This window comes from Haemaphysalis longicornis, unplaced genomic scaffold (assembly GCF_048455015.1).
Source record: "Haemaphysalis longicornis isolate Haplotype H1 unplaced genomic scaffold, Haemaphysalis longicornis Haplotype H1 scaffold_9, whole genome shotgun sequence".
In the NCBI taxonomy this organism is placed as follows: domain Eukaryota; kingdom Metazoa; phylum Arthropoda; class Arachnida; order Ixodida; family Ixodidae; genus Haemaphysalis; species Haemaphysalis longicornis.
Genome location: NW_027526460.1, coordinates 6532171 through 6781138, shown reverse-complemented (window position 1 = coordinate 6781138; position 248968 = coordinate 6532171). Strand labels below are relative to the sequence as shown.

Sequence of the window (248968 nt, the reverse complement as noted above, 5' to 3'; positions counted from 1 at the left end):
CTGGCTTATACGGCTAGCAGCTACGAGGAAAAAAATATATTACGGAGGGCGAGTAAACTCTCGGAGTTGCCGGTCACGTAGACGCGCGCTGGTGTTCGGATTGTGTCACCACTAGCGTGTACGGCGTGTTGTAGTGTTTATTACCTAGCTACAAGCCATCACTAGATTCTCTCTGTCTGTTTTCGTTTTCCCTGTCGAATCTGGTGCAAATGACATGTCCGGTATACTTTTGGACATGGTCTGAATGTGCAGCGAGTCAGGATGGAACAAATTACCATTATACCGTGTCCAGAAATAGTTCGATATACAAGATAATTGGGTATGAATGGGTTCGATATAGTCAGGTTCGACTGTATTCTTTTTTAAGCAAAGAGTTGTAGCAATGTAGCCGCCGTTTGAACAACGCCGAATCACAATGATCCAGCAGTTGAGGCTAGCTGGCGTGTTCCTTAAGTTTAAGATCGGGCTGACGCCGAGACAACCAGCACATTTTGGTACTCGTGTGACGTCACAATGTGTGTGTGCATTCATTCATTCATTCAGGCGTCATAGGTGACTCCAAGTGACGATCATCGATGTAAGCACACTCAACCCGGATGATTTGTGATGCTGCCTTAACGGCGCCAAGGTCGCACCCCCAGCGTTCCAGAGCGGACAAACATCCCAGCAAATGTACCGCATCGACCGTATCGTGGAGTCTGCGCACAAACAAATCCCGCTTCGAAAACGTAACAGGAAACGCATCGGAGCGCACCTCGTGATCCAACGATTCAAAAATCGCTGCGTACAGTGCAAGCGTCGCAACGAAGGCTGTGGCTCGCATGCGAGCCACACAACTCGGGTCGCCACACAACTCGGGTCACAACTCGGTGTGCACACAACTCGGGTCGCCGCCTCGCCGTCTCGACTCCAGTGCGTGCGCTGCGTAGCGAACAGATGTTGCTGCTCGGCGCACATACACAGCTGTCGATACAGCTCGTAAAACCTCCCCGGCGTTCGCTCGCTCTCAGTGCCGAGAAAGCGCTACTCCTCCTAGGTAAGACACCCTTATAGTGTGGCATTCAGAGTGAAATGACAGGTTGTAGCCATCTGCCCTTCCTAACCCTTCAGAACAACACAACGGCGTTAGAATAACCTGTGACTTCGACGTCAACTCACTCGAAGGGGGAAGAAAACCGGGCTATATCGCGGAAGGGACGCGAGGGCTTCCATCTAGCCCAGGGGGTGTTGACGAGCCCTCATCAGCGATGTCGCCAGCCCCGAAGCTCGAGCATCGAGCTCAGGACACCGAGCGCATCCCTAAAATACACCGTCCCGCGCGCTTGAGAAGACTAGGTCGCTGGGCCAAACGCCGCGGTGGCATCTGTCGCCCGAACGGCATCGTTTTGAGGCTGCTGGGGGAACCCCCGCCCCCTCCCCCTCCTCCTCCTCCTCCTTCGCATCCACAGAGAAAGACCCGTTGGTCGACTAGAAATAATCGACGGAGAAAGCGTGTCGGGCAACTCGTCCGACGGAGAGGCAGCTGTCGCGTTCTCAGACTGCGCCCCATTCTTCTGGCGACGTCGTTTTGGCAGCTCTTACTTTCGCGTTTAACGCTCGCGCTTTTTTTCTCTATCTCTCTCTCTCTCTTTCTTTTTTCCTCCTCTGGCCGGCGCTCTTCGTGGCTGCGCGGGAAGCCATCCTCCGGCCCAGTTAATTGCGTCGAGGATGAAAGCGGCTCGTTTGTATGCGTCGATTCAGGCCACACGGCTTGGCTATGCGCTCGCGGGAACCTGTTCGTTCCTCGCGCGATTCTGTGCGTGTAAGACGTTTCGCTACCACGACCTCGGGCCTGTCGAGGACATCGTGAACATCTCAGCCTGCCTTCGCTTACCTGTGGCGATCGAATGGAATACGCGCATACTCTGAGCTGCGCTTTGGTTTTCCACCGAGGAAAGCCGGGCAGGTATACGTATATAGACACGCACGTGAAAGCGAATATTCGGTAGTTTAGATTAATAGATGCCGCTGCGCGAGGGGAGACGCCTGCACATAATGCAGCAAAGGTCCACTATTAAAGAAATTAAAGCCGTTCCACTCAATGTGAAAGCTGCCGTGCAGAGAAGTGATTCGCCATAATGGGCTGCAGCGCCGTTATCCGCTCACTGCTGCAACCCAATGCATTTCAAATTTCCCGCCTTCGCAGTGCTAGCGCGCCCCCTGCCTGAAACTGCACTAGTGGGAGTTCTGTGTTCTGTTCTTTTTGTGCTTGCTTTAATTTCTTAAGCTGGTGGTGTTTGCGTCATTTAGAACGCGTATTTTTTTTCTTGCGCGGCTGGAGCCTTTCTGCGTCAATGCGAACCCGCAATTTCATTCTTGCGCGGCCGCTTTTTTTTTTTTTTTTCGCTTACTATCGTAAAAACCAACCCAACGAGCGTTCCAAACTAAATTAACGCGGGGGCTGCCGGTTATATATACAGATTTCGCCTGAAATGTACCTGCAGTTTTCTTTGCGCTAAATAACGGGGAGATGTATGACAAGTGTCAGCGGTTCACGAGGTTTGAACGGTTATGACTATTTAAACCGCATGGTTTTCGAACGCTCAGCGTGACTCCGTGACGCCGCAACAGAAGGCTCTTCTACTTGGGTCCGTGATCTCGCTGCGCCGTCTGATTCCGGTAGTCGCGTCGACCGTTAGCGAGCTAAGGCGGCAAGGCGAGCCCATAAAGTGCTCTGCACTTAAAACAAACAAAGCAATGTGTTTCAGAAGGATGAAGGGCTTCCCCGACACACTTGTTCCAGATCCATTGGTATACATTTAGACTCCGGACTTACAATTAAGGGTAAAGGCAGCAAAGCTGGCGCCTCCGTCTTAGAAGGTTATACAGCTGCACCCCACATTCTGGCGCCAACCGGTGCGAGTATGAACAAGCGCAGTAATAAAGATGTGAACGCCGAAGGTCATAGGCATCCCTCTCGGGAGCCCCTGCGAAGCTTGCGCAGATTTCGCGCCTTTAACGGGCATCTTTAAACGGAGATCGCGAGGGAAACGCTACTCTTTGTGCCCTGGTGTGCGCATAAGGAAACGAAAAAAATATATACGCACAAATAGAAAATTACGACGAAGGACCCATGCTGAGTTTGAGTTAGATCAAGACGGTCTAATTCTTTAAGTCGGGGGACGAATTGGGCGTAAATATGACGACGACGACGACGGCGGCGACGACGACGATGATGATGATGATGAATTATTTGTGACTTCCCTTGTGTTCTTTTTATTGGTCGTTGGAGTTCAGCCGTGTCTTTCGTGCGAAAACTTATACAGGGACGAGCTTGCGCAGCAGCACTGCAGTTGCCCCGCCTTCCCAGTGCCCGCAGTAATAGGCCGCAAGACAGAAAGAAATAGGGAAACACGCGCAGGGTTTATTTCTTTGGCAGCGTTGCGTCAGACGGCGCGCAGCCCCGCTCCGAGCTACCGCAGGCAGAGACGGCAACGCCGCAAGGGGAAAACGCGTTGTTTTCGACTCCTTATGCGCGCAGCTGTATAATGGCCTACGAAACCAGCTGTCGCCGGAGGGCATAAACACTGCGCTGAACGACGGAGCTTCTCTCTGGGAAGGCACTCACAGACAACTGCTTCGATCGCACGTGTGCTCTTAATATTCGACGCGTTGGCTCTGTAATGCACTGATGCGAGTTCCGAAATGTGTTTCTTTCTTTTTTTCTTTAATTTTACCTGTTTCTGTCTGGCGTCGTTGAGAACCCTGCTTAGCCCACATTTGTGTCCAGAATACACAACTATTTTTGAGGCACGAAATGCTTTTAGTAGCACCGAACCCGTATGCGAAGTTTTGCGCCTATTGCACGGGTGGACGCTTTAAGCACAGAGGGCAAAAAACTGCACTTGCTAATTTGTAACGTCTGGGCAGAGTAAGGACTTTGGTCTGGGGAATCAAACCCATGCTCCTCTCCCTCCTAAGGGAGAATTATAACAACACGGCCACACCTTCTTTTTTTTTTCTTACATAAAAAAAACTTACATCTCGCAGTATTTTAAACACAAGGTTGAACGGCATACCTGGAATTAGGCAAGCATATCAAGAAGTAACATTAATGCTTGCTTTTAAGGGGTCTGTCTGTGGTGAACAAAGTACCAACGAGGTCTGAAATCATTTCAGTCATAGAAACCTTTTAGAGGAATTACCATTCGGTTGAAGTGTGATTCGGAATATACCGTAAATGCAACGTATCTGCAAAACATACCAGTTTTACAAAAACTCTGTAGAAAGAAAAACAAATGGGGGACGTCATTGCAAGGAGCCATGGGCGTCGGCAGGGGGTTGGAAAAGGGGCACTCCCCCCCCCAGCCACCCCAGCACAATTGCACAATTGCCCCGCCCCTCAACTTCTCCCTCTTTCCCCTCAATACAATGGGTTTGCCCCCCCCCCCCTCTCAAGACAAAATCCTGCCGACGCCCATGCAAAGAGCTACATGCTATCGGAGACAATAGGTGTCAAGGCCAAGTACTTCGGAGTGTCCTCTGAACAACATCCCGGAACAGTATATCATCTTTGCAGTGAATAAAACAGTGCTCAATTGTTTTGGGTGGGGGGCATCACAAAGACGGCCATTCACAGAAGACGCGAATACATTTTTATTGCGCAGCTATGCCTCAATTAGGCAACGATCGAAACGCTTTCTTTCGGAAAGTGTGCGCCGAGAAGGAGGCATTTTTCAAACTCGCGTAAGGTCATCATGCCCAGGTAGACCATGGTAAAAAAATCTTTATAGTGGTGCAATAAAGAGTATTATCATTAGAGCCTTGTGTAAAACTCGTCCTGGGACACGGTGATATAGAGTTGTGGAAAAGCGCCCCCCCCCCCCCCCCCCTCACAAAAAAAAAAAAAACTGAGACAAAATATTTTGTGCATGAATACCATGCACGTGACCGCGATAAAAAATTAGAAGCTATAACATTAGGAAGAACACTTGGTTTATTCGGCGAGAAGCATAAAGCACACACACACAAAAAAAAAAAAAAACGAGACACTAGTTGTCGCAAATAGATGTGTGATCCCGGGTACCCCTAGCACGGATGGGCATAAAGAGATTATTCCGCCTCATGGGCTCCATGGAAGAAGACCACACGGATATCGCGAAGGACCTGCGAAATAGCTGAATGGAAATCTGCACAATTTGCAGAGCGCGTAATATTTTGTTGCACGCAACATGGTGCACGATGTAGCTGTACCGGAAATATGATGACTGTGCCGCACAAAATTACATAGAGAGTAACGACCGAGTGTTTTGACGTTCTCCCACCAATAGCATGTACTGTTCTTATAGTAATCAATTGGGTCGCCAGGCTTTTTAGTAGAATAATTCCTGTGATTCAAACCGTAGGCCGAAACTTTTTATAAAGTAAATTTCAGCGTCTGCAACAATCTCGAATTCTTCTTTCAGCAAAAGCACATCGTTAGCACTGAGTTTGTCAGCAGAAAAAAAATCCATCGCATCGGCAAATTCCAGGACCTTACATTTAATATCCAAAGCATTAAAGCCACGAAGCGCAGAGACTCCGAATAAAGGGCGAAAAGAGAATAAGGAATATAGCACATCTTTGTTCTAACGAAGGCTGTATAGGGGTTGTCATAACAAAGGCGCACCCCGTTCAAAACAAGTGTTGAAGCGCTCACGGAGTGAAAACAGAAACGAGTGGCACACGCGGTTATAAACGCCCTAGAAAGGTCGATCGGAGGTAGAGAATATTAGTCATAATTGTCAGAGCAGAACTCCACGGCTGCACGAACAATGGGCAGATTACATAAAGAACGTCCACGATACGCAGGGGATCTGTGAGGGCCTATCAGTGCAGACATTGCAAAATGCGGTAGTTTGGACAGAATCTTCCGAAAACTTTATATCCTACGTTAGAAATAGACATGTACACGTTACCAAAAAAAAGGGTAACTAAATACCGTCACCCGTTACTCGCTGAAAAAAATAACTAAATACGTTACTCGTTGCCGATTCTTAAAAGGAACGCGTGAATTACCCGAAAAATAACCAGATACTTTTGACGTTACTTTGTCGACCAAACGCACAACTGTTTTGTTTCATGGTTCATCGTCTTCTTTTTATTAGTCGTTTCACTTCAGCAGTATAGCCGCCTCTCGAAGTTTTCACCGGTTATGTTTCCCCGCTTCCTGGAAAATACATCTCCGGCGACGCGGAAGAGTCGTTCTACCGAGGCGCTGGCAGGAACGACGGTGTTGTGATTCAGGAACAGTTGGTGAATGTTCGGAAACTGCATGCGCGTTCATTGAGGTCAGCGGGTACCCATCCGGCGCAAGGAGAAACCGAGAAAGTTCCCCCGGGTCATCGAAGGTTGGAAAACTAAAAAAAATTCCCCCGCATTTCCCCGAGGGGGAGAATGTGAAAGTGCGAATGCACGGTTTGTCGGCCCGCTTGCGGCGCTTGCGCTCGGCCCCCGCAGCCCACCGCCTCGCCGCCCTCTCTTCCATCTCTTCCATCGGGTTTGTAGTATCACGTGTACACCACGCAGTTATCAAGCCGCTATAACGCCGCTGAGTCGCCAACGCACGCCGCTGACGACGTAGTTTGAGTGCGTTAAAGATATAAGGCGCGTTCTGACACCGATATCAGCGTCGCGTCCGTAGCTTATTCGGTAGAGCGTCGGGCTGCGGCCCGCAAAGTCCTCGGATCGAAACCTGGCGCCGGATGCTGTTTCTTTCTTAAATATAGAGGAGCACTGCGGACGCCGCCGACGCCGCCGCCGACGCCGCCGCCGCCGGCGGTGGATGGTTTGGGGTCGCTTATAAAGAGCATTCGCTCTTAAAAAGTCGTCCGTTAGATTAGGTTTCTCCCGAAGCGGGCTTCACCGGGCTTCTAGTCTCGGAGCGTCGTGAGCTATCTGCGATGCACGATAGCTTAAACCGTGGGATGATTGCCGCCGCCAGGATAATCCCCGCTGTTGGTACCTCGGGCAGGGCGCCGACACTTGCGCGAATTGAATGCTACGACAACAGGCCGTGATGAGCGTGGCATCATTCACACTAGAAATGACGCCCCGAACCACCAAAATGAAGAAAACGGCGCTGCTGCTTTCGAGGCAGTCATCAGCGCAATGTGCCTATAGATGCATGAACAGATTATAATAAAAACAAGGCCGTTTAAGAGCTGTTGCACACGTTACTCCTCAGAAGTAACGAGATACCGTTACTTGTTACTTAGCCTTAAAATTAACTAAATACGTTACCCGTTCCTTTTTCAAAAAAAAAAGTAACTAAATACGTTACTCGTTATCGAAAATAGTAACTAGGTAAAGATAACTCGTTCCTTGTAACGAGTTACGTACATGTCTGGTTAGAAAGCGTTATTGACCTATAGCCGTAAACAGATTTTTTTTTAATTTTCTGTGAACTAGGGAATAAAAGCAATGTGATTAGATAAATGACTGATCGGTAGAATCAAGTCCACTAGCAATTGTTTTTCGGTGAACAGGGCACGAAAGAGAAGGTAAAAGCTTCGTAAAATTATCCGGAAATTCCATCAGTGACCCCGTTACTTAGAAACAAATAGTTTGTCGACAGCTGTCTGCTTCACAAAGCATAATAAAATGTCTTATTAAGCAAGACCAGTCCTCATCCGTTACAGGCGTAATAAGGGACACAAAGCTGCGCAAAGGATTGCTGTTATACGGCTGCACATGTGGCGCTAAACAACTCGGGTAATTTTGCTCAAACGAGCTCTGATACGATTTTTTCGTCGCTGCTAACAATAATTCCTTTAAAATGCGTCTCTGTAATAAAATGAAAAAACACGTGGTGACACTCACCATGCAAAGGCTGACGCGTTAATGCTCGCATTGCAGAACGTGCATGCTTACGGAACATGTCAACCTGGGGGCCAATTCTCCAAAACGGCGGGCCGTCGCTTTGAAACGACGGGGTAGCGCCATTGAAATGTATGTGTTCTGGGGTTGGGGCCGCCGCTTTGAGGTGGGCAGCGTGAAGTAGGAGCTGCAAGAAAAGCACTGTGGCAAGGACGCGAAGCGACACCCACTGCCCTCCGTCATTTCACTTGTCGCTTCGCGTCCTTGCCACAGTGCTTTTCTTGCAGCTCCTACTTCACGCTGCCCACCTCAAAGCGGCGGCCCCAACCCCAGAACACATACATTTCAATGGCGCTACCCCGTCGTTTCAAAGCGACGCCCGTTTTTTGGAGAATTCGGCCCCTGATGAACATACATGCGTAGAGGGTCACCTGGAGGCAAGGATTGAAGGAAAGAAGTCACCGGGTCGCTTGGTGTGGGAAAAAACAAACAAGCAGGTGGCTCTGTACCAACAAACGAACGCGCCCGAACGCGCACTATGCTGTCGGAGTGCTTGCTTGCTTGCTTGCTTGCTTGCTCTGTCAGATGACTCATTTTCCCATAAAATGCACCTGACGGATCTATCTTGGAAAGATCAACTGTCATTGTTTACCAGTGACTAAATTACATTGCAGATCACCACAAAGTAGCTTCGATTAATTTGTATTGTAGGTATTTTCGGAATGTAAGGATCTGGGTAGAAACTTTCAATTTGTAGGGCGAAACCATATATCTTTGTTTCTACTCTGTATTTTTTTTTTTACGGAGTCATCAGTGACAAGGCAAATTGATCTCCCTATAAGACGAAGCCAGACGACAGCGGGTGACCCGAATAGTGGTTCCTTTCTCTGTTTTTCGTGTGTGCGCGCTTATGTGTAGTTCATTTACTTGCGAGCAGCGCTTGCGCGACTCAGCAACTCGTTTGGCGATGCTCCAAGTTGTGTAAGCCAAGGCTGCGTACAGAAGAATGTGCTCGCTTATGCAAATCTCATCTCTAGAACCCGCCACAAGGATCGGAGGAATCGTTATCACGCCCATTCTGCGACCGCCGGGCGAGACTAGGTTAGGTATAGCGTTGTATTAGTGTGTGTTTGCTTTCGGTCGGTTTTGTCGGTTGTTTCATAACCTTTGGTATCATACGTCGCACCAACAGCGCAGCAATGGTGGACCCGAGAGGGAAGAGTGGCCGGGTTACGACTTCCCCGCCCCCAAGAGATCGCTGGGAAACAGCCTCTGAACCTTAGCGCAAATTAACATTTTCGGCCCTGGTGGTGTCAATTGACGCCGTTACACAAAAGTTCCTCTAGCTCACAGAGAACGAAACGAAAACCGCTAGTTTTTTGGGGAATCGTTCTGCATTGATGCCTATTGCGATAGATATCACTGTTGTTTCATTTCAGTGGAACTTGGACCTACAAAGTAGAAGAAGCTCCGGTGAAGACGAAATCACGACACTGAGGCTGAAAAAAATGGCGGTCCGAGTTTTATTCCCAAGCTTGTAAATCTATAAATACCTCCATTACGAAGCTTATTTTTTGTTTGCAGGTTCATGTAATCATAACGTTTAGGAAAATGAGCAAATGTGATGTCTCTGCTCCTTGCAAAATTTTTTAATTGACTGTTTTAATTGTATCATTAATAAATCTGTAATTGCTTGCACTTCCAGCTCTATTTTTTTGGTTTTGCAGCTTAGGGGGTGCTAAAATTTAAGTAAACATTGTTTTACTCAAAATAAAAAAGTCAGAGCTCAAAGGGTTAAAAGGCACCCAGCGGATAGAGCACCAGCATTAATATTTTAAGCAACCAGTGTAATCAGAATGCCGCTGGTGTGGGTGACTTCCCAAAAACAGGTAAAACCCGTTCACGCTAAACAGTGGTTGCCTGCACACGGTAATCGCTGCTTCTCTTGGAGTGACCGGCTGCCTCTCTAGCAACACACAGTGGACGCACGCACCCCCTCACCCGCACACACACACGCATGCTCGCAGACAGACAGACAGACAGACCGACAGACAGACAGACAGACAGACAGACAGACAGACAGACAGACAGACAGACAGACAGACAGGGGGAACAACAGCAACCAAAAAATTGGTCGCCATGGTGGGGGGGTCCCATTGTTCGCAGGCGCCTTATGATCCATAATGCGGTTTCGATGCTTGTTTTGTGGTTTCCTTCAACGAATTCTGACCTCTTTGTTGTATTCCTGAGGCTTGAAGCCTGCGCTCGGCGTCTTAGGCCTTGGCGTTTTTGCCCACGGAGATGAAACCGTTGGGGGGTAGACGTATACATTTTTGCTGTAAAAAGGAGGGACGGAGTTCTGCCTCAGCGGGCGCGACATGCAGTTTGCGCGGCAACGGAGCTGAAATCCCGCGCTCCACTGCGACGCGCATCTGTGCTGCGCAGCTTCGAGCGCTTTTCGTCGTCTAGCCTCAGTGAGGCCGCAGTGAGCCTTGCTGGCAGCGCGCCCGCAACGTCAGGCCATCTGCTGCAGATGCATGTCGGGGGCCGCGTCTCGCCCCCAGTGCTGATAGGATTTCCAACAACGCCGAGAAAGATGTGATCAGACGGGGGTTTAGAGACTCCATCTATCCGTCCGTATGTCCTTCGTTTGAACCTGGAGGGGTGATACAAGAACAGCACCAAAGATGTCTCCTTGTCGCTACAGTCAGCACGTGTCCCTTATATTGTAAGCCACTTCTTTTCGATGGACACGGCACTTCCCCGATCGCGATTCTCGCACAGCCCCACTCAAACAAATGCCCCTCGGCAAGCCACAAAGTCACTATGTGCAGCAAGTCACATCCAGAAACACGCCGCTGTGTTCCTGCCACCTGAGTCTACACCGCTTTTTGGCGCCGTTTCCGCTCGTTCCATTAATCCGCAGAAGAGCGTTGTTGAGCGTTACATTTCGATTATATAACGCCACTGAAGAGGCGAAATGTCCTTCTTAGGTTACTCTTACTGCGTATCCTTTCCTTCTTTTTTCTTTTGTTTTTGGATAATGCGATCCTGAGCCACTCGTTGCGAGCGGTTTCAGACTTCGTGCCCCTCGGCAAGCCACAAAGTCACTATGTGCAGCAAGTCACATCCAGAAACACGCCGCTGTGTTCCTGCCACCTGAGTCTACACCGCTTTTTGGCGCCGTTTCCGCTTGTTCCATTAATCCGCAGAAGAGCGTTGTTGAGCGTTACATTTCGATTATATAACGCCACTGAAGAGGCGAAATGTCCTTCTTAGGTTACTCTTACTGCGTATCCTTTCCTTCTTTTTTTTTGGATAATGCGATCCTGAGCCACTCGTTGCGAGCGGTTTCAGACTTCGTGGTAGCTGGGTGGCGTTGGCGCCTTCAGCGCGCTGCGCCCGGCGTGTTGCGCTGGTTGCTTCGGGCTGCGCTTGCATGGAGCGTGAGGGGCGGCTGTGCCGTCGGTCGCGCATTGCGTCATACGCCCGGGGACTTGGCCGGCCTGGGGACGGCCTCCGATCGATGCCGTGGACGACGAGCGTTGCGAGATGAAGGGAGGGGGACGCCTTTTGAGCGATGTTTTTTTAATAGCCCCACGCCGGGCGCCCACCGAATCGCAGCGAGAGACGGTTTTGACATCCGCTCCTGCGCGCGGTTCGTGCGTGGCGACAGCGACGCTTTTTTGCTCGCAAACGACGCGACCTGAGAATCCTGCGGAGAACGACGAAAAGCGTGAAATCTGTCTTGCCTATCTGAGGGGCGATAGAGGGATGTTCCGCGGGTCCATTGTTTTGTGGAGTGTGTCAACGAACAAAGACGAGAGCAAAACGTTTGCACCCATATTGATTGCCCAGACCTCGCCGAAAAAAAAGAAGAAAATGATGTGGTGCGCCTTGTAGAACATTTTCTTATCTACGTGCTATGCATAAGCCAGCTGATCTGAATAACACCCGCGCACGCACACACGCACACCACAGTAGAGGGCTCCAGGTTAATTTTGACCACCTGGGGATCTTTAACGTGCGCCGAAATCTCGTACACACGGGCGTTTTTGCTTTTCGCCTCCATCAGAAAAGCGGCCGCCGCTGCCGGGAATCGAACCCGCGTCCCCGTACTCAGGAGCGCAAGCGCACGGGCCGGGCTTCTGATAGCACCTGCGTCTGTGACCTGTATGGCTTGGTTAAAACTGGCGACATTTAGTATGAATTGAAACAGTACATGGTTACCATAGCGTCGCAGAAGTAGGAATAGTGTAGAACATGCCTCCCCTCCCCCCTCCAACCCCCCAACCCCTAAAAAGAAAAAGATGTTTAAAATCAAGTTTTCCTTTTTTTCCCCTGATATGTGGGATGTAGCAAAGCTTGACCACCTGCGTTGTTTCTAATTGTATTGAGAGTGCCAGACATTGAGAAAAGGTCCCGCCGGCGGTGTTTGCGACTCCACTCCGGTGCTGAAACAGCCGCAGACGATCGCGTTTTGCGAACTGGAGGAAAGGAAAAAAAGCGTAGTGAAGACGAGGGACGAGAAATAAAACCGCATGAAGCGAGCACCGGCAAATGCGAGAGCGCCCGGTTCGGCGTCCAGAAGACTTGAAAAAACAAACAGACACTGCGAGAGGCTGCGGCAGCAGTGCTAGCACTACGAAAGGAGCTGCGCCAGCGTTTTCCAAGGTCAACGAGGCGCGGCAACCGAACGTCCCCCGTCTGTGCTCGTTTCTGTCGGCTGCGCCAGCGTCGGCGGTAGGCAGCCGAGCAGCCGCCGTCGCACTCTGTTGCCCCGCGCTCGTCGCTAAGACTTAGGCCGCCGTATCAACCACGAAGCACGGAAATGTGGAAAGTGCATGCATAATTATTCTCCCCTAATCTTCGTTTTCTTGAGATATTTTCGAGCTTACTGGTCATCTTGACTTCGTCCTGTGTAAAGGTTAATTCCTTCCATTTGTCAAGCTTCGCGAGTGGTATTTCAGGGATCACGAAACGACTGTCTTTCCGGCCTTCTTGCGTTCTGTCGCCATGTCTTTGTGCTATAATTTCGTTTTGTCCTAAGCAATCCAAATTGACTTAAGAATCTAATACCGTCGAGAAGCTTGCGACGGATATGTCTAGCTCGACCGCGAGTGGCTGGAGCCTGGAAAGCACTTCTTTTGCGTTCGCTGTGAACAAAATCAATCTGCTGCAGAGATATTTTGTTGCTTCCAAGTTCCTTGCAATTGAAACGCGTCAGACCGGGCGTAAGAGAGGAATCACAGCCGCATCTGCGTTTCCGTGCGTACGTAAACCACTGCACGACACGACGTTAAGAGCCTTCACACAGCCAACAGTAGCGTGCTGCCTGCGACCAATCGATCAGCAAGCACGCGCCGCACTCTTCGATCAAGCGCCGTCGCTCTACGCGTCGCGCACCGAGCGTTCATTTGGTATTCGTAGGCCGCCGACTCGAGCCTGTTTTTTTGCCTGCGTTGCCGACTGGCCCAAGGTCACCTGGCTGCCGAGCACCCTTTCGCGGTCTCCAGCGACCTCCCGCCGCGGGGGAATCGTGGCCGCATTGTCGCGCAATCGTGTCCGCAGAGCGAATTATTGCGAAGACTTACAACCGTGTCTAATAGCGCAGCTATTCAGCGTACACAGTTAGCCCTCATTATAACCAAATCACTTTATTCGAAGTATTTCGTGGCACCCACTCTAGTGCCAAATCGTCTCAACTTCTAGAGAAATATCGCCTATAACGAAACATGTTCGCTGTGCCGAAAACTTGGTCACAACGAGGACTAAATTTGAACCGAGTCCGAAGGAGTTTGATTTGAATGTGGTTGCACAGTTGGAGTTGATGCGCGAGCCTGCACATATGCAGTCCGAAACCGCTTTCGCACCACTATTGGCGGATTTAATTCTCTAAACGTTCGCGTCTGGTTTCATGGTCCTGCAGGACGCTGTAGTACTCAATCCCTTTGTGGTAAGGGATTGAGGTTGTGCAGTAATATATTCGTACTATACAAGGTTCGCTATCGGAGCTTTAGTCTCACAGATTCCACCGGTTGTTTACGCAATCTCAATTTGTTGAAACGTTCCTCTCTATTTTTTTAGCTTTGAACTTGATGAATACTCCTTTGCCTACTCGCGGGCTCCAGTGCTAGTTTAACGCACCTTCCTTTCGAATCATCGTCTTTTCCACAAGAAGCATCAGATTGCCCGCCACAAACCTTCTCTCGGCGTCAAAGTCTCGGTCTAGGCCTTTTAAATAAGCACAAAGGACCGACGTTTTTGCTTACATTCGAACTTGTTTGTGTCTAGGATTTATTGTCGTAGTGGGATGACAGGAAGATTGCGCTCGCCAAACACAACTGGGGACTCAGTCGCTCAGACCTTGTGTCCACACAGTGGGCCTGCCCCTTGCGGCAGAATCGATAATTCGATATTGGTTTCCTATGAGAAGTGATCAGATCGACCTCCTGGATGGGTGGTTGTGAAACGGTCACCGATCCGTCCCAGAGCCATTCGCCGTGTCTCGTAGAAGGCGATATCGGATCGTCCCGACTTCTGACACGCTCCAAGCTATGACGTCAAACCCGGGACGTATACGTGTCCCATTCGAGAGTTTGGCGCGAGGAGTGGGTTAACGAGATTAAAAAAAGGTCGGCGGTTCTCTCGCCGCTTTTGCTCCCAGATGTGACTGACCACCGCGGCGCATCGCCAAATACTCGAGCGAGGTACAGCTTGTGAGAATGGAACACGTCTCGTGCCCTGGGTGCCAGTGGGAGTTCTGACGACTGGCGTAGACACAGCTGAAAAACGGCGTTTTCTTTGTCCAGCTAACTCCCTCTTGACGTTCAAGACCTTTGATAGTCCTCGGGGAGGAGCGTAGTGTTGTTGGTTGCTTATCGTGATTCTTTGAACACACGCTGTGTTATTTCTGTCTTCCACTTTCGCCCGTACGTCGGCTTCGTCCGTGTAGACGGCACCTGGGGCCGCTTGTGGGACCACCAGCATCATCATGAGCATCACCATTCTCGACTTCCTCGCGCCTTGGCTGAGGGCCGTGTTTTAACTGCGAAGCTGTTGTTGCTGGCCGTAACGTGTGCGATGTGCGGCGTCACCAGAAAACTGCGCGATAGTTACTCTCGCTGTTTACCGAGCTCGTGAGCACACGCCTCACGAATAGCGCCCGGCGTCGTCCAGGCTTGCGCGTGGCGCTCGCAGTACAAGAATGCCAAGAAAACGGTTCACGTGCGTCCGCGCCTCAAGGGGGAGCACAGAACAGCTCGCGCTACACACGCCCAGTTCGCGAAGCCGGTTGCCGCCGGTTCTAGCGCGTGCTGATGCGTTCCACTTTGGGAGAAATGTGAAAGCCTGCGAACAAAACGAGCCGGTCCCGTCAGCCATGCATGAGGAAGACGACGATATAGATGTATATGACGATGACCACAGTGAAAAGCGACGGCCGAACATGTAAATAAACAATTTCAAGCCTAATGCAATGCGTGGTGGCGCGTCCTTCGGTGATTACATAGAAAGAAGCCCTCCAGCTCCGCTATGGTTCAAGCCTTGCACGACACAGTGCAAGCTTCGCCATTTTTTTTTCCACAGCATTGACGGCGTGTCTCAGAGCCTACGTGTCTATAGCTTCGTCGTTTTACACCCTACCTTTATACCTAGACTTGTCCGTAATATGTGGGCGGACTGTCAACGTGCTGGAATAAAACCTCAGCTTTTTATCCTGTAAAATTTAGTACAGTAGCTCTAATGGCCGAGTGGAAAGTGTCAAGAACGCTTCTCCATTCTATGTGAGATGCACTCAAGCTTTAGATGCACGCGCTTTAAGTTACAATGCACAAATAAAATGTGAAAAAAAAAACAATAAGCAAAGCCCCTTTCATCTAAACGGAAATATGTTTGAAACGCGTAGCTTCGTCCCGTGCTATCTGAGATCAAGTAGAAGTTCAAAATCCAAGCTGCTTCGACCGTGTCGAAATGGCGCAGTCTGATGGACGCCGGTTCATAACGCGGGGGACCTACGTTCGATTCCGACCTCCTGAAGCGCTTGATATGCCTTCTTTTGTCATCATCGTCGTTTTGTGAAACCAATTGTGTAAATAAAGTTAGCTTTCCTGCTGTGCGTTTTGGCACGACACCGAATTAACGCCATCAGTAAGGCATAGAAAGCTCCGCTTTAAAAATGAAACGAGGGAGCAACGTTTCGGCGAAAGGGAAACCTTGTGTGTATGGTTGGTATATGCGCATGTGCGTTGGCTGTACTGTGCCAAGCTTCAACGGTGTCAAACCGGTTCGTATTAGGTCCCGCTTGCCGCTCGAAATACTACCGCGGTTCTTCAAATACCGATGCCATTGATGTAGCTCTAAGGCTTGATTGCTATAGCATTCTCATTGTATTTTCTATCTCCGTCAAATCATATTTAAACTCGTATTCACCTCCGAATCACACTTTAAGATACGGTTTCGTCTTGAAACGCAGTCGCAAGTGCGTGCTTGAAAATCAAATCTTAGCCTCAGTCCTTTTTATTTTATTCCCAACAATAACGGTCGCACAGCGGTCGGGCTTCAAAGCTGAACGAGTTATTTCGAATCAAATAACATCGAGGCGCCAGTTCGCGGTCTTTTATTTTGGTTATGCACTTTTATCTTATTTTATATTTGTTGTCGTTTGCCTATGCCGTCCCTTTGTCCTACAAAGAGGGATGATTTAAAAATAGATGCGACTTGCTGGATTATTATTTTTTCTTCCTCCCGCCGTGTTGAGAGTGGCCAAACAATGCGCAAATATCTTGTGTACTTGACATGGTAAACATTTGAGGCAAGCAGTCGCGGAAAAATATTGCCGCAAGGCATAAAGCTTCGCAGGAACGTATATGTATATATGTGCATACATATGCATACATGTATACGTATACGTCTAACCGCTGGTACGTGTTGCTATAGGCGTTGTGTTGCTTTAAAGGACCATCCGAACGCCTTGTGATAGGTTCAATAACATCAACCTCTTGCCTTCGTATGCTAAGGTATTTGTATGGTGGGACTGCTGAACAGATTTGGAAGAGGAACGGATCCCATTGAAAAAATTATTTCGTGTTTTCTGGCTGTGCTGCCTGGACTCAGCAATTTCATCTTAGCTTAAGATGATAATCGGTGCTGAGCAGCTTCGGTATAGAGATCAACATGGTTTCCGAGCTCGTGCCAGTGACTCTATCATTGCCCACATGCGCTTGCTTCGTACGTGTTGTGACAGCTCATCAATTTAACCACGTGGCCACCGCTATGAGAAGGAAACAAAACAATGCAGGGTGGTTGTTTAAATAGACTCGACGTAGCCGTTCGTCGTATATACGGTTCCCCAGGGCACACAGGCATATGCTAGGGTAATTGAAAACAAGGGGCTGATTTTTTTTTTTTAGTAAAGTCGTCCACCGTCCTAGCTGGAACAATGTTTTACGCACTTGCCATCTTTTCCTGCTCTTGCGTAAGGTTGTTATGACAGCTGCATTGCTGAAGGGGACACTTAAGTCCTAAAAACTCGCCTGAACAGTTTTTCGTCAGAATTTTTTGGTGTCCCACGCCAAAATCGAATCCGCTGTTCCTGCAGATAAGCGTGTGGACGACCGCACGCAGATTTTAGCTTAGACAACTCGCTGCGTCGAGCCTGAATTCGTCTCGAATCGGTCAAGAACTGGACTGGCCGTCTCTCATCCGTTTTAGAGACGCGGCCAGCCGACATTTCGCGCGAGGCAGCTAAACACCTGCGCAAAGGGCGCACAGCAGGAAAGTACGGATGAATCAGCTCCCATAAAATGCACACTCTCCTGTGCAGCTTTGAAGCCCACCAAACGGTGTTCGCGTCTGCGCTGCGGGGGTAGAGAAAATGAAAACAAGAGAAGACTAAACCAAAAGCTGAGCGCGGAATGCCTTCTCGGGAACGCTGAGAGAAACGCGCGTGACCCGATGAAAGAGGTCAAAGAACTTGTAGCGCTGTGGACGCTCTTGGGCCAAGCGAGAGTCCCACACGCAGGAAAGAGAACAAAGGGAGGATTTCAGGTAACGCCGCTTTATTGTTTCTTTTCCGTGCTGCTTTCTTGCGAAGCAGTCGCATGTCGAAACGCGCGCGCTATTTACAAAACACAGGTTATGAAGCACGTGATGGAGGCCGACGAGATGGCTCTTTGAAACATTGTGCGAGGGTGATCAGATTGCGTGGCGAGACAGTTGTGGTATGTACAACCAAACGGCGCAGAGAACAACAGCGACAACAAAAAGGGTCCTTTCTTCGCGCAGAAACAAGGTGGCGAGGAGATGGAACAGTTTACACAGTGCGGGGAATCGCATCTAAATTTTTGATTAACTCTTTTTGCCGGGAAAAGGCACGCACCACCTGCCAGAGAGTGGTCCTCAAAAATGGCATCACACACACACAAACAAACAAACAAAAAAGCCCGCGTCGCACTGCGTTTGTTCATCGCTTTTAACAGATCGCGACTTGGAGTGCAAGGCACACACAAATACCCTCGGGTAAAAGCGGTTCCTTATGCTGGTATCACTACCTTTTGCTAACGTTCACAACTCCATTATAATAAGCTACGCGACTCTATTATCACACATCGCTCTCATTCCTTCCAGTTTATTTTGTCAAGGATTACGATGATGGAATTGGTAAAGCCTAGTCGGGTTATATGTATGCTATATGCGGAAACAGCGCATATGGAGTTTCATAGTGCGAAGAAAAAAAAATATCTGGTTGGCGCTCGTTACGCGGCACTCCAATATTTCGAAAATATTGCTCTGCTTTCGAAAGGGTTCACTCTACATTTTCTCACTTTCTCGCTCGAAAGATCGTGGGGCACATTGGCACAAAAATACGGGCAGCGGAAAATACTCTCTCTCTCTCATGACAAAAACATTCTTAAATGCTGTTTCTGCCGCCAACAGTCCCGGGATGAGATGAGAACATGTTTTCTCCCTCCTATTAATTCGTAGTTTTGTAACGACTGCCACGCCAAGATTCGCTTTAACGATCAATAAACATACAGGGCTAAGTTGGCAGTGACGAAGTTAACACCTTTGTTTAAGAAATGTGCGCTTTTGACTTGTTCGTAAGCCGAACATTGAGTCCTAGTTTTCGCCACGCATAGAACATAACACCGCAAACGCTTTGTTTCGCAAAAAATAAACTATCTGTAATAGTTTATATTAGCCATCACGTTGCAAGCTTTCATGCAAAGGCCACCAGAATGAGCTACTTACAAAGATGATGACACTATGTACAAGCACTGAGAAGCACGACATATTTACAAAAACGCACTGCAAGCGTGTCATGGACGCCTGACGTACAGCGAAATGAAACGTATGGTCACATGAAGGGTGTCGAAGCACAACTGAACAGAGACAGTTGGCAACATTGCACGTTATTTTCTTTTTCCTTGAGCAAGAACACTCGCGGAAAAAAATTATTTTTTCCTGTGGTTTTGCATGGGTGCTCGACGCCGCTTATGGCACCACCGAAGTGATTTCCTTATAAAAAAAACAAAATTTTTTTGCCAACAAAAGTTGTTATTCTTTCCTTTTAAACATCAAAATGCGGTAACTGCGTTTTGCGGTCGCCACAAAAACGGCAAACTTCGCGCTTTGCACAAAGGCAATAATAATGACTAGGAAGACGAAAAAAAAAAAAAAAAACTTCTCGATCCTTTCTTGGTCTCATCTGAACCTCGCACATCTAGTTCCTGCCATTGGCAGTGTCAAGCGAAATAACTTACAATCACAACAATCGGAACAGCTGCCGAAACTTAAAGCCTGCGCTACAATATCACCTCGTGCAAAGTCTGAAGGTTCGGACTACATCATGGAGACAAGCATGAGGCCGCTGCTGCGGCAAACGTGACCTACAAAAAAAAAAAAAAAGAACGTATTTCCAAAAAAGTAGAAAAACAGTGTAAAAAAAGCCTATAAAAACAAAGTCACACTTGTTCGTTCAACATGGCGCATACCCTGCATCACAAATCCGACTGCCGACCCTCGTAAACAGAATGAGAAGGCTCGTCACTCTTTTTTTTCTCGCTTCACAACATGATCAGCTTCATACCTCGACCTCCCGCCGCGGCAAGCCCCGGAAGGCATTCGTGTCGAGCGTCACCCACGGCGGGTCATCGATGGGCCTTGACGCCGTCTTCGCCGAGACCAGCCTCACCGGAGTTCTTCCGAGGTAACGGCCCAGCTTGGCTCTCTATTTACACAGTCCAACGCGCACAACGCGCCAGTTGTGCGCGTTGTGCGCACAACGCGCACAACGCAATAATGCAGTGTGTTCTCCAACGCGCGCTCGCAGAGTCCGCGCGCGGCAAGAAGAGAGGGCGCCGAAGCGGGTCTTCAGGCGACGCTGGTGGGAGCGTTCTTCTGCGGAGTCCTGGGGGAGCTCGGCGCTATCCTGGCGATGGACGCCGAGGTCGGTGTGCCGAAGACGGCCTGCAGGCCCGCCAGGAAGGTCGTGTGGCCCACTTGGAGGTTCTTGGCCAGAGGCTTCATCACGCTCAGCGTCACCGTGGCCTGGGAAGAAGAAAGAGGGCGGCCTGGTGAGACAACGCGCTCGAACAGGCTTTGTCACTGCAACCCCGTACCTCACGTCTCCACATTTTAGCCGCATAGGCGTCCCGGTCGGAAGCTCGCTTTACAGGAGCTCCCGCCGCGGGCGCGCCTCGAGCCCAGAGGAAAGAGACGTTCCCGCCAGCTACCGCTAACCTCAACCCCGATTCCGCGCTGCGGTGCAGCTAGCGATCGGCCCAGAGAGCCCGGGAGATGTGGAAACGAGTTTAGCCCGGTGACCGAGGGAGGGGGGGGAAAGCGGTCAGCGTGCTGCTCACCTGGTCGCTCCAGCCGACGCCGAACTTCCACTGCGTGGCGTAGTACTCGCCGTTCCGGGTGAGGAAGTTGAACTCCACTTCCCGGTCGAGCATGGCGCAGGCCCGCTCCAGCGTCTCGGCCGCCGACGAGGGCGCCAGGTTTCGCTCCTTGGCGCGCACTTCCTTGTTGTTCACGCGCACGCCGCTGCAGCCGGCCACGTCGGTCAGCTTGCTCAGGTGCACGTACGCATAGTCCGTCGGGATGTCCTCCTCGTGGCGGCCCACCACGTGCACCACGTTGCCCTGGCCCACGTACAGCGCCCAGTGCGCGTACAGCGTCCGGTCGATCTCGATCAGGTCGCCCGGCGCGGGCCGCAGGTCGCACGCGGGAACGAAGGAGCCCAGGCCATAGCGCAGCACCGCGTCCGGGCTGTGCTGCTGTTGCTGGGGCATGGTGGCCACGGTCGGAGGAGAACGCGCGGAAGAGGGCTGCTCGCTACCGCTGGTATCCAGTGCAGGGCGCGGGGGAGACCGTCGCGGAGGACGCGCAGTGTTTTGCTCCCGTGGCTTGTTGTGAAAACACAGCTGTCTGCCTGCTAAGCTGGGCGGCGGACAAAGCGCAAGGGGGAAGCCCGGAAAAGAAGACCGCGCGATGCTTCTCCACCAACGGTTCACACGCAGCTGCTGAGCGCCGGCCAGGAGCGCAACTCTTTATCGAGGTGTGGCGAGGGAGACGTCGTGACGGAGGGGGACAGATAGCGGGAGAGAACGGCCGCGGGAGCGCCGCAGCCTCGCAAAGGCGCAAGGGCCGCTTTGGCCGCCACTTGTTTCCCAGTTGCTGGTATTTTGTTTTGAAGCTCGCGCTCACACCACGCCTTAGCGCGGTTCGGCGCCGCTAACGTAGCGCCACTACGCGGACAGGTGCCTACGCTTGTCGGCAACTGCTCGAGCCCACCAAGAGATGTCGCTAGCATTGTTGACGTCATTTGTGACGTCAATTGTGACGATTAAAAAAATTACGTCATCGTTTATGACGTCAATTTATAACAATGATGATGACAATTAACGTTTTTTGTGCATTGGGGCGTCGCCATTTCGGTTTAAACAAAAAGGCACTACTTTTATAACGTGTGGTTTACTACTAATAATAAATTCTTAAAACTGCATTTAAAGCTTGTATGTATTTTTTATTAACTATCTTGCTACGTAACTGGCTAACCTTGGCTATGTGACTTTTGCGCCTCGTGGGTCAAGCCAATCCAGTAGTTAGTCGACGGCGTGTAAAACAAGCCCCTCATTGCCGACTTTTCACTTCGGAGGTTGGTGCCTCTTTATACCTTCTAAAGCCGCCGCAAAGGCGCGCAAAGTGCGGTTTTGCTGCCTAGAAGACGTTAGTTGCGTTCTCCTTTCGGTAACGCGTGTTGTAACATGGCTGCGTGCTTACGCGTACGCGGCGCATTGTGTTCGCGATCGGGCGTAGAAAAAAAAAAATGGCTCCGGCGAAGGCCACTGGATACGGCGGCTGGTTGTCTAACCCTTGCCGGTACAACCGTTGCACTCCCACGAAACTGCGTATTTCCCGTGTGTTGATTCGCCTCTGACTCGGACGTCCTCTGTAATCGTTTCTTTCGGGCGGCTTGTGGCGCACGGCCCGGCGTGCCCATTGGCGCTGCGTCGTTGGTTGAACGGGAGTTAATTCAAACTAAAAAAAAAAAAAAGCGGTAATGAACGGAAGACGTGATGGCGTTGCCGTTTCGTCTTGTGCAGCCGTATGGGAGACAGTGATGAAGAGTACGACAGACGGCGTGGCCGAGACAAGTTCCGAAGGGAGCGCAGCGATTACCAGGAGCGGCGCGATGACCGAAGCCGCGGAAGGGACGACTGGCCCGAACGGTGAGCGTCGCTTCTTTTTCATCTTCTTCCGGAGGCGCAAGTTATTCTGCGAGCATAAAAGGGAGCGCTGAGGAAGGGATCAAGAGTGGTGTGGCCACGTTTTCACCATCTGAAGGCGCGGTAAGGCAGAGTTTTTTAAAACTGTGCGTTCAGAAAAAGTACGCCGAAGGTATTTGATCCTAATTTGATTAGGATCACCATTTGATCCTAATAACCATGATTTCGAAGATGCATTGCGATTTGACGTTTATGTATGTGGATTAGTTTACATTTTCAGTGCATAAATAATCAGTTAGTGTCGAAAAAAAAAAAGAAAATCTATGTGACGAAGTGTTGCCTTGCATATGCATCAAAAAATCGTTTCACTAATTTTTTAGGTTACTTGTGTGTGAGTTTATGGTTTCTTTAACTCTTCAAAGAGCTGGACAATTAGCAGAGCGTCATTTAGCACCCATGTAGAGCCCTGTACTGTTGGGATACAAAGGAAGCTAATCTGGCATAGCTGGAAAGCAGAATAGCGAGGAGCAAAGCACTTGCCAGCTGTATTGTTCCTGTTTGGGGAGAGAAACACTAGGGGTGGTGGGGAATCGATATGCACGAAGGGGGAGTATCTAGACATTGGGTGCTTCTTTTTCAGACAATATTTCTTCTCTCTGCCTTTTTTAAGAATGGGGTGCAAGAACTTAAAGGGGTCGTGAAGAGATTTAAAAAAAAATTGTGTTGTGTGGGCACTTATAACCATGGAACCTTGAAAACAAACAGTGCATACCCGTTTCATTGCTTGATATCGACAAATAGGAAAATGAATGCAGTTACGGTTTCACCGAGGCTTTCCTCAACTCGTGAAGTGACGTTTCAGGAAGTCAGTAAGAAGCCAATCACAGTTCTCCCTCGTCTGCACAGCAGGTCGGCATAGAGCGGGCTTGCAAAAGGTCAAGTAAAGCTACAACATCGCCGCCGTGATGAAACTCGCCTTGAAACTGGACGGGAAATGTCTGATCTTTGATGCGACTGATCCACATCGTCGAACTTTCAGTCAACAATGGGGGCGAGTGGCACAGGCAGAAGCAACCATGTTTAATATAAACTGGGTATTTGTAAACTGTTTACGCTGTTTCGCACAAGTCTAAACTGTTGTTCTGCTAGCCGATATTCTTGCACAAGTTTGCCGACGTTTGTCTCACGTAGCCTGTAATGCGAGTTGCGCGAATGTGAAACTTTTGACCTGATAAGACAAATGACCGAACGCTTAAAATAAGTATTTACTGCATAAACATGTTTATTGAAGAAACTTCGAGTAGTCGGAACTTAAAACCAATCCGTCATTTACTCATCAAGCGCAAAAATAATTAGTGAGAAACAGCGATACAGTGCCGAGTCATCGAGTCCCACCATCACACAGTCCGGTTAATTTCCTGTTTCTTCCAGTAAACAGTGCTTGTTAACGGTGTTTAGTTGATTGTATACATTCCTTTTCGACTACCTGCAGAAGCATTCAACAGCAAGTTGGCGGTTAAAGCTTTTGGTTGGCTAGAATTTATGGAGACACAACAGAGTGCTGGGCTGCAAATGAGAAGTGGCGTTTTTGCAGCAGTTTTTCGCTGTGCATGCTTCTCCTGTCGATAGTGTAGTGGCCAAAGTGTCCGACTATGCTGACCGTAATGTTGGGCTGGCCTGGCAGCTGCAAGTTCGAATCGCACACGGGGCACTGTGTTTTTTTTTTTTGCTTGAGCGGTTTTGTGCTTTTTCATACAAAAAAGGTAAGATTCTGAAGAGAATTCGGCGCAAAACAACATGAAATTGAGCAGGAAAACTGGTTACAAACTGTACAAAAACAGCCAGTGGGTCCGAGTTCTGCTACAATGGTTGCCAGACAACTGAAGCAGTAGCGACACTGCTCATGTGGATAGAAAACTGTTTTTGGCAATGAATAAAGGATGCATTGCTTTTAAAATATCAGGTTTGCAGCTGTACAGAACAATATACACAAAGAGCGTTTAACTGGTTTGACTGTCGAATGCACTTACTGTGACGTCACTGCTACTTGCGCTGCCGACCGACGATGCGCGAATGGTCGCTTGCGATGCGCCTCAAAACGAGAATTTCTAAGGCGCCTCCTAAATTGCAGAAGCAACGAATTGTGAAAATATTTAGGATTTATGTTCTTAAAAGGTCGTTCAAGCAGACAAAATTAAACAAGAACAAATGCATTTTCTCTTCACGACCCCTTTAATGTGTAAGATGAAACAGTGGTCAAACAAACAATACTAGTACTTATAATGGATTCATTCAAAGAAAAATGTGGTATGATGGCCTCTTGTGGGAGCTGGCGATATGTCGAGACCAAGTGCCTGCATGCGAAGCATGTGCGGCTAGGAGCATCGTCTGACAGTCTGTTCCTTCTTTCAGATGCGACTCCCTTTAATCCCGTGTGAAACGAAGGGGCCATGGAGACAATATAGAAGTTTGGTTCATTCAAAAGATTGCCTAGTTAGAATAATACTCGCACCACATTTAGTGCAAAAACAGACAATAGGCACGCGACTGACTGACTATTTTCCACCCGCCGCGGTGACTCAGTGGCTAAGGCGTTGTGCTGCTGAGCACGAGGACACAGGTTCGGTTCCCGGTGGCAGTGGCCACTTTTCTGATGGAGGCGAAAAGCAAAAACGCCTGTGTGTATGAGATTTGGGTGCACGTTAAAGATCCCAAGGTGGTCAAAATTAATCCGGAGCCCTCCACTACGGCGCGCCTCATCGCCTGCATCGCGTCAGAATGTTAAACCCTACAATCAGTCAACTGACTACTTTCCCACACTAAATTTGTGATGCTTTTTGGCTGGCAGAATCACTTGACAAGTAAACAGGGATTATGGGCTCGCAAATTGAACTATATGCACTGGAAATATAGTTCATATTCTTTTTATAGCAGTAAGAAGGCTGAGGTAAACAACAGGGCTTCCAAATTAGCATGTAAAGTGCCCCACGTACGAAAACTACCGCTGGCCAGCGTTGCGAGACACCAGCCAATTTCGGGATCGTGCCTGTTTGTCTAGTTTTGCCCATTGTGTCACGAATCGATAACTATGATTGTAATCAGATGCAGCACATACACGTCTGATTAGAAGTAAACTTAGCATAGAAGTTCTGGCCGGTAGAGGTAAAGCCCTCTTGAACAGCTTTAAAGGAGTACTGACACTAAATTTCTCACTTTCGGTTTTTATGCTGTAAAGAATACCTAGTGGTCCAGTAATTACAAAAATCAAACCAAAGGTGGCCAGCCGCCAGCGTAGAATGAATTATAACGCATTTATTCCAATCAGTTTCAAATTTGGACGTCGCGCGCCAAACGGCCGTTCAAATGCAAGACGGCGAATCTGATGTCACGGTTTCCGTGACGTCAGGGACGTTTGCCTCATCGTCTGCTACGATTGCACATGGTCCGCACTCGCCCGCGCAGTCGACATGTCGTCTGAATCGTCAGGCTCGCATGAGTCGCTGCCACCCGACAGACAGAACAACTTTATTTGGCCAGGTGATTAGGCCGGCGACGTCTTCGCCGTCATCCGTTTTTTAATATCACTGCGGCTCGAACTGGCGCAGACTGTGATAGCAACAGCTTGTCGCCACTCTTCTAATCAATCTGATCACGAAAAAGAAGTTCTACATGCGAGAAAGTACATGTTAGTGTGGTGAAAAATTGTGCTAGGGGTTGTTATCAGTGCTGAATTTAAAAGCGGCGTTCAGATATTTGCCACGATGGTAAGCCTACGCTGACCGGCAGTGGAGGTTCGGCGTTCCAACCTAGCACTGTTGGCACCGCGGTGCGGCGAGCGGCCGAAAGATGGCGCCACCTGCACGGTAGAATCAAAACAGGCCACGGCAGATGTCTTGGTCACCGATCGCTCGGTCACCGATCGCTCAAACGGCAATTATCGCCAAAACAAAGCTCCACATGCGAAAAAGGAGATAATAGTGTGTTGAAAAGTTGTTTAAGGGATGGTCATTCGCAGTTGTACAGATAGCGGCGATCAAATATTCGCCACGATACTAAGCCTAAAGTTCTCAACACCCAAGCTGACCCAAGCAACGCCGAGCACGCTGGCTTGGGCGACAGTTCTTGCGGCCGCCGCCGCACACGAACTAAGCCCATGTTTCGTGCTGCATGTCGTCGCGTGGAAAATAATGCATCTTGGAGTCGTCGTGGATTTGCTCGGACAGGCTTCCACTGAGCAGTACTTCGAATGCTGCGAGATTGCCATAGCACAACTTGGGCGAGCTCGGCGACGCACACACGCCGCTCAGATAAGACACCGTGCAGTTTTCAGCACCAGTGCAAGGGAAGACCATGTGCCGGCCACGAACTGCAGAGCAAAGACGTCGAACATGCAAAGTGCGCAAAGTTTACAAGCATCGCTCGCAGAGTTACACCCATGTCTTCTGCCCAAACAAATACCACCGACAACAGCAGCGCAGGCTATCGTTTCCGGTTCCGAAAACGACTGTATGACGTCACCCTGAACCAGCCAGACATGCCGGCCAATATGTCGTCACGCCGAAAGGGATTTCGCTAGTGCTGCCGATTTGTGGAAGCTCGCGGCCGGGACAATCAAAATCTATTTTCGATGTGATTCCGGCCTCGGATCGCTGCAAAAATTTCTGTGAGGCATCTGTACAAACTACTGAAGTCAATTATGTCATTTTTTAGGCGTCAAAATTTGGTGTCAGTACTCCTTTAAGGGGTCTTAGGTTAAATGGAATCACTGCAACACCCAGGAAGGCCAATGTAACGAGGTGCTCGTGGCAATGCCTTGTGCGATCCCTGTTAGGCTGCGGGATTTAAATGCTGCATGAAGTCAGCATATCGACTCTCTGTTTTTTACCTCCCTCTAATAAATCATTGCCAACATTGAAATTTCTGGCTTTCGTTGTTAAATTTCTCAGGGAATATAGCATTGTTCGCTGCTGAACAAGTGCTGGTAGTACTATCAAACCAAATCTTTTGAACAAAACAAAATTGTATGTTGTCTTCATGGGCGCTTTAAAATGACTATACTAGAAAGCACTGGCTCCTAAGTGTAAAAAAAAAAAAGCGAAGAAAGCCAGCTCTTGAATGAGAAAACAAAGATGCAAACAAAGTATCCCGCAATTTTTTTCAGGTCCCAACGCGCTCGTAACGAGTCAGCCCAAGAAAAAGAGAGAAGGAAGTGTAAAAAAACGAAACAAGATTGGTAAACTATGTTTCTCACATGACGTTGGTGCAGTGGGGATTGTACTGGATTGAAGGCGCAGTCTAGCAATACGATGCTCCACACAGCACTCATTTTCTGCGCATGCATTTGTGAGCCTCAACTGTTCTGGAAGTTCGCTTCAGCATATGCATGGGGTAGTGAAAAATTTTGGTCAGCTGTACGTGCACTTAATTGTGTCACTCCTTGTCTTGTAGTAACTTGATTACCACTTTCAACAGGAGTGCTTACATACCCAAGATAACCAGCTTCAGGATAGTTTTTAACTAAGCCCATGAAGGTGAATTAATTGCATAGCTTTCATATTCGGTGAGCAGCTGGCGGTTGTTAGGTCAAGGGCTGCACATAGAGCTGCTAAACAAATAGCAGACACTTGCTGTTTCTTCAATTTATGGTGATGGGATACCTTTGGTTGTTGCTTTTGCAGTCACTATAGGCTCTGCGCTCTACTCGAGTTAAGAATATAGCCAGCAGAGAGGGTGCATGCAATTTTCCATTTTATGTTGCATGCTTGATCAAATAGTGGTATGCACTGTGACTCTTTGTAAATACAGGTAATCAGGCCAGTGCTTGCACAGGCAGCAGAGGGAGTAATCTAATCATGGGGCTGGTGTTGTCCGATTGCCACTATGCACTAGGTGTTCTAACACTAGCCAAGTCTGTACAGTAGACTTGTATTAGGACAAATGTTAAATGCCTTTGCCTTATAATAAAAAGGCAGCAGAGAAAATCATCATCCGAAGATGAACCTTTTTTAAAACTTTGATTTTATGGTCTCCCGTGAGTTTACCGTATTTACAGGGCAACATGTAACGGCGGCAATAGAATGCCAGCTGTTTTTTACTGACTCTAGCCTGGGACCGAAGCTGTCTGTTCTTGATAACAAATTTTAAGTTCGGTCTGTTAAAGTTGAATAAATAAAAGGAATGTTTTCCCTGCCCTGTCCTACTGTTCAGCAAGGCATTCACCTTCATACCCTAAATTGTTTTTGCTATCGTAGTATTAAACAGGTCATTTTCTTCTCCTGTGCCCCTTTTCTGCCTCCCGAGTACCTGCTTGGGAATTGCGTGTACAGCAGTAGTGAGGAACGGCAACTTGTTGAACAGTGTGTGAGCCAAGGTAGCTCTTTAGCGCTTGCCATGTGTTTCCACAATTTTCATAGCTGGCTCCCCAACCAAGTGGGTTGGGGAAGTCGATTCAGATGAAACATTCTGGCCCAGGTCTAACATGTCTAGCAATCATTTGTTTATTTTACTTGAGCCTGCTTGGGGGACAAACTTGAATAATTTCAGTGGTGTTGTTCGACCCAGCGCCCTTCAGCCTCGCTTGTGCCGGTACCTTTGGTGGTTGCGTGTCCGTCCCTTTCACCCGCTAACCATGCAGTGTTCGCTTATGACTGGAACTGCCAATAACACTCTTGCCTGCGTTTGTAGCCGGCGTGATTATCGAGACTATGACGTCAGGAGGAGTCGGAGCGACCGCTATAGTCCAGCAAGACATGACATGAGTCCTCCTGGGAAGCGGATGAGACGCGGAGACTGGTGAGTGGCACTCACGACGAGTGCTCTTTCCTTCTGGTTAAGGTACCGGGTGGCTGCGGTTGGTGCATGGGTGGTCAGGTTTGAAATTTTTTTTTCCCTCTGGGTGGTGGGGGGTGGTGGCTTACTGCCTTCGCATTCACATGTGACAGCTGCCTTTCTGTTGCTTTATTCTTTACAGTAGGATTCCCCAGTCTAATGTTACCATGTCGAACCGTCGGAGGCAAGCTTTTCTTTCTTATTTTACCTTTGGTGGTATGTCCTGGGGATCTTGGGTATGGTGTGTTCTCTATTTTTACAAGCACTGTAATGTAACATGTTCCTCTGCACTTTAAGCATCAGTTAACTGTGACTTGTTTGTCAGAAATGCTGCTGACACTTTTGAAACTACTGTAATGGGGAAATTAGCGTCAGAGGGCTTAGAGACCAGCTCTGCTAAAACTTACGTGTTCTTGTGGGCAGTTGAGTGCAGGGCCATGAAAATATTGGGAAACTAAAAAGGAGAAAAAAAAAATCTGCTGATCGCTGCAATGTTTAAAGATTCTAAAGGGGCCGTACAGACAAAACACAAGTTTGGTTCATTTGAAAAATTGCCTCGTTAGAATCATACTGACACCACTTTTATCGTAAACTTCGTTCAAATAAGCTATATAATTTAAAAAAAAAGGGAATGGCCGTGCGACCCACTAGCTCCTTTCCTGCAACAGAACTTATGATGTCATATGTCCAGCTGTGCGATTGGCTGAGGCTGGAAAAAGCAAGCGCAAGTTAGGCAGGGCTTATAAGCTTGCCGAACGAGCTATTTGCGCTTAAGTGTAAATGCATATCCATTTTATAGCAGTAAGAACGGTGGGGTAAACAATGGAAGTTACGAAAGTACTCTTAAACATAGAAGTACCTGTGCCTACTGCTGTTGGTAATGCGCGCACTATGCTTGTTATAGCTGCACAGCAGTCCGGTGCTTTGGGGTTGTCTTAAAGGGACACTGAAGTGAATTTGTCAAGCTCCCGTTTTTGCTTGCACTGCGTAGACTGGCTCAAATTAGCACACTTTTCATCGTTTATCCGGTTGACAAATCGGTAATTATTTTACAAAGCGCGAAAGAAGAAAAACTACCATGCGCGGTTTGCGGCGGCCGCACCAACTAAGGCTGTGACGTTGAGAGGAGGGGCGCCGTGATTGGACGATGCCCAAGGTTAGCAATCACACAAGTTTCGGTTTCGGTTCAACCAATGGCTTTGTTGGATGGGCATTCTCAATATCTCAGTAATCATCGTACCGCGCTTCTGCCATGTTGTGGGCTGTAAAATGCACAAGATAAGCCTCCCAGGACGGCTTGTAGTCGTAGCATTCACTAGCCGAGACCTACGCAGTGCATGAACGCCCTCCGCGTACCCGCAGACGCCCAAATGTCATGCGCTTTTCCCCCATATTTGGAGCTTGCCTCCCTCATGCCTGTATCGTAAAAAGCGTGTTCGCACCAGGCCAAGGGTCTGTTCATTCTGGCCTGTGCCCACTGCCTGCAAGCAGTCGGTGCTTATGGCAACAGCACGCCAACGAGAACTCGCCAGTGCGCCAGTGCCAGCCTGCGCGCGTTTTGTGAACTAGTTCGTGTAGCCATGAACGTTGCGGCCCCAAAAAAGATGAACTCAATATAGAAAACATCGGCGGAAAACAAAAAAGTTAACTTACAAAAAAAAAAAAGCACGTACCCGCGGGGATTCGAACTCGTGACTCGCAAAACGTTTGCGGTGAATTCCGAGCGCCCCAGACCGCTAGGCCACGGAGCGGGACGCGAATGCCTTGTTAATATAGGGTATATATTGTACAACCGGTTTACACTTTTATTTAGTTTTGGCATTTCAAGCCGCTTAGGTGACTATTTGTTGTACTGCGATCGTGCAGTAAGCGTCGCCCGAGTTTCCACAGTAGCTCACGTCTAGCAATTGCATTTCGTAGACGGAAAAGCGTTCGCAGATGCGTAGTCGTGCTGCTGACCGCTGTGCTTGTTCGCCCAGCACAAAAAAGTGCTTCCCGCGCCCTAGTTTTTTGCTGTACGGTAAAAATATCAGTTGATTTTATTTGTTAAGTACCTATATTGACTTCGCTGACTCTTCTCCCGCCTTCAAGAGGCCTTATATTTTCCTACTGGCGTACCAGTCAGCGAAGCGTCGCATGTGCAGCGCTTGTGTGAAGCGACCTTGACTTGGAGCTAGATACAGTGTACAAACAAACCAAGTAAAGAAAGGCACATTCTTCCATTCACAAACGTGTCCTGGCTTCGTTTCAACTAAGCGAACGAATTGCGACCAAGCAATTTTTTTTTAACCTCCTTGATTGCGACGACCCGCCGGCGGCCGGCGGACGAAACGCTGGGCCGACTGACTCTGTCGGCCGGGGAGCCGTGCAGTAGCGCAGCCGTGGCGCAGCCAATTGCCAGCTCATCCCCTCCTGACGTCACACAAAAACGCCACAGAAAATGGGCGAGCGTAAAGAGAGGAGGACAGCGTTTTCGAATTAGTTTTTCTACTAAATAAAATCGCGTAAACGCGCCTAGAGTGGTCGAAACATGGCGTGGGGACTCTGGACTACAATTTGCGCTAGTAATCCCGCAATGTTTACATATCACTTCAGTGTCCCTTTAAGTGGCTGTTTGTCGAGCATACCCAGTGTTACACGAAACGATTACTTCCAGCCGCAACAAAAACAAGTTAGGTGCAAATACAGTCAGAAACAAAGCAAAGGCGGACAGTAATCCGGTGCAGTACAGTGGTGCCATTTAGGAGGACTGACGGTAAACAAGGCTCCCCAGTCTGCTGCAGCGAACTAACATTTGCTTGAAGACCTTTTCTTGTTATGTCATCACAGGCGTCATGAAATACATGATTTTGCAGGAAAATCAAAATTTTAACTCAAATTGATTTATTTCTCGATGAATAAAGCATCACTTGCTGCCGGACAAGCGCTGAGGGCACTGTAAAACACAATATTTTTAGAAAAAAAAAAACTCGTATTTTGTCGGCATGGCCCCTTTAAAGGGTCACGCAGACAGTTTGTTTAATGGTTAGTTTTTGTTTGAAAGATTGCCTCGTTAGAACCATTCTGACACCACTTTTAACGTAAGCTTCGATCAAATAAGCTATATATTTAGGAAAAAAGGAATGGCCGTGCAACCCACTAACCCATTTCGCCCACTAGAACATATTATTATGGGCAGCTGTGCGATTGGCTGAGGCCTGCAAAACCAAACACAAATTAGGCAGGGCTTATAAGCTTGCCGAGTGAGCTGTTTGCGCTTAAATTTAGGGCACATTCTTTTTATAGCAGTAAAAATTGTGGGGTGAACAATTAAAGTTACGAATGAACACATTACCGAAGCAGTTAGTGTGGCACTTTGCCAGCTTACACTGCCTCTGACAGCCGTTGGAGACGTTAAATTTGTCTGACACACACTGACAAACTGACATAAGCGAGCGGCACGGTCTCTTACGTGACCATGTTTGTCGAGTCATAGCATTCGTTTTAGGAAACGATTAGTATGAACAGTTATAAAAATATAGCAGGTATAGAAGTCCGGCCAGAAGCAAAGTGCCAACACTCGCACTTCAGTGGTATTGCAGCGCCATCTTTTAAAGACGGCGATAAACAAGATCGCCAAACGGCCGTCCGGGATAAGGTAGCAGCCCTGGGGCCGAATTCTCTAAAACGACGGGGCGTCGCTTTGAAACGACGGGGCAGCGCCATGCAAATGCATGTGTTCTGGGGTTGGGGCCGTCGCTTTGGGGCGGCGGGCTGGGGCAATCAGCGCAGAAAAGCGCTGTGGCAAGGGCGCGAAGTGACACCCACTGCCCCCCCGTCGCTTCACTTGTCGCTTCGCGCCCTTGCCACGGCGCTTTTCTGCGCTGATTGCCCCAGCCCGCCGCCCCAAAGCGACGGCCCCAACCCCAGAACACATGCATTTGCATGGCGCTGCCCCGTCGTTTCAAAGCGACGCCCCGTCGTTTTAGAGAATTCGGCCCCTGGTCAGCAGGCGATCTTTAGTTTTAAAACGTCACGAAAACACACGATTTAGCGGGAGAATTGAAATTTTGGCTTAAAATGTTTAATTTCTCAGTGAATAAAACGAACATAATTTGCTGCCGCACAAGTGCGGAGGGCACTATAAAAGAAGAAATTTTTCAAATAAAACAAGCTTTTATTTTGTCTGCATGGCCCCTTTAAGGAAGAGCGCAGCTGCAGACTGCTGCTTGGAACTACCAGTTCCTTTTTGTTACCTCTTGCGAACTGATTTAGAACATTAAACATGACTAATTGAATACTAAACATTACTGAAGTAGATTCTAGTGCTGATTCTGAATTGCTTTTATTTAAAGGAGTAGTGACACGAAATTTCAAAGCTGAGATAACTATGTAAAATGCTTCCTTTTTATCAGGGGATATATCCATCCCAGCAAGTTCCAAGAGTAGCCGTTCAGTACAACATATTTACAATACATTTTAATCTCTACCCGCACGAGAAAGCCCGGAGTGGGCCAGCACGACATGATCTGCTACTTGTCCGAAACTGCCGACGTCGGGGCTCCCATGACGTAGCCGACGCGCTGGCTACGGTTGGCGCGCGCTGCTACACCGTGTGCAGTCAGTCATGGTTTTGGGACGGATGTCATGCTGCCCGGGCGCGCGGGGATGGGGAAGACCTTGGCCGCTCTGGGTGAGCGTGTGCGCTCGCTCGTGCGTGCGTCTAGACCGGCAGTGGTGCGACAAGAGTAATGACGTCAGGTGCTACCTTTTGTCATGGCAGCTGCTCGGCGTTCGTTTTGTCGTAACCAAAACTGACACAAATAAACGATGCCGTAAATGATTTTTTATGCTGCGATCGACCATCTAATGTGCCATTCTATGATTAGTGGGATGATAGGCACCCACAGCAGCAAAAAAAAACGTAACACGAAAATTTCGTGTCACTACTCCTTAAGGTTGTGCATAGTATAATTGAATCTGGCACCTCATTCACACAGCATTAATATGAATGCTTACTACTCAGGCTCACCTAGTATAAAGTTGGGATGTTTATTTAACGGATGCAAGTGTCTTTGGTTCAGGTAGCTTGCTTGCAATGTTTATTTTATCTTTTACCGGTAGGGCTATGAAATGTTGGAATGCTATGTCATGGTATGTTAAGAAAGTTATTGGGCGCACATTTAAAGTGCCACTAGTTTGCATTGCTATTAGAGGAGTGGATGAGGTTGTAACAGCAAAATATGTTGTGTAACAAGCAAAAGTAAAAGAAAATTGAAACAGAAAGAAAACGTATTTCTTCTCTGAATGCCATAGCATCATAGGTGCTAATGCGATTGTGGAAATAGTCTTAGAAAATGGCAGGAATGACAAAATTTCGCATGTATGTAGCCGATACAGCAGCCCGAGTACAGGCTGCCTTCATTAACAGACATTTGCATGCTTTGCCATTGTTGTTGAGAGCATGCCCTTGCATTCCTTAAAGGCCAACTGCACTCAAATTTCACGTGGACCAAATTTATTTTTAATGCGTAGTACGTACCCTCAAATCAGCTGGGACACAAGTGGTAGCCCCTTAACACGCCTTGTTAATCAGTCAGAAGCGTTTAAAAAAAGCTTCGCCGCAGACCACCCTGCACCTACCGGCGGATCGCGTAAACAGCCATGACGCGCCTGTGACGTTCCAGCCGACGGGGGCTTCTTCCTCTGGCCAGCCACGCAGCTGGAGAACCGGTCGAGCTCTGCCGCGCGCGCTTCACCCATATGTGCTGCCCGTGCACGCGTAGAGCTTGCGCGCAGACATTCCCCCGAGCTGGTGACCGTCCGGCCGCTCGCTGGACGGCTGCAATGTCACTACAATGGCCGCGCTCTCCTCGGTTTCGGTTTCAAAATCGCTGTTTTTTGCTGACCGCTTGCAGCGTCCACGCGCGTATTTCAGCTGTTGTATTTTGCGTGTTGCCTTATTTTCAAGCAGACTATACGAAAATAGGGTTTTCAAGAGGTCGAAATTTTGAGTGCAGTTGGTCTTTAAGCCCTACATGAAGCACAGCAAAAAGCTGTGTGGAGGAAAGCACGGGAGCTGCCACTGTTTTGTACAGGCAGCAATGTCTATCGACAGTGACTGGCAAAAGAAAGGATAAAAGGTTGAACGGGGGCCCTTAACCATGAGCTGCTTACCAGTGTCAGCGCCTGGTGTGTGTAGTTGAGGGCCAGTGGCTGTTGGTTGGTCTGCACTCCTACCTCTGTGGAGATAATATCCTTCTCTCGATCCCCTCCCTGTCCCTCTGTGCTCCTGTCTCTGTGTGTTCCTCTAATAAAGCTTATGACTGCACAACCCCCGTCAACAGGATGTGGCCCTGCGTGCCTGCGCCAGAGCAAGCCAACCTCCCTGAGCTAATGTGACCAGGTAGCAAAAACCCCCTGTTTCGGATTTACATATAACCCTTGCCTGGCAGCCGAGGGCTTAAATGGTGTCGCCTCGGCACGGCGGCATTGGGCGTGCTCTTGACGGGGGCTGTGGGCGCTGCTGGGCTACTTCCCGACTGGCCGCCTCTTTTGTGCGTCTTGTCTGTCTCTGACCTATAGGGAGGACCGTGGTGGCTATGGGGGCTTTGAAGGTGGCGGCTTTGCGGTGGGTGGCGGCCACCACCCAGGCATGGGCGCCCCCTGGGCGGTGCCACCGCAGGACATGGGTGGCATGGTGCACATGGCGGGTGGGCAGCACGGCGGCTACGGCTTACACAGCATGGCTCAAGGCGGGGGACTGCCAAGGTAACCACTGGCAACGGCCTGCTCTCACCCCCCACCCAACCCTCACCTTGCCCCCCGCACATGAACCGTGAGCAGCGCTGCAAGTTTGAGTGGTGCGGTTTTTAGCAGTGATGTGGCTGCTTAAATCACATTTCTACAGAATTATCTAAAATACCCATTTATGGGTTCTCAGCCTGGTAGTTGATTAAGCCATAGCTTATTTGACCCCTGCAAGCTAAAGTAACGGGGTCCTGCCGTATAATCAACACATACCATACAAACGTTAAATTGACATCGTCACACCACAGGATGCGAAATTGCTATTAGATTAGACGTATCAGACAGTAATGGGATGATGCGGCATTGTATTTGCATTATTGATCGTACGGGGCACCTTGTGTATTCAAGGTGGCGGTATTGGCGACACTGCTTACCTCGATTTTCCATACATAGCTGTGATCGATCATGGAGACATAGTTGAAAGGTGGAGGGTGAGAAACCACAAAGTGGCTGTCAGAGTCTCAGTCAATCTCCGGCGAACAAGCTCCCTGTGCTTACTGGCAGGGAGCTCTGGGACCTCACTTACCGTCAGGGTAAAGTCTGTGAAGAAAGCACCCTAGTCATCCGCTTATACAATGGCCATGGTATTTTCAAAACCCCTTTTTCAAACTGATTGGGGCCCCCACAAGGGTCTGCACCAAAGCAACAAAGTGGCATCCCAGCCGAAAATTTTGCACACAGAATTTCCCCCAATTTCTTGTTATCCCCTCTCTTGAAGCTGAAATTGTACTCGCCAACAAATCTGCGTTCAAAGTAGCTCAGTTTCTGGAATCCATTGTTGGTAGCAACTATAAGGCAAAGAAATTGTTGTCAGGTAATGTACTTGTCGAAGTATACACCAAAGACCAATCAGACAAATTCCTGAACCAGACAACGTGTCACCACAAAATAGTAGTCTCGGTGCACTTCGCCCTGATTTCCTCACAGGGAGTCATTTCTGAAATAGAACTCTTGAATGAAACAGAAGAAAATCTTGGAAGCTTGCATGACCGAGGTTTAACTGATGTAGCAAATCACCATGAGATGCGATGGCGAAGGTATCGGGGCCAAACGTATTATCCTGACCCTTGACAAAAGCGCCCTTCCCCAGGCTATCAATGCTGCATTCATTCGTTGTCAGGTTCGTCCTTATATTTTAAATTTGCCTAGATGCTGCAAATGTCAGCGTCATCGGCATGCTACCCACACATACAGAGGGAGACTGACATGCGGAAAATGTGCTCAGCATCGCCACCCAACCCGAAATTGCACCAGCAATGCATTCAAATGCTTGAACTGCGAAAATTCCCTCTCAGCCTGTCCATGGTCTTGTGACATCTTTAAAAATGAAAAGAAGTTGCTGAAAACATCACTTTATCGAAGCATGCAAAAAGCACGCTATGTTTTTGTGCGAAGCATAAATTGACGCAGCTTGCCGGAGAGCAGCGTCTTGTCTCAGCAGCGATCCAGTACTGCAGCACAGACGCTATTTCGCCCCCACGCCCCCCCTGGGCTGCCGAAAGCAGCCCAGGACGTTGCTCTACTGGCTGACAACCACCAGTGGTAGTGGCACACAGCAGCACTATTGGGAGGGAATCTACACTTTTCAGTCCTGTTCCACTGGGCTCTGATGGCACGGTGAGCAGGGATGTGGGAGTCGCCGGTTCTGCTTCTGCAAACACTGCGCTGCTGCTGCCACCTGTGGCACTCGCAGCCGGCATTGCTAGGGGTGCACGGCCAGAGGAGCCTGATCTACCAGCAGCTCCTTTGCCATCAGGTGGTGGTCGCAGACGAACAAAGAAAGGCGCCAATCCCTTTTAAGTGCCGGAAAAAGCCACCCTGAAGATTTACTGCAGCATAACACAATTTATTATTTTACCAGAAAAAAATACATTACACTTCCTCTTGACACAAAAAAAAATATGGCAGAAAGTATAATTCGCTGGATTTGTAGGGGGCCTATTTAAAAATCTTGACGGCATGTATGAAATCCTCACAGGTCACCAGCCAAGTGTATTATGTCTGGAGGAAACATCTGAACACCCTTCAAAAAACTTAGTCAATACACGGTCTTTCGGAAAGACAGGGTCGGCTGCACTCGTTCATCTGGTGGTATACCTTTATTGCTAAAAAGTCAGCGGCGTGTCGAAAGATAAACCTGAAAACCAATTTAGAGGCCGTAGCAATGATGGCCATTCTTTTTGGTTGTTTAATAACTATATGCTCAATATGCATACCTCAAGACTATCAGCTAACAACCACAAAGCTTGAAAATTTAATACATGAACTTCTGGTGCCGTACCTACTGGCAGGTGACCTCAGCGCCCATCATCCCCTCCGTGGTTCTGCACATGCTAATCCCCGGGGGTGATTCCTAGAAAAATTTCTGTCCCTGGTGCCTGTCTGTTTACAAGAAACATGCAGCCTTCTTCAATGCGGCACATAACACATGTTCTGCTATTGACGTGGTGCTGGGTTCTGCCACACTATTCCCTTTAGTTGAATGGAGTGTTGTTCTAAATCCCTATGGCAGTGGCCCTTTTCCTGTAACACTCAAGTCCGTTCACAGCCCTGTAATTCTAAAAAAAGCACAGAAGGGTTTAGAAAAGAGGGAGCGGACTGGAAGAAGTCCAAAGAAATGTCTGAGCTCTTGTACACATCCATACTCCATCTAGAAACTGAGCAAGCTACAGACATTATTACTGTGCATATTATCAACGCCGCACATTCCTCCATTCCTCGAGTCTCGGTGAAGACACAAAACAGACCAAGGCAGTGCTGGAACGAGGAGTGTAGGAACGTACGCAAAGAACAAACTAAAGCATGGGGAACCTTTACAAGATATCTGACTAGTGAGGACTTTATAGCGTTCAAACGAGTGAAAGCTAAAGGTAGATGTGTACGGCATATTGTGAAAGCGGAAAGCTGGAACTTATTCCGGACCCCTATAAATTCGTTCACAGACACGCACAAGGTATGAAAAACAATAAGCGCACTTGGGGCAAAGCTCGAATACCCTACCACTTGTCAGCTCAACAGGTGACACAATAGAGGATCAGGTACATGTTTTCGGGCAGCATTTTGGATACATTTCTAGCACATATTGCAGAACAAAAGCCTCTTCACAGCAAGAAAACATTACGCGATGGGTATAATTCTTCAATAACAAATAAATAACTTAACATTTGCTCTTTCTTCATGTTGGAAAACAGCTCCAGGGGCAGAAAACGTAACATACGGGATGATAAAACATTTACATGAAGACACGCTTGAAGCAAGCCCCTGCATTTTTAACCTGATATGGCAAACTGCCCAAATCATGGAAAGAGGCAGTCAACCCATCCCACCTAGCAGCTATAGGCCTGTAGCCCTTACAAGCTGCTTGTGCAAACTGTTGGAGAGAGAGAGAGAGAGAAACAACTTTATTTATGCTCAGGGATCATCAGCCGGTGCTTAGGGTATTTTTCAGTGTTTTATGGCATCCTTCTCTTGGCCTTTTTGTGTAGCAGTGGTCGTGCAACTCACCCCTGACCTCTTCCCCTGTAATGTTTTCTGATAACTTGCCAGGGAGGAAGTGGTTGTTCCTGATTGGCCTTCATAACAACCTTCTCTCTTTCTTTACCCTTCGGCCCTGCTGTTAGACACCCGCATAGCGTTGACGTGGGGGGATGGCAGGGTTTCAGAATGAAGGCAGGACCCATTGCATTCTCCAGCCATTGGTCCACGATCAGCCACATCTTCTTTCCGCTGCACTTGATCCTAGCTTTTACACCTTGGTCGGTGGCTAGGTGCCACCTTTAAGGAGAAGTGTTGCTATTTGGAGAGACATTTCTTGAATGGTACCAGCACGGGCTACATGAAGACGGAGGAAGGAACACTAGGACGACTGCTCGTCGTGTTTATATTCTCCTTTCTTGATACTAAACTCCAGTTGTTAGACCAGCGGCCGTCCTTGTGTTCCTTCCTTTGTCTTCCTGTTTAGCCTGTTTAGTCCGCGCTGGTTTTATTTGAGGAGAAGGAAGAACAGGGGTCAGCAAACACGTGTGTGCCTTTGACAGCTTGGAGGCAAGTTCAGCTGCAATAGCATTGTGCGGCACGTTGGAAGGGTCACACAGCTGTCTGAGGAGGGCAGGCAGATTCTACACATCCTCCTCTTTCCCACCCTTCCTTTCGGTGGGTCATCAAGGCAGGAGGGGGGAGGGGGAGAGCAAGTCTTGGCACTTTTTCTTTTCCAAGCACGGAAATTGGGTGCACATTTTAGTCGAGGTTCTTCACGGTTCTGTAAATGGGGCAGATGCACTCATGGCATGAAGACGCACCTACTTCCAACTGAGAGCCAGCTCGTATGGGGGATTTAAGGAAAAAAGCAGGAAGTAAATCTTTGAAGTGAATCAGGTTAGGCACCTGCGCGGTCATGTGGGTCAGTAGGAGACGTCTTCTGAAGCGGACTTGTGGCCTCGTCGGTGTTGGCTGAGCGCATGGCTTGGCTCGGCTTGCAGGGAGCCCGAGGTGGGCCTGACCCAGCCACCCATGATGACGTTCAAGCAGTTCCTGGGCTCTCAGGACGATGGCATTGACGACCAGGAGGCAGTGCGCAAGTACAACGAGTACAAGATGGACTTCCGCCGCCAGCAGCTCAACGAGTTCTTCATCAATCACAAGGAGGAGGAATGGTAGGCTCTCTCCTCCCCTTCTCCTCTCCCCTCCACGCATCTTGTGGAAGGGGGCAATCTCGTTTGCACTGAATGGTCCCCCACCTTGCTGTTGCTGTTCCTAGCAGGTGGTGCCTTTGTTTCCTCACCCCTGTTCTAGTGGAACATTGAGCTTTCATTGCGAAGCATGTGTAGTTGCAAGTGCAGAGGAAATGTGTGGCGCAATGCCAGTCTGCAACAAGTAGTATGCATGCATGTTCTAAATTTATTGAGGGCTTGCATGGCACCTTCAGTGCGTGCTGCCAAGCAGTGTCGAATTTGTGATTGGCTTCTAGGGAGCGATTGTGTGTGGTGACTCGTTAACTATTGGGCGCACGGTGAAAACCTCCTTCGCAGCCACAGTAAGATATGCTCACGAAAGGTTGGTTTTTCTGCCCTGCAAATTGTAATGGCAAGTTGGATTCCCTGTGGCCACGTTGCAGGTGTTTCACTGTGCTCGATGCGTGTCCGTGGGTGGAGGAGGAGCCCTTGTTGTTGCTGCTGTTGTTGTTGCTGTGCCATCCGCCTGATTGTGACTTGGCGCTCTTCATTTCAGCCCAGAGAGGACGGAAGCGCCCCGTGCGGGCTTCCGTTGCGCTCTTTGTGATTGCGCCGTAGCTGGTTGAGGGTGCGCTGTGCACAAGGCAGTGCTCTTAGGCGAACCCAGTTGGCAGGCTAGCTTGGCCAGGCGCGTCCGTGTCCCCCTAGCTTCCTTTTGATCGGTCAGGGCGCGCAACCCACCGTCGGTGGCGGCGCTTTGGGCATTTGTGGTGTGCAACCGGTGCGCACTGCCGGACACCGAAAAAAAGCCCACTCTGCAGAAGGTGAGGACTCTGTTTTTGTTGGTGTGCGTCGCGAGCGAATGGGGAGAGGGCCTGCTGCTGCTGCTTCTCTTTACGCGCTTGGGTTTTTTTTCTCTCTCTCACTCATTGTTCAGTGTGTCTCTGTTCTCACATCTCTGAGCACATTAGAACGACGAGGAACATGTTGCTTGCTTTCATTTATTTTTTGCCAGGGCAGCCTTTATTTTTTGGCCTGGGTTCACTTTTTGGCTTCTTTGAATTCGCTTCTAATTTTCAAGTGCCTTTTGCTTGCTCCTGCATATTGGATGGGCTGTAAAAACGACCTTGAAGGGTTGTTCCATAAAACTTGCGCGATATTTGGAGGTGAGCGTACGTCTTTGGAGAAGTCTGCATCTCTGACCAAAATGCACCACAGTAGAATCTCGTTTAAGCAGCACCGAGCACTGCTCGCACGAGTTCTTTGAAAGTGAATCGTTGCGGGTGTCAGGAATTGCCAAAACAGAAGTGCTACACAACGTGTAGCTGCTGGTCTGCAGTTTTGTGCCAGTGGTATCAGCAACCAGGTGCCCTTGTGGCGCAGCAGTGTCTCACATGCTGCGACCAGATGAGTCTGCCTCTAGTAATTTGTGCAACGTAGCAGGGGCTCCAAACACAACCTTTGTAGAGGGCAAGTGAGCTTTCAAGCTTTGTCTGGGACTTGCCATCGCTAACTCTGGGCCAAGAAGGCACCTGGGACAGCAGCATCATATAGTTCACTATTTTGATAGAAACTGTTAGGATTTGATGAGCTGCTGGCAAAAATATCTACTATCCCCTTCCCTTCACACAAGCACACTGTGGAAGGTCAGTTCATCGGGAGGTCGATTGTTAGTCCTGACGATTTTTTTTTTCTTTTTGCAATTAGTCTGGCAGGTGGGCTCACGTGGCTTTATGCGAGAGAGAGTGTTAAAAGGGCTAGCAGGTTAGTGTGGTTTTGGAAGGTTGAGAGCTTGTGGTTTTCAGAGCTGGGCTAGGAAAGAAGGCAAGGTGCAGCCGTGATGTAAATGCCCATGTGCTGTAATGAGATTCTACTGTATCCTTTTGCTATCACCATGTCTTCATCTTTAGCATTGCATCGGCACTTCCCTTTTGCTACTCCAGACTCCACCTAGGCAAACTGAAAAGTAGAAGCCACGGATGCTTTGGAGGGGGAGTTCCATTGATAGTTATTTGCCAGTGTAGGTGCAATTGCATTGAACATGCAGTATTGTAGGTGGTATAGATATTCTTCAGTTATCACCATATTGAACAACAGTAGCCTCTGAAGGGGTATAGTTTCTTCTGGGAGGTAAAGAGCATTTTGTAAAATGCAGTGGATACAAAATCGAAATTGGAAACAGCTAGAGGATGCCACCCTCTGCCTGGAGGGACCCAAAGTGCTTTCAAACTTCTTAACTCGACTGAAAATAATGTTACCAGAGTTGCCAACTGTCACTAACTTAGCGAAGGAAATTCAGTGTAAATTTGTGCACAGGAAATAAAAACAAAATGTTTGTAACCACTGCGTTTTGCAAATACATGTGCGACGTATTATGAGCTGGAACTACGCACGACTTGATTACATGGGGGGGCAGGTGCTTCTTGTGCATCCTAGTGATCGTTGCTTTCGTGCGTTGCACCTCCCGTCTCTCTCTCTCTCCCTCCCTCCCACCCCCTTTTCCTGCTCTCTGCCCCCGTGCCACCCTTGTGTGCCAGGTTCAAGTCCAAGTACCACCCCGAGGAGTGTGGCAAGCGCAAGGTGGAGCAGAAGAACGCGCTTGATCGTCGCCTGGCAGCCTTCCTGCAGCTGCACGAAGGTGGCTGGATCGACGCCATCAGCATAGACGTGGAGAAGTCCGACCGCATTGTCCGGCTGCTCGACGCAGGTGAGGCCACCGAGCACGCCCTCCGCAGTGCAGTGCTGCTGTTGTGCAACGAACCACTTCACCTGGACTTTGAGTCGTCGCATAGCAGACAACACTTTGGAGCAGCAGTGTTGAAGCACCCAGCTGAGTAATGGGAGCAGTTTCGGGGCTTGGAACCAGTGTTGCCAAATTTAGTGCCACTCTAGCCTGAAGTCACTATGTAAGAGCACTTTGGAGTAGTGTTGCTGAAGACATGACTTAGTGACGGCAGCTTTCTTCCTGTGCTTAGCACCAGCGTGTACATATTTAGTGTTGCTAGGTTGACCAAGTATCGTATCTGATTCCAATTATTCAAATTCCATTTGTTCCAATTGCAATAGGTGCAACACAGCCTGCTCTGTGAGCGAGTTAGCTGTGGCGTCTCCCTCATTCTCATTTGCTTGCTACAGCGCAAGCATCTTGCGACGAAGCAGTGAACAGTGCTGGGAGCATATGTTGCTTATTTGACACACAGTACTGTGTGGATTATCACCTGTGATTGACCAGTCACTTGCGCAGCTTAGTATTAGAAAGTGCTGCAGTCACTTCGCATCTGTCGACCGTAGAAGCAGCATGACATTTCCCGTCTGAGTTTGGTTTGTACTGCGCTGCTCAACTGTAATATATAAAATTTCACTGCCTTCTGAAGTCACGAGGGCTTGGGATGTGTGATAGATTACAGATGAACACACCTGCTAGCGGGGAAGGGGAGGGATGTACCGTAGGTTACAACGCAGTCGAAGCCAGTCTGCACCTCATCATTCCCAGCCATAGTTCTTCCTTCCTGCACAAAGCGATCCACTGAACAGTCTGCTTTCTACAGGTACAAAAACCATAATACGCCTTAATTTAAACTGTGGCGTTAGTTTGGTTAGGTAGCATCGTCGGGGTCAAAACTGCAGTTGTATTGGCATGTGTGAAGTTAAAGAAAGAAAAGGAACGAGCAGTAAAGAAAGCACAAATTTTAGTGTCATCTGAAGTTTTATTGATTGAACTTGAGTGTCCAATAGGAATTAACTGGGCATGGTTAAAATTATTTTCGTATCCTGCCTAGGCCAGTCTGGTGGGCATGAACTACTCAGCAGCACTGACACAGCCAAGTGGGCTATTCACGAACAGTTCTGTGAGCACCAGTTATGAAGCGTGTGGGGAATACTGCCATCTCAGTACTGGCAGCTGACGTCATGGTGGGAAAATTCGGGGAGATGGATGGGGTGATGGGGCTGACCAGGGACTCTGCTGGCTTCTGGGGCAGCCTGTGTGCCCGTGAGCTTTTCCAAGTTCAAGCATGCCTGAGCGACGTCCCCTCTCTCTGTTGCCTGCAGTGGTGATCCTGCTTGAAGGAGGCACAGAGTTTGACCTTCAGGCTCTGGATGAGCCCCTTCAGGAGGACAAGCCGCCGGACTTCTCTGCTGCCAAGTGAGTCAAAGCCACTGCAGCCAAAACTGCCGACCACACCTGCAATAAACGGCACAGACTACTCTGAGGTAGCCACGTTATGGCTGGCACGAGGGAAAGACCTCGCCAAAAGGTCCCTAAATTGGCTAAAGGAATCTGCGAATGTGAAAAATACATAGAGTTTTTTTTAATGCGTAGCATTTTTTGCTGAGTACCCCCACAGCCCTGCATTTCCACAAAAAGGCAGATATCGCGGAAGTTCCACCTGTAGTCGTTATGATAGTGTAAATGGAGATAATTGGCCAAAGAAATTTTTAGAAAGTAATAAATAAGAACAATATTAAAAAAAAACGAAAAAAGGCAAACCGTGTAACACCCTGCATTTCCACAATAATGCAGATTTCACAAAGTTAAAACTAATCGTTATAATTGTGTACATGGAGATGATCGGTCGGTCAGGATTTAGAAAAACCAAGAAATTTGGCTGTAAAAAACTTGCACTTAAGACAAGCGGCATAAAAATGCTACACATTAGCATACAATTCTCTGAGTATCTGCAGAATTTTTTTCTGTAAATGATGCTTCCCCGAAATTGCATTTTTGTGCCTCCGTTCTGCCTTTACTGTTTTATTTTTACAATTCCTGGTAAACGTGTCTTGCCGCGCAATTGTGCACCCTGTTTTATTTTTGTGTTTGTGTGTATGCGGTATTGATGGACGCCATTGATAGGGTGGTGCGGTAACTGTTGTTACAGAGAGGAGAAAGCTGCAGAAGACAAGCCTGAAGTTAAGGAAGGGTCATCTCAGGTGAGTGTTGTGCCCATTTAGTTTTGCTCGAGCGATATTTTTTCACTTGCTCAATGTTAAAAAAAAATGCGGTGCTTTTGATATTTGTACAAACACCTTGACCAGTACTTGAAGCACCTCGAAAGCCATGGCTTGTATAACCTTGCCTTAAGCTTCATGCAGTTTGCTGTAAATTTGTCGGCTTTAGAGGTGGAGGAACTGTCTCGAACAGATAATCACTCAAAGTTGGTCTCTCTTGAGAGTTAAATTATACAGGTTTTACAGGCGAACAGAATAAGCTTGGTTTGTTAATCTTGAGGTACGTTTGTACACAACTCGCCTGTGGCGTTTCTTCCTCAACATGAAGGACTCAGAGTTGCGACAAGTGTGAGAAACAATAGCCAAGCTGTAACTTTGAAACGTGTGCTGTGGTGAACCATTTTGGTTTTTTATAATCACTTGCATTGAAAGGTTGCATGCATTGTAAGGTTGTCCGAAAGGTTATGTGCACTGCCACCCTTCTCTGGGTATATAACTTTAAGCACCCTTTTTTCTCTTGTTTTTTTTTTTTTTTTTTTTTTTCCTTGCGCGCTATTGCTTGTGGCTTTGGAGTCATGCCATCACGCCAGCATGTTGGCTTGGTGTTCATGAATAGGTGAACATCCACCTCAATGCAACCATACAGCCACAAAGGAAAGCTATACAGCTTTCTCAGAAACTTCGCAGTTGAAGAAAAATTCGTCCTGGTCCAGGATTCGAAACCGGGACCACCGCTTAACCGGAGCAGTCGCTCTACCAACTGAGCTAACCAGGAGGCTAGTCGTTCGTAGCGCGAGAGCGAATTGATCAACAACTCGAAGTGACGGACAGGTGTTAATCGAGCAGATTTATGGGAAATTCTTCGCAGAAGCTTACTCCACCTTGGGGATTTCCGCTCAATCTGGTCGATTAATAGGTGAACTCGTGGAGAAAGTTATGAAATTTTCATAATGCACCCTGCGGTGTCTTTATACGTGGTCTCACTAGGGATTCCCCTTGGCTTCCTGTGATTGCTGTAGTGTAGGAACCAGTTTGATGCATCAAATTGATATGGGCGGCGGTTCAAGCCTGATGTGGATGCAGCACCTTGCCCTTGTGACAACCTTGCAAGGGCAGGTGGGACACGAAACTACGCATCCAGGTGGTAGCTCTGCCAAACAAAGGCAGTGCAAGGGTTGTACTCTAGGTGTGCGAGTTTTTGGCTGTAAACCCTTCTGTTAGAGCAGCAGCGGTTGCAGTGTTGGGGGGGTGCAAGAATAGTTTGCCCGTCAAGGCTGTTCCTTGTCCGTGCAGGGCGGGGATGTGCAGTCCTCCCCGACTCGCTCGGACGCCACCGCAGAGGAGGACAAGCGGCACAACAAGCGGGCGGAGGAAGAGGAGGAGGAGGAGGACGACGAGGACGCCAAGTCGGATTCTAAGCAGTCGGCTGACGGCCGCAAGCGCAGCTACAGCTCCAGCAGCCGCTCCACCTCCAGCTCAGATTCCGACTCGGACAACGACAGCGACAGTGAGTGCGAGCAGCAGGGCCCTGTAGTTTGTACTCGCGGCACTCTCGGATCTGCCGACTGAGGCCAACTTACTTTTGCGCTGCAATGGCCCTTCGAAAATTCTCCCATTTGGGTTTAGGCGATAGCGCCTGGTTGCACATAGCAGGTGTCCTTAGCTTTCGGGTTCACTTTTGTTTACGGTTTCAACCTAATTGTGCATGCTCACAGTGTTCATAAAGGCCATTCTGTCAAATTTAATGAGTGCTGCTTTCGTTGTGTACCAGGCATGACAGTCTGCACTCGGCAAGTGGTTGTGGTGCTCTAGTTGCTGACTAGTGCACTTTGGTTGTCTGGTTGTGTTGCCTGGTTACGCTCAGGGAGTAGAAGGAGCAGAAAAATGTTCCTGTTGATGTGACTGACATTCTGATGGCTTTTCCTCGTTTTAGGGGCAAAGCCCCTTCGGGGCTTAGGCCGTTGGCGTATAATGTCGTCGACGTCGTAACCTTCCTCTCATGTAGTCATGGTACTAAAACACCAGGACACTCGTTTACGCCTCGCACTGGAACACTTCGTAACGCGTACTAAGAACACACTGGGACACTTATTTACGCCTCACGCTAGAACGCTTTCTGCTTCGAAGACAAGAGACCTTTAAAGCAAAGCTGTATACCTCTACCCCCCAAAGGTTTCATCTCCATTGGAAAAAATGCCAAGGTGCCAAGAATATGCTTATATACTACATGCTTTGCCCCCCCCCCCCCCCCCCCCCCCAGGTTTCACATTAGTGGAGATGGCCCTAGATTTTTGGGTCTTCTTTTCGAATGCATTGCATGGAACTGGAGTGGCTGCTGCACTCAAACATGACACCATTGACTTTTTTCTGGGCTATTGACAAACTATTAGGGAACAATTGTACTTGTTGGGAATACACGTCAACATGACCTAAATTTTTTGTGTGTGTTCCAATGTAAGCTACAGTAGAGCAAAAAAAAATTATCTGGTAGTTTTACAAAGCGAACCCATATTTCAGTTTCTGTCATTTTTGCTCTCGTGGGTATAGTTGCTCAATGTCAAATTGAAAGTCATTTCGCTAAGGCAAATGCAAATGGTAGTGCTCAGTGTTGGCTCTGGGGTGTGACTGGTGTGGCTGCTCTTGGGTTGGCGCAGAGGATGGCTCCGATGACCAGGACTCGGGAGTGCCTGGCGAGGAGAGTGGCGGGGAGGGCACCAAGAAGGCCTCTCGGCGCAAGAGCAAGAAGAAGACCAAGCAGCGGGCCAGCAGCGGCTCCCCCGGGGGCGGCTCCAAGAAGCACGTGGCGAAGGCCAAGAAGGCGCGCTCGGAGGACGGCACCTGCGAGGGCAGCAGCACCAAGGGCGAGGAGCAGGAAGAGGAGGAGGGCGCCGACTGTGAGTCTCTCTCTTGCTAGCGTGCGCATTGTGGTCTCACCTGGGGGGTGCGCGACGTGTCTTTCCTCTTGATTTCGTTCAGAATCTCGACTTCATCGCCAAGTCGAGCATATGACACGTGTATGACAAAGCACAGTGCTGTTTTGGCACCCCAAAATTTTGAATTTTTCCGAAAAAAGATCATCACCTCAACGCTTTTTACTTGAAATAACTTCCAATTAACTGATATGATGGGTTGTAGCTTCTAATTATCGGGCGGTTATTTCCATTAAATTGCATGTAAAATTGCTGGGGCTAGCACAACCTTTCTAATTAACGGAAAATTCTAACTAAGTGACTTCGGAATATTGAGAGTCGATTGTAATGCTATGTGCAGTTGCACAATGCATACAGAAATATTTTAATGTGGATGAGCAGGCTGTTTGACGTAAGCAATAATTCAAAATATCAGAGTCCGATATGTATGGGTCCAATCGTATTGCCAAGGGGCAAGGCTTGCTGCTAAGGTAGGTGGGACAAAACGGGAAAAAGATGGGGAAGCTAGTGGAAAGGGTGTGAAGGACAAAAAGAGTGAGGGGTGGGCATTGGAGGAAGCAGCTAACAGGCCTGGTTCAATGATTGTGAGGGCATGCTTATGCTTCAGCTTGAAAGAAATGCATTGTCGCTGTAAGCCGAAAATTGGTGAAGCAGGGATTATTTGAAGGCGGGCTGTTGCTGAAAAAAAGGTTGTTCTCACCCAGTGGCGTAGAACAGTGTAGAGCAGGGTCTCGCAGCTGTGTGGGCGCAAAGAAAAGCTGTGTGTGTTTTGGCTGCTCCAAACAGCGCGGCCCGACTCAGCGGCGGACAGCAAGGGGGGCAAGGAGGAAGGCGAGTCGTCGTCCTCCAAGCCGGAGAAGGCGGAGGAGAAGGAGGAGGGAGGCCAGGGGGACGCCCCAGCCAAGGCCAAGGCGGAGGAGAAGGCCCGGCCACGACCCCTGCACCGCACCTGCTCCATCTTCCTCCGCAACCTGGCCCCTACCATCACCAAGATGGAAGTGGAGGCGGTCAGTGGACATTGCAGAGCGCACTCTTGGGTGGTGGAGGGGGTGCTTTTGGCCCTTTGGCCGTTACCACCGGCGGAAGCCAATGGGTTAAGTGTCACTGGCAGTGCAGCAACATTTTGGGTACAGGCAAAAAAAAAAAAGATCTTTAAAGATCTAAATGTAAACACTTGAAAAGTAACATGACTTGCTAATTATTTTTATTTGTGTCTAGCAGCATAGTGAGAAAGAAAAAAGTGCATTGATTGTGGAGAACACTAAGGGCCGTATTCTGAGTTCCTCCTCCACTCCATTTGCTTCCTCCACTCGACTGAGAAGAGGATTCCGCAATGCTGATGCATGGGCAAATCGATTTCAAGGATCCCCTCCACTGGAGGGTCGGATAAAGGAAGGACTCAGAATACCAGGGTAAGGGTCGTATTCTGAGTCTCTCCTCCACTCCATTTGCTGCCTCCACTTGGCTGAGGGGAGGATTTCAAGGGCCTCCTCCACTGGAGGCTCGAGTGGAGGAAAGACTCAGAATACGGCCCTAAGTGCGTGAATGTAAGCTGACCCATAACCTTTTTATTCCACTTTTGGGGAAAATATCGGCTTAGAATGGTGTAATGGCACTCATGTTGAGGGTAACTTCAGTTGGTTGCCTGCTTTTCATAGTTTGTGAACTAAAAGCAGTCCTTATAGAAGTGAGGCTGTGTAATGAGATGTGGTTGGATTGCACTGCTATTGGCTGGTTTGAGCAGATGACTAGTGTTCTGGGTTTCTAAACTAGCTAACTGTTAGAATGCTAAACTGCATAAAGAGTTTCAAGGCAGTGCATATACTATACAGCAGCTGCTTCCAGCATTCTGGTGGAGGGTAGGGCAAAGGTACCTGGCATTGCCCTGGACCTTCGTAAGAAGTGTTACTGCCGTCGTGTATGTGGTGAACTGAATGCTGAGGGGCACGCTGTTATTGATGACCTTAACTTTGCTACATGTACCAGCCACTTTCTTGAAGGTCTCTTTGTTGAGCAAGTGTGTTGCTCAGAACACTTGCCCCTCTCCAGATTCCTGGCATCTTCCTTAGGGACTTTTTATTGGGTGGAAGCTTTGGGGGTAGGAACTGAGAAAGGAGAAAGGGCACGGCTGCATTGCTGTTCCTTTGCCCCGACACAGATGTGCAAGCGTTACCCGGGCTTTCTGCGAGTGGCCATTGCGGATCCCCAGCCTGAGCGCCGCTTTTTCCGCCGGGGTTGGGTGACGTTTGAGCGCACCGTCAACATCAAGGAGATCTGCTGGAACCTGAACAACATCCGGGTGAGCCCTCTGGGGTCCTTTTCAGCGTGCGTTTCGCAACTCGAGCTGGGTGGGCGGGCAGGGTGCCTTGTAAAGGCGCACTGTGCGGGGGACTCTTTGATCTGTCGCGATTTTGAGCCAAGGAGACTTGTCATATTTCTGAGGGTCGTGTTATCCGGCCTGTGTGAGCACAGGTGCAAGTCGTTACACGCCTTTACCACTTAGAGCTTTGAACTAAGGTCGTTAAGGGGACGAAGTGGCCCCATCTTACGTTTGCCCTGTGCTGTAAATAAGGATGATGTGCGACCAACTTGTCAATCGAAGTACTCTGTGCGAAGCTTTTAGTGCCTTACAAAAACAGCCTTTTAAAATTCTGTCTGCCCCTACTTGTGAGTACTCCTTGAGTTGAGGTGTTGGACCGTTTTTTTTTTTTTCACATTTCAGCTGCCTTTGCGTGATAGACGGTCTTTATTCATGTTTTCTGCAGTTACGTGACTGCGAATTGGGTGCCATAGTGAATCGGGACCTGAGCCGACGTATTCGCTCCGTGAATGGCATCGCTTCGCACCGTCAAGTGATCCGCTCCGACATCAAGCTTGCGGCTCGCATTGTACAGAACCTGGACACCCAGCGCTCTCTCTGGAGTCAGGACGAGGCCGACCCTGCCAGTAAAGCTGCCGCCGAACAGATGCCTGGCTCTGAGGTTAGTTTCTCTTCTGCACGTTGTTTTTAAGTACTGTAGCAAAGAAGTTTTTGAAATGCATCCTCTCACTGACTGGCAAAAGTGATGGATATTCCACCTGGCAGTAGTGAACGATAGTGAATAGTGAACAAAGATTGTATAATGCATTTTGTCACGAAGAACAGAGTTTGCAACAACAAAGGGATTATACAATAAAAGTGAAAAAACATAAACGGCTCAGAAAAGACAAGACTTGCTCAAAAACGACACCGAAATCGCACACATCCTCGCACATAAATAACCATAGCAATGGCAACCCTTCTCTCCAGGCAGGACAGCGATTTCAGCAAGAACAATGAATTTGTCTACTGTTGTCTGTCCAGTAATGGTGTTATGTAATGAATTCCAATCTCTAATGGCATGGGGAAAGAAGGAAAAGTAGAAACGTGTCATTATTACAAGAGTATTCTTCAAGTGTATGCACGTGTTTGTGTCGCGTAGGACGAGTTTTATTGCTTCGAATGTAAGAGTCTCGAGATGCCTTCGTAAAGTTTGGCTGCATAAAGAATGCATTTGGCTGCATGGATGCGTGCCTCGTTGTCAGCCCCCCGGTCTCTGTGCTGGTGCTGCGTGCAGGCCTTTGGCGTGTCCTCGAAGAACCCCCTGCTGAAGAACATCACCGACTACCTGATCGAGGAGGCCTCGGCCGAGGAGGAGGAGCTGCTGGGTGGGGCGGCCGCCGACCGGGACGAGGGCGCGGACGCCGAGGACCCCAACGCCCCGGCCGGCACCAGCCACGAGAAGGACGACACGCTGATCAAGGTGGCCAAACAACGATACTCCGCACGCTTGCTTGTCCCCTCAACTGTCTCTCTTTCTCCTGAGCTTGAGTCGAGTGCTGCTACAGGGCTGCTTGCGAGTGACTGGTGGTCTGAGTCTGTGTGTGTGTGTGTCCCCCCCGTGAGGGGCAAGGTCGTGACTCCATTGCTTATGCTCCTTCTTCTGGCTCACATGAGAAGAGGGATTGTGGAAAGCGTGGAATGCGCCTTCCAGGGTCGTCGGATGTCTCCAGTTGACAAGAGTGGCTCCCCCTTGTTGCCGCAACGCCTGCAGGTGCTGGACCGGCTGCTGGTGTACCTGCGGGTGGTGCACTCGGTGGACTACTACAACCACAGCGAGTACGCCAGCGAGGACGAGATGCCCAACCGGTGTGGCATCATGCACGCCCGCGGATCCCCGCCCTCCAGCAAGGTCACCCCTCAGGAAGGTGAATACGGGGAGAGGGAGGTGGCTTTCGAAGGCAACTTCTTTATTTCTCTGTGGATCTTGATGGAAATCAGCGCAGCGATTGGGAATGCTTCTGTGATAACAGCATAGAGATTTCAAAGTGATATTTTGAAAACTTTTATTTATTATTTATTTTATAGTACAGTAGAATCTCGATGATACGATTCTGGGTGATACGAATTTCGGGATGATACGAATTTCTGAAAAGTCCCGGCAAAATTGCATTGTTTGCAATGGGAAAAATTTCGGCTGTTACGGACGGACCTGCGCGGCCCGGCGAATGATACGAACGAGCCGGCGAGGCGCCCGAGTGCCGAACAAGCAAGTGACGGCTCTCTCTCCCCATTAGTCACTCTTCTTTCTCCAGAAACGGCCGGGCTGTTGTTTTCTGCTCGCAAAAACGCGCCCCGCACGCCCCATGCGCGCCGCGAAACCTCTCGCACGCTGCGCGCGCCGCGGCCGGCGGCGGCTTCGGTTGCGCGAAGTGGCACGGCCGCTTGAGCGACTGCTTCTTGCCGCTCTTTAAAATGCCGCTCAAGGCAGACACGAAGTTTCTTGTGCAGTAAAGGAGCTGATAACGTTGGCGAAAACGGTACTATAAAACACCATCCGCGCTGCTAGTGAAAGCGCCCATAAAATATCTGCCGGAGTGCTAAGCCTAAACATCTCGGGCGGAGCCAGCGGGCTGTCTCGATCGTTTCGCAAGTCGTCAGCGTCTTTTTCTGACCGAGGTAGGAGATACCGCGGGCGCGAAATTGTCAATCTGGCCGTGAAAATACAGCGCGCGCAAAGCCGAGGCGTGCGAATCGCGTGCAAAAATGCACCATGCGGTTCACGCTTGACTGTTGCGGCGTGTAGCGAGCTTGGACACCGGGAGTGAGGAGACAAGCGCGAAGCTAGGCGAAGCGTTACGCACTCCAGAAAGGACTGCTTTGTGACGTGGGGGTTTAAAAAAAGCAGAAAAAATCACGGATTTGTTCACGCAAAAGTTAGAAAAGAAATAAACGAAAACTTTTTTCAGCGCTCAATTTTTTGGTCTGTGTTGGTTCATACGAATTTCGGATGATACGAATATTTTTCGCGGTCCCGCGAGATTCGTATCATCGAGATTCTACTGTACCTCTAAAGGCCCTCAATAGAGGGTATTTATTTATTAAAAAAATTTGTCTGTTCACCTTGTATCAACTTGAGCCTCTTTTATAGAAAACTTTCAAAGCGCTTTGCATTCCCAAATGAATAGATGAGGTCGTGACATTCTCAGATTTTTTTTATTTACGACGCAATTTATTTTATTTCTCAGTTTTTTAGGGCTGAATGTACAACAGGCATGTAGACTGTGAACACATTTAAGCCTGGAAAACCAAGAGTGTCATGACCTGAACTGTTCATCAAGGAATGTAATGCAAAAAACAGAATCAAAATAGACGGAGCAGTCACAGACAAATCACTGGAACAAGCGACGCAGGTAGCAAAAAAAGCTGTTTTGAGAAAACTGCTTACGAAGCTGTGACTTAGATTTCCTTTATCAAAAGTTGCTAGGGTTGTAGCCTTTTGTTTCCTTTTGAATATGGGGCTTCTGGAATGCCTTGCCTTGAAATTGGAGTGTCTTTTGCAGCCTTTTTCCTTCCACAAAACATCACTTTCAGCTCCTCTGCATAGAGTACATAGCCCAGTTTGCAGACCAAATTGGGGGGGGGGGGGGGGGAGATTGCTTTCAGTGCCAAGTAGGTTAGTTGGTTGCCTGTGTTGCACTGGAAGCTGTAGCTTCTCTCTGCAGTGTTGTCACCATGGCAACAAGTGAAGCACTCTTTTTTTTTTTTTTTTTTTAACTTAAATTTGAAAACTGTATTCTGCAGGGTTCGCACAGGTCCTCGAAAACCTTGAAAACCCCTGAATTCAGAAGTTTCAATTTCAAGGCCTGGAAAGTCCTGGAATTTTTAAATGGTCCTTAAATATCCTTGATTTTTATGGAGAGAATCAATGGCCCTGTCTTTTCACTAGAATTTAAAGCATTTGTCGTGGATTTTGGGTGTTAACAAATCTAAAGAAACGTTGTAACAATCAAGCTTCAGTGTATTGCTTGAAATTTCAAAAAGTTTTCTGGATTATCATTATTACGAGGCAACATTGGGAGCAGGCTTTTCTCAATCCAATTCTTGTCACAATACAATCCAGTGAAAGCCAGCTTCTGTTCTCTATCTTGCATCTTCCAAGTCTGTGGACGTTTGCTCATTGCATGTTTGCTGTGCCTCATACGCTCCATCTGTGTTTGCTTTTACGTGCAGATGGTGGACGTGTACATAGTTCGTCCTGCCTTACAGCAACACTTCCTGATTCAGTTTCAACTGATACTCTTGCTGACAAAGCAGGAGATGCAGGCAACATTAGCAAAGTTTTGAAATCAAACAGCCTGAGCAAAACAACACGAAAAAAGAAAAACCTCTAAATACAAACCATGAAATAAAAAATAAAGCTGGGGGAGCATTCATGCACCTGTTAGTGGCTATCTAAATGTGCAATATTGTGCTTAGGTATTGTGCAATAAAAGACTGTTGCATTGTGTTGAAAAAGCTATAAATAATCCCAGATAAAACATTAGATGGGGACCTTGAAAATGTGTTTTCTGGTCCTTGAAAGTCCTTGAAAACCCTTGAATTTTTGCTTTTGAAGCCTGTGCGAACCCTGCTTCTGGCTTCTTTTATGTTTTATAACCCTGCCTGGAGCAGCAATTTCGTGCTTGTACGTGCAGGCGTTCATTGCCAAAAGGCAGAGCTTGCATGCCCTTTGGGCTCACGTTGTGTCAAACAATGCCTTCCAGTTGCGGACTACATCAGCCACTTCGAGGGCAAGATTGCCCCTTTCCTGCAGCCCAACACCAAGCTCACTGAAGAGGAGGCCAACCGGCTGGGCAAGAAGGACCCCGATGCGTATCCTTGGCCGGGCACGCACTGTCCCGAGAGAGCCGCAGCTGTCCTTGATGGCCAGAACAGTTGCTGGCTTACTTTTCATCCTTGCATTGGGGGGATCCCGCTTTCTGCAGTGAAGGCTCAGATTTTTGTTTTAATTTTTATCCTTTTCTTAATTGATGGGCTTTTTTGTAAGGACATAGCTTTTCTAACAATACTAATGAAAGCTGAAGTAGTAGCAGTAGAAATCCCCAATCAGTGCTGCGTACAACAAGCTTGTTTTGAAGAAGGACATGCGTTAAACCTCTTGGGGCCCTTCTGACTGAAAAGCATAATGTGTGTTATCCCACTCGTGTGTTGTGGTGGATATGCATTGCATTGCTTTTTCGTTGTAGGCGAACCTGCAGACAGGCTGGGAAGAAAAAAAGTTTGCAAGCATTTTTTTTCTTTTTGTAAATGGAACCATAAGTGTGGTTGAGTGTCATGTGTCTTGTTGCACCGATGGTTTTCTTATTTTATGCCAGGCTTTTAAGTCTCAGCTGTTAAGGGTCTTTTGCCAGGGGCCTGAGTTGTCAGCGTAACCAGTGGGATGGGGCATCTACGTGTTGGCGACAGAAAAGCATTCAGTCTTCTGTGGAAATACCAGGGTCCACTGCCTCTGCTAACGTGAATTCTTCGAGAGCCTCCGGTCAGGGGTGAGACAGCTGCGCATATTGCGCCTTTTTGATACAATTCCATTTTCCTGCTCCAAGCTGCTCCAAAAGCATGAAAATTGCGAAAATTGTGCCAAACTGCTCCAGAAGAGCCTGAAAGGCACGGATTTTGATGCTCATGTCAGTTCCAGCGGTGACGATAGCCTTGCGCATCCCGGTCACCACTTTTATTGTCGGTCAATTGCAAACACAGAAATGGCAGAAATAGAAAGACTGAAATGAAGCAAACGATAGCTTCTAAAACACGATTGGCTTTCCGTCCGGGTTCACTGAAACGGCCTTCCTGATTGGGCATCGCTGTGGCTACAAACATGGCCACCGCCTGATCCGGCTGCTACTGCCTACTTCACGCGCTCAGTGAGCATCGCCGATATATTCCCTGCTTTATTTTACGCAATCAGTTGGGTTCCAGTCTATTAATTCTATCAGTTGTGGCTCTGAACAGTGACGTTAACACGGGGTTATGGTTTGAGATTGGTGCAAGATTACAAGAAGTTGCGCGGCTCGAAAAAAAGTTCATTGAAATGTGGGGCCTAAGACTTCCGCGTGGCTTGTCCTGGAGTGCAAAACGCGGTGCGGGCATCTATAATCAGGTTCGTGAAGTGAACTTTTTTGGCTCACTGTGGCGTTATAAAATGCTGAGGTGTTGGTGTGCTTCGAAGCGGGATCGCGAGCCTCGGGGGTGGAATGGTCGACACGAAAGTTGCGGGCTGAGCTGCGGCGCCGCGACCTGTTCTGGCAGCGCCCAATGGTTGCCATAGCACGCAACTAATAACACTTGATGTATGCGAAGTGAAATTTAATGCCAAAATCTAGGTGGCTAAACAGTAACGCTACTCAAAAGACCATGGGGTGAACATGCGCCCCACGGACTGCAATGGGTAGGCTGGTTGGGCTATGCGACCGTTAGCTCGAAGTTGCTCAACTGCTGCCGTGACTAGTCTCGTTCGTACAACGCAGCCTGGGATTACAAAAATAATAGTTTTAGCATTGAAACGGTAAAAAAACACGCCACAATTGCAGATCCCTTAAATTTGACAATGTTAACGGCAGTTTTGTTGTCAGTGTTGCGTACAGCTGCAACACAATATCACTAGTTAGGAAGAAGATAGTGAGTTATAACTTTGTGATACTCTTTAAAAATTCTTTCACGTAAGGCTGTTTCAGTGTTCTGTGTATTCAAAACTGATTGGAATGTGTACTTGACCCTTCGAATTGCTAAAATTATGATTTTTTTAAGCTCACAAGACGATGTAATAAATGTCCTTAAATGCTCCAAATCAAGATTCTTCTGCTCCAAAATGGAAATTTTGCTGCTCCGAAAACTGCTCCCAAATCTCTTTGGGCTGTCTCACCCCTGTCCGGTAGTATAGTATGTGATCTCTCACCAACCATGTGCTGCATATTGGCTCCAGTTCTTCGCTTGTAGTGGGAGCAAGGTTTGCACAATTGGTCCAGAAATCAACAGGCTGAAATTCTGTGCTGCTTACAAACTGCGGCCCGAGTGGTAGTTCCGTATGCTGTGATGCACTGTTGGATTCGGCACTGTGCTGCTGTATGCAGTTCCGCATTGCAGGGGCTGTATTTCTCACGGGGTACTGTGGGGGCCCTAGCATACGAGAGCTTTGTGTATGGGAGGGAAGGTGAAGTCCAAATTTGTTTAAGGACCTCTTTTAAAGAGCACCTATGACGGTAGCGTGTTTGGGTGATATATGTGTCCTACTGTTTTTAGTTCTCTATTCCGTACCCTTTGCGCCGCCGCCTCCTCTTCTCTTCTCCTCTGGAGTGGGTGTGTCAAAGATTCGGGAGCCTTGCGTTGTCTCCTTGACCGAGCCCGCACCAGGGAGGTGGAGAAGTTTGTGGTGGCCAACACGCAGGAGCTCGCCAAGGACAAGTGGCTCTGCCCGCTGTCGGGCAAGAAGTTCAAGGGGCCCGAGTTTGTGCGCAAGCACATCTTCAACAAGCACGGCGAGAAGGTGGAGGAAGTGCGCAAGGAGGTGAGGAGGAGGAGGGGGCGTTCTTCTTACCTTTTTAAAGGGGCTGCACAATGGTGGCTGACCTCTAGTCTCCAGTGCAAGCGGGTCGTGATACAACCAACGAATCGGACCCCCTCAAACAAGGAAGAAAGTCAGCATGTGTCGGCATGCTGACATGTCCAGCTTACAAACCAGCAGCCCTCATTTCAAGTGCAAGAGTGTTCATGGGCGTAGTTGGGTAACACAAGCTCAGAGCGGTGTGTAAAAAGAGCAGGGTGTGAAAGGATGAGGACTGTGACGAATAAATTTTTTCTCCATTGTCGACCTCTGCTGTGGCCCCTCCTTGGCTTTATGTTAACTGTCCCTCTTGCTGTATTACTTTTCTTGGCTGTTCTTGCTTCTGCACAATTTTCCATGATGAGTTGGTCTTCTTTAAAGAAGAAAATTTTTTATTGCTGCACAGAACTTGCCTCTCTCCATTTATGGGGCAAGTCACTTGAAATGTATGTCACACGAATGTAATGCCACGCTTAGTGATGATATCTTGCCTGAGCTAGATAGAAGGGTGATATTTGCCAACCAGGATGGTGCCATTTTGTAGAAATTTACCGACCAAACTTGTCGAACAATTGCTGTGTGCTAAGCCATCTGGAAGCAGTGCTTCAGCCCTGCATTGCAGCAGAGTGATCTCGAAAACATTCTTCATGGACAGATACAAAGATAAGATTACATAGGAAATTAAGGAAATTACTGCAGAAACAAGAAATAGCAGTTTGTGCACTGGCCATCGGCTGGTACCTCATTGCAGCAAAGAAGTGACAATTCAGGGGCAAACCGTGTGCAATCATTAGCCTTTGCACCTGTGTTTTTGTTGTTAACTCCGCGTGCGTGCTTACACCTGCGTGGCTTGAACAAATCGAAGTTGAGCAAATTTTAGCTGCGACAATAGCGTTGGCATTTCTTTTTTATTTTGTTTATCACATTTTTGCTGTGCTCTTACAGAGGTGTCTTTTCAAACCTTCAATATACAAAGGTAATTCTTTCGGCCCTGACAAGAAATCCGTATTAATGGAAAAAAGAAAGAAACACAACAGGATCCCTTTTCCCCAGCTCGGCTGCTGTGCCATTGGGCAGCCAATCTGACTCCTCCGTTCTGGTGCCTTCTCCAGGTGCAGTACTTCAACAACTACCTGCTGGACCCGAAGCGGCCACAGCTGCCCGAACACCCGGCCAACAGGGCAGGCCCCGGTGCGGGAGGCGGCCGTGGGGGCGGCCCCGGGGGCGGTGTGCACGATGGCCACGCCATGATGGGGGGGCACTTCCACGGGGGCGGAGGGGGATTCCCCCCGCCACCCCCCTTTGGCTTTGGCCGGGGGGGACACCCCGGCGGCTTTCCGGGAGGTGAGTGTTTGCCGAGGCTGCATATCGTATTTTCCAGTGTATAAGTCGTGTTTTTTTTTTTTTTTTTTTTTTTCCTGAAATTTTCTTTGGTGCGTCTTATCCATCAGTGCGACTTATGTATGGAATAAATTGGTACGTGGTGGCTGCGCGTGGTCTCCGATCGAAAAGGTGCCTATGTGCTGCGGGATGTCAGTGCATGTTAAGGGGGGACGTGGCTTTCAAAATCAACTTATTTATTTCTTTGTGGATTTTGATGCAAACTGGCACAGCAACTGGAAATGCTTCTGTGATAACACCATAAAAATTTGAAGTTAATATTTTGATAACTTTTTTATGTATGAAATTTTCTTTCTGTCCCGCTTGTACCGAGCTTGAGCGGCTTATAAAACACGATAGAAAACTTGTTCGAAGTGCTTTGCATTCCCAAATGAATGGACGAGGTCGTGACAGTTTTAGAATTTTTTTTTTACAACACAATGTTTTTTAGTTTTCATTTTTTTAGAGGTTAATGTGCAACAGGCATGTCAACTGTGAACGATTATTTGAATAAAAAAATCACAAAAAACAAATCTGGAAAACCAAAAGTGTCACGACCTGAACAGTTCATCAAGGAATGTAATGCAAGAAACGGAATCAAAATAGACCCAGCGGTCACGAAGAAATCCCTGGGACAAGCGACACAGGTGGCAAAAAAAACTGTTTTGAGAAAACGGCTTCCGAAGTTGCAACATAGGTTTCACATATCAAAAGTTGTCACGGTTGTAGCCTTTCATGTCCTTTTGAACATGGGGCTTCTGGAAGGCCTTGCCTTGAAATTGGAGTGCCTTTTCAGCCTTTCTCTTTCCAGAAAACATCATTTTCAGCTCCTCCGTGAAGAGTACATACCCCCCTTTGCAAACCAAACGGAGGGGAGATGGGTTCAATGGGCTTTCAATGCAAAGTAGGTTAGTTGGTTGGCTGTATCGCACTGGACAACCTCCTTTTGCAGTGTTGTCACCATGGCAACAAGTTAAGCATTTTTTTTTACTTAAATTTGAACATTTTTGGCTTTTTTTTATGTTTTATCTTGCCTGGCACAGCAACTTAGTACTCATAGTGCAGGTGTTCATTGCCAGAAGTTTGCATACCACAAGGTTGAAAATGAGCTACTTTGAAGCTTGGTAGAGTATTCTGCATAACTCCCAACTTCAATGCAAGAGCATATTTTTTTACTACTTTTGACATTCAAGGCATCCAATATTTCTCGCAGCACAGCCAGTATGCCCTGAGCAATGGTATCAATAATTTCCCTAAAAAAATCACTGTTAAATGCTGCCACAGTAACGTACATTTTTAACGCAGAGAGTATATTTTTATTCCTATATTGCTAACTCAAACCTGTTTGCACGAAAATTACAAGTGCACGGGAAACGTTGCGCAAGAAAGGCGATATGGCTCGTGCGCATCGCAGTGCACGCTTACCGCGACATATCGAGCTTTGATTATACCTGATATGGCTGGTCAGGTCGCTTTTAAGATTAAAACTAACGTCGCAGGCATTAATTACAACTACTGGCGTTCAATCGTAACCGGTTGCCCAGTCATGTGATGCTCCAATGCGCGTCGGCTATGCCGTGCGCGCCGCAGCGTTTGACGCGTCAACCGTTTCTTTCTCAATGCTAGCGAGCCCACAGTCAAAACACAGCAATAACTAAGCGTGTAAACATCGCAAATCCGACTAAAAGTTCACTTCACGAACCGCTATCGCAAGCACGCACACCGCGTCACCCTCCGGGGTCTGGCGACGGTAGAGTCACGCGCACCACGAAGCGTTCGATGACCTTCGCCTTTCGAGCCACACAACTTCCCGTAATCTGGCTCGTTATCTCTGGCATTCCCATCGCGATAACGTCCGTGTTGAATACCACAGATTGAACAGAAACTCGGCCGAGCGAAGCGGCGAAAATGAACTCAATCCGCTCGCTACGCAGCTCAGGCGGCCGCCATCTTGCGTTGCGCCCGCGACATCCAATAATGAGGGTCGTTGTTCTGCGCCCCGACCGGAGGACCAATAGCGCTTCAGCATCTATTTCTAGCTTCGTTTGTGCGTCGTTTCTTTTCTACCGTTTGTGCGTTTGTGAATGAACGAAGATAAAAGAGACGAGCGGAACCGGAAAGACGATCGCTCGGCCGATCTAACCATATCAAAATGGCCGCGCCCGGTGGCACCGTTGCGGAGATAGAGCGCTCCGAAAATGGCCGTTTTTTCGCACTTTTGCGCTGATAGTTTGTCACCGCGCCTGACAAAAGTATTTTTTTATGCCACTTTGCGACACTTTTCAGCGTAAAAACTTTGCAGACGCACAGAATAGGAAACATAGAAACCGAATATGTGGGTTTCAAAAAAACGATGTTTTGGTCATTTTTCCGAAGTTGAAAGCCGCGTCCCCCCTTAAGAGACACAGCTCTAAGGTCTAAATGAAGAAATTATTTGTTAGCAAGTCGGAGAAAGAAGGCTTCAGGGGTTTTGCCTAAACACCGTCTGTAAGTACATGCCATCTGTGTGTATCATTAAATCATTTTTGAGAAGTTAGTTCTGCCTAGACTTGGACGGTATATGCACATGTCTAGCACTGCTTACCGGGGGATGCGTTCAGAGGCGGCGGCCGCCACAACCATGTACTTTCGCCGAACTTTCTAATGAACTGATCCTCTATGAGTTTACCTGATTAACAAGGTGCGTCTTATAAACCTGTGCGACTTGTATGTGTTTTTTTTTCCTCGTAAAAACTCGTTTTGTGGGTGCGACTTATAGACCGGAAAATGCGATACTGATTTTTCTCAAACCCAAGTTTGTGCCTATGGGGCACAGTTTTTGCCTCTGCACGTTAAAAATGGTACCAGGATTATCACTATATGCTGGGGTTACTTAACCTGAACCAGTTGCAAAACTCCCAATAGGCTTCATGTATCGAAAACTGATCTGCAGTTGGTTCCCTCCACCGGGGGTTAACAGAACTGGGCAAACAATGTTTCCTTGCACAAAAAGCAAAGTTTCACTTAGCAAGTTTTGTTGTGTAGAGTGAATGTTTTGCAACATTCAGTTCTTGTTCCCTGGTTGCCATGCCAATACACTTGCCCCTCAACTGCAACGAAGCACGGGTGCTCGCAGAGCCCCAATTCTGAACCATAGTTTCACAACGGGTGTATATTGAACTCTGCCACCACGCTGGGCATTGCTTCACAAACAAGAAGTGTCTTTGCCACTACTAGCAAGTTAGCAGTTAAGAAATGCGTGGCCGTGAAGCCCTCTGGGAAACGCCAGTCTCTCTCTCTTTCTGCCACAACTTGGCGAGATATGTAGAGCGGACTTTGTCACAAGGCATTCACAGTCTCGAGTGATCTTGGCTGAAACACCCGATGGATAACCAAAGGATACGTGTGGCATGGCCAAGTGATATTAATGTCAGAGGCATGAATCGCACCAGCGTTGGGCAAGTTACTCGGCAATTGTGGCATATCTCGCTGATTTGGTCTCGGCTGGTGCGAGTTTAAAAAAATAACGCGTTGCATTTTCCAGCCACCCCATTCGATAGGGATGATTTCCCATACAAGCTGGGTCAATTTCCCTAGCGTTGTGGCCTGGGACAAATTTGTGAAAATTTTGGGCGTAGTGCATGGCATATGACGTAAAAGTATCGGGCAATCCTGCTCTGGCAGGCATGTTACCAAGTGGCCCTTTGCAACACTCATTGCTGTGAAAAATGGCAAGTGCATGTTAGCTGCTGTGGTTATTGCCAGAAGCATTTGCCTCTGCCCGCCAAAGTGAGCATGTCTTTTTGAGCAAAGTTATGGAGTGGCCCTCCAGGTAACATTTCAAGTAGACTGCACATCCTTATAGATTTTCCCCATCACTTCTTTTCTGTCATGCAGTGTTATAAACTTGTGGAAATTAGAATGGGCCTAGTTTGATCCCTGTTGGTTCCTCCATAAATTTAATTTCTGTTAATGTCTCGCGCTGTTTATATTGTGAGTAATCACTAAATAGTCTTGAATGGGAGAAATGGCCTGTAGAGTGTTTGGTTTGTTCACAAACAGCGACTATACTCTGCCAACTAGGTAATTTCATAGTGTCACTATATACAATTGCACATTTAGAGACTTGATTTACGGGGCAACAAAAAATGACAAACCTCTGTTTCTTTTAGGGTTTGCTGCGCGCAACTTCCCTGACGTGTACCGGGCGGGGTTCAAGAGGAACAACTACGGGCGGTTAGTGGCACTTGTTTGAATTTTTGGTCGTCTCTAACTGCTTGCGCATTGCTCAAGGCACTCAAAAAGTACCAACTAACCAGTCGCATGTCCATAGTTAGTGTGGTTCCTGGTTTAATTATCGTTAGCAGCTGGTGTGCTACAGTGGAAAAGTTTTAGGGAGTGTGTTGCTTGTTACGTGTGTCTGGTATAACAGACAATCTTAAGAATTTCTGAAGGACAGGTTGCAATGAACCCAACTGGAGTTGGTCATGAGGGCATCTGTGGCTATACAGTCTAGCCCACTTATATAACAATATCCAAGTGCCAAGGAAATCCCTTCATTATAGCCAGTAATTGTTATAAGCTGGTTTGGGAAATAGAAAGACGACACAGAGCTCTAAACATTTTATTTGCATGCAAACAAGGTCGTACTATTACTTATTTGCAGAAAAGAAGCCATAGTCGGTCAGCTTTGCTTGCTGCACGCGAAGCTGGCACACATCTTTTCCAAGAGCATCTATAAGTGCTTCACCTAGCTGAGCGAAAGCAGGGAAAGGCCCTTGGAAACGAAATCCCTGAGGGACTGTAGCGTGCGTTCGGCCTCTTGTGAAGACCCTACCTGAGTAGGCTGCTCAACCGCGTCGTCACTGTCACCACTGTCCACAGCATGTATCCGCAAAACGATCGCCTCTTCAGTGAGCCACTCGGACGTTTCCAGAACATCAGCCCTGATGTCCCTCTTGCAGAAAAGCGGAGGCAGTTAAAGAAGCACCCAGTCAAATTCAAAGTGGCACGCATGCGACGCGTCAAGTGAACGCACGAGCGGGCGCGGGGACGATACCAAAGTGGCGGTGCCCGAAGGGGGTTCAGAAGGCAAACTGCTTTTCTCCTCCTCTCGTTTCCTCCTATGCGGCACAGGTGACTCGTTTTCAGAGGGCTGGAAGGGATGCGAGGCGCACCACGGCTCGCGGCATGCGGAGAGCCAGCAGCAGCTCACATTTTTGGTGCACGTTGTAACCGAATTTAATCGCTACAACCGATATCGCGACACTGGAGCATTGTAATGAGCGGTTTATTTTTACCATAAAAAGCATACAAAGTGGACGGTGCCATAGTTGGTCATCGTTATATCCTATATATTGTTATAAACGGCATCGTTATAAGTGGGTTTGCCTGTATACCTGGGCAATGACACTGCACTCAGTGAATGCCCGCTTTTCTGGGGCTAAGTTACACAAATTGGCTGGCTGCCTGAAATATTTTCTCCTGAACATGAGTTGAATTGCTAGATACGTGTTACCTTGGGGGAAATGTGCCTGTTAATTTACTTCATTTCCTGGTTAAGGTCACCGTCATTTGTTCATGGCTGACGTGCGATACACCAATGCTTAGCTTGGGCATTTGTATCTTGCTACGTGCATTTCAGATGAAAAGTTAACGGTAATTCAATATACCTTGACCTTAGATACTGCAACCCAATTTCGCGATTCAGTGACGCCTAAAAAGAACTGTACAAAAATGGTTTATTGGCAAGCCAGTTAGGCACAGATCTTTCATTTCTTGTTGATCATATCAGCTGTGGCAGGATAGTCACTGATAGTCAGGAGGCCTGTTAGGCCTACTACAGCCTTAGTCAATAAGCAGTAGCAGTGATTTGCACATACCGAATGGCAGGTTGTGGTGGGGTGTTTTCAGGTAAATTCGCAGTGGAATGGTTAATGCTACCTTAAAGGAGTATTGACATGAAATTTCAAAGCTCAGATAACTACAGTGTAGACCGCTTATAACGTATGTCGCGGGAGCCGCAAAAATCCGCACTATAAGCGGTACCGCACTATAACCAAAACACGCGCGAATTCAACCACATCGCCACCTATCTCTCAAGTCAACCTATATTTATCATCACTGAAACGCACAGCACTTAAAAACGAAGGCACGGTCTATATTTCGTGTTATTTTTAACATCAGCCGCTGCTGCAGGGCAAAAGCGCAGTCTCACAAACGGCGAGCGCGGCTTTAACTTCCGTTGTGTTTGTTTTGAGACCATGGCTGCGTTTTTAGCATATATGAACAGATGCCGCAAGACGTGATAAGAACGCCAGCGGGATTTTTTTTTCATCATTACCCCACCTTGTGTTCACGATGCCGAAGGCGGCTGCTTATCAGCGCAACGTACTGGTGGTGGAAATCTTCGGCTTCGCGCGGCTCGAATGTTCGGAAAGGGAAAGAGCGGTGGCTTATCAGCAACAACGTTCTAAAGCGTGAACCGCGTGGTAGATTTGGTATCGCGAAAACGTGCAGTGCACGCCAGCGCGGATACAACTGGCGTGGTGTGAGCGGCGCGGTAAAAGGCGGCAACATGGCGTCGGCACTGGCCGTGAAGCGGTGCAGGCAGTTCCAGTAAGTTCCAGCGACCGCTTCTAACCGCTCGCTGAAATGCCGCACGGGGCGCAAGCGAAGACGCTCATGCAAGAAAGGAGCTAATAATGTGGGCGAAAAGTGGAATATAAACTGCCATCCACGCTGCTTGTGAAAGCGCCCATCAAAAAATACCGCGGTGGTAAGCCTAAACATCTCTGGCGCGGCCACGGTGTGGGCGCGGCTAGCCGGCTCGGAGCGCTTCGAATCTCCCGCCATTACGTACGCGTCTCCCCATTGGTGCAAGTTGTCAGGCTCCTCCCACTGCCACGCGAAGAAGCCACCGCGAGCGCGGAATCGTCGACACGAGCACGAAAAAAAAAAATACGCGCAACGCTGATGTGCACGATTCGAGCGCGAAAACGGGCCATGTGGTTCACGATTAATAAAAGCAACTTGCCGCGCGCGGATGGGAATACTGTCGCTATCTTCCGAGATGCATCAAGCAAGGTCAGTTGTGGTTATCAGGTACGCACGAACTAAAGGGTGCCTATTTTTTTTTCTTTGGGTGTCTACGTTAGAGGAGGGCAAGGGGTGCACGCTGCGTCAGATGGCCGATTTCACCCTTTTTTTTTTCTTTTGCTACCCTAAAACGATGCCTCAGCTGCGCCGGTCGATCAGCAGACCCGCCGAAAAACCGCACTATAAACGGTATTGTGCTTCGGCGAACCGCATCTTAAGCGGTATGCTTATGCATTGAGTTCTATGGGAGGCAAACCGGTGGTCGCAAAAACCCGCGTTATATCCGGTCCCGCACTATAAGCGGTTACGTTATAAATGGTCTACACTGTATGTAGAAAGCTTCCTGTGTATATGGCGATACCCCTTCAGAAGTTTAAACCGTAACTGTTCAGTAGAACATATTTTAAATCAGTTTTAATCGCGCACGAGAAAGCCCATGACGTCATCTGTGCTTTGACCGAAACGGCCGACGTCAGGGCTCCCGTGACGAATCAATGCAGCCGCAGTGCTGTTGATGTGCGCTTTTCCGCCTTGTGCATCACGTCAGTTTTTGGGACTGACGTCACGTGCGATGCACCCAGACCGGCATGGGCTGTGGTGCGATGAGAACAGTTGCGTCAAATGCGCCATCCTGTAATGGCGGCTTCCTAGGTGTTCGCTTCACCGAAACTGTCACGAATAAACGAAGCTGCAAGTAATTTTTTACGCTGCTTTCGACAATCTAATGTGCCATACCATGATTATTGGGCCTGTAGGCACCTATAGCACGAAAAAAACTAAACACAAAAATTTCGTGTCGCTGCTCTTTTAAGGTGTAGAAACAAGTTGGTCTATGTGTGTAAATTAGAGTGCTGAGCATACAGGAGCAGCAGCCACTTTTTTTCCCCCCCGTATGGGGGTGGTAAGAGAAAGCATTGCCATTGTGAAATGGGCATGTCTCGCAACTTTGGTTGCTGATGTGTTTTTGAAATACGTAGACGGAGACTAGCTAGTTCACGCTATGAACCAGGCTGCGTCACTGCCACAGGCCCACGCCACCTTCCTTATAAAGGTTCACAAGCTGACGGCTTTTGTTTGAACTGAAACGTGAGAATTTTTACAGCTGTTACGGCTTTTGTGCAGCAACAAAACAGAGCGGTAATTTATTCATTTAAAAATAGACCTTTTTGAAGCCAGCATTTCGTCTACCCTTTTCTCTTGACGAGGAAAGCCTTATTTCATTTATAGTAAACATACAAGTGCAATCAACAGATTTATGAGGATGAATGTGAAGGCCGTCACCTCTCTTATTGCCAGCGTGTGCATGTGTACGCAGACGCACGCACAGCAACTGCTGGAAAAAGTCAGATTATTAGCGCAGCTGTTAGGCGACCACGTTAGCTGTTGGCTCCACTGTTCAGCATGCAAGCTGATTGATTGCGCAATAATTTTTCACCTTCTCATGGCTCTCATTAGGGTCGTCTAGCTTGGTCTTGAAAATGTGGTCTTTTTATTCACAGATAAAGGAGGTGGGTGCTGATTTTAATTACCTGTTGGCAAACAAAGCGTCATTTCTTTTGTCATTGAACAAAAGCCAAACAGCCGTGGAAGGGGTAATGTCTTTCAGTGAGAAAAAAAAAAGCTATTCAACCTTTAGTTTGACTCTAATAAAGCTCCTTAAATGGGTAAATGGGTTTTGATGGCTTGCAAACGTCGGTACCTTGCATTTAGGCTAGCAGGGCAAGTGCATGGCTTGTTAAACTAGGTAAAATAAAGGACGGAAAATGGGCTGTCCACTCATGCACGCAGTAATGCCTGTTTACTCTGACAGGTCTTGTAGTGGCAGTGAGATAAGCCAGACAAGTGAAAAACATTCGCGAACCAGTTTCCGGTTTCTTTTTTTCAGCTTCCGCTCAGACCCGAGGGAAGTGATTGGATATCACGACCTTGATGAGCCGCAGGACTTGGAACTGTTTTAGAGGAAATTGTGGGGAGGGGAAGGTGCACGAGGACATGTTTTGGGCAAGCGTGCTTGCTTTTTTTTTTGCCTGTGTCCATTTTTCTACTTTTCATATTTCTTTGTTCACTTTTGTTTCACCAATCATTTAGTTAGAAAAATTCAGTGTCACATTTTCACCTCATTTTGGGCCGGTGGTTGTTCGTGGGGAGCAGTTAAGCAAAGTGTTGTTGACATGGGCATTGTTTCTTTTTTTTCTTTTTTTTTCTTTTTTTTCTTCTGTTGGTGGTTCTCCACTTTGCAGATCTTAAATCTTTGCTTTTAGTCCCATCGTCATTGCACTGTCCTTGTCTACTGACATAATTGTGTGTCCATTAACATAAATTTGTCTTCTCTGTCAATAAAAGAACCCACAAGACTCTCTACCACCTCCTCACCTTTCTTTATTTCTGCCGGCGGTTATCCGCTGGTTGCTGCATCCGGTGAAATGCATAGTGGAGCACTCCAAAGCTCATATTCGAACGTTGGCACTTTAGAACGTTAGCGGCAGACTTGCCCTCCCACCGTTGGGGTGCTTGATGGACCAACTGCCGTTCCAGTAGTAGCAGCAGTGCTGGCTGACAAGCCCCGCAGCACCTGCCGAGCCCACTCACTGACTCGGAGAGCTTTTCGAGTTGCTGCTTCTGCTGCTGCTACTACTGCTGCCAGTGTCCATCGCCCACTGCCCAAACTGAGCTGTCACTGCCACCACTTTCCCCACCACCACCCTCCTCGCCCCCTGGCTTCATTGTCAGAAGGATGGCTGACGCGCAGAGTTTGACGCCCGCATGTTTTCCTTGCAGAGGTCCGCGCGGGGAACCGAGAAAGCTCATCACCTACCGAGACCTTGACGCTCCCAATGACATGGAGTGTCTGTAAATGATAACGTTGTTCGTTTTTTGCCTACGTTACTCTTCGTCCAATTGGCTCACAGGCAGGAGATGGTCTGTTTGAAAAGAAAAAAAAAAAAAATCTGTTTCTTTGGTCATCCGACTGAGCGGTCATTAAACTTGTACAGTGTTGATCACATTTATCTGGGACGCCATCTCTGCACATGAAGTCCGTGGGTGTGGATGAGTGTTTCTCATTAGCTGCTAACTCGAGTCATAGCACCCGATTGGGTGCAAGCCATTGGTGTTCTACGTAAATATGGTCGGCACTGCAAAATTGTCGAGACGCTTGCTCTTATTCGTTCAAATTGATTATTCGTTTCAAACGGGGTACGTAGCCACGCTGCACTCGGGTGTTTCTGAGTCACGTAAAGCAAATGTGTTCCTCAAGCACCAAAGAATGTATCTTCAAGAAGCAAATGTCAACGTAAACATAATTTATTACACACTCCAGGGTTTGTTTTTTCTTTGCACAAAACAATTGACGTTTTCACAGTAGGAGCTGACAGACATGTGGCATTAGACGGAGACAATAAACTTACGAAAAGATGTTCACACTTTGTGGGCCCCTGAGGTTCCTTGTATGCGAGTTAGACAGCATCCCTCCACGTTTACAGAAAAACGACCCTGCTGCGTGCAATGCACTGCGCAAATTGTTTGGAATGTCGCTCACATTACGTTGTTGGTAGCAAACAGTTTTCATCTTGTTCATTTTGTGAGCTACTCAGTGTGGAAAAAGCACAATAAATATGCTATTAGTCAAAAGTGGCGAGCCAATGTTGAAGGTGGCCTCAGCTTGATTGTACTAAGAAAATGGGTGTAAGTACGCACAACATGTCTACTGGTCCGGTGTCAAGTACAGCATGACTTGAAAAACTTTTTTGCACTTTTGAGGAGCTTTTAAGAAAATATGTGCGCTGCACAGATTTCAAAGCTTTCAAAGTGACACATCGACATCCCTGCAGTGCGTTTGGCTTTGAAATGCTTGGGGAAACTTGAGACTGAACTTCAAACCTGCATTCTCGATTTTCTGTCTGGTAAGGTTGTAAAACTCTCCCCAACAACACGTACCACAACTTGACTTGTGGGCTGTAATTGCGCCCTTTGGCAATTGGCAAGGCAGGTAACGTGACTAGGCTCCACTGCAACAAGTTGACGGAACAACAATTGAAATGCGCTTGGTTCGTAACAAGTCTCGCACTTGTACACGTTGTGATCTGTCCCTGGGAAGGGCGGCGGTAGGGGTGTGTGTATGTTGACGTAAATTTGCTTTCTGGCAGCTGCTTTGGGGCGGGCATTGTCGCTGAGATCGTGCTGCCTTTGGCAGTTCACTCGCTGTCGTCTGAGTGCTGCTGAAAGCGAGAGGACGTCTGGAGAGTGGTCGAGTGGTGGTAGCGATGCCTCGAAGCGTAATCCACGTTTTCCTCGTTCAGTTGGGACTCCATTGTTTGGACGCCCGGGTGGGCGGGTGCAACCACTATCTGCTCGTAATCGGAGGGCTTCCTTCTGCAAGGTAGCATGGGAGGAAAAGTGCAAAAAGAAGCAAGTAAAGTATGTTATTGCAGCATTTAGACGCTCCCTGTAATGGCTGTGAGCACCTACGGCTACTTGCTTCATGTGGCTTGACGCTTGTGTTAGTCTTTCACTGTTGTCTGCCCTGTACCCTTGTTGCTGCTGTGGCTTGTCTTTCACCGGTGGTGTACGTCATTATAGTGCGGGCGAAAACAATGCAGTGTGCTCAATGCCATCTGCTACTATTTTCTGGTTCAGCTTGTTAGGCACGTTAAAGGAGTGGCAATTTGTAGCGGAAATATGTTGGAGGGCACAGACAAAGAATAAAAAATTAGCTACATTTGCAACACACTGCATTTCTTCCTTATTCATTGGAGCTTTTAGCTGAAAGGCATTTATTAAAATCCTAATTAGTGGACCAGTATTGGTTGATAGGCTCACCACAGCAACAACATTCCCTGTTATAATGTCTGCTTAAGTCAATAACCATGCTGCCACATGGCACCTAAGTAATGACATCGGCCTTTTTATGACAGTCAGATTGTGGCAATTTGTTTTTGTAACTTCTTTAATAAGGCGACTTTTTTTCATAGCCATCACTCTTTCTTGTTCAGTCGACTCTAGTTCTTAAAGAAATAAACTGTTATCTTGTCATAATGAGCTGCCAGCAGCTAATGTGAACGCTTGCAATCACCTGAGCTTCTGCCTTCGTCACTCTCACAAAGCTGCTAGCAGTTTTTACATGCTGACAAGGCAAAGGCACAACAATGCTTGCTAATCCTACACAACATGCTGGGTTTGTTTGTGGTTAAAATGTTTTACAGCCATTTGTTTCTGTTTGCTTTTCTTGTTGATTTGTACACGTTGCGCGGACAAATAGGCGATTCTGAAACTCTTTGCAATGTCCCTTGTCATCATTATCAATATGTAATTTGAAAATTGTAACACTCACCCTATGCACCGCAACAGTAAACTACGGATCCAGGGGAAGAGCTTGAACTCTGTAACACCTAAAACAAGCATTGGAACAGAGGATATGTGAACGCAATCATCACTCAGCTGTCAGTCTTGTGTTCAGTTGTTCTTTCGTGTGTGTGTGGGTATTATTTGAAACTTGGTTCAAACTCTTGGCTAGTTTGATGCAAATTGTTGTTACTGTTCGAGCAACTCGGCAATCTTCGGCAACGAGGGGGCCTTTGTTGTGCTCTGTGTATTCCCGAGTTTTGCCAAGCCTGTGTTATTAGGCCCGTATTTGGCCCAGTTTTGCACAATTGCCGGAGTAAATATATGGTTTATGAACAAAGCGTCTCAGTTTTATTTACACTTTTAGTGGGATAAAGAAATCTTCGGATGTGTTTATGTTGATGGTGTTTGTCGATTATTGTGATAATTTCTTCAACAGTTTGAATTTACACAATTACAAGAGATTCTCTTAGGTAATGGCGTGACTGGCCCTGATTAAAAGAAAACGGCTTTAATTCCTTAAGGGAACCAATACAAAGACAGAATGGGATGACAGGTGTATGTAGAAGCAAAGGTGCACACACACTCCTCTTTGCAGTCCTTATGTTAGTGAGTACAGTAGAACCCTGCTTACCGTAAAGTTGAGAGAACACCCTCCCCCGAAACATCGCCCAGCCCCTTTTAGGGGTGAAATGTTCAATTTACTAAAAGACCCCAAAGATGGCCCACTCCCTAAAATCGTGCTAGCTTCGGCGCCTTCAAAAACTTTGGAGCTCCCTCCAAGACAACGTTGATTTTTCTCATGTTCGGCTTTTTTACTTCATATCTCCACAGTTTTGTTTGGCCGTGTGGCCACTTTATTGAATTCTGCACCTGACCCGAAAGTTTGCCCATCCCGCATTTTTCACTTGATATCTCTGTAGTTTGGGTGGGCGTTTTTTCGGAACTTCACGGTATACGTTGTCAGGGGCCTGCGGAAAAAAAAACATAGTGGCCGGAAACGTATAACATAAACGTGCTGTAGTACCGCAAGAATGTGCTGTTAAACATTTTAAAAATGACATAAGCCATAGTTCAAATACGAAAAGTGTTTACTTGACATTTTTCAAGGTTTAAAAGCATCTCTGGTTCAAGTTCGGCACTTCTTCTGGTCCTGTGGAATGACGTTGCCCTTCAACAATTGTTAGATCGCCTTGCGACTGTCCTCATCACTGAAGTGGCTCATGTACTTTTGTACATCATCTAGTTCATTTGATTTCTACAACTAAGTTCAAAGTCAACAGTGGCGGTCCAACTGTTTCGTGATGCGTGTTTTTGTCCGTGTCGGTTCCTTGTTGACTACCCACAGAACGTCGTTTGTCTTGGAAGTGAGGGGGCTTTGTTTTCTTGACGCCGTTAATGGCTGTGTTGAAGGCAAACAATGTCTGAAACATAGTAAACCCTCTGCAAGCAGAAAACATTGCTATTGTGTGTATAGACGCAGTCACGAGTGCGAATAGGGTAGCGACAACTGTGGCAGTAAGAAGGATGATCACTTTTATCACTTTGGCGATATCTTTTCATTATTTCTGCCTTCTAATCACGTTTAAAGCAGGAATGTCATGGTGATGATGATGATGATGATTTCTATTGGTTTCCCCTTTGTATCGGGGTGATGACATGTCATCTTACCAAAAAGGACTAATATACCTATCTTTTACACTTTTGGTTCAATACTAGCGCTGCTTAGGGCAGGCACAAAAAGCTTATTACGCACAAAATACTTTTTTTTTCTGTTACAGGTGGTAACTCTCCTAGGCAATATTCCCCTCTCTGCTTTTCGTCCACCAGCATTCTAATCTTCTTTTCGTCCCCTCGACAGCGTTGAAGTTAACTTCCTCTGTGATACCCTTAAATCCTAGGGCTTCTGAAAGCCCAATATTCCCTTCCTGTAGATTTGGATGGATACCCTCACATTCTAACACGATGTGCCGCATAGTTTCTGTTTCTTTTCCGCAGACCACGCATACCCCATCATTTTGTGAATACTTCCCCACAAAACTCTTAGTTCGCAGGCAACCTGCTCTAGCCTCAAAAAGCAAAGCACTGCCCTGGGAATTATCGTAGAAATTTTCCTTTCTAATGTTCATCTTCTCAGCCCTGTACATCTCTAACGACGTTTTAGCTTCCATTTTTTCCCTTCATTTATTCGTTTCAATCTGCCTTGCCTCTTTTTTGGTTACCTTGGCTGTTTTGGATTCTCCACTGTTCTTTCCGTATTTCATCGTTAGCCTTCTAGTCTTTCTTAAATTAACCACTGCGTGTCCACGCTTTTCAAGAATAGGTACTTGACGTATCATGACGTATTAAGTGGGGTTGTAATACAAAGTTGTCTATGGACATTTTATTGGGACTGCGCTACCACGATGTAATAGCCAAAAAAACACAATAGTGGTGAACGTATAAGCAGGGTTCTATTGTGGGCGACATGGTCACTGCACTGTCCCGCTTGCGAAGAGATTCAGCCGGTTACACATCACATCCCCTGATAAAAATGCCTAGCCAGTGCATCATTTCGTGTGTTTACCCGCTGTGGTGGCTCTGGCTAAGGTGTGCCACTGAGCCCGAGAATGCGGGTTCGATTCCTGGCCGCAATGGCCACTTTTATGATGGAGGCAAAAAGCGAAAACGCCCGTGTTCAAGATATCGGTGCACATTAAAGATCCCTATGTTGTCATTAATCCGGAGCCCTCTGCTATGGCGCACCTCATCACCGGTATACTTTCAGTCCGTTAAACCTCATAATCAATCAATAATCAATCAGTTTGTATATTTGGAGTGTAGTACACCGTATCATTTGACGCCCTCAATGGATAGTACAAGCTATTCTATTGGCCCTTGAACCATCCATCAGGAGTGTATGACAGCCGAAAATGTAGGTATTCAACCATTTAGCTGAGCAGGCCAAACTTCTCCATTGGCTTCCACACTCTCACTAACAAACCATTCCTCTTAGTCGCGGGAGAGCTCTAGCCAGCGCCCCCCCTCCCATTTTTGAAAACCTATGCACCTGATGGCTCTTATTACACACTGGCCACCACTCCATATCTTCTGGCGGGACTTCTTCCCTCTGTATGGTACAGACAACAGCGCACATGCGCTTGCCACTTTGGGGCCTCTGTTTCCTACTCTGGCTCAAACCATCCCATGCCCCCAGGTCGTGGCTAGGTCCTTGCAATGTTAAATTATTCACAGGGGCCACCACTTGGTCCTAAGTTACTTGAACATTGTGAGTTCCTCATTGTGCACCCTTACTGGGGTGAAGTGATGACACCAAAGACACAAGCTTTTTTCATCTGTAAACTGGCCTAATCTCCTGTATGTTAATTGAACATAACATTAAACCTTGGTGTGAGGTTGTCAAGATTATGCATCTAACACAGGTGGGTGTGGTTTGCACAATGAGCCAGCACAAGATTGGAAGCTAGGTGGTACAATTGTGCGTTGCTAAAGACTTGTTGTTTCGGGCAGATGAAAACTTTCTGCAAATTAAATACTGAACTCCAGCTTACCTGGGAAAGCACCTGGTTTGGTCTTTCCTATGCAGAACCAGAGGAACACCAGGAGGAAGATGGATGCTAGTGCGTATCCCCATTGGACCAGGAACATGATTGTTAACTTTATGAATATCTGCAGAGAACGCACAAGGCTGTGGCTGCCGCGTATGCTTCTTCAAGCACTTGCCCCCCATGTGGGGTGCCTTACCCCCAGTGCTGCAATCCACCGATTGCAGAGCTTCGCGTGCCAGTTGGTTGACTTCTTCGATATCTCGGGCCATGGCCCCCGCCCTGCAACGAGAAAGTTACAGTCCATACTGTGAAATGGAGTCACTCCCCATAAAGCTGTGTTATCAGGTGCTCGTTGCACGAGAGGCAGTTGTTTTGGGGTTCAAGCTTGGTGGAACTTTTCAACAACAGTGAAGCTAAACAGGCAATCTTAAGTTATCACTGTAAGACTTTTGCATATGCCATGTGGTACGCCAAACGACAGTGCACATTATCTATGCAAGGGCAGCCTAAATCTTTTTCTTGTACTCCCGCGTTGCTGGTGCCAGCAGCACCCTTTCAATGCAGAAACCCTATTAGCCTAGCGCTGCCAGTTTAGCGAGAATTTTGTGAAGCCTTCGTATTGTTCAGCGTATAAATTGCTTAAAGTTGATGCGCAGCATGTGCTTCACTCACCATTGGGAGTGGGGGGGTCCAAACGCAGTGCGGATAGATGCCGATTGGGCACTACCAATGCTGAGCATACAGTGCCTGCTTTGAGGTATCTGACCACCGCTCATCTTTCAGGCCCATTATAATTTCCTTGTTGGTCACTCAGCCACACCTCCCTTTCATTGAGTTGCCACGGCTCATCAGGTGTGCACCGGGACATTGGCCACGTAATGTACAGCGTCTAGCCTAGCTACCTGCGATGATGTCTAGCCCCCTTGAGACTCTACAGTGTGTTGTTGGACTCTTCGGGCAGAGAATGAACTGCTGCAGAACATGTAAAGAGCGAATGGCTGCTCATAGCAAATCAGTAATACACATTTGAGTTCACTGATAAGTGACAATTAGAGTGTACTAGCGAGTACCGGTGTATGGTAGGCCTGAGGTCTTTGTGCCTCCTTGAGCAGCACTCAAAACAAGGGGGTTAATACTCGTAGCTTGATCAGATGAAGCGTTCTTTAGCTATTACTATTGCGGTGCACCTTGTGGCTGGCCTGGCCTCATAACAAAAGGAGCTAAGCCTGTGCTACGTGTAGCCAGAGCAACAGTGAACACTTTCTTGTTATTACTGCTACCAAAGTGAAGGAGTCATTCGAGAACAATACTGCAGTTTTGCCTGTCGCCATTCGTGTCTAAACCACTGACACTGTAGTCTTTCCCAAACAAATTGTTAAGCACTCAACATTATTGTTACTCGTACAAAAGTCCTCAATAACCATGTACACTATTGATTCTTTAAGGTAAATTGCAACTCTCTGCTTGAACTAGGCTGCTTGCAACGCAAGGAGCTAAACCTACTCAGCACTTACATAGAGCATCTGGGCTCACAGCCGATTGGCTGAGGTTCAAGAGAATGTTTTGCACATCTAGTACCTAGAGTGGCAGTATGTACTCCTTACGTTTTCACCCATGCTATGAGGTTCAAGGAAATGTATTTGTACCTTAGTACCTGGAGTGGCAATACACGCTCCCTTACACATTCACCCATGCTATGGAGCAATCACTCAACCGATTCTGAAATGGCATGCAGCAGTCGCGCTGTCATCAGAACCACTTATAATATTTGGGCGCTGCCACTCGTCAGATCAGATGGGGCCTTGTAAGTGACCACTGCCCACAGAAGTAGAGCTCCTCGAGAAGTACAAATGGTGTTTTGCAGCCACCGCGCGTTGCTGAATGAGAAGCATTGGCACCTACAGAAATGGCCTCCTCTTGTTGGTGTGCCTGTACACGATGCTTAGCATATTGCAGTTAACCAGCGTAGCGGTTTTTCCAACGTTGGTTTGTTTGTTTAGTGCGATGTGTAGGAACGCCACAGACCAACAAGAATTGGCCACAGCACAACCGGGCTACGTGCCACTTATTGCAGTTGGACTACACATATTAATTTAGTATTAACAGGCAGCGTTGAATCGGTGTTAAACTGATGCACCCCCCACTTAAGAGGTGTGTTGACAAGGTTCTATCACTATCAGCTTTGGTAGTAAATTGTCCGACTTGTTGGCCTGAATGCGCAGTAGTTTCTGAATGCATAAGTATTCTTTGGTGACTACGCCTGGAAATGTCTGTTAGTCTAATTCTGAACACAATGTGCAATGAACATTGTTCATATGGAGATAGAGTGCTCTTTTATGTAGACTGGAGAGGTCAGCTCTGGGGATGATTACAATGTATTGAGGTGGATGTGAGAGATTGGGAAGCCAACAATAGGAGAGAGAACAAAAATTAAATTAAAAACGACACTCAATGAAATGCAAGAAACAAAACTGACAATAAAGTTGAGAGCAAATGGTGCAGAGAAAGCACAGAACGCTAAATTAATACTCCATACAAATATGCGTTTGCGTCATGTATGTTTATATGGGGTATTTAGTTAAACGCCCCAGGGCTTTAGACCCGTGTGCGTGGAAATGGGCCGATGGAAAAAATGCTTAAGCTCTATATGACTGTTCACTGTTCTTACTGTAAAGATTTTACAATGTTTTGCCGTGAAGCTGTTTACCTATAGCCTGTGATGCATTCCCCGCACGTGTTCAATGAAGCGGGTTGGGGCTACACGAGCCAGGAAATCTGTGTATGCAGACAACTGGCTGGGAGAGAGAGGCGTCGGCGCTGCCAACACCACCTAGATCGGCGCTGCACTAGAGGCATGAGAGAAGGCGGGTGTGCGTTGCTATATTGAAACCAGTGTGAATAAACTATGGTCGATTCCTCTGCCATAGGAATCGAAAGGAAATGGGCTTCCTCTGTCATAGGAACCGAAAGTGAAATGTGCAGCGAAACCTGCAGCTGAGCGTGATTTGTGGGTCGGCGGCTGTCTTGTGGATGTGCTTGGAGAGCGACGTCCTGCTGGCGGGTCGCTTAGGCAAAGGCGTACTGGCGTCATTTCCGTGACGGATATGACGTCAGTGAAATCTTGGTGTATCCCGCCATAAAACACGTGTTGAAATATCAAAACCGAAAACGAACAAGTATAACATACTCTTTAGTACTAATGGTTGCTTCCCCGCAAGAAGACCGTGTGTGGAGGGGTGCACCTTTTACAGGCAGCTTGCTTCGTTGTACTGGGGTCATTTCTGTGACGGATATGACGTCAGCGAAATCTGTGTATCCCGAATAAAACACTTTCGTGTTAAAAACCCAGCCGGTAACTGCCCCTCGAGTTGAGGGTACCTTAATCAATACTGAGTCCAGGCGGAGAATCGACAGAAAGGGGAATGAATGAATGAAAGTTTGTCTCGCCTAAGGGTGGACACCGGAACGCCTGCTGGTGTGGGGATGCGGGGATAGGGGAACACAGGTATACAGGAAAGGGAGGAGCTTGAGGAGGGCAGCCTTTAAATCGGAAAGAATGGCTACTTTCCAGTTGACGAGATTCGGCTCACAATCCTTAATCATGGTCGCAGCCAAGTGGAGGCCCGTGATTTCGAGTGGCTGGCCACGGGCAGGCGGCATTGCCTGGCTGAAGCGAAGGCAGGCGCGATGGATGCTTCAGCTGCCGTTCCCTGGTATGGTAGCACGGACCCATCGGTGATTATCAGCACGTGCCCCTCAATGTTCTCGAAGCAGGCCGCTGCTTCATGCCTCATTTCACACTGTGCAATGACGTTTTTGAGGCCACGTGCGGCAAAGTGGCAGTTATGGTGATCTCACTCGTCGGGAGGGGTGGAGGAGGCATGATGTGGTTAATCAGGGTCAGGCCGATCACAGTTTCGAAGGTGCAAACAATCATACCCATTCGGGAGTGAGGTAGTTCTCGCAGCCGTGCAGGGGGAAGGGAGGGGGGGGGGGCTTCGTCTGGGGCCCTATGGAGGCGCTCGACGTGATTGAGGGTTCGCTGTAGGGCGCGGAGTGCGAGGGGCCAGGCTCCGGCTTCAGCCAGGGCGCTTGCGCACTGCGACGAGCGTGGTAAGACGAGCGGTCTGAAATGAATTCCTGTGCTTAGCCTAGTTTCCTCCACCGTGTTGGCTTGGCGGTGACGAGGGGAATAGCGTACAGGACTCAGAAACACACAATAGCCTCGTAAATTCGAAGGGCCCGAGTGTATGAACACCCACGCCCTTGGCCAAGAGTTGACGGATGGCTTTGAGGACACGGCTGGACCCCAGGTCAGGCAATGGTCAATAGTGTGTCCAAAGATATCTGACCTGGGTCTTCCACTGCAGCTGGAGAGAGAGAGAGAAGCAAACGGAAATGCCGAGAGGTTATCCAGGCTTAGAGCCCGGATTGCTACTAGACACTGGGGAAGGGGTAAGCAGGGGATGAAAGAGAGGGCAGGCAAAAAAGAGGGGAAAAGAGCAGGGCCGCGCACACACTTTAGTCCCTTTGCAGGCACTATAGTCTTTCGGCTAAGCCTGTTTCCTTCATAAAACGCAAAAGGGCTTTCTGCGAAATCGATTGTAGGGGTCGGTGTCCTAGAATAGTCTCTAGTGTGAACGGTTAATTGATTGTCCAATCGGTTGAGCTCGGCGGCCAAACTGCAGGCACCCCGGCACTGACACCCCTTGGACTGCTGAGGACGTTGCCCATCCGAACCTTGAGGTGGCGACCCGCCAGGAAAGCCCGGATGTAGTTCCGCATTCTTCCAATGACATGAAGTCGTTCCAGCGCCGCCTCGATGGTGGGGTGTGGCAGGCGCTCAAAGGCAGATTCAATGCCCACCAAAACAAGAAATGCCACCTCATCCTCGTTTTGGCCTCCTCCAGTGCAGATACAACATCAGCGATGCTCTCGGCAGCGCAGTGGAGTTGGCAAAACCCTGTCTGTTGCTGGGCAATAGCTCCGAGGGATCGGACAATACACTCTGGGCGAGCTAGGATGGTCTTCCCTAAGAGAGCTTCTTCCCCGCAGCCGAAGACCGGTCTGTACGAGCCGGCTGCGCATGGTGGTTTTCCCGTTTCATGAGCGGAACAACATGGACATGGAGAATGGGCAGCACCCCCAGCGCCATTCGACGGTCCGGACAGACCGCCTTGAAACTTGATCATGGCAACGTTCAACGCGCTAGCTCTAGCTTGAAGGCATTTAGCAGGCGTCCTTGCTCTGGGTTATTGAAGTTCCACATCATTTGGTATGTGATGTCAGCGCCAGGAGTGTTGCGATGCTTAGTCCTCTGCAGGGGAATTTCTAAGCTCGTGCATGGAAAGGTCCTGCTGGAAGAGGGCTGCGATCTGGAAACCATAGGGTCCTAATGTCAGCCTCTCTCAGGCCGTGAGGTAGAGGCTGCTGTGGGGATGCTGGGGGTGGTTGGAGCGAACCTGTCAACAAGCAGTTCCACCAGTTACTCTGTAGTAATGCCCTCTCAAATGGCAGCGTCATGCACTGGCTGTCTGGGAGACTGCGGCTGAAGTAATACATAAAGCAACCGCCAAGATTGCCGAGACTGGGGTTGGGTTTCTAATGGCTGGCAGGTGGACTCCCAACTGGATTGTCGGCGTTGCTTGGCGTGACGACAGCAGGCGGCATCCACCCTGTTGTACACTGTCCAGTGGGCAGCAGTGTTTGCGTGCATGGCCTGTCGTTCTCACGTCGACGGGCTGCCCGAACATTGAGAAGCTTCATGTCTGGTATACGGGCTGTGCAAAGTTCACCCGTCAAGGAACCGAAGCTGCGGTGGAATCCTCGGCGAGTTGTCCAAAAAAGTCTACATCCTGATCCAAGCTCTGGTCAGCTGCCTGCAGGCGATCATAACGGTGCGTGCATTTGACCGCAAGGCCTCCTCTGGAGTGAGATGTTGAAGCAGGTTTGGCGACGCATACACCACGACGGACAAAGGTGGGTTCCTCGGCGTACAGAAGCAGCAGCCCAGCTGCGTTTGGCGACCTCCAACAGTTCTTCGCCGCGACGTGCGAAGGATGGGCTGTGCCAGCCATCATGGCTGGCAAAGTCACGTCCCAGCTTGGGTGTCAAGGACATGGGTGATGTGGCGTCCCATGCTTGCGAGGTCTCCCATAAACACGCGAGGGAAGACTCCGTATGGGCTTGGCGAACTTTGATTGCAGCGCACTCCAAGCTATCACACGTGACACCGGAAATATCAACAGCACGGCGGGCCAGCGTGGCCTGCACATATAGCACTTTGCGTGGCTTTCCAGCCAGCTGAGTTGGGTTGTTATGGTGGCCGCTGGAACACGCGCTGATCGTACATGCCGTGGCACTGTGGCAGGCTATATTGTCAGGAAGGCGATAGCACAGTGTACTAGAACACTAGCGATAGGTCCCTGGGCGGCCTCCTGCAATGCGACTGTGCACATGAAACTGTTCCCGAAGGAGGCGGCACACAAGGTCGCTAATCTCGCTATGGCGGGGGTTAGGGTGTTCCACTAGAGAATGCGGGGACGCCACCGTCTGTTGCGGTACCTGGCCATAAAATGTAAATTTTCTGAAATTTACATTTTGGGCGCCTGCCCCTGTTCATCTATATCCAATTGGCTGTAAACCTGCCATACCTTTGCTGGTGTGGGTGTTGTTTCCCACTTTTTTTTCTTTTCTTCTGGGAGCGGGGGGGGGGGGGGACACGAAAAGGAATTGGAATTTGTGTGCTGACTCTGGAGTAGGGCCGGGCAGAGCTATATATGTTCAAAATGTATTTTGGAATATAGCGATACACCCGATGGACGTCTAAAACACAGATACTATGATAGCTTTAAGTTTGGCGGGATACTTCAGAGATACTTTTGCAGGCACAGAAAAAAGGTATTCCGGAAAACAGAAGAAGATAGATACTGAAATACTTTTTTTTTATTTCGGCGACCTCATGTTCTAAAATCCGTTTTTATGAAGCGTTGTGCATTTCAAAACTATTAATGCACAAAATTGAATCACTAATTGAATCTTGAAGAAAATTACATAACATCGCGATTCACACGAGAAAACAACAGTAGCTGCACTTTAGCAAAAGCCGCATCTCAAACCAGCTGTCTTCCAGACAACGTCGATTCGGCCTGAGCACGAGGCTTGCGCGCCAAGCCATTGATCCTCACCGCACTTTTCCTGGCCGACGCGGGTCCCGTCGGCGCTTGGGTGGGCCGAATCTCTCGCTTTCCTTTGTGTGACTGCCCAAACAGAGAAGAGGCAGAGCACAACGTTTATAGAACCAAGGTCAGTTTTAAAACTCTCCGCCTCCGCCATACCAGCAATACGGCGCCCGAGCGACCCACAGCGCCAGGTGGCGTCGCCGTCGCAACCGGCTCCCTTCAGCCGCTGGGGAAGCACGAGCGAAAGCAGCGCGGGCTGCATCTGTACTGCCGTTGCGAACTTAATCGCGAAATATGCCGATCACCGTGTTTATAACCTTTTATTTACGCGTGTAAGTGGTAAGTCTAGCCACATGTCACCGGAGCTACGGCGCTCAATCGGGGACAACCATTGCGCAGTAGCCGCTTGCATTTCAAAGGCCGCGCGGCTTTGTGGCTGCACTTCCGCGTTCGTTTAGAGCATCGTCTAATTTACGTTTCTTGTTGAGGCGTCTGCATATTCTAACCCTCTAGGCAGGAAATGTGGCTGGTGCGTTATGCAGAGCCATTAGTGAAGGCTGGCAAACATTGTCATCATTTCGTTAAAAAAGCTCTATCGGTTTAATAAAAGAACCAAAAAGGGGATATTTTTTTAGTTTCAAGGTAAGGAGATATTTTCACGGGATATCCCTCTTGGCGAAAAGAATAGGCTGTCAAGTATCAGTTTCGCGTGGTGATGGGGCCGAGAAGGGAATCAAGACGAAGACAACGATCGCAGTGCGCCCGGCACAAACCGTATCTCTGTGTCTCCGCTGCAGTGCCTAGTAGCTCTGTAAATAGTGCAAATACCGCTATTATAATCTCGTCTACTTCGTGCCGGTAAATGAGATTATAGTAACTGTATTTACGCTATTGACAGAGCTTCTAGGCACTGCTGCGGAGACAGCAGCTGACCGAAATGGTTACTTCCCCGATTGAAACACTTTTAAACGAAAAGAAGCTATCCCTCTATTTTCTGAAGAACAACAACAACAAAAAACCAACATAACTTCTATTGTAACCTCTGCCAACATTCTTTCGCCAGCTCGCCAATGGAAAACGAACTCCTTCCATGTCTCTCACCGAAGGTTTACTGCTCCCTGCCAGCACGTCTAAAGGTCTAAATTTGCAGCACTTTCTTCGGCTGAACCGTAAGCGCTTTATTTGGCTTTCTGTGCAAACGAGGTCTGTGCAACAATCTGCATGTTTCGGCGTGGAAATTTCTTTCTATTTGCCGGCGGCTTGGATAGGTAAAGAAGAAGGTTTGGAAATATTTGCGGGACGGCTCCTTCGACGAGGCTCCACTTTCCTCACTCAGTTTCTACTTTTTCACTGTTAATTAAGTGGGTGTAGCTCTTTGCTATGTCCTCAGGGCAAAAATTTACGCCACACGCGCGATTTGGCTGAGAGGTTTCAGTCAAGACACGCCTTGGCACGGTACGATATATCTACACGAAGGCCGAATTAACTTGAAGTGCGAGAAAAGCGCCTTTGGGTTTGGTTTCCCCTGTAACCACGCGTGCAACCGGGGACACAACACGCCGGCATGGTGCTCACCTAACCATCTACAACTGGAGTGCGCACGCACACGCGCACGCAAGCACGCACGCGCGGAGACGCTAGCCGCACAACGGCAGGTGTATCCCTCAGAACGTGCTGACCTCAGCTGCCTCCTCAGCCACCCGGTGCTCCGCGCGGGAGCCGGGTGCGACTGCAGCGCCATCAATACGGCTTGGTGCGGCGGCGCCGGGAAACACTTCGAAGTTTTACAACTGACCTTGGTTCTATAAACGTTGGCAGAGCACACACATGTGCCTGGTAGTGGCAATTATGTACCGGCTGCCTCATCGGCGCCGCGCTCGGCATTTAAAGCTAACACGTGCCGTCCACAGAAGGAAGCCACGAAGGGCGAAACAGAGAGAAAGCAGGCGGCCTGGCTCCAACCGAACAGCAATTGTACAAAAAAAAAAAAAAAATGCATACGTCAATTCTGGGCCACGAAAATAAATGTAATGAGATACTCATGCGTGCCAGAGTATCGCGATATATTCGATACACCAGCAGACGACATATGCGTGTGGTTGCTAAAGGTTTGGCCAGGCAGTCAGCATTAGTAGTGGAAGTTCTAGGGACCATAGTGGCAGCGTCAGCCGCAACATTGTTTCGGGCTGTTCTTAACACGCACCTCTACGACGCAGGCGTGCTTGACATTTCACGAGCGATGCTTGACACAGCAGCAGCGGAAACGCAGGGAGTGAGTTCCTGGAATACCGCCTCTCCCACTGTAAATACCCCCCTGCGCATCCACAGCCTGGCGACTTTGACCAGTAGGCTGAGAAGCTAGTACTTGGAAAAAACTCTCGGCGTCCGAAGCTGCACAAGTGGAAAGGCCCGTTTGTTCGCGGACACTGTGGAAAACTTCATCCTGCTCAGTGCTGTGAATAGCCACCAGACAAAGATCTCATCCTTCCTCGAGGAAATAGGAACGCAGGCCTGTTTTGTCAAATGAACTTTGTTCTGTTGTAATTTCCCGTTTCATGTTCTGGTTCATTGAGCTTGAAATGCCACAAGGAGAAAGATAAGGGTTACCTTGTTTATAGTAGGTTCGAAGATTAAAAATAATGCGTTTTTTATCAAGGAATTTTGCGGGAGCCAGATTACCGATGGGTTTGAGAGTGCTGACCTTTGGCGAGTAGGTGGGTCCTATCTGTGATGGCGGAAGCCTCTTCCGTCGGTTTGTCGGCGCCCGACTCCCTGCTTTCCGCACTCCGGATGGAGCTGTGCTCGTCCGGGGACGTGACGGGAGACTCGCTGGCGCTCGCACTGCTGTGCTCGCGCGGGGTCTTTTCGTGGACGCGTTCGGGGAACAGCTGGTCCAGGTCACCCTGCGTGCGAGAGAACGTTACGTGCGCCGGTTGTCAGTGCTCTTCAAAGTTGTTTCCTCACCTGGACGTTGTCTCTTGAGTCCCCTATAAGAACACCACTACAGCTCAGCAATTTAAATGAAGGTTATAGCTTCAGAATTTAGAACCTGCCGCGGTGTCTTAGTGCTGCTGAGCCCAAGGACGCGGGTTCGATCCCGACCGCGGGGGCTGCTTTTCTTATGGCGGCGTAAAGCGAAAATTCCCGCGTGTCGATATTTTGGCGCACGTTGAATATCCCCATCAGGTCGAAATTAATATGGAGCCCTACAATACGTCGCGCCTCAGCCCAGGCAGAGTCCTTCAATGCCATTCTGGTCATGAAACTTCGCCGTCAGGCTATGGGAGAGCTTCGTTCGCTGCCGCGCCGCGGCACTGGTGTCGATCGGAGGGCAGCCGGGGGCGTGGTCAGAGCGCGTTTGGCCAACACCCTCTGGACTAGCTAGCCTAGTCCAGAGGGTGTTGGTTTGGCAGGGAACGGACCACGGAGTAAGATAAAACAGACGCTCGCCGCCTTATCAGCAGTGCGCTTTCACTTTACGTGTACTGGGCCGCTCAAATGGTCATCATGTTGTGAGTGGCGAAAAAATTTGGTGCGAACGGGCATGTTGCTACTGCGTTCCTGCCTGCCGGTCTGGCTACAGAGCAGCGGCGATCTGCGGTGGCGCCACTCGCCTTTGTCCCCGTACGAAACTTGGCCGTGAGTTTCATGACCAGAGAAGCATTGAAAGACTCTGGCCCAGGTGTAGCTTCGGACCTTCAAAATTTGATCCCCCCTGTAATTTTGACGGTTAATCTTTAACAGGCCGAAACGTACGCGTGCGTGCGTGCGTGCAGATTGAGATAGAGAGGCAGGAAGCACTCGCACACACAAGAGTCCATTGATCTGTGCAGGGCCAAACGTTCCCGTCGAATTGCGAAACTGCTCTGAACTGTATACACGTCGCTTACGCAAGCTACGCTGCTCGCGCACTGCAGCGGAGCTTAGGCGAAGGCGACCTTTTTATTATGTTCATTGCCGCATCCTCTCGAATTGCTTGCGTCTGTTTGCGCAACGTGCTGCATTCCGGGAAAGACGCTTAACTCTCTTGCTCATTTGTGGTGGTTATCTTTCGACGATCCGCGCTGCATTATACTCGTGCCGGGTTAGGAAAGATCGCGACGGTGCAAAAAGATGCTTCTGAGATACTCTCCGTGCTCTTGCGAAACACCGACGGGCAGCAGCTATTTTGTATTTTGTAGGGCGCATGACCGATGTGATGTCGCATGTAAAATCTTGCGCCGAAGTAGATGGAGCGTCAGTGCAAGACCTGTGGGAGGTGAATCTCCCTTCCCATTTCATGCGCTATCTGAACTAGTACGGCTAAGACTGCGTTTCAATCCCTTGCTGCCCGTATCTTGTATTCGAACCCGTAAGGCGAATGGACGATTCCGACTAAAATGCCCAAATTGACGTCGTCACACTTGGGTTGGGAGTCACCGCGCAGGGCAGGGTTGCGAATTAATTCACACCATCTGGGAGTCTTCAACGCACGCTGACATCTACGCGAGGGCGTTTTTTTTTTTTTTGCCTATAAAAGAAATTATGAGGGCACTCATCACTCCTTGTGATGTAGTAAATGCGAAACCATTAGCGTCTTATTGCCGGACACACGCCGCCTTATCCGAACAGATATGCCGTTATTGTGGGCGTCGCAATAGCGTCCAGGGTGGAGTCCGGCTGCATTGCCGGGTGAACCAGCGGTGGCAGCGCGAGGCGTGGTGCGTGCTGAAATCACGTTCCCTTTCATAATCATAGTAATAATTTTGCATCTTTAAGGGGCGAAGCTCCTTAGGGGCTCGGGCTGTTGACGTCTCATGTCGTCGTCGTAACCGTCGCCTCATGTAGTCATGGTACTAAAACACCGGGACACTTGTTTACACCCTGCGCTAGAACGAAACGCGTACTAAAAAAACACCGGGACACCCATTTTCGCCTCGCGCTGGAACGCTTCGTAACGCGAACTAAAAAAAAAAAAACACACCGGCACACTCGTTTACGCCTCGCGCTAGGACGCTTCGTGCTCCAAAGACACGAGACTTCTACAGCAAAGCTGTATACCTCTACCCCCAAACGATTTCATCTCCGTTGGCAAAAACGCTAAGGCGCCAAGAATACACTTATACACTGCATGCTTCGCCCCTCCCGAGGATTCACGTTAGTGGAGATGGCCCGGGATTTTTCTTCTCTCCGTTGGTCGTGGTGGGAAGAACATTTATTTTAGAAACGCTAAGGGGCGGCATGCGGTGTAGCGCAGCGCAGAAACAGAATCGCGCGTAGCTTGTCACAATATACGTCGCCGGCACGTTTTCTCTTTGTCCCGTAACGTTTTGTCTCGTTCCCTGTGCTAGCTTCGTGGAGGTCATGGAGGTTCAATGGACACGGAAGGCAGCCCGACAGTTTCCGCCACGGTGTAGCATCGTTCCTGTAGAGAACTGTACCTATCTAGTTGTCCGTTGTGTGAGCGGAGTGAAAAAAAAAAAAGAGCGAAAAAAAAAAAAAGTGGCCGCCGCTTACGTTTTTAAGGTGCTTCCGTTGCCTGCCTCTCGGGCAACATATCTCGCCGTTCGGATGCAAGAACACGGGAAAGACCCGGTCCATCCACACTATCTCACAGCTTTGAGAACCGGCTGTTCTTTCTAGTAAACGCGTTTTCTTGCTCGCACGGCATTCTTTCCTTGATTGCGAGGCTTCACATTTCGACGGAACGACGTTGCCAGGAACGCTCTTCCTCCTAGACTCGGTCTTGATTGAGGTGCCCTCAACCCAGTATCGCTTGAGTCGACTTTCCTTTCTCTTCCAATGAAGCAACCCTCTCTCTCTGCCGGCAACTCGCACCGATCGCTTTAAACAAACACCGGCATACTCTTTTTCCGACGGCACGCGCCCTTGGTCGACAGGCTTAACACACCCTCGACGCGTACCTTCACAGTGGGAGAATACACGTTCACGCGTACGTCAGCGCTTAACGATTTCAACGTGCCGATCACGCGTGCTTACCAAGTCGCGTTGCTAACAAAGGCAGCTAGTGCGCGTCCGACACTCAGCAATGGATATAGCTTAGCGTCGACGGACGCGCAGATACGCATACAGTATACGTAAGCGACCGAGAGTACTTCCACCCGATATCGTTATCGTCATTGCCATCATGCTAACAACCTTCAAGGTACAGATAACGCAGTACGTACACGTTGCACCATGGTGACGTGCAAGTTCCATTGATCGAAATCCAGATCACATATGTGGGGCTGGGCGTCGATTAAAAATTTTAATCGGATTAATCGGTAAGCTTTAATTGGTTAATTAATCGATTAATCGGTTGCGGTGTTGCGGGAAATCGGTGTTGCGGGAAAATGTGCTCACTAAAGGTTGAGGGACACCACGTTATGCACCTGTGCAGTTCGATGTCTCGGAAAAGCAAGCAGTCTTCTTCAATCTTCAACTCCTGCACCCCATGACACCTCTTTGGGCTTTTTAAAGCGAAGCTTTCTATGTCCCACTTGTGGCGGTGTCGAAAAACACGCATCGCAGGAAAGCCAACCTTACGCAATGGGCTTCCACAAAGGGCACATGATAATGAAACGCGAAGCTTTCTCCGATGCAAATGCAAAGTCCACAATCCAATCAGCCAAAGTACAAATCTATGACAACGCTGAGCTACCGAACCAGCGCATTCAGAAAATAACTGATAGAATATAATAACAACACATTCGATTATCTCAGCGTTGTCGTAGACTTGGACATTGGCTGACTGGATAGAAAACTTCGCATTTGTATCAGGGAAATTAAGCTTCTTGTTTCAACCATTCTTCCAGGAAGGGGCCTTAGATTTTTTAGGGATGTTTTTATGTCATGGCTTTTCAATAGGACATACATAGTTTAAAACGTGTGTGCGCTTCTTTTGAGGGACTCCATTCCTCAAGTGGTACAACGCTCTTACTCTACTCATCCGCCACTGTCTGCTGTCAGAAGAGCGCGTTTTCGCTGCTTGTTCCGGTGTGTGAGCCGCCGCTCTCCCTCCTGTATAACGACCGAAAACATCATCCCACACACCCTTCTGCTTCCCACTTGATCAGATGGCGATGTGTTACTCTGTACGGGCAAATGTTAACATATCGCCAGACAGGCATCATAGTCTGCGACAACAAGGAAAGAGTGAAAGGAAGAAGGGGAAAACAGGCATGTGCGGGTCAGATAAAATGACCGGGGCCAGATGCCTGGGAGAAGTGTGCCGTGCTCGCTCTGTGCTCATGACCCATACCTTTGGCTCGGCGAGGGCGCCGTAGGTGGCCGGCGGTGCGGCCTGTGCGCGGATGACGGCGGCCTGCTGGCGGAAGCGGTCGTTGCGCCTGCGCTGGATGTCGTACGTCATGGCCATGGAAAAGTAGGCGTACTCGACGCACGCGTACGTCAGCAGGAACGGGATGGTGACCAGCGGGGCGAGCGTGTTCACCTGGCCCGCCATGATGAACACGAAGGTGACGAGCGCGAACAGCACCAGCGCCACCACCGGAACCTTGTTGGGGCCCTTCTGCGCGCGATTCCCAGCGAACGGGCAGAGCGCGCCCGAAGGGTACGTTAGTGCTGCTGCAGGAGATGACCGACCCCCTTCCGTGCCCCGAAGTCGATCAATGGCGTTTTTCGAGCATCCGAGGGACACGTTAGTTAGGGAACACGCAGCGCAATAACTTATTTCAATCAACTCCTTTCAGCAGAAAGGGTTTTATTAATGCCTTTTAATTAAGGTCCCTATGTGGAACTGCAACCTCAACTCGCGGTGTGCCGCGCGAGTTCCGTAGAGCTTGCCGAACGCTAATTAACACCGGAGGAGGGGGGGGGGGAGGCAGAATTCTGAGTTGGGTCCGTTTCGAAAACGTCAATTTTGTGTCCACCTCAATCGTGACTAGTCGTGACTCTGACCAATGAGATGCACAGAAACAGACGCCCCCTCCCCCCCCCCCCCCCTTGCTTGTATTGCGTCACAGCTGTTCGTTTGCTTTCAGCCAATCAGGGCTCGCTCAAAACAGGCATGAAATGGACAAAACTGAGAACTTTGCTGCATGTGATGGCTTGAGGCTAGGGGGAAGCGTTTCTACAGTTATGGCCAGTGTTGCATTCATGATGTCTTACTACTCTGGCGTCCAGATAAGGAAGAGATTCTTACTCCGATGCTGAGAAGTCTACTGAAAGGGAGAATTCCGTCGTTGGCCATGTTCTGCAGGATGCGAGGCGTCAGGTACAGCGCTCCCAGGCAGGCAGACATCGAGGAGATGTACAGGCCGGACAGGACCATGATACCTATGGCGGATGCCTGCGGTGGGGCGATGGATATGAAGCCACGATTCCGTTAGAGAACACGCTGAAACAGTTCCGCGGTGTTGCGTCGTTGACCCGTCATGCGTGTATGCATACCTTTTCGGCGATGAGGTAGTCGCTGGTTAGCGCCCAGCGCTGGCACGTGCTTCCCAGGCCGAGGACAAAGACCAGGTACAGGAACAGGCTGCACAGTTAGTCACGTGCCTAGAATCACTAGCGAACATGCGCTCAGTGTAAGGGCCGCTGTCGATTCCGGCTATCGCAAGCGTGCTTTTCGCTAGCTCGCCAGACCGCAGCGTTTGGAGTGATCACTTCCGTCGAGCTGTCCATCTGACAAGAGCAGCACGAGATGTCAGATGACAATAAATGCGTAAGGAATTATTATATCCCATATTCCCATCCACTATGCGTCGACTCAGTATTGGTCTGATGTCAGCAAACCGGCAGGTGGTAACTTTCGTGCTCCTTGTTGCTTGCTGACAATAGCTTGCTGAATAAAAAAACGAGCGTCTTGGACAAGGGAAGCAGTTCGAGTGGAAGTTCAAATTAACGTGAAGACACGGACGCGGTCTTGGGCCACCCACCGGTGTGAAGGAGCGGCCACCGAGTGAGGCGACTACATAGAAGTAGGGAAGAGAGATGAAGCACCCGGTGTAGGCATGAGGTGGTGAGAAGATTTGGTGCCAAATAATGGACTCGGACAGCGCAGGATGCGATCGATTACAAGTTTGTGGAAGAGCCTTTCCTGCCGCAGTTGACAGAAAAGAGGCTGATGATGATGACGGCGATAATGATGTTTCTGTTCGTCTGTCCCCCTGGCGTAGCAAGCGCACGTATTTCATGCTAACATCCATTAAAAGTGATCTCTCCCTCTCTCTCCCTCTCTCTGTTGTTACTCGGCGTCTCGGCGTCGGAGGTTGTAGCGGCCCGCATCCACCAGCTGCTGGTCCGTTATACGAACTCGAGCGAGCTGGCGGGCCTCCTCCGCACGTTGAAGATATCCGTGGACGTCGGCGTTGAGGTCGTCGTCTTCTACGTGCGGAAGCATGGCGTCGAGCATCGTAGTCGGCCTTCTACCGTAGACAAGCTCGAACGGCGTCAGCTGCGTCGTCTCCTGGATAGCCGTGTTGTACGCAAACGTGACATACGGGAGCACTTCGTCCCAAGTCTTATGTTCAACGTCAACGTACATTGACAGCATATCTGCGATTGTCTTGTTCAGACGCTCTGTTAGTCCGTTCGTTTGGGGGTGGTACGCCGTCGTTCTTCGGTGATCCGTGTTGCTGTAGCGTAATACTCCTTGCATCAGCTCCGCAGTAAATGCCGTTCCGCGGTCTGTGATTAGGACTTCCGGGGCTCCATGTCGCAGCACAACTTGGCTTATAAAGAACTTTGCCACTTCTTGTGCAGTCCCCCTCGGAAGAGCGGCGGTCTCTGCGTAGCGCGTCATGTAGTCTGTCGCTACGACAATCCACTTGTTCTGTGATCGTGACGTAGGGAACGGGCCTAAAAGATCCATTCCAATCTGTTGAAATGGTCTCGATGGGACGGCGATCGGTTGCAGAAGTCCGGCGGGTCTTGTCGGCGGCGTTTTTCGTCGCTGGCAGTCACGGCAGCTCCGGACGTAGTGGGTGACGTCAGAGGTAAGGCCGGGCCAGTAGTACCTCGCCTTGATTTTTCCAATAGTGCGGGCTGTGCCGAGATGTCCGGAAGACGGGTCGTCGTGGCACGCTTCCAAAATTTCGTCACGAAGGTCCGCGGGGATGACGAGAAGGTAATTCGCTCTTGTTCCAGGGCTGAAATTCTTCTTCACGAGGACGGAGTTTCTCAGGCTGAATGCTGGTAAGCTGCGTTTGAAGGTCCTAGGAACGGCAACGTTGCATCCCTCGAGGTACTCGATTATGACGCGTAAGTCGGGGTCGGCACGCTGCTGGGCGGCTAGGTCGCTCTCCGTCACGATCCCGAAGAACGCGCTGTCTTCATCAGAGTCTTCTGGTGGTGGGTCGACGGGGGCGCGGGACAGGCAGTCGGCGTCGGAGTGTTTCCTGCCGGATTTATAAACGACTGTAACGTCGAACTCCTGCAGGCGCAAGCTCCACCGCCCAAGACGGCCAGAGGGGTCCTTCAAATTGGCGAGCCAACACAGCGCATGGTGGTCTGTTACAACCTTGAATGGCCTTCCATACACGTATGGGCGAAATTTTCAAATCGCCCATATAATAGCCAGGCACTCTTTCTCAGAGGCAGAATAGTTTTTCTCCTCCTTCGACAGACCACGGCTGGCATAGGCGATTACCCTTTCGCAGCCGCTTTGCTTTTGGACAAGGACGGCACCCAAGCCTATATCACTGGCGTCCGTGTGCATTTCCGTTTCGGCATTTTCGTCGAAATGAGCGAGCACGGGCGGGCTTTGCAGGCGTTTTTGCAGCTCGGAGAATGCTTTTTCTTGGTCGTTTTCCCAGCTGAAAGGGGTGCTGTCTTTCGTCAAGCGCGTGAGTGGCTCTGCAATGCGTGCGAAGTTTGCGACGAAGCGCCGGTAGTATGCGCACAGCCCGAGAAATCTTCGCACGCCCTTCTTGTCTTTCGGCCTAGGAAAGTTCGCTATGGCTGAAGTTTTTGCCGGGTCAGGTAGGACTCCCGCGGCGTTGACGACGTGGCCCAAGAACTTGAGTTCCCCGTATGCGAAACGGCACTTTTCAGGCTTCAGCGTCAACCCCGACGTACGAATGGCCTCGAGTACAGACTCCAACCTTTCAAGGTGTTCGTCGAAAGTCCGGGCGAATACCACTACGTCGTCCAGGTATACGAGGCAGGTGTGCCACTTAAGGCCAGCTAGCACAGTGTCCATGACTCTTTGAAACGTCGCTGGTGCTGTGCACAGCCCAAACGGCATCACCTTGAACTCGTATAGGCCGTCTGGGGTTATAAATGCAGTCTTCTCTCGGTCTCTCTCGTCCACTTCAATTTGCCAGTAGCCGGTCTTCAGGTCCATCGATGAGAAGTACTTCGCGTGGCAGAGGTGGTCGAGGGCGTCGTCGATTCGGGGGATGGGGTACACGTCCTTTTTCGTGATTTTGTTCAGTCGCCGGTAGTCAACGCAAAACCTTAATGTGCCGTCTTTTTTCTTTACGAGTACGACGGGCGCAGCCCAGGGGCTTTTCGATGGCTGTATAATGTCATCGCTCAGCATGTCGTCGACTTGAGTCCGGATGGCTTCCCGTTCGTGTGAAGAGACGCGGTACGGTGACTGTCGGGTAGGTCGGGCTCCATCTTCGGTTATTATTCGGTGCTTCGCTAGAGGGGTCTGACGTAGTTTTGCGCTCGACGAAAAACATTCGCTATAGCGACGCAGCAAAGCCAATAATTTTTTCCGTTGTTCTTGCGGTAGCGCCGGATTCACGTCGAATGGCTGCGGGAGCTTGAATGTTTCTAATGGTGTGCGTTCAAAGTCGGCGACTGCGATCACATCACTTGCTTGTTGCGTTTCTTCGAGGAACGCAATTGCAGCTCCCTTGTTTAAATGCTGGTACTCTTCGGTGAAATTAGTGACCAAAACGTGAGATTGGCGTTGCTTAAAGTGCGCAATGCCTCTTGCGACGGAGACACCGCGGTCGAGAAGCAACCTTCGATCACTCTCTACGATAGCGTCGATGTCAGAAGCAGCATCCTCACAGTAGACGGCGATCATCAAGCTTGCGCGGGGTGGCAGGGTGATGTGATCGTCGGCGATCCTGACAGCAGCACGGTGATCGGGGTTCGGCTGCGGCGTCGGGGAGTGATTGGAGGAAAATGTTATCGACTTGGTCTGCAGATCAATTATTGCGCCGTTGTCCGTCAAAAAGTCCATTCCGAGAATCACGTCGCGGGAGCAGTTAGGCAGAACGACGAACGCCGCAGGGTACGTTGTGCCGTCTATGGTGACGCGCGATGTGCACGTTCCACTTGGCGTCACGAGGTGGCCTCCTGCTGTGCGTATGTGCGGACCGTCCCATCTGGTCATAACTTTCTTCAGTTTAGACGCAAATGGTCCGCTCATTACCGAATAGTCAGCTCCCGTGTCTACGAGGGCGACTACGTCAAAGCCGTCGATGGACACCTTGACGTCAGATGCAGTCGTCCTCGAGTTCCGGGTTCGTCGGGGCGTCGTATCTCTGCTTGTACGTGTTGATGGTCGGGCACTGTGCATCGTCGTTGTCGTCGTCTTCTCAACGGACGTCTCGGTCAGGTCGGGTACGCGTCGCGCCGTGTAGCTGTCGTCGTGTTCGGGAGTCTCGTCAGGGTTAGGTCGGGTCGTCGGGATGAGGGCATGTCGTGAATCACTGTCTTCAGCGCGTCCTTGCGTCGTTGGAGGGTTTCTAGTTTTTCGCCGTAGAGCAACTTCACCTCCAGAAGTTGCCGCCTTTAGTTTCCCCCGCGTGGGCTGGGGGACCTTCCACGGGCGAAGTCAGCGTTGCTACGGCGGTTCGGCGATTGGTAGGGGTAGGGCGACGGCGAACGGTTGTAACGCGCTGGGCCACGGCTGGTTTCAGATAGATACTCGTCGATCTCACGTGGTCGTTGGCCAGGGAGAGGGCGGGGTGCGTCGACGGAGAAACCACGCAGTCCGAGTCTCTTGTATGGGCAGCGACGGTAAATGTGGTCGGCCTCTCCGCAGTGGTAGCACAGAGGACGGTTATCGGGAGTTCGCCATACGTCCGTCTTCCTCGGCGTCTGGTTTCGGGCTACCGGGGGTCGGGCGGGTGACAGTGGGCGGCGGTACGGCGGGGCCTCTTGACGGCGTGTTGGAGCAGGTCGGGGTCGACGAACAGCCGCGGAGTATGTCATAGCTTGTGGCTCTCGGGGTACCTCGGATGGCGTAGAAGTTCCCAACGCTTGTTGCACTTCTTCTCTAATCACGTCGGTGAGGGAAGCGACTTGGGGCTGCGGCGGCGTTGGGAGAAGTTTCCGCAGCTCCTCTCTCACTATTGCGCGGATAGTCTCGCGTAGGCTGTCGGCCGGGATCCGCGTGCTGCCAAAGTCGTTCGCATTGGCCGCGCCAACAAAGTTGCGGTCATACTGCTTAGCACGCATTTCGAGGGCTTTCTCAATGGTGCTGGCTTCGGTCACGAATTCGGCGACGGTTTTGGGCGGATTTCGGACAAGTCCAGCAAACAGTTCCTTCTTCACTCCGCGCATTAAGAAGCGCAACTTCTTTTCTTCCGTCATTTCGGGGTCCGCGCGGCGAAATAGCTGCTTCATCTCCTCAACGAAGATCACGACACCTTCGTTGGGGTGTTGCGTGCGCGTTTCCAACAAAAGGGCGGCTCTTTCTTTCCGCACGACGGTAGTGAAGGTCTTAGTAAACTCGCTTTTGAACTGAGCCCAGTTTGTCAAGGAGCTCTCGTGGTTCTCGAACCAAGTGCGAGCCGAATCTTCCAAGTAAAAGAAAACGTGCCGGAACGTTTCTGCGTCGTCCCACCTGTTGAATTTCCGGACGCGCTCCAGTTTCTCCAACCATTCTTCTGGGTCTTCTGCAGGGGCTCCTCGGAACGATGGCGGTTCCCGGGGCTGCTGCAGGACGATTGGCGACGTTGTTTCTTGCACCATGGTGTTGGTTGCAGCGTTCCTTTTCTTGGGCCCTTCTGGCATCAAACCGAACTCGGGCGGTAAATCTTGCAGGCGGGGGCTGGCTCTTGTTGGACTGGCTTGGCGGCTTTTCGAGGTTGTAGTGGGCATGAAGGGTGCGTACCCCGCACCTCCACCAGATGTCACGAAGACAGGGACGATGCAGTTGTGTTGAATGAGAAACACGTTTATTGGAGCGAACTTGTGCTCCCCTAACAACTCAAAAGAATACAGAGGCGGCGAAGCAGCGGTCAACAAAGTGACTTGCACAGGCGAGTGTCGTCGAATCGAATGCCCCGGCGTCCGCACTGCAGGCCTTTTATCTTTCGGCGCGCGTGGTTCTCGAAACGTCGATTCGCATCGAGAACATAGTAGATCCAAGAAGATCATTCTGGGCCGTTCACGTTAGATCGGAACGCTCTCCCCATCACAACAGATAACGCATGCGGCACAGAAAGAAAGAATGGAACACGCGCTTCCCTTGGCGCAGAGATAACGCAGACCGGCGCAGCCGGGCGGTAAAAGCAAAACACAAATAAGCAAACCCAATGTATGGTTCGCGGCAATATTGCACATGTGGCATAATGGTTTTCATGCGTGTCTAAAGGCTTTTCTTAGGTGTTCCCATGCCAGTGTCGACATTTTTTCCCCTATTATAATGCAAACAGTAATGCAATTATATGAATTGTTATATTTCAGTTATAATGTTTTTAATGTTTCTAATGTTGTTATTACAATTATAGTGTTGTTTATGAAAATACAGTTAAAACCCGACCTAACGAAGTCACTGGAAACCGGGAATTATTTCGTTAAATTGAGAGCTTCGTAAAATCGGCGACTGCCATTTTATAAGTAGCTGATTCTACAAATTCGATGTCTCAAGAGAGGCGCATCCTAGCAGCTACCATGACATCGTAATTGCGGCGGTCGCGGCGCTCGCCTGCCGATAATTAAGCAATGGGATCGAAGTCCACGGTGAAAATAATCACAATAAAACTCTAGGGTTTCTGGGGGAAGCGAATTTATTTCCTGGCAAAAAAGCCTGTGATTTTCGTCTGCGTACGCTTCGTTAGCATTAATTCGGAGGACAGAATGTTTGTAGCAGGCAAGTACGTTCAACCATTACCTCCTATGCAGCTGTCTAGGAGGTAATGGTTCAACGCGTCCTAGGAGGCCCCAGCAAAGCGCCTGAGCAAGCCAATAGCGCGCGTTCACCATGCCTGGAGCGGGTACAGGGGCTTTAGCAGCAGTTCCTGGGTCGTCAGCGTCCTCTGACAGCTCGTTTGCGCCAGAAATTATCCGTACGATTTCTTCATCGTTCAAAAACCTCCGCCGCGTCGGCGTCTGCGACGGCGCTCAGACAGTCGTGGAAGCTCAAATCTGCTGCCACGTCGTTAAGCCGATCAAGGTGTTCTCAAGAACTGGGCGCGACTTCTTCTTCTTGCTCGTGTCGAGGGCTTGCGGAACTCGAAAAAACTTCGTTAAAGCGGGAGTGGCGCTGAATCTATTTCGTTACTTCGAGTTCATAAAAGCATTGAGCCGTATAGGCACCTGCGGGGAAATACGAATTTGTTCCATAGATCGGGGAATTCGTAAGGTCGGGTTTCGTTAGATTGAGTTTTGACTGTACCTCCATTTTATACCGAGCGTTAAAAAAAACCCAACAAATTGGGAAAGCAGATAAAAATGCCACCACACACGCACACGCAAAAACAGCGATTACAGGGTCTTCACTCGCGAACGAGGGCTTTGGAGAGCCTAGAAGTACCTTTCTTTGTGAACACCTTTTTCATAACTTGCGCAGATCGTTGTTTAAATCCGCGCGTGGGAAGGCGATGAACAATAGCGATTGAAAGCTTTGTTAGCCGGCACCTGTGTTTACATTGCAGCCCTCCATTTTGAAAAAAAAAAAAAAGGCGCTTAGAGATATACGTGAGCGCGAACTCTCCTTGATCTCGCTTCTCGAAAGAATTATCCACTCCCTCCTTTTTTGGATTGAGAAAGCTGGATTGTTGACAATATAAGCGGTCTGTGCTTATACCAAGGGTGACATTTGCTCTCCCTTATTCGATTAGACGTTGAGATAGCTCGTTCTACAGTTACAAGATGCATGGGTATTAAGCTTTTATGTCTTGCGCCTTCTACAACATAGTGACCCGTCCGGCTGCTTCCAATCCCTCTGGAAAATCCTTGCACAGTGCACGTCTGTTTGCTTGGTCTTTCTTTGCACATTGCCAAGCGTGTAAAAAGAATTTGCCCGACCATTACACTTCTTTGCAATTCAAATTTTGAGCGCCTCTTTTGAGATATTTATTGCGCTATTATATTTGGTCACGATGATACGTACATGATTTGAAACCAACTCGAAACTAAAGGCATCACAAAGAAAGTAGGATCGGTCTGTCAAAGAACCATCCTTGCACGCCTTATTTGACCGATGAATTCTGATCGTTTTTTTTCTTTCTTTACACCGATTTCTTTCCTTACACCTTTCTTTCCTGGCCGGTTAGAAGCGTTGCTGGGAGATCACATTTCTTTGAATTTGGCTGTATATTACGCACAATAGAACGTTTACGTTTTTTGTATATGATTTACATTTTAGTAAGGAGTAGGGTTGCATTTGCTGACGTTGTGAAAGCATGATGAAGGCAAATATTCAATTGTCAAAATTTTGCGAAATTTTAGGGGCTCTACGCAGTGAAGCTGCACCTGGGATATATGGTGCGCGCCGTGGGCATGAGGGCTGCGGATTAAATTGGACCACCCGGAGGTTTTTAAGGCAATCCGAATATCTCGACTCACGCGCGTTTTCTTTTTTCTCCTCCATGAGAAATATTAAATTGTTCAGAAGTAAAGTGTACGTGAAGGAAACTCAAGCCACAAAATGCGTCTTGTAACGGTGGTGTAGGGAAGTGTGCTGATGCCACTGCTATTTCCGCCTTGTGTCAGGGAGGTAACAAAAGTAAGGCTTCAGACATGGGGCTGTTTCACTGCGCATACCCTGCGATTCCGCCGTCCTTGGCAAGGCTTGCGAGTAGCTCGGCAAACGGGAAATTGGGAGGACCAGTAGGCGCGTGCGTCCCTACCTGCTTATTGGAAAAGTGGAAGGCTCAAGTAAACAGCTGCAATGCCAGGTCGAAGCGTTCCCGGCCGTTGCTACGAGAGACGACGGAACGATACGCCTCACGGTAGCCGTCTCTTTTCGTTGCATGCATGTTTCCGCGTCCTCGCCAAAAGTGGCCCCGCGGGTACTATCATCACGTATATCATATTTCAGGCTTTTATTTCTTTATTAATGTTTGGTGGAGAGATGTGAGGTTTTTGTTTTGCGCAGCTGTGCATTCAGATTAGCACCTAAAAAAAGCAAAAATTCAGTTCTCATAAATGATAATGTCCCTTACAACATTTCACGTTTTTTCTCATGTCACTTGGCGTTTTTTGAGATCTTGCTATCATCAGCTGTAGTTAACCGATGAAGAAAATCTAGTACTGCGCTTTTGATGGAGGGTGTGGAAAGAAATGGAGAAACCAAGGCTTTGAATGGGCGCAGCCCGCTTTGTTCGCGCTGCTATAAGTCCAAACAGACCGTTTTCTTTTTTTTTGGGGGGGGGGAGGCACAATGAGAGGTGGACACGTTAGGGCAAGGCCGGAAGGGTGAAGGGACGGTGTGAAGAGAGATCGCTTCTCTTTTCCCTCCCTCTCCCCTGCATTTTGGACTCGCCTTTGACACATTACTATACAACTCCTGTCTCTATGTCAAGCATTCACGCGCGCATGCGCGCACGACGGCGCATAGCGCCATACCAGGTTCCGACGGCGGCCATCGTTCCCACGGGCACGTCCTGCACGGGGTTCCTGAGGTCGTCGCTCATGTTGATGCCGGCAAAGACGCCCGTCATGGCGGGGAAGAAGACGCCGAACACGGTGAACCAGTTCTGGTGTTCTCCGTAGCGCGGAAGGCTGTTGTTCTTCAGGGTGACCAGGCTGTAGCCGGTCACGCCGTGCTCTGCGCATGGCATTCAATTAAGCGCGACGTCGTCACCGCCACGGCTCTCCTCCCGCACCGCTAGAAAGTGCAGTACCTGAGTCGTAGCGCACGAAGGTGCCGACGGCGAAGTCTAGGGCAGCCATGAGCAGTATGATGAGCAGGGCGAACTGGAGCCGAACCACCCACTTGACGCCGGCCACGTTGATCCCTAGGGAGGAGAAGGACACCGGGGCACATCAGCGGAAGCACGCCGCACCAATTGCACGACTGTAGTGAGAGGGAAAAAAGATTTGTACGTGTACACGAGATCAGTTACTTTGCTGACGCAAAATGTCAGTTTTCACGCTATTCTTTGACCGTTACATCGTAACGTGGGCTAGGAAATGTTCTGAAAAAAAGAAAGAAAGGAATATGTCTACAGTGAAATAATGGCGCATTTTATTCCTTCTACATATCGGCCGTCTGTTTAGAGCATCTTGGATAGGAGATAGCTCTTCGTGTATTCTGAGAGTAACATCGGTGGAGTAACGTAAGTAGAGTAAGATGGGAGAGTAACATAAGTGGAGTTCCACATAGTTACCGCAGGCCACGTTACGTACCCCATGATACGCTATCTCCACACAGACCGCGAAGCTCTGAACGCAGCCAAACAGCTCTTTTCAACTCAACTGCCAGAGCCCAAGACGCGCGAGGCACGTGCCCCCAGCCTGGAAGACCTCCTGACCCCCAGCGGTGGCTCAGGGGACCCCACCGCCGTTCTCTTCTGGCCTTCCTCCGCGAAACGGGGGCAAACTTGTATTTGCGGAATACTCTAATTTATGCCAGAGGGCATGTTATCGCATAAAATAAAAACAAAACTTTTTAGCTCTACACAGGTAAACACAGATGTTACTCCGAAAATGCTCGATATTTTTGCTACTCCTAGTTAGCTTATTTCTTTTTTAGAAATGACATATCTGTTCTGTGCCCCTAAAGAAAAAAAATAGAAGCGATGGCAGTAATGCAGTTCCGCAAAGACACGAACGCAGTGCGTACGTAGGTATGATTGATTATTGTTACGTGGCGGGCGCTCTAATAGCTGATCTCTCAATAGCGTAAATACATCGTTCGCATCTTCCATATGGTTCATATTCTGTGTCCTGCCGCCACGTAACAATAATGTAAACGACACTCGCGATAAAGCCTTCCAACTCAATCCGTAAAGAAAGCAGTACGTTTCACGAAGATATGGACTCTAAGAAGTGTAGAACAGGCGTCATGCACGGGCTTTTGGAAGGAGTGCACGAGACGCCGAGGGACGCATGCAAGACTACACGGAGAGATGAAGCAAGAAGGTTCACGAGAAACCGAACCGCTCTGCACGCACCACACGCTGGTGGCGGGAAAAGGGAATAGCGGGCACAACACAGAGTGCGTACCGAGCAGCAGCAGTACAAGCGCCGAGGCGACCCCTCGCTGCATCCAGGGGTCGTCCTCCATCTTGAGTAGTTGGCCCATGGACTCTGCAAAGCCCATCACGTGCAGGGCGCTGCTCACGGCCTGCGCCCCCCAGAAAAGAGCGTCACCGGACATCGCCAGGTATCGTCCTCCACCTGTCCCCTATCTGGGCTGTTGTAGAATTACCTTACGAACAGCGCTCTACTGGAGGTCTAACGTGCAGAACTAAGGCCACCCGATCACCCCATGGGTCTCTGTACTGAGAAGCCACTCTAACAACGTTGTTCAATATACATTTTTATTTTTACCAGCAATGCCGTTTCTCGCGAAAAGAACACTGGAAACCGCGCAATAAGAATGCTTTTTGGGCACCGTTCCATAAATGGCGTCTTAGATGCAGCAGGATGTACTATAGGGGCCATACTGAGACGCGATATACCTGATTTTTTGTAAATCTTTGTTTCCAACTAATTCAACGCATCCCGTGCTTGCATGTGGTGAAGTCTGCTGCACCCGCGCAAAGGAGGCTGTGGCTCGCATGCATGGTGGCGTGCCCATCTTGTTACGGTCACAGTACCAGGAATGGGCAACAGGAATTAGCGGTTGTTTGGTATTTCATTTATTAAATATCTTTGCGCTGGACGCGCCAAGAGACTAGCGCCTCCGTGTACGTCCCGCACGCGAAGTTCACCCAACGTGCGCTTGCAATGGCCGAGGCGTATGCCTACCTGTCCGATGCAGTATATGAGCGCGGCCGCGCCCCCGACGCGCACGCCGAGTATGTGCGAGAGCAGGGCGTGCAGCCCGCCGGATTCCAGGTGGCAGCGCTCGCAGACGCCGATGCCGGCCAGCACGGCCAGGCTGCACACGGACACCGTGGCCAGCACGATGAGCAGCGAGTGCTCCACGCCGGCGTTGCCCTGCGACGCCGAACACGACGACGTCGACCACCGAACCGCTTCTCGCGAACAAGGTGTTTTAGCACACGTGAACGTGTAAATTGGCTAAAACACGAACCCTACCACACACATAGCGTGATTTTCTTTGCAATTCAAGTTGACGCGTGACTTCATGGCAGTAACAAAGTTTGGAAATGTGGCCTTCCCAACATTCCAATAGTGCGCCGTTGTTTGACCTCCGCGAACGGTATTTTGCATTTTTTGTGTTCGCATTTCGTTTGTTCATGACTGTACACATACGGGCGTACATATACGGCTACGTTAGCATATGTGGCCACAAACGCGGCAAACACCGGGACTTCGCACCATGTCCCAAAAAAGGACGGTGTACGCACCACAATCCAGCCGGAGCGCAGGAAGACGATGACGCCGAACAGGTGGATCATGCATGTGGTGAAGACGCCGTCCCAGGTGCCGAACAGCACGGGCTCGGACACGAAGAAGTTGGCCGACCACCAGGGCTTCGCCTTGGCACTCTGCGGCAATGCGTGTACGGACCCCCGATGAAGGGTGCTGGCAGGACATAGTGCGGGAGCATTTGCATTTTTAACCGACTAGACGCACATGAACACGGAAGGTGTTGAAAGAGAATTATTTTGGCCGATCGGGGTGCGTTGCTGGGGAGGCTACTGGAGCACCCAGATATCATTGTGACGTTGCATTTTTGAGCAGACGAGTGAAAGAAATGACCGCTGCTGCACGCTGAAATCGGCTATTCGGTCTGAACCTCCAACATTGGGAGGGGCCTCCATTCTGTGCTGGCAGTAAATTGGCCGATAATATACGTATGTACAGCCACGACCAAAAGTTTACGGACCAAGAAAAAAAGCAATTTTAGTTTATTTCTCTTTCCGTAGCAGCCCGACAAACTGCATTGTGCATGTGAGATGTCGTATCGTTACTGAAGTAACGAAAAATACGGTACATAGTAGCCCGGGCTGCCGCGCGGCAGAGAAATAATCCAAAATTGCTGCTTTCGTGGTCCGTAAACTTTTGATCATGGGTGTACGTAGCAATTTCAAACGACCTTGTCACATTGAGGACAAGCCGTGTTAAGTCCATATGCCTTTTCTTTCGCTTACGAGCTCTTGGTGGAACAGCTCGTCTCCCCCGGGGTTGGCGGCGGTGGTTCGGCCGCTCTGGTCCAGCAGCTGGTCGGAGGCCGCCTCTCCCTCGGCGCCATCGCTGCGCAGTCCGAAGCGGGCCCAGTCGATCTCCCGGCCTCGCTTCACCGTCATGCTGCCGCTAGTGCCGCCGAGCTCTGCAGCGGGGAAAATGGGAGCACCGTAAGACAATTGACTCTAAGGTGAACCCAACAAGGAGGAAAGCGTTTTATCACAAAAGACGAGAGAGAGCGAGAGAGAACCTCTTTATTGAGACTTCTGCGCCCCAAGGAACTGTTGTGGCCCACACCTTGTGCCGTGTGGCGGCTGCTGACCAGGACGGTTTGCCCCCCGAGGTCTGGGCTCCTCAGCACCTCCTCAGGGGTGTGCTGAAGGTCAGCGGTAACGGTCAGGGAGGTGACTATGGAATATTATCAGGGTCGTTAATCGCAACGATCGCCCAGAGCGGGTGATGCATGACCATATTTGGCAGCGGCCACATTTACTAAGTCTGATCGGGAGACGTTTGTGCAGAGCTCGTACTCTTTGGTCGTTGAGGCCTGAGTGGCAAGTGGGGATGCATGGTGCGAAAGATTGGTCTAATGGTGATATTAGCGTGGATGTCGCAAGATCCAGAGGGGAGATTTCCCTTGAAGGCCGTCGAGAGTGGTTGTCCCTAACTGGTTGGGAATGTGTTGCCCAATGGGAGTCTTCGATAGGCGGGCCACCTGACCGGGCGGATGAGATTCAGTGGGCTCCTCCGCCGTGTTGTGTATCCCAAGCCACTCGAGTCTGGCAGTGGGGAGGGAAAGAGAAACTTTGTGCGCCCTAACAAGGTGTACGTTCGAGGGAGTTTGTAATTCGTACTACACGTTTACTGCGCAAAAAAGACAATGACCACAGAAAGGTACACGACACAATTTGGCGGATGAAACGCATGACTTTTCATCGAGAGAGAGAGAGAGAGAGAGAGAGAGAGAGAGAGAGAGAGAGAGAGAGAGAGAGAGAGAGAGAGAGAGAGAGAGAGAGAGAGAGAGAGAGTTTTTATTCGTCGAGAAGAGGCTGACGTTATAGGCCTCGGCCAATGAAAGGCATCCATAGTCCGGGAATCCTTGAATTCGACTAGCTGTCCTTGCTGGGATCACCAGGTTGAGCTGGGTATCCGGGTATGGGGTGGCCAGGGAAGCCCTCCGCTGCTCGAAGGTGTGGTTGGAAAGTGGGGCAAGCATCGGTGCTAGACGTCCGCTATCAGCCGTGCTCATCAAGCGATCGCGGAAAGACGTCTTCACTGTCAACCGGAACGTCGCGGAAAGAAATTAATGAGATTGTTATTCAGGAAGGCCGAATGACGGAGCGCGAAACTGCCGACATCGTAGGTATCTCAGCTGAAGGAGTTCACGCAATCTGTGCGCGCGAAAAAAAAATCTTCTTGAACAAAGTTGACAAGTGTGAACATATAAACCGGGCTTAGACGTTTACATTTGGCTGTGAGTATATAAGACTATTGCGCAGTAAGCATCTTGCTTTGGCCGGGTGGCTGAATCGAGTTACAGACAGACAGACGGACAGACAGACATACAGACAGACCAAAATTTCTGGGTTTAAGTAGCCCAAGAAAGACTATCGTCTTTAAAAAAAAATTGTGTGCCGAGGGGTGCGGCGAGTTTTGAATGCGGACCGCAAAGGGACATATAGTGTCTGTCGGTGCACAATCGCAATCAGCAGGGCTTTTTACGTTGATTCGTGACCACAGACGAAACGTGGATTTGTTGCTGCAAAGAAAGCGAATGCGATTTTGTCGGCTAAGGAAGTGATGACCGCTGTTGCGTAGTACTCGCACGCAGAAAATAACGGGCGAGTGCTGTGCAACACCACTGAAGTTTTTGAGAGAAGAGCTTAAAAAACCACCGGGTGTTTTTTGCTGCTTCGCTGCAAATAACGTGGAACGAGGATATCGGTTCTTTTGCTGCGGCCACCTCAACGTACCCCTCTTTGCTTTGTATACCCGCCCCTCACGCTCACCTTCGCCTTTTCATTCACTCCTCTCTGTCCTCGTGCCCTGCCTTTCTCCCTTCTGAGCACTCCCTCAATCACAACTCCTACTTCTCCTCTTCTCTCCACTCTCGTCCTTTCTTTGGCGGTCTACTGCTCCTTCCCCTCCATCCCACCCTTCCTCCCCTCGTTACCCTCTCTCGGTGCTGCCTGACCTCCTCCACATCTTCCTCCCCTCCGATCCTTCATCTCACTCATTTCCTTTCCCCGGGAATCATAATTAGGCAGCTCAATCACATTCCTTGGCCTTAGTATGTTCCCATGAGTATAGAGACACTACTAACCTAGAGTTGGGTGCACCGAACACTTCCTGGCGGTGTGTCGTGCTTTAAGAAAAAGAGATTACAAAAAAGAAGCAAGCGAAACTACACCTAAAGTAGTAGCAATGTAATAGCTAGATAACGAGCATTCGCATGTGGCTGAATTGGCACGCCGTGCCTACCAGCTGTCGGTCAAACGGTAAGCTTGGCGCTAACGACATGTTCTTTTCTGTTCGTATAAATCTCGGTTGCTGAGAAGAGCAAGGTCGCTAACGGACCTTCTCACGGCGACTATATATATACGCAAGTGGGCGTTGCGCCATTTCGGAGCTGACGAAACAGGTTTCTCCTTTCTTCCCATTTTTTCCCGTCAGGTGCCCGTTTAATTTTCGCGCAGGCCGCCGTCTCCCACCTCTTTCCGTCTCCCGCACCCACGCTTTTTTACCGTTTTGATTGTCTTTCCAAGTCTCTCGTCCTGCATGCCTGAACGTTTACGTCTTTCGCCCCGAGACTGTTACCCCGCTGTCCACACTTCCCACCGCCATTCGTCTTCCCTGCGTATGCGCTTCTCGCCGTTGTCTGCCCTTCTAGTTCCCCAAGTACTTCACGCCTGCACTTGCACCCTTTTTTTTTTGCCCTCCCAATTTCCTGCCTGTTGTGTGCACGCAACTGCGAACAGCAACCCTCGCACAGTTTGTACAAGCTCTAGCAAATTATTTTTCTAATAATGTTTACTTCCCCTCTTTCTCTCCCTACTCATCCTAGTCATCTCTGTGAATCACAGCCGCATTTCCCCGCATCTACGATACACCGAAGTGGCGGGGAAGGAAAGGTTTGACATTTGGCGTTTGTTCCTTCTCTTTTTGTGTCGCCGTCTTGGAGCGAGATGGCGAATTAAATTTGATGGAGTGTGTGCAGACCGCAGCTGCCCCAAAGACAATGGCTTCGCTCGCGGCACCCAGAAACAGCTGCAACGTATCGCCGCAAATGGGCAGAGGGTGCAGACGTGATAGGACGGCCCCTTATCGAAATGAAGGCAGCCTATTTTGGTTTATTATGTACAGCGCAAACTTGTATTTCGACCCCATACAAGAGAGGATTTGGGTCTATCGCGGCTGCGGGATTCATGTAGTGGAGAAAGAGCAATTTTTTGTTGTTCAGACCAACTGGTGTGATAATAGTCGTACTGGAGCTACGAGAATTGATCACAGGCAGCAAAGGCAGCTCTCTCGTGCTGTAATTCGGTTCACAAACTTCCTTCCGAGCGCGCCGATTGACCCCATCGAAAGCTTTGTTACCTTTACTTCACCCTCCACAACCAGGACCCTCTACTCCAGCGTCGTCTTCCGTGTGGGCTGACTCGATCACAGTCTACTTTACTTTGTAGGCTGTGGTTGGGAGTGGCCTTCACGAAAGCCTACTCCTTCCTCATCGGGATGGCCAGTAGTGCTCACTGCGACGCCTGCGAGGTTGAAGAGACAATCGACCATGTGCTTTGTTGTTGCCCCGAGTATTCATCGGAAAGACGCGTTTTGGCAGCCGAGCTCAGAAGATTGGACAATCGACAGTTCAAGCTAGAGACTATTCTAGGACAAAGACCCCTACAATCGACTTCGCAGAAGGCAACAAAAACCCTTCTGCGTTTTATGAAGGACACAGGTTTAGCTGAGAGGCTCTAGTGCCCACGAAGGGACTAAAGTGTGTGCGCGACCCCGCTCCTATCCCCCCTTTTTCGCCTGCCATCTCTTTTATCCCCTGAACACCCCTTCCCCAGTGCCGAGTAGCAATCCGGGCTCTCAGCCTGGATAACCTCTCGGCCTTTCCTTTCGCTTTTCTCCTCCTCCTCCTCCTTACTTCACCCAGGGAAAGAGGCCTGCTTGCTATTTCTGATAGCGTTCTCTTAGATAACGAATTCGTGTAGTCCCAGCTCTTCCCTCGCATTCTAATAATGTGTTATTTAAGTGCAAGCATTCAGCAACTGCATTTAGTGCCTTCTTTCACAGATAAGGTTTGGGCGCACCACCCTTGCTGACGTCATGAAGCTGTTTTAAATGTGCGTGCTAGCGCGCGTGACTTAAGGAAAAAGCATCATCTGACGTTGAACAAAGCTATCACTGCATTTTCCACGAGCTCACGAACCCCAGTTTCCCTCGCCTGGCGAGCACACTGATTTACTGATCGATGCTGCAGGACCATCCAGCCTTTGTTTTCTCAACAGAGGAGACGATCTTGCTGGCTGGCCAGGTTCGCATTTCTGGCAATTCGGCGCGAAGGAAAAACAGGCTCCTTACAAAATTGGAGCGCCGCACCAATTTGTAATATGTCAAGCGAAGCAACGTTGTGAAATCGATAGGATATTTTGTTCGCTGCTCAGCGTTTTAGTCTATAGGTCTGTCAGTGCTATACGGACCTATTTTTAGAAGGGAAACGTTACGTCAAACGTAAAAAAAATGACATCATGGAAACATCACTGCCCTTTCTGGTGAAGTGATTCTAGCTTTCCTAGCCCGCCCGAAAAGTGGGCAGCTTTTCGCCGTGCATGTGGTTCGCAAACATGGCAAATACGCTGCCGTCAGTGGACGTCTTCTACTGGAGGCATGGACGAATTATTTAGAACTCAACCAATTTCTAAACGTTCGTTCAATTTTACTCAGATATGATTTTTAGAAACCAGTATAATGCGGTCATTTTAATTGATGGCTATTTGGTCAACATGACATATTTCATTTTAAAGCCGTAAGTAGACTCTGGTTATAAATGTGCGTTATATTTGGTGTACATCGTACCCGGAATAAGTTCAAGACAGAATAAACAAAGCAAAGTTGCGGCGCAATTTTGCAAACGATTTATTTGTGATTATTTGGGAAAGAACGGTCTGAAAAGGTATTACTTCGCTTTATGTGTAGAAAATTTAGTTCTTTCTCATACAAGGTAATAGAGGCCACGCTGACGCATGCCTCACACCAAGCGTTAAAATCCGTTCTGATTCTACAATTTCACGTGACAGCCGTGATTTGCACTTTCTAATGATGGAAGTGTGTTGTAATTCCGGCAAACAGTCCTTGCAATTCGAACAATGCTTGCCAGGAAGATTTCCGCATCTTTCCCCTCCCGCGCGTTCTTTACATTGTTCGCGTGCTCCCTCATCCTATCGTGGGCGCATCTCCCAGTTTGGGCAACGTACACTTTCCTGCTTGTTAAGGGAATTTGGTAGACTACGCCTTCTGCGCATTCAACGAAAGGTGGCCGATGTTTTATGCCGCAGCCACTTTGCTGGGTTGCCTCCGCGTCAGTCATTTTGCAGAGCTTAGAAAGCTTGTGAGGGGCTTGCTCTTTGCTCTAAGCTCTGCAAAATGACTGAAATTGTAGAATCAGAACGGGTTTTTGTGTTTTTTCTCGCTGTTTTCCCCTTTTTATATCTGCAAACGTTCTGAAAAACTTTCATTTTGAGGCTCCAGGAAGCGTCCCTTGATTGCCTAGCTGTGCTCATACGACCTCATATGAACTCGGGTTCATTTCCCGTTGTTACTTCGCCAGTTTCTCTAACGTAGGTAATTTAAGTTACGTATTTTTTCCTTGTCTTGTTGCGACATGTCTCTCACGTTTATGGCAATCTCGTACCACTTTGTGCAATTTCCCTCACTTCCGTTCATTGGCGTTCCCGGAAGCAAACTTCCGTGCCCTTTTGTTATAATGGCTCCATCTGACCTGCGTGCTTTTTCCTTTTCACATCGCACGCGCATGTTTTTCGTGCGGGCAGTTGCAAACATTTTCCATTTTTAGCGCAATAAACCGCAAGACTGAACTCTTAGGTTCTGTAGCAGGTTTTTTCAGTGGGTCTTATGCGTATGCATCGGCGTAGATTGCTTAATAAGCGTCGAATTGCGGAAACGCCCCCCCCCCCTTCTTACCCTTTTGTTTTTGATATATTTACAACAATGTCTTTAATTTCTGCCATTAACTCACGAACTCATCAGTAACCAATAGCAAATCTTTCCTTACGCCAACGAGAAGGGTCCGTAAAGGGAAGTTCAGTCGAACGCGTGGCACACCTGGCCATCGTAAAGTAACTTCACACGTAAACACCCGTTAACAAGCATCGGCACGTTGAATAACGTCCTTTGAGTATACAGAAAAGAATCTCAAAAGAAAAAGCATCGAGTGCCTCTTAGCATGTACAAAGTTTGCTCGTACATTAGATAGGCGGGCCCGCAGGCCCGATGCCCGAATAAATTCCAGTGCCGTTGGGAATTGGTTCCTTTGAAAGATTTCCCGTCTCGCCGATGTTTTTCATCGCCCTTCGAGTTGCCATGTGCTGCAGAGGCTGGGCTCGCTATTGTAATTCCGGTCTCGTAACGGTGTGCACGTGAAGGACAGTCTACACGTTTACGTGTCGTCCTTTCTACGGCGTATCTGTCTTGCACTAGGTTGTTGCCAGACTGCGTGCGTCTGTCGGGTGGCGTCGACAATGGATCGCAGGCGCCCGTTCCAGATCTAGTCTAGAATGCTGTGTAGCTCTCAATATAAAGTAGGTCTCTTGAAAAAGGTCACACTGAGATAGGCCGCTAAGACAACTCTATCATTGCACCGAGCTTCATTTACTTGTCCTAATTAGATAGTTCCCAGTGAAGTTGTAAAAGTCACAGAATTCTCGGCCCCCGCCAATACATCGTCATCTACAGAGAAAGTATACGGTTACAGAAAACGGCTGTAACTTGTTATTTCCGAAACTGCCCCGAAGTAAATTATTTGCGAAATGACTTAGAATTAATTCCAAAGACGTTATGTGTATGTGTGTTTATTTGATCAATACAGTAAGTCAGTATAGTTATCTATTAGGTCGCTGGTCTTTCACCTTCACAGTAATGGAAAGGCACGAAACTTTTTTGCTGTTTTTTTTTGTCGAAGAATTGAGTGAAGGTGAATAGGCTTAACCACGGAGTAAGGTACACCAGCGGCTCAACAACGAGGCTGGAAAAAGTCGATCACAGGCCACAGTCGATTATTTGAGGCCACGTTGCTCGAGTAGGACTAACATCCAAGAGAGAGCGAATAAACAAATACGTACTAAAACGGCCATGCTCGCTTTAGCGCAAGCCCATTTTGCGTGTGTCCTGGAGTTCGCCAAACTTTGTCTCGAATTTATAGTTTAATATTGCTGCGTTGCGGCAGGACAAAGGACATGAACTATTGGATGGGCGAACGATATATTTGCAGTATTTAAATGTCGGCCATGACAAAGCCTGCGCTGCCTGCGCGCCTGCCCACTTCTCTGTCCTGGGATGTTGGGAACATAGCAGCGTGTTATACGCTCTCCTCATGGTCGTATTCTTGAAATAAAGCGAAACAGCGATACAGATTAATAGCGGAACAAAATTACAGCTAAGTTTCTTTTTTGCTTAATTTACATTTCTGTTTACTGTGCCTGTGATTATGTCCCGCCCCCGCCCCGCTCCCCGTACAAATAAGAAACGGAAATAAAAAAAAATGATCTAGAGAGGGATGACATGGGGACAAATTTGTTTGTTCTGGATTACTATACTCTCTCGGTGTTTATCCGCTGCCATTTGCTATTGCTCCTTTTTCCCTCGGCCGTGTTGCTTTTGTGCTTGTTTGTCGAGACAGGCGCAGAGGAGCGAATGCGTTCGGCCTCGAGTCCCTAATTTGCAAGTCAAGCAGCGCAAGTTTGTTCCCGGCGCTATATAGTCGCGCGACTCGGGAACGGGCGCGTTTTTTTGCGCGCATATAACGATTGCTGTTACCCGGTCCGCCAACGTCGCACGCCCGATGCGGCTCCTACTCGCATAAAGGCGGTACACGCTCCTCTGGGCGTCCACTCGTATATATGGCTTGCCAGGGCGGCTAACGAGATTCGTTTATACGCAGCCAAGAGCGCCGTGCTCCGTGGGGCGCCGTAACGAGAAGCGGCGCTATATAAGCGTGCGTGGCACTATCGACAGATCACCCCGCATAGCGAGCAGACGAAGCTGCGCAAGGAGTGACACAATATGCTCGAGACGGCGCGATGACACGTTCGCCCCGTCATCTCTACGTTGCCATAGCGTCGGGGTAGTAGCAAACGATAGACGAACAAACGAACAAGAATGGTCGGTCGCTTCGTAGACACATGTTATTGAGCACGGAGGAGATTTGGAGGATCGGTTTGTTGGGGAGAAGGACAGGATAAGAAACGCATTTCACGTATGGGTCTGAAGAGAGGATCCAATGTCACCATTAATGAATACGCAGTAAACTCTCACTGTAACGAAATCGCTTTATTCGAAATTCCACCTTGTTTGAAGTGTTTTATGGTCCAAACTTCAGTGAATTGAGGGCGAATGGCACCCGCTGTTAACGAAGTATAGCTTATGACGAAGCCAATTTTCTCTCCCGAAACCTTTCTTAGAACGAGGGTTTACTAGTTTAACAAAGGGATGATAAAGAAAAATTCCCGGGCCATCTCCACTAACGTGAAACCTGGGAAGGGGCGAAGCATGCAGTGTATAAGTGTATCCTTGGCGCCTTGGCGGTTTTGCCAACGGAGATGAAACCGTTCGGGGTAGAGGTATAGAGCTTTGCTGTAAAAGTCTCGTGTATCTGAAGCACGAAGCGTTATAGCGCAAGGCGTAAACGAGTGTCCAGGTGATTTTTAGTACGCGTTACGAAGCGTTGCAGCGCGAGGCGTAAACGAGTGTCCCGGTGTTATTTTAGTACGCGTTAAGTTCTAGCACGAGGCGTAAACCAGCGTCTCAAATCAAATCAAAATCAAATCAAAATCAAAATCAAATCAAAATGTAGTGCCGTGACTACATAAGACGACGCCGCCGACGCCGACATGAGACGTCGACAGCCTGAGCTTCTAAGGGGCTTTGTCCCTAATATAACAGGCTTTCTGTTATGTGTGCAAGGTACTGCGACAGTCAAAGGCTGGCATGTGTCCGTATACTCTTTATTCCTTGTCGCATAGATATACACAGACGAACTGGCTGTATACCTGAAAGTTGTGCTCCTGATTACGAATTGAAATTTTCGGGCTTCATTGCGCCATCAAACCTATTCCAAAACTCTTACGTGACGAATGTTGCAATCAGCAAGAAAATATGTAAATTTATAACCTACACCCGCAGTTACAATTCGGCGCTTTTATTTATTCGTAACCATGTTCGGTGCACAAATAACATTGTGCAACACTTGTTTTAGTGCTAGTGCGTTCCTTGACTCATGCTCTACACAGTTAGTTCTCTGCTTGCATACAAAATTTCAAATCTGGCTCCAGATCCTTAACTTTTCGCGACTGTGGAGCAGGATTTCGCAGGACACGACAAATTTACTTGCATGATTCATGCACATGCTTAGGAGAGAGAGAGAGAGAGAGAGAGAGAGAGAGAGAGAGAGAGAGAGAGAGAGAGAGAGAGAGAGAGAGAGAGAGAGAGAGAGAGAGAGAGAGAGAGAGAGAGAGAGAGAGAGAGAGAGAGAGTAAATGTTCATTAAAAAGGAGAAGAGGTCGGCCTCAGGAATTGATCTTGGGCCTGCTACTTCCCTCTGGGGGTAGGGTACCGGGGACAGAAAGAGAAAGGAATGAGTATGGGAGGTATGGGAAATGACCATGAAAGCGACAAATGAACTATGTACAAGCAGTAAAACCAACAAACGTCTCACATACAACGGGGCGCTGAATCAGATGACTAGAGTTCACTTTTTAGCACATGACTATCGTCCTTGAAAAAGAAAAACAAGAAATACTGAGACATTATTTCGCAGTCTGTTAAATTTTGTCGCAACCTAGAGCTGAGAATCCATAGAGGAGTCACCAAGAAATGCAAGCCGAGCTTTAACGGCTTGGCTTTGTTTCCTGCTGTCTTCCCACGTGCCCAAAATCTTTTGTTCGGACAGAGGGCGAGTTTCCAAGCGTAGTAATGCTGTCTCAAGGTTCTCTCGCTCACTAGAGTACTTTGGACAAGCGCTAAGCAAATGTTCGATGGTCTCAGGACAACCGCACAGAAGGCAGACCGGGCTGTCCTCTCGTCCGATTGTGTGAAGATACTTCCGAGTCAATGCTACTCCAAGACGCAGCCTGTGTAGCAATGTCTCTTGACTTCGGCGAAGGCGAGGAGCATGACTGAGCCAGAACTTGCGCTCTGTATCGAGTTTGTGAAGGCGTTCATGTCGATTCTGCGGGTCCGACGAATGCAAGGCTGCAGCTTGTTTACGCGCTCCGTAGAGCATCGCGTTAGCATCCTGCCTTGTGATCGGTATAGACAGGAGAGTTCCATTGTGGTGTGCATGCTGTGCTTCTGCATCCGCCAACTCATTTCCAGCGATGCCACAGTGACTTGGTATCTGCTGAAGCACCACCGTGTGTCCCTTTTCATTCAACTCTTTAAACAGGATAGCGACATCAGTGGTCAGCTGATCATATGCGCCTCGCTTCATTGGGTACCTTAGCACCTGCAGCGCTGGTTTGCAGTCACAAAAGATAATCCACTGTTGTGGCCTTTCACAAGAAATGGTGCGGAGCGCTTCGCGTAAACCGACCAGTTCTGCTGCGGTAGACGACGTCCTGTGAGCAATCTTAAAACGTTGGGTCAAGTCCTTCACAGGCATAACCACTGCCGCTGCGTACGAAGACGCCGTGACCGAGCCGTCAACGAAAATATGCGGCGCCTCCCCGTACGAAGACGCCGTGACCGAGCCGTCAACGAAAATATGCGGCGCCTCCCCGTACATTTCACTGATGTAAAATAGTGAAAGTTGTCTTAAGACCGAAGAGACATGTGGGATTTTTTTACCGGTTTCAGGAATCGACAACCGCACCTGTAAATCAGGTACAACCCATAGAGGTACTTCTGATATTTGGCGACTGCAAATCTGAAGGGCATCAAATGTTGCTGTGCCGAAATACTTCGGGAGTAGTTTGAATTCGGCCGGTCCCTGAAAACACTCGACAGCGGACGACAATCATGTCTTGTCACATGTCGAAGGTGCACACGACAAGGTTCTTGCGCGAGGTAGACTTGAATTGGGCAGACTCGCGCTTCTGCGATCGTTCCACGTGTTGATGTGCATCGAGGCAACCCCAAACAGATTTGTATACGTGTGCCTGTGCACTTTGAAGCGCGCGCGATCGCCGAAGGTTACACAGTATAGGGGCACTGTACTGCAAATAGCCAATAAAGAGCTCCCGGTAAAGGCGCAACAGCGATGAAACCGATGGGCCCCATGATTTCCCTGCCAGATGTTGAAGGACGTGGGTGAAACTTTGTAATTTCCTTCTTAGTGCAGAGACATGTTTTGACCATGACAGATCTCGATCAATTGTCACGCCGAGAAATTTGCGAATTCACACGCTGTACTGCTACCTGTGCGTAGCGCCGTAGCTCGCAGTAATGCAAAAAACTGACAGTCCTCTTTAAATTTTTATTTATTTATCTGTTTCCCTCTGATAAAAAGGCGTACATGCGGTGCATTATGTGAGTTAGTGGCTCTGTGGAATTGCTACGTGCGGCAGTCATCTCGACTTTTCTCACCGTTGCCTCGTGGGAACGTTATAGCCCGGGATCTGTTTGAATCACCAGGAGGTTGCTCGATGAGCAGTGAAAGTCTAGAGCAGGGCTTGTCTTGTATTTCGCCCCAACAGATGCGCAGGGCCTTATGCGAGAAATTCACACGGCGAGCTTAGGCGCGCTTACGTTGTGCGATTATAAGGCGGTTACGTGCTGGCAAGGCACGTTTTCGTTCCCTTAGCCACAGCGATAAAATTTCAATGCTCACACTTTCGCTATTCGCCAAGACTAGTCTTACTGGCTTCATTATTTCCAATGGGATACCGGGATTCTCAGCGTGGCTGTCTTGTTTGGCTGTCTGCCATTGTATTAGGAAACTAATACGCGCGCGGCACGAGGTTTGATTAATTGCGGTGCGCGAAGGCGGCATTTGAAATACGAACCGAATATCTTTGTTATTCGATTCGGGGAAAACTTTTGTGATTCCGGAGGCTGGTTCAATCACTGTTCTGACAACTTCGAACCAAGACAGTCGTTCTACTTCTGGAGGTCCTTATCAACATCTCGGATGGACAGAGGTTGAGGGATCGGAGAGGCGACCTGTCGCATTTTAGACGTATGCGCAGGCTCTTGCAAATTTTTTGAGGGGACATTTAACACCCCTTCCCTATCGCGCCCCTTAGCCGCTGAGTGTTCAGCTTCCTAAACTATACGAGTATACCTCAGCCTAACTTCCGCCGTAGATACGATGTGACACAGCATCTCTGTTCTCTGGTTCTGGCAAGCCGACTGGAGTACACAGACAGACGACATATTACACATAATAAAACCACACTTAGGACGATACACTACTGATTCACACAACAGATTCATCGAAATTTCCCTTGCTAGACAACGGATAGGCCACACACACGAGACACACTCCCATCTGCTCACTGGATCTCCAAGACCCGTGTGTACCAGGCGTGGGGAGGGCCTATACGTAATTCACATTCTAATGACATGTAAAGCACTCCACACAACAAGACGCAAACACTTCTTACAACTATGCAGACAACACATCCCACTACACCCAGCACTGTTTTAGCGGATGATCCCATGATTCCTCTACAGCCGCACTTTAGCGAAGTTTTTTAGCGAAATCAGATTTTTACACCGCATTTCCTATCATGCGTAAAACACCCTGGCCATTTACACCAGCCATCCTCACTGTCTTTTACTGATTTTAATTTTGTTTTTGTTGAGCGACTTTACAGTTTACATCTTCATTCACCGTACATAACTACTGTTTTGGCGCTATTTGCCCTAGTTGGCCTTGCGCCATAAACATCCAACCATCATCATCATCATCTGTGTTCCCTCTCCCCTCCTTTACTCATTTGTCTTATTTCTCGCTACTGCTGCATAAGTATTGTAAATTCGCACATTTTGCGTACATTTGTGCAATTGTGCTAAGTACAGTATTCTTTTTTCAAGCGGCACAAGAAAAAAAAAAAGAAGTAAGCCTTTTTAAAATGAGTAATGCCCTCACCAGAACAGGATCTGGCTAGAGGTTGAGTATCCGACTGAAACCTCGGAGAGGCCCTCGTCCTGCAGTGAGCATAAATAGGCTAAAAAAATGAATAAATTAATTATTTTAAAGATCCATCGTTATGATTTGTTTTAGTTTCGGCGCGTTTCTTAGTGGGATCCCTGCACACATGCGAGCACGGGTCCCGTTAACGTCAACGTTGAGTCCCAACGTTAACGATTTCATTTCGGCAACTCCGTTCACCCGTGCATGCGGCGCCTTTCAAATAAAACAGGCCGCGCGGTGGGCGCGCCCCGCCGTAGGCGCTTCGGACGGCGGGCCCACTCACCACGGCCGTTATGTGAGCGCACGTCAAAGCAAAGCACGTGGTCGGAACCAGTTTTCTGCGCCAACAGGGCGGCCTGAGGTGTCGCTGCGCCCATTCTTCTGCGAAGGCCGCGCCGTTTTCTAAGCGATTACACCCCGCACGCACAACGCCAGCCACGATCATATATGCACTTACGGAAGGAACGAAAAAGTCGTTAACCCAACTAGTGGAAGGACTAAGCGCGCATTCACGAGTTGATACAAAAAATGATTATTAGCGGGTAAACAAAGTTGATGTCTTGCCTCGTACCAATTTGTATGTCTGCTGAAATGTGTTAGCTTCTCGGTGCGGAGTACCTTAGGGCCGCACAATGTCCGTCTGCGTCCATTCGTGCGCATAGCATTTAGAATGCAAAAATCACACAGGCACCGCCAGGATCCGAGCCTGTCTCTGGTAGACCAGATAGAGTTAGCGTCAGTCGTCTTACCCATTGGGCTACGACCGTGGGTTAGTACCCGAGAGTCAAACGGCTTACTCCGTCGCCTGTAACGGTGCGGAGTACCTTAGGACCTCCCAATGTCCGTCCGCGTCCATCCGTGCGCACACCAACATCAAGCGAAAACAAAGCGAAATTCGATTTCAGCCGTGAGTTGCAGTTTCATTTAGAGAGTAATCAAGGTGCAACTCACGGCTCAAGTCGAATGACGGTCGGGGCGCAAATCGGATATCACTCGTGGCGAAACTTGGATTTAATTTCCAGCCCCCGTACTCCGCACCCTCGCACCCTCGTGGATGATGGCGCACCCTCGCCATCATCCATGGAGTGGAGATGCTTCCATTTCTCTCGACCTAATCCGCCGGCTGCCGGCAAACTAGCGCCTACGAAATTGTGCCGGCAGAATAATCACGTGGTCTGGGCCAGCCAATAATAAAAAAAAAAAAACTGCTGGCAACTTTTTCTTCTACATTTCTTGAGCCAGTTTGGTAGTTTCTTTGAAATACCTGCCTGTTTTCATGCTTTTTTCCCCTTAAATCCACTCTTCTTCGTAATGTATTGCCCTGACAGTACCAATAATAAAATAAATAAATGTTTTTAGAAGCGAAGCTTGTGTGGTATTCCAGGTATTTTTGTTGCACGTCGACGAGAACTCCAGAGGCTACACGTGTCGTTGAAGCGCGATGCGTTGAAAAAACGAATGTCCCCTCATGTACTAAGCGGCATATGATTTTGATGGTGAGGACGCGGGTTCGATTCCCGGCCGCGGCGGCCGCTTTTCTGATGGAGGCGAAAAGCAAAAACGCCCGTGTGCTCGAGATTTCGGCGCGCGTTAAAGATCCCCAGGTGGCCAAAATTGATCAGTAGCCCTCCACTACGGCGCGCCTCATCGCCTGCGTTGCTAAACCCTACAATCAATCAAACCAATGATTTCGATGGTGCCCGCGCAGCTATAGAACAGATCGGGTTGTTCGTTGTCCTCACGAAAGGAGCCCGGGACTTTGGCTCGAGCGTGCGGGACAGTCACACGCTAGGGTTCGGCGCATTCTTGTTCTGCGTGCGCAGGAGCGTCTTGCGGCAAAGCCATCTTTCTCGCAAATCCTCAGCAGGAAACGGCAGTGACTGTGTGTGTCATTTTGGGGATGACCTCCGTTAACGCTCAAGGGAAATGGAATTTACTCATACATTTCACCTGAATTGTGTGTCATCTCTCTATGACGTGTACTAAGCAGTCATCCACCTCCACGGAATGGAATGGCCTAACATTTTTCGCTCGTATTCTTCTTCGCATCAAAACCAAAACAAAAAAGTTTTTGTATTGTAGCTATTCCAGACCTGACTCTACAACACGTGCTTTTTTTTCATTTTCTAAAGCGTTGTTCGGTGGCATTTAGTCTCGCCTCCTACCTAGCAGCGCCTGCAATTTCCCTGCTAAGGACACCGACACGAAGGCAGCAGGGTTATTCCTCTTCCCGACGTCACTGCTCTGCTGACTCAAGGTCATGAAACCTTCCGTAAACTAAAGAAAAGGCAGGCTCCTCCTCTCTTCCCAAACTTCGCACCGCTTTCTGGCGAAATACCTTAAAGAGGGGAGCCGAACAGAAGAATATATATATATATATATATATATATATATATATATATATATATATATATATATATATATATATATATATATATATATATATATATATAGCAGAGAAGGAATTCTTGGCTACTGTTTAAATATTCAAAAACTTGGGTGCGACCACTTGAAAAACACTAACAAAGACTTTATTTCGACAGTTTCGACCAGTGGCCTGGTCTGCTTCAGGGAAATATATATATATATATATATATATATATATATATATATATATATATATATATATATATATATATATATATATATATATATATATATATATATATATATATATATATATATATATATATATATATATATATATACACAGTAATCCCTCGTTATAACGAAGTCAGCGGGACGGAGAAAAATGTCGTTATAAGCGTTATTTTGATATAAGCGACCACTCTAGAAAAGCTAAAGCAGTTTATCTTTAATTGCACCACAACTGCAAAAAATCAAAATAAAATCTGTTCGGTGAAGCAAAATTTTTATTTAGGTGAAAAATAACGGTGAGTTTTGGCTATTTCAGGTTCTTGCCGGACGCGAGCAACACCTGCTCCAATTTGACCAAGCCTTGCATGAGTTTGTGGTCGCTGCCCATGCATTCAAATGTTATTTCGCAGCATGCGTAGGCACTCCCGCGTCTGTACCATAGTTGCCATTTTACGTGGCTCTTCGTTCGCTGGCTCCTCGTCCGCTGGCTCTTGGTCCTCGTCGGGGCCACCGACAACACTGTCAATTATCCCCGCATCCGTCGCTGGTGCGACCACGGGAGTCGCAGCGTCCGCCAACGCAAACGTCTCGAAGTCACCTTCTACATCTTGGCCAGCGATTTTATGAACAGCCTCGTATAGATCGATGCAAGTCCGGTCATCGTCAGGCTGGTCATCGTCAGGGTCGCTGACAACGGTGCGGAAGAAGCCGGCGTGCGCAAAGCAGTTGGCAACCTTTGAAGGTGCGAGTTCCTTGCATCCGAGGTTGAGAACATGGATCGCGCCGAGCAAATCAATGTTGCACCTCTTACTGGCGCCATACGCTGTGAGCATGCGCTGCAAAAGAACCTTGCGGTACAGCGTCCTTGTGGTTTCAATGATGTCCTGATCCATAGGTTGCAGTAAAGTGAGCGCCTTGAGGTTGTCGATCTTCCCGTGGCTGGGGCAATTGTTAATTAAAAAAAAGCACTTGCCGATTCTTCGCGTCACTGGGCAATTTTTTCTCGAGGTGTGCAGCCTTGAAGCTCGCAAAACAAGCGTTTTTCGGCTCTGCGTTGTCGACGGCACTGCTACTTTTATGGTTGGAGTGTCCGTGTTCGCTCAATGTCGCGTCCACGCCATTGACCAATGTTCAGGAACAAATTCAATGACCAGAACCACGGATGTGGGCCGTTTGTTTATAGTCGGATAGTGTAATCGAGGAAAATCGCCGAGGAAACATTAGCTTGCGTTAACCCGCCATGATGACAGCCTGAATCGCCGCTGGGTCGCCGCCGCTCGGCGACGCCTCCGGTCGCCACTTCGCTCTAAGCGGGTCAGTCTGTTCGCGCGCTTCGAGTAATGCGGCCTAAAATGCATGCGTTTGGATTGGGACCAGAACAAATTCCGAATAAAGCGGGTTCGTTATAACGAGGGGTCACTATACATGTATATATATATATATATATACAGAAAGATAGGGCAGCAGTCTACAACGCCAAAGGAGGCATAGGGGTGTGGTTAGGCTCTTCTCTTTTTCACTACGGTTAATGAAATAAACATTTTTTTAATATACAGAAGAAAGAAAGAAAGAAAAACACGCGCCCAGAGTGGGGACCGAACCCACGCCTTTCGATTACATGTCGAATGCCTTACCAATTCGGCAATCTGGGCGACTGTGTTCTCCTTCACTTTCTGGGCTATTTATATTTACTAGAAGTGTATCTGACGCTTGAGGGTGGTAGCCAGCGCCACTCTGACTACACGGGGAGAAGGGGACCTTCTTTTCAACCCCCGGGGCGTGACTCGAGCGTCTACAGCCTGTCATGAGCGGGAAACTGGCGGGAAGCCCTCTTATGCTACCTAGGCATCAAGGCTGCCAGAACCGAGACCCTCGCTAGGCTTTCGCAGAATAATATAGTAAGGAAATGAGGGGCTCGTTGAGGAAAATACAGAAAGATAGGGCAGCAGTCTACAACGCCAAAGGAGGCATAGGGGTGTGGTTAGGCTCTTCTCTTTTTCACTACGGTTAATGAAATAAACATTTTTTTAATATACAGAAGAAAGAAAGAAAGAAAAACACGCGCCCAGAGTGGGGACCGAACCCACGCCTTTCGATTACATGAAAAAGAGAAGAGCCTAACCACACCCCTATGCCTCCTTTGGCGTTGTAGACTGCTGCCCTATCTTTCTGTATTTTCCTCAACGAGCCCCTCATTTCCTTACTATATTATTCTGCGAAAGCCTAGCGAGGGTCTCGGTTCTGGCAGCCTTGATGCCTAGGTAGCATAAGAGGGCTTCCCGCCAGTTTCCCGCTCATGACAGGCTGTAGACGCTCGAGTCACGCCCCGGGGGTTGAAAAGAAGGTCCCCTTCTCCCCGTGTAGTCAGAGTGGCGCTGGCTACCACCCTCAAGCGTCAGATACACTTCTAGTAAATATAAATAGCCCAGAAAGTGAAGGAGAACACAGTCGCCCAGATTGCCGAATTGGTAAGGCATTCGACATGTAATCGAAAGGCGTGGGTTCGGTCCCCACTCTGGGCGCGTGTTTTTCTTTCTTTCTTTCTTCTGTATATTAAAAAAATGTTTATTTCATTAACCGTAGTGAAAAAGAGAAGAGCCTAACCACACCCCTATGCCTCCTTTGGCGTTGTAGACTGCTGCCCTATCTTTCTGTATTTTCCTCAACGAGCCCCTCATTTCCTTACTATATTATTCTGCGAAAGCCTAGCGAGGGTCTCGGTTCTGGCAGCCTTGATGCCTAGGTAGCATAAGAGGGCTTCCCGCCAGTTTCCCGCTCATGACAGGCTGTAGACGCTCGAGTCACGCCCCGGGGGTTGAAAAGAAGGTCCCCTTCTCCCCGTGTAGTCAGAGTGGCGCTGGCTACCACCCTCAAGCGTCAGATACACTTCTAGTAAATATAAATAGCCCAGAAAGTGAAGGAGAACACAGTCGCCCAGATTGCCGAATTGGTAAGGCATTCGACATGTAATCGAAAGGCGTGGGTTCGGTCCCCACTCTGGGCGCGTGTTTTTCTTTCTTTCTTTCTTCTGTATATTAAAAAAATGTTTATTTCATTAACCGTAGTGAAAAAGAGAAGAGCCTAACCACACCCCTATGCCTCCTTTGGCGTTGTAGACTGCTGCCCTATCTTTCTGTATTTTCCTCAACGAGCCCCTCATTTCCTTACTATATATATATATATATATATATATATATATATATATATATATATATATATATATATATATATATATATATATATAAAGTGGTGGGGAAACAGCCCCGCCGCTTGCGTAGTGGTCATCGCACCAGGCACGTATTCTGGAGGTCGTAGGTTCGGATCCCACCCGGCGGGCATTTTTTCTCCAGTTTCTTTGTCTTTCGAAATTCTTCATCTGTTTCAATCATGTACCGCATTCTCACCGTTGCTTTCCGACACATTCTTGACTGCCAACCCTTCTTTCTGTGTGCATATATATATATATATATATATATATATATATATATATATATATATATATATATATATATATATATATATAATATATAAAGAGATAAACTCACCAAGTTATGAATAATGGATGCGGGTCATATCGTATCAACAGTGCAGCAAGAACATCAAGAAGGGCTACTACATTTCTACGGGTGTCTTCTGCGGTATGCAGTCTCTTTTCGCAGCTTGCAAAACGCGGTGGCGTCTCACGGGCGAGCGCTGTTAAAGCTCCGCTTTATGCATACATCAAGAGTGACCTTCTCGCTGTCCCTATCTGCCTTCGGCGGCGTTGGCGACGACGCGTGACACTGCAGTGTGCGGGCATTGTTACACACACTCGACGTCATCACAGCTCGCAGCTTAAAACGAAAAGCCGGAAGTTCGCACACGTGGCGGCCACTGTGTTGTGGCCGCCCGCAGTCTCCATTGCGGGGCCCTGGTACACACGGCGCAAGCTGCGTCCAACGCAGCCTCGACGACGCAAATGTGGGCGGTCTGGAAAGCGGCAGTGCATGCAGCTGCCGAACAGAAAAAGAGCGCTGGTGATAGAACTGCCAGCGGGACTTTCAACTCAAATTCACAGCGTGTGGCGGACATCCTGGTTATGTACAAAAATGTTGTGAGCAAAAACGTCTGTAACTCCTGCGGCATACGTGTGCAAACGCACGAGGAAACAAATGGTGCTTACGAACAGGGTTGTTTCCTGTGCCGCGACTTTCGACTGTTTGCTGGTTGCCGCGGTGAGATTAACAGCGCAAAAGAATTGTACGAAGAGAGAGCATTTGCTTTGGAGGTCGCCAAGTGGTTTGCTACGGCACTGATTCTGAAGCAGGGTTTCGCTGTGCCATTATGCTGATACCGGGGATTTTTATTTAATATATGAAGTATTTTTAATTTATATAAAATGATGAGCATTAACACCGCACTCTGTTCTTTAACTTGCGCTGAAATATCATGTACACGGATGTTATCGTATCTGCTTCTCAGAACTGGCTTCTTTGTAACTGAATATTTATGCGTGCATACCTGTATTTTCACATTTCGGTCAGGAAATCTGCCATGTCTGTCTAATCCTTACTCTCTTTCATACAGTTCTAGAGCACCTTTGCACCAAATTTCAACCTCGTAGCTTCAATGGTTCTACAGTTATAAACGTTCCCTTTTTCTTCGGCGCCGGGGCGGCCGCGCGCGCTGAGGCACATGCAAGCAAAACAAACCTAGCTAACTTCCGCGACAAGCTGACTCATTAAAGGCAGTGCTCGCGTTATCGCGTTGCTGTTCCGAAGGATTGACAAGTTAAATCAGCTCGCCAGGCGCATTTTTCGTAAAGTTACAGCCAAAAGCCCAAATGATATGTGTGTTCGCGGTAAATGAGCGACCGACTACGTGCTCGGACATTACGAGCTAGTAGGTTGGCCGATAAATCACTCTGCCAAAACAGCGTTGAGTCAAAGGTCGTCGGGTGAGCGAGAATTCTGAGACGGCTTCTTAGTGCTCCGTGCTACCTAGCTTCCGTGCGGACGATTGTTCGCGGCCTCGCTATTGCTCCCCGACGTGTCTGACGGGTGGTTGGTGGCCTTCAGAGCTGTCCGCAGGCTCAGTTCCAAGCGAGTATAATAAATTGGTCTTGTTCGAGCAATCTCCGTCTCTCTGACTGTCCTTTATTCTGGCATTCTTTTCGCGGGCACTTTGTGCCGACTTTTGGCCGGCGCCGCTTTTGCCGCGCACGTTCGATGACCATCAGTCTGCTGCGAGCTCTGCAAAGTTCGTACATAACGGACGAATCGAATCGATATACTTTGTACAGTGAACGCGGTAAAACGATTTTTCGACCGCTGCGTCACTCAACCTCTTGCGAGCCCGCTGGCCGTAAAGCAGAGTACTCCCAGCAGCGAAGCAGGATCACTGGATAGTTTGTGCACCGACTATAGTGAATGCCCAAATTACGTGTAAGAAATATCCCCTCACCATATCCTTTTATGTGTGTCTGGCTATCATAAGCACTCGTTGGCGCGTCCGCTATTATACTTTTTAGATTCCTAATTCCTACGCTTTGCCCCTTCTTATTTTGTTCGTGCTTAACCCGTGTGATGAAGACGTAATTAAATTTCTTGACGAGGTTCAGCAACGCTTGTTAAACGCGCACGCACGCACTCACACGTTGTCCTCCCCAATAATTGCCGTGTTCGGTGTATTACCCCACGAATTGGATATGGGAGAGGAGGAAGCTTTACAAGTGTGCCTATATGCTGCTTGAAACCTCTCAGCAAATGTGGCAGGAACGTCCTCATGATTACATCCTGGGAGTAAAGAAGATTAATGCGTTCAATTTTACGTTGCGGCGATCCACTATAGACACAATCAATCAATCAATCAATCAATCAATCAATCAATCAATCAATCAATCAATCAATCAATCAATCAATCAATCAATCAATCAATCAATCAATCAATCAATCAATCAATAGTTTTGTTTGCTGTGCCCAGGAATAGCCGTGAGGCCTTATTGCTGGTACACAGATGAGTACAAGTTCAATAGAGGACAACGTTAACGAAGATGCACGAAAAGAAAGCATGATCGGAGGCAATAATGAAAGGAACAAAAAGGGCGAGAAGGAAGGACGGAGATAGAGAGAAAACCAAAATATAAAAAGCCTTTAAAAATATGGCTGGGCATCGCATAAACTATACACAATGACCACTAAGAAGACTGACGTAACAGAACTCATAGTTCTATCCTACAGATTAAGAATAATCAATTTCGCCGCTACAATGCACACGTGACATTTACATACACGTTGAGCCGGCGTTCGAGCAAAGGCGACCGACAATGCTTGTTGTCGGGCTAGTTAGTGTAATATATTTTGAAAGAAATTGGGCTGGGTACTAAATGGACAGAAAAAAAGCCTACGTTTTGACTTGAAGACGGTGCACGTACACTTTGATGTGCGCCGTCTTCACGTCAAGTTTCCCGTTCTTTTGTGTCCGTTTTTGCGAGAAGAAGCCAGAGCAATTTCTTTCAAGAGAGCAAAGCCGCCTGCATAGCGCGATGGCCATTTACAGTGCCGCGCCGGGGTCAGCGCGTGCACGGGAGATAAAGTAATTATACGTGATCAAGGCATTTACTAGACCGTAGGGCGTCCGCACACATGTATTTTTTGCATATATATCATAAGGGCACCTGAGTATGGCGTGAAAACACAATGCTTCGTCGCTGCTTATAGATCCAACCTGCTTTAAAGCCGCCAAACAGGAGAAAACACGATAGCCCGGTTCAGCTGCTAAAGGACAAGGCGTCGAAGCTGTAGGTTCTCAAAGCGACACGGATGATCGAATTACGCTTTTCTGAGGGGTGCAAGCATCAACGATTGTCCACATTAATGGACGTTACAAAGGGAAGCGTGACGTGGAGGATTGCGTAAGATTGGAAACTGGAGCAAACACAAGGCTCGCAGGCTTCTACATCTTGGTAGTGGCCACTATAAACGACCTTTTATGCGCGGGATTAATATATCGCGAACACAGCCTCGTACTAAACTTCGCGATGCAGAGGGCACTAAAAACGAGAAACGTCTTACGACGTTCCTGCCATTTTTATGTTGCTGCGTGTATAATCTAGATGTTTTGCTGTGTGCTTTCAGGGGGGCGACAGTAAGCTATGAGCGACTCTATAGCCTATTATCATGCCTTCGTGTGCACATGAAGCGATGGGGAACCATAGCCTGGGGATTCAAGCAAGCTATCTCTCCAGGCGCCTTGTGAAATGTTTTTGGTGAAATGTGCGCTCCACAAGGGTGTAATTTTCTATACCTGGGCATCCTTTAATTTGGAACTTACGGTGGCTCATCTCGTACTTAAACCACGCTTCAGAAAAAAAGTTGTTCTTACATATCCAGATTATCAGGTGATCAAACAGAAAACAGTTTTGGATGGAAAGGTATTTAATTTGATGACGTTTTCATGAGGCTTATTTTAGATAATCGAAGTGGATTAGCGAAATACACCAGAGCTAGTTCCTCGGAAAAATTAATACGTTTGTACTACAATGTTCTGAGCGGAATGAACACCCATGCTTCTTAGCGACTCGAGGAGTCCCCGTGAAAGCGTAGTTTGGTTTCTGGTTGTTCAGATTGGCTGTCGACTGTCGACATTCCAGCTGACCACGAGGCCGTTCAACGCTAACTGGACATTTCTCGCTCAAGGCTGGGCACGAGGTCGCGGGTTCGGTTTCAGGCCATGTGCTCGAGATTTCGGCACACGATAGCTATTTTCAGGTGGACTAGATGGATCCGTAACAAATGGCGCTCCCCTTTGCCCAAGTTTATAGCTTAACAAAACTTGTTGGTTCATGCTTATTGGAAACAGTAAAAGGGGCGCTAACCAGACGGAGACGAAGTAGAAACACACACCACGTACAGGCGCCTGTATGTGGTGTGTGTTTCTACTTCGTCTCCGTCTGCTTAGCGCCCCTATCATTCTTTTCTTATGGCTTAGGCGCGTAAAAGTACAACTAGAACATAACCTTCCGTTTAAGGCATGTTCAAACCCTGGTTTCGCCACAGCGGAAATAAACAGAGCCTACAGGACAAACTCCCACCTACAGCGGCGCGTTTGGCGTGCTTTTTCGTGTTATGTCTGCTACGAGCTCACCGCAAGGGGAGATGTGGCGATGTCGCCCAAAGGCGCCGTGGACACAGGACGCGCTCTGCGGCATTCAATAAACGCCACAGTCCCCACCGGCTAGAGCCAGAATCCCCATCGATGGCCATAGCCACGAGGTCGTCAGCAACGGGCACAGTCGGTCGATAGATGCGAGGCGGCCTAGGCGCGGGAGCGTCGACAGGGCGCGAAAGTAGCGGGCGGCGCGTCAGGTGTCACCGGCGGTGGCTCGCACTTGGCTTTCGCCCGTGCGAAACGTGCTCAACGAATTCATATCTCCTGCGCACACACAGCCCGGCTCTCGTAAAACCAAAAGAAAGGCGGCGTATTAACGCCGCCCGTATCGTCACTCGTTGGGGAACGTTTCGACAGCTGTGCAAAGAGGACGGAACGCGACGGCCCTCATCAGCGTCAACAGCGTGTCCGCACATGGTGCTTCTACGCCTCGGATACGCTCACTCCCCCGTCCGTTTTTTTCAATCAATCAATCAATCAATCAATCAATCAATCAATCAATCAATCAATCAATCAATCAATCAATCAATCAATCAATCAATCCTCTGTGCTGGCGCACGAACGATGTAATAATAATAATAATAATAATAATAATAATAATAATAATAATAATAATAATAATAATATAAGAATAATAAACTGTGGTTGATTCCTCTGTCATAAGAATAGGTAAAACACGAAAGTGAAAAGTGCAGCGAAATCTGGAGCTGAGCTTGATTTGCGGGTCGGCGGCTGACTTGAGGGTGCGCTTAGCGACTGACGTCCTGCTGGCGGGTCGCTTCGGCAAAGGTGTACTGGCGTCATTTCCGTGACGGATATGACCTTGGTGTATCACGGCGTAAAACTCTTCCTTGTTAAAGTATAAAACCCGAAAACGAACAACCCTAAGTATACCGTACTCTTCAGTACTAAAGGTTGCTTCCCCGCAAGAAGACCCTGTGCGCAGGGGTGCACCCTTTACAGGCCGCTTGCTAATTTTACTGGCGTAATTTCCGTGACGGATACGACGTCAGTGACATCTTCGTGTATCCCGGAGTAAAACACTTTCGTGTTAATAATAATCGTAATCAATGTATTAACTCGCGTAGTCGTCGCCGTCACATCGTCATCCTAATCTCCACCGGAAGGCACAGGTTTACACGAAGGACATCCAAAAGCTTCTGTCCTGCGCCATCCCAATCCGTTTTTTGGGCCGACTTGTTTTATACCCTTGTTATATCGCCATGTACCGGGGCATACCGCCTGCTATCAGGGAAATCGATCTCCTGTCCACCCTCCGTATTACGCGTCCTCAGCAATCGCACCCCCCCTTTTTTGTCTGCATTTATTTCCCTTAAAGGCTGGAGCCAACATTTTTTTTTTAAATTTATCAATCATTCAATCAATCATTCTTTATTCGACATAAAACGTGTTACAGATGTCCGGGGCACAGACAAAAAGCCTCAAACGATTGGGATTGACGAGGGTCTGTGGCCCTTTGTGGGGTGTTTGTTTGCAGTCAAACAAACAAGGGTGTTTAGTAGCAGGAGTAGCACATAACCAATAAATTGGTTTAAAGAACAAGATATGCGAGCAAGGTTTACATCACAGGAGATACAAAAAAATACAGCAAAATTTTCTTCGCGGAATATAGCTGAGATATTGTTTGCAATAAACACAGTGTACGTGCCGAAAAGATAGACCGAAGAATTGAACAAAACGCTGGCAATCATAAAGCAACAAGTGCAAAATACAGAAAACATGCAAGAAACCAGGGTAACAAGAAAGAGGAAGAAAACCGAAACGTTACGGGTAATTTCCAAACTCTACTATTTGAAAGGCGTGCACTATTATTCATTTGCGCGATTATAGTGCACCTGTGTTTAGAAGAGTTGGTAGCGCATGCTGCAACATCTGAAAACCATAGTTAGTGCGTGCGCGTGGAATTTGCTATTTTTCAGTACGTCGTGTATTGTAGCTATTCGTATGTAAAGTTAAGTTGGAGAGTTGTTGGTAGGGATTTTTATGTTGTATTTTTGCTGCCCTGTGCCGTTTGACTAAAATGTTGTCGATACATTACACTGTTGCAATTCTTATCTGCTTGAAAAGTGGGTCGGTGTTGGCATCATATATAGAATTAGTAATTGCGCGTACGGCCTTTTTTGTAGCAAGAATAGTTTGTTCAAGTTTGATGTAGTGGTGCGTCCCCTAACTAGGTGGCAGTGCTGTAAATGCGACAAAAACAGGGAATAAGATCACCAACTTAATGCTCGTAGTCAAAAGGGAACGCAGTTTTGTAAGAATACGAGCAACCGGAGACATTTTGCTCGCAACTGAGTTAACATGGTTTTCCCGGGGCAAATTTTCATCAGAAATCATTCCCAGGTTTTTGACGGTAGGAACTATTTCAAAAGGAAATGTACCAATTATTGAACTATCATGGATATTAATTATCTTGTTTCTCGCTCTGAAAAGGACAGCTTTTGTTTTTGCTACGCTAATGATTAAAGAATTAGCAAGGCTCCAATTATGAAGATCATTTGAAACATCATTGTCCCTATATATTAAATTGAAAGCATTTGCTGACGTAAAAAATACGCTGGTATCACCACGTAAATTATAAATTCGGCTGAATCGGTATTTATTTATTTTTTACATTTATTTATTTATTTACAGATGCCTCAAAGACACCAATGGGTGGGGTTTTACATGAGGGGTGTTGAAGCACAAAAATTACACAACAGCCGAACAACAAACAGAAAAAAATACTACCGAACAAGCGTATCACGAATACAGAGGGTATCAAGCACGCTCTGTTGATAAAAAGCATACAATGCCAACCAACGAAGTAGATAACACCACTAAAGATAATCGCATACACGACACAAAAATAATCAGTGCAGAAGTTTTTCTACGGCAGCTTTGAATATTGACTCCGGCATTTATGTAGAGGGTAAAGAGCAAGAATCCACAATGCTACCTTGAGGTACACCACGTTTTATTTGTTGAGTGCATGGTGTCTTATTATTAATAGTAGCATACTGTTTACGGTGCTGCAAAAGCTTGTGATTAAGTCCAAAAATATCCCCCGGAAACCAAAAATGTCGAGCTTTCTCATTAAGGCGTCATGATTAATGCGATCAAAAGCCTCAGAAAAGTCTCTAGAGATGCCAAGTGCCAGCAATTTGCTTTCAACCGCACCCAAAATTAATTATTTCTGTGTTAACAATGCTAATTCTGAGGTCTGGCGTTTTCTAAAACCGAACTGGCTTGTCGTTATGATTTCATGCTTGTCACAAAAACTTGTCATCCTTTCGTTTATAAGCTTTTCGATGTATTTTGAGAAGACTGGAATAATTGAAATGGGTCGGTAGTTCGAAAGCAAGCCGATAGAATTTGATAGCATGCCGATGTCAAATGATCATCGATTAATCGCTCATGACCTTGATAAGAATAGATTGAAAGCAATTACCACCGTGGATGGACCAAGCTATGGGAATAATTACACGTACCTTTCAGGATTATTGCATGAGCATTTTCAAAAGGGGCTAGTTTGCAAAACTGTGATGCCGAAATAATGTTGTTTCTCCACTCAGAGATGAGTAAAGAGCGTTGGTGGTACCTTTGAAATATTTCGGTGATTATCAGCGTCCAGTAACCAATTTGAGACAAGCCCATGTCTGAAGACAAAGTGGTTCCAAAGAGACCACTCGCGATCTTACCCAGGACAGACGTTGGAAGGCCGGCACTGGGTCTCCTGAAACGTTTCGAAAGATTTACGCGCATCTGATTCTAAAGCGAGCCCTCGAAGTCCCGGCACAGTTACCTCGTGCTCCAGGACACGCATCGCGAAGTGCCCGGGCTTCTCCGTAATCGATTTTGTGAAGTGGCCAGCAGCCAAATACGCGACGTGAATAAATCCTCGAAAGGTACAGCCATTGTTCGAATAAGACGGTGGTGGTGCGTGCACGGCTTACGTGTCGGTGAAACTGAAATCTTGGACAAAGCTAACATCCTGTCGGTGTCCCCGTGCACGTCGGGAGAGAAGATTCAATACTAACCTTAACAAACTACTTCGAAACATGAATTAAAGACAGGCGGTCGTTTGAATAAAAAAGGCTGTAGACATCAACTGCGAAACAGGATGCGGCAGGGCGGAGACGATATGAATTTAAATGCGGAGAAATTCGCAACAGAGTAGTTGGAGCCGCTTGAAACTAAAGACGTGACGTGAATTAACACTCTCTAAGAGAAAGAGGGAGCATAAATGTACGCAAAAAAATAGTGAGAGTAATGTATTCGTTCGGGGCTGCTGCAGAACCAAGCGAATGCGTATAAAGGCGAAAGCCAGAACTTCTCCTTCGTGAAAGAAAACGGCGTTGTTGTTCGGCACAGAAAATGACCGCCGCTGCAAATAGTACAAAACACTTGCAAAAACCTCGTCATTCGTGCCATAGTGCGTATGTAGATTAATTTTGATAAAATAAATGAACTAGTTCAAAAGAAAATTGGGTGCGTTGCAGTTCGTATAGAAACCGAACCAGGGTATTCAAAGAAGGACCCGAGTGCATTACTGCCAAGCTGCGTGAGCACGTTTCCAGCGGCGAAACGAGGGTTAGGCTAGTGCGTCGGGCGCTGACGTCATATCCCCCGACAAGCGATCGTGGCGGCACGCGAGTGGAAGAGGTGCGCTCTTCTGGACTAAGGGGCCACTCCCGCATCACCAGGCTCACAATGAAGTTTTTAATCCTCCTCCTCCTCCTCCTCCTCCCACGGAGAACTCTGACTTTGGGGAAGATTACAGGTGTGAAGTATCGCGAATCTATTTGTCCAAGTAACGTGAGAGTTTGGGCGAGTTGGTACTCCGCTGAATTAATGCTTACAGCGCGAACAATCAGACGAACGACGAAAGAGAGTGGCTGAGAGTGTCCGTGTATAGCCACTCTCTTGCGTCCTTGGTCTAATTGTTCGCGCTGTAAGCGTTAATTCAATTGCCCATGTAATTCGCGCCACAAACGAAGGAACAAAGTGAAGGAAGACACGTGCAAGCACGATATAGCAGTAAAGAAGCTTTTGATATGTATCGCCAGGGGAAGCATTAATGCTTTTACCTTCAAAGCACATAAGAAGTCTAAAGTTCCCTGAACAATTTTCCTTTAGACAGGAGCAGCAGCAGAGAAAACGGATGTGGTTCTGATGGATGCCGTGTGGCACCGGTGGTTGACAAATTGCCCTCCTTTAGAAGGGTGCCTAAAACAGACTACGATATATTTATTCCTTTGCATCACTCGCACGTTACTGAGCTCAGTTGGCGAAAAACGCGGCGTCCCCAGAGGCACGTGGCGAAACAGCGTGACTGGAACCTGTCGGCAAGATTGTGAATGGAGGGTGACTCACTCGCCACAGGCGCGTAATTTTAAGCTGAGGTGCAGAAACGCAGGAGCGGCGGTTGGGAAAACGAGTTCATCATCGTCTGCATCCACGTTTTGTCCAGTGGGCAGCTTAAACGTAGCCGCCCGTGGCAATTCTCTGCTAAAAGGTCGAAATATAGACGGTTCGTGGTTTTGCGTGTTTTGCGACATCGTACACACTCAACACTAAACTCAGCGGTACTAAAGTGAGCAAAATAACTCGATGGCGTAACTCAGAAGAGATGCTCCCGCATTTTCACATCATAAGAGATACCTCAGGTGGCTCCGCAGTTCTTGCCAGGGTTCTTCGCAGCTCATAAACGGAATCGGCGTCTCCAGTTACACAACGCGAATACAAGCACGATAAGATTACGCTGCATGGACTATTCAAAATTCGCGTTTCAGCGGGTGACATCTGCATTCGAGCGTGTCGATGTCCAGTAGAGTTCGATGCAAGTGTGCGCTCGTCGTCGCCTGAGTACAGATGCACGTCATAACTGGTTGCCTTGTGATGCCGCTAGGTGGCTAAGTTTCGCCTGAAGTGTCGCCGTGGGCTCGCCACTAACTTTTCCAGTCCACCTAACATTCCCACCTTTCACATTGTAGTGAAAACGACGAAAAAAACTTTTTTTTTTCGGAGCACAAAGCTTAAAATTAACCAAAATAACGGTTATTGTTCAAAGGTTTTAAAAGAAAAGTAAAAACGCACACATGTGAGCGTTTATATGGCATTGGAACAACGCAGTTGGCGGCGTGTTGAAAAATGAGTAATGTTTAGGTTTTTTCTTGTTCGCAAGTTAAAAACTTTCCAATACGATACCTTTGGGCGTGTGCTATTTGTAGAGCTTAGTAATCACCAATACGACCAATATATTATTTGAAATTTATTATATGTAGAGGTGTTTTAGGCAGACATTTTAGAGGCAGCCATTAACTTTGCAGGTTTGTCGAACTTTCTTTCGGTAGGTGCATTTGGTCTACACTAAGCCGAGTCTAAAGAAACTCGGTAGAGTTACACTCCCTTTGTTACGATTAAAAAGACAAAGAGATAGCCACACTTTGAATTTTGCTCCGAATTCACTGAACGGCTATTTTACTGGGACAGTTTGGTAAAACTTCATTTTCAATTCACGCTCACCACGCAGAAAAAATAAAAAAGGACCTTGTTCGTTCTAAAATAAACTTCGAAAAATGATGCGGCGTTAAAATTATAATAGAGAAAAATAGACACAGAACCCTACATTTAAGCTATTAATTACCGAAATCGCGTATGAACCCTGTGTGCCGGGTATGAGGTCACGGGTTCGACTGTCACAGCATTGAGTAATGTCTCTTAGGTCGTGGTGCAGTCTTAAGCTCTACAGGGAATAAATAATAATGGTCTCACGTCGTGTTAAAAAACCAATTGAGGAACGATCGGAGCCTAAGAAATGACACGCATATGATCTGAGTTTTTGCCCATTTGAACCATGCGAATGGTTTAGTCAATCACAGCATCCTGATTCAACCAGTAGAGGAGATACTGAGCGAACATGGCTAAAAAAAATCAACGATAACGTGAAGCATGCTTGCTGGGGGAAAATAACCTTTTCCTTTATTTTTTTTTTCACCTCGCACGCATCTACACGGTTCGCAGCCTGTTAAAACAAAACGCTATATATAAGCGAGAAAAATCCCGAAGAGAGTTACTTGTCTACCACAAACTCGTGGAAACGGTTGCGAATCGCATTATTGAATGCAGTCGTTTTTCATTTAAGTGTTATTTTCTTCTCGTGCTGTTCTCGCAGTTATTTCTGTTTGACTATAGCAGCCGTTTCGAAGCGAAACAGATGTCCCTCGAGTCAGCCTCATAAGTTTACGCCATATGTGTTTAGGATGTACCGCGCTTTCCGACAATACCACTGTCTTCCTTTCCTATAACTTTTTTTTTTTTTTTTGCGGAGCAATATCAGCTGTGCCGTGTGACATGACCCCGGCCTTTGTTGTCAGAATTCACTGCCACATACGCTGAAAAAATCATAACGAAAAGAGAAAAAACTTGGAGTATTTCGGCTTCTATCGCATGCATTATTTACGTCCAGACTCAGCTCTGTATTGCCGGAGGGGCGCACACCTGCTATTTTGCTGTGCTCTTTTTGTGTGGCTTTATTTTTACTTATGTATTTATTTTATTGATTCGACTGTCCTCGAGGCCCTAGGGCATTATAGAGGGAATGGGTTCAAAATTATACACTTTCGTTTTCCGCTCGTACCTTTTAGAGTGCATGAAAGTACGACAATTTTCTGTTGTATTTTTAATGTGCGATATGAAAATGGTTGCCAAGCTCCTCTCTGTATGAGCGAATATAGGGCGTAATGTCAGCATATAAATATGAACAGCATATTGTCTTATTTTCGAGCCGATGAACTAAGTGACCATCGAACCAGTACGTCTCTTATAAACTTGGCTTCATGTTAAGCAACGAAGTAACTCCTGGTGCACCCCTCCCTCCCCACATGGGTACTAACGACGTAAAGCTTCTGAAATAAGCAGTCACTACAAAATTGTTAAAAATTATTCAGACTTTCCTTTTTTAACATTTCGAACAACCGTGGGAGCTATAGCAGGTGCATTGCGGCGCATTAAACTACATTATAAACCGGGCAAATTTAGTTCAAATCCCTGTTGTGGTATAGCAACATTTTATTTTGTGTTAACATCAACTTTCTATGGAGCATGGGGCGGGGAAAGCGTTCTCTTAAAGGTTCCTGTATTTTTGTTTTGAGCATTAAATCCTCTGTTGTGGAGAGCAATTTTGATAAACGAGCTGTCGAAGCAAAGCTAGCGCGTTGCGCCTGGCCCGCTTTGCTTTAACTTTAAATCCTTTAAAAGCAGCGCGGGTAAAACCAGTTCACTTAGCTGCCTGTCCGGGAAAAAGAAGTACAGATTATATTTTTTCCACCTACATTCACCGAGATCGCCTTCACTGCTGCTGCGCTATGAAAACACGCGACGGCGGTTTGTTGACACGTTTCCCGCCTGTCGCCTTCATGCGGGACGTTAAGTGAATAAACACTGCTCGCATGTTCATCGAATCGCGGCTCGATATACCTCTGTAGGATGTACCCTAGCGCACTTGGTTTTTCTGCGGCAGGAATGGACGCTATGCTGCGACAGTAATTATTGGAATACGCATCGCAGCATCTCGACTCGTGCATCGTAATGCGATAACATGCAGTACGTTACCTGTCACGTACGCGTTTCTTCATTGTCTTGGTTAATATCGCTTTACATAAACTAGATTACATTAAACTGAAACAAACCTGAATGCCAGCACAACTTGGCAAAATCAAGTTGATCGACAAGATTACGGCAGCTTCAATTATCAGGGCAGAATATATTCAACCCGTAAACGTCATTCTGTTCTACTTTTCTCCAGCTACCTTTGTACCATTAAAATATAAGAATTGCACAAAACGTTTTGTAAACTGTTACCCCAATTAAACGTGTGGTTGTTGATGTCTTACTTCTAGCAATATGTTTACACTGAAAAGAACTCCTCCACTTCGCTACCCGTTACTTGGGGCGTGCCCTAGGGTACTGTCCTCTGCACTTACCTTTTCCTGTTCCACTTTACCGACATTACAAATAAAATTTTTTCCAGGTAATTGAGTTACTTGTCGTCCTATTTACAACATTAAATACCCTCGCGTGCCTCCATTTACGCGTTTATTGTTCAATCTTAGTGCGGAAAATTTCTTAATGCCGCTAAATGTCACGAGAATATCGGTAGCTTTTCCTGCGCCAGAACTCTGTACTCGACTGTCAATTACGTCATCTTTGTTTATAACGTTCTTCCGTACATATATACTACACTTTGGCATATATTAACGTGAGTAATTATATATATATATATATATATATATATATATTGGTCAGGTTTCTTCGTCAATGGGTCAGCGTAGAGCATAGTGAGGGAGACGATAGCGTTTGTCCAGTTTCTTAGACAACCCCCGAAGAAGAAAGGTCCTCCTTTTGGAACTGTTGAGTATTAAATAATCTAAGAAACTGGACAAACGGTATCGTCTCCCTCACTATATATATATATATATATATATATATATATATATATATATATATATATATATATATATATATAGTAAAAGTAGCACCCATGCTTTTTGGGGACCTTATGTGAAACATAAGAACTTATGACCCCGCCCTCTTGCATAGCTTGCACCTTTGTAAAAATGTAAAGAAAAACACAGTACATATAAATATAGCACAAATACGACACGCCCAGTAACCAGTAAAAGCTGGGACACGCAGGAGCTGTCTTGTATCCTTACTTTTTCCTCATGAAGACATGCGCATTTAGATGGAGTCACCCAACTTAAATCCCGCGCTAACACACTGCAAAATTGCAAGACTTCGTGCTTTTCATATACCTTGTGTGTAGCGTTTTCGCTTAGTTGTGTTGTTGGTTGTTGTCGCGGTTGGTCGGCTTTCGTTTCGCATCAGCGGCCGAGAAGCTGCTTCATAGCATGTTGCCCAGCCGACCGCCCATCGCTATCGCTCTTCGTTTTTTGTCCGCTCCCCAGCAGACGTGAAAACGGTCTGATCACTGACGCAGTTCTAACCTTTCCGATTTAGGAGAAGGCAACCAAAAAATTATTGCTATGTAAACAGCACGCCACATACGTAATAGCCTTTGGCGGGGACATTTGGGAAGGAATAAACAGAATAAATGAACAAATAAATAGCGATAAGGACCGGCGGCCTGCGTTATTACCGTGCGATATTGCTCCTGCCTCTGTATATGTTCATCGCTGCAATTACATTTCCCCATAATTTGTTTGGGTTCTCAGCCCTGTGTATGCATATATATATATATATATATATATATATATATATATATATATATATATATATATATATATATATATATAGTTTTCAGCAGTCGCATCACAATGAAGTTGGAAGTCAGAGCACAATAAATAAATAAATGTCGTGGCTCATTTTAACGTTACTATTCAAACAAAATAATTTTGATAATAACGGTTCATAAGAGAAGTATGGAAAGTAATCGACTGAACAAGATATTCTGGTAATCAACAAAAGGCTATGGTGCTCAGGTTTTCTAATCTTCCTAGAACCATGAACAATAACATCGAATCTTTTACACCGCCCGCCCTCGTTCGTGCGGCTCCTGAAGTCGGTATACGATAAAAAAAATTCTACAGCTTCGTATATCCAGTTTTTTTTTAAAATTATTTGTTACATTCCAAGCCGTTGGAAAACATTTGCCGTTGGGCTGCTAGCTCCGTGTCACGTGCACCCAGAGGTGATCTCGATTAAGAAAAAAAAAAGAAGCTCGTTCTTTAAACACCAACAACGGAAAGCAAAAAGAGAAAAAAGAAACACGAAAACAAACCCAATCATACGTCAGCTACACATCGACCTTTCGGGCCGTGTCCGCAAATAGCACGCATTTTGTCTCAGGCAGAAGTAATTGCTTTCAGGGAAAGAGAGCGGTGCATTCACCGCGACGCGGGCATTCCCGAAACAAGCATCTTTTATGCGCTCGAGTGCCAGCCACTTTCCGCAGAGCAGTCATCTCTCCAGCTTCTCCAGCCTCTCCAGCCTCTTCCACTCACTCCGTCGGCGCTTCAGCGTAGCCGTGATTCGGAGAAGATGGGGGCAGAGCGAGGGGGTGGTAAGGAGGAGGGTGAACGAATTTACAGCAGCGTAAAACGATCCCCCGTCGCGCTGAAAGACAGCACCATCTCGCCGCTCGAGTACGCGCGCGGCAGCAATCAAAAGGCCGTGCACGACGCTCTCTCAAACTACAAATCGGAGTCGTCAAGGTATCGGATGCTACGTCGCTTCGGTGTGAACTTTTCTCCTGACAGCCTACGCAGTCACGAAAGAAAGCAACGCTCAACTCAAATCAGGCTTTTATATTTGAAGGGAGGGCTGTCGCTGACATTTAACTTGCGAGAGAAGAAAAATTATGTGTCGTGGAAGAAATTCAAGCAGCGCTTTGCGAACGGTACACAGATTGAGGAACTACACGATTAATTTTGTGTCCGATTAGGGTGGGTTAGATTGTCAAAATTCGTATTTTATACTTCCGCCGATGAAGTTTTGCAACAGCTGTCAGAAAAGTACAGCCGCCTCGTCTGTTACTCATTTCCTTAACGCGGACAGGTAATCTGAGATATATTTATAAGCATAGATTCGGACCAGCGACTAAAACGGGTAAAATAAAACAATAACGGAGGTATTGTTAGATCATTCTTTTCAGGCGTTTTCAGTAGGACACAAGCAACAGACCGTCACTGACAAAGTATTACATATAACGGTTGAACGAACGAATGATCCGTTCAAGGGACGCTTTCCCGCAACAGCCGGCAGCGTGGCGTGTAGCCTCCCAGCGGGGGCTTCTCGCTGGCGGGGCGCTTACCTAATCGCAGGTGCCACCATATGGAGACATCGTGAACCGCGCTGCCCCTCCGTCGATTGGGACGCCGGTCAGCATTCCCTCTGAACCCTGCTCAAAGCCATCCACTGGCGGCGCCGAACCAACACCGTCGGCGCGCCGTGTGTTCTTTAGCGCCGCTGGCAGGGCGCGTGCGCAGCGGAGCGGCCGCTGGGGACGGAAGGAGTTCCCTCTCCGGAAGCGCTCCGCCTCCGGCGTGCGCAGGCGCGGCCAGCGGATGTTGCTCAGCTAACGGCTTCACTACTCTACGCGTGTTGAGCGTCAAAAGTGACCCCGCGCCGACCTTCCCGAACGACGCTTTCTTAGATGAGACGATCTCTTCGCCACCTGTCGTCGCTCGTGAAAAATCGCGAGATCCTCTCTTGCACAATTCGAATCGGCAGCGGCATTGGCGTACGACGCTCACGAAACCGACATGCAACTGAAAGAGAAATCCCTGGCCTGCGTACAGAAGATTCCCGCGCAGCACAGCGCAGCGGGGGTTCGGCGTTGCAAACTGGCTGGCAGATGGCGCGGGAAGCAGCCTGCCGTGTAGCTCGCAGGTTGCGTGGGAGCACGTCGCTCTACTTTGCCGTATGTTAGCTTACCGTGCCTCTCGCTACGCTGGCGTCAGCTGTCGCAAGATCAATAAAGGCAGGTGGCGCCCACTGGCGGGCGTCGAGGTAAGCGTCGCCCGCCAGTTCCCGCCGGCAGCCGCCCACGCTGACCCAGATTGGCGCTCGGAGGCTGGCGGCCGTAGGGCAACTTAACGTTGTTCCGCCGCTAATTAGGGGAATTGCGGCGAGCTACGCACAAGCTAAGTGCCAGCTGTTCGGAGATCTCTGATTGAGATTCGCCCGCCTTACTGACTGTCGGTACCCTTTAACTATAAAGTGTCACGATGTTTGGACGTAACTGTTGGTAGTTTATTACAAAGTAAAAGTCTCGGAAATGCGCTTCAAGTACATTTTGGCGTCCAGTACCTGTTAGATCAATCTCTACCCGTGGAGTACGAAAGAAACAAGGAAACTTTGTCTTGCGGAGGTGCCGGCGGTTTCCTGTGATGGCCGTAGGAGCGTTTGACTTTTTGTGATGGAGTATGATTTTCTGTGATGATTTTCTGTGATAATGATGATTTTCTGTGATGGAGCGTATGGAATGTTCGATGGCCGTATGGAGCGCGGAACGTTGTATCTAAAATACATTTTACTAAGCTCATCTAGGGAAGGGCAAGGAACGATACACCGTTGGCAATATAATACCGGTAAGCTGAGTTACAGTTTAAAGTATTTAAAGGTATTTTAGTATAAAAACCTGCCACGGTGGCTCAGTGGTTAAGGCGTTGTGGTGCTGAGCTAGAGGAGACGGGTTCGATTCCCGGCCGCGGCGGCCGCATTTCTGATGGAGGCGGAAAGCGAAAACACCCGTGTGTCGAGATTTCAGCGCACATCAAAGATCACCAGGTGGTCGAAATTAATCCGGAGTCCCCCTCCACAACGGCGCGCTTCATAGTGCAGGTGCAGCTTCGGCGCTTTGAACACTACAATCATTTTAGTATAAAACCATTTCTGATCAGGCCGTAAACCCTGTGGGCGTTATGCCCGCAATCTTGATGATGAGCCGACAAAAATAAATTAATTTGGCAACCAAGGGGTTCAAGCTCCAGCTTAAAGAAGCAGGCACACTGAAAGCGCCACTGCGCAGTGTACTGTGCGGTGAACACAACGAAGTCCTTGAGCTGGGAGTGGTTCTGAAAAGCTTCTAACACCAAAGTTAGACCAAATAAAACGGTCTTACCCGGTCTCACGAAACAAAACTGCCTCGCTAATTGATATGCATTAATGGGGTAAGGTTTTCGCTGACCGCTGAATATGAATGAAAAACGAATAAGGCGGAAACCATCTCTGGTGACTGTCGATGGGATGATACTAGCTTTCGTCTAATTGTGTGACAAATTGTGTTGAAGAAATAGACTAACTTCACCCGCCCACCATTTTTATCTGTCCCCTCCTCCCCTTATACTCTGTCCTAAAACGCTTCCTCTTCTACTTTCGCCGACTTACACTTCCTCTCCCTCCTCCTCAATTTAAAGGTCCAATTGGTGCCGTACCGCTTGAAAATAATTAGACAGACACCGGAAGATCCAGGATGTGGGGAAGTCGCCCTATAGAACTGCCCCACGTGTAAGTTCCCCATGCTAACCACATGCTAACTTCCCCATGCTAACAGTACGAAAGAAAATCCAACAAGAACAAAAAAGTAGGACCTGAAAATTGGGTGTTATAATAATGCACAAAAAGCTGAACCTTCTCACTTGCAAACACTTTCGATAAAAAGTGGCGTGGGGTGGAAGCACCCCCCAAACACTCCGTCCCCTAACGCCGCCAACCTCCTCTCCCGTTCTGCTCCTCCCCTCCTCTTTCTTTCCCGTCTCGGCGCCATTTACAGCAAGCGAAGAGTATATTTAGTAAGAGTGTATTTTTTTCGTAAGAGTAAGAGTATATTTTTCTGGAGACTTTGTTAGGCCTGAATTTTTTGTTAGGCAGCAAACAACGCATGCGGCATATTACAATTTACTGGAAAAAATCAACAAGGTTTTTCAATTTAAAACCCCTACCAGAGTTGCTGACCTTGGCACACATAGATGGAATCGTGGACGCACCCCTACCACCAGAAGTATCCAGGCTGGCTCGTGAAAATTGCCGCGCCTTTTTTATTAGCCGGTCGGTAGTTCAGCTGTTTCAGTTTCGACAGCCTGTTCCAAGGAAGCAAGAGCTATGCTTGCAAGCTGCTACAAAATCTCAGCTAATAGAATCCCAATGGCCAAAAACATTATCGCGATCTGTGGTCAGGCGTGTTGCTGCCCAGTGTCTCAGACTGCGATCGATAGCAAATCACGAGCGCAGCAATTACCGGGGCTGTTTTCTGTTCAAGCAATTAGTCAGAGCGACAGTAGTAACCCGTTTACTCCCGCAATTACAGCCATCGCGAAAGAGGAGGGCTTTGCCTTGCCGCGAAAGTTTGGTGTATCGGGCACACGCTAAAAATAATGGCGCAAGTACGGCTCGTTGTGTTAGCTTCTCTGCGTTGCTCTGCGGCCATGCAGGCAGAGCACGCTCTGCAGGAAGATGAATGGGAGGAGTTAATTAGGGAGGAAGGGGGCAGGGGGAGAGGCGGTGGAGGAGGCGGATAAAAAGGAGACAATGCACTGATAGAATACCAATTGGACTGAATTGAATCGCTATTAAATCAGAAATTCCGGTAGACGGTTAGACGGGTGGGCGGTTGTAGGGTGGTAGATGGATAACGGAAACCAACGTGTGCGGGTCGAAGCCGTGTGGCCGTGGCCAGTTCACGGAACTACTTCCCTCAAAAGTTAGTTAAACTGGAGAGGCTCTGCCTAAAATAAGGGCTGCGAAATGTTACCCAGTACCTGCGAAATGTAGGGGAAGATCGGGGTTTCAATCACACTCCCAGTTTATGTAGTAGGGTGCTCCTAGATTGCCGCAAAACGTACACTCCGGTGAGTACTGTGTAGGTACGAAAGATTTGATCATACAAAGTTTGGCAACGTGTTAGTTTAAAGTTTCCGTAATGTGTTATCTGCCACTTCGGACAAGTGGGGCAGCAGTTAAAAAATGGGGTTGGGAAGGCGAGGGGGAGTCCTTACCTAGTCCTTGATATTAAGTTATCTTCTCGTAGATATCAAGCTGTCTGCAGGACAGTGCTCCTCCTCCACGGCCCGGTTGATGAGAGCGCGGGACAGGCCACGGGCAGTGTCGTTGGCCGGGAGGGCGTACTGGGCAGGGACTGCAGTATTTTGACGTACCGTACACGGCGATAGGCAAGCAGTACGACATGTCAATAACTTATTTCGTGAAAAACTCTGTGATTTACGCCTGCATTTTTCCCTCTAAGGAGCCCTGTAAAAGTAGCGGATATGGCAGAAGGTCTCCTTTTTTCTGTTTTTGAAAACTAAGGCAGAGACGGCCGGTATTCCAGTCGACCACGACATTCGAGCGTATGGCCGCTTTTGGGCTGCGTCCTCCTCCTCTCATTCGTCGTCAGTAGCAGCGACAGGTTCTGCATTTCTGAGCTCATGAATGGTGTCCTCATCTGTCAGAGCACCGCGAAGCACTGCACTCGCGTTAATACCGATGTAGTCCGCGGTAAAGGCGTCTTCGAAAGCGCTGCCATTAGGGTCTTAATTGGTTTTACCTAATTTTACCTTCTCTCTCTGTTTTTCACTACGTTCCTAGGCGACGCAGCGTCGGTTGTAGGCAGCGGGTGCGTTTTTCTTGGCCGTGCCCTGGACACCAAGCCGCCGGTGCGGAGACGCGTAGTTCAAATTATCTCGGGCGGCGCCCACTCGCGTTTGAATTAAAGGTATTTTTTATAGATATGCTTTTAAGGAAGCTAGGTCGGATCAGATCGTACAGATCGAATTATCCATAAATTCGTAATATTAAAGTTCGAAATAATTAGCTTTCACGGTATCTGTAATTTCTACCGTCCAGCTGACCCTGTATAGTGTGGTATGGGAGTGGGAGTGTAAGCAGACCCCATCCCTTACCCGAAATCCACACAGCAGTAGGTGGGCCAGCTGGAAAGCACGGACTTCTCAAGTACAGCCAGTGAGGACCAGGGACCCCAATGAGCGAAAACCCAACTACTAGCCTCCGAAGCCCGCTAAACACGGCAAAAAAAAAAAAAAAAAAAAAAAAGCTCAGCATGCAAAACGCGATGAAAAAAGAGGCATGGCCATAGAACTACGATTAAGGCAGCGAGGGAATCCAACAGGTGCATACATCGAGACATAAAGCAAGGACGCCTTCGATGGGCGCATACACAAACCGCAGGGAAGCTTTGCAAGTGGCGAGAGCATCCGGTGCACTTCGAAGCTGACAGGACCTCATAAACCGCGGTTACAAGGCTTGCGACAGAAGCGCTTCGCAAAGGGCTAGCCCAGTTGCAAGGGAGCGTGCCCAAGCCTGCTGTCGCAGTTACTTCGATGCGCGTTTCGAGCAAGTCCCCCCGTTTATACGTGACATCGATGGGCAGAAACTGGGTTCGCTGCGCTTTTATGGCAGACATGTAAACGCGCCATCATACTGTCTTGTTCACTTAACCGATGTGACGAATCCTCCAGCAGAAGTTGTAGGTTAGTCGGTCCATAAAGTTGCTTCAAAAGTGCAGAAAGAAAGTGAAATACGGTATACAGGAAACACATTCTCGTACGAGCGTCTTTTTGCGTTTCTCTTTTTTTTTTGCGCTGCTTTTAAGCAATGTGATACTGATGAGCTCTTGCATCGCCTCGTTTTCTTCAAGAAAAAATTCCCCGCATTTCCCCGAGGGGAAGAATGTGAAAGTGCGAATGCACGAGTTGAATTTGTGCGGTTCGGTAATGTTCGCGAAAGAGAGATCACACACACACACACACAACTACAAAGAAAGAAAGATGCATTTATTCACAGACACCTATTTGTGTTGTCGTTGTACTTGATTGCTAGAGCGGATCTCAGCTTTGAAATTTCGTGTCAGTACTCCCTTAAGCAGGTGCATTAGCCCTTCTCACGCCCGATTCTTGGCCAATCCCCCACGTGGGTATGTGCCATGTCAGCGGCCAGGCAGCGCGCGCCCATCTCCCCCCGTTGCCAAGGTAGACGAGGAGATTCCTGACCAATCCCCCACGTGGGTATGTGCCATGTCAGCGGCCAGGCAGCGCGCGCCCATCTCCCCCCGTTGCCAAGGTAGACGAGGAGATTCCTGACCAATCCCCCACGTGGGTATGTGCCATGTCAGCGGCCAGGCTGCGCGCGCCCATCTCCACGTGCGCGGACATCGCCGGTGGACGCAGGTTCAGGGTCGCTTAAGAAGTGCATTGCACTTAAAAAAGAAACCGAGAGTCGGGAAGGAGGTGGGGAGGTGCGCATTCGCGCATCGTTTTATGAAAGAGATGGGCTGGAAAAAAGGTGCGTCATAAAAAATACGATCCGTGGATAGCCAACGATCCATCAAATGGCCTTTAGGCCCGTGTAGTGATGTTGCAGAGATAGTAGAGATAGACAACATTGAAGACAGTGATAACGAGATGCATGCAGGTTAGCCTGCCTAACTGTGCTCAAACATGGCGGTACGCGAGCAAAGAGACAACACTGCTGAACGGCCTCCCAACGCCGAAGGCTTTCGGACGTGCCCGACAAGCGTCTTCGGCTCTAGGACGTGTAGGCTGAAGTCCGTCTGACCCGTAAATGACGTCGCTGCAGCGATAACAAAACATCTTGTCCTGATTGAAAACACCTAATAAACCAACGGGGGCGCAACAAAATAGGAAGCCAGCAGCCTCATGAAGCCACTGCGTTGCGCAATAACTGAACGAGGCGGCACGAATAGCGCTAAAGAAATTTAGTGCCCTTCCACTGTATAAACAAGGATGACCTGCGACGGTGGACGCAGTCCATAAAGTGCACGGAACAAAACACGTTTGTAATTTGCGGTCGATCATAGTTCCTAGCCAATTAGACGAAGGTAACTTCGAAGGACAATAACTTTATTTGAGTGGACAAACATGGAGCTCTCTGTTTTCTTCCCCGTCGTGGGCGTCATAGTGTCTGTGAAACACACCAACGCAATCCACTCTACCATTGAGGACACCGGACAGGTCGCAGTGGGCCGTTTTACGTCCACGTTTACACCTCGCCAGTACAACAGACATGCCATCAGTGAGGCCATGAAACTTATAGCTGCTCGTGCACGCCCCCCCACCCCCTCTCCCTCCACTCCGAACCCGTGTACGCATAAACCGGCAGCCGGTTATGCGCGTGTGCTTAGAAGTGAAAGATACCGTCGAAAATGTCACCCTGAGAGCCCCTCAAGTTAAACAAGAAATATTGGCTCACTTCGGCGTTCCAAGAGGCGGGCTCATTCGCAACAACTCGAAGAGCTGGAACTCGAGGCGGCAATGGCGGTGGCAGCGGCTTTCTGTTGTTTTCGCGCCCATTCGCGCTTCTGTTAGGGCCGACGCTCCTTCGATTCAATTTCAATTTCAATTTTGTTTATTTCCACTCCAAGGAGCAGTGGGCTCGGAAATAAAGCTCCAGCGAGCTTGACAATGTTCCCGAGCCCAGCAGAGTACGGCAGCATGCATTTACAATAATGCAATCACAATCATCCCATTGTTGCAGAAAAAGAATGGTACCCGCTCTTCTTCCTCGGAGCGAATGGTATGCGTCCCTACCGTAGCAAGTTAAAACCTGGAAAGACTCGAGCTTTATTCTAGCGTGCAAACATGTGGCTGCCTGTTTCATTCCCGCGTCGCAGGCATCCTACTGTCTGTGTAACACACCAACACAAACTCAAACAGCTAGACCTTGGAGGACGGCTTACAGGACGCATTGAGCCCTGAGGTTTCCGCGTTTAAATCTGCCAGCACAACAGACTCGTCGGTAGCGGCGTGAAGCCTAGCTTTGCCCGCACGCCTCCCCACTCGTTCCACTCCCAAACCCTGCGCGCACAAACCGGCAACCCGCGATAGGCGCCTGCTTAGGCGGGAAATACACAGGCGAAAATGTCGCTCAGAAAGCTGAAGAATTATGGGAACACGTCGGCATTCAAATCGGACAAGTTGCTCCCCATCCACTAGGCATTCGGAGCTACTCGATGAGGCAGAATTTCAGGCGGAAATGGCGGCAGCTACTTGTTCTGTAGCAACGGCTTTCCGTCTTTTTGCGCCCATTCGCACTTCTGTTGATTCTCCGCAATCATCTGATAACGGCACCAACTGCGCAACATGTGAAACTGTTATTCCCCTCGCCACCAGCGAGGGGAATAACAGTTGCCCAAGAGGACTCGGTGGTGGCGAGGACGATCCCGGAGCGGCGCCGAGTAAAGCGGCTTCACCGGAATGAAAACTGGGATGGGGCAGGGGGAGGGGGGCTGCGGTCAAAGCACCGGTTGTCACTTGGCTATTACGGGTGAAGATGGGTGGCTGACAGCAGTCACCGTAAGGAACTGTGGCTGCAGTTGGTGCAGTGCGTGCACGAAGGCGGCTGCGCATCTATTGCGCTGCATACTGCCTATTCGCGTGCCATCACTGACAGTAATCTATATAGCCACATGCGGCGTTTGGATAGAATAATCTGGCCTTTATACAAACTGTAACGTTAGCTACTTGACCGGAAAGACGCGGTGCGCCTAATGTGATCCCAGTGTCATCGACCACTCCTGTGTACGGGAATGGGGACGGTGATGCTACAAATCACGACAGTAGCGGGCCATGACGCGGCGAATGAGCGTGTCTTGGATAAGGTGAGGATGTTGGTGGTCGTGCCCACGTAAAATTGGAGTAGTAATTTCACCTCGTGGAAGTGGATGTCTAGTTAAGCTTTCACAAACGAAAGAGCAAAGAAATGTACTTCACAAGCCATTGCCCGTGACGAACAAAAGTAACACTTCATGCCTTTCTAAGAGAAGTCGACGTTGGAGTTAAAGGAACACTCAAGACAAAATACAATTTGCTCTATATCGATAGATTGGCTCACCAAGAACACGAATATACCACTCTTACGCGTAGCTTTTCTAAAATAAAGTAGAAAATAGCGAAAACGTGGCGACAGGTGTCGCCGCCCCTGGCTATACCGCGCAACTTGCGCCGGAAATTCCACGAGAAATGTTTTCACAATACGTCATCACAGGTTTATAAAAATTTATCTGGAAGTTTTTGTAACGTTTTGTTTAAACGTCGAAGAACAAACAGAAGCTAGCAACAACAGCCTGAGCGAACAGCCGATGGAGCACGCGGCGACACCAAATGCAACAAGTTCGTTTAGGTTTCGGTGCAATACCAGATGCAGTACTCGGCCATATAATTGCGCGATCCTTGTACGGCACTGTGGGCATAACCACATTTATTACGACCCTTTGCACGCTTTTGCTGCGCCAAAGAAAACACGGGAACGCTTATTTTGGGTAAGGTGAGTATTGCCAATCGTACGCAACGTTTGGCGCACGAAACGTCTTCCCTAGCTCCCACTGGATGGCGCTCCTCCCCCATATGCGATGGGGTGCGCGGTAGATACGCGCGAGCGGTTGGTTCGACGCCAGCATTCGCGCTACCTAAGAAGGTCAATTTGCTTTTCTTCAACAAAGCGTGCAACACTGATCACGAGCCCCATGGCATTCGATAGCGCCATCGCCACTGCTTCGCTTGCTTACGGCTTATTGTGATGCAAACTGCAGCAGTCGCTGTTTGCGTCATGGTATTGCTGAGACGGAAAGGAGGAAGGGAAATGCCTTGTTTTATCAGTGATTTCTCAGAAATTAAGAAATTTTTCAGCACCGAATCAACGCTAAAAACGGCAGTGGGAAGGCCAGATCTTCATTTGAAACCAATTGGCTTTAGTGTACCTTTAACAACTATAATGGCAGGCGAGTTATTTGTTCGCCCGTTCAAATTACTCGCCACATCCTTGCAGTCGGGCATAAGTTTCCCTGGCGATAATCCACGGTGTCTTTGGCGTAGATGTTTCCAAAACGGACAAGAAACGGTTCATGTTGTCGACTCTGACTTACTACAGAGAGAAGTGAACAAGTAAAGAATCATCAGGTTCACAGTATGCGTATCTCCAAGCACACCCAGGCACGCACACTTTCCTTGGGTGGAAAACGATCAGTGGGCACCGGTTAGTGGCTCCGGCCATGCCAAGCATCTCGCGCGGAGCCTTCATGTCAATCCTCTACAAATGTATGCTGCACAAGTGGGCCTGAACCAGGGGCAGGGTTTTGCGTAACGAACGCCACGAGAAAACCTGGGGTGGGCGACGTAATCCGTTTTGCCGTACAAAGTATAAATTTTAGTTCTTTATCCCCCTCTTAAGCTGCTAACCTGCGACTAAAAGGGATACCGTGGAAGGAGGCATATGAATAACGAGATAAATTGTCGACACATACTTGGGTAAAAAAAGAGTATTTATTTTGTCCTCAAGGCCAAGGGCATTACCGAGGGAGTGGTGACTCATGTAGGGGGAGTAATACAACAACAAAGTGACACAAGTGCAGCAGCAGCAACGGTACAGGTTCACTAACACCTTGAATCACATTGTTAACGCAGTGCGGAAGCGTTCGCTATCTTCGATGCCAGCGATTGATACGGAAAGGTTCCATTAGTTCGATGTGCGAGGAATGAATGGCTGAAAGAACGTGTTAGTTAGGCACGTCATAATGCCTACTTAGTGAGTGTGATCGGTGGGGGAATGAGGTTTGTGCACAAAAAAATTTATGAAGCAAGCTGAGCCCATTGTATTTACGACGAGTATCAAGATGAGGTAACTGCATGGAATTTTTCATGAATTAACACTAGCTGTCCGGCTTTAGTTCTGAAGAATGAAGCGAACGGCGTTGTTTTGGACTAGCTATGATTTAATCAGAGGTTCAGAGCTTGGATCCCAAAAAGGATGCTGCGCATTCAAGTTTAGACCGAACTAAAGTTTTGTATGAAAGTTTACCGAAGCAAAGGCCACGGAGGTGTCACGCCTAGTCCGTTTCAGTTCAACTTTATTCGTTTTGAAAGCTTAAAGGGGCACTGACACAAAAATTTAGCATCTTGTTTTTTTCGTTGCGATAAGTAGCTAGTTACCTACTTATAACCTGTAGAAACCTCATTTGCTTCAGCGTGCGACGGTTGTTTAATTAGAGGGATTTTAAATGCGGCCAGTCGCAGTTTCGGTTTCAGCGAGTGCCCTGAAACGATGGATTTTGTGGATTTTGTGTGAACAAAGCTGACCACGTGACCGTCGGAGGGATATCAAAGAGCAGAGCCGCCGTAGCACTGTCGAATCCGCATCGACGGCAGTTTCTGCGAATGCCCCCACGTACTGATCTCGTGAGGCGCTTAATTAAAAAGCGACCGTGGATGTGACGCAGGCGCTGCGAGTGCAAATGCTACCGCGGCTAAAGAACGACGCGCGACGCTCGAGACGGTGGGTGGCAAGACGCGCGCTGGGAGCAGCCGGCCGGTCTGCCTACAGGTCCGCCTACAGATGTGTTCGGCTCAGCACTGCGGCGGATATTCGAGTGCCGCTCTCGTAAGCGGGGCAGATGACAATTTTTAATGCAACCCGCCATCGCATCATTAGCTCCTTTCTCATGTAAGCCACTATGGTCGGGACTTGGGGACAATTTCGTGCAGCGGTAACAAGTTATCACGCGAGCTACCTGCGCCGGCCTGGGCCACTTCGCGGCCGTGGCCGCCGCCTGCACAGCGACCGTGCGGCTAGCTCAGTGGGCTTTTCGTGCCTCCGGCGCGTTTTCGCATCCAATGGTAATAAACAGTAATAGAAACAGAGTGCGTGGAATCGCTGTAGAACTTTGGTCGCGGCCAGCTGCCCGATTAGCTGACGAAATCACGGCGCCTCCGCCGCCAACGATCGGGTCGTTCGTTCTCGAGAGCAGAAGCTCCGCCCTCCGGCCCTCCGATTGGAGCGGCGAGCCGGGCGAGCCCGCAGTGCGGAAGCGGCAAACACAAACTCGTGTTGGATGTTGTTTATTTACAATTGCGCGTGGTCCTCTGCTGGCTGCTCGGTTGCGTTTCGCACACTTCAAAATTGATTTTAAATATGTTCTAGGCTGTATTCGCCGCTGATATTTTGCAGATGATGTATATGTGTTCCCACCAATCTATCTCCGACGTTATCTCGCCTTCAAAATTTTGTGTCAGTGCCCCTTTAATGGCTCACTTGCTGAGGCAGTATTTACAGTCCGTCTGGTAACTCCGTATCTTTGTGCAGCCTAATATACAACCCCGTGATTCATACGTTGTTTCCGCTAACTGGTGATATTTGAAGGTGGTTTTCCAGTGCCGCATGAAGACTGTGATACAAGTGCTGGTGGTTCAAAAGTAAAAGGTACCATTCCGTTTCGTGGTAAAATACTTTAAATCACAAGGCCAATTCAAGGCTGGCACCCGGGACCACGTATTTGTAAAACGTACCCGCGCCAGCGAAATGCGTGAGCGACTAAGTTTCGCAGCAGTGCTTGCAGTCACGTCTAGCAATTAAGCGCAAAACAAACTCGCAGAAGCCAGCTAGTGTAGACTTATATTCTAAGATCACTCGTGTGGACGGTATCCGTTCAAACAAACATTTGTGAAATCAAATCATCACAAATGAATAACTGATCTAGTATTGACCCAAACTTTAAAGCTGTAACGCGGACTCCAACATGCCAGGACGTGCTACTCAAACACGAGACATTTCTTTTCAGGGTTCATGGGAGAGCCAATGGGGCATTCGAATGCGGTGGCGAATCTCTTGGTGTGTCGAAGTGGCACGTTGCACACTTCGCCGTTGCCTCTGTTTGCGCAACTCATGAGGCAGTAGGTCATAAAGAACACCTGGTCATCGGTGTACTCCTCGAGGCCCTCCAGGCGAAGCTCATCCTGGTCGTCAGGCGTCTTCTTGGCTACTGCTTTCCGGTACGCATCGAAGGAAGCCGTCAGCGCGGGGGCAAGGGGAAACAGCGCCGCGTGGCGGCCGGCCGAGACGTTGCTCGACGAGTGCTCGGTGCCTCCGAGATCGCAGTCGACCACGCGGTCGTACGCGCGCGACGGGCCCCACCAGGAGTCCCTCACGCCCCTGTGGTTGACGAGGACGCCGTGCCTGTCGAAGGAGCGGACCATGCACTGGGCAATCAGCGTCCCCAGGGAGCCGTACTGCATGGCCGACGTGCCGTCCAGGTAGAGGAAAGGGGGCTCCAGGGTTCCCAGCGACATGAAGGCGATGTTGTAGTAGTAGTTGTAGCGGCTTGGGGCACGGGCCACTAAACGCTTGGAATAGATGCTGACGAAGTTCTCGTGGCCGATGACCTGGCGGTACGCCCTAGCAACGTTGATGTAGTTGCGCACGAACGAGCCGCTAAGCCTGCTGAAGCTGCTGTACAAACTGTTCAGGGCAACTTTGGAGAAGAAACTCTGTTCGGGCATAGCGTTGAAGCCGATGTCCCGCACTTTAGTGATCACCTTTTGCTTGACGGAAACTTCAATCCAGCGAGCAGCGTCAATTTCGGCCACCACTTGGTCACGAACGCTTTCGAAAAACGAGTTGAGCCTCTTGCGCACGGTGTCGTTGTAACGTGCGTACAAGTGCCTTGCGCTGACTACGACGCCAAAGAAAGACTGCACGTGGCTGAGGCATTCCCGCTTGAACTTCTGCCGGAGCTGCTCAGCGTCACCCGTTAGACACAGCATTGGTTTCCCAGTGACAATCAACAGGTTCTTGCGAATGTACACCCACGAAAAGCCTGCCAAAAGCGATGCTATCTTCGTCTGGTACTTCTTCAACAAGTCATCAAGCTTCGACAGAATGCTCGTGTCTTCAATGAAGACAATGCTTTCCAAGTTCCAAGTGTACTGTGGTTGGTGAAACTTGTTCAGCAGGGTTTCCCATTGTAGAGACCGTCGGGTATTCATGTGTTGGTCGAAGTCTTTCAGACGGAACAGTACGTCCTCTGTGGCGCCGATAGGAATGCTGAGGGCAGCGGCGATTATGTCACGGACAACATCGAATAGCTCATGGTAGTTAATCGCTGTTGGACCAACGTTTAGTTGCTCAATGTGCCTCTCGACAAGTTCTTTAAACCCCTCTACTACCAAATTTGTATCAGGCCAGTTGCTCAGCATGCCTCGCCTTATGTAAAGAGTCTGCCGTCTCCCTCTGTACCTAGGCATGGCTCGCAGGTTGAAGAACATATGGAAGTTCCAGTTGATGCTCAAGTTCAGTAGCACCTCGAGTGGGTCCAGTGACCCGTTCCCTGGCCTATCGGGCCACGCGAGACCCAAGTCCGCCATGAAGCTCTTGAAGATCTTTATTTCACTGTCTGTCTCGATCCGCTCGTCGACACAGCTATGGTAGTACTGCGCCGCTATTGGCAGGACGGCATCCTCTGGGTTCTCCATCTCCGAAACAGCGATGTCGGCGGATTCGTCGAAGGTGCGGGCGATCATAGACGGTTCACTGCGTTTGGGCTTCCAGGAACCACAGACGAACTTGTAGAAGTCATCGCACGGCCCGGTGCTGGTGTTCATGGCGGTGTTCAGTTCCTGAGCGTGCCTTACACAGCCTGGGGTCTCACAGAGGAGCATAACAGGCTTATTCTGCACCCACTCCAGGAGCAGGGTCACGCCTGCAACAACGAATAACGCCGCCACTGCTGCCAGGACAATGGCCTTGCCGTTTCTCCCGGGATCTCTCGAATGAACAGGCTGAGCGCACTGAAAAAGAAAGGAGATTTTTTAATACCACGAAAGTATAACGACTCGTTATTATTAATTATTTTAGCCCTGATTATCAAGTAGATGAATATGAAGTTAGAGTGAGAGACGAGATTGAACGGGACCTGTGCACGCTGTGTTACACATTAGGAAAAGGCGCGGCAAAATAGGGCACGAAAACGTTCCCCTAACGCCGCCTATCATCTGATCACTTCCCCAAGTTCTCTTCAAAACTAAGCGTAACCGTGTCCTTTCCAGCGCGAGAGAAAAGATCCGCATAGAAAAAATCGTTTGTGAATTAAAAATATATAGTTACCAAAAATTAGGCGCCGTTGGTACACTCTGGATGGAAGGTGGATGACCAACGAAGCTGTATAAAATACGTATCCCGCACATGGCTAAGGAATGTTTTAGGGGCGAAGCCCTTTAGGGGTCCCATGTCCTCGTCGTAACTGTCGTCTCATGTAGCCACAGTACTAAAAGACTGGGACACTCGTTTACGCCTCGCGCTGGAACGCTCCGTAACGCGTACAAAAAGAACACCGGCACAGTCATTTACGCCTCGCGCTAGAACGCTTCGTGCTTCAAAAATGCAAGACGTTTACAGCAAAGCTGTATACCTCCACCCCCGAATAGTTTCATCGCCGTTGTCAAAAACGCCAAGGCGCCAAGAATACACTTATACACTGCATGCTTCGCCCCTCCCCAGGTTTCACGTTAGTGGAGATAGCCCGGGATTTTTGTTTGTTTTTGTCTTCGTTAGGTAATGGTAGTAACTATGGCTTTGCATGCGATTGGCTAGTATAAGTTGGAATAATTAGAGTTCCATTTTAGAAGACTTCTGGGGCTGTACGCCTGCCTCCCGCTGACGCCCATGTATGAAAAGCCGCCTGGAATTCCAAAACCTCTGCAACTGCACTCTAAACTATCTAACTACGGAAAAGAAACTCGCCCTAATGGTCTAGTTTTAGCGGCCAGACGTCATATAATGAAGTTTCTCTAAAACAGCGACTACATCCGTCTTCTGCTGGACATTTGCGATAAAGTTGGTTCTGCCGCATGGCGCTTTTGCCTCTAGCCTGCGTCCGTCAAGATTCGGACAACTTGTCACGTTGCTTAGCACCAACGAAAGATGCGCTCTCTCGACGCGTTCAGCGTCTGACCCGCCGGTGCCCCATTCCCGAGCTTCTTTCGAGGAGAACGAACATGCCTGAGCCCCGACGAACTACAACAGTTTTTGTAGCGTAAGCTACACTGTCTGAGGGTGAGCAGTTTCGTGTGGACCTTGAAGGGCTGTGCTGCGCAAGCGCTAGGAGCATTGAATTGGATAGAATTGGATTACAATGTATTGGATTGGATTGGATTAAATTGGATTGTATTGGATTGGAAATCCAATCCAATTGGAGTACGGGTGTGTAGAGAATTGAGTCTGCACATTCGACGATCTCCGCATTCCAGAGGAGTGGCGTCATAGCTATTGCAGACGCAGTGGCGACGGCGCGTGCCCATCTGTGCGCCTCCGTTGCGCAGTAGCGAAGTCTGACGGTGCGCTGGAGCCGCTTGATGGCCGTTTCGCGTGGCTCGTGGAGAGCCGTGCTGCGCATGCGCGAGCAGTAGTGATTGGACTGGACTGGACTGGACTGGACTGGACTGGATTAGATTGGATTGCATTGGATTGGAAATTGTTTTAGCCGCAGTAAGCATGATAATCAGTAATCCTAGACAACCAGGAAACCCGAGAATAACCAGCTGAACCTTAGCTCACGCTACGTATATCCTGGCATAGCCGAGCTAAGCCACTGCTAATTTTTTGTTCTACCGCTGGCAACGCACAGGGAAAACGCAGCTCATTGGGATGCTGCTGTGGAGAACCGACTCTTATCCCATTTGACTACACACGCGCTTTTATTACCTCTTTAAAACACCCGTTATTTTTTTTTTTTGACCAAATTACAGCAACAACGATGGCATTTTGCAGAATGGCGCATTTAGCGCTCTCGCCTTACAAAAACACCGAGAAGGCTAACACGCGGTATTTTCCAAGTCGGGGAGACACGGCTGAAACTGTATCATGAACAAGACGAAGATTACCACAGAAATGTTCATTGGTTTTGGGACTCTGGCGTGGTGCTTGAGTCGCCCGGCTATCTTCACTCGTGCTGTACACCTTCTTCCGCAGCCCAACTGTAATCCTGCTTCGAGTGAAGTGACGCGTACAGCCGCAGTCGGGGCTGAGGAGCCCTACAGGTGCCTACTTGTCTTTGTGGTCGTTGTAGTGATGATCGCAGTGCCTATATATATCGCTCGATCGTCTGTCCGTTTGACTTGCGCCATCTTTGTCGCAGGTCACGGGTATCGAATTAACTACACCTTCATTGCTCAGAGCATAGCGGTGTCTGCGTTTTAGGCGCGAAGCCCCTTAGGGGCTGGGGCTGTTGGAGGCTCCTGTCGTCGTCGTCGTCGTCGTCGTCGTCGTCGTCGTTCGTCTTATGTAGTCACGGTACTAAAACACCGGGAAACTCGCTTACGCCTTGCGCTAGAACGTTATGCGTACTGAAAGAACACCGGCACACTCGTTTACGCATCACGCTAGAACGCTTCTTGCTTCAAAAACACAATTTTTACAGCAAAGCTGTATACCGCTACCCCTAATAGTTTCATCTCCGCTGGTAAAGGCGCCAAGGCGCCAAGAATACACTTATATACTGCATGCTTCGCCCCTCCCCTGATTTCCCGTCAGTGGAGATAGCCCGGGATATTTTGAACAACTGGGTTGTTATATCGTATATCGTATCACCGAAATTCCGAGTGAAATGGCAAGCTCTATGTCGCTGAAAAGTTAGGCGCAGTTCACTGTTTTTGGAATAGTCTGGCACCGAAAGCTCACTTTAGTATAAGAAAAAATTAGCGAACGATCAGCAAGCCTTACCATCTTCGGCTTCGGTCCGAGGCAAATGTGCGTCTTGCTTGTCGACGGTCTCTCCTGGAAAAGAGCAAGCAGAGGACGTACTATTGTGCTGGCAGGAGCACACAGTTGAGAGAATACGTTGTTTTGTTGATTTAAGAGGACAATTCAAAGGTTTATCAGCTTAGCACACCGGATACGGTGTAGATTAAAAATGTCGCCTTTCGATCGCGACCCGAACCCTCTTTCATTCAGTGGCTTAGCAAGAGCTTAAGTGGTTTCCGAGATGTATCGCCTAAACGTTAAAGCATAACTGGCAGTGTGATCATATACGACAGCCAATTACTGTTACAGTTCTTAACTTTTCGAAGATGTTGCAAGGTTGTTAAACGGGTTGATACGAAGAAGCACTTCACGCGCCGCAAATGTATGGCGGGTAAAAAAAAAACAACAAAACATAACTATGAAGCTTTGGATTTCCAATCAAAAAATATGTAAACCAGTTAATACAATTGCACCAGGTAAACAAGATAATTACACAATATCATTGTAACAAAAACTAGCGCTAAGGAAAGCGCTGTTGGAGCATACTCTGCAAAGTTGTTGTTCGACGCAAGAAAATGACCGCAATCTGCCTAGGTATTGTTCAGAGCTTATCCGGAGGCGATGCCGTGAGTTTAGCAAAGGGAAACACATTAAAAAAAAATTTAATTCCAAGGTTTAATTTTTATGAGTTCTTTTTTTGTTCCCGGTTAGCAAGACGACGGACTCGTTCGGCTGCTCGTTCGGCCTCGGGGCGCTCTTTCTTTGTGAGCGCAATAAAGAATAACTAAGCGGAGACGTGCGTGATTCTGCTGTACGAGGCGCATGAAATGAGTGCCTCGTCAATCCAGCCCCTCGCGCACCACGCTTGCTTTCTCTTCTTTGGTGTCAAGGCTACATAACCTCTGTTTATTTCTCTCCGTCTGCCCTGGCGTCACGTGCTCATTCAGACTTCTCTCAATCGGCCCATCTAATCGGATTACATTCCACCTAACAATATATTCTAGTCCGCCCAAAATCCACCCAATCCAATGCCGCGCAATGCAAACCCACCCTCTCCATTCTCACCGCTCTGGCTCTTCCCTTTTCCTACTTCCCGCACCCTCGCTTTCTCTCCCGTCAAGACAGCTACAGATCGTTTGACGGTGTAAAAAAATTGGCCGCGTATCTGCTCCTTTCGTTGCAAATGTCGGTGAGAGACGATAGTCGACTGGCGCCCCTGCCAAGTAAAGGCCTCCCTTCTCTTTCCCGCTCACCTCTCAAGCTGTTCCTTTGCCGTCTCGTTCCTCCCAAGATAGCACGCTAGAGGTTTGCTCAAGTCCATTTAAATTTACCGCGTTCTACTGCTCCAAGTCGACTGCCTCGATGCCAGCGCTGCCGTACGTCGGAGACGCGCGTGAATTGACGCACCCTACTACAACATTTATAAAACCACGATGCCCTACTGCGCGATTGTTCCAAGCGGAACGTGTATCCCATCTAGTGGAACCTTTCGTTGCTACTGCCGTTTGATTTCTTAAATGACGCCAGGAGGCAGCGCTGGAAACAGCAGGCGACGGTTTTCTGCCGTTGATGTAGTATTTCATTTGCTATCGCAAAAACCAAGCATTCATGAATTGTTTAGTAAAGGAACATTTTAAATATTGCTTATGTATTCATTTTCAGCCTCACGTTCGCGTAATGTCTTGTTCTTGTTCAACAACATTGACAAGTATGAACATTGACACCGGACTTAGACGTTTAGACTTGGCTGCGAGTATATAAGACTATTGCACAGATTGTTTTTCTTTCTCCGGGTGGCTCGATCGAGTCTCAGACAGACAGACAGACAGACAGACAGACAGACAGACAGACAGACAGACAGACCGAAAGTTCTGCTTTAAGTAGCCCCCAAAAAAGGCTATCGTCCTTAAAAATACGGCTGTTCAGACTTTCACCGCTGGTGTTGTCACATGGTTAACTCTCGTAGCGGTGTCCTTCTCTTGCAAAGTCGTAGACATCGTGACGCGGTGCAATGCACTATAAGCAGCGATTATTACCAGAGCGATAAAAAATGTCGTGAACGCACGAGGACATCTTGATTGATTGTAGGGTTTAACGTGCCGACGCAACGCAGGCGATGAGGCGCACCGTAGTGGAGGGCTCCGGATTAATCTTGACCACCTGGAGATCTTTAACGTGCGCCGAAATCTCGTACACACACGCAAGAGGAGATCTTGAGACGCTATGCTCACCTCGCTCATGGGCAGGCTGGCTTCCTTAAGGGGAGCGGCCGCGCTGTCCTGCTGAGTGGTGCTTTTGCTGGGTGGCAGCTGTTCTGCTTTCCGTGGGCCTCCCTGAAAGCAGTGGCAAAGGACAAATGGAAGCAGCGACTGGGCATTGTCATAAAGCTTCAGGGCACCGAAAGGCAACAAAACACCGCAGAGAAAATTTCATTCCCTAAAGCTCAGCTTCGCACCATCAACATTTAACAGTTCTTACACGAGTTAGGCGTGACGTGTAGAGCTGGCACAGCCGCTGTATAACACTTTGGTGACGCGGTGAGGTGAGACAGCACAGTTCCTGAGCTCTTAGGCTAATTCCGATACACCAAGATTTTTTAGCAGCGGAGCTGTTGTTACCGGCTGTAATTTCAGAGTTCGTGCGCGCCGAACCCCACCCCGAGGAACGTTATCGCGCAGGCGTCGCGCAGCTATCGCATTGCCCACTCTACAACGGAACGACACGTGATAGCGGCCGCCGCAACACTCGAGGGAAGCGTGCGCATGCGCTCATCATCGTAAGAGAGACGTTCGCGCGGGAGCCAACATCGTCGTTCGCATGCGCTCAGTATCGTGCAAGAGACCTCGCGCGCAACGTCTTCCCTGTTCTCGGCATGGCCCGGCCGCAAATAGTTCTCACGGCCGAGGAAGAGGCCGCGAACCGAAATGCAGGGCGTGCTACCCAAACTATGTGTCCGTCTATCCTCACCTACAACAGCTTCGTGATTCGAGTATTGCGCCTGAGTGCAAGCTTCCCTAGATTTTTTTTATATTAGGGTGTGGCGTTTTAATTGCGCCGCTTGTCTGACTTTTGTTTTGTTTTGATTGATTGTAGGGTTTAACGCACCAACGCAACGCAGGCGATGAGGCGTGCCGTAGTGGAGGGCTCCGGATTAATTTTGACCACCTGGGGATCTTTACCGTGCGCCGAAATCTCGTTCACACAGGAGTTTTTGCTTTTCGGCTCCATCAGAAACGCGGCCGCCGTGACTTTTGTTTTGAAGCAAGCGCTTTTTTTACTTTAGAGGAAGAATAACGAGTAATTCTGCAGTACTGCCTCAAAGGAGCGGGGTCCATTTTATTCCGGTCCTCAAGTTAATGTAGAACGCGAGCCATGATGATGATGATGACGACTAAGATGACGATGCGTCGTCATAAGCTGGCGCACGGAGACGTTTTCGCGTGCAACCAGGCATGCATCATCATAATAATAATCAAATCATACGTCATGCAATAGGATAAAGGCAAAAATTGAATACTGTGCCAGTCTCATCCTGTCTGTACGCCTCCCGGGTTAGCACCTTGCTGTACTGTCCGGTATACGAGCGATTCCAAACAAAGCTAACCTCAATGATTATACTACAAAATTAAAAAACACACCTAAGCAACACTTGCTCAAAAGAGGAGGGGTTTCTGACATTGCTCGGCAGTGGAAACAATCGAAGGAGTCAAGTGCTCGTTAAAATGCGAAGAGTGAGGTAACGAAACAAAACGTAGATTTACATTTCGTCCGAAAATGTTCAACCTTTTATGCGGTGTAATCCTGGCCGACTTAAATTACTAATAGAGCCAGCCGGCGGAAGTATGCAGATAAGCGCATAAAAGAGCTGCCAAAGTTAGCAGCTGCGCTTTGAAGAGAATTTATGACCTATGTCCCCAAAACATCCCATAATGGACATTCGGTGTATATACTCACGTCTCTCATGGACATCACTGTTTCCTCAAGTGGAGCCCGGACACTGTCCTGAAGAGAGCCGCTTTCGGCTGCGTGGGGCAACTCCTGCGCTTTATGCTTGCTCTTCTGAAAACAGGAGGACTGAACGTTAACAGAGCCTCGGGGCATTAAAAATGCTCGAACACCACGAAAAGCTGAAAATGCTTACAGCACCACTTTATGTCGTTCCGTTTCATATTGTCGCAGAAATTTGCCTGTACAGCTTGGCTAAGCACCAAGGCAGCTGCTGCGTAGCCTATGGGGAATCAAGGCGCTTGGCAATCACGTTTGGCGATGTCGAACGAAACGAGGAGGAAGACGAGGTTCGGTGCCCGGCTGAGTCTAACGATCTTCCATCTGGCTAGAGCTTCCAATTCTCTCTAAATACACTAGTGTTCATCTTGCTTTCCTGTAACAATATCTTCTTTCGGATGGAATCGGGATTCGCATGACGCACTGAGCGGGTGTGGCCAAAGTTGGTAGCACGAAATGGTAATGTAATACCGACGCTTAAAGGGACCCTGCAACACTTTCGATAAGCGCTTTTCCTCTTTCCTTCGCGTCTGGAACCACTGCGAAAGCTATAGTTGTCGCCAGCACGGAGCGGCACTGCGTGATTAGCTCGCCGCACCAGATATACGTCCAATTTCTGCTTTGTTTTTGTGGCTTTTTTTAAAGTTGTTATCGAAAAAGCGTTGATTGCTGAAACTGAAGGAAAACAGGCCAACAGCAGCTACATGACTTTAGTGACGCAATTCGAGCCGTTGAAGAACGTCAAGACCGGGAAAGAGAGAAATGTTTTGACCGAGGTTACAAGTTATGTGATGGGCATAGAGCTGTAATTTTTGGCTGAGGCACCTTGCGACCCCCTGATATAAGTACTGGGTGTGTTGGGTGACTACGTACTGCAAGCAGTTAAGATTTCTAAAAAAAGTTGGAAAAAGTGTTGCAGGGTCCCTTTAAAACGTAGGTGAAGTTAATCAGCGTCAGACATGGACGCGCATGAGCGCATTTGACAATTAGGTTTTAAATGCTGGCCAGCAAGATTGTGCTAGCGTCCACGCTTCCCAGCGCCCTCAAAGACTCACAGCGGTCAACATGTAGGCTCCGAAGAATTCGCAGCATCAGCATGTAGCGCAGCGCATGGGCGCCCAAAAGAGTCCCTTGTTTGTTCTGATAGTAGCGACATTGAATGGGACGTCGCTTCTATCAAAGCAAACCCCCATGCGCATTGTGAGCACGGCGACAAAACATCTTACCGGCGGCATGGGTCGAAGTGCCATACAAAACAAGACGCCAAGCAATATTCTGATAGTAGCCAGGTAATTGTAACAGTTCTCAGACAGGACAGATAGCCAGGCAATTTTGAAAGCGCGGAAGGGTGCGCGATCCCACGTTTCCACAACCGTGACTAATGGCTGTATTCTTAGTCTGTCATCCACTCCATGTGTTTCCTCGACTCATCTGAGCGGAGGATAGCGCAATGCTTTAAAGGGACCTTTGAAATCTTAAATGCTTGCTGAAAGTAGTCGCCCAACCCACCCAGTACTTAGATTAGGGGGTCGCAAAGTGCCTCAGCCAAAAATTACTGCTCTATGCCGATCAGATAACTTGGAAACTCGCTCAAAAGCGTCTTTTCTCTCTTTCCAGGTCGTGACGTTCTGTGAAGGCTCGAATTACGTCACTGAGCTCGCCTGTTGGCTGGGCTGTTGGCCGGTCTGTTGGCCTGTTGGAAAACGTTTTTCCTTAGGTTGCAGCAATGAATGCTTTTTTATAGCAACAAAAAAAAAAATCCGCAAAAACAAAGCAGAAATGGAAGGCGTATCTGGTGCGACGAGCAAATCACGCGGGGCTGCTCCGGTCTGGCGGTAACTATAGCTTTCGCAGTGGTTCCAGACCCGAAGAAAAGAGTAAAAGCGCCTACCGAAATTGTTGCACGGTCCCTTTAAATGTAAAAATCGCTTTCAAGTATCTCCGACTAGTGGCTCGGGAGGGGTTGGGGGGGGGGGGGTTCGGAATACGAGGGTAAGACACTCTGCTGACGATGTAGCTCGTCACCTTCTTCTGCCCAGACGTGCCTTCAATACGAGACGCCATTCGGCCAGTACAGACTCGCTCACCGTAGACTTGGTCAACAGCTTGGAGGATGATGTGCTGGAAACAGAGGAGTGATGTCTCCTTTTACCACTGTCAGATGTGGTTTCGTCAGCCATTTTTGCGCAGCAAGACTGGCTCCGTCGGTAGGCGGCTGGAACGGCGGAGGTGGCGGGTCTCGGGAGAGTGGGAAGCGTGCGTTGAAAAGGGCTAGAAAATGGCGCTGTCTTCGAACAACGTCTCGGGCTGCCACGAGGCACGCTCCAGGGTTCCTGCTTCTTCTTCGTCTTCTTCCCAGTTGGAGTGAGGAATGAACTTGTTGCCGACAGAAGGCTCCTGAAGCTACCCGATGGACCACGCAATAAACATCTTTTCCTCGTTTTTGTACGTTAAAAAAATCTCCGCAGGCAAGTTGCGAAGCCCTAATGGTTGGAAGGTGCATACTTTTACGCATCGATATCAAGATGAAGTGCTTGCGCCAGAGTGTTTCGAGCTTTGCCGCTTGGGCCTGCAGGTCCGGAGTTGAGACCGCAGGTCCCTCCCTTGGATAATTTCTGACTCTTCTGCTTTTCTGTGCTTTCTGATCTCGTCGAGCGGTTTCACCGTTGCGGTCTAATAAAATTGACAGTTGGGCTAGTTGGTTTTGATTCATCGTAAGTAGCGCTAGATACGGGACATTTAGCGCTGGATACGCTAGTAGCGCTAGATACGCGGTGCATTTGACCTTCATTCGACCGCATCTGCGCATCACGTGACTCGCAGGGCTGAGCTCCGCAGAGGGCCGCGTTCACCGCTGCTGGCGCCGGTGCTGGCTTGGCGCATGCGCTCTCCTCCGAGCGAATACCATTTGTGACCTTGAAATAGGCAATTCCATTACACGAAGGTATGCCTCTACGGTCAACACGTTGAATCGGGGAATCAGAGGAATGATGCGAGCCTCCCAGTACCCGAAAAAGGACGTACTTGGGTAAACCCTTTTCTGATGGAGGCGAAAAGCAAAAACGCTCGTGTGTACGAGATTTCGGCGCACGATAAAGATCCCCAGGTGGTCCAAATTAATCCGGAGCCCTCCACTACGGCGCGCCTCATCGCCTGCGTTGCGTCGGCGCGTTAAACCCCACAATCAATCAATACTTGGGTAAACCCAAACACAAGCAAAAAGCTTATCGTTTTAATGTAATCAATGGACGTAGCTTGTGAAACCGATAACTTGAAAAAGGATGCAGCCGAATTCTAGAATAGGTTGAACGTACAGGCGTTAGGAATGTCTCTGCGCATATCCGACTCTTTATTGCAAAATCTCTTTAACTGTGAAACTGCTCTCCCCGCTGTAGCCGCAGTATAATCAGTATGAGCACGCCAATTTGGATTGCTTTCATACATCACTCCTAGATATTTTAGGGAAGTAACCTGTGGTATTATTTTCTGCCGGTATGTCAAACAAATGAAAAGTGGGTCTTAGACCGGGAGATACAGCTTAGACTGGGGTCTTAGACGGGGAGATGCAGAGAGATACAGCTGCAGTGACTGGAACAAAGAATATACAGGGTGATCAAAGTTAAGTCGACAGGTTTTTTTTTAGAATAGGCCATAGATTTACGCACAGGCAACCTCTACAGTGAGGTCATGCGCCCAGGGGGACACATAAATAGGAAGTAATTATTGATTCCGGAGGCTTAATTAACTAAAATTGATTGATTAACGTTTTAGTGGCTGCAGCAACCAGGCATGTTTGTATTGGAAATTTAGACGCAATCTTGTTTCTACGCAGTTTCAATTGGCAGAATTGTTCTAGCGCATCCGTAGTCCGAGATATCAAACGGCGAAGTTTAATTGCCGTTCGCATGATTACGTATGCAAGACAGTCTGCACCGGTGCAAAGCTCCTCCCTTCTGTGACGTGCCTGCTGTGTACGGTGTTTAGTTCGAAAAAGGGGTGAAGGTACAGGAAAAAGTGACAACTGGCACCCATTCATTCTTGGCTGGCGTTAGCGCAATCTGCAGTACTTGGAACCGCTATCGAAACACAGAACAAAAGGGAGGAGCTATGCGCCGGTCTTGACTTCTAGCATGCGTAATCATGCGAACGGCAATTAAACTTCGCAGTTCAATATCTCGGACTACGGATGCGCTAGATGAATTCTGCCAATTTAAACTGCAAATACAAACATGCCTGGTTACTGCAGCCACAAAAAGTTAATTAATCAATTTTAGGTAATTACGCCACCTACATCCATGATTACCTTCTAATTATGTGCCCTCCTGGGCACATAACCTCACTGTAGAGGTGGTCTTCGCGTAAATCTAAGCGCCTATTTAAAAAAAAAAACCTGTCGACCTAACTTTCCCCCTGTATATTTCTTGACGATGCAAAAAAAGGCTAGGCCATCAGCATACAAATATGATTGTATTCCCGTAATAACGGGCACCTCGCTAAGTAACACATTAAATAACACAGGAGACAGGACGGTTCCTTGAGGTAGGCCTCGCGATTGATTGCAATTTGAAGAGGTGACGCCGTTGTGGGCAATGAAGAATTTGTGACCCGTTAAAAATAACGTAGCCCACTAAGTAATATATTCCGGAAAAAGATGATCGCATTACCTTTTTTAAGAGTATGTCTTGTTCCACGCAATCATAAGCATTGGCCGCATCTAATGACAAAAGCGCTGCGACCTTTTTAGAACGACGAGCCAGATGAAGGCGACTCTCTAGGTCTATGTACGCCGACCATATCGAACAGCTTGGCCTGAAGCCCGCCTGCCGAGGGCTCAATATTTCACAAATGGTTAAAATCCTCTCGATTCTGCATAATAAAATTAACGCAATTATTTTGACAAAATTAGACGTTCAGCTTATCGGTCTTATGTTACCCGAAGCATATACAAATCCGGAATTCTTAGGCAATGGGATAGCTTTAGACATGCAGCGTATTATTTAGCAAGTCGTCGTCGTTCTCGTCGCTACAACCTCGCGCGTCTATATATACCTCGTGATTTCTGCTCTTCTTTTCCACCCGTCTGATGATGGTGATTACGTAGATAATGATGATGACGTCGCTGAAAATGTCCCGTAACCGCCTATTATCTGAGCAGGCTACAGGCGCCCCAGGTTGAATTGTCAATAGGCCAACCGCTTTAATTAAACGACAATGCGGTGCTGTCGAAGCACAACCACTCAGCCACTCTTGGATTCAGCAGTGCCTCTGACAGAGCTGAACGATGTCACATCTATGCGGGCACAAAGGGGCCGCCCATGCGCCGGCAGTTCGTTGGGCACCAGGTGAACTGCCGTCGGGCGCCGCACCGATGCGGATCGCCACGCGCTGCCGAAACTTTGTACCCCTGCGTAAAGGCGGCAAAGCACGACGGGGTGCGCTGCAGTAATCAACAAGTACCTGCCTACGAGCCCGGAGGAGTCGCACCCAGACTACCGGGGCGAGGCAAACGAGAAGCTCGACAGGGACATCAAGGTCTGTGAGGTCAGAGCTGCGGTGCACGAACTCAACTGTCGCCCGGCCGCCGGCCCGGACAAGGTTACCAACAAAGCCCCGAAAAATCTCAGCGAGACGGCAATAGAGAGCCTGACGGCGCTGTTCAACAAGTGCTGGAAGTCGGGCAGCATACCCAAGAAATGGAGGACGGCGAAGACGATCCTTATACCAAAACCCGGAAAGCCACCGGGCATTGAGAACCTCCGGCCCATTTCCCTGACTTCGTGCGTCGGGAAGGCAATGGAGCACGTTCTGATGAACCGCTGGCAGCGTTACTTGGAGGAGGAGGACCTGTTCCCTGAGTCGATGCTCGGCTTCAGGGGCAAGCTCTGCACCTAGGACGCAATGATCCAGCTGAAGGCGGAAATTATCGACGACAGGACTAAGACGCAGGACAACAAGGCGGTGCTGGGGCTGGACCTGCAGAGCGCGTTCGACAAGGTCAAGCACTCTGCGATCCTGGCCCAGGTCAACAAGCTGAACCTCGGCGAGAGGTCCTACAACTACATACGCGGGTTCCTGACGGACAGAACGGCAGAAATCCAAGTCGGTGACCTGAAGCTAGAGGAAAAGCAACTCGGCAGCTCCGAGACCCCGCAGGGCTCGGTGATACCGCCGCTGCTCTTCAGCATCGTGAATATAAGCGTCTGCCGGTGCATAGAAGCGCTAGCGGATGTGCGGCACATGATATACACCGACGACATCACGTTGTGGGTCCCGGGTGGCAGCAACGGGTTCATCGAGGCATCGCTACAGAAAGCGGTGGACGCCATCGAGGCCCGACTTGACGGGTCGGGCCTGATCTACTCCCCCAGTAAGTCGGAACTCCTGGTGTTACCGCCGAAGGGAGCAAGAAAGAAGACCGAGCCAACGGAGCACGAGAAGATCAAGATCAGAACCAGCAGCGGCTAGGTGATTCCCGAGGTCGAGAAGATCCAGGTGCTGGGCCTGTTAATCGAGAAACACCGAACCAACGGCGAAACGATCAATCGCCTCACGGCCAAGGTGTCTGCGGCCACGCGCCTCGTGAAGAGGGTCGTCAACCGAAAGGCCGGCATGCGGGAGGACAGCCTGTTGCGGCTCGTTCATTCGTTCGCCATGAGTCACGGGGCGTACGTCGCCGCCTTTCACAGCTGGCGGCTAGACGAACGCAATAACATCAATGCGATGATCCGCAAGGCCCACAAGACGGCACTCGGACTTCTCGACTGCACGAGCACAGAGGAGCTGCTGGACCTCGGCGTGCACAACACGCTCGAGGAGATCGGAGAGGCACAGAGAGCCGCCCAGCTCGAGCGGCTCGCGGCAACCAAAACCGGAAGAGCCATCCTGAAGAGACTGGGCGTAGACCCCGACTCGAGCAAGGACCGCTACGGCCACACGGCAGAGATCCCGGACCAGCTACGAAGGAGAATGAGAGTCTATCCCATTCTAAAGAATATGAGCCCCGAACACAACTGGGAACGAAGAGCGGCGAGAGCTAAGGCAATGGTGGAATTTCACGCGGTGTACCGAGAACGCGGGGCATTCACGGCGGTGGTCATCAACGCCAAGACCGGCGGTACGATCACCGCGGCGAGCGTACGCACGAAGGAGGCGCGGTTGGCGGAGGAGGTGGCGATTGCTTTAGTCATCTCGGATCGGGACTGCAAGACCGTGCTGTGAGACTCTAAGAGTGCAGTGCGAAACTATGCCAAGAACAGAGATGTTGTGGGGCAGTGCGGGTGCTCCCCGCGCTGGACCTCAAGGACAGAGAAGTGACAGTTAAGTGGTTCCCGGCCCACGCCGGGAACCCGGCCCACGCCGGGTTACCAAAACCACAACGAGACGGCGAACTCGACCGCGCGAGAGTTAACAGGCCACGCGGTCGTAGCGAACCTGTCTGCGAAATGGTGGGGGGAGACCAAGGATAGGCTGGCCACTTATAACGAAATAACGAAGCACTACAGGCCAAGCAGGAGAAGAATGGCGCCGCCCGACCCGAGTCTGACTCGGGAACAGGCGGTGGTGTTCAGACAGATGCAGACGGGTTCGCTACTGACCCCGGTCATCATGAAATACGTGTGCCCCGAACAGTACGAGGACGACACGTGCAAGGTGTGTCACAGTGCGCGAGCCACTGCGGCCCACCTGCTATGGGACTGTACGGCAAGGCCCAGCGAAGCGGCAACAGCAACAACGATTCCGCCGTGGTTCGAGGCTGCGGCGCGGAGCAACGACAAGAACGGCCAACTCTGCAGGCCGTCCAGCTGATCCTGGCGGCCCTTGAAAGGCAGAGGCTGGTCGAAAGGCGAGAGGGCTCGGCCCCCATTCAGGGGCGGCTGAAGGACCTCGAGGGGAGTAGAGAGGCGGCTGCCGAGTAAAGGGTATTTGATAGGATGACGTAGGCCGCGTCATGGTGCTTCATTAGGGACACCACAGCAGGCGATTCAATAAAGTCTTTACTCACTCACTCAGTCATAAAGCCATGCTCGTTACCCTCGCAAGGCTACTAAAATGAATGATCGATTCGTGCCCTTATTATTCGTAATTATTAAGAAGGGAGTATGAATTCAGCTTTCATTGTTTTCTCTCTCTCTCTCTCTCTCTCTCTCTCTCTCTCTCTCTCTCTCTCTCTCTCTCTCTCTCTCTCTCTCTCTCTCTCTCTCTCTCTCTCTCTCTCTCATGCAAAGTCGGAGAAATCACGACGCAGTATTATGGAAATGTCGCGCGACATGGGGCTTCCCATTCGCTTCACGAATAAAGCTCGTGCGGCAGCCAGACAGAAAAACTTTATTTCGGTTAAAGGGACACTGAAGTGATTTGTAAACATTGCGGGATTACTAGCGCAAATTGTAGTTCGGAGTCCGTAGGCCTTGTTTCGACCACTCTGGCCGCGTTTACGCGAATTTATTTAGTAGAAAAATCAATTCGAAAATGCTGTCCTCCTCTCTTTACGCTCGCCCATTTTCTGTGGCGTTTTCGTGTGACGTCAGCAGGAGATGAGCTGGAAAATGGCTGCGCTACTGCATGGTTCGCCGACCAGCCGACCTACCGATCGAGTCAGTCGGCCCAGCGTTTCGTCCGCCGGCCGCCGACGGGTCGTCGCTATTCGCTCGCTCAATTTAAACTAAGCCACAACACCTTTGTGAATGAAAGAATGTGCCTTTCTTTACTTTGTTAGTTTGTACACTGTGTCAAACTCAGTGTCCGGGTCGCTCCACACAAGCGCTGCACAAGTGCACATGCGACGCTTCGCTGACTTTACGCTAGTAGGAAAATCTAAGGCCAATTGAAGGCGGGAGAAGAGTCAGCGAAGTCAATATAGGTACTAAGAAAATAAAATCAACTGAAACTTTTACCGTACAGCGAAAAACTAGGGAGCAGGAAGCATTTTTTGCCCTGGGTAAACAAGCACAGCGGTCAGCAGCACGACCGCACATCTGCGAACGCTTTTCCGTCAGAGAAATGCAATTGCTAGACGTGAGATATTGTGGAAGTTTGGCGGACGCTTACTGCAGGAGCGCTATACAACAAATAGTCACATAAAGTACTTGAAATGCTTAAAATAAATAAAAGTGTAAACTGGTTATACATTATAGACCTTATATATCCAGGCCGGTTAGTGCCGGCTCGTGGTCTAGTGGTTTAAAGGAGCCATGAAGAGAAAATGACATCATAGGTTCAGTTGCGGGAAATGAGCTGGTGGGTCGCATGACCATTCCCGTTTTTCCTAATTATGTAGCTTATTTGAGCGAAGTTTACGTTAAAAGTGGTGTCAGTATGATTCTAACGAGACAATCTTTTGAATGAACCAAACTTGTGTTTTCTCTTCATGGCTCCTTTAAGGCAGTGGGATTACTGTTTTCAAAGTCGCAGGTTCGAATCCCCGAGAGTACATGGTTTTTTTTTAAGTTGATTTTTTCGTATGCGGCCGATGTTTTCTGGACTGAGTTCACCCTTTTTGGGCCGTAACGTTCACTGCTCCACGAGCGAGATCGCAGAACGTGCGCATACTGGCAATGACGCGCTAGCGAGTTCTCGTTGGCGTGCTGTTGCCACAAGCACCGACTGCTTGCGGGCAGTGGGCCCAGGCCTGAATCAGCACACCCTTGGCCTGGTGCGAACTAGCTTTTTACGAACAGACATGAGTGAGGCAAGCTCCGAATATGCGGGAAAAGCGCATGGCATTTGAGTCTGCGGTGACGCGGAGGGCGTTCATCCACTGCGTAGGCCTCATCTAGTGATTTCTACGATTCCAAGACGCCATGGGAGGTTTATCTTAGACATTTGACAGCCGATAACATGGCAGAAGCGCGGTAGGGCGATAATTGAGAAATCGAGAATGCCCATCCAACAACGCCATCAGATGTCAAGCATGTTGTTTTACAGAACCGAAACCGAAACTTTTGATTGCTAACCTTGGGCATCGTCCAATCACGGTGCCCCCCCCCCTCCTGACGTCACAGCCTTTAGTTTGTGCGGCCGCCGCAAACCGCGCATGGTAGTTTTTCTTCTTTCACGCTTTGTAAAATAATTACCGATTTGTCAACCGGATAAACGATGAATAGTGTGTTAATTTGAGCCAGTCTACACAGTGCAAGCAAAAACGGGAGCTTGACAAATTCACTTCAGTGTCCCTTTAATGCCATTCAGGTCGCGCTTCCTCCTCAGCCCTGTAGATTAGCCGGACCCTTAAGGTCCGGATCGTAGCTGCGGAGCGCGGCCTCCCAGTGCGACTCAGAGGTGATTATGGTGGGAACGGATCCTGTTCGCATGCCCATATTATGTGAGATAGGGTGGCGTGTTCACCGCACAGGTGGCAGGGCTGCGGTTGGGTTGAGGCTTGGGTGTACGTGGGTAAGACGGGCTGAGTTGTGGAAAGTGTTCGTTTGTAGTAAACGCCAAATGTGAGCTTTGCTGTTATCCAATTGCTTGTCCGTCGGGGTAGATCCGGCGGGAGTGGCGGGAGTGTGTGGTGATATCAATAAATGTGACCGGGCGATCCCGTCGCAGACCGCGCCCCGTGATAGGAATAGAGATTAGGCCCTGGCCGGATCGTGAGCCCTCGGGCGTGTTCGTGGGCCGTCTCACCTCCCTCGAGGCCGGGGTGTGTGGGTGTCCAGGTCAAGTGAAAAATCGTCCGACATTCTTAGCTCTAAAACATTCGTGAGAGTCTCGAGAATTTCGGTCATTGCCCAAAGCCGAGCAGTTGGGAAGGTTAGACAAAACTTTTTTGGTAATTTTGTGCCAAGTAATTTAAGAGAAAAGAGTTCAAGTGCGCGTTTTACGCGTTGAAACTCACTAGGCGCGCTGTGATTAAAGGGATAAAGTTAAGCGACTCAGGAATTCTTACTTTGGACCAAAATTTCTAATTAGAGGATCCGGAGGTTTCATTTTTTTACTTCGATCTGAGAACGTCCACCACGAATGAGATCAAACCGGCATCCTCGGGGCCAGTGGCCCACTTAGCCACAGCGGCGGTTACAGCAAAAAATATGAAAGATATAGGACAACTGAACGTTTTATTGCCGAAAAAAAAGTTTATAGGGATGACCTTGGGTGTTCATGCATACCCACAGACTACAAGCATATGCCCGCACTGCGCAGCCCACCAACACCCTGCACTTTCCCCACCCCACTTGATACAAGGAGTCGACCAGAAGTCGTAACCACTTCGCACAGCAAGCCGATTGGGCGCAACAATCCCGCACTCCGCCAGCAACGCATCTGACGCCTTCAGACGACAAGACTCGAAAACAGAATTGACATCTACACAGGCGCCAGCGTAATCTTGAATGTCATCGAACTGGCCCGGGTGCATGCTTGGAGGTTCCTGCCCTCTCGGGGTATCACACCATGTTCAACAACCATGCCACGACCCTTTAAGCAGAACTGCATGCCTTCAACCATGTCATGACAGTCCTTCCGTATGATACTGATTATCCCGTGCTGCCAATTATTCGTATCCTCACAGACTGGTATGAAGCATTGGTAACTATAAGATCTTAGAAGACCACAAATCCCCTGGCACATCATATACTATACCAAACGCAAATTATGCAACGGAACAAAACACAAGTCCGCATTGACTGGGTACCGGGCCATGAACCCTCTTCCTCGGGCCAGGCGGCCCATGAGGTCGCACAGTAGAGGGCACCGCTTGACCAAGAACCGACACGGTCGCCTACGCCCCCACCGGTAATGCGACTCCACCGGTATAAGTTCTGGACCGAAGAGACCGCCTGAAAAACTGAACACCAGCACGACATTTGAGCGCTTTACCACCGCTACCCCGCTCAAGTGAAATTTTTCTCACCGACGCAGCCTACACACTTGAAATGCATCGTAAATGGTACACTCCCCATTTGCCCCCAAGATGCCCATACTGTCACACAAGTACCTCAGCAGACCTCACTCATCTCGTGTGGTCATGTCCTACTTTTGCTAAACACCGAACATTCACGGCACCACAACTGCACCCTGATCCCCACCAAATAGCACTTCATTCTCTGAAGCGCGGTCTGGCGCGAGTTGTCTGAGCGGAGGCCTCACCGGTCCTTCTCACGACGGACTACTTTACCTGGCCCACCAGCTACGATGAATTCATTTAAAGAGTGAAGATGAAAAGTGCGCCCTCATAAGCGTGAACAAAAAGTTACACAGTGAAATCCAAGCGCGGTACTACTGCCCCAGTGCTTTTACTACCCTCTCTCCTTTCGATTCCCTTGTTTAGACTAACGGTCTCCCATTTCAGTAAAAGTTGTACTACTACCACTGCCCGCACTGGGGCATCGGAAAAACAGTCGTTGGTACACAGTCGCTGCTGGCGCATGCGCAAAGGAATCAATAAATCAGTCAATGCAATAATTAGAGCACAAGCACTAGAAAGGTCGACCTAAAAAAAATCTTGTCCCGAACTTAGAATGCATTGTGCGTACTTGGATGGCAACCAAAGGGTCACACACCCACAGAGTGGCATGTACTATCAAAGTCTGGTATTGGACAATGCTTTATTATAAGAAAGAATGCACGATGCTCTCGCACGACAAGCCCTTTGTTCATATTTTACAGTCTTTCTCCACGTCAGTCAACTGTGATAACTCGGTCTGAGTGTTATTATTACATTAATTTAATGGTAATTACCACAATTCATTGATGGCTTTCCTTTGATAGCCTTTTCACCCGTAGCGACGTCATATTTCCCCAATAGCACAGAGCCTTCGCTTCCCGCATTAAATACCCCCCCCCAAAAAAAAAACAAAAAGACATACTAAAGCAACTTAAACCAAATCGAACCACCTTTACTTAGGAAAAGGTGTGTAGTATATTTTGCAAACATTTTTACATTAAAAAGTTAGTGGCTTAAAACATTTGAAGTGGCCGGGCATCGAACCAAGGTCGTTCCGATGAATTGAAACCAGGGGCTGTATCTCAAAGCCACATACGTCGAAGAGAGACGTTTGTTATATCGATACCGCTACTGTTGACAGCCAGTCTACAGATAGCGTTGCACCATTTAGAAAACCAAACACTGACGCCAGGAGCGCAAGTCTTGCGAAGCTTTACTGCCTTCCGAACGCGAACACCACAGCGCTTCTGCTCTTGCGTTACTGCCGTTGCCACTAGGCGATGAGTATCGTTTCAACAAATGGGCTCAAGACAACCCGTATAAACGCTAGAAAGCAGGTTTTCGGTCGTTTTATTATTATTTTTTTTTGTGAGTGTGCTTTTCTTATTACGAATATCACGCTCGCATTACCGATGTGCTCCGGCCCCGAACATTTCTCGAACAGCGAATAAGCGTACGGTCGTGTGTGTGCACGCACGCACGCACGCACGCACGCACGCACGCACGCACGCACGCACGCACGCACGCACACACTCTCACTGCGATGCACGCAGTGAGCATCGAAGTGCTGAGAAAGAGTTCATGAGAAATCAGCCATTTCAGGGACGCATTCCAAGAACGCAAGTCACAGCAGCATGCATGCACCAGCTGGGAGCACTCAAGTGGCAGCAAAGAAATGACCTTAGTTATGTCCTGACGCTGGCAGTCTTTTTTTATTAGCACTATGGACGCAGGCGATGAAAAATACAAATAAAAAAGAATACCGGATGCGAATAAAAATCTAAGGAATCGTCAAGTGCAATAAAATGCGCTTGAGGACATTAAAGATACTACGCTTCGTCTTAGTGTTCATTAATGCGTCCTTTGGGCATTCGAAAGCTTTGGCAAAACTCTCACTCTGCCGTGTGGGAATGTTGCACATGTCGCTGTTGTTCTCCGTGGCACACGTCATCAGGCAATAAGAGATAACGAACGTCTGCACGTCGGAGGATACTCCCCCATCCCCTGCAACCTGAAGTCGTCCGCAGTGTAGCCCTAAGTGCATATTTTGATGATGGCGTAGCGGACACCAGTGCAGCTCTAACAAAGCAGAAAGCAGAGCTTAATAAAGGGATGTTTAGGGGCTAGTTGGTACAGTCTTGAATTCGAGAATAACGTCCGTGTTCCCCGTCCAAATATGCAGCGCACGTTATTATCGAATGCAGAGCTTCACTCGTGGCGCCTCAGTCGAATTCGCTTTGGCGACGCTCCCGCCCAGCTCGCATTTCAGCCCTCCGACAGAGCCCACCACGTTTCGTTGTCTCCCCTGTGGTGCAGCTGAACGCCAAGCTTGACAAACGAGCGAACCCCGCCGCCAGGAGAGTTCCCGCGAAGCCGAACTTTAGACCGAGCGTGCCTACCGCGTGCAACAAGGGTGGCTCAAGCACTCCGAGACCGATAGAGACTATTGTAGTAGTTATGGTAGATGTGTGCAACGCGGCCATGGCTCATGCCTTCGAGGCTCTTGGCGTAAACATTGATCAATCATTCATCGTTCAGTTTCTGTCGAAACGCTTAATTCCGACACGCGGATGTAGTTGTGCATGAAGGAGGTGCGCGGGAAAGTCGGCGTACAGCTCTCCCAGGCGGTCGTTGGAGAAGAAAGCGTCAGGGGGCAACGTATCCAGCTTCATGGCGTCAAGTTTCAGATAATACTCTTGTCCGATGACATATTTGATCCAGAGAGCACCGAAAAATAACGTTTTCAGGGATTTCTTGATTCAAATAGGTCTGTTATCGTTTCCGGCTATGCGGCGTCGTACCGCTGATAGATGTGCCTGACTGAGACTGTCAAACCAAACGGCCCCTCGGTCAATTTTCAGGCGCGCCAACTGGCCGGGCTCAGGACGCCGCAACCCTTGTGGGGACTGGCGCATTTCTGGATGCCCGGTGAAGATCCAAAAGTGAGTCTGGATAAACAACCACGACAGTCCCATCAGAAGTGTACCATGCTTGGTACCATCCCAGGCCTTGGTGCCATCAGTGCCCCAAATTTTCCGCCGTAGGATGGACTATAACGTTAGTAATTTTACCGCCATAAAATTGCACTGATTCTAAATTTTTCATTAAAATAGTCAGGACTGGTTAATATATGGAACCCTGTGTTATCTAGTGTAAGAATGATTGGGGCTTGTTATCATGCACCAAATTCTGACCATTCCTGTTTGAAAGACTTGCGTGATAGCACCTCTCATGCCATTCAATTGCGTCCATCTAACCATATTTATCCTCCTGGTGACTTCAATGGGAACACATGTCATCCTCATGTCACGCGCCTCTAGAACTAGTAAATCTAACGTTGCATTTCAAACTCTTCCATGTAGTCAAAGAACCCACCCGTACTTCCAGTATCCTTGACCTGGTATTCACCAACGCTCCTGACACAATAGTTTAAATTACAAATGTGACTGGTTTTAGTATGTCGCCATCAACTATCATACAGCCTACGAGTTAAGAAGATCCAAGAACTCAAGAGCATCCTTCATCAACAGAACATCGACGTCACCATCATGTGGTTGCCCGGCCATGCCGTAATCCCCGGAAATGAGGTGGCCCATTTGGCGGCACGTGCATCGTTCACAACCGTGCCCCAAGCCGGCTGGACGCCTTCGGACTGCGATTATGACCCTGACGAGCACCGGACCGCCATCAAACAACAACGGAAAGGCTTTTTCGCCTCCCTGGTCAACCACACCCCCATTCCCAAGTCCTATTTTCGCTCTCAACAAGTCCGCCTCAGACAGCTAATGACACTTACCAACCTTTCCCCTGCAAAACGACAACCGTTTTTTCATTCGTGACCTAATTAAGGCATGTGTATCTCCTGGGAAATTCCGGACACCACTGAACACACTATTTGGACATGCCCCCAATTTCAAACTGAAAGACAGGTTCTCCTAGACACCCTTCCCGCTAACTTACGACCAAATTCCTTAAATGATCTCCTGCGTCCGTCCTAGCCACCTAATTTAGCGAAGGCAGTGTGGGACACTCTCCTGCATTTAATATCTCGACCCATTATTTTTACCTTGTTATTTCCCACCCATACCCGTCGTGAACCTTAACTTATCGCTACCACTAAGGGGGTCTGATGCACTGGCAAGAGTCTTTTCTACATTTCAATAAACTTAAAACAAAAAGAAAGACCATAACCTCCTTTAATTTACATTAAGCATCCCGAAGCCCATGTCTGGCACAACAACAAAACGAATGCGCAATTACAATAGGGGAAATTGCGCTGCCATTAACACCTAACTAGAACAATTTCTTTGTCAAGTGTTACTACCTACATTCAGTTGTCAATACGTAAATGAAAACTAGGTATTTTACTGGGATAAATGAACTGCGCTTGTCGACGACTACGTTCCCCTACTGTTCATAATTACCCAAACTACCTAACAAAAAGAAACGTTTGTACAATAGGGCTAAATGCTAGCGCACGGATTAGGCATGGCAGGCATACAAACTCTGTTTGAAAACCTACTGCTCGGCGATAACTTCAGCTGAAGATAAATATTACTCGCACGACCTACCATCCCTGGTTCAGTCTAATCCCACAAACATTTTAGCAAACTATATCACCGGGCACAAATACTAAAACTATTATTTTACACGGAACTGACAACGTACCCATTCCTATAGCACCGACTGCCCCTCTGTGTTCAATACGTTTTTTTTATCGGTTTTCACTCAGGAGGATTATTCCAATGTGCCCACATTTCCTGAACTTGACGCCGCATATATGGAACCCATTACGGGCACTCTTGGAGCCACTGAATCGCTCATTAGTAACCTAAAAATATCCACATCAGCCGGTATCGATAACATTAATTCGAAGATACTAAAGAACACCCTCGCCGTATCAAGCAAGATCTTATGCCAAATTTTTGAACAATCTTTAACACCTGGCATGCTACCCGATGACTGGTTAATCGGAGAGATAAAACCAATTCACAAAACTGGAGATATTCACTCGCCTGACAACTATCGACTCATATATTTAACTTGCATATGCTGCAAACTGCTTGAGCATATAATCAGTTCACACGTGTACAATCACCTCGAGACGAACAATTTCTTTTTTCCTAACCAGCATGGTTTTAGGAAGGGACTTTCGTGTGACACACAATTGTTTAAATTAGCCACCGACTGGCTCTTTAACATGGACAGAAACCTTCAAACGGACTGTATCTTCCTTGATTTTTCTAAAGCCTTTGGTCGTGTGCCCCACTGCCGACTAATCTCTAAATGATCTGCTCCGCGCGGCAGCGTCCTTGGGCCCTTACACTTTTTAATCTACCTTAATGATTTACCCTCCGAGATTATTTCTTGCATGCGTATTTTTGCAGATGATTGTATAATAGACCGTTCTATACACTCCAGTAATCATCACTTAACCATTCAAGCAGATTTTTACTGTATTTATAACTGGTGTGACAAATGGCTCATGAAATTGAATTTTACCAAATGCGAGGTAATGTCCTTCAGCCGCAAACACGTAAACTCTGAATTTTCCTATTACTTCAATCACACCATGCTTTTCCACACTCCTTCCTACAAATACCTTGATGTTCTTCTTACAGCGAATCTTTCATTGGCCTCACATATCGCGTCTGAATGCGCCAAAGCATCACGTTCACTGGGCTACCTACGCCGCAACTTGCGATATTGCCCTGCTAACATTCGAAAAGTCGCCTTCCTTACCTTTATTCTGCCAATATTGGAATTCGCCTCAGCAATTTGGTTCCCTCACCAAAACTACTTAATCACAATGGCAGAAAGGATTCAAAATAGAGCAGTCCGCTTCATATCATGTAATCACGATATCAGCTCAAGCATAACACAAATTAAATTAGACCTTCAACCACCACCATTAGATAGCCGCCGCAATATTGCTCTTCTTTGCCTGTTCCGGAAATATATTGCTTCTAATAAACGAACGCAGCTTCAGCTTCAAACAACCAACTCTTTTTCACGCAGATTACATGATCAGTTCAGCTTCATGCGCAAATACGGTAATGCATTCAATTTATCACCATGCCTCGGGCCGTTCGTCTTTGAAATGACCTCCCTGATTGCATAGCCTCCATATCTAATCCCGATACATTTCACCGTCAGGTACTCACTCTCTTCACCATGTGACCATGTTCTTGAATTCGGAGTGCATTGCGCAGTACGATGATTTAAATTTCCGTTGCCTTTTATTTGTTCAAAATGTATCCTTATTTCGCCATGTTCAAGTCAACAAGTGGTGTATACCTTCAAATTTACCTCGCTCTGTATCACAAAATAAGGGATTTCATTTATATTTTTTGCTGTCACTGACCCTGCCTTTAAACTGTACGTTATCTGTCTCTTAACTTTTCCAATTTCCTCCTTGCCCAATGCCTGTTCTGGAGCCTGTAAGGTTTTTTTTTTTTTAATAAGGAATGAAGAATATCTTACTTTGCTGGAAAGCTACCTTAAATTCCGATGCCAGGATGAGGTGATAGACAATAGAATATCTGATTATAAAACAATAAAACAGTTAAGTTAGGAGTATCCCAGAGGAGCACCCTCGGGCCATTATTATCGACGACTCTTGCAGATTTGTTATTTATGCAGACGACACCACCTTTCTTTTTGGTAAAGTTACTACGAAATTATTGAAGGATGCAAACAATGTGCTAAACAAACTCGATAATTGGAGCAAAGCTAATTCATTGACAATTCGGCGCGCCGTAGAGGAGGGCTCCGGATTAATTTTGACCACCTGGGGATCTTTAACGTGCGCCGAAATCTCGAACACACGGGCGTTTTTGCCTTTCTCCTCCATCAGAAAAGCGACCTCCGCGGCCAGGAATCGAACCCGCGACCTCGTGCTCAGCAGCGCAACGTCTTAGCCACTGAGCCACCGCGGTGGGTGCCCTCCCCGCGTACCAATTACGGAAAACATAATTGTGCTACACGTTATCATGTCTGTTAAATTCACGTAATGAATGATTAATTTTGTGTTTGTATTTATTATTGATTTTCGCATTTCTGTGGTTTGCCTTATTAGTTCTGTGCAAGCATCTTGTTGCAATGAGTTAAGAAATGAGGTGTTGCGACCGAGTGGGGGCACCCGATCCGAGCTCCGTGGCCTCCGACATACGAGTGGTAGCGTGTATGATGCGAGCGGCCAGCCGCTGTTGCAGCCGTGAAGAAGTCCAGAAGCCGTGGGCTAACGTAACTATTTACTTCATAGCGAGAGGTGAGCCGAAGCCAAAGAACAATGCCCCGACGGGCGAGGTTACAATACAGGAATTCGCTGCTCTAACAGGAATGGTTTACAACGCTTTCGGGGGTCTATTTATACCAAAAAGCGGTAACGGTCAAAACGCAACAAGCTGCAACACGCCACGAACGTCACAGACACACACAACGCTCTTTCCAGAGTTCGTAAGCCGTTCATAGCCTCGGCGCACGTTGAGTCCGGGAGAGGGGAGAGAGGAGGACTCTGCTGAGTTCGCGGGGCCTCTGTGTCATTGAAGAGCGTTGAGACGAGCCTCGCCGGCAGCCGCTGAAGTTTCCAAATGCGCCGAAAGCGAAGCGTCTCGTCTGACTCGGCTTGTCTATACTTGTCACAGACATGGTGGCGCCTGACGGCTGAAAGGCGCACGTAGTGGCTTCGCCGCAGAGCCGAGGAGTGATGCGGGAAAGTACTGCGGCGCTGGCCGATTCGTAACAGAGGTTTTAACATGAATTGATTATGTTGCTGCCAAGAACTGTGAATTTTTGTTTACTACATTGATCCATGTATATATTTTTGTTTTTCCTCTTGATGTACAAATTTGTTTTATTTAGGCGGCACGGACCCCTTTAGGCGGCACGGACATTAGGGGGCACGGGCCCCGTCAAGCCGCTTCTGTTGTCTTTTTGCCCGCGCTCCTGACATCTGTGTTATGGTCCCTAGAAATATCTGTATTTTGATGTCAAATAAACTTGACTTGACTTGACTTGACTTGACAGCCTTAAAACTTTCATATTCCGAAAATATCTCCTTTTGGCTGAACCTTGGTACCTTCAAAGCCCCAAATTTCCGCCTTAGGCTTGGCTATAGCCTTAGTACTTTCTCGGCACCAATATTTCTCCGTCGGCCGGAGTATGGCTTTGGCACTGTGCTGCCCCAAAATTTCCGTTTTAAATGCAGAGCATTTCTTTAACTCACGATGTCACCCGTTCTAGTTGTCCGTAGTAGTCCGCACCCCTCCCCCTACACTATATAAAAAAATAATACTTACCGGCTCCTGGTTTCGATCCCACGACCATGCGGGCGGAACGCAAGGTACATGGTGCTCTACCCACTGCGCCACAAAGCCAACACAGAATGGAGGGCTACGAACGCGCCTTATATCCTCGACTCATTCAACACCTGATCCTGGTGGGTGACTTTAACGTGGACATTCGCAAGGACGATTGGCTCGTTAGGCGGATGAGGGAGTTGCACGGTTTGGACTGCGTGTCTGATCACAGCGACGTCAACAGCAGAACGTCCACGACGATTCACAGATCGTGCATCGATCTCGTCTTCGTGTCGTCGTCGTCGTCTGCGTCTACGTTGCGCGTTCGACCGTTGCTTCCCGATCCCTTGACGGTCCACTTCAGCGACCACAAGGCCGTCGTCCTCGGTGTCGTGCAACAACACCAACAGCAGCAGCAAGAACAAGAACAACTTCAACAATGGCGTCTCCCATCGACTCCCTCGAATGGGGGGACTAACTCTACCAGAGGCATCTAGACGTCGACGACGCAACAACAGCCAGGGAAGAAAAGAGAGAGAAGAGAAGAGAAGAATAATAATCATACCCACCTGCTAATAAATGATGTCACGTGACCACGTAATTACGTCTCCTCATTTAATTACAATATAACAACCAACAGCAACAAGTGCAACAACATTAACATAACGCAAACTACTTAACGTCGTGCGCCCCCGGAAATGCTCTGCATTTGATCGTGCCCCTCGCGAGGGGGATGTTTGGAATGTTACTCCCTTACAAATTCAATGCCGCATCCCTGGAATTGGCCCCAAGAAGATAATTTCCCATACTGAAATTCTACATTTGTGTGGACATGCACTCCAGTGCTTATCCATGCGCGCGCGCCCATGTGTGCGTGTGTGTGTGTGCGTGTGTGTGTGTGCGTGTGTGTATGCGTGTGTGTGTGTACGAGTGCGTACGTGCAAGCCGGTGTCTTTGTGTGGACGTATGTCTGTGTCTGTGCGTGTGTTTGTGCGTGTGCGTGCGTATGTTTGCATGTGTGTGTACGTGTGTGTGTGTGTGTGTGTGTGTGTGTGTCGGTGTGTGTGTCTGTGTGTCTGTGTGGGAACGCGCGCGTGTGTGTGTACGTGTGTGTGTGTGTGTGCACGTGTGTGTGCGAGTATGTGTCTGTGTGTGTGTCTGGATTTGGCTAGACTATAGCCTTTGTACGCTGAATACCCCAAAATTTTCTCGTCGGTTGGGCTATATAGTCTTCCTACTTTTGCTCCCCCGAGATTTACGCCATCAGCCGGATTATACTCTCGGCACTTTCACTTTCCCAAAGTTTCCGCTTTTGAAAAGGTTGGAATTCAAATTGGCTGGAATATTGGCTGGGATATAGCTGGAAATAGTTGGAATTCAAAATTGGAATATAAAATTGGAATTGAATTGGCTGGAATATAGCCTTGGTAACTTCAATGCCGAAAAATTTCCGCTTTCAGCTGGACCACATCCGCAGTACTTTTACTGACCCAAACTTTTCACATTCGGCTGGACTACTTTCGCTGCTCCAATATTTCCGAGGTCGGTTGGACCTTAGCCTAGGAACTTTCGCTCCCCGAAAAGTTTGGCCGTCGTCTGGACTACAGCCTCAGTGCTTTCCCTGCCCAAAATTTTCCGCTGTCGTGTGGATTTTTACCTCGGCACTTTCGCTTTGTCAGAATTTCCTCTATCGGCTGCACTCTAGCCGCAATACATTCACTGGCCCAAAGTTTCACTTTAGCATTGGCACTTTCATAGCCCCAAAATTTCCTCCGTCGGCTGGGATATAGTCTTTGCACTATCGCTGCCCCACAATTCCCGATTTTGAGTGCACTACAGCCTTGGTGCCTTGAATACACAAAATTTCCACCGTCAGCTGGTATATAAGCTATAGCGCTTTCGCTACCACAGAATTTCCGCTTTTGGCAGGACTATATAATTTCGTACTTTCAATGTCGCAAAAAATACGCCGTCGGCTGGAATATGTCTTTTTCCGCTGTTCCAATGCTGCCTGTCCTTTCGCTGCCCCAAAAGTTTCCCCGGGTGGTGGGCTACAGGCTTAAAACTTTCACTGTCCCAAATTTCCCCTTTTTCATTTACTCTAGCCTTCGCTCTTTCAAAGCCCCCAAATTTTCCCGTCAGCTAGACTATTTCCCTGCCTAAAAATTTCTGCCGTCACCTTACTGCTTTTGCTTCCCCGAAATTTCTCTCGTTGGCCGTTACGCTGTCCCAAAAGTGCCGCATTTGGCTGGATTATAGCCTTGGTTCTTTAAAAGACCGAAAATATCCACCGTAGTCTTAGCATTATCGCTGTCCCTAAGTTTCCTCTTTTGGGTGGACTATAACCTTGGTACCTCCAACGCCCAAAGTTTCTACCGTCAGCTGGACTGTAGGCTGGGCACTTTCGCTGCCCCAAAATTTCCACAATCGGCTGGAATATATAGCCTTGGTACTTTCGGTACCCCAAAATTTCCGCTTCCGGCTGGACTATGGGATTTTATACTTTCAATGCCACAAGTATTTCGCCGTTGGCTGGACTATATCCTTAGCACTTTGGCTGTTCTAAAATTTCCCCCGGCTTGGTATACGCCTCGAGCGCTGCCTGTAGAGGCGCCACTGAAATCACCCTCGCGGCTTGTTTCGAAAGCAGCCGCCGGAGGCTCCGGCCCGCTCCCCATTGTCGCCGCTGCTTTCGCGGCACGTTCACGACTGATATTTACCGTTTGTATGAGTTGTTTGCAAATGTGGTTGTTTGCAAATCTGTTTGCAGTTGTTTGCAAATCTGTTTGCAAATGTGGTGTATTTACGAGAGTAAATGTTTCTGAAGCGGTCTTAGTGTTTCGGTCTGTATAAGCGCCAGGTGTTTGTCACAGGCCGGCGTCGCGAAACCATCTAATGCACGGAGCTGACTATATTTCCACTGCCCTGGAATTTACTAAAAGTATCTCCGTAAGCAGCGTTTCCTCAGATGGTGATGCTATGGCTATACACTACGAAGCAAATGGGTTTTGTGCGTGTGCTTACATAATCTAGCGGAGCACTCATACCTGACATTACGCCAGTTACCAGTATCATACCTCAGGTATTGATCACTACCTTGGACAAGCCAATGTGGCATAAATTTGATGAACACCCTACGAAAGAAGTACCACGGATACTGCAAAATATACTCGGGAATCAGCACACGACAAAAAAAAAATTAATGCTGGGTCGTCTTGTCGTGAGGTGAGCGTTCGCAAAAATTCATCTGTTACATTTAAGCTCCGCGAACAGCGCGAAGACGGGCTTACAGAGAAAACTAAACTTTCTTCGAAACAGCGCGCGACTAATTCGAAACATCGTCATATGACACAGGGAGCCTGCAGAATCTAGCACAACCTGAAAGCAGGGGGCCTTATCAGATACCACACCAACGACACCTTTTAACGCTTGTTAACTGCCCACCCGGTGGGGCAGTATTACTTGTTCAGGTTTCTTCACTTATAAGCCCGCGCACATAACCGGTTGCCGGCGTGCACGGCTTGTGGGGAGGGGTGCGTGCACGCGGTCCTTACTTGATTGATTGATTGATTGATTGATTGTGGGGTTTAACGCGCCGACGCAACGCAGGCGATGAGGCGCGCCGTAGTGGAGGGCTCCGGATTAATTTTGACCACCTGGGGATCTTTATCGTGCGCCGAAATCTCGTACACACGGGCGTTTTTGCTTTTCGCCTCCATCAGAAAAGCGACCGCCGCGGCCGGGAATCGAACCCGCGACCTCGTGCTCAGCAGCGCAACGCCTTAGCCACTGAGCCACCGCGGCGGGTCGCGGTCCTTACTGATGGCGCCTCCGTTGTGCTGGCGTGAGGTTTAAACGCGGACGTCAAACGGCCCAATGCGACTTGTCCGGTGTCCTCTCAGTGACCGAGTGGATTGGGTTGGTGTGTTACACGAACAGTGACTCCTAGGAGCTGACTGCTACGAAGCGGGAGTCAGCTCCTAGCTTGACCGCGAGACTGAACCTTGGGTTCTTCCAAGTTTCATTCAGCTAATTGGCTAGGAAGTATGCTCAATCGCTATTTACGAACAAACGTGTTTCCTTTCATGCACTCCGTGGACTGCGTCCAGCTTCGCAGGTCATTTTTCTTCACTGAGTGAAAGGGCACTAATTTTCTTACAGCCACGACTAGTACGCACCCGCCGCGATGGCTCAGTGGCTAAGGCGTTGTGCTGCTGAGAACGGGGACGCGGGTTCGACTCCCTGCCGCGGCGGCTGCTTTTCTAGTGGATACGAAGAGCCAAACCGCTCGTGTATATACGAGATTTCGGCGCATGTTAAAGATCCCCAGGTGGTCAAAATCAATCCGGAGCCCTCCACTATACGGCGCGCCTCATCGCCTTCATTTTGTCGGCGCGTTGAACCTTACAATCAATCAATCAATCAATCAATCAATCAATCAATCAATCAATCAATCAATCAATCAATCAATCAATCAATCAATCAATCAATCAATCGTACGTACGTACGTACGTACGCACGCAGTAGCATTTGTGTTCCCGCGCAGTCGACTGTTTCTTCAAGACGTGGCGTTTTTTTTTCGGTTTCAAAAGCCGCGGAAGACGGCCGGTAACGGCCGCATGATCGATAGGACCGTGCAATCGCGCCAGCCGAAGCCCCTAGCCGACATGAAGAACCACAAAGCAAGAAGGTTAACTTGCTCCGTGACGCAGCATAAAATGCCTTGTCATGCATGCTCCGGTGGCCGCGCGGCTGCGACTTGATGCGATAACTTTTTCGTTTTGTTTTACAACTGGCAGAATGTTCTGGAAGACCATATCGATGTGAAAGATTGGAAGGGTGGGCGGTAGCCGACCAAGAGCAGCGCTCTGTAATGCCAGGATAAGCGCGTTTTATAACGAGGGGTACGCGATCTTGCCTGCCTGTTGCGCATCGGGCGCAGAGTAGCTGGCGGCGCGGTGACGGCGGCGATGGACAGGTGAGTTTTTTTCCACGCGGTATACTGTCTATTGGGGAAGTTTGGTTCGCGCTAAGAGGTGGTTTAATGCATAAGTGTTGTCGTTTTCATTTCCTTCAGTCGTTTTTCGTTATGTCTGTGCCATCCCCGCTCCCAACCGGCTCGCTCGGACAAGCGAATACCCACGAGGGCCTCACGGACTTCCTTCACGGTATGCTGCTTCACAGTCTTCACCGACGAGTCTTCCAAGTGGTGAGTTCCGTGGCTGAAGGCCCGGTGCGACGTGCGGCGTGCCCACGAAACCGGTTTCGTATCATTTTTTTTCGCGACGCTGAACGTTTGCGTATTTGAATTTTCCTAACCGAGCGCACATTAGCCTCGGAGCCGGACGTTTCCTGGGCCGTCGCGACGCAGGGATTCCGACTGTCGCCAAAGCTTTGCGGTGCGCGTTAGGCTGTAGCTTTCGGGACAGCGGCGCAGTGGCGGTGTTGGAGCCCTTCGCCACTGCCTCTAGCGTCGGACTCAGCTCGGAAGCCCCGTTAGGTTGTGGTGATAGTCGGTCTTCCTTTCCGAACGCCGCGGTAGCCGAGGTATATGCACTTCGATAATGCCTTCCGCTCGCACGTCCTCGGTTCGCGCGGCGTTCGGAATACAGTCGCCACCTTCAACGAGCATCACTGAAGCACGGAACGCAGCTCTGCGGTCCGCGGCGCCAAATTGGGGTCGTGGCAAAGGCGAGTGATGGAATTGGTGTCCTTGGTTCCTTTTCAGGTTCGCGTCCGGCACCGCCTCCGCCCTCCCCTTTCCCTGACCCTTGCGTCGTGTCTTATTGCACTTGCTCCTTCCCGCAAACATGCACTACTCTTCTGGCTAGGCAGGTACACGTCTCCATCTGTCCTGTCTACTGAGCTCGACGACACGTGTTTTGTACAGAGGTGTTTTCTGGTAATAAACGTGGTTCTGTCGTTGTTCGTCTGTTACTTTGCCTTTCAGCGTCCCTTCCCGTTCCTGCCAGGCGTAATCATGGGCCCCGCATTCGGTAAGCCGTGATTACCTTCGAAATTGCAACATTTCTAACGTGCTTTGCCTTTTGTTCCAGACCGCCTCCTGCCTATGCGTACCGGCCACCGCCGAGCAGGACGGGGCCGTCATCGAGACGTCCAGAATGCCGTTCGAGTCGAGCTGTACATGGGTGCGCCTGTCTTGAAATCATTAAACCCTGTTTGCAATCGGTAAGGAATGGTGGTCTCCCCAAACGTAACATTTTTAACGTGATTTGCCTCTTGGTGCAGACCGCCTCCTATCTATGCGTCCTGGTTACCACCTTGGAGGACGGTGCCGTCATCGAGCCTTCACGGATGCCGTTCGAGTCGAGCTGTCCGTGGCTGCGCCTGTCTTGGAATTAAACCCTGTTCGAAACCGGAGTACTGCCTTTGTCGTTTGTACACAGTCGATGCGGCTCGCTGGCTCTGTCGGCTCGAGCGACATCAAGTACTGTGTCGGTCTCTTGTATCTCGTTTCGAACAGTATTTTAGCAAATCCTAGTTGTCATAATGGCGCTCATTAAAGTTGGGAGAGAAAAAAAAGAGCGAACAAGTTCGCACTCCTAGTGAGCATAATTCCAAAAATGATTCGCTAGGAGTGCGGTTAGGGACAGCCCTTGACCCCGTGTGAACGTCGCACCGTTCATGAAGCGAAGTTCTTACTCGGGTACTTTGTCCTCTGGCTGGTGTGAAAGTGTTCATTCTAGGCAACGTGTCCTCCTAGGATTTATCCCCGGACGGCGAAAAAGGTAAACGGACTGTTGTGTGTAACTTGTACAGGGGAGTTCGGCGCAGCAGCCGGCAAAGTAGCATGCGGACAGAAGTCTGACCGTTCTTGTCGTCACTCGTAGAGTTGAGTGTAATACTCGGCGTACTGTTTAGTTTTCTCAGTGGCTCTAACTGCACCAATTTGTGTCCAGATAAACCATGTCTCCCGCCTACTTGCTTGGCCAGCGGGCTCCTTCATCTCGAAAGCAAGTGTGCCCTGGCAGAGAATATATTTCCTTCGTGGTCAATAAAAATGCATAAAATGATTCACGGTTGTTGTCCTCCCTTGCTCCACTCACCAAAGCGTTCAGCACTAATCAGAGGCACCGAAAGCATAGCGGCAAACAAATAATGTTCACATACGGCCATATTTTAGCTTCAAACCAGAGGAGTCCTATTCGACGATAGAAATACATGTACTGAATTAAGTAAAGAAACAGTAATGCGATAACAGACCAAGTAAAAGAAATGAAAGAGAAAGGAACAAAAGTGAAAAAAATTGCTGAAAACGTACTGAATCAGGCTTGCGGCTTATGCGCGGGGCTCAATCTCTGACAAGACGACGAAATCTGCCGGCCACTGTATACCGCCATCTAACCTCCACACATCATTGGCGCAGAGAAACGCCCTCTCACGGACAGACTCCGCCATTAAATGGCACTAATAATGTTCCCTAATGTGTGTGGAACTAAACACATGAGTAATTTGCCTGGTCAAGCTAAGGCTGAAAGCTTCAGAACTAGCGCTACTAGCCACGGGTGTACTAATGGGGACGAAATACGCGTAGCATTTCGGCTGACGTACCCTCAAATTTTCCCGCCAATTTTTTTGCGGGGCTACCATGGTTGCCAGACCAGGAATGCCCTCCCCACTAAAAAAGCGGTTGCAGGTGGTCGCCAGTTTCATTCCGCTCTGGTTACAAACCCCTGCGTGCTCGCGCCGCGGGCTCTGGCTCGGGACCGGGTGCGGATCTGTCAGTCCGCTCTGGTTGCAAACCCTTGCCGAAATACGTGGGTCTCAACTAAGCCCGCATGCAGTCTTTGCCTCAACGGGCGCTTTCTAACCATTCCGACGGCGCCAAAAAGGGCAAGGAAGGCGCCAAGAGGCACGATTTGCATCGCCGTTATCAGGAAAATCTTTTGCTGATAAGGGGGGTATTTTCAAGCATTCTTTAGCAAAACTTTTCACTCAAAGGTGTAACCATGGTGTAACATTAGGCTGTGCGAAAAGGTGTAAACTTTGACTCCCTTGAGGGTGTACGTGCTGACTCTCTTTTGCAGGGCTATACCTACCCCCTTTGAGGGAAAAAAGTTTCGCTGAAAAGACCCCCCTTATCAGCAAAAGATTTTCTTGATAACGGCGACGCAAATCGTGCCTCTTAGCGCCTTTCTTGCGCCTTTTGGTGCCTTCAGAATGGTTAGACAACGCCCGTTCAGGCCAAAGATGTTCGGGATGCTCAAAATATACGCCCCTTCACATCCACAAGCCTGCGAAGCTGTAATTAGCCACGCATTACGGAGTTTCGCGTAATTAATTAACGGAGACAGTAATTTAGAAATCCGCGGACCTTTCAGCAAACTTGCCGTGTTTTGACCATAGTGCAGAATACTTCGGCTCGAAGGGTGAGAACTTTCATGTTATCGGGCAAATCTTTTGCTGTTAAAGGGGGTCTTTTCAAGCATTCTTTAGTTAAACTTTTCACTGGAACTGTGGAAGTATAAGCCCCGCAGAAGGGTGTCAGTCCTTGCACCCGAGAGAGAAAGAGAGAGAGAAATATGTTTATTGGAGAGGTTGGCCAAGGAAAGTCAAAATTTGCTCCATCGCGTGCAGCGTAATGTTAGACCTTTTGAGGGAAACGTTCACATCACGTGTGTAAGTTTTCTCTTCGACGTGAGTTTTCATGTGATCGTATTTATTCGTATTCAGAGATCTTAGTGAGTGAGGGTTTGTTCTAAAACGTAGTTTCCCATCCAAATTCCCTTTTATATTCATATTTTTAATTCTTTCTTTTCAATTCTGTACATGCACGCCACTGTGCTCAAGCTGGCGCAGCCAGCGAGCTCAGGAGCCTTGATAGAGGCAGCAAATATTTAGAAAACTCTTTTATTTTCGCAATTGAAGCAAGGAGTATGAGCGACATGGCGAGATGCTACGACGTCATGTTTTGGCGGCGTGAAGGATTGCAAGCTTGTACAGAACACGGGCAGGCTTGGACGCGTTTCGGGTTTGGAACTTCCAAGAGGTGTCCTGACTTGTCGAACAAGGCCAGCGCGCTGAAGCCAAGTGAATGCAACATCTGAAAAACAAAGAACAAGACGAAAAAGCCACAGTTACACATATGCAGCAGTCAGGAACGGAAGCAGCTGCGGGCTGGCGACCCGGTTTATTACAGCTCCATAGCAGGGAAGGGAGCAGGCCGATAAGCATCCTTAGGCACCACAGATTACACGGAATTAGTTTTATAGACTTTCAGTCATGCTTCTACGAGGTCGCGGCTTCGATTCCCGGCCGCGGCGGCCGCTTTTCTGATGGAGGCGAAAAGCAAAAACACCCATGTGTACAAAATTTCGGCGTACGTTAAAAAAAATGGCAGTATCTCAACTCCGTGGATAATGGCGAGGGTGTGGAGTACGGGGACCGTGACATCCAAGTTGCACCCTGAGTGAAATCCGATTTGCGCCCCGACCGTCATTCAATTTTAGTCACTTTGCCTCCGCTTGCCGCGGTTTCGTATTCGGGGAAGCTCGTTGTCTTCGTAGACATTAGCAGCAGCGTGACGCGTCTTACGTTCGTTTCCGTCCATGGCGGAAAGAGGGTATGGGATTTTCAGAACCTGCTTACATACGCGGTGCACCGCGGCACCATCTCGTGTTTCCGCGTAGCGCCACGTAGCGCCATTTAGCGTAGTTCGATGCAGTCACTGTGTATTACAACTTGATCACAACCTGACTACACCGGTGCTTTTGCGCGTTTTCTCGTATGAACACCAGGCCATTCTTCCCTCGAGGGAAACGAGGCGGCACACGCCGCTGTCCGCGCTCTTACATTCCGGGCGTTTTCGTCGACGGAAGACGACCTTTCCGAACCCTCCATCTATCCCCCGGTCTCTCCCCGATACACTGAAATCTTGTATCATTATCACCAACTGCGGCTTCAATACCCTCCTCCTCACCCATCCCTCAGCACACAGGCGGCTCGCATTTGGTGTCGACTGCAGAACAACACATTCTACAACACCACGATACTCCACTACATCTCTCCCTCCACTTACCCCTACAACTGCCCTCCTTGCTCCGTCCCAAACACTACCTACCGCCTGGTGTGGGAATGCCCCTACGCGCCAAACCCGCGAGCTGGCCAGCTCACGGTGCGAGGACCAAGAACGCCTCATCACTCGCGCCCAAGCAGCTGCGCTAGCTCGCGGCTATCTGGACTGAGAAAGCCACCCACTTTTATGCTCAATAAATGTTTTCCAATCCAATCCAATCCAATCTCGTTGCTAGATTACGTTAGTGCCTGTTTTCGAGTGTTTTGGAGTGCTCTTGTACCCTTTCAGATAGTTTCCGCACAGACTTTTGCTTAATGGTGGTGTCCGCACGGATTGACGCGGACGGACATTGGGAGGTCCTAAGGTACTCCGCACCCTTACAGGCGAGGGAGTAAGCCGTTTGGCTCTCGGGTACTAACTCACGGTCGTAGCCCAATGGGTAAGACAACTGACACTACCTCTGTCTGGTCTACCAAACACAGGCTCGAATCCTGCCGGTGCCTGTGTGATTTTCTGCGATTTTAAATGTTATGCGCACGGACGTGGACGGACATTGTGAGGTCCTAAGGTGCTCCGCAACTAAAAAACGCGCCTCGTCGCCTGCGTTGCGTCGGCGCGTTAAGCGATACAATCAATCAAGCTTTACAGCGCAGGGTATACAGAGCAACACTTCGCCTTCCAGCCAACCCTTCTACAATACGCTTACTCTCAACTGGCACCGTTAACACGATCCCCCAGCCCCTCAAAGACCACCGCCTTAGCCAACTTGCTTGTCTATCCACAACCCCCTAAGGTTCGTTCCCCCAAGAGAAATCCCAACAGACATTCAGGCTGTTGGACCGACAGCCAATCCGAAAATTCGGCATATCGGTCTGTTGGTCTGATGGCAGCCTGCTGGCCTGATGGCAGTCTGTTGGTCTGAACACAGTCTGTTGGTCTGAATGCAGCCTGTTGGTGAAGCTATAGGTCCGATGACGAGATTGACTTAGCATACATGCTGTGAGGTGCGGAACTGGTTTACAAATTTGGCAAACATGTAGGCCTTTTAGCAAAATAAAAATATAGAAGTTCATTTTGTGCTGCTCACTCATTTCTTTGCGCTGCATGTCGCCGTGCTTTTGCGAAAGGTGCTTTCGCACCACCTTTAGCCTGGCTTCAGAGGGCTCCGCAGACGCAGTCCTGGCCACATAGATCTGAAAAGGAGCTGTAGATAGAGAGAATAATTAAGGGTTCAATGACCTTGTGAACAAAAGACAATGTGGTAAAAGGGTAACAAATATTGCCAAACAGGTTGCCAGTAAAAAGCAACACTTTGGGGAATAAACTAATACCCTGCAGCTTTTTTTCTTGTAAGCTAACACATGCTGGGCCCGCAGCAAGCCATTATTCATGACTGGCATTCAGACACAATGTGAGACCATTTATTGTGCCAGAAGTTTCATATTAGGGGATGCTTGCTTTTGCTAAATTATGAGTTAGCTATGAGTTCTGATGCCAGATATCACATGCAATACCTTTCAGGGATGCGACCTTCTCTGGTGGCAGGGCTGGTTTGGGCTTCCTTTTTGCAAGGCCTTGTTCACTTCGTTCCGGTGCTACATTAATCTTCTGTGCAGATTGCCTGTTTCGCCAATGTACACTGATTTGCATTCGGCGCACGCAATCTAATAAACAACACCTGGAAGCTTGAAGCGTGAGAGGGGGTCTTTCACACTGACAATGTGAGAACGTAGCTTGCTAGTGGGCACGTGCACAATGTGCACACTGTGTTTCTTGAAAATGCGTGCAAAAGCTTGATTGATGTGTAGGACGAGAATTGCAGCACATTTTGACACAGGCCTTGCGGACGCTTCTGCCTGCTAATGTCAATGCGGATTCCTGCTAGTCGCCCTCTTCGCTTCTTTTTGAATGTTTTAGGCAGCCACAAGGACTGCATCAAAACGTGCAGCAATTACCTACTTCCCACACATCAGTGAAACTCTCGCACGCATTTTCAAGAAACGCAGTGCATACATCGTGCATGTGCCCACTAGCAAGCTGCGTTCTGACATTGTCAGCGTGAAAGACCCCCTCTCACGCTCCAAACTTCCGGGTGTTGCTTATTAGATTCCGTGCGGTGGATGCAAATCAGTGTACATTGGCGAAACGGGCAATCTGCACAGAAGATTAACGCAGTACTGGAACGAAGTGAACAAGGGCCATGCAAAAACAAGTGCACTGGCAGAGCACCGTGAGAGGACGGGACACGTGGTCGACTGGAACAAGGCGAAATTACTGACAACTGAGTCCAATCTATCTTCTCGATTACTGCTCGAGTCCCTCATCATTCAGACGACGCCCAACATTATCAACATAATGGCTGGCAATCTGCACCATATCTATGCAATCTCATTGCGCAGCGTAATGCCCAATTATAGCTTCGTTTTCCACGACACATGCTCACCGTGAACAAGCACCAAACCGTTAAATGCCTTTCTTGACTTGGTCAGTGACCCACGTTTCATCATTGCAATAATGCTTTTACCTGCCTACATGGCATTTTGTCAAACACTGGACTACATACACTACATGAGCCATTGCCGTTCTTAACCTGCACCAGAGTATATAACCTTTCACTACTGCTATGAGATAGACCCATAAACGCACTTCAATATGGACTTTATATTTAGCTCTTGGAAACATGTATAATTTCACCTTTATGTTGCTACAGCAGCAGGTAATATTCCAAAAACATGAAAAAAAACGGTGGTTTAACATGCCAAATCTACACTTGGGGTATGGGGAGCACTGTAGGGGAAGGCTTCGCATTAATTTTGACCACCTGGGTATTTTTGTGCGCACCGAAATCTCAAAACACAGGCGTCTTTACGTGTTGCCTCTATCTGAAAAGCGGCCACACCAAGCGGTATCTAACCGACATTTACCTCCACAGCACACCACCCTAGCCAGTGGGTTAAACATATGAAATAAAGCGAGTTTTGGAGTGCAAATGAAAATATTAATCACACGTCTTATTTTCCCAATCGATCTACCTTTTGAAATCCACCATGCAATCCCCCCTCCCCTACCGGCCTACCAAAACACCTTCGTCTCAAGAGGTAATCAGGCTGTTGTTAATGAAGTAAGTATTTACAATTCGAGACTTGCCACCGTTAAAGTCATGCACTTTGTTTTAGAGATAAGCGACATAAGCCATTTGCAGCACCAGGAGTTAATTGTGTTAAGATCAGATTGAAAGCATTAACGGTAGTAGTTGAAAGAAATTGTGTGATAAATTACAACATCATCTGCAAATAGACCTACATGGGAGGATATGCAACATGGAAGATAGACAGGACCAAGCAACCTGCCTGGGGGGACAACAAAGTGGCACGAGCAAAAGAAGTATATAGTTATTAGGAGAAGTAAACTGCATTTGAGAATGAAAATCTTTCGCTCAAGTGAGGACATTAGGGTGTGAAGTTTGAGAAGTAGTCTGTGGTGTGCAATGCGATTGAATGCTTTAGAAAAATCGAGAAAAACTACCGCAGTTTGTAAGCCTGCGTCAATGGATCAATGTAGATCGTGAACAAATCCTGAAAGTTGTGTTTTCAAGTAACCCTTGTGAAAACCGTGGTGATATTCGAATGTGATATATTGTGATTTTATAAATAATTAGCGACCTGAGAGTGGATGAAATGCTCCCGGACCTTGCATATGGTGCTTGTTAGGGAAATTTAATGGTGAAGTACCGTCTCCTGATTTAAAGGTTGGTGCTACCTCGACTCTCTTCCAATCATTGAGAATAGTGCCTGTCATGAGAGATTGCGAAAAAAGCGCTGTCGGAATTCTACAGACTGCGGGATATACTTTTCGGTATAGTATGATTAATAACAGTATGATCTGAAGTAGATGAAATTGTTAGCTTACTTAAAATGGAAAGTAGTCCCACACCAGTTTGTATTGCAAGTTCAAAACCATATCGAAAGATCCTAAATGTTTGCTTGGCTTGATTACATACGAATACTTGCTTCAAAGTCAGTTCAATTTATCTTCTTGCCCTTTAGTCATCGGCCCCAGATTCTCTTCAATATCTCTGCTAAGCAATGACACGCTCCAAACGCACAGCACTGCTTCATGAAAATGTTTCAAATAATCAGAGGCCACAGCACTGCTAACAGGTATACATCATGGCAGGTTCCACAAAATGCAATAACTAACCTCAAAGCACATAATCGGTGGGTGCACTGATATGGCAGCAGTGCCTGGACCGATGTGTCGAGCAAATGCGCTGGCTTCTGAACGGGGGGTCCAAGCGGCCAGATGATGGATGAAGGAATGACCATTCCTGGCGGCAAAGCGTACGGAGCACCAACGAAAGGCCAGGCAGTACTTGGGTACAGCAGGTGCAGTGTCGGTTGGCCAAGGGAGGCCCTGGCAAAGCCTTTGAAACTGGACTGGAAGGCAGCCGACCCAGGACAGCCAGCAGCAGCACCTGCAGGTGCATAATCTGTGAGTGTGCTGACACTTGTTGAAATACAAGAGCACACACAAAGCACAAATACTTACATCAAGTAGATTTTTAATCGTTTAAAGACAGTAACCTCCAAGGCACTAATAAGAACATTCCCGGAACACCCCAAGTGAAATTTAGGTCACAGTAAGAATATATTTATTAGACCCGCAGGTACTGTGAGTGGGGTATGCATGATATATGCAAAGCTCACTGCTGAGCTAATTTGCATGGAACGCAGGCTAGCAGCTCATCTGTATCCCTTGCTTTCAATCGGAACTGGTGTGTGATAGTTGAGGCTCCTCCATTTCAATGTCTGACTTCTATCTGCACGTTCAATTCTCCAATATAAATCGAGTTGAGTGAGTGCTTACAGCTTTCTTGTTAGTCTCTGTATGGCCTGCGGTTTCGCGAAAATGAGAACTTGCGAATTCGCTCAATTTTTGCAATAATTTAAACAATACATATGCCTCTGATATCAAGCCCCAGACTTCCCGAGAGCTACTCTGACGGAATCGGCAGGCGCCTCGTAGGCGTTGTGAAATCTTCCCCACTACCCCGAGACTATGCTAACTCCCTGCGAGGCCACATGCGCGCATTTCACCTTCAATTTGCCCGTATGTGAATTCTATACCTCTATGAACTCTCAGACGGGCATCGTCATATTCGTGCCGGACTCGTGAAGCTCGGCAACGTAAATTGCCGTACTCGCTCGCTGGCGCGCGGCCCGAACTCTCTCACCGTTTCCTGCCCTTGCATACTATTTTCTCCCCCTTGCACTTTGTAAATTCTCATCTGTTTAACGCGGCCCGAACTCTCTCACCGTTTCCGGCCCTCGCATACTATTTTCTCCCCCTTGCACTTTGTAAATTCTCATCTGTTTAACTACACCTCCTCGTCCTCATCGCTTGCCTGCTTTTCTTCCAGCACAACTCCGCCAGCACCCGGTCGACGCGTACGCTGTCGGGGCACGTTGGCGAGCGAGTACGGCAATTTCCCGACGCTGTTGCCGAGCTTCACGAGAACGGCACGCATATCGCGGCCCGAAGACCGCGAGGCGTACGGTCGCAACGGTCGCAATGTCTGTTAGTCTAATTCTGAACACAATGTGCAATGAACATTGTTCATATGGAGATAGAGTGCTCTTTTATGTAGACTGGAGAGGTCAGCTCTGGGGTGATTACAATGTATTGAGGTGGATGTGAGAGATTGGGAAGCCAACTATAGGAGAGAAAACAAAAATTAAATTAAAAACGACACTCAATGAAATGCAAAAAACAAAACTGACAATAAAGTTGAGAGCAAATGGTGCAGAGAAAGCACAGAACGCTAAATTAATACTCCATACAAATATGCGTTTGCGTCATGTATGTTTATATGGGGTATTTAGTTAAACGCCCCAGGGCTTTAGACCCGTGTGCGTGGAAATGGGCCGATGGAAAAAATGCTTAAGCTCTATATGACTGTTCACTGTTCTTACTGTAAAGATTTTACAATGTTTTGCCGTGAAACTGTTTACCTATTCGCCCCGAGCGCGAACACAGTCGGCCCCTAGCGGCGGCGGGACGAATCGCTCCTAGTGTGGATGGCGCTCTCGCGTCGTCTGCTTTTTCACGTTGTGTGCGGCGCAAGACGCGTGCTGCACACGACAAAACAACCAATATGTGTGATCGTTTGGCAGTAAGCAATGACATAGTTACCTCTGCTTGCGCATTTCCTCTAGAAACGCAATAATCAGCGGCAGTTGAGGGTTAATGCGCTGGTTTAATTCCACGAAACATCTTCGCCGCGGTCACCGCTTGAGTGTGAAACATGTTATAAACATTGCTTCCACACATTGCACTTTTCCTATTGTTGAGTGCAGTCGTCTGCCATTTCGGTAACGTCGAAGGGTGCTTTTTGAAGGTGGCGTGGTGATTATTTAACGGATAAAAGTTTAGTACGCGAAACGGGTAAGAAGCGACAAGACCTGTGCATACGCGTGCAAATTCCACACCCTTGTAAAATTGCGCTGTGTCCTTATAGAAAGAACAAACAAACAAAAACATTTACACTGCACACGACCCGTGTGCTATCGCCCATTCATTACGGGACACGTATTTTACACCAGCAAGCGCCTGTGTGATCATGTCCTTCCCGTGCCTTTTCTAAAATAAATACCATTTTTGGACAGTCGTTGCTTATACTGAGGAGGAGGAATACACATTTATTCAACTGTATCGAGTTGCTAATTTTACGTATTATTTAAAATACGTTTCTATGGATGCTTTAAGTATTTAGGGGTGATTTTTCGGTAAAATTAAGCAGTTGTGAGTTTGCGTCTGTCACGTGGCATTTCGTGTGTCATTTTCATATATCATTTTCAAATCCGACATTAATCACCTTGTCCAGAAACGTGTCTCACTCAGCATAACCAAATGCCTAATATGGTCACGTGTTAACCTTTTAAGGTGGACCTAAGTTTAAAGAAAGAGGAGAAAACGGGTAATATAATGCACGTTGTTGCCCACATGTGTGAGGGGTGTGTGCCATGCCTTGCTTGTTTTTTTTTTTTTTTTTTTTCCGCAATGCTTGCTTTCAATACAATTTTGAAAAGGGCGAGCCACAATTCCTGGATAATCTCGGACCAAAGGGGGGTTAATCAGATTTGAAAATACGTGTTGAAGTACTGCTTTTTCACCGCTACAGAACACGACACCCAGCGTACTTTTGATTGTAAGTAATACTGATAACCAACGTTTGGCTTTTCGCGTTACATGCGTTCTCTTCTGGCTGCTTTTGCAACGTTGGCAGAGCCCCCCCCACCCCCTCCCGAAAAACAATGCACAGAAAACTTTTATCCTTCAATTTTTTAAACCAATCATCAAGAATTAAATGCCAAGACAGATGCGATGTTCAGTTTACAAAACAAAGTAGTTACCGGGAACGCGTTGCGCTGATTCGTAACGAGAAATAAAAAGGAAATGTTTTACTACATCTGCAACAGCGCAACTTCATTTATTGCCATCTTTAGGTTTCGTAAGCGACCTTATACGCAAGAATGCAAACACATCTCGCTGTTGCAGGCACCTGTTAGATTTTAAAAGGAACGCAAATGGTCAATAGAGCAGCCGTAACAGAAAAATTTGTGCTCACTGTGAGGTCCCAGAAGCTTGGTTTGCACACTGTAAACCTTCTTTTCACTTTGCGAAAACCTAGCTAAACATGAGAGGTTGATTGTACTGCGTGCGTTGACAATTCAATTCGCAAAAAAACTGATCAAATCACGCCCGCAGCCACTCGGCTCAACGTTTTTAGATACTTTTTCAGTTCCGCATCTCCCCGCCGCGGCCATGGAGAGAAGGCGGCCGGCCGCGACTCTCGCCACCGCGGCGCTGCGGTTGCGAGTTGCGCTAGGAGAGCGAGCGTCGTCTGCTAGCGGGGAGCGTCCCGCTCGGCGCCTACGGTCCTCGCCGCTTCTGGCTGCGTACTGCAAAAGAAATAACTGTTCTCGGACGTTGCTCATCATTTTGCTGCGGCCGTTGCAGTTCGAGATCTATTTGAAACGGACGGTATTATGCAAGGAGTCGTACGTACGCCCAGGGATTTGAAGCGGCGGCTAAAATATCAAGAACGACAGCGTTTTACATGAACGTTCGCGTAGCAGTGGCTGTCAAGCGTGCGCACAAATTCTCTTGCCATGCCAATTGCGCAAATTTATTGCATCCCGAATGATATTTTTTCACACGACTGTTGGAGCAGCTTCCCGTTTCGTAGACAACATAGGTGATATCATGTCGCGCAACAACGCTCTTCAGGATTGTATAGGCCCCGCTTTCTTTCGGGCCCAGTAAAAAACTTTGCCGGCGCTGCCCCGGTTCTTCTTCGAGTGCTGCCTTTTTCCAGTTGGCTGGGAGCCGTATTGCCGCACTATTATCGACTATCTGTGCAAAATCGGTGCATTGCTGGGGAACAGGCGCCTTGGAGAGCTCCTCTTGTCGCTCCTTGGGAAAGTGCTCCCCTTTTGTAATAACCTAGCTCGTGCGCAGACCCTACTTTTCTCTTTTTCGGAGACCGCCGTCGAGTCTGCTTGCTCAACAAGTTGCTGGGAAGGTTGGGAAAGTTAACGGAAACTGCACTTTCCTCCAGTGCCCAGTAAGCCCGGCCGATCTCGACGACTTTACGTTAATGATCGCAATATCCTTTTCGAGAAAATGAAGTCCACATACCTTGCGCGTTTTGCTTATCTCTTTGTCCGCGCGGGGAATCGCTCTTTTCTATTGGATGAGAAGCTATGGATCCGATGACGTCGCTAAAAAGTGACACTTCTGAGTGTTGCTTCTGTATCTGCTCGTACATCCAGGTGCGGAGCACGTTGGCATTGCGGTAAGCCAGGCTCATCAAAGAAAACACAGCGTCTTGACGGAGTCACGAAATCCTCGATGAAATCGGCACGGTTCAATAGCGTCACAAACTGAACGCACTGAAGGGCAAGGTTCGCGCAAGGGGGTCAAAAACAAACGCAAACGAAAGGAATAAACTTGTAGAGACACGAAACTACGCCGAAACTTTGAGGAAGAAAATTGTAGAGACACGCACCTACGCCGAAACTTTGAGCATGCATATACGCATGCGCGTATATTCATGCTCTTTTGCAAGAGTGAACTCGGAAGAACCACACAAGTGGCAAACAATTTCGTTGTCTTCTGTTTATTGTAGCTGTTTGTTTTTAAGAATGTACGCAATTACCGGATGCGTGCGCCCACGCACGCACGCACACCAAACATGTGGAGCGCTTAACTAAGTGGTTTTCGCCTTCCTGCTCCAGTCGGAGGGAAAGAATAACGTAAACCGCATGTGAGCGCTGGGATGTCAGCGCGCAAGAAAAGCTCTGTGCGCTTGAACCTAGAACAGGCACACAGAGAGAGAGAGAGAGAGAGAGAGAGAGAGAGTAAACTTTATTAAAGAAAAAGAGCCAAGTGGTCGGTTTCCTCAGTCCAGGACCCCGTTGGAGCGTCCAGCCGTCTCAGCCCGGTGAATCAGCCGAAGCTGTTCTTCGGCGCTCGAGCTGGCCAGAGAAGAATAATCGGCACCACATGAGAACGTCGACTTGCCGGAGAGCGCGTGCAACGCCGTGCAAACGTAGCGCGCGGGCGAGAAAAAAAAAGAATGGCAGAAAAATATAACATACCCCGCAGTAAAAAAAAAAAAAAAAAAAAACTACGTGGCGTAACACGTTACATAGGGTTGCTGGTCACGTGATTTTTATCGCTCTTGGATTCCTTCGCCCTCGTGCAAATGCCGGCCCATCCGTAGCGTTCCGCTTCGGCATCTCGGGTTGTGATCTGGCTGCGTACTCGAAAAGAAATAACTGTTCTCGGAAGTTGCTCAACATTTTCTTGCCGCGCGCGCGCTATTCCAGTTCGCGATTTATTTGAAACGGGTCGATTATGCAAGGAGATTTACGTACGCCCAGTGATTTTTAGCGGGGGCTAAACAACCAAGAACGAAAGCATTTTAAATGAATTTTCGCGTAGCAGTAGCTGTCAAGTGCGCACACAATTTCGCTTGGCATGCCAATCGCGCAAGTTCGTTGCAGCACGAATGATATTTCCTGATAACCATGCGCAGCAACTGCATGCTTTCTTTCTGAAAGACATCCGCGTATCCTTCGTAGTTTCAAAGAAATCAAATTGCGCGGGTAAAGCTAACCCAAAACCCTTGAGATTTAGATTGTATGTTTTCTAGTTATATTGTGTTAGCATTAAGAATTTTTTTTGTTCATTTGTCTGTTTTGTTTCACTATTTGTTTAGCATGAGGGTATACATTCCGTCCTCCTCTTGTACATTTTGTAAAGGGCATAAGCATGTGCCTAATGCACGACGCATGTGCCCAGTCTCCTCACAAGCATCACTGCTGAAGTGGGCTGGAAAATCCCGTACAGCCGACTGCGAGTTAAGCCAGTCGGCATTGCACCAAGCCTAGCACAAGAAGGAAAACACAGCACGTTGACGGAGTCACGAAATGCTTTCACCCGCGGCCGCACTGTTCAATAGCATCCCAAACCCCGACTACACTGAAAACGGCAAGTTTCTCGCACAAGGGCAAAATCAAACGCAAGCGAAAAGAAGAAACTCGTAGAGCAGACACGCAACTAACCGCGGCCGCAACTTTGAGCCCAGCGGACCGGCCGCGCACGCCGTCAACCATGGAGGAAGCCGTCAACGCTGCCGCCGGAGCCGCCGCCGCAGCCGCCGACACAGCGCAACTCGCGACCGGAGCGCCCTCTCAGCGCCTAGGGTAAAGTCGCGCCCGCTTTGGAAGGCGCAGTTCCGAAACTGATAAAACGTTGACTCGGCTCACAACGCCATAAATAACACACAAAAAGTGAGAGATAGTTGCCAGACTTCAAATGCAGCACCTCTATCTTTGACGAAAATTGTGTTAGTACTTTAATATTGGTAATTATCTTTCTGCTTTCAAAGTCTGAAATGTGTTTATAACTTAAATTTAAGGTTTTTAAACGCAAAAGTGAATACACATAAAGTAACTGACATATATACTGATATTGTAAAGAGGTTTTGACGTTTGTTTTGGTTTTGTTTTCACGGCGGGCGTCTCAAGAGAGAAGGTGCGAGAAAACGAACTACTTTGGGTTTAGGAAGAGCCTCCTGCGCTGGAGTGATGATGATGATGATGATCGTTGTGGCCAGAAACCCTTTGTATCGGGCGGACACCGAAATGTCCAAGCCAGGTGTTTTGGCGACATGCAGCACCCCTAGTGGCCGACGCCTCTGGGTAGTACAAAAGCAGACGACCCTCGCCGCCCTCCATGTGTTTTCAATTACAAGCCAGAGTGAAAGTTGGTTGTACTTAGTTTAATCGCTTTGTGGCGCGATTAAATGACTGCATACTGTATGAAATAGCCCTTAAAGTACTTGCAGAGGCTAAACAAAATAATATCCGCTAAAACAAGCCGATTTATCGGCTTTCTTTTGAGCTTGCTGTCGCGGTCGTCGCGGCGTGGGACAGTATCGCCAGGTCGGCCGGGTGTCCTGACGACCATTACCGTTCTTTCTTCTTGCGTGCGGTCGACAAAGGAAAGTTCTCGAGTAGCATAAACACGGAACGCTGCTGGTAACTGCAAAAGGTTGCTTCAGCGGGAGCATGCAAGCGAACGCAAGAATTGCGCAGCCGACTCAGCTGGCACTGCTGGCCTGGCACCGCCTTGAAAACGAGTGGAAATTTTGTTTTGTATTTTCGTAAACTAAATTATTCTTGCGTAACATTTCACGCCGCACGATTTACGAACGGCAGGGTACATGTATACTGGCGAGTATGTCAGGCAATAGCGTCAAATAAACAAATATAGCGCTATTAAAGGACGCGAATCAAGCACCAAATCGCACGCCGCTGCCTGCAAAGATGTGTACTTTTATTTGCATACCATAACAGCCGCATCGGTGCGCGGCCCCGAATGTTTACATAGGATCATCACTGACTCTGTTGATTATCTTCTAGTGCAGGGGTCGTCGCTAACAAACTGAACGCCGACATGCGAGAGAGAGAGCGAGAGAGAGAGAGAGAGAGAGAGAGAGAGAGAGAGAGAGAGAGAGAGAGAGAGAGAGAGAGAGAGAGAGAGAGAGAGAGAGAGAGAGAGAGAGAGAGAGAGAGAGAGAGAGAGAGAGAGAGAGAACCACTTTATTTTACGGCTGGGTCAGGGGGAGGAGGTGGCGGTGGCCCAAAGGGTTTCCGCGACCTGTTGGGCCCTGGAGACGAGGGTGGTCTGGGTCTCCAGGGTCGAGCTCCGCAGGGCCTGCTCCCAGTTGGTGGGTGTGGGGAAAGGGGGAAAAGGGGAGCGAGTTTTGTCCTCAACTGGAGATTGGCAGCGAGACAAGAACAGAGAATTGGTCGATTACAGTTGAATTGTCCCCCATCTTCACACTTCACCAGATTATTGTCAAATATTATTGGAAATTCGCTATTTCTTTTTTTGCGTTCAAAGCCCCCCTCCCCCTACCACCCGATTTGCCGAACGGCCCTCCGCCGTGTCGGCTGCATGCAGCTCGGCCCTACAATTCAAAACGTTGATGACCCACATTCTAGCCTATTAAGTGCGAACTGGGAATATATAATGCAAGAGCGTAATTAAGTAAAGTGAGAGCAAACAAGGAAAGCGAGCGGCCTCTCAGTTCGCCCGACCACCTTGTTTTACCGCCAATTCATCGCAAAACAGAGTTCACGTTTCTGACGCTCGCTGCATTTTGTCACGGAGACACGCAACAAAACGGCAAGCTAACGCTGCACCATGTATTCGTAACGGCGACGCAAACGAGCACTGTTTAATGAAAGTGCACGCATAGTGCGCAGGTATACGCAAAAGAGCGGCGCACCGCAGCAGGCAAGCCGGCGGACCGCCGGACTCGCTGTCTTTTTAAAGCGCGATCATCGCCGATTGCGTCCCGCTTATTTTTTGATCGGCTGTTGTTGAAAAGTCCATGTCACCTAGAGTTTTAGTTTAAACTAGAAGTTTCACTTCAAATGGTCAGTGAACCTGCGAGTGGGAGAGCGTCGTCACCGTCCCGGCACTTTCTTCGGCGCTGTAAACGTATTTAGCGCTGCAAAGCTTTTTCCCCTAATGCCAAGTTGATCGCCGGAAGAGACCGGACTCGTCGGGGATGGGCTGGTGACCATGTCGCAAAACAATCGGAAACATCCAGCTCATTTCGCTTCTGTCAACACGCGATCCTATGGGACCCGCGCAGCTTTGTACTACCCGGAAGTACTCCCCGGAAGCCGCTTGCGCAGCGCCCCCTGGGCAGCGCAGGAGGCCTATATGTCGGCGTGATAGAAAGCAAGGAACAGGCGCTTACCCTGGTCCTAAAAAAAAAGCTAATGAAACCCTCACCTAAAAAAAAAGAAAGAAAGCGAGGTTCGACGAGGAATCGAACGAGTGACCTCCAAAACAGTAAAAGGACGCATTACCACTGAGCTATCTCGGCTTTTTTTTTTTTATTGCCTGCTTTGACATTTCTACAGCACATCACACATCATGTCATGTAATGATCCATCAACCCTACTTGGCTGAATACGTGGCTTTAAAACTTTCTAAGACACACTAAATCGTCAAGCACAGGCAACCACTCAGGGGGATCATCCTCAGCACGAAACACTTCCCGTATATACTGTACGCTTTCAATGAAATTTTCCCTGACAGGCCGGCCATTTATATCCGCATTCTTCACCGCCATTCTCGTCCTCGATATACTATGGAGGACGAGAAGCATAATCAAATCGTACGGCACACCGCCCTCATTTTTTTCAGGTAGGAACCGAATTCCACGCGGCGTTATGGGTAAGTCTTTCTTTAACGTACGTTGGAGGACGTCCCAGTGGAACACTGGGTCCCAACAGTCGATGAAGACGTGATTAATAGTTTCCGGCTTTTTGCACAGTCTGCAGTCGGTTGTCCACGGCACAAAAATACCTCTTTCTGCTAACCAAGTATCTACGGTAAGGGTTTCACTGTGTAGTTTAAAAAAAAAAAAAAAAAAGGTCTTCATTGCAGGCTTCACAGGCATACTTTTAACCCTCCTTAAAACATCAAGCCCTGTGCCCGCACCGTATAACGACCTATACAGTGGCACAGATAAACAAACATCCACTAAATCTTTGTACAGGCGCTTCCTGGAAACACTACACAGGTAGTCGAAAGAAAACCGTACCTTCAAAAATTCAACAGACAGAGCCACTTCTCGCAAATATCCTTTCACCCCCCTGCACACTATATCACTTGAAGACACAACAAAGTCAGGCAGGACATTTTTCAACCGCACTTGAATTACAGTGCGCAAGAAGGCGTCTTTTTGATCCCGCACAAAACAAAACCTTGCGACAACTCGTCGTAAAAATAAATGACAAAGACCAAGACCCCCCTTTTTGACTGGGCGAAAAATGTTAGAGCGACTGGTTCTTTCCCAGCTGGAAGACTAAATAAAGACCGCAAATACTCTGTGGATTTTTTGGAGATTAGCACGTGACATACACAACACTTGCAGCACGTACCACACTTTGGCTAACAAAAAAAGGTTGCAGATAGTGGCACGGGCAAACATAGAAAAATTGCGCCCTTGCCAGTTTCTGGTTTTGTCTCTCAACTTTTCGGTCTCGTTAGTCCAGTAGTCTCGGCTGTCCCAATAATGCTCCAGAGGCACCCCTGGATATTTTGTTGGTGCCGTGGTCCATTGTATGCATTCAAAAATGGCAGGGGTTGAGCACCAGTTCCCGTGCCAAAATCCCGAACATTTATCCCAGTTAATTGCAGCCCCAGATTTTTCACAAAAGGACTTAACCACCTTAACTGCTTCGCTTATGCTCTTTTGATCGCGACAGAAAACCGCTATATCATCTGCGTATGCGAGCAGTTTTACTTCAGTGTTCTGTAATGCAAACCCCCGTATTCGTTCATGCTTGATTATTTTTAAACAGAAAGGCTCGAGATGCAGCGCAAAAAGAAGAGGCGATAACGGACAACCTTGCCTGACCGAACAACCAACATTTATACTTTCACTTAAATTTTTGTTAACGATTATGCTCGCCTTGCATCCGGCATACGCCATCTTTATACCATCCAAGATAACAGACCCAACATTCGTGTATTCTAAGATTCTGAAAAGTATGTCATGGGACACCCGGCCAAAAGCCTTCTCAAGGTCAAGTTGCACCATCGCCACACGACCTGAGAAGGCATCACAGCACTCTAACACACTTCTGGCGACGTGCACATCGGCACTTATCGTGCGATGCTTAAAGGGACACTGAAGCGATTTGTAAACAATGCGGGATTAGGAGCGCAAACTGTAGTCCGGAGTCCCTGGGCCCTGTTTCGACCACTCTGTGCGCGTTTACGCGAATTTATTTATTAGAAAAATCAATTCGAAAATGCTGTCCTCCTCTCTTTACGCTCGCCCATTTTCTGTGGCGTTTTCGTGTGACGTCAGCAGGAGAGGAGCTGCCAATTGGCTGCGCTACTGCTCGGCTCGCCGACCTTCCGCGACCGAGTCAGTCGGCCCACCGTTTAGTCCGCCGGCCGCCGACGGGTCGTCGCAATTCGTTCGATCAGTTGAAACTAAGCCACAACACGTTTGGGAATGGAAGAATGTGCCTTTCTTTACTTCGTTAGTTTGTACACTGTATCTAGCTCCAAGTCAAGGTCGCTTCACACAAGCGGTGCACAAGCGCACATGCGACGCTTTGCTGACTGGTACGCCAGTAGGAAAATATAAGGCCTCTTGAAGGGGGAGAAGAGTGAGCGAAGTCAATATAGGTACTAAGGAAATAAAATCAACTGATATTTTTACCGTACAGCGTAAAACTAGGGTGCGGGAAGCACTTTTTTGCGCTGGGCGAACAAGCAGAGCGGTCAGGAGCACGACTACGCATCTGCGAACGCTTTCCCGTCTAAGAAATGCAATTGCTAGACGTGAGCTATTGTGGAAACTCGGGGGACGCTTACTGCACGAGCGCAATACAACAAATAGTCACCTAAGCTGCTTGAAATACTAAAACTAAATAAAAGTGTAAACTGGTTAACATTATATACCTAATATTTTCCTATTCCGCCAGCGGCCCCCTGTGGCTTAGTTGTCTGGAGCGCTAGGTATGTCACCGCAAGTGTTTTGCCAGTCACAAGTTCGAATCGCCGCGGATGCATGCTTTTTTGTTTTTTTAATGAGTTAACTTTTTCGTTTTTCGCCGATGTTTTCTATACTGAGTTCACCTTTTTTTGGCCGCAACGTTCATTGCTCCACGAACTAGTCCACAGAACTCGCGCAGGCTAGCACTGCCGCGCTAGCGAGTTCTCGTTGGCGTGCTGTTGCCATAAGCACCGACTGCTTGCGGGCAATGGGCACAGGCCAGAATCAACAGACCCTTGGCCTGGTGCGAACACGCTTTTTACGATACAGGCATGAGCGAGGCAAGCTCCAAATATGGGGGAAAAGCGCATGCATTTGAGCGTCTGCGGGGACGCGGAGGGCGTTCATGCACTGCGTAGGCCTCAGATAGTGAATGCTACGATTCCAAGTCGTCCTGGGAGGCTTATCGTATGCATTTTGCAGCCGACGACATGGCAGAAGCGCGGTACTACGATAACTGGGATATTGAGAATGCCCATCCAACGACGCCATCGAATGTCAAACATGTTGTTTTACAGACCGAAACCGAAACCGAAACTTGTTTGATTGCTAACCTTGGGCATCGTCCAATCACGGCGCCCCCTCCTCCCAGCGCCACAGCTTAGTTTGTGCGGCCGCCGCAAACCGCGCATGGTAGTTTTTCTTCTTTCGCGCTTTGTAAAATAATTACCGATTTGTCAACCTAATAAACGATGAAAAGTGAGCTAATTTGAGCCAGTCTACACAGTGCAAGCAAAAACGGGAGCTTGACAAATTCACTTCAGTGTCCCTTTAATGCCGCAAGTTTGGTGCGGTCCTACCAAAAACTGAATTACGTTTTGCAACCGTCTAGCTAAGACTTTCATGTAAATTTTGTAGTCAACATTGGCTAGACTAATTGGCTATATGCCTTTACGGACAGCAGTTTTATTGCATCTTCACACTTCGGTATCAAGATGATGTGTGTCTCCTTAAAAGACTGCGGGAGAACATGTAGTTTGTAAGCCTCTACCAATACTTCATATAAAGATACCGCTACCTCCCTTTTGAAATCCTTGTAAAATTCCGCGCTTAACCCGTCTGGCCCGGGTGACTTACAGGTGTTCAGATCATCTATTGCATTTTCTAATTCCCACACACTAATTGGTGCTTCCATTATTTCACAAAGCTCTGGTTCTAATTTGGGCATAAGCGATAAAAATTCATCAGCAAAGCCATCGTTCTTTGGAATGTGCCTGTCTAACAGCTCAGTGTAATACTGGACGAACGCCCGCTCAATCGTTTCTTTTTGGGCTGTAACACCATTTTTGTACCGTATTTCCATGATTTCGTTTTTCTGCACGTAACGTTTTTCATCAGAAAACGCACGCTTTGTAGGCATTTCACCGAACCACATCTTATCTGCTCGTGCTCGCACGATAGCTCCCCTATAACGCTCAGTATCGATGACTTCTAGTTTATTTTTGTGTCTCTTATTTCTTGCTTAAACTCGCCGGCGTTTGCGCTTTCTTCTAACAATAGAGTCCTTAACTGTTGGCGAAGTTCTTTTTCCTTCTCTCTTTTCTGTTTATTGATAATTGTGCTTCTTTCTACTGCACCTATTTTAACTTGTTCTTTAAAAAGGTCCCACTTGACTCCCCAGCTCGTCTGTGCATCACTGTGCATATTAGTAAACAGTTCACTGACCCTAGCTGTAAAAGATTCATCTTTAAGTACCCGGCTATTTAATTTCCACAACTTCCAATTCCATTTCGTGGTTTTCTGTTTGTTTCCCAGACAGAACACCCCCAGGCAATGATCGCTGTAGGACAAGGCCTCGACCTTATAACTGTCACACAGTGGCACAAGTTCACTTGATATGTACACTCTATCCAGCCTCGCGTGACTGGCACCTTGAAAATGTGTAAACCAGATTGGATCTCTAGTCGTACAGAGAGCTACGTCATCCAAACAATATTTTGAAGTTATGTCGATTAAGCATTCGGCGCTTTTATCTCTAACCCGCTCGTGGGCTGCTCTGTCCTCGGTCATGCACACACAGTTGAAATCCCCAAGCAAGATAACAACTCTTTCGCACTCAAGGTGTTTACTAATAGTTTGGAAAAAAGTCTCCCGCTCACCCTGTCTGTTCGGTGCATAAATACATATAACTCTCCATTCAATATCACGAAATGAAAAGTCGCAATACACAGAAATTTTCACGTTGTCAGCTCCGCTCAAGGTCCGTGGAGATCCAGCAAGCCACCCGAGCAGCGGCGGAACGTAGAAAAACTTGGGGTGGGGCGCGAATAGCGCGGCTGCGGCTTTCTGGACGGAGCAGGCCACCCATGCTTCATTGTTTTCTTTTCCTCGCCTTTTTTCTATCTCTCGCATCGGCTCGCGCCCGGAGCAAGATCTTGCTCCGTGGGCTCGCGCATTCGCGGAGCAAGTTGCAAGATGTCCTCTTCTGCGCTGCGCTTTGCGGTGTCGTCTGCTAGCATACGGCTCCGGCTGCCGCAATTGTTTAGCGGAAATCTAAGAATATCTCCGGCCTTTGAAATGTGAGTTCGTAGTACTGAGTCGTTCTTAACATGGCACGGAACTAAATAAAATGATCGTTATTTTGAAAAGTTCGCTATTCTGAAGTACGTATAGTAGTGAAACTATTTTACATTGAAACTATAAGCAGTCGGCGTGGGATTTCTTAAATGCTCGTTAATCTGAAAATTTCGTTAATGTGGTGTTCATTGTACCGAGATTTTACTGTACAATATGCCATCCATACTTTAGTAGATTCGCGGTTATTCCACCATCTCGTACTGTTATCAGTCTATTCGTTCATTGGAGCGAATTTTCGACCTTGTTTTAGTTGCTACCGTGAAACCGGCTATAGCCTTTTGACTACTGTTTCCTGGCTTAACATTGCTAACTTTACGCTACTTTCCATATGTACATGCTGTTCGTTCAGTAATAAAACACAGTGCCGAAACGCGCGTTTATACGTGGTGAAACTTTACATTTCAGGTGCAAAATTTGCAAGCCACGAATTCACCAGCGATGTTTACATCAAACCACAATTACGGCATGGAAATTGAGAATGAATTAAGCGAGCCGAATTTTCAATAAAGCAAGATGAAAGGGCGGTACTTTTTGCAACTTTTAACCTGCAAAAGTACAGCTACTACTCGCTATTTGAATGCAATTTAAATTCAATTTGTATGCAATTTGTATGAAATTTTAATGATATCTGAATGCCTCGCATATTGAATGTTTGATTCAGATATTTCAATTATCGCGCTACGATTCGAGCGCACGTACTGAAAGGCACTTGAGGAAATGTGGTATGGAAACTGGCCACCAGAATGCGCCACGTGCCCGCTAGACGTTCGGTAGCATTCCGTTAGGAAAAAAAAAAAAAAAAAGAAGCCAACTTCTGAACACGCCACTGCTCGTGTATAGTGTACTAGAATTTTTAGTACACTATAGCTCGTGCAATGAATGTGCAGTGTGCACCTACAGTGCCTACATCGGTGAAGGCATCGGATGTCGCAGGTTTGCGGAACAGCTTCGGTTCCTTTATTAATAGCACGATGGCACCGTTGCACTCGTGTTATGCTGGTCGGTGGGAATAGCTAATGAACTACAATATAGTTTTCATATAAAACCGTGTTTATCGGGCATCTGAAAAGCAGCCTGACGCTACAAATGAATTTAAAACTTGGAACATGCCCCCGCATTTAACAACTTAACAACTTTGAAGACTTATCTGCCGCCTTCATCTCTGCAGTGCTCAGAAAACGCAGAAGATTTTCATGTAATGTAGTCGGCTCTAAATTAGCGTTATATGTAATTTTTGTTTCATTTGAAACACTCATTTGCACATTCGGAAAACGCATTCGTGCATTCCCGTAATTGATTCTTATGTTACCCACGCATTGGGTGCAGATAAGGAATGAAAGTTCCAAGTAAAGTTTCTTGAATGTGTTAATTTTGCCATTAAGAATGCGCAAATACTTGGAACTCGATTCGTGCTTTAATTTCAATGAAGCAGTAATGCCGCCGTAACTTAGCTTCTACCAGAGTCCTTCAATGCATTGAATGACTCTGCTTGTACGTAGACACTCGACATTTCGAGCAGAGCAGTCGGGTAAAGAAACTTTATTTTCTCGAAGCATTGCTGAGGAAAACGGGAGACGCTGCCGAGATAACGCAGCAGCATCCTCCGTCGACGCTCTGCATATCCTCATAGAACCATCCCAAGTCGTAATAAACAAATCGCTTTTTAAAGACGATAGTCTTTCTTGGGCTACTTAAACCTAGAAATTTTGGTCTGCCTGTATGTCTGTCTATCCGTCTGTCCGTCTGTCTGTCTGTAACTCGATTCAGCCACCCGGCCAAAGCGTGATTGATATTGCGCAATAGTCTTATATACTCACAGCCAAATGTAAACGCCTAAGCCCGGTTTATATGTACATACTTGTAAACTTAATTGAACAAGAACAAGACATTACGCAAATATAAGACAGGAAATTAGTACACAAGGGATATTTACAGTGTTCTTTTATTTAAAAAATTCATGGATGCTTGGTTTTTCGATAACAAATGATATTCTACATCTACTGCAGAAAGTTGCCGCCTCCTGGTGGCATATGAAAAATCACGCGGCAACAGCAACGAAAGGTTCCACTAGCTCGGTTCCACGTTCTGCTTGTAGCGCACATGGAGCACGGCCACGCGGTTCTATAAACCTTGTAGTGGGCCGCCTCCATACACGCGCGTCTCCGCCGTACTGCAGCGCTGGCATCGAGGAACCCGGCCTGTAGCAGTGGAACGCGGCAAATTCAAATCGCCTTGCGCAAACCTTTAGTGTGTTTACCTTGGGATGAGCGCAACGGTACAGGAACATCATGAGAGGTGAGCGGGAAAGCAAAGGGGGGCACTTCCGTGGCAAACGTCTACAAAGACTATCGTCTTTTGACGGCATTTGCAACGAAAGGAGCAGATACGCGGCCAATTTTTACCAAGTTATCAGCGCCGTATGGTCACTGTTTATCACTAGAATTCAGCCCACTTTTCCTTTGAATTTAGAATATAAGTAAAGCAAGATAGTATATTCCCAGGCAACATATCATGACTTATTTTTCACGGTTTCTATGCGCGTGGTATTTAAAATTGTGTAACGCTTTGAATGTGCTGCCAATTTGAATGCGTTCCCGCCCCCTTGAAAGGTTTTCGGGGACATCATCCACAATAAATCCGCACCTTCCACTTATTCTGGTTGCATAAGCCATTATATACAAACAGCAGTGAGACACAAACACTCGCACTCCTCTCCACACCGGTCCTTCTTGGGCAGTGACTGTGTGTCCTTTGTTTGCTTCTCTAAGAGAGCATGAGAATTAAAAAAAAAAAGGGGGGGGAGGGTCTTCTTAACTTCACTTTTAATGCAGATGCGATAGTATTTCCATATTATCTCGGATCTGGGGCGGTATTCTCGTCACTGTCCCTTTTGAAAACGTCCCTTTTGCGTCCCTTTCATCGTGACGTACTTCCGGTTAAGCAGTGGGCCTTTGATTCAAACACCGTAACTGTTCTTGCAAACGCACTTTAAAGAACTGAAACCGTATCAGAGTATCTTTTATGTGTTTATTGTTCCGCGAGCGAACCAACAATAAGGCGACGAAAAATCGTCTGCTCCAAATCGTCTGCTCCGAGCAGCCACGGCTCATAGCTCCGCCGTGCTGGCATGGCGTCACATCCGGGTGTTCGCTTTTAGCGAATCAGGGCTCGCTCAAGAGGGACACTTTTGAAAGGGACACAAAAGGGACAAAACACGGGAATACCGCCCCTGATCCACCTTTAATATAAGGGGCGCATGGATTAAAGCCAATGAATACGGGTTAGCGGTTAGACTGAGGTGGATTCTTGGGCTGAGGGGGTGAGCTAATGGGAATTGGTGGGATTGGTGTGTTAATTAATTTGGATTAGAGGAATTAGCGAGCCGGTTAACTCTTTCGCTACGGCGGAAAAACGGCTGATTTTGAGTGCTTCCGCAAAAACATTTTTTTTCTCTTGAGCTAGCGGACACATTTAGCGTTGCTATGCATGAAATTGTAGCTTAAAGATTGCTATTCCAAACACATAACAGCAGTTTTGTGAAAGCTACAATTATTTACAGTTTATTGGTCAAAAAGGTATACACAACGTATATAGACGATTGTACTGAGGCTAAAAATTATTTTGGGAATTTTAAAAAAATCATATTGTTCCTAGGTTCCTCGGCTATGATTCAATATGAAATGAACGCTGTACACTAAATTTTGGATATGTGCGGGCCCGTCAACCTAGCGGAACTGACGGCTGTGCCTTTTTGCGAAGCCACTCGAGGGTAAATCGGTTTCTCTAAAATAGGCATCTAAGCATACTGTTATGTGTTCTCACACGAAATCCTTATCACTTCAGTGGAAAAAAAAAACAAGAAAAAAAAAACTCCCACCTCCCCTCGCGGGAACCCCTGTGTAGATGCGACGCATAGGGGGTTCACGTTGCAGCGTTGGACAGCGGAGGAACGGCGCTGGAACGATGGAGCGGAGCGGCGCAGGCACCGCGTTTTATAGCGCGCATAACGGTGAGGGGACGCGCCGGCGCCAGTGCGCCTGCCGCGGCTATGACGCAACACAATCCAACACAATCCACTTTAATCCCATCCAAGCCAATCCAATTCCAATCCAAGCCAAGCCAAGCCAAGCCAATCCATTCGAATCCAATCCAATGCCCCTCGCGAGGGAGTGTTCGCTATCGGAGAGGAGAGGGGGTGAGTGGCGGAGAGCGCAGCTCACGCGGCGAAGAGAATGGGGGAGGGGCGGACGCCGACAACGCCGACGACGCCGGATGCAGGGACAAGGCGAGTGAATGAGATGCAGTCGCATCTAAAATTGGCTCCAGTCCACGCTGTGAAGGTGATTGGAAAGCAAAGCTTTAAACGACACCCACAACAATTGCCCATGCGACGTCACTTGAATTCACACGCGTGGCTCTACAAAGAGTGAAACCAGAGATTCTGCCAGCCGTTACCTGGAGTTCTCGGGGGCGGCGTACCGAACGCAGCAACCTCGGCCACGGCCGGGATAGAGCGGCGAACGCCGCCGCTGTAGCCCGGCCGTGCGTCGGCAGAAAGAAAACGGAGAGGAGCGTCTTTTGAAGGGTGAGACAGCGGAACCTAGCCATCCTGATGTGCTAGCTCGGGGCTACACCATCGCGCGACACAAGCGCAGACACCTAAACAATTCGGCATGTGAGCCTAGTGATTCCCATTTCTGCCGATTAAAACTAGTTAGCTTAGTAAGTGTGAGAATTGCGAGAAAGCTGAGGGAACCTTTATAATCGTTATTTATTAGAACCAGTTTCCCCTTTCGCCTTTTGTAATACCTCGTAAAACACAACCGAATGGATATTCACCCATTTAGAAAACGGAGTCCCATTCGTGGCAAGCATTGCGCAAAAGGTATCGTTTCTCTATCGGCCAGATGTCGGTATGGGGTCTCTAAGCTTTGTTTTCTCGCCCTGCAAGCCAATACTTAACGTATCTTTGCCGCACGACCACTTAATTCCGTCGGGTGCGGATTACCCAAGTGCTGTCGAACAAGTTAATAAAGCCGTTTGAAGGAAGCGCGCAATGGACGCCAAGCTGAGCCAAAACAGGTCCAAAACAACTGCCGCTAAAGCAGACAACAAAGCCGTACCGCCGATGCGCCTGCCCGCGAGCAAGCGCCTCCGCGCGGGGAACGCTGGGTAATTTCACCGGACCATCTACAGCGTGCTCCCTGAGTAAAACAAAGTATTATCTCTCTCTCTCTCTCTCGCCCCACCCCGCCACCGCCTCCGCCGCGTTGGGAGTTGATTGCCCCGCACGCCGCGAAAGAACCGTTGGCTGGTAGAGGTAGCAAACTTTGCTTTAAAAAGCTGAATGTTTCCAGGTGACGACCATATAAATTCTATAAAGTGTCTTTCTTTAAGCGCGTGTTGTGCAGCTAGGTTCTGCCTAGCGGAATATTGCCCTAGCGCACTGAAGTTAATAAATGGTTGCCCAATGCCTATTTTTTTATTATCCGAGGGTTTTCTAGGCAAGTATATATATAAGGTAAGTCTTTAAAGGAGCCATGAAGAGAAAATACAACTTCGTTTAATTTGAAAGAACTAGGATTCAGTATCCCACTCAGCTCCATTACAGCCACAAAAGATGTTTTTTTAACGAAAAAAAAGCAAGAAGTATTTAAAACTTTCAAATTTTGCGCCACAGTGACGTGTTATGAGCAAGAATGACGTCATACGGGCCAACAATAAAACATAATTTTCAGTGCGGTAACTGTACGTTAGCATTCAAGTGATGCGGTCAAATGGAACTAGAGGCCCCATTACAGATGTCCAGTCATGTGTCGTCGCGACAGGTCAGTTAGGCGGCCGCCAATCGCACAAACAAGGTTCCGTGACGTCATAGAAAAGTTGCGGGAAATTGGCTAGGGGGTCGCGACTGCTTCACACATTTTCTTTAATATCTCCGCTATTTGTTCGAAGATTGCGATGATATTGGTATCAATGTTATCGGGACTAAGCCGTCTTTTTAATAAACCCAACTTGTATTTTGTCTTCATGGCTCCTTTAAGAAGTAACCTGAATGGATTCTGCAACACGCTTTGAGCAGTGCAAATAAACTTGCGCGATGTGTAGATTACACTGCCAGGAGTATACCCGAGCCAAATATTTTACGTGATGAAGCGGTACGCTTACAAATAACTGTGAAAGGCGCCGAAAAGCCAAACGCGCACTCTTCAATGTCCCTCATTATGCACCCACTGTAACTACATCGTTAGAGCGGTGGCTGTCCTATTGGCTGTTGCTGGTGAACTTCACGGTTTATTTCTCGCATTTCTTGTGACGACCCGACGTCGTCGGCGCTGTGAACCAGCCTCTTCTATGCCTCAACCTGGGCGAACAGTTTTGGTGTTTATTTTGTGTTTCGAGTGCGCGCTGAGTTTGAGTGACGAAATCAATACTTCCGTTTCAACCAGACCATTCGACATAAACGTTTATTGCTTTAAAAACGTCCTGCCAGCCTGAGCACTTGCTTTGCGAGCAGGCACCAATGCCTGCTTTTTTATTGCACCATACCGGAAATAGGCACATGCATGTCGCGGAGAAAAAGAGAAAACTGCCTGCGATATATCGGTTGCCGCGGAAGAAGACGCAACGAGCCTTTGGGATGGAGCGTGCAGCTTTCGTCGTGTAGTTCACGGTCGATTTGAGAGGGAACGATTATGCGCGATTTTTCATCTCGCGTAGCTTCGCTGATAGTGAACGGTTTTTTATAATTATTGAGGGAGGAGATTGATGGAACAATGGACTTTGCCCCAAAATACATTCAGAATAGTCGGTGGTAAGTGCTACAGGGACCCTTAGTGAAAAAAAAAACGAAATAAAAAAATTACACCATCTTCCCGTAGGGGAACCCTGAGTAGTATGCGAAGCAGGCATGGGGTCAATTCAAGTGCCCATTAGCTTTCAGTTCGTCGTTTTCGTGAGGTTGCGGTACGTAGCTACCGGTATATTTACCGTTTGGTTTCCATGGTAACTACCACACTTTTCACTTACCGGAACTACGAAATGGGAAATTGCGTTGACCCCATAACTGTTTCGCATACTACTCAGGGTTACCCTGCGGGAATATCGTGTAATTTTATTGGAGGGGGTGGGGGGTGTTAGAGTGGAGAGGCATTAAAAAGAGAGAGAGAGAGAGAGAGAGAGAGAGAGAGAGAGAGAGAGAGAGAGAGAGAGAGAGAGAGAGAGAGAGAGAGAGAGAGAGAGCGTTGTACGTGGTATGAGTTTGTCTTTATTTAACCGTATCATCATCCTTTCCGTGAGGTTGAGGTACGTAGCTACCTTTATATTTACCGCTTGGTTTTATGGCCTGTGGAATGTAAAGTCAAGGGCTGTTGTAGCGGATGAACCCTAAATTTGCTCAAGATAAGGTTGATGCACGTTCACTGGATGGTTGTGGGCTGCTTGTAATTACGGCCCGCCGAGACTCGCCGACGCACGCCGCTGCCGACGACGATGAGACGTCGAAGGCGCGTGAAGCGTGCTCGTCTCGTGCCGGCCAGAAAGACACCGGCAACACTGTCGCTCCAGGAGCCCTTAAAGGGGAAGCGTGCTCGTCTTGTGCCGGCCCAGGAAGACACCGGCAACACTGTCGCTCCAGGAGCGATAGAAAGGACCGGGCGTTCAGCAAGTCGAGCATGCGCAGTGGGGGTGTGGACGGCGCAACAACGACAACGACAAGGGAGGGACATAGCCGCGACCATGAGATGCTTCGCATCTAAAAGACATCAACTAATTTGAGGCGAAGGAAATACTCAACCCCTTCTTTTCCCTTGTGCTACCGTTCTGCAGCCTTCGAATACCACTGTCGCTACACGTGGCTTCACCAAGTTACTATAGCGGGCAATCGCTGTCACCTGTCGCTGGAGCTTCATTGGAAAATTGCTCTTTCCAGTGTTCCCTACCGTCAGTGAGTCATTATAGCCGTTACTTCCTTCTAGCTGGCCTGTTAGCAAGTGGAAGGTGGGGAGAATCAAGTCCTTGTAAACACCGCCTGCCATGCGTGACTGGTGAGGCTGTCGCCGAAGTCGGACAGTTTTCGACTTCTAGCACTGCTGAGGCACTTGCGTTGAAGCTGAAGCGCCGTTGAAGCTATAGGCACAATACGCGGCAAATGAAGCGCGAACACGAAAATATTTATCAAAACACGCAAACAGCACTATTTCTTTTCATACAAGTCAGAATGACGCGTGGCTTGGTTACAAAAACAAAGTCCGGAAATGTGGCTTTCCGAATATGCCAATAGCGCTCCATTTTAGACCTCAACGAACAGTATTTTTCAAATTTTGGGTGTTTTGATTCATATTTTCGTGTTCTCGTTTCATTTGCCGTATAGTGTTCATAAAAAGCGTAGCAGGCGTACCATTCTTTTTACTACAAAAGCATTACTTGTTTTATTGAGCGAAAATCATGTGCGTGCGTGCGTGTGCTGTGTAGTTCGTGTGTGTTGTGTGTGGGTGAACGTGCGTGTGCGTGTATACGTGCAAGTTTGTGCGTCTGTGTGTGCGCGGGGGGGCAGTGGAAAGAGGAGGGGGGCCTCAGAACCACAGCATGTCGACACGTAATGGTTCCAGTGTCACAAAATGAACACTCGATGGACATACTATGCACACTCGATGGCACTAGCGTCGTTAAATAGTGCCACTCGATGATACCAAAAAACCTTGGTGGACGGAAGGGTCGTGTGCTTGCCAGAGAAGCTGTCCGCATGCCAGGGAGGCCGCCAGCTTGACCGAAGATTCCGGCGAAGATGCATGCATTGGAGAACGACCCGGATCTGGCCAGCCATCGGTGGCACCGGGACGCTGCCCACTGGCCAGTAGGCTACATGCCTGCCTGTCAGAAGATTGCGGCGAGGATGCATTGTTTGGAGACGACATTTGGACCGTTACTGGTCGGCGAGGGCGCGGCTACGTATACAGTCATTGCTGTTGTTTTCCTCATGAGAACAATTGTGGGTTTATGAGCCATGAATAAAGCAAAAATTAATTCTAATAACGATGTAAAATCAATTCATAAAGATAAACTTGCGGCCGTAGAGAGTAATGCTTTCACTTTCACACACGTAAGCAGCTTGAAGTGTCCCGAGAACCTTTTATTTCGCTTCAGTAAGTGTTCTAATCGTTAGCCTCCCGCGGAAAGCATTTTCCAGGCGATTGCACAGTTAAGCTGGCCAAGTGACAACATTTAAAAAACGAATCCTACATTATGAATTTGTTATTTTTATACCGTCGTGACAGAGACGTGGAAACGCAGCCCTAAAAGAGGGAACAAAAAAAAAAAAAAAAACACTCCTGCATTTTTTTCCCCGAACCCATTCGAACCCGCCTGAACCGGTTCGAACCAGAACGGAATGGTGCTCCGGAACCAAACCCGGAACCGAACCCGAAAAAGCTCGGGCTCGGCACCTGTGTAAAACTGCGTTGCCTGCATGTCCCGCAGCTTCCAAAAAATGTGGGCGTCAGATTTACCTAAATGAGTGTATCGAAAGCAAGTTAAATTGGTGCCGCAACAAGTGGCATGAGCGGAGGCGGTGTTAAAAGCGCATCAGTGGGGGCTAATCGGTGCTGCGTAGCTGAGTGGTAAAGCGATTTAAAAATGAAAAACGAATGGGGTCAAGAAAAGACGGCAGTACAAGACGAGAACGCACTAAAAACTGATTTTATAGCGGTTCACATCATATTCGCATACTCTTGCGGCAAAGGTGTAGGTAGCTTCGGGGGTTAAAATTCTCCTTAAATCCTAGCCCTCTTAGGCTTACGCGCTTCCATCTTTTTTTCTTTAGTTAGTGGTGGAAGTAGGGCATTAAATCCCCCCTAAATGTTGAATACGCCAGAGAGTAAAAAAATGTTTTTATTCCACACACGCAAACGACACTGAATTTTGGCAGAACCTCCGTGTAGGCAGTAGTGATGAGCTGATCCATGGTTGAGGGCAAATGGTCTATTTACAAGCAGATGCGATGGACCTATTTACAGAATGTCCATGACGACCATGAGAGAGCGCGCCCCAGGACACGGACATTTTGTCGTCTTCGTCGTCTTCTGACTGAACACAGGCAGTATGGGACATTGCCCGCCTATGTGTCCCGTGACATTACACAAGGATATCCGATCCGACCGAGGCACTGTCTTACATTTCTTGCAGTGAGCTGCAATATCTTCCTCGGGATCTTCGCACACGCAGGATGGCGAGCTCGCGCAGTTAATTTCTGTCTTCTTTATGTGTTGGCCTAACGATTACGGCTTTCGGTTTGAAATATGTCAGACGAAAGGCCAGGATGCCGAGCGCCAGGAAAAAAATAAGCACAGCAGTAAGAAGAAGAAGAAGAAGAAGAAGAAGAACGCGTCCATGCCAGCCGTTCACAGCTGCATCTCTCCCTGAGTCTTCCTGGCCTTCAAGAACAGACCCAACGCGAACGCAAGTAGTCTAATTTATCACAACCTTGACAGCACTATACTGCACCAAAAGTTATTCTGGATCTGGTTAAGGAATGTGAACGCTGCACCAAGATATATTCGCGATTGGCTCCAGAGCGAGAGTAGGCGAATGAGAGAGAGAGAAAAAAAGGCTGCGGCTTAGCTCAGCTAACCTTGGATATATGCAAAGCAAAAGCTTGGCTTGGTCTGGTTGAGTCTTGGCTTCGCTTGGCTAAACCTTTGATTTAGCTGTATTGCCGACCATGTCTCAAAGCCTTTCGGTTCCGTGCAACGCGGGGCGAACGCGGCGTTCATTCATGGCGAACGCACCGTTCCTCTTCGCCGGGCGCGAGACGATTGACGTTGCCCGAAACGACCCAGCGCCGCATGCATGGGAAGCTGCGGGGGTGGTTGGCTGCCTCGGCCGCAGCGGCAATGGCGACCGCAGGCGCTAACAGCGGGCCCGGTGAATCACGCGATGCGCTTCGAGGGGTGGCTTGACGGGAGAGTCCATTTCCGGTCAAAAGGCCATTTGCGCATCTTCCACGAAATCGCTGGACGAAAGTAATAAACATTTGCTTTAATATTTTTCATGTCTATACGTACAATTATTGATATTATCGGGTAGTTGTTTTTAGGGCAGATATATGTTTGCTGAAGTGCTCCATTTATTATATTCCAAATTCCTGCGCCGTAGAATTGGCGGCCGGGGTCATTCACGCACATCGGAGGGTTTGTCTTCATTGCTAGATGTCTCGCGGAGTTTATACGTATAGAGATGGTATACAGAGATAACTGTCAAGAGATTTTAGAATAATCGAAGCATAAATTTAGCCCCCCTCAGCTGAACGAAACATCGGCTACTGCAGTGGTCGAAGCTCTTGATAACTACAGAATTGTCTGGCTGTTACGGGAGTGCAAACCGTACTGTCTAAAAGTTATTTTCTTTTTTTCTCACTGTTAAAATAAGTAGGAGGCGTACAGCTGGTTTGGCGATGTAGAAGGGACTTTTTGCATTTTTTTTACAAATGCCCAGAATGTCAAAGGTTATGAAGGATTGGATACCTAAGGGCAAACAAAACATAATTATAACTGGGCGACCGGCTGACATTGAATGCAAGAAACGATGAGTAAAAATTAACAAAAAACTGGCGGCTACTTTTTTTAAATTTTTGTTCTGCTTAGAGGGACCTCGAAAACTCGAAAAACGGGGCGAGAACAGCGCTTCTATATTCCTCTTGCGTTAAATGGGCACTGCATCGGGGGTGTCAAGCGCTTTCTATCGCTCGTGCCTAAAAGCGCTGCGATTGTTTAATTACATACAGCACAGAAAGCGCTGTGATTGACTTGATGCAGCAGACATCTTTTGTCTCTCTCTTGTCTTTGTTGAGATTTTGTTGAAAGCAGCCATCGGATGATTTCATTGTTGAAACTCGAAGCAAGCCGGCCAGTAGCGCGCGACGTTACGTACAAGCAGTCACGCGCACGCACACAAAATTCCCCGGTTTGGAAGACTGCGAAGAAAAAGAAGAAAATGTTTTGAGCGAGTTTTAAGTTGACTGATGGTCGTATCGTATCAATATTTTATTCGCATATTTTGCGGCAGCCAAAGCTAAGGACTGGACGCGTATGCTGAAGCTTTTCTCAAATGTTTTGGGGTGCTGAAAAAAGTTTAAAACATGCTGCTGTTTCTGTTCAATTTTATCTGGTCTTAAGAACACGCTGTAAGAATAACCGCCGGATGAATTAAATGGTTGCAAAGATTAAAAAAAGAGGGAGATATCAATATTTAACCCCTAAATTTAGCAATGCGCTTCAGCTACCGTCACCGGGCTGCAGCGCTAATTACAGGCTGCTGGGGCGGCCTCATCACCTGCTCAAGGCTAGCTATTCGCTGGTGCCTAACATATTGTTCGATAAACAATGAAGTGGTACGTGAAATCAAATGCACTGGACGCTGTTTGGCTGGGGTTTCTGGTTTGTATCTGCTTCGACCAGTTTGCATTTCTCAGACTAGAAACATGCTCTCGCACCCGAAGCTGACATTGCGACTTGCATGCATAACCCAGGTCCCAGCAAGCGGGTTCAGTCACCATGCCCCCTTCCAAGGATGCGTCGAAGGCCTCTTCAAAGGCATCTTCCAAGGCCGCCCAGAAGACCTCTTCCAAGGCGTCCTCCAAGGGCTCCACGAAAGGCTCTTCGAAGGAGTCCTCAAAGCCGACGTCGAAAGTCGCCTCAAAAGTGGCGTCGAAAACAACGTCTAAGGCCGAGTCGGGTACCTCGTCCGTGGTACCGCCCGCTACGCCGTCCCAGGCCGAGTCAGTGATAGTCTCGACGGCACCGATGGTGCCTGTGCTGGCGGAGGACGACGATTCGCCGGAAAACATGGCCATGCAAGAGCTGCGGAACTTGCAGCACGGTGCCGCGGGCAACAGTCCGGTTTCCCAACTCGACAGTGACGTGACCCGGGGTCGCCACGTGCAATCCATGCTGGCTGCCTGTCTGGGGCCCTGCACTGCTGGCACGACGCTGGGCTTCGCCTCCTCTGCTATGGCTTCCATCGAGCGCGAGTCCTGGTACGACCTGGAGCACAGGACGCCCCAGAACCGCTGGGCCGCCGACGTGCTGCTGATCGGCGCAGCCGTGGGCGCGCTACTGTCCGGTTAGTACGCGGCGCCCCCATACGCAGCGGACGCCACGCGACTGGTGTGCAAGTAGTTTTCCATGCACCCGGTTACGTTGAACGAGTCGGTGGCGTTATTTCCACAACTTTTTTTGACGGATACGTGAACAATTGCCGATCTTCGGAATGAATTTACATAAAGCACCACAAAAATCATTCTGTGGAATAGAATAGAACAACAAAACCTGCTGTTGGGTGAGTTGGTTCATGATTCTTTGTAAAAGTGCGCACAAGAAGTACACACGTGAAGACCACGAATAGACAGGATGAGCGCTCGTCCTGCTTATTCTTCGTCTTCGTGTGTCTGCTGTTTGTGCGCTCTTTTACAAAGAAACAGAACAACAACGTTTCTCTGAATTCCAGCCGGAATTTTGTGACCTCCCATCTGAATCAACTCCCTCGAAACTTGGTCATCGGTCTCCCCTCCGTATACTCACGGTGCTTGGAGCCCGTATACTACACTACTTCGCTTTGCTTCAGTAGACACAACATGAGCAAGAAATGGGAGCTACTAAGCGCTAACTTACTCTACAACTCAAGTAAAGCTCCTTAGGGATGCTTGCATTTGTGAGCTGATATTACTTTCGCTTCCCTTCCCACAACCATCATAATAATGTAGCTGCTGTAAACACTAGAAGGAAGTAGACATTTTCGATGCAATAAATTGGCATAGCACAACCGGATGGAAAGGGCAACACTCAGGGCAGCTCCTTTGTGCATTTAGACGCCAGTAAGGTCAGCCGGGGACCCGCCACAACGGCTCGGGGGCTAAGGCATTGTGCTGCTGAGCCCAAGTACGCGCGCTCGGCCAGGGCCACGGTGAAAGACATTTCGGTGGACGTCAAAGACGCATGGGTGATCTAAACTATCCTGTAGCGGTCCACTGCGGCGCCCCTCATAGCCCAAATACAGCTTCAGCGCGTAGAATTGGCAAGATTCAGCCGCAGGCCACACGTCTGCTAGGTTTAAGTACGAGGTCGTGCAATCTGGACCAGCCTCGCGCTGAGTCCACGAGTCGTGCATCACCGCAGACGCGAGCGGCTGTGCGGAGAAACTAGCTGGTGGTCGTGGAAAGGGGAGGGGGTATTGCAGTGATATTCACCGACGTATGAATGGCGCAGCTGCGCAGTCTTTCTACTGAGATGTTTTGAAGACTTTCTTCTTTTCTTGGCTACTTAAAGGCAATAATTCTGGTCTGCCAGCTTGGCTCTCTGTCTGTCCCTGGATTCAGCCGCACGGCCAAAAAGTCAATCAATTCTTGAACTCGACGTTTATATAGCGAAACATTTCCAAACAACATAACCTGGCGGCAATGTTCACACTCAACATTTCTGAGCAAAAAGAAATTAGCCATATTTGAGGCAGCACATGAACACATAAGTAATATTTACAGAGTTCTTTTAATTAAAAATGCGCGGATTCTTGGTGTTTGCGATAGCAACTACAAGATACGCCTTAAAAGAGCTATTTTGACCTCAAAATACAAAAAGCACTTGAGGCACGTGCATCGTGGCAGTGTTCAAAGTTCAACAGTAATGAAAGGTTCCAGTATATGACGCGAGCAGTGGAAAGCGGCAAAGCTGAATTAACTTGTGCAAACCTCTACTGTGTTTATCGTCGCGTGAACGAAACTGGAGGGAAAGAGCGTGAGGGGCGGGCGTGAGAGAGAAAGATTGCTCGCGCATCTGCTCCTTTCTTCGCAAATGTCGACAAAAGACGATAGTCTGTCGACATATATGCCAACTAAATGCCTCCCTTCGCTTTCCCACTCATCTCTCATATTGTCCCTCCTGCGTCGCGCTCTTTCCAAGGTAAACACACTAAAGGTTTGCTCACGTCAATTTAAATTTACCGCGTTCCATTGCTGCAGGCCGGGTGCCTCGATTCCAGCGCTGCAGTACGGCGGAGACGCGCGTGAATCGAGGCGTCCTACTTCAACGTTTCAAGAACCGCGTTTCACTACTCCACGTGCGTTCCAAGCAGAACGCGGAACCTTTCGTAACTGTTGCCGCTTGATTTCTTAAAATGCCGCCAGAAGCTATAGACGGTATTTGTTGAAAAGTTTAGCGGTCAATTTCTTCGCTTGGCAACACTGGAAACGGCCACATACATGGCCGATGCGCCACGGACCATAGAGTTAATACTACTCCACGGACACGGCGCAGCCTGGGAAACTGCAGCCGCACGCCGAAGAAAAAAAAAAAAAAAAAAAAAAAAGACACCGGCGTGCGTCATCTGCTCCGTTCTAAACCGATTCTAAACTGTGGCGCCAACAGAGATGTTATTAATCGCACTCACAGTGAACTCGACGCAATACTTCGTGTTCGGCGAATAGTTCGTAACGTGAAACACGGTCATGTGTTTCACAGGACTTCGTGCTTAGCACGGACAAGTGCCGCCATCCAGCACTCGACGCAATACTTCGTGTTCGGCGAATAGTTCGTAACGTGAAACACGGTCATGTGTTTCACAGTCGTGCTTAGCACGGACAAGTGCCGCCATCCAGCTGATCCCGACGTAACGAGTGACGGCGCGTCGTGGCCTCCGCGATTTGCTGCCGGCGCCGCACCGCCGGTAGCCGATCGCGGAGGCCACGGCCCGGGCGGCCACGGGCGCACTCACACGGTTGCATGGAGGAGAAGAGGGGTGCCTGACCTGCGGGCCGTGCGCACAACGTCGCCTAGCATCAGACGCTTGGCCACAGATATGGCGGCGCACACTTGGTTGCCTGCATGCATTCCACGCCAGTGAATACCGAGGATAGTGGCGCGGGCGACAGCAGGCGACAGTGTGAATTTTTTTCTGCAGTAGATGTAGTATTTCATTTCGCAAAAATCAAGCATCTATGGATTTTTTTATAAAGGGACACTGTAAATACCCCTTGTGTAGTAATTTTTCGCCTCATATTTGCTTAATGTCTTGTTCTTGCTCAACAACGTAGACAAGTATTAACATACAAACCGGACTTAGATGTTTCGATTTCGCTGTGAGTATATAAGACTATTGCGTAGACTTCGTTTCACTTTGGCCCGGTGGCTGAATCGAGTCCCAGACAGACAGACAGACCAAAATTTCTGGGTTTAAGTAGCCCACGAAAGACTATCGTCTTCAAAAGAGGCATTTACGTAGCAGGGGCTGCAGAGTACTGTCGTCGTTTGACGGAATTTGCAGCGGAGTGAGCAGATACCCGGCCAATTTTTTACATGCGACGCCTTTACTGGAAAATGGTGACGCCGCCACGCCCTCACACACGTTTTGTCGCATTGCAATGATCAAGTTTATGCCCTGTCCTGAACGAGGCATTTTGTTACTCAGCACTTTGGCGCCCGCTACTGTGGTTTGGCGTCAACGATGTCCTCGTAACCGAGTGACCGAACGAGGCAGTCAAGACAAAGAAAACGGAGGAGGAACCTCCGGCGAGTGTGTGAGCGGGAGGGCGCTTTCCTGCGGCGACACATGGCGAAAGTGTGAGGAGGAGACAGTGATACATGCTGGGCCGTGTCGACGCGCTGGGAGATGACGCCATAGTATTGCGTGTCGTCGTGCACTAGACGATGGCGCGTTCACTTCCTGAGACGTAGTTCGCGCCGCCGACGCACAGGCTTACCATCGCTGTCGTCGAGAGAACCCACGAGTGAGGGTTGCCTCAGCGCACTGCAGCCCGCAGGAGCGAATGCTGAACAACGAGTGAGGCAACCGGTCGATGTGCTTCGCGTCCTCCTCGTTGCGTGGCTTATCCGAACCACGTGACATTTGCGCGGGAGGTTCAAACACGATAAACAGCAACATGCTCGGCGGCGGCGATGCGCTGCGCGATAACGACAGAGAAGCGCGTGCGCCGCCGTGCGTTCGCTGACCACGCTCCTGAGACGCCGTGGCCGAGAAGCCTGCAGTTCGCGCTGCGCAGAAATTTCGCATTAGGGAGTGCGGTAATCGTCAGTTTCTTCTCTGGGTGTTTTGATGCAGCTGGGGGCCTAGTGAGTTTTTACCCATACGGGAAACTTTACGCAGCGTGCTTGGCGACTTTCAGATCCGCTCGATCCGCTCACCGGCTTTCATTGTAAGCTTCAGAGGTCGTGATATTGCTTGGAAGCAGCTTTGTTTGCTCTTGGAGGCGCTGCAATATTAAGTTGCACTCGTCCACTTGTGTCTGTGTGTGTTTTGTCATTTGGAATGTCTTACCCACCGTGGTGGCTCAGTGGCTAAGGCGTTGCGCTGCTGAGCACGAGGACGCGGCGATTCCCGGTCGATCGAGGCGAAAAGCAAGAACGCCCGAGTGTACGAGATTTCGGCGCACGTTAAAGATCCTCAGGTGGTCAAAATTAACCCGGAGACCTCCACTACGGCGCGCCTTATCGCCTGCATTGCGTCGGTGCGTTAAACCTTACAATCAATCATTTGGAATGTCCGACAACATGAAACTCCGTCGCAAACTGCGAAAGCCATTGTTAGAACCACGGCATAAAGCCCGAGTGCGGGGGCCGCAGGGTTGTTTTGGAGCAAATATTGCCCTTAGATTGGTTTGACAACGAGAAGCCGAAGTTCTCAAATTTGGTGTGTTTTTCGCGCCCGAGCTACACCTGGGATATGAGGTGAGCCGTAGTGGAGGGCTACGCATTAATCTGCAACACCTAAGGACCTGTCTCGACACACGGGCGTTTTCGCTTTTAGCATCCATCAAAAACGGGTTCTGTGATCGGCATCGAAGTGGCGTCATTGGGTTCATTAGAACGCCTTGGCCACTGAGTCACCGCAGCGGGAATGGAGAAGCTTATAAGCTAAACTTTTCTCACCCGGACAACTTCTGAAATTTTCTTACTTAAGCAACCCGAGATTTACTTAATCATGTCACCGTATAACATCTTTCATTACAGTCAGTACTTCTACTCCTCTATCTCGATAGCTGTAATTTGCGTATAACTGCGCACTTTTTAACCCTGGCATAGAATTAATCCTTATGATCGCTAGTGAGCGGCTATTATGTTTGGACTAGTTATCCGCGCTAATTTCAGTTAGTTTGTCCCTACCACATCTCATAAAAGATTAGCGGGATGCGTTTCGTTGACGCTAGAGAAAATATTAAAGTTCACGGCCGCTTCGTTCGGCTCGCCCGCTAGTCATATTATTAGCGCTCTGTGTATAGCATTGCCTGATGTGGCATCACTACGCGCGAATGGCCATGAAAAAAGCCCGAAGCACATTTTACTGCAAAGCAGTTTATGTCTAACCCCCCCTAGTTTTCATTCCGGTGAAGCAGATTTACTCGGCTCCGCTGCGGCGCTTCTCCTCGCCACCGCCAATCGGCACCGCTTGCACAACTAAATTCACCTCTCCACCGACGATGCCTCTTTCACCAGCTGCGCAATAGGCTGATAACGGTGGTAGCGCCCTTATCAGGCGTTACCAGAACAACCTGCCCACTTTGAACGCCGCCGATGTGAGCCCATAATTCTTTTTCAGCATGAAAGACTTTCCGCGCGACATTTTCGCCCGTGTATTTCGCGCCTAAGCACGCGCCCATCACCGCTTGCCGGTTGATGCGAGCGCTAATTGGGGGTGAAAGCAGGTGGGCTTGCATGCACAGGCAGTCTTCATGCCGCTACCGATGGCATGCGCATTGATTGATTGACTGATTGTAGGATTTAACGCGCCGACGCAACGCAGGCGATGAGGCGCGCCGTAGTGGAGGTCTCCGGATTAATTTTGACCACCTGGGGATCTTTAACGTGCGCCGAAATCTCGTGCACACGGGCGTTTTTGCTTTTCGCCTCAATCAGAAAAGCGGCCGCCACGGCCGGAATCGAACCCGTGACCTCGTGCTCATCAGTGCAACGTCTTAGCCACTGAGCCACCGCGGCGGGTTAAGGCATGCGCATTGTGCTGGCGGAAAATTTAAATGTGGAATATCGCGGCTTAATGGGACCTGACAGGTCAGCTGCCCTCAATGGTCGAGCGGTTTGCGTTTGGGCTGGGGTGCTACACAGACAGTGAGATGACTACGACACGGAACGGGAACGCACAGCCACATGTTTGTACACTAGAATAAAGCTCTAGGTCTTCCAGGTTTGAACTGCCTTAGGACAGGCGTGTGTCGTACGCTCGGAGGAAGAACAGTGGGGATATAGATGGAGCGTCTGCCGGAACAGAAGCGCGAATACGTGCGGAAACAACGTAAAACCTTGCAGAAAATTCATAGCGCGTGCGGGCAAGTACAAGAAAGCAGATACACCACGGAGCGCATCTTTCCACTCCGAAGTTGAAAGTGGCGCTCCGTGGTGTATCTGCTTTCTTGTACTTGTCCGCACGCGCTATGAAGTTTTCTGCAATGCAACACCAACTCGCCCAGGAATCTGTACTCGTGAACAGAAAGCCACTGCCACCACCACTTCCGCTCCAAGTTCCGGCTCGCCGAGTAGCTGGGAATATCTCCCGGTTGAACAGCAACGTCGGCGTGAGACTATTTCTTGTTCAGCTTGAAGGGTTTAAGATTGGCAATTTCGGCGGTGCCTTGGTTGCCGGTTGCCGGTTCATCAGGAACAAGTTGGAAGTGGAGGGAAAGGAGGGGGGGGGGAGGGGGCGTGCACGCCAAATTATAGGTTTCATGCCCTCACTGATGACATCTCCGTCGTCCTGGCGGGAGGTTTAAACGTACGTCCACCGCCCCCATGCGGACTATCCGGTCTCATCTGCGGTCGAGAGGATTTTTATTGGGTTGTCAGGTTACGCAGACAGTAAGACGCCCTACGACGCGGTAGGGGTACAGACAGCGCCATGTTTGTCCACTAGAATAAGTATCGAGTCCTTCAAAGGTTCATTGGGCTAAGTGCTAATTGCTCGATTTCAAATGACAAACAAACGTGTTTTGTTTCGTGCATTTCGTGTACTGCGTCCAGCTTTGTAGCTCATCCTTCTTCACAGAGTGGAAGGGCACTAATTTTTTATTATCCGCATATTAGTTAAGAATTATACACGGCAGTGAGCAAGACTGCTGGATTACGGGACCAAGAAGCACAAAACAGCATCGATTAGCAGTGGCACAGGGAAGGGAGCGCTCAAACTCAGTCTCTGACGAGCTGGTGTTTGGCTGATAAACCGCGCTACGTTTATCAATCTCATATTCTGTACGGCACTCTAACGTCATTTACGTTCCTGGAATTTCTAAATTAAGTACCGCAGGATATGGGAGCTTATAATGCACGTGCTGCCATGGCAGTAATTGGATATGCATGCTTACATTGAATAAGGTTCTGGTGAACTTCACAATGAAATTATGCCTGGATGAACAGGCTCATGATGGCCTTCTTATTGTGGATTGTGGATTTATTCTCGCTTAGGGAGCCCTGACGTACTCTCTATCGTCCTTCCATAGCCACGAGGCGGGAGTAAACACGTCCTGTCGCGTTTACATGTGGCGGCCAAACATGTAAGCGAGCCAAGTACCAGGGCTCAGCATACGGGTACAAACGTAGACGCTCGTTCTAAAGATCGGTTGTTCTCTCCCGCGCTCTTAAAACTTTGAGGAACCTTTCTTGCTCCTCTTATCTTCTGAGAAAAATTCGCTGCTATTGGCCGGCTTCGTTTCATTGCAGCAACAAAAAACATTTGATATCCTGCTTAAAAAACTATGCAAAAAGGATAACCGTCTATAGAGCATCAGCTACTGTGACCTAATCACGGAGTTCCGGTGCTTTATAGCAACTGCTACAGCTTTCAGTGCCTCCGAACTCGAAAGGAAGTGAAGAAGCCTCCAATCAACCTTTTGTACAGGTTCCCTTAGCAGACAACGTGCTACGTGGCCGAGTTTCGCATTAACGCCGAGGGAACGATGCTGATAGCAAATCTGAAGCAAGTCCCGTTCGAAGCCGTGGCATATCGATCGAGTGGTGGGATGTTTTTTGTAGTGTGAGCTACACTGGCCGAGGTTGAGCAGTTTCGCGTGGCTCCTGGAGAGCCGTGCTGCGCATGCGCGAGGAGCAGTGACGTCTCATGGCGCACAGCTGGCACGCCGGAGCCGCCGCCGCCGCCACGACTGGATTGAATTGGATTGGATTGGAAATCGTTTTAGCAGCAGTAAGCATGATAATCAGCTAATCCTAGACAAGAAAGAAACGTAATAATAACCAGCTGAACCTCAGCTCACGCTACGTATATCCTGGCATAGCCGAGCTAAGCCACTGCTAATGTTCTAAACGAGAGGAGGCTCGCAGTATGCGGATTGCTATATCGGTACAGTTCTGTTATGACTACGTTCTAAGTCCCCCAAAATTAAAAGACGTTACGTGGAAACATGCATCCACTTTCTTCTATACCATGGGCCCTCATTGAGGAGCGCTAAGCGGAGCCTCTGTCGCTAACGTAAGCGTGTTCTACCGTAGCCGCAGTTAAGAGCCGGAGGGGCGGAACTGTGCTTCCGCAGGGCTTCCCCTCTGGTTCTTGGGCAGCCGTACGACGCTTCTGGTGTGCGCCCTGGGGCTGTCGTTTTCCTGGGCCGTGCTGGCGGCCTCCCCGCACTTGTACGTGCTGCTTGGGGCCAGGGTGGCTTGCGGCGTCTGCCTCGGCGTCACCACCATCGGCGCAAGCCTGTACGTGGTCGATGTGGCACCTGGCGAGAAGAGGGTCCTCTACGGTGGACTGGCAGAGGTGCGTGTCTGTTTTTGTAACAGATTTGTTGCAGGTAGAGCATTTTTGTCCGTCTGCTGAATGTCGTGCGTCACACAGCAGCTTCCAAGACCTGCCGGCCAACGTTACTCTGCCGGATGCCTCACAGAAACTGGTTCCCAGACCCACCGATAGAGTCCGCAGCGGTCTCGTAGGGGCGGGTTCATCTCCCTCCCGCTAGGGGAGGGCGAGGGGAGGGAGCCGCGCGCCGCTGACGGTTAGGTGCCTATTTCTTTGCGCGAACCGTAGAATTTGTGCGGCGACGATACTGCCGTTCTCGGGCGAGCGCCTAGATGGCTCCACATCGACTCCGTGTTTCTTAATTGAACAAGCAGTTTAATAGCGCGGAATCCTATAAAAAAATTCCCCGCATTTCCCCGAGGGGAAGAATGTGAAAGTGCGAATGCACGAGTTGAATTTGCGCGGTTCGGTAATGTTCGCGAAAGAGAGATCACACACACACACACAACTACAAAGAAAGAAAGATGAATTTATTCACAGACACCTATTTGTGTTGTCGTTGTACTTGATTGCTAGAGCGGATCTCAGCTTTGAAATTTCGTGTCAGTACTCCTTTAAGCGGGTGCATTAGCCCTTCTCACGCCCTATTCCTGGCCAATCCCCCACGTGGGTATGTGCCATGTCAGCGGCCAGGCAGCGCGCGCCCATCTCCCCCTGTTGCCAAGGAAGACGAGGAGATTCCTGGCCAATCCCCCACGTGGGTATGTGCCATGTCAGCGGCCAGGCTGCGCGCGCCCATCTCCCCCCGTTGCCAAGGAAGACGAGGAGATTCCTGGCCAATCCCCCACGTGGGTATGTGCCATATCAGCGGCCAGGCTGCGCGCACCCATCTCCACGTGCGCGGACATCGCCGGTGGACGCAGGTTCAGGGTCGCTTAAGAAGTGCATTGCACTTAATAGGTATCAACAAACTCTTGAAGTTCTGTGCTTTCATCTGACCATCAGGCGCCCGCGAAACTGCGATAATTGTGCCACGAGGAACAGGTATATGTCCTCACAAATAGGGGAACAGCGCAACACAGACCAAACACAACAAGAAGAAAGTAGCAACCACGAGCGCTGACTTATAACTGGCTTTATTTTTCGGCTTGTCACATATATATGCTGACAGTCAAAAATACAAGAAAAGCAGAAATAACACGAAAGCTGGAGATGACCAAACAGATGGTCACGCTTCACCGACGCCATGTGCCACAAACACTTGCTGAACTACGGTGGGACAGATTATTAATCTCTTTCTGCGGGAGGGACAAGGAGGGTACGCAGAAAGAGATTAATAATCTCTCCCACCGTAGTTCAGCAAGTGTTTGTGGGACACGGCGTCGGTGAAGCGTGACCACCTGTTTGGTCATCTCCAGCTTTCGTGTTATTTCTGCTTTTCTTGTATTTTTGACTGTCAGCATATATATGTGACAAGCCGAAAAATAAAGCCAGTTGTAAGTCAGCGCTCGTGGTAAGTCAGAGACTAATTAACAATTGCCTCATGCACTATTTGTAGTATGTGCAACCCCACTTCCACCCCTACCAAACAGGCTTTCGTCCCAACTTGAGCACACACGACAGCCTCTGGCTGTTGCGCAGAGTCATCAACCGTTCCTACTACGCATGAGGAAACCCAGACATTCTCGTGGCCGTTGACTTACGCAAGACGTTTTTCAACGTCAGCCAAAAAGTCATTTTCGAGGAACTTGCAAAGGCGTATCCGAGTGCAAGAGCTCAAAAGTGGATACAAGTCTTCCTATAAGCCCAACCTATAAGACTCTATGGCTCACACCCTGGCTGGGAACCCACTTCCGATTACATACACCGCGGGGTCCCTCAAGGTTCAAAATTTTGGGACCAGTTCTATTCAATCTAGCCATAACTAGGGTGGCACGACAGTTGGAAGTCGACACGGCTGCCCGCTTTACCATGTATGCGGACGACGTCGCAATTTGCACTGAAGCGGCCGACTTCGACTCTCATGAGAACCAAACAGTAGAACTGCAAGCCGCGGCACATAGCCTCGAGCTGACTCTTGCCGACCTGGGACTCCAGCTCACTCCTGAAAAGACCAGCTCTTGGTGGTATTCGGCTTCAAACCACTTGATCAATCCGACGTCGTACAAGTTATAGAAAATCATGAAATACCAGCCGCAACAGAACCCATTACCCCCCTCGGCGTACCAATCGGAACAAAGAACAACGTTAGAATATGGCTCCAGAGGTTGAAGCAGAAGTTGAAGAGTCTGCTGCGCACCATCCACAGACTTCCGAACAAGTACGGAGGAGCAACCCAAAAGGCCACACCGACTATGGACAGTGCTGTCACAGTAAGCACTCTTACGTACGGCGCTCTCGCCTATGAACTCCACGAAAGCCACACAAGAGCCCCCCCAAGTGTTGCACAGGGCAACCCTTCTAACCATCAGTGGTTCGCCGAAGCACACACCAAACCAGACATTCAAACAGGCAGTTCCCCTTCCTCCCATTGAGGACATCGTCAACGAAGCCAAGGCGCAGGCTGAATTCAAACGTCCTTTAACACACCAAGGACATGCTCTCACTGCATGGGACGTGCGCAGCCCACCAACGCCCTGCACGTTCCCCACCCCACTTGATACATGGAGTCGACCAGAAGTCGTAACCACTTCGCACAGCAAGCCGATTGGGCGCAACAATCCCGCACTCCGCCAGCAACGCATCTGACGCCTTCACACGACAAGACTCGAAAACAGAATTGACATCTACACAGGCGCCAGCGTAAGCTTGAATGTCATCGAACTGGACCGGACATGCTTGGAGATTCCTGCCCTCTCGGGGTATCACACCATGTTCAACAACCATGCCACGAGCCTTTAAGCAGAACTTCCTGCTTTCAACCATGTCATGACATTCCTTGCGTATGATACTGATTTTCCCCTGCCGCCATTTTTAGTATCCTCACAGACTCGCATGAAGCATTGGGAGCAATAAGATCTTAAAAGACCACAAATCCCCTGGCGCATCAGATATTATACCAAGCGCAAATTCTGCAACGAAACAAAACACGTCCGCATTGACTGGGTACTGGGCCCTGAACTATCTTCCTCGGGCAAACAGGCGGCCCATGAGGTCGCACAGGAGAGTGCACATTTACAACTTCCACTGGCGCCTGACGAAAAACCGACATGGCCGCCTACGCCCCCACCGGCGATGCGACTCCACCGGTATAAGGACCCAAGAGACCGCCTGAAAAACAGAATTCCAGCAGGATATTTGAGCGCTTTACCACCGCTAGCACGTTCCAATGAAATCTTTGTCAACAAATTTCTCACCGACGCAGTCTCCACACCTGAAATGCACCGTTAGATGGTACACTTCCCATTTTCCCCCAAGACGCCCATACGGGTACCTCAGCAAACCTCGCTCACCTCGTTTGGTCATGTCCTACTTTTGGTAAACACCGAACATTCACAGCACCACAACCGCACCCTGACCCCCCAACAATTTGACACAGAAATAATCCACCAAACAGCACTTTATTTCCTAAAGAGCGGTCTGGCACGACTTGTCTGAGCGGAGGTCTCACCGGTCCTTTTCACGATGGACTACTTTGCCTGGCCAAGCAGTTGCGATGAACGTATTTCAAGATAAGCGTAAAGAAGAAGTAACGCAGTGAAACCCAAGAGCGGTACTACTGCATGTCCCAGTGCTCTTACTACCCTCTAACCTTCATCTTCCCCTGTTTAGACCAGCGGTGTCCCGTTTCAATAAAAGTTGCTCTACTCGACACAAGAGAAACACAGCTCCGCTGTGTCAGCAGATTTCACGCTGGGTGGAACTGTGTTCAGTTTTTTTAGGAGTGTATTCGCGCGCAGAAGCGTTATTAAAAGGCAGTAATATTTCGACCTACTTAAGCTCTCCGAAGGCTGATGTTTCCGAAATTCACGCAGAAAACAAAAATCTGTTTCCGTTAAAAAAAAAAAATTGCTCGCGCATCTGCTCCTTTCTTCGCAAATGTCGACAAAAGACGGTAGTCGTTGTCGACATTTGCCAATAAATGCCTCCCTTCGCTTCCCCGCTCACCTCTTATTCTTATGTTATCCCTCTTGCGTCGCGCTCCTCTTAAGGTAAACACGCTGAAGGTTTGCTCACGCCAGTTTAAATTTACCGCGTTCCACTGCCCCAGGCCGGTTGCCTCGATGCCAGCGCTGCAGTACGGCGGAGACGCGCGTGAATAGAGGCGCCCTATCTCAACGTTTATAGAACCACGTTGCCCTAATCCACGTAAGTTCCAAGCAGAACGTGGAACCTATCTAGTGGAACCTTTCGTTACTGTTGCCAGGCGAAAGGCAAAAACGCCCGTGTGTACGAGATTTCGGCGCACGTTAAAGATCCCCAGGTGGTCTAAATTAATCCGGAGCTCTCCACTACGGCGTGCCTCATCGCCTGCGTTGCGTCGGCGCGTAAAACCCTACAATCAATCAATCAATCAATCATTACTGTTGCCGTTGAATTCTGAATATGCCGCCACAAAATGTCGCCAAATAGTGGCGCGGGCGGCAGCAGACAACAGTGAATTTTTTTTTCTGCAGTAGACGCCACCCCGGACCCACAAGTGACCATCCACGGCTCTCCCATTCCCCAAGTCACCACCCTTCGGGTACTCAGCGTTCCTTTTCACTACGACGGCTCCGGCGCAATTTTTCTCCCACAGCTCCACAAACAATCACCCAACTTACGCACCTCATTCGGCGCATCCGCGGCTCTACCTACGGCCTCAAAGAATCCGACACCTGCAAACTCGTTCAAGCCCTCCTCATCAGTCGCCTTACATACAGCTGCCCTTTCGTCAATTTCAAGACACAGGAAGCTAACAAGCTGGACGCTCTGATCCGCAAGACCTACAAAGCAGCCTTAGGCCTCCCGACCTACACTTCCAACACACGCCTACTCCGGTTTGGCCTCCACAATACCCTCACAGAAATCTTGGAAGCCCAACGCACTTTCCACCTGCACCGACTCTCCCTCACACCGGCTGGTCGACGGGTACTTCAGGTCATCGGACACACGGCCCCTGCCACCCCACATGCGCCCCAACGTATTCCCCTCTCCATTCGTCAACGCATCCACGTCCCTCCCGTCCCCTTCTACAACCAAGGCCGCCGCAACGCCCGCGTCCGATTCCTCGAAAAAAGCTACGGCTTGGATCCCAACACCAGCTGTACCGACATAGCACAGTTCTCAACCCGCCACAGCACCACCATCTCAGTCCTCAACAACGAGGGCTGCCTCCCCACCTCCTACCGCCACATCCCCACGCTCACCGCCAAGTCCCTCGCCATCGCCCACGCTGCCCTGACCCACTGCCACCAACCCCTGACCATAATAACCGACTCGCAGCAAGCCGCCTGCCGCCTCTACCAAGCCGGCCTCGCCCCGCCAGCAGCCATTCACCTCCTTCAACGCCTCCCTGAAGACATTGACCTCTCTATTGTCTGGACCCCTGGCCACTCCGGCGTGGCAGGGAATGAGGCGGCCCACGCCGCAGCACGTGCACTCAATACCCGGGCACTTCTCTCGCCTAGCCTCGACCAAATAACTCCCCCACCTTCCGACCCAGCAGCCCTGACACCTCTCGACCCCACGTACAACTCCATCCTCTGCCACCACACTAACTCCCGACGGCGATACCCGCGCCCCCACCCTTTCCTCACCGCCCAACAGGCCTACATCCTCCGCCGACTACAGACCGAAACCTACTTTAACCACGTCATTCTATCCCACATTTCCCCTTCTCTCTTTCCACCCGACTGCCCACATTGTCACATCCCACTCAACACCTACCACCTCGTCTTCTCCTGCCCCCAACACCCACATCCCCACCCCTCCCCTTCCCTTGAGCAGTGGGAGTCCGAGCTGACCGGAGCACCGGAGCGCCAGGTCGCCCTGGTGCGGCGCGCACTGGAGGCAGCCCGGACAAGAGGCCTCCTGGACTTAGGAGGCTAACCACACCCTTATACCCCTTCCCTTTAAGCTCAATAAACGTTTTGCCACCACCACAAGTAGATATAGTATTTCACTTCGCAAAAATCAAGCATCTCTGAATTTGTTTTTAAAGGAACACTGTAAAGATCCCTTGTGTATTGGTTTTCTGTTTTATATTTGCGTAATGTCTTGTTCTTGTTCAATAGTGTTACAAGTATTAACATATAAACCTGACTTAGACGTTTAGATTTCGCTGTGAGTATATAAGACTATTGCACACACTTCCTTTCACTCTGGCCGGGTAGCTGAATCGAGTCACAGCCAGACAGACAAACAGACATACAGATGGACCAAGATTTCAAGAGAGAGAGAGAGAGAGAGAGAGAGAGAGAGAGAGAGAGAGAGAGAGAGAGAGAGAGAGAGAGAGAGAGAGAGAGAGAGAACTTTCATTGAGCGACTGGTGTTAGGGAAGCGTGGTGGCCTCCGGTTGGAGGTCGGCGGCGACGATGGCAGCTCGTTCCACCAAGGCGATCTGACCGCCCGGGTCGGATCTGCCCAGCGAACCCTCCTATTGCTCGTCACGGGTCATTACAAGGGAAGGGATTGGAAGGACAGCCCCACATACAGTGGGGAAGTGTGGCGCGCTCGCCACATGCGGGAAAATGAGCCCAAGAAAAACCATTGTCTTTAAAAACCTACAGTAAAAAACGTCACAGTAAATATTCCGGGCAATCTCCATTAACCTGAAACCTGTGGAGGGGCGATGCACGCAGTGTATAAGTTTATTTTTGGCGCTTTGGCGTTTTTGCCCACCGAGATGAAACCGTTTGGGTGTAGAGGTATATAGCTTTGCCTGAAGCACGGACCGTTCCATCGCGAGGCGTTGGAAAACGAGTGTCCCGGTTTGTTCTTTTCGTGCGCGTTACGTTCTAGCGCGAGGCGTTGAAAAACGAGTGTCCCGGTGTCTTAGTACCGTGACTACGTCGACGATGACATGAGACGACGACATAAGACGATGACAGGAGACGACGACAGCCCGATACCCTAAGGGGCTTCACTCCTAAATACCCCTGAATAAAAGAGCCTAAGGAAATCGCCCTGGGTGGCACGCAAGCTGAAATGACCCCAAAAAGCGGGGTTTGCAGAGGAGAGCGGGTGCTTGTTCCATTTTTTGCTTTCTAGAAGCGGATGTTATGTTATTTTGCACTTAAAGGCGTGAATAGAGCGATTTATTTTTTGTTTAGTTTCGAGTCAGGCGCCGTGCAATTGGCTGCGGCTCTTAAGTAATGGCGTGAAGCAGCAAGCGGTGTGTGTCCCTCACCCCTTAGCCCCTTAGGTTCCGTGCGTGCCAAGGGCGCGCGGGGAAGATGCGAAATGCAGTGCACTCTTAAAGAGGATAGTTATAAACGCTGAGATCTTGGTAGGTCGATCGGCCGGCCGGTCGATTATTGAAAACATGAAAAAGAAGGGAGCGTTTGGAATTTCAGAGGGGAAACTCATTCAGCGCGAGCGCAGGCGGTATTCACCTCGTTTTGATCGTTCTTCTTTGCCGCCGCTAACAATACAAAATATAAAGACATGAGCTTACCCGTCAGCTTCCGACATTCCCTGACCGCGGCTGCATGCCTCCGGTACGCCACGGGTTTCGTCGGCAACTGCAGACGCCTGTGAGGACTCGGTATCGCAGGGGCCGGCAATACGTTCGAGCGCGAGGTCGTAAATAGGTCGTTTTTAAAGACGATGTCTTTCTTGGGCTACTTAAATCGAGAAATTTCGGTCTGTCTGTCTGTCTGTCGGGGAAAATCCGACTGCCACCTGCTCGTGGTCCCCCCTGCAAGCTGGCTGGGCAAAGGCGGTTTCGGCTGCCTAGCTTTGGTCGGTTGCCAACGGCAGCGGTGGGTGAGGGCCAGGTCTCACCCGGGGATGCAAAACCCCAAGGGAGTGGCAGCGACTCCCTGGAACTGCATGGGCCAGTTCCTGCCCAAGAGCCGATGCTGGAAGCGGAGGCAGGCCCGGACAGCCTGGGTGGCTACCGAGGTTGGCTCTGGGAACTTGGCAAAAAGCGGTGAAAAAGGTTCCTTTATTAAAGGACCGCCGCAGTCACCCCACGCGGGCACGACTGCTCGCTGCCGACACGAAGGTTCCTGGACAACAGGATTCAGGGTCTTCGATAGGTGGTCATGATGGCCAATGTCTCTGGCCTTTAGTAGCGAAGGAGGCGCGCACTTGCTAGGACCGAGGAAAGAGGGATTGGCTCACTTCTTAGGGAAGCTTCTCGTTCTCAGTATCGGGAGTAGGGCTGGTCGTACTCTATAAGGATTACTCCTTCCACCTGATGACTGCTGCCCGTATGGGGAGTGGTTCCCTGGTGGGTGAGTGGTTGGCATAGGAGTACATAAGAGGTCCACCGAAACCCTATAAGTCACATAGGCCTTCCTATGGAGATAGGTGATTCAGGTGCACATAGGGATAGACGGATGCGTACAGGGTACAGTTCACCCCGTCTGTCGGACAGTTAGCTTTACCAGTATCCGAAACCGTTGACACGATGGGGATTAGTACCTATGTAGGCTGGGCAGGGTCTCTTGAGTACTCGGGGGACCTGGTGGGTGCTAGCTGGGGGGCTGGTTGTGAAAGGGGTCCGGAGACTAGGTGTCGTCACTCCGTCGCAGGTTCTCCCTGTTCTTCGATGTCGGAGCTCAGATGTTTGGAACCTATAGTGGGGTCCGCTGAATTCCAATTGGCACCGTCTGACGCCCATCCTGAGTTTTCAGGCCTATTTTAGGAGTCAGACATCTAAGGATTAGAACAAAAACCTCGCTGTCCCCATTCCCACCCTCTTTCCCATAACCCATTCCTTATCACCACCATCCACATCCCTTATCCCAACCTTTCCTGCTACCGTCCCAGGGGAGATCAGGGGATTCTCTCCGGGCCCACTCTCCTGGCTGTGGTGTCGCTGTGTAGCATTTTCCCCTTTTATTTTCCACTTCGGTGGGTATTTCCTTCTCGTCAAAACTCTAGTTGACCTCGGTCCAGTTTGCTTATTTTTAATTGGCGTCACCCGTGATACGTATGTGGTACGGGGTGGGCTTTTATTTTATATTATAGCCCGTTAGCTTTATGTCCGTCTGTCTGTCTGTCCGTCCGTCCGTCTGTCTGTCTGTAACTCGATTCAGCCACCCGGCCAAAGTAAAATGCTTACTGCGCTATAGTCTTGTATACTCAGAGCCAAATGTAAACGTCTAAGCCCGGTTTATATGTTCATACTTGTCAACTTCGTTCAACAAGAACAAGACATTACGCAAATATAAGACAGGAAATTAGTACACATGGGATATTTATAGTGTTACTTTATTAAAAAATTCCTGGATGCTTGGTTTTTCGATAGCAAACGATATTCTACATCTAGCAATAGCTTAATGTGGGCCAGTTAGTTCGACAATAATTAAAGGCGCAAGAAAAGACGCGGACACTAGAAGAGAAAAAACAACCAAGACAAACGAAGCACCACTTCCAACTAAAATTTATTAGAGAAACAACCGGCATTTATATGTTATCCAAACATGACGTCACCACTGTGTTCACTTATTAGGAATTCAATCTGTGTTGCTGAAAGGGCAACAGATGGCTTGCTGATGCACTCCTTACCCGCTTTTTCGATTAAGAACGCTTCCATATTTTCCCTTTCAAGCCTATCGCTAGCCCTGCGCAGAAATCTTGTCTGCTCCAACCTTGGTACACACTTGCATTGCTTACAGTGGTCAGACATGAGCCCTCCAGCTTTGTTTTGTACAGCCCAATCGTGCTCACGCGCTCGTTCATTGAAACAGCGACCGGTCTACCCGATGTAAACTTTCGAGCAACTCATTGGGACTTCGTACACAACATTCCTTGTGCATTCAGTGTACTGCGTCTCGTGCTTCTTTGTGCAGAGTGGGGCCTCCTTCTTTTTTGACATCATAGGGCAAATGTTTGACAGCTTGCCAGGCGCACTAAATACAATATTAACACCGCATCTCTGCGCGACCTTCTTTATGCCGTGTGAAAACGCGACGAAGGGAAGAAGACAAGGTGTCATCAAGACTACGTAGAGTACAGGAAGCTGGCTGAACAAACTGGCGAATTCCTGTGGCAGAAGGTCAGGCCAGCTCTACCAAGACCAGAACGCCGTGCTCCTGCCCCCTGCAAATTTACTGTCCTGGAGCAAGCCGTGCTCCCAGAGAATGTGAAGAGTCTTCTACAGAAGGGACCCAAACACAGTGGAGCCCCCGACTAAAAGGCACCGGATGCTAGCAATGGTTCGACGTCTCGGTGCACGTGTCGGCGACGAGGAACGGGACAGAGCCGTAGGAGACGGAGTTGCTACCCTTGTCCGCACTGTGAGTACAAGACCTGTCACAAGACCCCCTTTTGGAAACATTGTTGCTGCCCTACGCCGCAACGATTTGTCGGTAGTTCAGGCGGACAAATAAGGCGGTTTTGTCGTACTTTCTTCTGGCGCGTTCCAGCAGAGGGCTGAGAGTGCTATAAGCAAAAATTTTCGCCAAGTGGCTTTTAATCCCAAGAAAACAAAGGCAATGGCACTGAGGTTGCTGGGAGACCTTAATTTAGACTCCGTGAAGAAAGCAGCGAACAAGCCAGCGGTCGGAGTTCTGGAGGTTTTTTACACCGCGAAGACGCACAAGCCGGATTGCCCGTTTAGGGTTATTGTGTCCGGTAAAGGCACTTGGCAAGTTCAAGTTGGACGCTACCCGCAGCGGCATCTTGGCCGGTTGCCGCTGAACGACCCTTTCCTAGTAAGGAGCTCGGACGATGTTGTGTGTGCATTGAAAAGTGGGAGGTGGGATGGAGTTTTTGGATTTTACGTGACACACGGAACACTGTATGTTGCCTTCTTTTTTACCTCTTCTTTTTTCCTCTCTCTTTCGCCCTACTTCCTTTAGGGCCTTTACTTCCTCCACCCCATCCCCGCAGAGTAGGATGTAGGCGAATACATGCCTGCAGACCTCTCTGCTTTCTTCTAATAAAGAGCTCTCTTTCTCTCTCTCTCTCTCTCCCTGGATGTAGAAGACCTGTACTACAACATCCCCCATGAAGGACTCTTCAAAGTATTGCGGGGAAGAATTGATGCCTTCGGTGAGCAGTTCAACGGGGAGACTGGAGTAAACAGTGCTAGTTTTTGGAAGTGCTAGAATTTTATCTGCAATCAACAGTGATTCCGTTTGATGAACGTTTTTTTTTTGTGCAGCGCAGTGACATTTGTATCGGGTCTGAGCTAGCGCACATTTTATCGGACATATATTTGAGTGCCTTCGATCAGCGTATAAGCGACAGGCTAGGGGATGAAAGTGACTACACAATTATGAGATATGTGGATGATTTTCTTGTTATTGTGAATGGTGTTGCGCTAGAAGATGCAGAAAGCACAGTGAGGAAAGTCGTTGACTTGTTTAAGGGATCGTCTGATGCGCTGAAGTTTACGTGGGAGATACCTGTCGAAAACAAAATGCGTTTTCTCGATTTGCAACTTGCGTTCGAGGACTCCCACGTGTGCTGGCAGTATCACCCGCGTGCCAACAAGGAACTCATTCCCTTTGACTGCGCACACTCAAAATTAATAAAAAGAGCTGTAGCCATGACTTGCCTAAGAGCCGCGTTGAACAGATCCTGTTACCACAGAGCACAATCAAGCTTTGAATGCCAGATTGAACGGCTAAAACAAGCAGGATTTCCGTCCTTTGTATTGTCTGGTGTTTGCGAGTCACTTTTGCAGGAGGTGCCAAACGCGGGTACGCTTTGTGGGGGCTGTCACTTGCAAAAGTTCCTCCACAACCGATCTAGGTTTGACTGTGATCGGCTAGACGTAGGAGGAGTTTATGAAAGGTGTGAGAAGGCGCTTGAAGGTATGAGAGAGTGCAGGAGGGAGCGCGTGGACTGTGGGGGTCTTTGCTTTGCGTGTTGAAGGGCCCCTGAGATGGGGGTTTTTGGGGGGTCGATGGTATCGGAGCGCAACGGCTATTTCTTGAACTAATCGTGACGTGTTTGTGCGCTCTTGATTTAATCAATTTTTTTACGAGCGTAAAAACATCAGAAAGCTACAAAAAACATCTTTTGTGTGTGGGTGCTTTTACACAGTCACGCATATTTGTTTTATACCGGAGTGTAAACACCTTACACACCGGGCCAAACCGGGCTTGACGCTCCTCTGTTCTCGGCGGAAGGATACAGTGAGCGCAGGAGCAACGACGCTTGCAGCCAGCGTGATCGCTCAGCGCTCCGTGTCTGGTGTTAGAGTATCATCAGTTTTCTTTGCATTTACTTTCTTGGACGCTGTACCCGAAAGGATTCTTTGCACCATCTGTGTTTCGAGCGTAGCCTCGACGTTGTTTCAGAGGTGGTAACGAACGGCGCGCCAAGGGAGCGCCGCGCCGACGACGAAGGAGGAGCTCCGCACGCAGCGCTTGGACGACGCCGGGCACTGCTCGTGATCACTAGGCGCACGCTCAAGTGCGCTCACGCGGGCTGAATAAATCAGTTCAAGCCCAAACGCTGTCGCAGCTGATTCTCTGCGGCGGTCGCGACAAGGGCAAGAGCATGCTCATCCCGTAACGACAACTGCCAAAGAGTTTAATTTCATTGCTTCCCATCAAGTCATGATCGCAGGAAAGTGTGGTTTGCTGCACCGGCCTTCTGAATGAACCTAGTGTCCTTAGCGCGCTTTACCGTTTACCGTGTTAAATGAAGCAAGAGTAGCCGTTTGCCGCTGAAAACGAAAGGATTGCACTCCGCGGTTTCTGCATTCCGGCTTACCGGCTCTGCCGAGTAGCGACATCTGGCGAATTTGTCGCAAAGCAAATGACACAAACGTTTGTTGCCCAGAACTGTTCGCTTACGCTTGAAATGGCTTGAATCTTAGACGTCTTAGATTGAACTCTCACAATACAATAATTTTTTTTTTAAAGAGCCGTATACTTCTACTGTAGAGCTTAAAAAATCGAAAACATGACGTTGACGCCGCCATCTAGTGGGAAGAATTAGGACCAAGTATTGCATTAACCAGAATTCACGCCACCGCTAAATATTTCGATATAAAATGAGTAAGATATATTGTAATGATTCCGCAGTTACCTATATTACCTTGCCCAAGACGATTTTGAAAGCATAAAAGAGCTATGCTAGTTCATAAAGGCATCTGAACCATTGGAAGCGTGGGAAGCTGGAGTAGGGGCGGAAATTTTGCTCGCTCATTCTAAAAAAAATTGTCATTTATCGTGCTCCTGATCATCATTTAGCAAGAATGTAGTAAACAACATCAACTAAGATTGCTTGCATGAAGCGCAGAGCACAGCGCATTTGCTGTGCCGTAAAGTTCCGGAAGAACGCCCACCCAAATTTAACAGTGATATCAAGCGAAAAATACGAGATGGGCGAAATTTCGGGTCAAGCGCGGAAAGGACGAATAAGTGACCGCATCTACACATGAAGAGATGATTCCGGTTTGTTTTGTTCACTCATCGGCGCTAAAGCCATGGATTTTACGGGGTGGGCGCGCGTCTTTCAGTAAATTGAATATTTCACCCGTAAAAGGGGGTGGGCGATGTTTCGGGGGAAGGCGTTCACTCGGAACTTTCCGGTAATCTAATCAAAACGCGAGCGTACATTTCGCCGGCGCAGGGGGCTCGCTACTACAGTCGGTAGAAATTCTAGCCTCTGTATCGCTATGTAGCGACGGTAAAAATAAGTTACCGTTCACGGAAACTCTCGCGCATGCAAGGTCGACTTCCGCAATCACCAGTATCTCGTGCTCAAAGTCCGTAAAGACTGAAAACGTAGCTTAAAAAAAAAAAAAGGACGTTGTCGTCTCATGTGCGACCCACTCGCTGAAGTAACCATGGTAACGACGACGCTCTAAACCAAACCGCCGCCGTCAAAAATCGCGGACATTCCGGCGGCCAACCATGAAATGAGTGCTTCGCCTCGGACGAGGTCGGACTATGTCGTCATCGCAAGCCGCCGAGCCAACAAATAGTTCTGTCTCGTCGGGGTAATAACTTTTGTTAGCGTGAGCGATAATGCTTACTATTTTTGGACTTGTTTCTACAAGAACTATAGAGTAGATTTCTGACACAAACAAAAACACTTTGAAATCCATCTCAGGCCCCCTTTAAGACCAGTACACCTCTCCATCGCTGGCCCGATGGGGTCACTGAACGACCGCTCGAACTGTGGCGGCCGTTACAGCGTTGGGCGCTCACTTGGGGTCGAAAAACTGGGCTACAAGCAACATGTAGTGTGCCAGCGTGTCGGAACAGCTACGAACACAAATTAACAGGTGTACAGTATACCTTACGATGTTGGGAATAAGGCTAAATTTTCTTGAATTCTAAAACATCGTTGGTAAAATTTGGGAAATTATTTAATGAGACATTGATTGTCAGTTAATGAACTGCAGCTGCTCGTGACTTGTGTGCTTGTTTCTCTTTACTTCAAGTAAAGCCTGTTTTGTGGCTCAGTGGCTAAGGCGTTGCGCTGCTGAGCACGAGGTCGCGGGTTCGATTCCCGGCCGCGGCGGCCGCTTTTCTGATGGAGGCGAAAAGCAAAAACGCCCGTGTGTACGAGATTTCGGCACACGTTAAAGATCCCCAGGTGGCCAAAATTAATCCGGAGCCCTCCACTACGGCGCGCCTCATCGCCTGCGTTGCGTCGGCGCGTTAAACCATACAATCAATCAAGTAAAGCCTGTTTTGTATTGGATCCGGCACAGTCAACTGGCCAGGTCTTTAGGCAATGCTCGGAATAATTGGATAGTCTATAAACGATAAGAAAAGATTAGCAATGGCTCAGCTCGGGTATGCCAGGATATACGTAGCGCGAGCTAAGGCTCAGCTGGTTATTGTTAGCTTTTCTGGTTGTCTAGGATTAGCTTGATTATCATGCTTACTGCTGCCCAATGGCCCACACACACAGTATACGCATTATGTGACACATGTATATTTATCAAGCGGCTCCGGCGCAGCGTCACCAATCGCCCCAGAGCTAATCTGGTTTCACAGGCACACGCACGAGCCATCGGTTGCACACCCGGCTATCCCTCGCGTGATCATAAAGTGGACCGGGCTGCCACGTGCGGAACGGAGGTCGGCGAAGACACTGGACGGGTGGGGTGTGTGAGAGTCGCCGGGCAGCGAGCAACGTTCTGTGCGCCGTGTGACGTCACTGCTCCTCGCGCATGCGCAGCATGGCTCTCCAGGAGCCACGTAAAACTGCACAGCCTAGGCCAGCGTAGCTCACGCTACAAAAATTCCCCGCATTTCTCGCTTCGCTGCAAATGTCGTCGACAGACGACTGTCTTCTCTCGGCTTCGCGCGTAACCACCTCTCCTTTCTCCCCTTCCACCCCTCACACCCTTCCCTTCCACTCTCACTCTGCCTATGATGAATACGATGAAGTTTTGCTCAATTTTATTCCCTTTTTTATTTTTGTCTCAGTTCATCTTGAAGCAGCTCAAGGCGACATCTTTTGTTTTAGTGTTTGCTTTTATCTCGCCTCTCTTTTACACCGGTCTTAACGAGTTTGTTCTTTCCCCATTTGCAATCGTTAAAGCCAACTCAGCGTGTATTCGTAAAAATGAGCGCTGCGACTCTCGCTAATGTGCCTACATTTTGCCCCAAACATGTTTCACATTTCCTTTGCGCTGAATAATGTAGACATGTATGAGCCGGTTAAGCAGTTCTAGCAGCGTCTTGGAACTATTTTTCGGATATATACTTCGTCTTCACGCATTCTTCCACCTCTTTCTTTGGCCGGGCGAATGAATGGAGTAGCTAGATAGACAGACCAACATATTCGCGTTCAGGTATAGCCCAGGGAAAGGCAATCGCATCGAAATCGAATTAAATCGACTCGAACTGAAACACCGCGTCCGGTCACGATGCACGTATTTGCACGATTCTAACGCCTAAAAATAGCCTTCACATTTGCGTGCGCGTTACAATCAGGCTCAAAACTAAAATCGGCTTCAAAGCGGCCGGCCGCTGAGCATCCCGAAATCTAACTCAATCCAATCTAAAGAAATCCGTCTACATCACAAGCGCAAATTTTTGCCTACCCATTCTGCTCATTCTTCAATGGGGGGGATTAAGGCGGTGAAGGCGCTAAGAATAGGAAATGCTTTTAATGTTCCCGGATGCAGTTTTAAATTCTGAAAGAGCTGGATAAACAAGTTTGTTGCACAAAAGATTTTTGCTGCCGCAGCTGCGTGCGTCAAGTAAAGTATCTTCGGCCAGGTACCTGGCTGCATAGAATTTACATCTGCATGGTAATATCGGTGTCAAAATATTTGTGGGAATTTTCCCGAGTAAATTTACCTGTGCGTTACAGTGGGGCGTCGTTATAATCGTGCAAATACGGTATACAGCGACAGTGGGAGTGGTAACGGAAGCGTGCGTGGTGAGTATGTCGTGTCGCTGTGCAGGAATATCTGGGG

General features: G+C 48.6%; 5 protein-coding genes and 2 long non-coding RNA genes across 19 annotated transcripts in view; 2 read left to right on the top strand and 5 right to left on the bottom strand.

Moving 5' to 3' along the window:
- Positions 1 to 20128: 20128 nt before the first annotated feature.
- On the bottom strand, positions 20129 to 21469 carry LOC144152461 (phospholipase A and acyltransferase 3-like). Its single transcript, XM_077683732.1, has 2 exons — positions 20700 to 21469; positions 20129 to 20385 (listed from the first exon to the last, which is right to left on the bottom strand). The coding sequence occupies exons 1-2, from the start codon at positions 21129 to 21131 to the stop codon at positions 20209 to 20211; spliced, it is 609 nt and encodes a 202-aa protein (XP_077539858.1). The 5' UTR covers positions 21132 to 21469; the 3' UTR covers positions 20129 to 20208.
- On the top strand, positions 20298 to 72768 carry Ars2 (arsenic resistance protein 2). 6 transcript variants are annotated; one of them, XM_077683723.1, is made up of 21 exons: positions 20298 to 20411; positions 22446 to 22571; positions 29253 to 29360; positions 29539 to 29580; positions 35961 to 36146; positions 40664 to 40837; positions 43393 to 43562; positions 44906 to 44999; positions 45733 to 45784; positions 47096 to 47309; positions 48457 to 48696; positions 49519 to 49739; positions 50891 to 51031; positions 51498 to 51713; positions 52329 to 52514; positions 52806 to 52959; positions 55798 to 55906; positions 58442 to 58595; positions 59744 to 59975; positions 64163 to 64226; positions 69867 to 72768. In XM_077683723.1, exons 2-21 carry the CDS (start codon positions 22450 to 22452, stop codon positions 69940 to 69942), a joined length of 2955 nt encoding a protein of 984 aa, XP_077539849.1. In that variant the 5' UTR covers positions 20298 to 20411; positions 22446 to 22449; the 3' UTR covers positions 69943 to 72768. The 6 variants fall into 6 exon arrangements, with proteins under 6 accessions (XP_077539849.1, XP_077539848.1, XP_077539851.1 ...); XM_077683722.1 differs by lacking the exon at positions 20298 to 20411 and adding an exon at positions 21891 to 21997; XM_077683725.1 differs by lacking the exons at positions 20298 to 20411; positions 69867 to 72768 and adding exons at positions 21891 to 21997; positions 68974 to 69449.
- LOC144152460 (solute carrier family 12 member 8) lies at positions 70376 to 140787 on the bottom strand. Of its 4 annotated transcripts, none has more exons than XM_077683728.1 (15): positions 140517 to 140780; positions 104523 to 104701; positions 103776 to 103916; positions 103210 to 103401; positions 102463 to 102583; positions 101139 to 101252; positions 100861 to 101062; positions 91549 to 91636; positions 91301 to 91447; positions 90398 to 90667; positions 85859 to 86060; positions 76173 to 76255; positions 75980 to 76097; positions 72418 to 72475; positions 70376 to 71459 (listed from the first exon to the last, which is right to left on the bottom strand). In XM_077683728.1, the coding sequence occupies exons 2-15, from the start codon at positions 104676 to 104678 to the stop codon at positions 71282 to 71284; spliced, it is 2070 nt and encodes a 689-aa protein (XP_077539854.1). In that variant the 5' UTR covers positions 104679 to 104701; positions 140517 to 140780; the 3' UTR covers positions 70376 to 71281. The 4 variants fall into 4 exon arrangements, with proteins under 4 accessions (XP_077539854.1, XP_077539855.1, XP_077539857.1 ...); XM_077683729.1 differs by lacking the exon at positions 140517 to 140780 and adding an exon at positions 108154 to 108387; XM_077683731.1 differs by lacking the exons at positions 70376 to 71459; positions 72418 to 72475 and adding an exon at positions 72808 to 73399 and having other exon boundaries at positions 140517 to 140785.
- An 11693-nt stretch (positions 140788 to 152480) lies between these two features.
- Positions 152481 to 162117, bottom strand: LOC144151986 (neprilysin-2-like). 3 transcript variants are annotated; one of them, XM_077683171.1, is made up of 5 exons: positions 161886 to 162117; positions 161699 to 161803; positions 159976 to 160077; positions 157724 to 157777; positions 152481 to 154794 (listed from the first exon to the last, which is right to left on the bottom strand). In XM_077683171.1, exons 2-5 carry the CDS (start codon positions 161711 to 161713, stop codon positions 152761 to 152763), a joined length of 2205 nt encoding a protein of 734 aa, XP_077539297.1. In that variant the 5' UTR covers positions 161714 to 161803; positions 161886 to 162117; the 3' UTR covers positions 152481 to 152760. The 3 variants fall into 3 exon arrangements, with proteins under 3 accessions (XP_077539297.1, XP_077539296.1, XP_077539298.1); XM_077683170.1 differs by having other exon boundaries at positions 161699 to 162117; XM_077683172.1 differs by lacking the exons at positions 161699 to 161803; positions 161886 to 162117 and adding an exon at positions 160223 to 160438.
- A 24682-nt stretch (positions 162118 to 186799) lies between these two features.
- LOC144152105 (uncharacterized) lies at positions 186800 to 188314 on the top strand. Of its 3 annotated transcripts, XM_077683314.1 has the most exons (6): positions 186800 to 186911; positions 187011 to 187101; positions 187662 to 187764; positions 187884 to 187929; positions 187990 to 188122; positions 188183 to 188314. In XM_077683314.1, the coding sequence occupies exons 1-6, from the start codon at positions 186904 to 186906 to the stop codon at positions 188294 to 188296; spliced, it is 495 nt and encodes a 164-aa protein (XP_077539440.1). In that variant the 5' UTR covers positions 186800 to 186903; the 3' UTR covers positions 188297 to 188314. The 3 variants fall into 3 exon arrangements, with proteins under 3 accessions (XP_077539440.1, XP_077539441.1, XP_077539442.1); XM_077683315.1 differs by lacking the exon at positions 186800 to 186911 and having other exon boundaries at positions 187029 to 187142; XM_077683316.1 differs by lacking the exons at positions 186800 to 186911; positions 187011 to 187101; positions 187662 to 187764 and adding an exon at positions 187156 to 187624.
- Positions 188315 to 190788: 2474 nt separating this feature from the next.
- LOC144152134 (uncharacterized) lies at positions 190789 to 199742 on the bottom strand. The gene is made up of 4 exons (XR_013319072.1): positions 199597 to 199742; positions 196170 to 196443; positions 193057 to 193173; positions 190789 to 190997 (listed from the first exon to the last, which is right to left on the bottom strand). It is a non-coding gene; the product is annotated as an uncharacterized LOC144152134 (long non-coding RNA).
- A 4386-nt stretch (positions 199743 to 204128) lies between these two features.
- The window catches only part of LOC144152997 (uncharacterized), a 167529-nt gene continuing 122689 nt past the window's right edge, over positions 204129 to 248968 (bottom strand). The window contains exon 3 of the long non-coding RNA XR_013319265.1: positions 204129 to 204257. This is a non-coding gene — a long non-coding RNA (uncharacterized LOC144152997). The remainder of the gene's footprint in view (positions 204258 to 248968) is intronic.

Excerpts from the sequence above, each read along its gene's own strand:
- LOC144152461 (XM_077683732.1), bottom strand. The coding sequence starts at position 21,131 with ATGCCCCAGCAACAGCAGCACAGCCCGGACGCGGTGCTGCGCTATGGC. Across the intron at positions 20,386-20,699 it reads GCGTCGGCTGGAGCGACCAG|GCCACGGTGACGCTGAGCGT; the intron begins GTGAGCAGCACG and ends TCTTCTTCCCAG.
- LOC144151986 (XM_077683170.1), bottom strand. The coding sequence starts at position 161,845 with ATGCCCCGAGGCTCTGTTAACGTTCAGTCCTCCTGTTTTCAGAAGAGC. Across the intron at positions 160,078-161,698 it reads CAGTGATGTCCATGAGAGAC|GGAGGCCCACGGAAAGCAGA; the intron begins GTGAGTATATAC and ends CACTGCTTTCAG. Across the intron at positions 154,795-157,723 it reads TCGGACCGAAGCCGAAGATG|TGCGCTCAGCCTGTTCATTC; the intron begins GTAAGGCTTGCT and ends TTTCTTTTTCAG.
- LOC144152105 (XM_077683314.1), top strand. Across the intron at positions 187,765-187,883 it reads TGCACTACTCTTCTGGCTAG|CGTCCCTTCCCGTTCCTGCC; the intron begins GCAGGTACACGT and ends TTTGCCTTTCAG. Across the intron at positions 188,123-188,182 it reads TTAAACCCTGTTTGCAATCG|ACCGCCTCCTATCTATGCGT; the intron begins GTAAGGAATGGT and ends CTCTTGGTGCAG.
- LOC144152460 (XM_077683728.1), bottom strand. The coding sequence starts at position 104,678 with ATGACGGTGAAGCGAGGCCGGGAGATCGACTGGGCCCGCTTCGGACTG. Across the intron at positions 103,402-103,775 it reads TGCGCTCCGGCTGGATTGTG|GGCAACGCCGGCGTGGAGCA; the intron begins GTGCGTACACCG and ends TCGGCGTCGCAG. Across the intron at positions 91,637-100,860 it reads ATGGCCGCCGTCGGAACCTG|CCTGTTCCTGTACCTGGTCT; the intron begins GTATGGCGCTAT and ends CTAACTGTGCAG.
- Ars2 (XM_077683723.1), top strand. The coding sequence starts at position 22,450 with ATGGGAGACAGTGATGAAGAGTACGACAGACGGCGTGGCCGAGACAAG. Across the intron at positions 29,361-29,538 it reads CGGATGAGACGCGGAGACTG|TAGGATTCCCCAGTCTAATG; the intron begins GTGAGTGGCACT and ends TATTCTTTACAG. Across the intron at positions 45,000-45,732 it reads CCGGACTTCTCTGCTGCCAA|AGAGGAGAAAGCTGCAGAAG; the intron begins GTGAGTCAAAGC and ends CTGTTGTTACAG.